The 287,829-nt window shown below is 42.3% G+C and overlaps 2 protein-coding genes, 1 long non-coding RNA gene and 1 other non-coding gene across 15 annotated transcripts; 3 read left to right on the top strand and 1 right to left on the bottom strand.

The window, feature by feature from the left end:
- The first annotated feature begins 59,862 nt into the window (after positions 1 to 59,862).
- SEC63 (SEC63 homolog, protein translocation regulator) lies at positions 59,863 to 127,767 on the top strand. The gene is made up of 21 exons (XM_008520863.2): positions 59,863 to 60,192; positions 86,400 to 86,499; positions 90,858 to 90,972; positions 92,371 to 92,483; positions 96,913 to 96,974; positions 97,560 to 97,618; positions 98,885 to 98,935; positions 99,926 to 100,034; positions 102,663 to 102,757; positions 102,858 to 102,990; positions 104,333 to 104,425; positions 105,426 to 105,580; positions 106,863 to 107,010; positions 109,854 to 109,936; positions 112,138 to 112,197; positions 112,394 to 112,567; positions 115,925 to 116,083; positions 117,797 to 117,898; positions 121,549 to 121,647; positions 125,618 to 125,722; positions 126,667 to 127,767. Exons 1-21 carry the CDS (start codon positions 60,069 to 60,071, stop codon positions 126,808 to 126,810), a joined length of 2,283 nt encoding a protein of 760 aa, XP_008519085.2. The 5' UTR covers positions 59,863 to 60,068; the 3' UTR covers positions 126,811 to 127,767.
- Positions 83,499 to 83,605, bottom strand: LOC139073752 (U6 spliceosomal RNA). The gene has a single exon (XR_011522740.1). It is a non-coding gene; the product is annotated as a U6 spliceosomal RNA (small nuclear RNA).
- A 31,988-nt stretch (positions 127,768 to 159,755) lies between the features above and the next one.
- Positions 159,756 to 272,763, top strand: SCML4 (Scm polycomb group protein like 4). 12 transcript variants are annotated; one of them, XM_070559186.1, is made up of 10 exons: positions 159,869 to 160,006; positions 160,093 to 160,164; positions 209,383 to 209,597; positions 228,502 to 228,631; positions 230,781 to 230,981; positions 235,647 to 235,841; positions 255,760 to 256,047; positions 257,614 to 257,724; positions 266,078 to 266,223; positions 268,771 to 272,763. In XM_070559186.1, exons 2-10 carry the CDS (start codon positions 160,107 to 160,109, stop codon positions 268,894 to 268,896), a joined length of 1,470 nt encoding a protein of 489 aa, XP_070415287.1. In that variant the 5' UTR covers positions 159,869 to 160,006; positions 160,093 to 160,106; the 3' UTR covers positions 268,897 to 272,763. The 12 variants fall into 12 exon arrangements, 11 of the variants coding, with proteins under 11 accessions (XP_070415289.1, XP_008518933.2, XP_070415288.1 ...); XM_070559184.1 differs by having other exon boundaries at positions 257,611 to 257,724; XM_070559188.1 differs by lacking the exon at positions 160,093 to 160,164 and having other exon boundaries at positions 159,756 to 160,006.
- LOC139073635 (uncharacterized) lies at positions 256,198 to 257,589 on the top strand. Its single transcript, XR_011522583.1, has 3 exons — positions 256,198 to 256,299; positions 257,163 to 257,258; positions 257,449 to 257,589. It is a non-coding gene; the product is annotated as an uncharacterized lncRNA (long non-coding RNA).
- Positions 272,764 to 287,829: the final 15,066 nt, after the last annotated feature.

The raw sequence follows: 287,829 nt of genomic DNA, 5'->3' as shown, positions 1-287,829 counted from the left end.
TGGGGTTCGCCGGTTCAGATCCCAGGTGCGGACCTCTGCACTGCTTGTCGAGCCACACTGTGGCAGGCGTCCCACATATAAAGTAGAGGAAGAGGGGCACGGATGTTAGCTCAGGGCCAGTCTTCCTCAGCAAAAAGAGGAGGATTGTTGACAGATGTTAGCTCAGGGCTAATCTTCCTCAAAAATAAAATAAAAATTTTAAAAAAATGTACATTTGGAGGGGCTGGCCCATGGCCTAGTGGTTGGGTTCTCGTGCTCTGCTTTGGTGGCTCAGGGTTTCACCAGTTCAGATCCTGGGTGCGGACATGGCACCACTTGTTGGGCCGTGCTGGGGGGGTGTCCCAATGCCACAACTAGAAGGACCCACAACTGAAAATATGCAGCTATGTACCGTGGGGCTTTGGGAGAAAAAGGAAAAGTAAAATCTTCAGAAAAAAATGTACATTTGGATTATTTATTTTTTTGTTGAATTTGAGAAGTAGAAATAGCATCAGTTATATTAAAGTGTAATTCTAAATTGGTGAATAACACCAGAGTTGAGTTGGTAGATGTTACTTTTAATGGGACCAGTATTTTCTAATGTTTCATGGATGGGCTCCACTCTTTACTGCAATGTACTCTTTATAAAGTGAAATGTTTTCCCAGAACAACATTGTAGTTGGGGTTGCGTTCCTGACCAAAGACTTGACATCAGATAAATAATAGACATGACCAGCAATGAACTGTGAGAGCAAAAAACTGCTAGTAACCTGTATAGCAATTTAAAATGGAAAAAATTATGTTCCAAGTATATATGTTTTCTGAGCTAGAAGAAACCTTAGAGATCATCTGGTCACAGAATTCTAGAGCTGGATGGATCCCTAAAGACCACTTAATCCAAGCTTCTTTCTGCTGCATGGATTCCCTCTAAAAAGTATCACTCATTCCCCCCCTTCTTAACTAAGGAAGCAGAACACCGCAGAGCTCCTTATTTATGACTGAGCCATTGTTTGATAGTCAACTCTCAAATTGAAACTTGAGATGCTTAATCACATGTTTTTCCACCACTCTACTCTGCTTATCTCCTAAAAATTCCATAAACTGAGATGATCCTACATATTGACTATGAAAGGGCTTTGGCCTATGCTGAATTATTCATGTAGCACATAAAAGTTACGGCTCTACCAACTTTGCTTGTTCTCAACTATTACATTTGGGTATAGTAAATATTAGTCATACGTGTAACACATTTAATGACCAGTAATTTTCTTTGTCTCCTTAGAACTCAAGAGAGTTTCTAATAGATAATGTGACTGATTCAGGCTTCTTAAAGTATGGAGGTTTTCAGTAATGATTTTTAAAATCTGTTTTCCTATGATAAACAGAAGTATTTAAAAAAGAAATCCATCCCATTACCCACATGCAATCAAAATATTTCAAACCTTTTAAAGGAATCATAGGCCCATTTTAGCTAGATATTTTAGTAATTCCTAAATTGTCCTTCTTAGATATCAGGATTGTATTCAAAAGATTTACCCACTAGCATTAGAAGTGAAAAGCAATTCAACAATTGTAGTTTCTGGAATAATTGTAGACAACTAAGGTGTAGATAGGCAGGATTGAAAATTATTAACTGCTTATCCTTTTGACTTCTGAAACAGAAGGGTAATTGGAAGACGTTAGGAGAAGGTTTCTGGTTGCCGTATTGTGTTTCTAGAGGCAGGGCCCACGACTGACAGCCTTGCAGTCAACCCTGTTTCTGGAGGGGACCAGTTATTTCTTCCCTTTTCTCTCTCTCTTATTAGTACTTCATTTTCTACATTCATTTGCAGTGCTATTGCCAGAAATGTAATAAGAGCTGATACAAAGCCCTCAGCTTTTTAAAATCCTCTTTATATCTTGGCTGTTCTCCACTAAATAAGGCACAGTGTTTATTTGTACAACCCGGGGACTCTTACCAGTTAAAATCCAATATTCCCCCCAACACTCATACACGTGCTGTCTCTCATTGCTGTTCTCCTGTGGGCTTTAAGAATTAATAACTTGTGGGCAAAGAGCTAACATAAGGATATAAAGAGGGCTGGGGAGGAAGTCAAATCTCCAGATTGAATCTCCTCTGCCCTCACTCACTTCCACCCTGTGATTCCCGAGTGTCTGTGCAGGAGGGACCTAGGGATGGCAGTCCTCATGGAAAAGAGGAATTGGGGTCACTTGTCTTGAAGATGTGTGTGCGTGGCAAATTCACTGTGTGTTATTAGATTGTATATTTACTGGGGAAGGCTTTCGGGAAGTGATGGTTATTAGGAAAGGACTAAAGGTCTGCTTGGCGTTACACTGCTTAGCATGCTTTGCCCACCATCCACTCAGGACTTACTCCTTGCTCCAAGCCAGCATCTCAGATAGGAGCAGCATGAAATGGCTGTTTAGCTGCTTTGGCTCCTCCTCCTAGGTTTATGTCCTCTGCAGCAGGAGCTTCTTTGTTCACTTTTTTTCTTCTTGTCTCCTAATATCACAATATATGGAATCATAGGAAGTGTCCTATGTAGTTTGTCTATTGTCACTGAATCTGCACCACTCATTCTATGTCTTTGAAACACGAAGGATAGGTGCTTTCATGGGCACTGCAATTTTGCTTGTAACTAAGCCCATCATGCTGTAAGTGAGTTAGAGAATGCAGTCTCTGACCTGTTTGGGCTCTAGAAAACCCTTTTTAGGGTTGGGGTCCTTGCTTATTGATGGTCTGATTTGAAGAGGTATATCCACATCACTGGCTCTCATGCATCTAAGCTCCTTGCATCTAAGCCCTATCATTTACTCTTGTTCCCATAGTGCCACCATTTTTCTTCTTAGCCCTGATTAGCTTCACCAACATCAAAAATTCAAGTGAGGGGCCACCCCAGTGGCGTCGTGGTTAGGTTCGCGTGCTCCGCTTCAGCGGCCTGGGGTTTACTGTTTCAGATCCCGGGTACAGACCTACACACCGCTCATCAACCCATGCTGTGGCAGTGTCCCACATATAAAATACAGGACGATGGGCACAGGTGTTAGCTCAGGGCTAATCTTCCTCAAAAATAAATAAATAAATAAATAAAAAGATTTAAAAAAAATTCCAGTGAGTCAGCCTGATGGTCTAGCGGTTAAGGTTCAGTGCTCTCACCACTTTAGCAGCCTGGATTTGCTTCCCAGTCACAGAACCACACCACTTATCTGTCAGTTGCCATGCTGTGGTGGTGGCTCACATAGAAAAACTAGAAGAACTTATAACTAGGATGTACAGCCATGCAATGGGCTTTGGGGAGAAGAAAAAAACATTCAAGTGACCTGATGGGATGGTGGTCTAAGTTTTCCAGTACTTTAAAAAAATCACTTGACTGCTTTCTGGCTTGCAAAGTTACTGATGAAAAGTCTGCTATAATTCTTATATTTGTTCTTTTATATGTAATTTTTAAATTTGTTTTCTGGGTGCCTTCAAGATTTCCTCTTAGTTTTTGATTTTCAGCAGTTTTACTATGATGTGTCTTGGTGTGTTTTTCTTTGTGTTTATTCTGCTTGAGATTCTCTGAGCCTCTTGGATCTTTTTATAGTCTTTCATTAATTTTGGAAAATTCTCAGCCAGCATGCCATCAAATATTCTTCTGCCCAGTTTTCTTTTTCTCTTCTCCTTCTTGGACTCCAATTAGATTTATTTATTTATTTTTGCGCAAGATTGGCCCTGAGCTAACCTCTGCCACGAATCCTCCTCTTTTTGCTGAGGAAGATAGGCCCTGAGCTAACATCTGTGCCCATCTTCCTCTGCTTTATATGTGGGACGCCTGCCACAGCATGGCTTGACAAGCAGTGTGTAGGTCCACACCCGGGATCTGAACTGGCGAACCCCAGGCCGCCAAAGTGGAACATGCGACCTTAACTGCTGTGCCACTGGGACGGTGTCCAATTAGATTTATATTAGACCATTTGATACTGTCCCACAGCTCTATTGGACACACTCTTCTTTTTTATTCACTGTCTCTTTCTCTTTGTGTTTCAGTTTGGATCATTTCTGTTGACCTACTTCAGGTTCATTGTTTTTTGTGCTGTGTCCAGTCTGCTGATAAGCCTGTTGAGTGATTCTTCATCTCTTGATAGTGTGTTTTTATTTCTAGCACTTCCATTAACTCCTTTTTATAGTTTCCATCTCTCTACTGAAATTCCCCATCTATTTTTGCACGCTGTTCACCCATTCCACTAGATCCTTTAGTATTTTAATCACAGTTGAAGTTCCTGTTGGATAGTATCAGTATTTGGGCCATCTCTGGATCTAGTTCTGTGGACTACTTTATCTCTTAGCAATCGCTTGTTCTTTTTTCTTGCTTTTTTGATGTCTTATAAGTTTTGATTGAATGCCAGACATTGTATGTAAAAGAATAGTAGAAACTGAGGTAAGTGGTATTTATACCTGCAAATGGGCAAGTCTCTCCTATCAGGCCATTAGTGTAGGGGGACTGAGTAACTCCCATCAGTAGTTGATCTGAGTTTGAGTTTTATTATTGATATCATTACCTTCAGTATACTACAGATTTTGAATTCCTCCAGTGGTGGACTGCTGCTACCTTGTGCTTAGTGTGTGGCCTGGAATGCCAGAGAGTTTTTCTCAGTGTTCCGGCTTCACCCTCAGCTTTCAGGAGACTGTACACCTATACTACAAGTGTATAAGTATACAAGATCTCTCTCTGTGGTCCTGCCCCTCCCTCAGCTGTAGAAATCTGACACTTGTTTCTTTGTGCAGTGCTTGTGGTTGGGGCAGGAAGTGTTTCTCCCCATCTAGCCTCAGTCTCATGCAGGCCCTGGGCTCTTGAACTTTAGGGATGGGCCTCCCTCACCCCATGGGAGTCAGACTGCCTTGTAATGGGGGGCATCTTAGATGAGAGGAGGTTTCCTTTCTCTCACTGGTAGCAGTCATCTGCTTTGTATCAATGCAAGATCCTAGTCACAAGTGGCTTTCTTGCCTCCCTTCAGCATCTGATGGCTTTTGCTTCAACTCCGCACCACCACAATCAAACTTTTCCTGGGACCAGGGGACAGGAATGGTTTGTACCACTCCTCTAGTGGCATATGGCTTTTTCTTTATGTGAAAGAAGGATGTGGGCTTCATGCCTCTCCCCAAGTGGGAGCTGGTTGTCATCTGCATGCCGTTGTCACCAAAGGGAGGCTCTTTCAGTTCTCCTGATCTGCCCCCTGTCTTTCTTAAGAACACCTAGAGGAGGCAGACTCTCCTTGTATCTGTGGCTCCCAAGGATTCTAAGCTGTCACACTAGCCCACACATGGTCTTTAAGTATTTGTTAAAATTTAGGGGATTTTCCTCTCACTTTCTGGATGCTACTCTTCCTCCTGTACTCTGCCCAAAGCAAAAAAGGTCTGTAGGAGCTGTGCTTCTTGGCTTTCTATATCCTAAGTGGAACCGGAACTCATTGATTGCATTTTTGTTGTCAACTCTTTTTTTTTTTTTGAGGAAGGTTAGCCCTGAATTAACTACTGTCAATCCTCCTCTTTTTGCTGAGGAAGACTGGCCCTGAGCTAACATCCATGCCCATCTTCCTCTACTTTATACGTGGGACACCTACCACAGCATGGCTTTTGCCAAGCAGTGCCATGTCCGCACCCAGGGTCTGAACTGGCAAACCCCAGGCTGCCGAGAAGTGGAACATGTGAACTTAATCACTGTGCCACTGTGCCGGCCCTGTTGTCAACTCTTGTTACTTGACAGCAAATTGCTCTGCAATTTGTTCAGTAGGTTCAAAGAGATAAAACACAAGATTGATAATTATGGAAACCTTAAAAAGAAACCGAATCCCAAACCAAAAACATATAGTAGTGGAAATTAACTCAGTGGAAGGGTTTTATAGCAAATAAGACATCGACAAAGAGATATTTAAGATTATAAAGAAGAATATCTCTAGAAGGAAACATGGAGAGAAACGAGTTTGGAAATACAAGTGAGGGATAAGAGATAAGGGATGCAGTAAGAAGATTTGATATAAATGTATTTAGAGTCCCTGAAGCAAGGGAGAGAGAAAATGGGACAGAAGCAATTTTTGGGAAGATAACAGCTGAGAATTTTCCACAACTGGTGAAAAACATTGTCGCAGATTAAGAATTTAAAACAAGTCAAAAAATCTAGGCACGTTCGTAATAAATGAAAACCAAAGAGAAAATCCTTCAAAATAGCTAGAGAAAAAAGACATTACCTTGGAAAGAGCAATAATTAAACTTATTGCTGGTTTCTCAAGAGAAATAATGAAAGCCAGAAGACAAATGGAATATTTTCAAAGTGCTGAAAGAAAGTAACTGACAAGCTAGAGTTCTATGCCCAGCAAAAAATGTTCCTCAAAATTAAAAGAGAATTAAAGGCATTCTGGACATAAAGACTGAGAGATTTATCATGAGCAGGCCTGCATTAAAGGAAATACTTAAGATAGTTCTTCAGGCAGAAGTAAAAAGAACCTAGATGGAAACTCAGAGATATAAGAAGAAAAGGTTGATGAAGAAGGTAAAAATATGTGGATAGATCTAAATAAATATTGACCATATACAATAATGTCTGTGGGTTTTTAAAATATGTATATGTATATATAGATTGAAAACACAACAATGGCATAAAAGTCAAGAGGGGATTCTTGGAGTTAAAATGTTTTAAGATCATTGCATTATCTTGAAAGAAGGTTATTTCTTTAGGCTGCTCCTGAAAATAGAATTGACTGTCAAGTGGGTGTGCACTGGTAAAGGATTTTTTTTTTTTTTTTTTTTTTGCTTTTTGTCCCCAAATCCTCCCAGTACATAGTTGTATATTTTAGTTGTGGGTCTTTCTAGTTGTGGCATGTGGGACGCCACCTCAGCATGGCCTGACGAGCAGTGCCATGTCCACGTCAAGGATCCGAATCGTCGAAACCCTGGGCCACTGAAACGGAGCGTGCATACTTAGCCACTCGGCCACAGGGCCGGCCCCGATTTTGTTAAGTTGGATTGAAGGTACGTTCTGACTCAGATCCAATTCCACTTCTTTCATGACATCTCTTATGATATTCTTTTGCTCTTGACTCTTCATATTTCTTAAGGAAGCAGCTTGCCATAAAGGAAGAAACAAAAGCTTTAGAATCAGACCTGAGTTTTACCTCCTGTTTTTCCCCTTACGTGGACAAGCAATTTACTTCTCTGAGCCTTCGCTTTCCACACCTGTGAGATGGGGAGTACTAATACTGGCCTCACGAGATTATTGAGCAAATGAAATCAGATTAAATATACCAAGAGCCTTCCCTACAGTGCAATGCCCAATACCTAGTACTTCATACGGCTCAATAAGTTCTAGTCTTTTCCTTATGGACTGCACCGTGCAATTTGGCACTTGATTGTACGCCCTCTCTCATTGTTTCCTAGGTTCCTCATGTTATTCCTTCTCTCCCAACTAGGATGTAATCTTCTCCAGTTCAGGGACTATATCTCCTTTCCTCTTGTACCCCTCGTTCAGCGAATTGTTTTTGGAGTCAGAGTAATTCTTGTTTGAGGAAAGCACGTGTATCTGAGATAAAATGCATTCCTGAACTACGCATTGTGTTTGAAGGGGCCTTTGTAGCAGGTCCACACAAAAGGGTGTTTGAGACCTTGAAGGAAAGCCCTTCAGCTGCCCATGAAAACCGTAAATACTAAAAACATAACTATTGAATGGAAAGAGAGAAGTGCTAGCTTACCATTCGGGAACCCTCCAGTTTAAGCACTGAAGATTCCAGGCTGGAGCCAATGCTGAGAATCATGGATTGCTGCCCTTAAAACCAGCGTCTTAAGTCATACACAATACCTTTTCTGGGCAAGAGTCCTATTGGCTTAATGTCTGCTAAATGAGTGTATGTTAGATCTGACTGTTGAAAAATACCAAGTTAAATCGGACAGTTAAAAAAAAATCAACATGATGCCCATAACTGGTTTAATTTATCTTTCCTTTCAGTAATCCCACATATTACCTACTTATTTGCTGTAATGAACATGTCATTCAGCTAAAATAAGATTAACTGCTTAAACGGTGGCATTACAGGCAGAGAATGTTAATGCCGCTTTGTGTTTCATTGTTAAGGTTCAGCAGTTAAATGATACGGTGTTGTCATTTCTTCCTTTGTAATCAAGATGGTTTCACTGAGGATTAGCACTCCCCAGCCGATTCCCCTGATGGAACATTTGAAGCAGCAAATTTCTATACCTGGGCCACCGCCAGGCAGCAATAACAACCTTCAGAAGCAAACCTGTTGGTCTCGTCAGCACTCAGATTGCACTGCTTTTTGTGAAGTCCCCGTGTGCTCTAATGGTGATGGAGATCTCGCCTGCCATGCAGACCACGGAAGGAAAATTGGAGGGAGCTTGGGTGTGCGTCTGGAGAATAGCACTGTGATGCCTCAGGTGGGATCAGAGTTCAGAAAATTAGCCCAAGTTCTCCCCAAGTGAATGAACATTCACATGTTCTCTGAGTCAAGGTCAAATCCCACTTCCGTGGAGCTTTCTAGACTGTTCCAGCTCACTCATCTCTCTTCTTCAGACTCTAATTGCAATTATAGTTCTCCCTACATTACTTAAGGTTGGTTATTTATTGATTTATATGACTCATATCATTGTTCTGTATAGGCTAACACTGTTTCTTCAGTTGGACTCTCAGAAGTCAAGGACTAGCATCTGCATGGTCCTGGGCCCACAGAAAGGGCCCAATAATTGCTCCTTGACTGAAGGAGATAACCTCTGTGTGATGTGACCCGTTATGACTCTGCCTGGATAGTCTGAACTGGGGCCTAGCAGCCTCAGCTGAGCCTGCAAGGAGCCCCTATCCTTATCATCCCTTCTCTTCAATGGAGCATCTTCCATTTTTGTGGTTCGTCAAAGGGAGGCAAAGACAATGAGAGTCAGCATGGTGACCAATAGATTTATCTATCCATTCAATCATTGAGTTATTCATTCAGTAAATATTTATTAAGCACCTACTGTGTACCAAGTCTTGATTCTCAGAACTCTAAGAACTGAGAAACTCCTTGTGACTATTTTGGCAGAAATGGAGAAAACAGTATAAAAGGGCTGGAAGAACACTCCTTTCTTCTCACACCCTACCCTTCAACCCCACCTTTGGAGCAGGAGCACACTTCTGTAGAGCTTCCTTTCCCTGTCTGTTTATTCAACACTTCTTCCCATTCTCCCCTCTCCTCCTACTTCAATCTCTGTGATAGAGGACACTGTGCCTCCCCTGCCTCCCTGGTTGTGACAATAGCAGGCTGTTGAATTTTACTGTGTGAAACTGGTTTGCTTAGGTCTCCGCTGGGCGGGCTGCCCTTGCTAGGATGCATGGGTTCCAGGGGTGCTGCTCTGGATGGGATTTAGTGTGGGTGGGGATTCTTCAGTGATGGGAAAAAGATGGAGAGGGGAGAGAGGTGAGGTTGGTTCTACCCTCTCTACCTAGGGAATTTGATTAATTATTTAATGAATTTAATGAGCAAGGAGCCCTGCCTTGTATCTACCCCTACCCCTAGCCCAAAAGTGGCTTATAATCATTGACCATGTTTTGAAAAGCCAGAACCTCAGTTGCCCGTGGGATGACGTGGGAGGCTGGTTTGGGGTTGTTGGAGCAACTGCCCTCCGAGGTGGACCTCTTGGGAAACCTGAGGTCACTCTTGACAGCTGTGAATCCAATAGTGAGGCCCCCTGCTCCCTGGCTTCCTTCATTTTCCTGCTAGAAATAGAGGATATACTAGAATAATAGACTGTTAGAACCAAGAGGGAGCGTAATCATCTTTCATTCCAGGCCTTCTTTTTCTCAAGTGCAGAACTCACAAGCAGTCAAAGTGGCTTACCCAAGCAAAAGGAGCGGTAGAGGCAGAGCCAGGACTGCGACACAGGTCCCCTGACTCCCAGGCTAGAGCTCTCTGATATGCCATTCCCTTCTCCATCACTCTGTTCCCATATGTCCTTTCACTGCCTCTCAATCTATTCCTTCTCCCTTGACTGACTTACTGTTTTTCTTCATGTTAAAATTTCAAAAGCAAAAGCTATCAGTGTAAGAAGGAAAACAACAAAAATGAACAAAGCTGGTTTCCTCAACATTCTCCCAAACACCTTTGATTATCCATAGTTGGCTGGTAAATATTTCTCAGATACCAATCTGCTTAAGTGTTCGTTCCACTGAATTTACTGTGGACTTGAAGTTTATTGTCTATTTCTAAGAGGAAGAGCATGTTATTTAACTTTTTTTCTTTTCTTTTTCTTTAGTTCAGACCTGTTTTGATTACAAGTGACAGAAACCCAACTCAAACTAGCTTAAGCATAAAAGGAGATTTATTGGATTACATAACTGGGAAGTCCAGGAATTGATCTAACTTCCAGTTTGACTAGACCCAGGAGCTCAAAGGAGGGTACCGTCTGCACCCTCTACCCTCTTATCCATGTTGTCTTCATGCTTCCCCACTGCACACGGTGTCCTCCAAGCAGTGAAAACAATAGCTGCTGGCAGTCTCCATTCACATACTTCTGAAAAGCAAGACCTTTTCTCCTCTGGCTCCAAATTGAAAAGTCTCAGAAAAGGGCTCTGACTGAAATTAGGGCACATGCCCCTTCCTAGACCCAGCATTGTGCCCAAGAGAATGAGGTACTGTGATTGGCTGGGCATAGGATACTATGCTTGGCTGCTCCTACCATTTTTTTGTTGTTGTTATTCTAAGCACTTTATTATTTTTTTATTGAGGTAACATTGGTTTATAACATTATATAAATTTCAGGCGTACATCATTATATTTCTGTTTCTGTGTAGACTACATCATGTTCCATCACCCAAAGACTAATTACTGTCCATCACCGTAAGCACGTGCCCAGTCACCCCTTTCATCCTCTTCCCTCCCTCCTTCCCCTCTGGTAAACACCAATCTAATCTCTGTATCTGTGTGTTTGTTTGTCGTTGTTTTTATCTTCTGTATATGAGTGAGATCATACAGTATTTGACTGTCTCCTCCGTCTGACTTATTTCATTTAGCAAAATACCCTCAAGGTCCATCCATGTTGTCACAATTGGCAAGATTTCATCTTTTTTTTAATAGTTGAGTGGGATTCCATTGCATTTATACCACATCTTCTTTACCCAGTCATCCTTTGATGGGCACTTAGGTTGTTTCCAAGTCTTGGCTACTGTGAGTAAGGCTGCAGTGAACATAGGGATGTGTGTATCTTTATGCATTTGTGTTTTCATGTTCTTTGGATAAGTACCAGCAGTGGAATAGCTGGATCATATGGTAGATCTATTCTTAATTTTCTGAGGAATCTCCATACTGTTTTCCGTAGTGGCTGCACCAGTTTGCACTCCCACCAGCAGTGTACGAGGGTTGCCTTCTCCCCACATCCTCTCCAACACTTACTGTTTCTTGTCTTGTTAATTATAGCCATTCTGGAGTGAGGTGCTATCTCATTGTAGTTTTTTTGTTTTTTGGGTTTTTTTTTGAGGAAGATTAGCCCTGAGCTAAGTGCCGCCAATCCTCCTCTTTTTTCTGAGGAAGACTGGCCCTGAGCTAACATCCGTGTCCATCTTCCTCTGCTTTATGTGTGGGACGCCTACCACAGCACGGCTTGCCAAGCGGTGCCGTGTCCGCACCCGGGATCCGAACCGGTGAACCCCAGGCCCCTGAAGTGGAATGTGCACACTTAACTGCTGCACCACCAGGCTGGCCCCCTACATTCAAGTCTTTAATCCGTCTTGGGTTAATTTTTGTGTGTGGTGTAAGATAATAGTCTACTTTAATTCTTTTGCATGTGGCTGTCCAGTTTTCCCAACACCATTTATTGAAGAGCCTTTCGTTTCTCCATTGTATGTTCTTGTCTCCCTTGTCAAAAATTAGCTGTCCAAGGGCCGGCCCGGTGGTGCAGCGGTTAAGTGCGCACATTCTGCTTCTGCCGGGGGTTTGCCAGTTTGGGTCCCAGGTGCGGACATGGCACCGCTTGGCAAGCCATGCTGTGGTAGGCATCCCACACATAAAGTAGAGGAAGATGGGCACAGATATTAGCTCAGGGTCAGTCTTCCTCAGCAAAAAGAGGAGGATTGGCGGCAGTTAGCTAAGGGCTAATCTTTCTCAAAAAAAAAAAAAAACAAAAAACATTAGCTGTCCATAGATGTGTGGGTTTATTTCTGGGCTCTCAATTTTGTTCCATTTGTCTGTGTGTCTGTTTTTGTGCTATTACCATGCTGTTTTGATTACTATAGTTTTGTGGTGTATTTTGAAATCAGGGAGAGTGATACCTCCAGCTTTGTTCTTTTTTCTCAGGATTCCTTTGGTTAATCAGGGTCTTTTGTTGTTCCATATAAATTTTAGGATTATTTGTTCTATTTCTGTGAAAAATGTCATTGGAACTTTGATAGGTATTGCATTGAATCTGTAGATTGTTTTAGGAAGTATGGACATTTTAACTATGGTAATTCTTCCAATCCAAGAGTATGGAATATCTTTCCATTTCTTTGTGTCTTCTTCAATTTCTTTCAACAATGTTTTATAGTTTTCAGTGTACAGGTCTTTCACTCCTTTGGTTAAATTTATTCCTACATATTTTATTCTTTTTGTTGCAATTGTAAATGGGATTGTATTCTTAATTTCTCTTTCTGCTACTTCGTTGTTAATATATAGAAATGCAACTGATTTTTGTATGTTGATTTTGTATCCTGCAACTTTTCTGTATTCATTTATTATTTCTGAGTTTTTGGTTGGTTCTTTAGGGTCTTCTGTACATAAAATCATGTCATCTGCAAATAGTGACAGTTTCACTTCTTCCTTTCCAATTTGGATCCCGTTTATTTCTTTTTCTTGCCTGATTGCTGTGGCTAGGACTTCCAATACTATGTTGAATAAGAGTGGTGAAAGTGGGCACCCTTGTCTGGTTCCTGTTCTAAAAGGGATAGCTTTCAGTTTTTCTCTATTGAGTATGATATTAGCTGTGGGTTTGTCATATATGGCCTTTGTTATGTTGAGGTGCTTTCCTTCTATACCCATTTTATCCAGAGTTTTTATTATAAATGGATGCTGTATCTTGCCAAATGCTTTCTCTGCATCTATTGAGATGATCATGTGATTTTTATTCTTCATTTTCTTAATGTCATGTATCACACTGATTAATTTGCGGGTGTTGAAACATTCCTACATCCCTGGAATGAATCCCATTTGATCATTGTGTGTGATCTTTTTAATGTGTTGTTGTATTCGATTTGCTAGTATTTTGTTGAGGATTTTTGTATTGATGTTCATCAGTGATATTGGCCTATAATTTTCTTTTTTTGTTGTTGTCCTTGTCTGGTTTTGGTATCAGGGTAATGTTGGCTTTGTAGAATGAGTTAGGAAGCTTCCCCTTCTCTTCAATTTTTTGGAATAGTTTGAGAAGGATAGGTCTTAAATCTTATTTGAAGGTTTGGTAGAATTCAACAGGGAAGCTGTCTGGTCCTGGACTTTTATTTTTTGGGAGGTTTTTGATTATTGTTTTGATCTCCCTACTGGTGATTGGTCTATTCAGATTCTCTATTTCTCCTTAATTCAGTTTTGGAAGGTTGTATGATTCTAAGAATTTATCTGTTTCTTTTAGATTATCCAGTTTGTTAGAGTATAGCTTTTCATGATATTCTCTTATAATCTTTTGTATTTCTGAGGTGTCCATTGTAATTTCTCTTCTTTTGTTTCTGATTTTGTTTATTTGAGCCTTCTTTCTTTTTTTCTCAGCAAGTCTAGCCAAAGGTTTGCTGATTTTGTTTATCTTTTCAAAGAACCAGCTCTTAGTTTCATTGATTTTTTTCTACTCTTTTTTTAGTCTCTGTTTCATTTATTTCCATGCTGATTTTTATTATTTCCTCCCTTCTACTGATTTTTGGCTTTGTTTCTTCTTTTTCTAGTTCCTTTACATACATGCTTAGATTGTTTATTTGAGATTTTTCTTGTTTGTTGAGGCAGGCCTGTATTGCTGCAAACTTCCCTCTTAGAACTGCTTTTGCTGTATACCATAAATTTTGGCATGTTGTATTTTCATTTTCATTTGTCTCCAGGTATTTTTTGCTTTCTTCATTGACCCAACTGTTGTTCAATAGCATTTTGTTCAATCTCCACATATTTGTGGCTTTTCTGATTTTCTTCCTGTAGTTGATTTCTAGTTTCATACCGTTGTGGTCAGAAATAATGCTTGGTATTATTTCAGTTTTCTTAAATCTATGTATTAGGTAAATCAGCTACATTTCCTGATCTTGGAGAAGTGGCCTTATGTAAGAGAGGCCTTATGAGGCCCAGCAATGTGCTTCCCTCTTCTCAACAGTTCCAAATGTTCTAGGAGTGTCCCCTTTGTGGGCTACATGTGCCCTTCTGTTGTAGTGGGGTTGCTCTTACTTCAGGTGCCCAGGGAGTCTAGGCTGTCCCCCTGGCCGGCTCGTTGTAAGGCTCAGCTGCGTGCAGCTGCTCTGGTCCCTTTAGTTATTTTATTGGGTGGCGGGATCCCCAGCACAGTTGGCTGCAAAGTTTAATAGCATATTCCTGCTATGGTTTTTCTGTTAAGTGAGCAGGCCCCCAGCATGGCTGATTACTAGGCTCAGGGGCTCATAATTGCTGTAGACCCCTGGCCTGCAAAGCTGTTGTCAGCTCTCTCAGTAGTGCAGCTGGCGGGGGCCAGCCCCAGGCATGGCAGCACACAATTGTTTCAGGTGTTGGAAGGTGGGCCGGATCCCCTATGTGGCTGTTTGAGAAGCACAAGTCTGCTGCAGCTGACAAGCCCCACTGCGCGCAGGCCCACACACTGTGTCCAGGCAGTCCTGACCTGTGCACATGCCCTGCCCCACTGAAGTAGACCCACTCACTCTGTGCAGAGGCCCCACACACTCTGCCAATGCAGGCCCACCCCTTGTGCATGCCCTGCCCCACAAAAGTGGACCCAGTTGCCCTGTTGCAGAGGTCCCACACACCCTGCCTATGTAGGCCCACAAGCTGCCCAAGGGCTTGCTGGTGGCTAGGGCCCATCCCTAGTGCAGGCTGACTGCCCTGGCTGTGCTGGATTAAATTGGAGCTCTGGAGTCCAGCCCAGTGGCATAGCAGTTAAGTTGGTGTGTTGCTCTTCAGTGGCCTGGGGTTTGCTGGTTCAGATCCTGGGCACAAACCTCCATGCTGCTCATCAAGCCATGCTGTGGCAGGCATCCCACATATAAAATAGAGGGATGGGCCCAGATGTTAACTCAGGTCTAATCTTCCTCAGCAAAAAAAGGAGGATTGGTGGCCAATGTTAGCTCAGGGCTAATCTTCCTCAAAACAAACAAACAAACAAATCAATCAATCAATGCTCTGGTGGGTGGGGCAAACCCCTGGGCTAATAGGCCAGGAGAAGAACTCCAGTGACATCTGCCAGTGTCTGTGTCAGCATGCCTGTACTAGGTTACAATAATGGCTGCCGCCAATGTCTTAGTCCCTGAGGAGGTGGTCCCAGATGCCTCCTACCTCCCTGAGATGCACCCGGAGCCTACCAAGTGTGTCTCTTTTCACCAAAGCACTGTGTACCTTTCTTTCTGGTGATTTTGTATTGCTTTCCAAAACAGGTGAATTTGTGCAAAAGCCCTTTAAGAGCAGGCTTTTCTTTCTCTTATGTTTGATAGCTTTTGGGGGGGTATTCCCCACTGTTGTTAATAGCCAGCAAAGCCAGATATTATGACAGTCATCTTGATTGTGCTGAGTTCAAAAGCTGCTGATTGTGGCATAGCTCTCCCACTCCTCCAAGGAAAGCTTCGTACCTTAAGATTGCTCCTGGCCGTGATGCACCACAGCTAGAATGGGCTTTTTACCTCTCCAGAAAGATATTTTTCCTCTTCCTTCTCAAGCAGCACTGTCCCTTGTTGTGGGGGTTCTTTTTATCCAGTTTCTGGTTCTCTCTCAGGGGTAATTGTTCCAAGGGTGGTTGTAAATTTGTTGTGCCCATGGGAGGAGGTGAGTTCAGAGGCTGCTTATGCTGCCATCTTCCCAGCAATCCCCCTGGGCTGCTCCTGCCATTAACACAAACACACACACACACACACCCCTCTGTGTTCAAAGGACAGAGTCAGAGGAGCAGTTCTCTACAAAAAGAAACTCTGAAAAGACAAAATTGGTAGATTACTACTTTAAACCCCTTCCCACTGTCTCCCCTGAAAACACTCTACTTCTGAGTCCTTTGGAGTAGATCTCTATCTGTAACCTTTCCATTCCCGTTAATTGTATACCTCACTTGTCATTAACACTGACAGGGACCATTGCTCCCTGGTGTCAACTCCATTCTCTCTCACTGATGTCAATTCCATTCCCTCTCTTTCCCGTCCACTTTCACCTTACCAGGTTAATATTCTTGGACTACAGTTCTAATCTTATTTGTTCATCTACTCAAAAATCTTTATAAGACTCTAGTCCTATGAATTATGGAGGTGTCCACAGGGCAACAGAATGGACTTTCCAGGTAACTGCCATGGCTGCTAGCTGAATCCATGCCTCAGTGGTTAAAGGAAAACATTAGACCATTAAACTAGGCTGTCTCCATCACTCAGATGGGAAATGCACTCTGTAATTCCAGTTACGGTCAATGCTATATTTATCCAGATTTGTGCTCTGGCTGCTTGGTGTGTTTGCATTGTGACAACAGTTTAAGACAGTCTGCTGTTTGCTCATGGTTGGAAATTGTGCTCTGAGCAGCGTTTGAGGTGGAGCAGTACAGTTTTCTGATTTTCTTTTAATTTCACACCATACCACTTCTGAGAGGCTGAAAAACACTTTAAAATGCCCTTTTCTATTGTGCAGATGGCATCGGTTTTTAAAAAAATCTCCTTGCCTCTCTTTTTCCCGTTAACTGTGGTGAGGAAGAAGGAGAGTGGTGGGAAGGAAGATGTCTGTGTCAGAGCCTGCTAGATGCCCCCAATATGCACTCTACATTTCTTCCATTGTTATAGAAGTTTTAGCTGGACACATGACTTCCCAGGATAAAGATGACATTTCCCAGATTCCCTGATAGCTAAGGTGGCCATATGACTGAGTTGTGGCCCATGGACTCACAGAAGTGTCGAATGGCATCTTCTAGAATCTTTGTTTTTAGAGAGAGCTAGTGTAGGCCAATGTAAAAGAGAAATTTCCCTGTGTTTCTCCTTTACTTTCACACTACTACCAGGCTTCACTTCACATCTGACACCAGATGTGTGGGTTTCCCACACCTTGAGCAATTCTCAGGTACCAGCCGGGTGTCCTACAACTTAAACAGTTCTGACTCTATCTACCCAGAGATAGCATCAGATCTCCAGGTTGAGGGCTCAGTCCCACAGGACTGCCCCTTTCCCCAACTTCATATGCCAATCACCAGTCCCAGGTTGTTACCTGTGCTTCTGACTGACTGGCTATAAATCAGGGTTTCCATGACCCTGTCCTTGGGTTTGACAATTTGCTGGAATAGCTCACAGAACTCAGGGAACCACATATATTGACTGGTTTATTATATAATTAAGGATATGATAAAGGATATAGATGAACAGCCAGATGAAGAGATACATAGGACAAAGTCCTGAAGGATCCTGAGCACAGGAGCTTCTGTCCCCATGGAGTTGGGGGTGTGTCACCCTCCTGACATGTGAATGTGTTTGCCAACCCAGAAAGTCTCTGAACTCCATACTTTTGGGATTTTTATGAAGGCTTCGTCATGTAGGTATGATCAATTGTTAACTCAATCTCCAGCCCCTTTCGGAACCTTCCCAGAGGATGGAGGCTGAGATCGAAAGTTCCAACCTTCTAACCATGGCTTGGTCTTTCTGGTGACCAGCCCCCATCCTGAAGCTATTCAGGAGCCCAACAAGAGTTATCTCCGTTGGAACTAAAGACACTCTTATCACCCAGGAAATTCCATGGGATTTAGAAGCTGTGTGTCAGGAACTGAGGTCAAAGACCAAATATTAGAACAAAAGATGCTCCTAGTGCTCTTATCGCTTGGGAAATTACAAGGGTTTTAGGAGCTCTATGCCAGGAACTGGCAGGCAGAGACGAGTATATGTATTTTCCATAATCTCACTAGGCCTTTATCTTTCTCCCCTCCTTCCATCCTGCTGCTTAGAATATGGCTGTGATGGCAGGAGCTCCATCTTGAAAGAAAGGACGAAGGTCACGCACAGCAAAGCAACAAGCCTGAGTCCTTGCCATGTGGAGCCCCCTACCAGCCCAGGACTACCCAGTCAGATTTTATATGAGGGAGTGTTAAATTTCCATCTTGTTCTTGATCATTCATGGTTAAGCCTAATACCAATTGATTCAATATATTTCAGGTGGAACAAATGAGAAGAGGAATTCGGTTTGCACTAAGGGACAAGAAAATGTATTATATTACCCAGGATGGGGGTGATGCGCTGGCTGGCAGGGAGAGGGTGAAAAGCTAGACGTGGGTTTTTGGAGGGTTGGTAGGAGCAATGCCACTTCCTAGAAGTAACCGAGCCCAAGGCTCTTGAAGTCACTTCTTTCTCTGCTGTTGGTCATCAATTACCAGGGCAAATCCCTTGAGTATTCCATGTCCATCTCAGTAAAATAGAATAATGTTCTAGGCTTTTGGTTTCACAAATAAGAAACATCGAACAATTAATAGAGATATAAATATGCATTCTGAGGTAGTTTGAAAATTGAAATGTACTTAAAAATAGTAAAAAGAAGAGCTCCAACTTATTGACGGTCTTCTATGTTTTAAGCACAGTGCTAGTGTTTTACAAACATTATCTCATTGAATCCTAACAACAATCTCACGTGTTAAATATGTTTTAGCTCCATTTTCTGGATGAGAAAACTGATGCCTAGAGAGAAAGTTTAAGTGTCCTTAGAATCTTTAATAAGGACAGATTTGTATCACCCCAAAGTCCATACTCCTCAGCAATATTCCCATTAAAGTTGAGAAGAAAATATATTCTATGAACTCAAGATCTTTTTTAATAGCTTCATTTTGAAAATGAGTGTCAGTTGGTGTATCAGTCGGATTTACCACAGGAAACAGAGTTCACCCCAGATAGTTGGGTGAAGAGACTTGATAAAGGGACCACCTCCAGAGGTGTGGACAGGGTTGGGGAAATGAAGAAGGGATTTGGGGGCACTCTGAATCCCGCACCAGCAGGAAGCTGTTATTCCCCCTAGGGCTGAAGGGACAAGAGAGGAAAGAGTGGTACTGGAGCCTGGTGAGAGCTGGAGCATGAAAACGGGCCACCTGAGGGGAGCTGTAGGGTGGAACATCACAGCTACCAACAGAGACATAGCTTCTAAGCAAGGAGGGCGGAAAACAAAGCCTGTCGCCTCTCCCCTTCCACCCTCTCATCTGAAGGAGTCGGTCTCCTTGGGCACAGAGCAGCGCTGGGAAGGATGGAGAATAAGTCTGGCAAGCAGAGGAATTCTAACAAGTACACTCCATCTCTGAGCTACAACAGATCTGTAATCTAGCCACCATTCAGACTTTTCTCGAAGATAGACACTTTGGGGAGTTCTTCGAGGGAAAAAGCCTGTAGGATTGAGGGCAGCTCTCAGAGCTCAGGACCTACTCACTTTCTTCCTCTGCTTTGCGAGGATAACTCTGTCGAGTGGAATCTGCGGCACAGCGTAGGCAGTTCTGTCCTTCAGTCCCAGTGTTTTCTTTACCTCGATGTCACCTATCCAGCGATCCTTTAGGACAGTCTCAGCTTTTATTGCTGTATTCTTTCATGCCACAGGGAGAAGAAGCACCTGTCAGAATGCAGAAGTATGTGATGGCCAGACAAGAAGCTGCTTACTTGGGCCTAGTGTAGTCATTTATTTTTTGAAAATTAATGAGTACCATATCCGTAGGAACCAAAAATTTGCTTCACGCCGCAGTAGACACCTCTTAAATGACAAGCGATGATGGGCCAGGGGCCATGCCACTACTATCAGTTGAGTTTATCTCATATTATTCACAAATTTTCTGTTAAAAGACTGTAAGAGGGGCCGGCCCAGTGGTGCAGTGGTTAAGTGCGCACATTCCGCTTCGGCAGCCCAGGGTTCGCTGGTTCGGATCCCAGGTGCGGACGTAGCACCACTTGGCAAGCCATGCTGCGGCAGGCGTCCCACATATAAAGTAGAGGAAGATGGGCACAGATGTTAGTTCGGGGCCAGGCTGCCTCAGCAAAAGGAGGAGGAGTGGCAGCAGATGTTAGCTCAGGGCTAATCTTCCTCAAAAAAAAAAAAAAAAAAAAGGCAGTAAGAGAGGTGCAGGGAATTTGTGAGAAAATATTTGCAGTGAAATGAAGCATAAATAAATTGACAATCTACTGTCTTTTGACTTCTTAAGAAGGAAACATTCCAAAATTTGTGGCTTCCTGTCAGATAATTTTGTACCCTCATTAACCATAAAAAAGATTGTTATCACAAAGAAAAAGAAAAGGTACATTCTGATCGTATAGGCCTCTGGGAAGCACAAGTGATTAAGTGACACTGCTGACCAAGAGTGCAATCTTGTTTTAATGATAAAAAGTCTGAAACAACCTTCAGCAGCCTACACAGCCCAAATCAAGGCTTATTATAAGCAGTTTTGCCACCCTTAGCCAGCCCTGGTGGTCTAGTGGTTAAGATTCGTTGCTCTCGCCGCCCAGGTTTGTTACCTGGTCAGAGAACCACACTACCCATCTGGCGGTTGTCGTACTATAGTGGCTGCATGTTGCTATGATGCTGAAGGCTATGCCACCAGTATTTCTAATACCAGCAGGTCACTCAAGGTGGACAGGTTTCCAGAGAGCTTCCAGACTAAGGCAGACTAGGAAGAAGGACCTGGCCACCCACTTCCAAAAAAATTGGCCATGAAAACGCTATGAATAGCAGTGGCGTATCATGTGATACAGCGCCAGAAGGTGAGAGGATGGCGCAAAAGACCAGGCAGGGATCGGCTGTGCTGTGCACAGGGTCTCAAGGAGTTGGAATCAACTCAACGGCACCAATAACAAATTGCCATCTTTGGGCCCCCTGGAAAGTCAAACCAAACCCCTGGGCAAATTATAAAATGGTGCTCTTAGGAATTAGGAAAATAGTGAGTCATTCTACTTTTCAAATATATGGTGATGAAATCACATTATATCTGTTTTTCAGTTAAGTTTTATTTAAAAGTACTTTTAAAAGCAGTATTTTGGAAAATCGTTTTTCTGACTTCGTGTTCTTTCACCAAGAAGTTTTGTTATATTTTTCTGTTTGTGTTGGTCACTAAAGGACTATTTTATATATAAAAAAAGGAATAATACCAGTTCTGGCTTCAACAGGCAAAACAACAAAACTTAGGAGAAAAATGTATTTCTTTCTTACTGAAAAGATATATTTCAAGTCTTTAAGCTTTCATTTTGGCTTTTGCCATGCCACACAAAAAGAAAATCAAGACCTCTGAAGAGAAAAGTGTTAATATTGATGGGGAATTTCTTTTAGTGAAAGAATGAGTAAGAGGAAGGTGGAATTACTAAGTCAGTATTTTCCAAAAAGCTTTCTGCAGAATTCTAGTCTTGAGAGATGCTACACACGTGTACAGATAGGTACTCTCTTGGAGATTCATAATGTACACTAATATATTAAAGGCTCTGAGAATTACTACGAGAAAGAAATCTGCTTAACATTTGTTTTACTCACCCTTTTTTTTCTTTCCACAAAACTCTATTCATCCACACGTAAGTTATTAAGAAAAAATAAAAGATATGCTTTGGGGAATGCGGCCTCAAGCTGAAGTTCCTAACTACAGTGTAACTCATTGTAAGCATTTCTGTTGTCAAATTGTTCTGAAAATTTTAAGCCGTCCCAGGAAGAGTTTGATTTCAAGAAAGGTTCTCTGGGACCAAGTCTAATCTTGCCCGTATGTCACATGACCAGCATCAGCAAGAATGACGCCTGGGACGCTTGCTTTGTTCTGAGCCTATGAATCATTTCACTTGCCCTGAGTTCCTGAGAAGTTCCTGACCTCCTCTGCCTGAACTTTCCCCTTATCTCTTATTTTTGGCCTCATAAAAATCCCTGAGGGGAAAAACCCCAAACAAAGCACATTCGATACTCCTCTGCTGTTGGCTCCCTTCCTCTGCTTTGATTCACATTTATCCCTTAAATTCTATCTCCTTCCAGCCACCAGACATAATCCCACCAGATTCAGTTTATCCTAAAGCCCCGGTACTGGATTGTGTCCACTCATTCATCCACTGAAGAAATGTTTCTGGTCCCCTAAGACGAGGCAGGCAGTGTGCCAGGCACTGGGCTCCAGCAGTGACCCGGATGGAGGTGGACCTGAGCTCACAGTGCTTTGGATCTAATCACAACACCAGCGGGGTGCTCTGGTGCCCAGGCCAGAAACCGGGCAGGTCCTGGGTAAGAAAACCAGGGATTACTAACTATTAAAGATCAGAGAGACTGGAACTTAAGTGTACATGGGCAGCTCTATTTTATCAAAATTTAAAATTATGAATCCTTTTAAATAGAGTGGTTATTGTTTCTTTAGCTGTTTTAATTTTAGATGAAAAACAAAATTGGTGATAAAAGCATGACGATTTCCCTCTAGATTAACTGATCCTATAGATAATATAAACTTCACCAAGTTTACTTGCTGGCCGCATGTTCTAATTTCAGTAAAATAAGCGACCAATAAAAAGTTTCTTCAGGGATGGCATTGAAACTCAAAACTTTTTAAACGCTAGGTGAATGGTAGGTATTCATATATAAAGAGACAAAACTTTTTTATGGAGAACATTTTTAGGTACAAATTCTTTTGAACTGAGGATTGTGGTTTTTCAAGGTGCCCTTCAGGATGGGTTTGGGAGGAACCACCGGGCTTGGATAACTTTGGAGAAGAGCGAGATTTCTGAGCATTGGAAATCAGAAAACCTGGCTCCAGACAGACGGTAGTCTCTTTCTCTTCCTTCTTCACAAAGCTCTCTCTTCGTGACTGTGAAATTCTACCAATTCCAGCGTCTCCTCCTACTTCGCACTGATTTAAGGTGAATCGAGCTCCTTTTCCAGAGACAGAGGCCGGCAGCTTTGAGGAAGCTTCATCTATACTCTCCCTCAAGGGCGGTGGGCTTAGGGGCTGGAGGTGCGGTGCTGCTCGGGGAGGAGAACAGTGTCACTTCCTCACAAAGCGCTGCGGGCGAGACACATTTTACCCAAGATGTCATCAGGAGCGACTCGGGAAATTCACCAAAGCTCAGGTTCCTAGCACCCGAACAAACCTTAAAAAGTGGGGGGAGGTCTAGATTAGAGGAAGTGGAGGAGGAAGTGGCTCGGGCTTTCTCCTAGAGACTGTGCCCACCTCTATAAAAGGTGGCCGTTGTGCCCCAACGAGCCTTATCCCACAGCAGAGTGGGTCATCCCTGATTCAAAACTGACAACTTGATGGCTTGCCAATCCGCCACTCTAGTTTCACCTGTTTTGATTCTTGAGCTCTTTCTTCTTTAAAATGCACATATCCCTCAGAGGAGTTACAGCTTATCTTAGGAGTTACAGCTTATCAGATAACAGGTGCAAAACTGAATTCCTGATTTTCCGTCTCAGTAGATGGGTACCAATGCCCACACAGTTGCTCAAACTAGAAACACATCCTTTCCTCTATGTTCCTTTTGCAGTTCGTTGCCTTTTCTTGTCAAGTTTTCCTCCAACATATATCTCGAGTCCATCTACTTCTCTCCCTTTCCACTGCCACCATCCTGGTCCAAGCCACCCTTGGAGCTCGTGTGTGATGTTCTCCTGTGAGCTCCCTTGGCACCCTATACCACCCGCCAGTGCTGTGCGCTGTAATTGTTGTTTACTAGCCTACCTCCTCCCACATGAGCCAGGGGCCTGGTTTGTTGAATAAATGAACGAATCTGAGTGATGCTATTTTCTAAGCCACTGCTGGGGACCAGAGGTTGTGAATTCTATTTAGTGTGCTCAACTAGAATATTCTTTCCCTAGGTCTGGCCTCTGGACATGAAGAGAAATCCACAGCTATATTTTGAAGGATAACTTGGCCTGCAATGCATCCTAATGCATTTAGACGGTAAAATATGACTTGATTTAGAACAAAGAGACTTTTGTAAGTTTCCCCCATCAAAGTGTCTTCAGGATGTTTTCATCATGTTGTTGGAATCCCTAAAGAGGCACAAGGGATGATTCTGGATAAATTAAACAACTGGGATACTTTGAATTAAGGTTATTGGGAGCATCCCACACAGAGTAAATATCCCTTTTAACCTTTGGGACTTCAGGGTCAAGTTGTCAGGTGAGGAGGGAAAGACACTTTCGCATCTAGATGACTTGGAGGGCTAACTATGCAATGTCTGAATCCTTTCACTCCTCATCCTTATTCCTCCAGCTCCCTGCCTTTCTCCAGTGTAGTGCCCATTCACACTTCTAGCAGCAGATGCACAGGAGAAGAGAGACGATAAAAGGGTAAAAACCCTGTAGACTCAGGCAGCCTTCTTTACAAAGAGGGTGCAATCCAATGGCACGTCATATTGATAGAACAGTTAAATAAGCTTGTAGGAGCTCTAAGAATAACCAGAAGACTTGGGGCAAAAATAACACTAAACACTCAATCAGGGACAGTCATAGCTGACGGAAGACCCTTAATGGGCTCAGCTTCTGTTTCCTCATTTATAACCTCGGAGGTTTCTCTCATCTCTTGCCTTAGCATAGGTATTTTCAGTCCCTAATGGTCACCTAAAAAGTATTCATTGGTGAAAAGTGGCTGTGTCTGCCAAGTGCTGTGGCTTCCCCAGTGGATGGGCGGCAGCGAGCGCTGGTTTCCCGCTGGAGTCGACCACTTCCTCCACCTCAGGAAACCGGCTCTGCTCCTCCTAGCCCTGGAGGATATGACTTTCATATTTTTTTCTTTCCGAAATTACTACTTGGAAAATCGTGGTGTTACTCCTGCTTATTAAGTCTTATAAGCATGATTTGACACGTCACATCCCCCAATGAATTTTCTCTTCATAGACTCTGGGCTGTTTGGACAGTTGCAAAAACTAGGCAAGGAGGCTGGAGTGGGCGGGAATGAAGACAATCACCCCCTCCCTTCCCACACACACCATCCAGCCAACGGCAGTGCACTGCTGGAGAAGTAGACGTATGAGAGAGAAAAAGTTTAAGAGCAATTATTACTCTGCTGAGAGAATAAAACTGACTTTCCTTAAAACCACTTCCTTGGAGTATCAGGCAAATGTCAAATATCCTTCAACCTCTTGACTTTGAAATGGTTTTATAGGTCTGTGTGACAAGTGACTTCAAAACAAAGGCTTTTGGAGGAGACAAGTCTCTAACTAGCTGCTCTCCTCTCTAAACAGGTTTTATAAGCAGGCAGATGCCCGTGGGAGGAGGAGGGGATGAGGAACCAGGGAAATAGTGGAAGAGAAAAGGAGGAGATGGGGAAGGCTAGGAGAGAGGGAGGCACAGAAAAGACACCTGGTGTCTAAGAGTTCGTCTTCCTTTTCCCTTTCATTAGCACAAATGATGGGGCTACCCATGGCTTTCAAATCTACCTCAACACTTCTTGGGAGCTAGTTGTGGCCTGAGGCACAAGCTCACTCTAAAAGGACTCTCAGAGCTCAGAGTAACAGAGGCAGAAGTCAGACAGAAAGACACGTGAGCTGTCGTGTGATGTCAACAACAGCTGACCTGTCATGAGACCTCAGGAAGAAAACCAGTAGGAATCTTGTTTCAGAGCATGTAGTGCCCAGCTAGCTTCCTGCTAGGTGCTTGGAAACAGATCCACTAACACAATGGAGTGATTTTGTAATCAGTCATAATACCATAAGCCACAGATCCGCAGACTTTGACCCCTCACAGGTATAACAAGCTCCTTGATTCAGCGGCACATGCTCTCCCTATGGGAGGGGCGTGCTTCTTCTTCTGATTACATATCCAAAGCAGATGTTTTGCTGGAGAACAAAGCGTTATATTCATTAGCAACAATCTTATAAACCAGGTTCTTTTTACTCGCCAGTTAACTAATTGACAGTTAAGAATTTGTATTAATAATAACCTGCAGCCAGGCATTGTTGAATCTGACAATGTTGTTAAAAACGTAAGCAAGCTCTGCAAGCCAGCATGACCGTCAGCCTTTATGCAGGAATCCTGCTCGCCGAGGGTCTTAACTTGCCTGTAAAACAGTATCACACTGGCAGGAAATTGTTCTCCCAGGTTGAAATCAGGAGTCAGCTGAGTTCCTTGCTTGGATGATTTTGTGGTTGTTGTTCCCTTTGTGACACATCTGAACAAGGAAGTGATTTTGTCCGTGTTTTCTTAAAATCTTATCAGCATGGTTCACTTGTTCTGGACCAAATTCTCCAGGTAGTGAATTACCTTGACGCTTCCTTTCTGCTTTTCTGTGTCCCTCACCCTCTCGTTAAAAAATTTATTTTATGGAGTATAGAAAGAACGATTTCTCAAGTTGTCAGCAGCCCCACCAAAAGCTGTGTAAGTGATGGAAGAGACGGTGAAATTCAAAATCTAATCACTGCTCTTTCCAGTCTCTGCCTTTGAAATTCTACCCATTTTTCAGGACGCAGCGTAAATACGTCCTCCTCCACGATATCCTCTCTAATTTCCCCCACTGATGGAAATTAAATAGTTCCCTCTTCCACTCACCCAGCACTTGCACCAGACTTCTCAGGCACCCTCCACTCACCTCATCACAACCCCCTTGGGGCCCAATCTGTCTCATTTATACTCTCATCCTCCCTCCCAGGATCTCTTGCCTCCAGCAAATACTTACCAAATATTCGCTAAGTCAGTTTGAATTTACTCTTTATTACTTGCTCTAATCTCAGTCAGCCAGTCTGTAAACACTGTTTTGATCTCTGTTCTTTTTATGACTATCTCTAGTCCTTTGTGGCAGAACCTTTAATACCTCTTGCCCTTCTCCTTGCTTCAGTCTCAGCCTTCTTGAGAGGGATCCAAGACATAAATATGGTCATGAGAGTCCTCTGCTTAAAATCCTTCCACTGTTCTTCATTCATTCATTCCTCAAATATTTACAGAGCACGCAGTGTGCCAGGCACTGTGTTAGGAGCTGGGAATTCAGCAGTGAACAAAACTCTCCAAAATCCTGCCCTTGTGGACTGACCTTCTGGTGGGGAGACAAATAATACATAAACAGGTAAGTACCTATGATGTCAGAGGGTGATAAGTTCCACAGGAAAAAGAAAACAGGTGAGCAGGGTCTGGAGTGAGGGAAGGAAGGCCAGTGCTGTCCTGGTTGGTCAGGAAAAGCTTCTGTGTGAAGGCAATCTTGAGCAGGGACTGGGGGAAGTGAGGGCATGAACCTGGTGGAAACCTGGAGGAAGAGCTCACCAGGCAGGGGCAACAGCAGTGTGAGGAACGTCCTGTGGTGAGAAGGAGCGTGTCAGTGTGATTGGAACAGGGCAAGGGTGAGAGGCAGGAGGTGGAGGTGTGGGGACCATGTTGGACTCGGTGGCATTACAAGGACTTTGGGTTTTATTCTGAGTGAGACGGAGAGCTTTGAAGGATTTTCAGCAGAGGAGAGTTTTGATCTAACCGCAGTTCGTAAATGGTCCTTCTGGCTACTGTGTTGAGTAGAATGCTGGAGAGGGCTGAGGAAGGACGGAAGGAGGGAGACCAGTTCAGAGGCTGTTGCAGCAATCCAACAGGGGGATGACAGTCACCTGGGCCAAGGTGGACTGTGCAGAAGAGGCTGGACTTGATGGTTTTTGAAGGTAGAGCCAACAAGAGTTGCTATTGGAATGGACGTAAGAGGAGAGAGGGAGAGAGAGAGGAATCCAGGGTGACTGCATGTTTCAAAATATTATTATTTATTTTGAGCAGCTGGAAGAATGGCTTAGGATGAAGGCTATGGACTTTTCATTCGAGGACTCTATTTGGCCCACCTCTCCAGTGTTGTCACCCTCCTCTCCCTTTCTATATTATATGCTCCATTCACCCCCAGCCCCTCCGTGTTCCACGCTCATATTCTTTCACACGCCTGAGTCTTTGCTCGTAATAATCCCTCCTACTGGGTTGCCAATCTGTGGCCACTTGTCCACCAGGCAAACTCCTATTCCTCCTTCAAGACTTCTAAAATGACACATCTTCTGCGAGGTCTGCTTTCTTTTACAGACACACACACCCGAGCAGGTGCATCCACACACACCTCTCTTTCCTGGGGGCCTTTATAAATGCCTGTCTTGCACTTAGCTCACTGATTTGTTCAGATTTCATGCATCTGGGGCCTCTTGGAAAAAGTGTGCTCCCCAAGGATAGGACTCAACCATATTTATCACTGTAGCCCCACCGCGATAAGTGGAGCATGGTGGGGCTTCAGCAAGTGTTTATTGAATCAGGGAATGCATGGGAACCATGGAGGCACGTGCCTCTTCCTCTCAATATCTCTTCTTCCTCTCCTGCACCTCCACAAAACAGTTTTGGCTTTCCTCCCGCTCTCTGTAACCACATAAGCATTCGCGCCACCTGGCAGGGCATGTGAGGAAGGGACTTGATTGGATAAACACTGACTTGGTTTGGAAACTCAGGAGTAAAATTTTATCTGCACCTTAAATATGTTTTAAAATATCAAATGGACTTAACACTGCTTTAATTATCCCCCAAATGAGGCTGTGTTGTAAACAATGCAGCCTCCAAGCTTAGTCCCAGGAAAGCTTTCTCAGAGGTTGTGGAACAGACCCAATTAAATTACTCGAGTTACATAATTTATTGAATCCATTTAAAACAAAGAATGAGAAGCAGGGGGACACAGACAGGGTGAGTTAACACCCTTAGGATAGGGGGCAAACAACGTGGAAGGAAGATTACCATTTTTTTTTTCTGCCGGGAAAGATTCACCTTGAGCTAACTTCCATTGCCAATCTTCCTCTTTTTTTTTTCCTCCCCAGAGCCCCAGTGCATAGTTGTATATTCTAGTTGTAAATCCTTCTAATTCTTCTATGTGAGCTGCTTCCACAGCATGGCTCCTGACAGATGGCTGATGTGGTTTCGTGCCCAGGAATTGAACCCAGGTGTGCCAAGTGGTGAGAGTGCCAAACTTTAACCCACTAGGCCATCAGGGGGTTGGAAGATTACCTTTCTCTCTGCTTAGACAAGGTGGGGTGGGGTCAGCAGAAAGAAGGTACTTGGAACTCCCCCATGCTTTCTTTGCTGGAAAGACACAGGTCAAGTACACCTGCACAGAGCTGTCACTTGCCAATTCGTTTGCTGGTCGGCATGGGTTCTATCTGCATTTCTGGGGCAGAGCATGCATGGGGCTGTAAAGGATGCTCCTGAGATCACTAAAAGGGGGCCAACTCAGGGATGACGTAACTATCAGCCTAGAGGTAGTATAATCCATGCTTTATGACATGTCTTTCCATTTCTTTTTGTCTATAAGTAACCCTCTTGTTGTTCTGTCCTTTTCAACATATATTTTACAGGTTACCAATTTACTTACTACCTGATACTTAGCACATCTTATGAATTCTCTCCGTGTTTCATAGGGCATTCGCTCACTCATCTATACTTAACAGATCCCATGAGTTTTCTCTCTCAGAAACTACTCATCTACTTTCTATCTATGCTGAACCCTTCTTAGGAGTTTCATCCATCTTACGCATTTTTCTTTCTTCTATAGTAGAATTGCATACTCTTAAATAACACAGCCAACGCATACATTACAGTCTGGAAAAGAGAGACTGTAAAATGCCAGTTTAAGTATACCTGTGCCCTAATGCAACGTCTCGGGCGGTAATTATACCTGGTAAGTTATGCCTCTCTCCACCCACAGTGCATTCCCTAGATTTGCTTATTGAAGAACATGTTTAAAGACTAAAGAAAAAGGAAAGTCATAAAAACCTCTGGGATCATTAATTATGTAAACTCATGCTGGCTGGTTAGTAATCATAATAGTTAATTGGAAAATTTTGTTTCCAGTACTTTAGTGACTCAGTATCTTTTTATTTTCCTGCTTAGTCCCTAACGGTCCTAAACTATTTCCAAAATGGTATTGCTCAGCTGAAAGAAAGGAAGTCCAGGGGCAGTAACTTGTTCACTTATTTTAGATTTGCTCTGATATTTTTTATTGCGCAAACTTCTTTTAAAAAATAAACTTAGAGGTTTACTTTGCATACAGTAAGACGTACCCATTTTAAATGTGCAATGCGATGGGTTTTGACAAACGTTTGCACTCATATAAACACCTCCACAACCAAGACGTAGGACCTTTCCATCATCCCCCCAATTTCTTCATTCCACAGCAGCAATTTGACACAAAAACGAAAAGCCTCTGAGGTATCCATTTGTAAAGGATTTTGCTTTTCTTTAAAGCCCGACTCTTGTCTCTGTGGGCAAATTGATCTCTTTGTAAAACATCACTTAATGGTTTCTGTCCAACAGGCCCAGGGCATGCTTATCCAACACATCGTTTTTAGTTATTGGTGTCAGTTAGGAGTACAGGTGCTTTTAATCATTGGTGTCAGCCTTGCCTTCTGCCATCATCTCGAGAAGTGGCCCAACCGCTTTTCCAGTGTTTCTTCTTCCCGCTTCTGGACCCTCAGCCACGGTCAGACAGAGTGTGTGACTGCCCTTTAAATGTACCTCATTCGACACTCAACACAATGCAACCTCTGCGCATTTGCTCACGTGAAGCCCCAGCCTAGAAAGCTCTTCTCCAGGGACCAGCTCAAGCGCTCCCCCTCTGAGAAGCCTTTCCCTACACACCCAAACTTTTGGAGATCCCATTCTCTGCAGAACGTCTACTGTGCACTGCTCAGCACGCATGGGTAGCATCACCGATTTTTTTTTAATTGCAGTAACATTGGTTTATAACATTATATAAATTTCAGGTGTGCATTGTGAAATATTTCAAAGCATCGTTGGTTTAGTGTCTCATGTGTATCTGTCTCCTCCACAGCTGGATAGTAAACTCCTCAAGGGCGCTTCCCTTCACCCCCGCGGGGTCCAGTGCCCAGTGAATAGTCACTGCATGACTGAGCCCACGAGATGTTCCCTGGCAGAATATGTTATCTTTGAATAGGTCCCTAAACACTTCTTGATTCACAACAGATAATTGGATATTTATCCCACGCCCTAGTCAACACCCTCAAGGAACACAATGAGGATGTTAGATCCTGCACTCTGATGTAGAAGCCATTTCACCTGAAGGAAATCTGATGTGTGACAATCCAAACTTACAGAGCATATAAATCATGCATACTTTTTGGAGAGCAGGAGAGGGTTTGCACAAAGGGGCGGCAGTGGTGAGAATAGAGAATATGCGTGATTACATCCCTTACAAAATATTGTTTCACTGTATGGAAAGCAGTCAGCACAGGGATCCTGAGCGCTTGATTCCTTCCTCCTTGGGTCTCCTGTGGGACTTCCCTCCATCATGCATCTTCTTTCTCTCCAGTTCCTTCCAACCTCTCCTTCCTACTGGGTCCTTCCCCTCATGCCATGAACAACTCCAGTTTTCTTTAATTAAAAAGAAAAATATATATATTTCTCTGAGATCCTTGATCTGTAGCTATGACTCTATCTCCCTCTTTCCCTTCTCATCCAATATTCTGAGTCACCTATGTTCTTTGTCTACGCTTTCTCTCTGCCTTTTCACTCCTAAACCTGCTCCTGCCTGGTATCATTGCAGACCACCTACTGATATTGCTCCTGCAAAGACCACTGAACTCATAACTACCAAGGCAAATGGTCAATCTTCAATACTATCTTTGTTTTATTTGCAGAGCTGATCATTCTTTTCTTCTCCCTTCCAGGTTTTCTTCCAATTCTACCAAAGCTCTTTCTCAGTCTCTTCCTTGCACACCTTTTTCTTTATATCTTATCCTCCAAAATGTTGCCACTGCTCAAGATTCTGCCCTTGGCCTACTTTCCTTTTTCTTTATGTAATCTCTCTTCCCAATTGCATTTATTCCCAAGCATGAAGTATCACCTGTAAAATGATAACACTGGAATCGGTTTTTCCAGCCCAACCCAGATCTGTCTCCCAAGATTTACATATCTTCCATCACATCTTCAAAGTCAACGCGCCCAAATTCTACCCATGTTGTTTTAATGGCACCACCATCTCCTCAATACCCAAGTCAGAAACTTGGACATCATCCTGACTTCTTTCTCTGCTTTCCTCCTGCCCCTCCTTCATTCAGGTCTCTCTCCAGGTAGAATAAACATTTTTTCCCCTCAAATTTCCCATATAATCTAGACTGGAGTTGCATTTTACTTGGTGGAGATTGGATCCCAAAGACAGCAAGCACAATGACACTTGAGAGAGTTAAAATTAACCTGAAAGATTTTTGCTTCTGTTTATGAAGTATTAAACGCTACAGGAATTTCCCTTCTACCATAAACAACTAGAAAACCAGACAAGATATTTGAAACAACAGTTTCCAGACATTGGACAACAGGCCATACAAGATTATAATTCCTGAGAGAAGGAAAAGAAACAAGGGAAGACTTAGTTCTCTAGCTCATTGTTTGGGGGCAATTTCAAGGCCATAGAGCAAGAAGAAGGAACGTAAATAGAACCTGATGATCTCAGTGAGTAGAAAGAGATTAGAGTTTGAGGAATCTGAGGTATAGGGTACTAGAGTGGAGGGAGGTGCACGGAGAGAGTGTTACCGAAAGTTCAGGCTCTGAACCCGGTGCCAATCTAAATAACAAGAACAGAGACTTGGGTGAAAAGGAAAAACAGCTTTACTTTCTTTACCAGCTAAAGGGAGCTCGCAGCTGGTTAGTGCCTTAGGAACTGCTAGCTCTCTGTTAAGCAATGGATAAAGGGTTTTTAAAGGTTTGCTGCTTGTAGGGAGCGGGGAGCCTGTGACCTTGCTCATCAGCACTTTCCCACCAGCCTTCGGCTGCTTGCAGGGATGGGGAGCCTGTGAGATGAGGGAATCCGCAGATGGCTGTCCTTGGTTGTCAGCTTCTCTGGTGGATGGTGGATTCTGGCAACAGGAAGCCAAGGAGCTGGGGTCTGGGAACCTTCAGCTTCTTGACATTCTCCAGACATCAGTTTCCCTGTAATAAATTTCAAGGGCCCATGATTAGCCAAAACTTGAGTGGGAGCCCACCATGAGGCCATCTGGGCTTTAGCAATCTGTAACTTCTGTTTGGTGGTAAAGCTCAGGGAGTCAAAATGAAAGAAACAGGTATTTACACATGAGTGTAACTAAAGAGGAGGGGAATGGGGATGAGTGCTTTTGATTTTAACCCCATATATGCCGGGTTTAATGTAAGGGAACTGATATCAGGGCTGGTATTAATTAAAAGCCTATAACAAGAGAACTCCAGAGAGCTACAGAGGAGTCCCTTTGAGTGTTGATCTGAGCATGCGTAAGAGGAAACTTCCCATAACTTGGGAATAAACCACTATAAAAACAGTAGGATGATCAATGCTCAAAGCTCACATGGGGCTGTATTTCCCCAGCCAGAATGGAGAGACTGCATGTCAGATAGAGTCCTTGCTCTTGCAGTGGGGCTAAATTAGTTCTAGGACAGTGGGTACTCTGTAGTGCAGTTCTGCTGGAGATGAATTCTTGCAGCTTTTGTCTATCTGAAAAAGTTTTTTAATTGTTTTTGTTTTCTGAAAGATATTTTTGCTGGGTATAGAATTCTAGGCTACCAGTTTTGTTTGTTTGTTTTAGTACTTTGAAGTGTTTTACTGCTAATGAAAAATCTGCTGTCATCTTTATTGTTTCTCTGTATATAATGTGTATTTTTTTCCTTTCCTATTTCTAGGATTTTTCTCTTTGTCACTGATTTTCAGCAATTTGATTATGATGTGGCTTGGAGTAGTTTTCTTCACAGTTCTTATGCTCAGAGTTTTTCGAGCTCCTTGGATCTGTGAGTTTGTAGTTTTCAGCAAATTTTGGAAAACTTTCAGCCATCATTTCTCCAAATATTTTTCTGCCCATTTCCATTTCTTTGGAGGCTCTAATTATGCGTATATCAGGCTGCAAGAAGTTGTCCCACAGATCAATGATGCTCTGGGGTTTTTTGTTATTTATTTTTTTTGCCCTGAGCTAACTGTGCCAATCTTCCTCTTTTTGTGTGTGGGGTGCTGCTACAGCATGGCTACTGACAGACAAGTGGTGTGGTCCATGCCTGGGAACTGAACCTGGGAAGCTGAAGTGGAGCACACCAAACTTAACCATTAGGCCACAGGGCTGGCCCTCTGTTCATTTTTTTTTTTAAAGATTTTATTTTTCCTTTTTCTCCCCAAAGCCCCCTGGTACATAGTTGTATATTTTTAGTTGTGGGTCCTTCTAGTTGTGGAATGTGGGATGCTACCTCAGCCTGGCCTGATGGGCAGCGCCATGTCTGTGCCCAGGATCTGAACTGGTGAAACCCTGGGCCACCAAAGCAGAGCGCGCAAACTTAACCACTCAGCCATGGGGCCGGCCCCTCTCTCTTCATTTTTAAAATTTCTTTTTTCTCTCTGTATTTCATTTTGAATATTTTCTTCAATCTCACTAATTTGCAATGTTTAATCTGCCATTACTCTCATTTGGTGTATATTTTATCTCAGATATTATAGCTTTAACCCCTAGATTGGCATCTTTAAAGTATATTTCATGTCTCTACCTTTTTGAACATATGGAAAATACAGTTTTAATATTGTCTTCTAATTCTAACATCTATACTAGTTATGGATTGGTTTCAATTAATTGATTTTTTTTTCTTCTCATAATGGGCATATTTTCTTGCTTCTTTGTATACCTGGTAGTCTTTGATTGGATGACAGACACTGTGAATTTTACCTTGTTGGGTGCCGGATACACTTGAATTATAATAAATATTCTTCAACATTGTTCTGAAATGCAATTAAGTTACTTGGAAATCATTTGATCTCTTTGGGTCTTACATTTAAGATATTTTAGAGTAAATTAGCACAGTATTTTGTCCAGGGCTAATAACCGTTCCCCATCATTAAGGCAAGACACTTCTGAAGACTCTACTAATGCTCCATGAATTATGACGTTTTCCAGTTTGGCTGGTGGGAACAGACACCATTCTTAGCCCTGTGCAAGTTCCAGGTACTGTTTCTTCTGTTCCTTTTGGATAGTGCTTTCTCCAGCGTTGGGTCATTTTTTACCGCTTGTGCTGATAAATGCTCTATTGAATATTTGAAGATGATTTTCTGCAGAACTCTGGGGTTCTCTCTCGGCAGCTCTCTCTTCTGTGACACTCTGTCCTGTGAACTTTAGCTGCTTGGTCTCCCCAGACTCTCAGCTCCATCTCCTCAGTTCAGAGAGTCCAACAGGATCCATCTGAGTTCCACTTTTCTTTGCTGTGGCCTGGAAATGTCTCAAGGCAGAAATCTGGGGCAGTCATAGGACTCCCCTCATTTGTTTCCTATCTCTTAGAGATCACCGTCCTTCTTTGCCTGATGACCATTGTTTCCGACATTTAATCAGGTTCATTGTTGTTGTTTCAGGTGGGAGGGTAAATCCAGTCCCCATTACTCTATCATGGCTGAAAGCAGAAGTCTTAAAGGCTCCTCTAGATCTGCCCTGAAAAAGCTTAAAAGAAAGCATTGAAAGGATTAAACTCAAATAACTTAGCTGCATGTCAGAACAAAGTCCAAAACTCATTAAGAGTACAGCAAAATCCAGTGTCCAACAGTGTAAAATTCACAATGTCTGGCATCTAATGAAAATGACCAGGCAAACAAAGAAGCAGGAAAACATGACCCACATTCAGGAGGAAAATCAACCCATAGATACAGCTCCAGAAATGACAGAAGTAATGTAACTAGTAGACAAAGAACTTAAAACATCTATTAGAAATCATAGAAGTATATTGGAGGATGTGAAGGAAAGCATTAGCATGACAAAGAGAGAAATGAAAGATACACATATATATTTTTTTCCTTCTCTCCAAAGCCCCTGTGCATAGTTGTATATCCTAGCTGTAAGTCCTTCTGGTTCTTCTATGTGAGCTACCACCACAGCATGGCTACTGACAGATGAGTGGTATAGTTCTGTGATTGGGAAGTGAACCCAGGCTGCTGAACCAGAAAGCATGGAACTTTAACCACTGGCTCAAAACCAGGGCTGGCTCAAAAGATATATATATTTTTAAAAGAACCAGAGACTTGGATTCTGGTATTAATGCTTCCACAGGCTGGCTGTATGACCCTAGAGAATACCTCTTCCCTCTCTGGACTAATGACATCCCTGCTGATATGCTCTTCCTCTCAATCTCTTTTTCACCCCATAAGATCTCCATGCCTCCATTTCTACTTCCCAATCATCTCTCCCCTAGACTCTGGCAAGTCTCCCATCCTAACTACCACCACACCCAATCCTTTTCTCCCACAACATAGCCAGAGAGATTTTTCTAAAATGAAAATGAACCCTGCCTCTCTTCTAGCCTTTCACTGCCCTTAGGATAAAGTCCACAGTCCATATTGCAGACTCAAGCCCCTTCTTGGGCTGGTCCCACCCTGCATGCTCCCTTGAGCTTCTCTGGAAACCATTCTTCTCTCCCTCAAGGCTCCACTCTTACTCTTTCATCTTGGGACTTCCTGGCTGGAACATTTCCCCCAGCAATTTTTCACTCACTGAATTTCTGATTCTTCATTAAGTTTCCAGCTTTAACACCACTTCCTAAGAGAAGGCTTCCCTGACTCTGGACCTCTCTCTCGTGGGGAGGGACTCAGATGGTGCTGTTTCTGCTATATGCTCTCACATTTCTCTGATTCAGTGGTCATCGCACTCATCTCACCATATTGTAATTGCTTGTCTCTCCCTGTCCTAACCTCTGTGCCTGTTCCCCGTGGTGTCCCAGCACCTAACCCAGTGTCCGGTTCTAAAAAGAATGAGTGAATGTTTATCCACTGTAATATATTCTAGTTCGGCTCCTTCCATCCCATCCCATCCCCCGTTCTAGGCCGTGCCCCTGTAACCCTGGATTCCTGAAACAGCCTCGGATTAGCCTCCCTGCCTGAGGGCCTCCTTCATTTAATCCATCCTGCTCACAGCAGCAAGGACCACTGTCCTCAAGCATCATTTTGATCATATCACTCCCCTTCTTAGAAGCCTACAATAGCTCCAATTGCCTCTTGAATTAAATTAAAACTCCTAATCACGGTTTTGAAGGGTCTCTACCAATTAGCTGCCTCCCTTCCCCCACACCTAACTGCTGTCATCTTGTCACACGTCCTCCAGCGTGGTTTCCCCTGCTGGCCTGCAGCTCTGCTGCATATCCACCTCCCTCCTAAGCCGCCCCTCTGGCACTCTCTCCTCCCTTCTTAGCTTTCTCCCCTCCTCTTTCTTTCTCCCCAATCATATCTCTTCCCCTACTTTAAAAATATTGCTCAGTAATGATTTCCTTCATGATCATTTCCTAAACCAACTCCATGTGGCTTCATCCTTTTTATCATAACCTGTTTTCAGGTGTGTAGAATATTTGTGCTTAGATGTATGTTGTCAGCACCCCACGCCTTGTGGCTTCTGCTAACTTATTTTTGTCACTGTCTGCCCTATTAGGGCCTGGAAATTCCAAGGACAGGGATGATATCTTTTCACCCCTTGTGACTCCCTGTGATCCTCAGGCATGTTCTGTGCCTGAGGTCCTTGCTTACCTTTGCCACAGAGTTGGCGGGGAGACTGGAAAGTGGGAATTCCTAAGGGAGACCTGTTTTCCTCCAGGTTTCCCGGACCAGCCTCCAGGCAGTCTGATGGGTGGAGTGCCGGCTGAGCAGTAGAGATTTCATGCTCAGCGTCCCCATCCTGGGGGCTCTTAATGTGTTGGTGAGGAAGAGGGACAAAACCAAACATTTCTGAGCGCCCACTCTGTGACAGACTCTGTGTTAGGGGCTTTCCATATGTTTTTTCACATCTGGCCTCCCAACAATCTGACCAATTAGGAATGTTTATTCCTGACTTACAAGTATGTTACGAGACAGGTCCATATCATCCGCCTTGTCATGGATACAGGTCTTCCTGGTCCAAAAATCCTGCCTCTGTTCTGTCACCACGGAAGACATGTTTCTGCACGACTGGACCTTCTGGCAGAGTGTCCTAAATCTAAACCACACTCAGGACATGTGCTCTGATAATGTGTCCATACAACATATACAATGTCGTGTCTACCACTTTAAGTCTGAAGAAGATGCTCACCGAGCCCACACCACGCGGCTCTGCTCGCCCTGCTTGCTTGTCTAGCCCTTGTGAGACAAGACGCTTCCTATAAATGATTATTTTTAAACTTTTAGTCAAAGATTCCTTTAAGAATTTGATGAGGGGCCAGCCACGTGGCCAAGTGGTTAAGTTTGCGCACTCTGATTCGTTGGCCCGGGGTTTCACCAGTTCGGATCCTGGGTGCGGACGTGGCACCGCTCATCAGGCCATGCTGAGGCAGCGTCCCACATGCCACAACTGGAAGGACCCACAACTAAAAATACACAGCTGTGTACCGGGGGGCTTTGGGGAGAAAGAGGAAAAATAAAAATCTTTCAAAAAAATAAAAAAGGATTTGATGAAAGTCATGGACTCTCACCCCAGAAAGAATACATCAACATATGACATTGCTGTACAATATCAGTGTCCACAGACACTCCTCCCCTTACTGCTATCCACAGGTTTATACAGATCCCCGGTTTACAGAGAGAACTACACATTCTTTTTATACCTTTTTTATTTTACAGAATCCGGAGCCTATTAAGGTAAACCTTCAACACTCCAGGTCAATATCACTTACGTACATGTTTCAGATGATGTGCAGCATAACTCTTGAGCTATTTAACAATGCAGAGCCTAGCTTTCAAATGGAGATTTAAGAAAAAAACCTAGGGATTGGAAAGTAGTTAGAGAAGGGGATTTGGGGAAAATAAATTTCCTGCTCCTTCCTTCTGGTTGTGCCCACATTAATTTGCGGTCTCTACTGTTGGTTTTAATCAAAACACCATTATTTCCAGATGGGCTTTCGTCTTGATTATAGATAACACTATCATTCCGTTTCAGCTGAAGTTTTTGAAGCACTGCACCGGAGTCTGCTCTGTTTACAAGGAGAAGCTCATTTTCAAACAGTAAACTCATTTCCTTGGGAAATTCTTCCTTTTGTACTGAGGAGAAAGGGAAAAAAGAAAAAATTGGAGTCTTCTGGGAGGCTCTTTGAGGCTGACGAGCGACACCTCTCAGTGGAGAGATGGAAGGACTTCTTAGGCCACCTTTACCTGGGACGTGTAGGAGACCAGACATCCACGCCTTCTGAGTGTCCGTGAACCCCCTAAAGTTGTACACAAAATTTGGGGTGCAAATGTGATTTTTTTCTGAAAAAATGGTCCAGAGCTTTCATCAGGTTCTCAGAGGATTCTTTGCTCACAAAGGTTAAGGCCCACTGGGTTGGGCCTGTGTTTTCTCAAAGTGTTTGAAGTCAGAGGATGACCTGCAACAGGACCACTGGGGGAGCTTGTTAAAAATTCATATTCTGGGGCCCCACCCCCAGTCTTCTGAATTAGAATCTCTAGGGGGATGGCCTGGGACTCTGAATCTTTAACTACTTCTCTGATTTGGTTATTCGGTGAAATTTCTGAATTAGCTAGGTTTCAAATGTTTAACATCACCTGTTAGAATAAGATCAACAATCACAGTGTAGGGAAGTACTTACATTTACCCAAATAGGCCAGCTCAACTACTTACTAGCTGTGTAACCTTGGCAAACTGTGAATCTCTCTGAGCCTTAGTTCCCTCATCTGCAAATAAGGGGCCATGTAATTTGTCTGTTTTGAGATGATATTGCCTAATATAGGAGTCCAAGAAATATTATTTACTATTCATAGCTTCTCTTAAACACCAAGTATTCTCCAAACTCTCCAGGTCTAATGTTTCTTTTTTTGAGTGCTTTATGAGGCTTTTTTTCATAAAGGGATTGTCAAAAAAATGAAACAAAACAGATTAATCATTTTCTACAATGATCCACTAGCCACGTGTAAAGGGGTTTTGTTATGCCGTCAAATATGCCTGAACTGTAAACTATAAACTGAAATTTTGTCTCAACCTAACAGAAAAATTAGCAACATTTCTATTCTGCAGGTTCTACCATAGTGATTTTAGCAAATGGAAAGCATAAATACCAGAACTGACCAATAAGGACAAAGTCTTCCGTGCTTAATAATCACAGTATTGACAATGTTTGATTTAATTGAAAATCTACTCACTAGTACATCTTCAGGAGCAAACAGCAAAAAGGAGAAAAAAAGAAATGCCTATTTTTGTAAAACCAGTTGTAAAATCCTGCTTGGTATGAACATGCTCCCTGATCCCACCCCCATGCACACACACTGGCTTGTTTTGAGCAAATTCCTCCCTTCTGGTGATTTTGCAACTCTATTCTACCACAGCTGTATGTTTTCTACGATTGGAAAGGCGTTTGCACAAATGTTCATTCTTACATACCAAGGAATATTTACCCTGGTTCATGATGTAAGCAGAAAATCTGAAGGAAATACGACGCCTAAATAAAAACAGCAAACTCTTCTAATTCATCTTCCCATTTCATTCACTAAAGAATCTAGGAATTTATCTCTGGTGCCTTTTTTGAGGTTAGACATTTATTTTTGTCACTGGTGGAAGACTTGTTTCGAGCATAAGAAATTGTGGTTCTGTGAAGAACTGGTATTCAAGAGGGAGAATGCAGCGGTCTGCTTACCTTAAATTTATCATCTTATTCTTAAATCTATTTATCAAAATTTTCTTGAATAGGATAAGCTCAGGTTTTGTATTCTTTGATTGCCATCTGCTGGTGGTCCTCCACATGAGGAAATAAAAATTCCCAGGAAGACTGCCACAACCTGGTTATTGCTTGATTTAGGTAGCTCTTGCAACCTCTGAAAGAACGATATTTTTAATGCTCACAATGATAGAAGAGAGTCCTGCCAAAGTTTCAGAGAACATGCCCCTTAGAAACATACCTTGTGTAATTGTTTCCTCGGAAGATGGGGGCACAGCTGGCTGCTAGGCATCACTCAGAAGGGCCAGTTGCTCACTCTTTTTTAAAAAATAGACTTTATTTTTTAAAGCAAACTTTATTTTTAGGTTCACAGCAAAATTGAATGGAGAGTACAGAGAGATCCCATATATACTCCCTGTCCGCACACATCCACAGCCTTCCCCATTATCAACATCCCCCACCAGAGTGGTACATTTGTTACAATCGATGTACCTACATTGAGGCATCATCATCACCCAAAGTCCATAGTTTACATTGAGGTTCACTCTTTGTGTTGTACATTCCATGGATTTTGATGATTGTATAATGACATGTATCCACCTTTTATAGTATCATACAGAATAGTTCCACTGCTCTAAAAATCCTGTCCTCTGCCTATTCATTGCTCCCTAACCCCACGCAACCACTAATCTTTTTACTGTCTCCATAGTTTTGCCTTTTCCAGAATGTCATATAGTTGGAATCATACAGTATGCAGCCTTTTCAGATTAGCTTCCTTCACTTAGTAATATGCATTTAAGATTCCTCCATGTCTTTTCATGACTTGATAGCTCATTTCTTTTTAGCACTGGATAATATTCCATTGTCTGGCTGTACCATAGTTTAGCCATTCACCTACTGAAGACATCTTGGATGCTTCCAAGTTTTGACAATTCTGAATAGAGCTGCTATAAACATTCATGTGCGGGTTTTTAGGTGGACGTAAGTTTTCAGCTCATTCGGGTTGTGAGTCTGTGGAATGTGATTGCTGGATGATGTGGTCTGAGTTGCTCATTTTTAAGAGGATTACCTGGGCAGCACTGGCCGTGGACATCTATAACAAGAGCACTGAACCCCTAGTCCCTGGGCCGATGATGGGCTTCAGGTGTTCAGGAATCCCGCCAAAATCATACACAAACTGTTGTGTAACGTGCATTTTCTGGGGGGATGGTTCATTGTTTTCAACAGATGCCCAAAGATGGCTATTGTTCAGGAAACACAGCTCCCTGGAAACTTTGAAAAGAGTGTAGTTGAGGTGCTCACATGGGAGATATGACAAGTGTGCCTCAGTTCTCTTTGCCACAGGGCATCCATTATTGGAGTTAGAATTAGAAAATAAAGGAAACTAACATTTCTTAAGAACTTAAAACATGCCTGATACTCTCAGACAGCTCCCACATTAAAAAAAGTAATACTAAAACAATAGCTGGGATTTGCTGAGACTCCACCAAGCTAAATAGTTTAATTTGATTACTGTCTCTCTGATCTTACGTGACCCTCTCACCAGAAAGTATTTCTATTTTATAAAAATGACTTGGGGCTGGCCCGGTGGTGTAGTGGTTAAGTTTGCACATTCCGCTTTGGCAGCCTGGGGTCCGTGGGTTCGGATCCTGAGTGCAGACCTAGCACTGCTCCTCAAGCCGCACTATGGCAACATCCCACATGAAATAGAGGGAGATTGGCACAGATGTGAGCTCAGGGCCAATCTTCCTCACACACACACAAAAGGCCACTAAGAATCAGAAATATTACATCGCCCAAGTTTGTACAGCTAATCATCACGCTGAAATTCAAATGCAAACCTGTGTAGACTCCACTCTCTGATAACAAAGACAATAAAATAAAATCTCTGTCTTGGATGGCTTCCGTGAAGGGGGACAGAGCTGTACACCATCTGTGGTGAGGAATGGGCCCCTGGTTCCTTCTACTGGGGGGACGTGGAGACCCCCAAAGAGGAGGAGAAAATATCTGAGCTCAGTCTTGAAGGGCACCTGGCTAGGCAGAGAAGATGGGGGCAGAGATGGAATTCCAAGTAAGGAAACAGCACGTGCCATGGCACAGAACATGAGAAAGAGGCTGATTGAAAGTTCCAGAGCTGGTGCTATGATGCTTAAGAAGAATGTATCCTTGCCAGCTGTTGGGGCAATAGGACAAAGACAAATCATCTCTGGTATTAAAAAGAAGAAATTTCAAAAGTGAATTCAAAATAGATAAACTGGATTTCATCAAAGTTATAAATGTTTGTGCTTCAAAGGACACCTTCAAAAAAGTGAAAGGACAACCTACAGAATGGGAGAAAATACTTCTAAGTCATATATCTAATATGTAACTTGTCTGCAGTATCTTAAAGAACTTTTACAACTCAGCAAATAAAAGACAAATAAACCAATTTTTAAAATGGCATAGTGGGCCGGCCCAGTGGTGCAGTGGATAAATTTGCACATTCTGCTTTGGTGGCCCTGGGTTCACCAGTTCAGATCCTGGGTGCGGACCTACGCACCACTTGTCAAGCCATGCTGTGGCAGGCATCCCACATATAAAGTAGAGGAAGATGGGCACAGATGTTAGCTCAGGGCCAGTCTTCCTCAGCATGCTGTGGCAGGCATCCCACATATAAAGTAGAGGAAGATGGGCACAGATGTTAGCTCAGGGGTAATCTTCCTCAAAAAAAAAAAAAAAGGCAAAGGATTTGGATAGATGTGTCTCTAAAGAGGACATATGAATGGCCAATAAGCATATGACAAGATGATCAACATTATTAGTCATTAGGGACATGCAAATCAAAACCACAATTAGATATCACTTCACACTCACTAGGATGGCTAAAATAAAAAAGACAGACAATACAAATGTTGATGAGGATGTGAAGAAATTGTAATGCTCACACATTGCACTTGGGATTGTAAAGGGTGCAGCCACTTTGGAAAACAGTTTGTCAAAATGTTAAACATAGAGTTTAAACTATTTGACCAAGCCCTTCCACCTCTAGGTATATACCCAAGAGAATTAAAAACACACAACCACACAAAAACTATGCACGAGTGCTCACAGCAACATTATTCAGCCAAATGGTAGAAACAACCCAAATGTCTGTCAGCTGATGATTGTATAAACAAAATGTGGAATGCCCCTGTCCTGGAATATTATTCCACCATGAAAAGGAATGAAGTACTGACACGTGCTACAACATGGAGGAAACTTGAAAACACTATCTGAATTGAGAGAAGCCAGTCACAAAAGACCACATTCTATGATTTTATTTATATGAAAAAAAAACAGAATAGGCAAATCCATAGAGTCAGAAAATAGATTAATGGTTGCCAAGGCTAAGGGAGATGAGGGAGAATGAGGAGTGACTGCTCCTGGGTACAGGGTTTTTTTGGGGGGTGACGAAGTGTTCTGAAAGTAGATAGTGGTGATGGTTGCACAACTCTGAATCTGCTAAAAACCACTGAATTGTACGCTTTAATAGGATGAATTTTATGGTATGTGAAGTATGTCTCAATTAAGCTGTTGTCAAAAAAAAGGGGAAATCATTCCCGAAGCAGAGTTGTCCCATTCTCTACAAAGTGAGGGGAGGGACCTTTGGTGGTGACAACAATAACAATTATAACAGCTAACTTCATTCACTTAGCAAAAATATTTATTGAGCACCTATTACAGTCCAGATGCTGTAGATACGGAGAAACAAGACAGACAAAATCTTTGTCTTTCTGGAGATTCTATTCTAATGGGGGAGGTAGGCAGTGAGCAAATAAGTCAATATGATATCAGAGAGTGCTAAGTGTTACTCAGAAAAATAAAGCAGGGCAGGGGCTAGGAAGGGATGGTGGAGGGAGGCGCTATGTTATATAGAGAGGCCTGGGAAGGCCTGTAGGAGGTGACATTTGCATAGAGACCTGAACAAAGTGAATTTTATGGAGTATTTCTTCTATGTAGGCACTGAGCCAACAGTTTCAAATGCAGCATATTCTTTAATCCCTCCAACAACCTATGAGGTAGATACTACTCTTATGCCCATTTTAGTGATGAGAAAATTGAAGTAGAGAGAGATGGAGCTGGTATTGAAACCTAGGTGTTGTCCTTCCATAGCACTTTATAACTTTTCAAAGCTCTTTCATACAAATGGAATAATTTATACAGAAGTGCTTTGTGGATGATAAAGTACTATGCAAATATAAGTAATTATAACTATTTTAATGTAATCTGATTTGACCTCCATGACATCCCTGTGGGGGAGATAAGGTGTATATTATTGTATCCTTCTGCAGACAAAAACAAACACACAACTGTGAAGTGCAAAGTAAAGTGACTTGCCCAAGGTTACAAAGTTCATTAACAGCATACTCAGAACGAGTACCCATGTTTTTAAAGTTTTGTACTTTTATCTCTTGAGATGATAAATTCTGCTAAGTATTTTTCTTGCCAAGCATGTTTATAACTACATTAATTATTAGAGTTAAAAACAGTTTAGGGTTCATAAACAGATCTTTGAATTATCCGTTCTCCTATAGCTTTGATTCCACTCACTCTATAAGCTCCTTCCTTCTCCTCCTCATCTTTTCCCATTCTCTAACTCTCCCAGACACTGCCATACTCGCACACACACACTCCAGGAATTAGGGAAGAGCCATCCAGGCTTCAGTTAACACAGGGAAGAGGTATTTATCCTCTTAACAGAATGAGACCAGATCATCAGTCTTAAGCTAGAGAGTCAGAGGACAATTACTAGGAGAAATATGGATTTCTTAAGGTGACTACACAGGTTTGGAAATCATTCTTCAAGGTGATTAATTGTGCTTGATTTTAGATGCTCTAGGTCAGAGGAAACTACTAATATCCCCCAAAGTAAGACCCATTAAGAACCAATGAGAGCATTTATTTTTCCCTTCATTCACTGGCCACTGAGGGCCAAACCCAGAGGCTGTGAGGTTGTAAGATTTCAGAACACCACCTGCTCTCCCTGCCATGACGGTGCCTGAGGGCGAAGAGGCTGGTTAGGGGCCCAGGGATATTTACCTTCATCTTCCCCACCCCCAACACCCACCCCGTGTAGAGCTTGGTTCTGAACTTCTTTCCTGAACCTTTGAGTAAATTACTGTGTAAACCTTCTGTAGGGATTGGAAGTAAGGTGGTGCTGAAACTGAGGAGGACCCAGGCCCCTTCCTAGTGGGCATAGGACCTTCACGGCTGGCCAGGAGGGGCCCAGCCCTGGAGGAGGGCAGCAGGGGTGATTTCTATAATGACCCACCCAGAAGAGCAGCTAGAAGCATCCTATGAGGAACAGAACACAGAGGGGCTGAGGGTATGTTATATAGGTAAACATGGCAAAGTCATTTGTGTTCAAAAAGAAAAAAAACTCAGCAATTGGTTCTCCCTAGATATCGCTTCCCCACCCTGGTTCTCATTCCTGTTCCTTCCCTTCCTCACAGAGCAGTCCAGATGCTGAGCACCTTCACTTGTCTCTGTCTTTCCTTTTCCCTCTAATCCCTACACACTGGCGTTTCCACATCCCAACTACTGTAGTCCCCCTTTATCTGTGGGGGATATGTAACAAGACCCCCAGTGGATGCTTGAAGCCACAGATAGTACAGAACCCTATATACACGATGTTTTTTCCTGTACATACACACCTATGATAAAGTTTAACTCATAAATTGGACATGGTAAAAGATGAGCAACAACTAATAATAAAATAGAAGTTATAACAATATACTGTAATAAAAGTTACTGTAGATCTTAGCAACCTCAGCATATGATAGTTTTCCTTCCTTAAGTTGAGAACTTTCACCTTTTCTCTTAAAGGAAGCACTTTATGGCTTCTCTTTGGCAAGTCCAAATGGCCAGCACCACTACTTTTGCGCTTTGGGGCCATTATTAAGTAAAATAAGGGTTACTCGAACACGAGCATGGCAATACCGTGACGGTGGATCTGATAACTGAGTCAGCTACTAAGTGCGAACGGGTGGGTAGCATATACAGCATGGAGAGGCTGGACAGATGGACAATTCACGTCCAGTGGGGGATGGCCCACAACGGCACAAAATTTCATCACCCTAATGAGAATGGTGCACAATTTAAAACTTATTAATTGTTTATTTCTGGAATTTTCCATTTAATATCTTTGGACCATGGTTGACTGTGGGTAACTGAAACTGCGGAAAGTGAAATCATGGGCTGGGGGGAGACTCCTGCGTACTCCATTGAAACTGCTCTTGATAAGGTCATCCATCAGCGGCAACCATTTTGCCAAAACTACTAGACCAGCATTTCCCAAGATGTGTTTCTGCAGACCCTTCTCGTGCTCATTCTTTTAAAGGGGGGCAATGGTCAAATAATTTGGTCAGATCTTATACCTCATCTTAGAGATTTACATTCCTGTTAACATAGCAAGGATTTTCTGTGTGCTTCAATCCCCTCTTTCTCCTTATTCTCTCTCGCTGCCCGATTCCAGTTTAGGACTCCTTCATCTGACACCTGCAGGTGGGTCACAGCAGGTATAACACTATGTACGATAGTTAATACGACAGCCCAGAGCTGCTCACCTGTTCTTATATTCATTTATTGGAGATAAACCTCTCTATTTGAAGCATCTGGGGCTGCCCTCGTTGTTAGTGTTGGAACCCATATCTGAAGGCACTGACTGCCTGAGCAAATGAACCTGAAATTAAATTTTTTTCTTTTGCTTTTTTAAAATCCTCCTCATTCCCTGTCCATTATATTCATTATGTAGTCATAGAATTTGCCTATAAAGTCCAGAGTCCTTATTCTGATCTTCAAAGCCCTTTACAAAATTGGCTCCATCAATATCATCTACATCCTATAACTGAGTGACGTTGCTGGGCCAGAGCTGAGACTCAGATACTCTGGGACAGTGGAGCCTGGTGACCTTCTTCACCTGGTAGCTATCTGCATTCACTGACGTGCATCAGAACTAAGGAGCCCTCTGGGTAAAATCCTTGAACCATAGCCACAGTTGGGATTAGACGTATACAAACATGTCTGATTGACTGTGGGTTCCAGATGGAAGCCAGGGTTTCCGGGAGAGCGTATTGGTAAGTAAGAGGAATCTAGTGCAGGGAGCAGCCTACCGAGCGGACGCAGAGGCACGTCTCTGTCCTGGAGTCGGACTGCCTGGGTTCCAAACTCGCCTCCACTGCTTACCACCTGTGTGACCCTGGCATATTTCTTAATCTCCCTAAGCTTCCTCACGCAGAAAACGAGTGCAGTTCTAGTACCTACTTCGTAGAGCTGTTTGAGGAAGAAATGAGCTGATGTTTGTAAAGTACTCAGCAAATATTCCTGTTATTAAGAATAAGGCTTGAGCATCAAGGAGCCGGTAGTGACAAGTTCTGGACAGAGTAGAAGTCGACCCTGGAACTTCCACTTCACGTGTGTGCTCTGGGGAGAAAATGCCTATGTGTATGAACTGAAGCTTCTGTGATCCTTTGGCTCGAGAATCCTTTTTGTGAACTTCTCCACTGGCTCCAACATCTGCACCCCGACTTCAGAGAAGAGCCTACTGCCATCACCAACTCCCAGACAAGCAACACAGTAATTCTAGTGTATATTCTTTTTGTGAGAGTAATGACATGGATTTCAACAATCAGATGCAAAAGCTCTAGCATTTAGGCAGTGGCAACAGTGGTGGCGAGGGCTGGGCAATGGCCTCTCTGGGTTCTGTTATAACCTAAGCCTGCAGGGTTGTAACCTAATTAGCCATGGCAGAGAGCAATGAGCAAGTCCCAAATGGGCACACATGAGAGCTCCCTGGGTTATTTGCACAACTTCTGCATGAGGCTGGATTTGCTGCAGCCTGCCAAGCAGGAATGGAGAGCCAACAAGATTGAATGAATGAACCCACATTTGGTGAAGCCCTAGGCACTTGGGCTACATTTATATAGTTTAAATATATATGATTATATATGATTAATTCTAATTCATTGAGGACCTACTGTTGGCAGGCCCTAGGCCGGGCCCCTTTCATTTGCTAAGCATACACACACAAAGATATCCCCATTTTACAGATGAATTTAAGCCATTTGCCTAAGGTCACACAGGTGGTAAGTAGTACAGCCAGGTTTTGAATCTTAAGCTGATTTGGAAGCCAAGCTCTTATGTTCTCTGCTACCCTGCTTTCCTCCATCTACCCTCTAGCCATATCGCTCAGTATTGTTGTACACACTCCTTAGTTTAACTTTGATTATCTCAAATCTGTCTCATCAGTTTGGTCTACGGTTCTTTCCACTTTTGGTTGCTCAAACGCTGCCTTTTATGATGTTTAATAGGCTTTACAGCGTCCTGCCTCCGTGAGAGTCACAGTCACCATTCCCTTCCCTCTTAGCGTACTTCCCACACCTGTATGCTCTCACTGCTTTTTTCTATGGACGCTAGCTTTGGGGGAAGATCTACGGCTTGCTGCTCAAAGGGTAGTTGGTGGTCTAGCAGCATAAGCATCGCCTGGAGCGTATCAGCAATGTGCAATCACAGACCCCACTGTGGACTTACTGAATCAGAAGCTTTATTTTAATAAGATCTCTAGGGGAGTCACATGCATAAAGTTTGAGAGGCACTACTCTTTAGCTTAGAGCAGAATCCCTGAAGCCACCAAACTTTGGGGTAGTTCCTGATCCAGTAAAGAGCCTTCAAAAGCTGATAGGCTGCTGGCCTCAGCAGATCTCGAGCCCTCAAGATCACCTGATGAGACCTCACCTGCCCCAAAACTTAAGCCTGCAACACTTAAGCAGGATGTGGGTTTTCACGGCAATGGGAGGTAACTATGATGGGAAGAGACTGTGAGAGGTGCTTCAAGATGAAGTGGGGGTTAACTTATACAAATGATTGTACTCGTTCTAAAATTTGGCAGCCAATTGGAATTACAGGGGCAGGTATGGAGGAAAATTCTGGTATAATTGGTATAGGGAGTGGGCTAGGCACTGGAATTTTTTAAGTTCCCCCAAGTGATTCTTATATACAGCAAAGTTTGAGGACCACAGAAATATAGTTCTGGGGTCTCTGTTGGATTCAAAGATGGTTTAAAACAAGGTTTCCCATACTTCTTTGATTTCAAGACTCACTTGGAGTAATTGCTAAAAATACACCAACCAGTCCTCATCCTTAACTCCCTGCGTCAGAATCACCAGGTGCCTGGGACCTGTAATTTTAACCAGCACCCAAGGTGCTCTGCTCCTCCTCATAGAGGAGGTTTGGAAAATACTACTTTCAAAGACCAGTGGACTAGGAGCTCTAAAACCTGTAGCAGTTGTCTGCTTTTATCATCTTGCTGTTTCTGAAAGGGCACCTGGTCCTCACCCATGGGGAACTAAATAGTTTCAAAAGCACAGAAAAATGGTCTCAGCATCCTTCTTCAGCTTCCTGAAGGGAAATGCTTTCTTATAAAATGCTCAGGCTCACTACTCTCAAGCCTAGCACAGCTCTTGGCACAGGGTCTCAAATATTTGTCAAATAAATGAGTGAGTGGTTAAATAACTCTGAAAAGGTGCACCAGAGCGGCTGGAGGAAGGAAATATCCAGCAGACTGTCTCCCTTAATTCCTGACTTTTGACTTCCTGCTCATATGCAAATTACATTCACGCACATCGAACCAGTACATTAGACTTTGCTTCAGTAAGCTTGACATACGACAAACAGATAAATTAAGAAGTGATTACTCATTGCCCAGAAGGATTATTTGATTTACAAAAATGATTCACTAGAGCGGTGGTTCCCACGCGAGCAGCATCAGGGAACTTGAGAGAAATGCAGATTCTCAGCCCACCCTGTACTGCCTGAACCAGGACCTCTGCGGGTGGGGCCCAGCAATCTGCATTTTAGCAAGTCTTCCAGGGGATTCTCCTGAAACTAAAGTTTGAGAACTACTGCCCCAGAGTTCTTTAACCGAGAAGCTCCCCACCTGATAATACAAAGAATGTTCAAGAACACACTATCAAAGGGACCTTATCTGTATTCTGTGATCAAGCATCTCTAGGCATCTTCAGAAAGCTTCCAGACTGTAGTTGAATATTTCTTTAGTAAAGCATTTTATATATAAATAAGCATAATTTATTTATATTTAATATGAATAAATGTATAGTGTAAGATAGAAAAATATCACAGCACATTGCACACAGTGGGCGTTAAGTACTGTTTTGTGACACTTTTCTCAGTACTATACTGAGGCTCAATGTAAAATATATTTCTTGTTATGAATAATGGCCAAAAACATTCAAAGAGCACAGCTGTGTGTGGTTCCAGGTTTGGTAGTTCTCATCCATGCAAACACGGAATAATATGTAAATAGGCATAGAGAAGGGCTGATTATAAGGATCAACTCAATAATCCCTAAATGGAAGAACATTCCTCAGGTTCTAAAAAAGCTTTTTATTTCTGTGGTCCTGTCTCGGATTCAAGCAGTGAGCTTGATTCTCAGGTTCGTTGGTTGGTTTTTTCCCCAGAATGTCTGGGTTTTGGTGAGAGGAAATGTAGGCCCTTGGCAGATCACTAAGACTTCTGTGCTAGACTACTGGTTCGTGTGTAATACAATACCTAGCAACTGTTCAAAGTAACTCATTTAGCATTTACCTAATGGGGGATTACACAAAGATCATCCAAATGAGAACAAACAGAGGCTATTTACTCAGAGCTTGCTATAGCAGGATATTCTGCCCCCATCACTTGTGTTTGGCAGAGACTCAAAGCCAGGCAGGAGAGTGGGGAAGCTTTAGCATGGAAAAAAGGGAAGGCTTCAAGTGTGCTCTGATTGTAGGGTGTTGGCTTGGAGGAGCTGGAGGCAAGCTAACCAGGAGCAGAGCATCCTCTGTGATTGGTTTAGGCAGCATATTTGGCTGGTTGATTGTGATTTGGAAATGGGGGCAAAAAACTGGAAAGCTGTCAGTTGACCTGGTTGGTCCTGATGTTCTGGGCGGATTGCTGAAGAGGTTGTGTTTTGGCTTCCTGGATTGGTTGCTGTGAGGGTTAGAGGTTAGAATTCTATTGTCATATAGGTCTGGCCATTGTCTCACAACTTATCAAAACAAGGCAATGACTTAACCTGTAGGGCAAGTTTATTCATTTATTTAACACTTATGATGTCTTGCCAACTTGTCCAGTGAATCAGAACTTAAAATGAGGGTTGAATTTAGTCAGCCTGTAGGTCAAAGTTTCCCTCCCTCAATCCGATTAGTTAGTGTTGGCAGGGATGGCTCATACCAATGTGCTTTTGGTGGACTGGAAATGCTCGCTGATGCTGAAACATCATGGCTGGTTATCAGCCAGCTCTGTAGTGGAGACTCCAAATTTGCACTAGTCTGAGTGAGCCATGAGAGCTGGGGACCCATAGTGACCATAGCCACTCACCCCTCCGCAGCCCAGCAACAAAGCAGGACCCCAACTCAGCTGCTTGCCCTGGTCCAGGCTGCTTTCACTTGCTTTTGAAGTTACTCAGCCCGTCTACTCTGTGGGTGGGTTTGCTGCAATCTCAGCAACTCAGAGATGTCAAGCTTCTAATATTCTTTTTAGATTAGGGGTCTCAGCCAGATTCCAACCGTGGTGCATGAAATAATGGCTCCAGGATCTCACCATTTAACTGCCCAGTTACTATGGACCATTGACATTCTTAGCGGCATCTGCACCCCTTCCAAAGTTTGGGAATCTCCTACCTTATGAGGCAGAATCTTTGTCTCACCATAGAAGATAAAAACACTAAATACTCACTTTCCCAGCCTCCTTAGCAACTAGGGCATGGCTGTGACCCAGGCTCCATCAAACTGGACACATCTACACAAGCCTTATACTTCCTTTCTATGCAAATACAAAAATCCTGTAACATACTCTATTTCCCATTATCTACACCTTCTGATGTTTTATAGTGTTAACCAGGAAAAATGGGGAGAAACAAGACAAAGAAGAAAAAGGGAAAAAGAGTCAGTGAAGCTTGTTTTAAATGGGAGATTTTGACCAGGCTTTTGCTCATGTTTAAGAGAAAATCCAGTTTCAATTAACATGAATTTACCTAGCACCATGGTAGGGGGATAGAATACATAGAAGGTGGCAAGTTTAAAAATAATTATCAAATGATACATCAAAAAGTTCAATATAACTGTATAAATTGAATATTCATTCACTCAACAAATAATTTAATGTCCACCTTCCATATGCTAGAGACTATTCTAGGCACCTGGGATACAACAATAAACAAAACAGGATTCATTTTGTGGAGTTTACATTCTTCTGGGGAAAGAAATTCAATACATAAAGAAAGAAATTAATATAGAATACATCACCTAGTAACAAATGCTCTGAAGAAAAATAAAAGCAAATAAGGAGATAGAAAATGAAGGAGGATGCTACTTTACAACGAGATCAAGAAAGGCCTCTCTTAGGACTGGCCTGGCGGTGCAGCAGTTAAGTGCACAACGTTCCGCTTTGATGGTCCAGGGTTGGCCGGTTCGGATCCCGGGTGCGGACATGGCACCACTTGGCAAGCCATGCTGTGGCAGGTGTCCCACATAGAAAGTAGAGGAAGATGGGCATGGATGTTAGCTCAGGGCCAGTCTTCCTCAGCAAAAAGAAGAGGATTGGCAGCAGATGTTAGCTCAGGGCTGATCTTCCTCCCCCCCCCAAAAAAAGAAAGGCCTCCATGAAGAAGTAATATTTGAGCAAAGACCTGAATGAAGAGAGGGAGGGGACGACAAGGATAGCTGTAGGACCCACAGGGGACAACAGGGACCACAGGGGAAGAATATTCCAGGCAGATGGACTCACTGCGTGCAAAGGCCCTAAGAACAACAAGGAGGCTAGTGTGGCTGGAGTGAGATAATGAGGGGCAGTGGTAGCAACAGACTCAGGTTGGGGGTAGGGTAGATCACTTAGGAGCTTGTAGATCCAAACCCTTGGCTTTCACTCTGAGTGAGATAGGAAGGATTTGGAGGATTTTCAGCAAAGTTACATCATCTTAAATGTGTTAGAAGGATCTCACACACATACGCACACACACGCGTGTGTATGTAAAACTGATGAAATCTGAATAAGGTCTATAGATTGTTCCAATGTCAACTTTCCAATTTTGATATGATATTATAGTTAAATAAGACGTTACCATTGGAGGAGACTGAGTGAAGGGTCCATGGGTTCTCTCTCTACTATTTTTCCTACTTCTTGTGAGTCTATAATTATTTCAAAATAGAAAGTTAAGAGAAGAAGAAGGAAAAAAAATAGGATCCCTGGCTTCTGTGTAGAGAACAGATGTGAAGCGGAACAGAGGTGGAAAGGCAGGATTGGAAGTACAGAGTGAGACAGGGTGTTGAAACACAGGAGCCAGCGAAGTGAGGTATGGAGTCTCAAAGAAGTCTTTTTGGGTACTTTAGTTTTTATTAGATCTTAAGGAGATTTGATTGATATCTAAGACTTGGCGCTATATTCTGGGTAAAAAGTAAAGAAGAAAATAGACATAGTGCCCTAGTCCACCCTTTTGTTTCCTGCAGGACCGTACTTAAACCACACTAGTTAAAACCATTTCTTTTTCTCTCTTTTTTAACGCATCCAAAGGAGAGTGCAATGTCTCCCATTCATGTACTCCTCTAACAAAGCTCATTTTAAAGACAATATTGCCCATATGTAGCCTGTAACCTGGAAGCTGGACTTAAAAGTGTGGTTCCCACCCCTGTTATTTCCATTCACAGCCAGACTGGACTTCATGCAATTCTTGCAACATGCTTGAGCTGACTCAACCTGGATTTTGTCTTCAATTGCTATTTAAGTTTCAAGACCTAGCTCAATTGCCACCTCTTCCTTGAAGCCCTGTGATTCTCTCTACCAAAAGAAGTGACTCTTTCCTATGAACTTGCAAATAATTTTATCTGTAAATCTCTTATAGCATTTATCAATTCCTTCCTTGGGTTTTTGTTACTTATTGAAATAGTATGTCCTCCTCATGAGATTGTAGGCAAGTTTCCGAGGGTCAGAGGCCCTATCTTAAATGTTCTTGTACTCCCCACACTGATAAATAGTGTGTGTGGGCTCAAGAAATGTTAAATGTTGAATGACTGAATTTCTTCTTTACGATAATCCGTATTTTTGGAGTTTAGGGGGTACATTCATTTTGGAGTTAGGGTGATATGTTTATGTGGTTTATAGTTACTCCCGTGTGTAGTTGTTACCACTTCCAGGAATACTCTTTCCCCCTTTGCCCCCACCCACGGCAAACTCACCCAGCATTGTAACATGAAAGAATGATACATCTTGATTCATGATATGAATATATCCCACTAGGCCTGGCATGGAAGGGGGAAAGTAAAGGAGGAGAAACATTGAAATACATGCAGTCAGAAGCTACTCTGGAAAATTCTTCCAGTCATTAGATGTTAAAATTGTAAGCAGAGGATTTGGTTCTTATTGAACCCTGTCTAAAAGGAAAATCTGTCTTAGTAGGAATATACTCAGTATGCAGTGTGTCGAATTATAAATGTACTGTGTTTTTAAAAAATTCTGATGGAAAGTATGGAAAATAGAATTTATCAGAATTCTTCTGTTTGCAGAACATAAATCTATAGCAACTACAATTATTCTAATTATTAACTATTTTGTTTAGTAGACTTTATTTTTTAGAGAAGATTTAGATTCACAGCAAAATGGAGTGGAAGGTACAGAGATTTCTCAGCAACTCCCTGCCCTCACTCATGTTCAGCCTCCTCTATAATCAACATTCCCCACTAGAGTGGTGCTTTTGTTAGAACTGATGAACCTATGTTGACACATCATTATCACCCAAGACTATAGTAAGTATTAACTTTTGTACCTAATTTTATTCTTTTTTTTTTTTTTTAGGAAGATTAGTCCCGAGCTAACATCTGCTGCCAATCCTCCTCTTTTTGCTGAGGAAGACTGGTCTTGAGCTAACATCTGTGCCCATCTTCTTCTACTTTATATGTGGGACGACTACCACAGCATGGCTTGCCAAGCGGTGCCATGTCCGCACCCAGGATCCCAACTGGTGAACCCCAGGCCACCAAAGCAGAATATGCAAACTTAACCGCTGCGTCACTGGACTGGCCCCTATATTCTTTTTCCTTAATTAGCCTCCCCCCCCACCAATTCTATAAGCTTTAGGACACACAAGTATTTACTTTTCAACAAGATGATTTATATTTTTCCTGAAGTTCTAATCTCTATTGAGATTTTTTTTTCTTCTTACTCAAATACATATCTTTGAAATCGCTCATAGTGAACTCTTCCGTTTGTTTGTGGCCACTCTTCCAAGTTATATTTCAATCTAGGTGGGAAATTTCATTAAGCGCTATTTTATGGCTTACTGTGCAATATCAATCATCATTTTTTTGAGGCAATTCAGATATGTTGATAATGCATAAAATTAATTCATAAAGGAACGGCATGAGTGTGTTGATACATCGTTGTATATGGCTTTAGTACAATAAATTCTCAGCCTTGTAGTCACAAAAGTAGGGATAGCATTAGAGCAATATTGACAAGCCCAGCATACTCTTGAAAAGAGAGGAGCCAAAACACAAACCGGCTCCCGATTCTAAAGGAAAATCACAACCCTCAATTCCTCGTTTAAAATTGTTTTCATGGTTTCAGAGTTGAGCACAATCAAATCCTAATGTCTTTCCAACCCACACCTCCCTTCATATTCTCTCCAAGTGTAAGCACAGAGTTTCATTGGGTTCTAAGGGCCTTAGCGGGTAGGGAATAAAAGGATTGCAATGGTTTAATACATTTTACCTAGTCGAAGTTCCAACATGTAGGTCATGATTTGAAATTTCAACCGAATAACGTGGAAGCTTTTTGTAAATCATAAAATTGTTGTACAAATGTTACTTTGTTGATATTACTGTTGTCATTATGATGGGGGTAACTTTTCATCTCTATTAAGCACAAATAACAAATAATTCATTGATTTGTATCAGAATAGATTTAGCTTTTAATGGAAGAAAATCCTGACTCTGAAACATAGTAACAAGGATTCTAAAATTAAAGATGATTTGCTAGGCTTTGGCAGTGAAGATTGTTGTAGGGTGGTGGGAGGGGAAAAAGGCTGGAAACAATTGCATGTAGTTACTTAATAATTCTTTCCCGTCTTTGAGGTTAATTCCATTAAGCAGGAAATTAAATAGTGTTATGGCTACACAGGCGTATTTTGGTATGTATAAATACAAGTCAACACCAGTAATATAAGAATGATTTGCAAGGAAGAAAAGATTCACTCTAAGGAAAAAGCAAATTATTATTAAGAGGAATTTCTAAATAGTCAGGTTTTCTACACTTGAGAGGAAATATCTACCTAGCATTTAAAATGAAATTGATTAAAATATTCGTTTACAGACACGTAGAGACAATGCAGAAACGCCTTTTAATGTGTGCTATTAGACAAAGAACAAAATGTGTTTGTAGCTCTGGTTGTACCATATTCACTTACCACTATTAAATATTTCATTAAAATGATCTCTTCAAAGAAACAATCGTGTTAATTTAAAAACATTGCTAATGAATCAGATATTGATTAATTAAAGTTATGATTCAGATTTGCTTTGGAGAATATTTGGGTGATCTGAGTTTATCTGTGTTCAGTAATGTTAAGTTCTAGGATCAAATGTGTTTACACTTTTGAAAATAAAGTATCCATTTTCAAATCTTTAATCTGCTTTGGTAAAAAGAAATCATATTTTAGATTGGTCTGGAGTTTAGCAAATAAATGTCATTTGTTCAAAATGTTGTTTCATGGTTCAGTTCTGTTCAAGTCACTTTTATGCATGACCCCAAAGCTGCAGTAAAAAGATTACTCCTGCAGAAAAAAAAGTTAGAAGGGGAATATTTATCATCAATAATTTATATTGCCACAGGTTATAAAACTGATGTATTATCTTCACACAAATGCTGAGTAAAACATATAATCGGAGTAATAAAATATAACCTGTTCAGCATTATTAAAACCTGAAAGACTTAATAACAAATTCAACATAAACAAAAGGAACTTCAGGATCCTACCCGCTTCATTTGAGCCAATTTTATGATTAATTTGTTTCTGAAGCAAGGCAAATTGTTCTGGGTATATCAGTGTTGGGTGATCACAATGCTCTGTTGATTTCATAGTAACATCCTCTTCCCCTCACTTCTCTGTTTTATTTTTTCCCCTCTAATATAGTCTTTGAAAACTTTATACAGGGAAAAATGAGAAGGGAAATGCAGAGAAAATGATTTTCTGAAATTTCCTTTCAGAATGGGTAGATAGGACATTTGAAAGGGAAGAGAGAATATATGTGAACATAATCTCTTACAAAGGAAAGCAAAACTGGTTACGATAAATACCAGATTTGAGAACATGAAATAAAAGATGACATGCCAGCAGATTTCTCTTCCAAAAATGGAAGGCATATTGAAAGAAACTTAGTAAATAGACTATGAAGTCTTAAAATGAGTTTTAAAAAATGTGTAATATGTGGTATTGTAACTGAGCAAAAAGGGGCTCGTTCTGCTCACTGCAATCTGGTGCCAACCAACTGCAAACAAGCCCATGGTTGAGAAAGGAAAATTTATAGGTTAGCTAGCATAATCAAAAGATGGCAGACTAGTGTCCTAAAGAACCATCTTAAAATCATACGGAATCTTGAGGCAGGTATACAGGGGAAATGGGCAGGGAAGGATGGGGGTTAGGGATGTTGACCCTCTAGTGTGACAAACTTCAAAGCACCACATTATCTCTTTCTTCTGTCATTTGTGATGGGTACCAAAGCAGAATTTTTCTTTCTGGAGGTCATGTTCCTCGGGAACTCAGAGAACAAAGTTGTCTTATCACAGCTAGGAGATATACATAAGCAACTAGCAGATCACGTATTTCGTAAAAGCAAGAGGTGCTTAATCATCTAGGCTAGTGCAGGCTAGAATGTATTCACAGAAACAAGTGAGTCAGGGTCATAGTTACAATATTGCTTCTTTTCCCTAAGATGGCTTCCCTCATGTTAACTTAAGATCTAGCTGTTACAGTATTTGCTTATTACATAGTTTTTCCTTTGAAAAGCAACTTCACTGTAATTCACTTTAATCCTCACAACCACTCTGTGAGGTGGGTCAGGTGGGCCTTTCTTTAGACGCTGGGACAGGCCCCAGCCAGGGCTGCCCCGGGTCATTCCCACATTAGGTCACCAGCCCCGTCCGCTCCCAGCTCAGCTGACACGGGCCTCCGTGATCTCACAGCGAACGAAAGGGGAAGCTCCCCAGAGCGACTGCTCCCCAAGCCGTGCCTTCTGGAAGTGCAGATTCCTGTCCACATCCTGCGGGGAGTGCTAGCCGCTCTCAGTGAAGTGTTAAGGTGCTCGACCAGGCGGTGGTCAAGGGCACTGGTTTTGTGGCATCAGGGTGATCTGGGTTTGAATCCCCAGACCTTCTCTTACTGTGCATGACTTTAGGCAATCTCGCTGAGCCTCAATTTTCTCACCAAGGGGTTTACTGACGATTAAATGGTATAAAGCAATAAAGGTCTTAGCCTACTGCCTGGCCGAAGAAAATAGTGGTGAACTGGTGGTTATAAACATTAGCTCTGGGTTGGGTAGGTCACCATCTTTACTGGCTTGGGGAATCTCCATCTGCAAAATGGGCGCAGTCTAGTTCGCAGTCTTTTAATAGCAAACATACTCTGCAAAAAGACCGTACAACAAAACCCCTCACCATCCTCCCCTCCTGCGCCGGCCTGTTCTGAATGACCCTTGTTTCCAAAATGTGGGGGCTGGAGGAACGGATCCAGAACCTAAGGAAACATTATCAACCGGGGAAATTAAAAGGCGAGAGGGCAGGACAAGGTGAGGTATGTATGGGAAAGAGGGGGAGGCAAGAAGGAAGCCTCAGCTTTGCTCCGAAGGGCTGCAGCCCCAGTCACAGGCAGGTGCACGCCCGCGCCCACTCCTCGGCCCAGAAGCCTTCCCTGGGACCCCATAAACCAACCCAGAGGACCCGCAGTGGCAGGCTGGGAAAGGAAGCGGAGGAGGAAGTGGGTGGGACTCTAGGGCTAGAGGCGGGGCCCTGGAGGCCGCTCTGGCGGCGCTCGGGGGGCAGGGCTGTGGAGTACGGGGCGGGGTTAAGGGCGGGACCTCGCAGAGATCCACGGCTGCCCGCGCCACGTCTCCCTTAGCGAGCGTGTTGGAGAGAGGCGGGGGAGGAAAAACCGAGCGGGGCGGGAACTATCTGTTCTCGCGACAGCTGGCGAGGGCAGCGGCGGCGGCGGCGGCGGCGGCGTGTCGGGGAGAGTAGCGTGGGGGCGGGGAGGCGAGGCGGCGGCGGCGTCGGAGCTACGCCACACGGGGTCGGAACGCTGGGAGCCCGAGCGCGGAGCGGGGTCGTGGCGGCGGCGGTGAGAAGAGGGAGGCGGAGGAGGGGGCGCCATGGCGGGGCAGCAGTTCCAGTACGATGACAGCGGGAACACCTTCTTCTACTTCCTCACCTCCTTCGTGGGGCTCATCGTGATCCCGGCCACATACTACCTCTGGCCCCGAGACCAGAATGCCGGTGAGTCCGGCCAGCAGCTGCCCGCCGACCCGCGCAGGCCCCGCTGGCCTCTTCGGGTCGCGCCGCTCCCGCGCGCTCCGGCCCAGCCCAGCGCGCCGCGTCCCGGGTGATACCGCCTGCACGGCCGGGCCTCGCGTCCCGGCGTCCGCCGCTGGCGGGGCCCGGGCTCGCCGTGTTCCCCTCGGTGCCTCTCGGGGCGCTGGTCCACCCCCTTCATTGTCCTCCTCGGGAGTTTCGCTTCGCACCCTCTCCCCATTGTTCTGGACGCTCCTTGCAGCCGCCTCCTGCCCCTTTGTCTTCTCTGCCCCTGGTTTCATTGGGTATTTTTCTTTACGGAGGGAGCAGGATGGAATGGGGAGGATGGCAATGGGGAGGTGAGAGAAGAGTTGGCCGAACGTGCAGGCACAACTCTGAGCCCCCAAGCCCCGGTCCTCGTCCCCCCGCACCCCCGTTTCCCGGTTGCAGCTGTCGTTACAGATGTTTCGGGCACCGTCTGAGCTGGGTGGCATGTTCAGGACTCCGACTGAGCTCACCAGCCGCCCCTCCCCCGTCCCTTCCCCCGGTGCTTTTTCATGTGTTCACTCACGCAGTGGGGGTTGGAGGCAATGCCAATATTCCCCTTAGCAAAAATAGGCTTTTCTCTATTTCCTTTTCTTTGGAGTTTCCTGTTTATGGCGGAAAAAGTGCAAGTATGAAGGATTAAATCTTGTAGGCAGTTCATCTTGTAGCTAGTTGTGAGGTAGCAGGTCCATTTGCTTTTAGTTTTGAGTCTTTTTCGCATTAAAAACGTCGGATTAGAACACAGACTAATATAGATTCTTTTCAAGGCGTTTTATGTTTGGGTAATGTTTGGATTCCATTGGCTGCACTCTGTTAGGACATATGGCGGGTGATATTCTTAAAGCTGTGGAGCTGCAAGGCCCTAGTAGGTTGTTTATGGGAGCGTTCACAGTGACTATTACTCGGTTTTGAGTATTAACGTTTAGGGAAAGCTTTCTGTTTCACAAGAGCTATGCTGACTTGATTAAATTTCTTCTCTAGTGTGGTGGAGGTCCAGGTTGTCCAGGTTATATAGTGTACTTTGGGAAAATTATTGAACAGTGAAGCGTTGAATCAGTTCAGAACTTAATGCTGTAAGACTGACTCAGTGCTTTGTACAATTCTTGAGTTAAAAATAATGAAACTGAATTAAATTGAATTTAGGATAAATAGTAAAAAGAGTTCCATCTTTTTGTACATTTGACAGGTTTAAATATTCATTAGATGCAAAAATCTGCCCATGGTGACTTTTTTTCTCATTCAGTAAATAGTGAAAATTGGATTTTGGACTGTTGTGTCTTCTTTTTCTAAGTGTGTTCAAATTGTCTGGGTTCTTTGGATAGTGGTTGTAATATAAGTGATGAAGTCTTGATACCGTAATGACTTCTCTTATCTGCAAAACTTGGGATACTCTGGTAATTTTATTTCGAGTTAAAAGAGTGCCCTTTTCAGTAAAGTAGTTTATTTTCACTTACCACCCATTCGTGCATGCAGTTGGTTGTGTGGAAGATGAAAGGGTGTTGGGAGAGTAGATAGATTTGGTTAGAATGTGTTTTGAGAAGCTGCCTTGATTTCAGAAATTAGTCATTTTGATCTACACTGCGTTTTTGAAATGTGATAGGGTCATGTTTTCGTGGTGGGTTTTGTGTCATAAAATTTGCCTGCTAGGGGCTGGCCCCGTGGCCGAGTGGTTAAGTTCCCGCGCTCCGCTGCAGGCGGCCCAGTGTTTCGTCAGTTCGAATCCTGGGGGCGGACATGGCACTGCTCATCAAGCCACGCTGAGGCAGCGTCCCACGTGCCACAACTAGAAGGACCCACAACGAAGAATATGCAACTATGTACCTGGGGGCTTTGGGGAGAAAAAGGAAAAAAAATAAAATCTTAAAAAAAAAAAATGTATAAAATTTGCCTGCTAACTTATATCATAGGCAAGTTATACTTGAGCCCCGCCAGCACATAGTTAGTGGAGGGAATTAATATTGACTATTTATGTCATAGACTTCAGATGTTACTTTATTTAATCTCCTTAAAAATACAATGAAGTAGCTTCTATTATCATCATCTCCATCCTGGCGTGAAGAAATTGGAGTTGAGAGAGCTTTAGTAACTTTCCTGTGTGGTGGAGCCTGGTCTGCTTAGCTTCGGAGACCTCTCTTGTTTCCAGATTGCTAGATAGAAAGTTGGGTGTTGATATGCCCCTTCTCTGCATCTGGCGCTCTGCTTCATACTTGCCTTAATCAGTAAATATGCACATGTTGGTGTATTTGTTTGATCTTGATCAAAATTGCATTATAAAAATTAAGGTGGATACTTAAATGCTAGTCTAATCATCATGAAAATTGGTGGACACCACTTGGACTTTTCTTTTTGTGTATCTACCATAATGACTTGAGTTATTTCTTTAGTATTACAGTGGTATTAAAAGAATGTTTTTTATCCTAGTGACTTTTTTCTGAAGCCCACTTGCAACGTCTTGAACATCGAAGAGAAATCGTGAATTAGAGGTTCACCCAAGGCTCTGGAAAAGAAAGTTTTTTCAGATGTTTGCAGCAAAAAAGTTTGATGACTTGTACTGACAGGAGGCTACTTGTAATCCTTATCTCATTTAAAAAAAAGTTATATTTTGCTGTTGGAATGTTAATTTATTTGATTATTGGTGCTGTTTTAGACCCTCGAGGGCCTGTTAGGGTAGAAACACTGTACCGTCTTTCTAAAATCTGAAAAATTCTGCAGTATGTTTGTCCTCAGGGGATTTGAACAAAGAATGTGGACCTGTAGTAGTATTTTTGAATAACACAGCAGGATATTTTAACGTTTGATTCTGAAGCTTATTTTATTTAGCTTTCTTGTGAAACCATAAGTAGCCAAATACAAAAATATAAGCATCTTGAGTTTGAATTTCAGAGTTATTATGGAAATGTTGACTTTTCAGGGATATCCTCTGTATGAAGGCATGAAAAGACTTTCTTTGCTAGCAATTTTACACCCTTAAGTAAACCTTCAGTTTAAGAAATGGTTAGTTTTTTAAAAAGATGACACATTTGGGGCTTTGAGTTTCAAGGTTGATAGTTGTTTCATTGTTGCTCTTTTGGAATTATTGGGCTCTAGAGTCCATCAGAAAGCATAGTGCCATTTCAGAGATTGTAAAATCTAGAACTTGAAAGATACAAATAGCTTGGTCTTTGGCAAATTTGACGTGTTAATTGAAGTTTCTCTGTTACCCAAAACATTATCAGTGGAATCCTTTTGCCTTGATTTTTGTCTAATCTATTGGGCTAAATGCGCTTATAATTAATACCCCTTTTAGTAGTTGAGGGGTCCTCTTTATCTTAACCCTTACTCTCTTAGTGGTTTGCAAATTGGCTGAATAAGATGACTGACTACTTTTTCAGACCATTATGGACAAAAGCTCTGTATGAGGTAATAACATGGAGGATTTAGATTTTCTTGGAATAGTGATTCTCAATCCTGGCTACACATTAGAATCACTTGGGGAGCTTTTAAAAACACTTATACCTGTCCCCAGATATTCTGATTTAATTGGTCTGGAGTGGGTGCTTGTGTATTGGTTTTTTAAAAGGTCCCTATGTGATTGTAAGTTGTAGCTAGGTTTGAGAAGTGCTACTAAGAGGAGAACTTCTTAGTAGTGGTCTTTGCTGGAGTTTTCATTTTAGGAGGTGGTGTATTGTGATATGTGCTCTTTGCTAAAAAAAAAAAAAAAAAACAAAGAACAACCCTCTAGTGTCTTAGCCTTTTTGTTTTACAAAACTAAGAAGCACTTACTGTAGAATAGTGCTGTAAAGTTCTTGTAGTTGAAAACCGAATATTTTTGTTAAAGCGACTTAAATAGTACGGATTTACAGTGATATTTGATGAAAGAAAATAACTGTTTGTAATTACTAGAATTTCAAATCAAAAGCATGCTTTTATTCTTCCCATAGGTTAAGGATTATAGATCCTTTGATTTGAGATAAAATATAGTAGTACTTTTTCCAAGTTTTTGTTTGTCTTTTGACTCCTTGACCTTACTTTTTCAAAACTTACTTGACCTTACTCCTTGATCTTACTTTTTCAAAACTGCCTGGTTTTGAAGTCTGGATCTGCTGCCTACTAACTCTGTAATCTTAGGGAAAATTATTTAGCTTCTGTGTGTTTTAGTTTACTCATCTGTAAGTAGAGACGGTAGTTACCTGTTTCATAGGATTAAACAAATAAATATATGTAAAGTGTTTAGAACAGTGTCTGGCACATAGTGGGGCTGTTAGCTTCTACCAGTTTTGCTGGTTATGTAGGCTTTCTGGAACAATTTGATTTAGTAGTTAAGTTGAGTACTTAAAAAAAATCATCTGAGTGATTCCCCCCTCCCCCCATTATTTGAAAGGATTAATGAAACTTTTAAAAAAAGTTATATTTCTTTGTTCTTTGCTTGCTCCCGCTCAAACAGTGTACAAATGATTCAGCTTTCTGACTTGGGAATGTGAGTGGAAATCCACTTTTAGTGCTTAGTGTAGAAAGAAAACTCTGAATTTGAAAAGTTAGAAGTTTTGAAGTTCCAACCTAGTCCCTGTTTACTTATTTCTAAACTCTCAGCCTCATTTTCTAGGGGTAAGTATAACCTGCTGTATGTACCCAAGAAGTGATTATGAGAAGCAAAACAATAAGTGCATGTAAACATTCTTGAAGAACTAAACCTACTGTAGCAGTTCCTTCATTTCATTTAGCAAATATTTATAGAGTGTTAACTTTGTGCTAGATGCTGCTTTTAGGTGATGGGTGAGATTTTTAAGTGCATATAACTTTTTTCTTAGTAAGTTGCGCATACCCAAGGAGAAAAGCAGAAAGGAACAGAACAAAAATTGCTTGTAGTTCCGTCACCCAAATCACCCACAGGTGACTCAACATTTTGGTGTGTGCAGCCCTTTTTTCCCCAGTAGGGATGACTTTAGATGTAGTCCCTCCTCTTGTGGGGGAAGGCCCCACATCCCTCTCCAGTCTGAGACAGGTAATTGTGATGTTAACATCCCAGCTTTCTGCCATTCATTGAAAGTTTACTAGCCTCAAGGTGGATAGTGCTGAATGCCTGTTAGCACTTTGAGCTAGACTTGTGTATTATCCCAGTTTTATTAATGAGAAAACAGCCCTGGAGGAGGTAACCAACTTGCCTAAAGCCATGACCATACTAGGTGGAAGATGGGGTGTTGGATCCAAATCTGTATTATGCCAGAGCTTCTGTTAGCCACTATTCTGTGCTGCCTCCTGTAATTAATATAACATTATACTGAGTGTTAAAGTGGCAAGTGGAAAGTGCTGTTTGAGCACAGAGGAAGGAGTGAATAATTCTGTTTTGGGATTTGGGTGTTTCATGTAAGAGGAGGTGATTTGAGATACGTCTTAAAAGGTAAGTGGGAGAAGTGCATTCCAGATGTAGGGGAAAGCATATGCAAAAGCGTGGAGATGTTCAGTAAATGGCAAGATTTAATATGATTGGCACTTAGGAGCATATCAGTTATTTTAGGAAGTTTATACCTTACCCTGTAAGTTACTGGGTAAACAATGGAGGTTTTTAAGTAGGGTAATAACATGCTCAGTTTTGCTTTTGTGGAGCATTGTGTGGAGAATGGTTTGGTGAAAGAGGGTGAGGTGAGAGGTGGTGATATCAGGCTGGGTGGGGGAAAACTAGATGAGAAGGAGTACATTTCAGAGGCTTCTTAGTCCATTAAGATGCCAGAATGTAAGGGAATGGGCAGATGAGAAAGAGATTCTAAGATAGCTTGGGCTATTTATGGAATATAAGTACTGTGGAGGGAATGAGAGAGGGGAGTGCAAATTTTGAATTTTCACTCATTTCTGTCTTTACTTATTTCTCTCTCTCTTAAAAGCTGTTTGGTGATTGGCCTAATAATAACCTATTAACTTTTACCAGTTTTGGAATTGAGTGCAGGGAAAAGATGGAGATGAACATTTTTATTTAAAATGAAATGTTGTCCTTATCTATTGATTTAATTTATCTAGATGATTTCTAATTATAGTAGAGTTGATTATCTCAGTCTCTTGTTGAGTGGATTTTTTTTTAAAGAACTGGGTAGTATCAGTTTTGTGTTCAAAGGAGTATATTTTATGAATGTTCATAATTAATTTAGAGCATATAGTCTTCCTAAGACTTTAGATCTTGAAGGGATATTAGATGTCTGAGAAATTTGAGTCATTTTAAAATAGTCATTTCCGGGCCCGGCCCCGTGGCCGAGTGGTTAAGTTCTTCACATGCTCTGCTTCGGCAGCCCAGGGTTCCACTGGTTCCGATCCTGGGTGCGGACATGGCACTGCTCATCAGGCCACGTTGAGGCAGCATTCCACATAGCACAACTAGAAGGACCCACAACTAAAATATACAACTATGTACTGGGAGGATTTGCAGAAAAAAGCAGGAAAAAGAAAAAAAAAAGATTGGCACAGTTGTTAGCTCAGGTGCCAATATTTAAAAACAAAAGATTAAAAAAAAAAAAAATAGTCATTTCCTCTGTGTTCTATCCTGACAAAAAGGTATCAGACATGTAGCATATACACACTTAAGTCCTGCACAGAAGCAGCTACCAGCTGGGAACTTGGCAGTATGAATTATAGTACAGCATTTAGGCTTTATGAATGTGACAACAAGTATTGGATTAGTAAATGCGTTATGTACAATTGTTTTTTAAAGGTCATGTTGCATACTTGCTTGATCTGGAGAACCTGAAAAACGAAGACAGGGTTATTTTCATTTTCTCAGATGTTTGTTCCCTTCCTTATACTTTTATTCAGACGTAAAGAAGGTCAAAACAAATACGTATCCATATTGTACTCAGACTTCCTTTTAAAAAATGTTTCCTATTACCAGACTTTTGATGAGAAATGTTGTTACACCATCTCACCATCACATTGTTTCTTTGAAAGGTGTTGTTCATTCTCTTAAAAAGATGTTACTTATACTTTGGAATTGTGTTTGTGTCAGTGTGTATGAAGGAATTTTCTCATGTGGACTCCAAATCTTTCTGGGTTTAGATTTTTGCCTGTTTAGTTAAATGTTACTTATTGATTGAGCACATTCATTGTTTGCCTGTACTAGGAGCAGCAGACAATACAAAGATGAATGCAGTGTAAATATAGTGGAGTTTGTAATCTGGGTGGGGTGGGAGGATTAGGATTAGACCCATACACGAATTATTCTATCTAGAGGCCAACAAAGGAAATATAAGAGAAGTGAAAACAAGTGCTGTGGAAGTTAGCTGGATAAAGTATTTGCATGTAGTTGTGGATGACAGTGGAGGGCTAGGAGTCAGGAAAGTCTCTTCAGAGTAGGTCGATTTTGACTGGATTGTTAAAGGATGAGAAAGATTTAATGGGTGGAGTGGTGGGTGAGGGTGGTGGAAAGAAATCCCATGAGCAGAAGTATAGTGGCTGGAAAGCATGGGATGTGTTCAAAGTGCAGATCAGATCAGTTGTAGCAGACTTCAGAGACTGAAAAAATGTGAGAAAAGGCCAGAAAAGTTTATTTAAGTCATATGGAGAACATGTATGCCCAGCTGAAGAGTTTTTATATGATTTGGTTGACTGTATGTTATTTTTGGATATTTTAGAACGTATTTTTGCAACTGTACTATATGCAAGTTGGTGTAATAACATCTCAAAGAATGAGAAGGAACAGAGATTAAGCAGCAGACAGGAAATACTGTGGATCTGAACAGTGATGGTGGGATTAGGAAGCTAAGATACACACTTGAGATACTACGGAGGTAGAATCTTTTCCTTTTTTTAAAGAATTTGTAGTTTTAGCCATTTTAAATGTACAATTCAGTAGCATTAATTACATTCACAGTGTTGTGCAACCATCACCACTACCTTTTTCCAAAATTTTTCTTTACTCTAAACAAACTCCAGCTGTTGAGCAGTAACTCCCCTTTCTCCCTTTCCTCCAGCCCCTGGTAAACTCTTATCTACTTTTGGTCTCTAAATTTGCCTATTCTAGCTATTTCATATAAGTGGAGTCATATAGTAATTGCCCTTTTGTGTCTAGCTTATTTCATTTAGCGTAATGTTTTCAAGATTCATCCATGTTGTAGCAGCATGTATCAGAACTTCGTTCTTTACGAATGGGTGAATAATATTCCATTGTAGGGATGTGTACCACATTTTTAGCTGTTCATCTGTTGATGCACAGTTGGGTTGTTTCCGCCATTAGTCTATTGTGTATAATGCTGCAAGGAACACTGGCGTACAGCATCTGAGTCCTCATTTTCAGTTCTTTTGGTTGTATTCCTAGGACTGGAATTGCTGGGTCATATGGTAGTTCTGTGTTTAGCTTTTTGAGGAACTGCCAGACTTTTTTATAGTGGCGGCACCATTTTACATTCCTACCAGCAATGTATGTGGGTTCCAGTTTCTGCACATCCTCTTCAACACTTATTTTCAGTTTTTAAAAAATTATAGCCATCATAGTAGGTGTGAAGTGGTGTTTCATTATGGTTTTGATTTGCATGTTTCTGATGGCTAATAATGTTCAGCATCTTTCATGTGCTTGTTGACCTTTTGTATATCTTTGGAGAAATGTGCATTCAAATCCTTTGCCCATTTTTAAATTGGGTTGTTTATCTTTTTCTTGTTGGGTTATAGGAGTTCTTCATATATTCTAGATGTGAATCCCTAATTAGATATGTGGTTTGCAGATATTTTCTCCCATTCTGTAGATTGTGTTTTCACTTTCTTGATTATATCCTTCGATGCACAAAAGTTTTTAATTTTTAAGTCCAGTTGAACTGTTTTTTCTCGTATTGCTGTGTTTTGTTGTCATATCTAAGAATCCATTGGCAAATCCATGGACATGAAAATTTACCCCCTTGTTTTCTCTTAAGAGAATTATGTTTTTAGCTCTTATATTTAGGTCTGATTTATTTTGGGTTAATTTTTGTATGTGATGTGAGGTAGAACTCCAACTTCATTCTTTTCCACGTGGAAATCCAGTAGTCCCAGCACTATTTGTTGAAGAGACTGTTCTTTCTCTATTGAATGGACTTGGCACCCTTGTTAAAAATCAGTTGGCTATAGGTGTATGGGTAGAACCTATTTTTATAGGATATTCAGTAAGTTATCCTTACTGAACATACTTTAGCAGTGAGGACATCATAATGTTAGAATTCCTCAAGGCTGAGTCTTTGACTTCTTTTCCATCTGCGCTTACTCCTTTGGTGTAGTCTCATCCTATCTCATGGTTGTAAATATCATCTATATGATGAGGATTCCCAAATTTATATTTCCAGTCTAGAACTCTTTTTTGAACTCCAGACTTGTGTATATATAAGTGCCCAGTCCACGTTTCCATTTGGATATCTGTAGAATCTTAACATACACAAAACTGGTGTGATTTCTGTCTCACCTCTCTTCAACATCTTGACCCGCAGTCTTCTCCGTTTCAGTTAATCACAGCAGCCTCTTCAGCCGTTCAGGCAAGAAGTCTTGGGGTTATTCTGTACTCAATTCTTTATCTCCTACTCTACTTCCAGACTGTTAGCATGTCCTGTTGGCTCTACCTTCAAATTATATCCCGTCTGACCATTTCTCATTACTCCACCATCACTACCATCCTGGTTTATTGCCTGGTTGTCATTAGCCTCTTAACTAGTCTTTGTTTCTACTCTTGCTGTTTGCAGTCTATTTTCAAAATAGTACCAGAGTGATCCTCTTAGACGAGAAGCCAGCAGTTGTCACTCTTCTGCTCAGAACCTTTTAAGGCTCTCCTCTCTCAATCACAATAGAAGCTAAAGTCTTGAGAGTGTTCTGTAAAGACCTTCATGATCTCTTTGATCTTATTAGTACCCTTCCTCTTGCTATTTCCATTCTAGCCACACTAGCCTATCTGCTGTTCTTAGAGCACACGAGGCACGCTCCTTCCTTCAGACCTTTACTGTTGCTGCTCTGTTTGCTGAGGCTTTTACTTTAGATAGTAGCCACACTTCTACCGCCCTCATCTCCTTTATGTCCTTGCTCAAATGCCATCTTTTCAGTGATACCTCTAATACTGGCTGTTGAAGAATGGTGGTGCCATTCATGCAAACTGCTGAAAAGAATTTATAGTCCTACTTCCTTTTTTAGAAAGGAGCTATAAAAATGTTAAAAATTTTAAATGTAGCAATTCCATTTCTGGGACTCTGGTGTAAGGATATAGTTCTAAATACTTACAAGACCAAAGAAAGATACTGTGATATTGTGATTTATAAGTATATATTTAGTCATTCATATGGTCTTCCTCTACAGTTCCTGGCTCACACCTCCCCAAACCCTTGGAATTTCCTAAGTGTTCAAAGTCATAAAGATGTCTTTTGTTATGTGAGTGAGATGACTTTTGGGAGTCAAAAATGTCAGGATTGGGGCCTGTTGCCTGGAGAACGAACCATGTGATTAGAGGGTTGGAACTTTCAGAGAGGGGCTAGAGATTGAGTTCATTTGCCAGTGGCCATTGAGTTAATCAATCACGCCTATGTAATGAAGCCTCCATAAAACCCCAGAGGGACACTTTGGAGAGCTTCTGGATTAGTGAAGACGTGGCGATTTGGGGAGAGTGGCGTGCCCAGAGAGGACATGGAAGTTCCTTGCCCTTTCTCTATACCTTGCCTTACACGTCTCTTCCATTTGGCTCTTCTGAGTTACATCTTTTTATAATAAACTGGTAATCCAGTAAGTAAAATGTTTCTCAGTTGTCTGTGCCACTCTAGCAAATTAATCAACCAAAAGAGGGGGTCAGTGGAACCCCCAGTCTGTAGGTGGTTGGTCAGAAGCACAGGTGATAACCTGGGCTTTCGACTGACATCTGAAGTGGCGTGGCAGTACAGTTTTGTTGAACTGAGCTCTCAACCTGTGGAATTTTATGCCGTCTCTGGTAGACAGTGTCAGAATTGAGTTGAATTCTCTGACAGCCAGCTGGTGTTCTGAGAATTGCTTCTTGGAAGTGAGTGTGGGGGGACCCTTCCCCTCCATGTTGCAAATTGAGTCTCAGAACACCAAAAAATTCAAAACAATTTATGTCTAATTGTAGGATGGTAGGTATATTATGGTGTCCTTATTCATTTGGTTATTAGTAGTAATTAAGTGATGTTTTTAATGAATTTCCAAGCATGGGAGATGTTTAGAGATTAAAAAATTAAAAATTACAGGTAATGTGATCTTAACACAAACTTAAGCTTTTTGTGTTTGTATCTCAATTTGTAAATGGTACATGATAGAGTGCTACCTTAAATTAACTTTTGTATGTCCTGTTCCTTCTCCTGCTCTCTGAGAAACTCTATCACTTGGGCAACTGCTGCATTGGGGAAAAGTAGTAGGTGTCATCAGTATGGTGGAAGTGTCCTTGAGGGCTGTGACTGAGGCAGTCCCACAGCCCTCTAATTGAGGGAAGCTCATTGCCCCTAGAAGTTAGTTGCTGAAGCTTCCTTGTTCACAAAGATCTCTCCCCTAAGTATGTACCTTCAACCTTGCCAAGTCCCCTTTCTTCCTTCCCCTTTCCCAAATACTCTCCTAAAGAGGACTAAAAAGGAAACGTTAAATTGCTATTAGTGATTATCATCTGGTTGTTGGAATGGTGAATGTTTTCTTCTTTCTGCTTTATCTATATGCTGAGTTTTCTGTACGGATTTGTATTAACATCTAAAAACTAATTTAAACAGTCTCTGGCTAGATTGGCTGTTATCTTGAGCAAGACATTCTATGTACCACTTATCTCTAGAGGCCTTTTCAGTTCCCTGAACTTTTTTTACTTTGGGGTATGTAGTGTTTAAGGTCCCAGTGGGACATACATCCTTGAAGGTGTTTTAAGTTGTCTTTTCTTTTTAAAAGCTAGCAAGCTAGCATTTCTTTAACAGTACTTGAGTTTTTCTATTTTTGTCTTGTTTTGTCTCTTTTAGAGGTGATTACCCTTTGACCTGGGCTGTGGATTATCACTATAAGCTTAAGGTGAAAAGAAAAACAAGAGAGAGGTAATGGTAGAGGATTGGATGAAGAGTGAAGTAGCTAACAGGGTAGATGTGTTATTGGCAGATGAGATGGCAGGGTAAAAAGGACCCTTTGATAGGATTTTAGGTCATATTTGAGACTATGCTAAGGAGACATAGCATCTTTCTCCAACTCACTTGGAGCATACTATAATTTGTTTAGAATCCTGCACTATCTTGCACCTCTAGTTTGAGAAATGCAACTTGAAATGAATCATTTTACCATTGAGAATCCCCTTCTTGCCTTAGTAATACCTTCTGGCTTAGAGACAGATGGCTCATAAAAAATTCCTGTGTCCTACAGATATGAAGGATGGATGTTTGCTTTTCTTTTGGACCTGGACACTTCTATAGCAAATGAAACTAAAACAAAAAAAAACTGTCTTGCCACTTTTTCTCCAAAATTTATGTGTTGTATTGCCTTGTCCCACACTCTTCAGTATTGAAGTCCTTGCAGCAGTTTGATTTGTAGCACTTTTTTTTGGTCTGTAAACTTCTATTTCACCAGACTTTTTGTTACGGATGTCATCTATTCTAAAGATTGGCCCTGAGCTAACATCTGTTGCCAGTCTCTTTTTTCTTTTCTTCTTCTGCCCCGCAAAGCCCCCCAGTACATAGCTGTATATTCTAGTTGTAGGTCCTTCTAGTTCTGCTATGTGGGACGCTGCCTCAGCGTGGCTTGGTGAGCGGTGCCATGTCTGCCTAGGATCTGAACCGGCGAAACCCTGGGCCGCTGAAGTGGAGCGTGCAGACTTAAGCACTCGGTCATGGGGCCGGCCGCTAGAGGTCTCACCTGTTCAGTTTGTTTTTAGCTACTCCTTGTTCTTAAATTTTTTGACTCGGATTTCTTCATGTTACATTTTCTGCTTTGGACATATAATCAGGATAGGTGTGTTAAGTTAATGAGAACAGGGACACAGTATATTTTAGCTGCTTTTGAGAATTGTTCAGGCGATCTAGTTTTCTTTTTAGGGAAAGGCAGTTAAAGTGAATAAGTGCATAGGCCTATGAATTTACACCTGCGCACAAGTCCCATCTCTGTTCTTTAATGATTATTTGCTATTCCATTGGTACCATCTGTAATTTTGGGCTAGTTACTTAACCTTTCTGAGCTTCATGTTTTTTGTTTGTTTGTTTTTGTTTTTTTAAGTTTACTAATACATATATACGTACATACTCCCTGGGTGGTTAGAAGTCTAAATGAGATAATTCATACATTCAACAGATACTTATTAAGCACCTGCTATTTGCCAGGCATTGTGTCAGGCAGTGGAATATGGGGGTGAAAAATATAGATGGGATCCCAGTTCTCTTGAAGGTTATATCCTAATGTGGGGGAGATGATTGACATATTACATATAAATAACAAAAAATATCAGATAGTGATAAATACTGTATAGAGAAGTAGAGTATTCAGAGAATGTCTTCCTGAGAATGTTTCTTCAAGCTGAGTGACAAAAGGGAGCCAGCCATTCAAAGATCTGAACTGCGTGGGAAAAGCCTGTTTCAGGCTGGGGCAACAGTTGTATACAAAAAGCCTTTAAGACAAGGAGGAGTTGGGCATATTCCAGGAAGAGAGAAGAACAAAGTGGCAGGAGGTGGCAGGTGAGGAGGATAATCTGGGATAAAGTCAGAGAGGGAGCTGGAGAGTAGATCATGTCTATAAGCCAGCGTCAGAAGCTTGGATTTTGTTTTAGGTGCAATGGGAAGTTATTGAAGATTTTTAAGCAGAGAAATAACAAGATCTGACTTAATAGTCTCCTGTTTCTTAATGATGTGGAAAAAATTTTTTTAGCCGGCTTGAATATATATCCTTTTAAGGATGAAATCATATCTCCTTAAAGTGTTTAATTTATAAATTTTAGTTACATATTTAAAAATCACATCCTATAAAGTATAGTACTTTAAAAATAAAGTTTTATCCCCCTACATTTCAGCAAACAGTTATTTTCACATTCCTCATGTATTCAACCTCAGTGTCTTTGTGGTCACCAGAGCTATTTTTTGTCATCTAACAGTGTTTCAGAATATGTACATTTCATTTGCATATGTTTGGGATGTAGCACTTTTGGGTTCTGAATATGATACCATCATTGGAAATTTTATTCCAAGCCACAGTGTAGCATTATATAACATTAGGTATTTTGATCATCCTGTAGGTGGGGGTGTGTGTGTGTGTGTGTGTGTGTGTGTATTTGGTTTTAGTTGAAGTCCATAATAGTTTATAACGTTGTGAAATTTCAGTTGTTCTTTATTATTTGTCAGTCACCATATATCATATGATCAGTCAGTGGGCACTTGGGTTGCCTCCACTTCTTGGCTGTTGTGAATAATGCTGCACTAAACATAGGGATGCGTAAATTTCTTTGAATTGTTGATTTCAAGTTCTTTGGATAAGTACCCAGTAGTGGGATAGCTGGGTCATGTGGTATTTCTATTTTTAATTTTTTGAGAAATCTCTATAGTCTTTTCCATAGTGGCTGCACCAGTTTGCATTCCCCCCAGCAGTGTAGGAGGGTTCCCTTGTCTCCATGTTCTCTCCAGCGTTTGTTGTTTCTTGTCTTGGTAATTATAGCCATTCTGACTAGTGTAAGGTGATATTTCATTGTAGTTTTGATTTGCATTTCTCTCATGGTTAGTGATATTGAACATCTTTTCGTGTGCCTGTTGGCCATCTGTATGTCTTCTTTGGAAAAATGTCTGTTCATATCCCCTGTCCATTTTTTGATCAGTTTTTTGTTGTCGTTGTTGAGTTGTATGAGTCCTTTATATATTTTGGAGATTAACCCCTTGTTGGATATATGATTTGCAAATATTTTCTCTCAGTTGGTGGTTGTCTTTTCATTTTGTTCCTGGTTTCCTTTGCCTTGCAGAAAGCTTTTTAGTCTGATGAACTCCCATTTGTTTTTTTTCTTTTGTTTCCTATGACTGAGTAGACATGGTATTCGAAAAGATCCTTCTAAGATTGATGTCAGAGAGTGTATTGCCTATGTTTTCTTCTAGGAGTTTTATGGTTTCACATCTTACCTTCAGGTCTTTAATCCATTTTGAGTTAATTTTTTTGTTTGGTGAAAGATAATGGTCTGCTTTCATTCTTTTGCATGTGGCTGTCCAGTTTTCCCAACACCATTTATTGAAGAGACTTTCCTTTCTCCATTGTGCATTCTTAGCTCCTTTGCCAAAGATTAGCTGTCAGTACATGTGTGGTTTTATTTCTAGGCTTTCAGTTCTGTTCCGTTGATCCGTGTGCCTGTTTTTATACCAGTACCATGCTGTTTTGATTACTATAGCTTTGTAGTATGTTTTGAAGTCAGGGATTGTGATGCCTCCAGCTTTGTTCTTTTTTTTTAGGATTGCTTTAGCAGTTCGAGGTCTTTTGTTGCCCCATGTGAATTTTAGGATTCTTTGTTCTATTTCTGTGAAGAATGTCATTGGGATTCTGATTGGGATTGCATTGAATCTGTAGATTGCTTTAGGTAGTGTGGACATTTTAACCGTATTTATTCTTCTGATCCATGTGCATGGAATATCTTTCCATTTCTTTATGTCCTCATCCATTTCTTTCAATAATGTCTTATAGTTTTCCTTTTATAGATCTTTCACCTTCTTGGTTAAATTTATTCCTAGATATTTTACTCTCTTTGTTGCAATTGTAAATGGGATTGTATTCTTGAGTTCTTTTTCTGTTAGTTCATTATTAGAGTATAGCAATGCAACTGATTTTTGTAAGTTGACTTTGTACCCTGGAACTTTGCTATAGTTGTTTATTATTTCTAATAGTTTTCCAAAGGATTCTTTAGGATTTTCTGTATGTAAAATCATGTCGTCTGCAAACAGCGAGAGTTTCACTTCTTCCTTGCCTATTTGGATTCCTTTTATTTCTTTTTCTTACCTAATTGCTCTGGCCAAAACCTCTAGTACTTTGTTGAATAAGAGTGGTGAGAGTGGGCACCCTTTTCTTGTTCCTGTCTCAGAGGGATGGCTTTCAGTTTTTCCCTATCGAGGATAATGTTGGTTGTGGGTTTGTCATATATGTAGCCTTTATTATGTTGAGGTATTTTCCTTCCATACCCATTTTATTGAGAGTTTTTATCATAAATGGATGTTGGATCTTGTCAAATGCTTCCTCAGCATCTGTTGAGATGATCGTGTATTTTTTATTCCTCATTTTGTTAATGTGGTGGATCACATTGATTGATTTGCGGATGTTGAACCATCCCTGCATCCCTGGTGCAAGTGAGTTTTCCCACTTGATCATGGTATATGGTCCTTTTAATGTATTGCTGTATTCAGTTTACCAATATTTTGTTGAGGATTTTTGCATCTGTGTTCGTTAGTGATATATTGGCCTGTAATTTTCCTTCTTTGTGTTGTCCTTGTCTGGCTTTGGTATCAGGATGATGTTGGCCCTGTAGAATGTATTAGGAAGTATTTCATCATCTTCAGTTTTTTGAAATCGTTTCAGAAGGTGTTAAGCCTTTTTTGAATGTTTGGTAGAGTGCTCCAGAGAAGCCATCTGGTCCTGGACTTTTATTTTTTGGGAGGTTTTTTGTTATTGTTTTTGTTTTTGAGGAAGATTAGCCCTGAGCTAACTGCTGCCAATCCTCCTCTTTTGGCTGAGGAAGACAGGCCCTGAGCTAACATCTGTGCCCATCGTCCTCTATATGTGGGACACCTGCCACAGCATGCCTTGACAAGCAGTGCGTAGGTCCACATCTGGGATCCGAACCAGTGAACTCAGGGCCACTGAAGCGGAATGTGCAAATTTAACCACTGGGCCACCAGGCTGGCCACAGGAGGTTTTTGATTACTGTTTCAATCTGTTTACTTGTGATTGGTCTATTCAGATTCTCTATTTCTTCTTGGTTCAGTTTTGGGAGGTTGTAGGAGTCTAATAATTTATCCATTTCTTCTAGCTTGTTCAATTTGTTGGCATATGGTTTTTCGTAGTATTCTCTTATAATCTTTTGTGTTTCTGCAGTATCTGTTGTAATTTCTACTTTCATTTCTAATTTTATTTATTTGAGCCATCTCTTTTTTTCTTAGTGAGTCTGGCTAAGTGTGTGTCAATTTTGTTTATTTTCTCAAATAACCAGCTCATAGCTTTATTGATCTTTCTGTTGTTTGTTTCATCTCTATTTCATTTATTTCTACTCTGATTTTTATTATTTCCCTCCTTCCACTGACTTTGGGCTTGCTTTGTTCTTCCTCTAATTCTGTTATGTGTAGTTTAAGAATACTTACTGAGATTTTTCTTGTTCGTTAAGGTGGGCCTGTATTGCTATAAAATTCCCTCTTAGGACCACTTTGTTGCCTCCCGTATGAGTTGGTATGGTGCATTTTCATTCTCATTTGTCTCCAGATATTTTTTGATTTCTCCTTTAATTTCTTCATTGATCCATTGGTTCTTCAGTAGCATGTTGTTTAGTTGCCACATCTTTGTCCCTTTCCCAGCTTTTTTCTTGCAGTTGATTTCTAGTTTCATAGCATTATGGTCAGAAAAGATGCTTGATAGGATTTCAGTCTTCTTAAATTTATCGAGACTTGCCTTGTTTCCCAACATATGATGTAGCCTTGAGAATGTTCTCTGTGCGCTTGAGAAGGATGTGTATTCTGCTGTTTTTGGATAGAGTGTTCTCTGTATATCTGTTAAGTCCATCTGGTCTAGTTTTTTGTTTAAATCCACTATTTCCTTGTTGACTTTCTGTCTGGATCATCTATCCATTGATATAAGTGGGGTGTTAAGTTCCCTAACTAGTATTGTGCTGTTAATATCTCCTTTTAGATTTGTTAATAGTTGCTTTATGTACTTTGGTGCTCCTGTGTTGAGTGTGTATATCTTTATAAGTGTTATGTCTTCTTGGTGGAGTGTCCCTTTTATCGTTATATACTATCCATCTTTGTCTCTCATTACCTGTTTTGTCTTGAAGTCTAGTTTGATATACGTATGACAACACCTGCTCTTTTGTTTGCCTTTAGCTTGGAGGATTGTTTTCCATCCCTTCACTCTGAGCCTGTGTTTTTTTTTTTTTTTTTGAGGAAGATTAGCCCTGAGCTAACTGCTGCCAATCCTCCCCTTTTTGCTGAGGAAGACTGGCCCTGAACTAGCATCCATGCCCATCTCACTCTACTTTATATGTGGGACGCCTACCACAGCATGGTGTGCCAAGCAGTGCTGTGTCCGCACCTCTGATCTGAACTGGCCAACCCTGGGCCACCGAAGTGGAATGTGCGCACTTAACTGCTGCGCCACTGGGCCAGCCCTAGCCTCTGTTTGTCTTTAGAGCTGAGATGTGTTTCCTGGAGGCAGCATATTGTTGGGTCTTGTCTTTTGATCAATCCCTCCACTGTGTCTTTCGATTGGAGAGTTCAATACCTTTCCATTTAGAGTGCTTATTGATAGATGAGGGCTTAATGCTGCTGTCTTATTGCTTGTTTTCTCGTTCGTCTGCCTTTCCCTTGTTTCTCATCCTGTGTATTTTGGATTACCAGTTCAGTTTGGTAGTTCTCTGTGGTAGTTTTCTTGGTTTTCTCTTTATTGTTTGTGTTTCTGTTCTGATTATTTGTTTAGTGGTTACCATGAGGTTTGTATAAAAAGTCTCGTAGATGCAATAGTCCATTTTCTGATAGCCTCTTTCCTTAGACTAAGCCAATTCCATCTCTTTCCTGTTCCCATTCTAAGTTATTGTCACAACTTATTCCATCTTGTATTGTGAGTTTGTGGTTAAAATGATGAGATTATATTTATTTTTGATGTTTTTCTTCCCTTTATCTTTAATGTTGCTAACCTGTTTTTTGTTTGCTAACCTGTTGTGAGAGGGAGCTGCAATTTTCTGATTTTTGTTTACCTGTGTATCTCTTTGCTAAAGGCTTTGTAAACCCTCCCCCCCCCCCTTTTTAAAATTAGGTGTGAGGGTCTTCTTGAGCATTTCTTGTAGGGGGGTGTCTTGTGGCGATGAACTCTATCACTGGCTAGAGTATTCTTGGCTGAAAGTTTCTGTCCTTCAGAATTTTGAATATATCATTCCACTCTCTCGTAGCCTCTAAGGTTTGAGAAATCCCCTGAAAGCCTGATAGGGATTCCTTTGTAAGTTATTTTCTTCTGCCTTGCTGCCCTTAATATTTTCTCTTTGTCATTGACTTTTGACGGCTTTACTACTATATGCCTTGGAGAAAGTCTTTTAACATTGATATAAATCAGAGTTCCAGTAGCCTCTTTCGCATGTATTTCCAGCATCTTTCCCAGATTTGGAAGTCCTCAGCTGCTGTTTTTTTGAACAAGCTTTCTGCTCTGTTCTCCTCCGTTTCTCCCTCTGGAATACCTATAATCCTTATGTTACATTTCCCAATTGAATGGGATATTTCTCAGAGAATTTCTTCATTTCTTTTTAGTGTTAGTTTTCTCTTCTTCTCCATCTTCATGCATTTCTATATTTCTGTCCTCTAAGCTGCTAATTCTGTCCTCCATAATATCAGCTCTGTTATTCAGGGATTCTGGATTTTTCCTTATGTCATCTATTGTGTTTTTTATCTCCAACATTTCTAATTGGTTTTTCTTTATAGTTTCAATCTATTTTGTGAAGAACTTCCTGATTTCTTTGAGCTATCTGTATTTTCTTGTAAGTTGTTGAGTTTTTTTATGATAACCATTTTGCATTTGCCGTCATTTAGATTATAAATTTCTGTGCCTTCAGGATTGATTTCTAGGTATTTGTCGTTTTCCTTCTGGTCTGGAGTATTAATAAATTTTTTGTACTGTTTTATGGGGTGGATTTGTGCCTCAGCATAGTGATAGTGTCTGGTTGCCAGCTTCCACCTGCTGCCACTGGGTGGGAGTCAAGAGCTGTGTATTCTGAGCCTGCCACTGTCCCTGCCTCGCTCTCGCACAGCTGCTGCTTTTCTATCATATGTGCAGGTGCTCTAGCCAGTGGTACGAGCTGGAGCACCGGATGGAAGGAGGGTCGGCTTCTTTCACCTGTGTGATCCCAGGGTCTTGTTGCTTTGCCCTTGCTATCTGCTCTCCAGGGGTTCTGGCTTGATGAAGACACTGCTGTTCTGGCTTAGCGACCTCTGTGATGGACTTTCCTATGGGCTTTGAGGGAACTTGGAGAGTTGAAGGTGTTCCTGCCAAGGGCCCCTCCTCCCTCTCCCAATCCCCATTCTCTCAGAGCCACGCACAGTCCTGGGGTCGCTGCTGTTTGGGAGGGAGAGGAGATCCCCTGACCTCCTTTCACTTCCTTCTGGGGTCCAGCACTTCCACCTTCAGACACGCCTGCATAGGTCTCTCAGATGTCTTTTATGTTGTTTGAATGTGCTCTGTTGGCATATGAATGTCCTTTTCATTGTATCTTAGAGGAGGGAGTTTAAGGGAAGTGCTCGCTTTGCCATTATGCTGATGTCTCTCCCAAACTGTGTCTCTTTTGATTTCTTTTTAGTCTTAGTTTTCTCTTCTCCATCTGATGCGTTTCTGTATCTTTGTTCTCTAAATTTCTAATTCTGTCCTCTATAGTATCAGCTTTGTTATTTAAGGTTTCCAGGCTTTTCTTTATCTCATTCATTGTTTTTCATCTCCAGCATTTCTGAGTGCTTTCTTTTAGTAGTTTCAGTCTCTTTTGTGAAGAATTTGCTCTGTTGATTGATTTTATTTCTGATTTCATTAAACTGTCTTCCTGAGTTTTCTTGTAACTCGTTGAGTTTTTTATGATAGCTATTTTGAATTCTCTGTCATTTAGCTTGTAAATTTCTGCGCCTTCAGGGTTGATTTCTGGGTCCTTGTCATTTTCCTTCTAGTTTAGAGTGTTAATTACCTCTTTATACTATTTGATAGAGTGGATTTGTGCCTTTGCATAGTGCTAGCATTTTACTTTTCATTTTTATTTTTTTCTGGGAAAGATGTACCCTGAGCTAACAAGTGTTGCCAGTCTTCCTCTGTTTTTTCTTCCTCCCCAAAGCCCCAGTACATAGTTGTATGTTCTAGTTGTCATTCCTTCTAGTTCTACTCTGTGAGGCACCACCACAGCATGGCGACTGACAGATGAGTGATGTGCTTCCATGCTTGGGAACTGAACCTGGGCCACCGAAGTGGAGTGCACCGAATTTAACCACTAGGCCATCAGGGCTGGCTCTAGAAATAAGTTTTAATATTTGGAGTTTTAACTTTTTTTGAACATATGGGATATTTACAAGTTGCTTATAAGTAAAAGCGTAACTGATATTTTATTCTCATTTTATTAATTCGTTAATTTCTAATATTTATTTTTGCCCTAATAACATCAAAACAAATGTAGCATCAGAAATTTTAACTTGTAAAACGTTATAAATGTTAAACTTGAGTATAATAAACTTAGTGATACTTTTTGGTGATATGTGCCAAAGCGTTTAGAGGTGAAGTGTCTTCATGTCTGCAACTTACTCTAAAGTAGTTCAGATAAAAAGGAAGGGGAGGAAAAGAGGGAACTGGAGATACAGCCAAGAGTTGCAAAATGTTAACAATTGGTTAATTTACATGAAGGGTATTGTTCATTGTAATATTCTTCCAATTTCTCTGAAGGCTTGAAAATTTTCAAAATAAGTTGGGAAAAACTTAGTCATGGAATAAGAGGTGTCGGTATTATAAGAAATGAGTTTCCAGGATAAAAATATATTACATTAGGATAAAATTATTGGGGGGAAGTGGAATGAAGGGCTTGTGCATGAATTTGTGTAAATGGATGATGTTGGATATGAAATTGCTATGGTCTTTAGATTTCGTTGGTACATTTAAAAGTGAAAAAAATCCTTTTATTTTAAAATTTCAACTTTATGTCAGAAGTGACATTTTACAACTCTACAAACCGATGATGCAAAATTTTAGATGCCAAATTAGAAATCTACATGAAGGTACATGATTTTAAAAAATTCTTTTGTGGTAAGCATGCAAACAGGTTTGAAGACTTCAGATCTGGCTAACATTCTTTCAGCTCTTTGGGTTCTAGGAATATGGTGCTAAGACTTCACTCAGTTATACTACAACTGGCAGATCATCCTGGCATGCACAGATGGATGTGACTCTTTTAGCAAAGGCGTTGTACAGCTTATGAAACAACCGTAATAACCTTCCTCCAAACCTAGACTTACTCCACAGACATGTAAACTTTATGTCCAGCTCCTGAGAGCAATCATAATATGTTGTTGTGTTGCTTTTAAAATCACAGAATTGTTTTATGACCTTGTAATTTCCCTTTCTATAAATGTGGGTAATTTCTTTAAAAACTGTATCATAAGGGGCTGGCCTGGTGGTGCAGCAGTTAAGTTTTCACCCTCCATGTCAGCAGCCTGGGGTTCGCAAGTTCAGATCCCCCGGGCGGACCTACACACTGCCAAGCCATGCTGTGGCAGGCATCCCATATATAAAGTAGAGGAAGATGAGCACGGATGTTAGCTCAGGGCCAGTCTTCTCAGCAAAAAGAGGAGAATTGGTGGCAGATGTTAGGTCAGGGCTAGTCTTTCTCAAAAAACCCCCACAAGAACCAAAAAAGCTGTATCATAAGTTAATGATAATGCTAACATAAGTTTTACTGGCCAGGAAACTGGTAATTCTATAAACTAGAAGTTTATAAATGAGGTTTTTTTTTTTTTAACTCTTCTAAGTGTCTTATAATAAAAAACTATCTAGAAGGACTTTACTTGTGATGGTTACTTTGACTGGAAGTCATTCATATATAGTTTTGGAATGTGTACTATGAATATTTTGTTATGCTGGAAATCTCAATGCCACTGTTACTGTGTAAACCATAATCTGAAGGATTTCCTGATTAACTTAAATGTTCTAAAAAGTTACGATTTAATTTTTGGATTGGCAGAGTGAAGCTTACAAGGTGCCTGTGCACATTGTGCAAGACTGTTGGGGCTGAAAACCGTGTGTACTTTCTCTAGGTCAGGGACCCTGGGAGAATGTTATTCCTTTGAATAGATCAAGCTCCCTGGTTGGTAAAGAGACTTCAGCAATGTCCTTATAATCTTATCAAATGTTTCCTTGGTTTTCTACTTGAAAATGGGGACTGTGGAGGCTTAATTTAATGAAGTACACATTAAAAAATCACCAGTGGTATTTTTCAAAAGTGTCCATAATTTAAGTGTGAAATCAGAAAGTTAACATTGCTTCCATTTCATTCTCAGACCCCATTGAAGTTTTGTCGCTTGTCTCAATGATGTTCCTTATAGCAAAAAAATTCAGTTCAGAATCATACATCACATTTAGTTGACATGTTTCTTTTTTTTCCCCTTTGCTTCATGAATTGGCTTGTCATCTTTGCACAGGAGCCATGCTAATCTTCTCTGTATTGTTCCAATTCTAGTATATGTGCTGCAGAAGCCAGCACAGTTGACATGTTTCTTCAGTCTCCTTCACTCTGGAACAGTTTGTCACTTTTTCCTTGACTTTAAAGATTACAGGCCATTCATTTTATAGAATGAACCTAGTTTGGGTTGTTTGGTGTTGTTTCATGATTAGATTCAGGTTATGTATCTTAGACAGGAATTTCACAAAACTAATTCTTTGTTCTTCTCATAGTATTCTGGCAGATGGTATATGATTGCAGGTTGTCCCATTGCTGGTGATGTTCACTGATCACCTGATTAAGATGGTGTCTGCCAGGTTTTCTGTGTTAGTTTCCTATTGTTGCTGTAACAGATTATCACAACCTTAGTGGCTTAATACAACACAAATTTATTCTCTTTTAGTTCCGGAGGCCAGAAGTCTAAAATCAGTTTTACTGGGCTAGTTGTGGTTTTGGCAAGGTTGGTTCTTTCTGGAGGCTCTAGAGTAGAATTTCTTTCCTTGTGTTTTCCAGCTTCTAGAGGCAGCCTGTATTCCTTGGCTTGTGGCCCCTCCCTCCATCTTCAAAGGACATCGCTCCACTCTCTGCTCCCATTGTCACATCACCTTTGTCTTTTGACCCTCATTCTTATAAGGACCCCTGTGGTTTTGTTGGGCCAACCCAAATAATCTAGGATAATCACCTCATTTCGAGATCTTTAATCACATCTGTGTGATTAAAAAAGATCCTTTTGCCATATAAGATAATATATTCCCTGCTTCTGAGTATTAGGATGTGGACATCTTGGGGGGCAATTATTCAGCCTACCACACTTCACTATAAAGTCATTCTTTTCCCTTTTTTAATATTTTATGGGAAGATACTTGGATCCCTGGTTCATGGTAGTAGAGAATTGTATTTAGAAGCCAAGATCTGGGTGCTAGGTGTGCTTACTGCTATTGAGATGTCACTGCTTCTAGGCTTGCTTAATAAAGTTAGGAAATATGTATGTACGTATATAGATCTACATCTGTATTTCTATATTAAAAGGTATTAGTTTATACCAATGCCTTCAATTCCAGTCCAACACCACAGGATTCATTCTTGTTTTCTGTCTTTTCATATATGTTATTCCCTGCTCTGACAGTGAAGAACTGACTCCATTTATCCTTAATATATTAATTTATTTGATCACTCCTCCTGCATTTTACCAGTCTCCTTTTCTGCCATCACCCCTTCTGCTACCTAGATCCCTCTTCATCACACCTTGATCTGATCTCTCCTGCCACAATCTCTCCCACGTGGCTGCTTTCCTCAAAACGTGGTAGTAACAGGGTAGTTGGACTTATTACATGGAGGCTTTGGAGCATTCTTTTATATGTAGACTTATTTTACTTATCTGGCATCTCATTTAAGGACTGTGGTTTTGCGGTCTTTTAATATTATGAAAAAATTGATGTTTAGTATTATCCAGCTTGACGCACTTTAGATGATCTCAGTTTTGTTGGCAACATCCAAAGCATGATAGTTAGGAGCCAGTCGAATATTTTTTAAAAAAAGCGTGATAATTAGGAGCCTCCTTCTCTCCATCATGTCTAATCAGGATGTTGACCTTGGCCATGTCAGGGTCGTAGAGCTTCTTCACAGTCTGTTAGGTCTGGTGCTTGTTGTTCTTGACCTGCCTAATGAACACAAGTGTGTTGTCTTCTTCATGGCTGACTCAGTGTTCAGGGGGAACTTGATTATGGCATAGTGGTCAAGCTTGTTGCTTATCTAAGGATATTTGGGCTGCCTTTGGAGTGCCTAGGGCCAACCAGAAGGTGGATAACTTGTGGATCTTTTTTTTTTTTTTTCGCCTCTGGACACCTTTTAGCACTGCCTTCTTGGCCTTCTAAGCCTTTGTTTTGGCTTTGGCTTTAGGAGGGGCAGGATCTTCTGTCTTTGCTTTCTGCATGCTGTCTTCATGAAAAGGTGGATTTTTATTTTAAAACTTACTTAAAAGAATTTTTCTAACTTGGGAGAGTTATTCAAGTGATTGTGGTGAGTTTTAGTAAAACCAGACATGATATTTTGGCTTTGGTTTAATTCCTTTCTAATCGATTTGCAGGTTTTTCCTGGGGACTAAAAAGTAATACTTTTTGTCATAACTCTTATAGGAACTTGTTTTAACTTCTTACGTGTTTGGGTGATTTTTCTAATTTAACGTAATTATTTTTATGTTGGAAGAGTGTCGTTTCTGTTTAGTTTCTTTAATAAACCACATTTCAGCTGCTTTACACCTTTTTTTCTTCTCCCCAAAGCCCCCCACTACATAGTTGTATATTCTGCTTGTAGGTCCTTCTAGTTGAGCTATATGGGACACCACCTCAGCATGGCTTGATGAGCAGTGCTAGGTCCACGCCCAGGATCCAAACCACTGAAACTCTGGGCTGCCAAAGCAGAGCACGTGAACTTAACCACTCAGCCACAGGGCTGGCTCCAGCTATTTTATACTTTTTGTTTCTTCTATAGCAGAAGGGAAAAGAGGAGAGAATTTCTCAGAAATTGCTGATTATATGAGTGAATATTTTGGGTTCAAGTCAGTTTTTGCATTTTTCAACCAGAAGTTATTTAAGTCTCACTTGGAAAATGGTTGCCTGGTAGTTGAATAAAATTTTCCATATAGATCGTTTTTTCTTAGTGGCAGAAAATTTAACTTATGTTCTGAATTTTTCTTAAAGGTTATTTAAGTAGGCAGTACTTTAACGTTCCAGTAGAATAACTAGCATGGTAATGAAGGTTAATATGATTTTAACTCTGGTTTTGTCATCCCTGTGAAAAACGATTAACTTATCACCTTATTTTTCTTTTTTGACAGAGCAAATTCGATTAAAGAATATCAGAAAAGTATATGGAAGATGTATGTGGTATCGTTTGCGGTTATTAAAACCCCAGCCAAATATTATTCCTACAGTAAAGTAAGTAATTGGTTTCAATAAAAAAACATACTTAGTGCTTAATCTTTGTTAGATAGCATGTAAAATAGAGCTAGAACAATGAAGAAAATCTGTCTGTAAAGAAATTACAGCCTTAGTAGGGATAAGATGTGATTAGTAAATTCAAGAGCTGTCTGAACAGAGAGATTTAGAAGCTCAAAGGAGAGAGTGTACTTCTGACTCGGGGAGGAAGGGAAAAAGAGAAGTCAAATGTTGAAGGAAGACCTTGTGCGTCTTGTGTCAAGATTTAAATTTTGTCTTAAAGAGTATGGGGGAATGTTTAAAAGATTATCAGGAGCAGGGAGGTGACATGGCCAAGTTTGCGTTTCATGATGATAGAGTTTATTGAGCACCTACTGTAGGCCAGGTGCTGTGCTAGGGCTTTGTATGTTATCTCATTAGTTTTATATTAACTTCAAGGTAGATGTTTTTGCTTTTTCTCAGATGAGAAAACTGAGACTAGGAAGATGAGGTAACTTGACCAAGGTCTTGCAGCTGGAATAGGTGGAGCGGGGACCTAGTCACCTTTCTTTTGGCAGGCCCATCTGCTTAAACAAGCCATTAGCGTGTTTAGTTAGAGTGGGCCCATTTGATTTTGTGAGGCTCTGGGGTACACTGGTTTAGGGCCTGAGCTTTAGACCTTCATTCTAAGTCATCCGTTTGGAGGTAATAGATGAAACTAATATGTGAAAGAGTTGCCCTCATTGCAGGACTGTATCTTGTGAATTACCTACGTCTGTCTCTCCAGTAGAAAGAAGGAGAAGACCTGGAAGAGGACATTAGTAAAAGTAGCACCAGTTATTTTTTAATCTTGTTTTAAATGATAATGATAGTTTTCAACATATCTGTGTAATTTCAGGGGGTTTAAATAGTTTTCTTTGTAAGGTTTGACTTTCCCTGGTAGGTGTCACTTTTGAAGGTCTCTCTGACTTTTCCTTTGAGAGGGAGGGAAATCTTAGCTTTGGTGTTGAGTTCTTCAATGATGTGAAACTAAAAAGCAAAATTAGTATATATAAGAGTAGTTTCATGTTCACTGTCTATTCTTTGCTATTGCTTCTCATTTTAAATTAAACTTTTATGAGGCAGCAAGGCAAATATTTTTGGCCTCTCAATATTGTTTTTTTTGGGCTTTGGTCAACACTTTGTGCGTATCTGAACCTCAGGTTTACAAGGAAGAAGCCCCAACTCTGTGAAGTTCTCTTTGGTGATTAGCAAGCCGATTTACTTAAATGGAAGTACAGATTAAGGGATGCATAAGGAAGAATTTAAATAGATACTGGTAACAATTTTAGATAAGGTCAGAAACCCTCAGAACGTTTTTACTGCTTAACCCTGAAGCATTCTTGCAAAATTAAGCAGTCAAATTAAGCAGTCATTGTGTAGTACTCTAATTTCTGGAAGTTGCTTCCAAAATGGCTTTTAAAATGTCCTTAAAGAAGAAACTTCACAAGATAATTATTGAAGCTTTACGTAGGGAAAATGCTTAAATTTTCAGAGGAACCAAACATGCTTTTAAAAAATTGGACATGGAGCGTGTTGTAATCATTATGTTTCCACCTTTGCTTTGGCTCTCAGGAAATTAGAGCATGGTTTTATTGGTTGTGGTAATTTTCATCAGCCTGGGGGTTCTGTCATGGGCCTCGTTCCTCCTGCCTTCATTCTTTGGCTTAAAAGCCAGATGCTATGTATAAAGCATCTATCATGTGGTGTAGCATATCCTAGGTGTTTTCTTCCCTTTCCCTTCTACTCTTGTTTGCTTTTAAATCTTGCTTTAGTGGTTTTCAATTTCACTATTATCTTTGTTTTCTGAGCTTTTGGGGGAGTTGGCAGAACAAAATGTGGAGTTACTAATTTGTGTGGGAGTCAAGTGTATTTTCAAGTGTTCTTTAGCATGTTGAGGGTATTAGCAAACTGTGGGTTCGAGTTTAAAATTACTATTTTAAATAATTCATTCAATAGGTAGTTATTGTGTGCCTACTATGTATGTGTCAGCTATTATACTAGGTGCTGATATGCTGTAATTAACAAATAGACGTAGTTCAGCAACTTGGTCTTGAGGGATATTGGTGAGTAAACAAGTCATGAGAATAAGGTTTAGTAAGGGAGGTGCCATGAAAGAGCTGAGGAAGGGCTCTTAACTCTGCCTGGAGACAGAGAAGGCTTCCCTAAGTAAGTGAGGTCTGAGCTGAGATTTGGGTCAGAGTTACTAATAACAGCCAGTAGTTAATGTGAATTGAATATTTACTATCTGTGAGGCACCTTGTTAGGTGCTTTACATACCTAATCTTGTTTAATTCTCAAACCCACCCTAAAAGTTGGAAACTGAATTGTAAAAGGCCAAGCAGCTTGCCAAGATCTCTCAGTTAATAGGTGGTGAAGCTGGGATTTGACCTCAGGTAGTTTTGTTACAGAGCTTATATTCTTTACCTCTCCCTAAATAGCCAGGTAAAGTGGGAGTGTTCCAGGTAGGGCTCCCTCTTTGTCCTTGGGCATGTAGATAGTATGGAAAGCAGCTTGCAGTATTCTGCTCTTAATAAGGTTTAGAGCATTATTTTGGCCAGATGGAAAGAAATTTGCATCTGAGTGCCAGCTGTGTTTAAGCTACTCTGGGGTTAGTTAAATCTGAATAAGATCCTATCCACGTGTTCAAGGAGCTTGCAGCGAGTCAGAGGAGGAAAGTCATGGTTTGTCCTTCTTTGTGACTATAACGGGTCTCCCCATTGATCATCTTGACAAGAGTTAAGTATTGCTTCTTGCATGGTGGATAATTTGAGGTGAATCTTGAAGGATGAATAGAGTTTGGATAGGCAGAGATGGGGAATGGGAATTCTAGGTAGAAAGATCCAAGAGAGCAAAAGCATGATGATGGGCAAAGCTTAGGGAACTTTGGGAGATAGGGATTTATTTTGTTGGAAAAATCAGGAATGATTAAAGGTAAGCAGGTGGGTTGGAACTGGATCCTAGAGGCTCATTCCAAATAAACATGTTTAATTTAGGCTTCTACCAAGCAGACTTAAACACATGAAATGTTTTCTTTCTGTCTTTGAAACAGGTCAGTTCAATATTGTTTGATTAGGCCACCTATGATTCATTTTATATGTCTTTGTTTAACAGTTCCTACTCAGTGTAACAAATTGTGATACAAAGGGTCTTAAAAAATAAAAATTACACAATTTCATCATTTTACAGATAGCCACTATTAAGATGTTACCTTCTATATTTTTATCTATAATAAACTTTTATTTACAAAAAATAGGATTATATTATACACACAACTTTGAAAGCTGTTTTTCTTTTTTAATTTAACAATACAAGGCAGATAATCTTCCACAGCAAATAATATTTTTGGTGGCTGAATAGTATTTCACTGTATGGATGTACTGGTATTTGTCCAGTAGTCTATTGATGGACGTTGGGGGGTGTGTGTGTTTTCTGCTACTATTTATATCTGTAACCACCCTTTTACACTTTATATATACTTAATTCTAGTTTATTTCCTTCTAAATTTCTGGAAGTGGAGTAGATTGATAATTAAAATGGTCTGTACTTTAGGGCTTTTGGTACCTTATTGCCAGATAGGCCTTCAGAATGTAGTGTATGAGAGTTCTTTTTTTCTTTAGCCTCTCCAATACTGGTAACGTCAATGTTTTGAATATTTTTAGTAAACAGGACATAGTGGAGAGAAGAAATTAGTTTTTTTCCAAACTATATGTTCTTTTGTATCTTTTTAACCTATTACGCACATTTTTCTGTATCTATATTGGCTAAAAAGTGTTTCATTGTGTGGCTGTTTCTTGGTTTATTTATTAAGTCTCTTGTAAAATGGTTTATTTTACTGGTTTCCTGTAAATGGACATTTAGGTTGTCTCCCAGGTTTGACTATTATAAACAAGGCGTATTTATTCATCTTTGCACGGTTGACTCATTATTTTTCAGAGTTTATCCTACTAAAAGTGTAATTGCAAGGTCAAGAGCAATTCTTTTTCACATTAAATGATTTACTGAATACTTAGTATTAATATATTTTGATTTAATGTAGTGGGTCCAATCAGTTAGTACGTCGAATTAACTTCTGTACTTAAAATTCTGTGACTAGTAACTGAAAGAATATTGCATGCAGGGCATTGCACTAGATTCTAGAGAATTCAAAGGTGAAAATGACACTGTCCTTGCTAACAGGAGTTTACAACCCAGTGCTTATAGAGTTTGTCAGTAGCCTGGTGATAATGGGACCACTTTAGGTTATTTTATGCCTTGATCTTGCCATAATGTCTTTAGAATCTTAAGGAAAACCACATAGATGTATTTATTTATACTTCTGTTATGTTTTTCCTAAACAGGAAGATAGTTCTGCTTGCAGGATGGGCATTGTTCTTATTCCTTGTATACAAAGTTTCCAAAACAGACCGAGAATATCAAGAATACAATCCTTATGAAGTATTAAATTTGGATCCTGTAAGTAGTCTTTTTATATAATGCACATTAGTTTAATGATCCCATGAAAATACTATAGATCCACATGCTAAAAAAACTGGGCCATGCCTAAAGAAATCAGACTTTGGTCAATTAAACTTTTTACTAAAATAACATCTAATCCATTATTTAATGCACGTATGTTTTTTAAGCTACAGATGTTGATTTCCATCCTATTATTGGTTTGTAATTGCTAAAATATAAGAATATTTGAAGTTGAGATGAAAAGTTAGTATATTTTTAAAAGGCATGTATAAGAGTAGTTTAATGCAAAGTTAAAACCAGGAGGTTCATTTGTTAGTTGGATGATAAAAATCTTATGACCCTGTGTTAGTTGACACTAAGGCTCTATGTTAAGTCTTTATGTCTTATAAAGAACTGATGTCATTGTCATAGAAATTCAGGTTAACCTTGGGTATGTCCCTTAGAAGATGATCTATTGATTGAACTTGATTGATGAGTCCCAATAGAAAATTTGTCTTTTAGGTATAACAGTGGAAAGTTGGAACTGAAATGAATGCTAGAGATCATCTAGTCTTTTTTTCTGATGGAGAAAATGAGTCCTAGAAAATTTGTGTCTTATCTCTGGTCCCATAAGTTCTTAGTAGCCAACCTGAATCTAAGTACTCTTTCCATTTTTTTCCCCAAACTGTTTTCCTTTACCTCTAGTCTCTGCTCAGTAGAGGACTTGATCCAGAGATTCATTTAATACAGGGTGAGGAGTTTTAGTTTTGTGCTTTGTAGAAGAAAAGTTTGCATATCCTCTGATTTTTCTTATTGTGGTGATCATGATCATCAAGAGAGATTTTCTAAGATTAAAAGGTTTGGGGGCAATTTAATGCCATAAAAAATCAATATGAAAAAGTTATTAATAGAAATTGAGTCTACTTGGGAAATAACTAAGGTAAACTTATTAAGTGTTTACTTAAAATTAAAATATTCACAAGCAAATGAAACCAGATATTCTTCAGATTATTTCTTAGGAAATTAACCTTTGATTTGAAGGTTTGCCAGCCAAACTTAATTTACTGTGATCATTGTTTGATATTTAAATATCACTACTTTTGTATTTTACTTAAATACAGCATTATATAGTTTCACTCTCAAATCATTGGTGCCTAGGGTACTGCATGGCACATAGTAGGTACTCAATAAAATAAATACATTGGACAAAATAAGTATATTTTTATTTTAAGAATATATGGGGTGAAATTTATGGAGATTTCAAACACATAGGAAATATATAGGACAAACATAGAGGAAGAAAACTTCATTTTCGCCTTCTGGAAATATTGACTAGTTCATAGTTTAGGTTCACAATATGATTATGCTTTTACGGCATTGTGCTTATTTTTACTGAAACAAGGCTTTTCCTTTTAGGGAGCAACAGTAGCAGAAATTAAGAAACAGTATCGTTTGCTGTCACTTAAATATCATCCAGATAAAGGAGGCGATGAAGTTATGTTCATGAGAATAGCAAAAGCTTATGCAGCGTAAGTATCATAGGACCCATTACACATTTTTAAGAGTGGTACAGACAGTTTTCTATTTGAATAAAATAGTAAACAAAATAGTTGTCATACACTTTTGTTAAATGCTCACCTCATATGTTGAGTGTCTTTTACGGGAGCTACCTAGCAACCCTGAAGTGGTAATTTAACTAAACCTTACTTTTAAGTAACTTAGAGTAATGCTTTTGTCATGTGAAGTGGTTAAATTAAGTAGTAAGTGATATGTTAATCAAGCTATTTTCTAAGCATCCTGATTAGAAGAGGATATGCTTACACCTTGTTTTCCTTTGTAGGCTTTTTATTAGGCTGGATCTTTTTCTCTTGTTTTGGCAATGTAGCTTGTCTCATTTAAACTGTTTAAAGACCAGTTTAATCTTTGGGAAACGGGATAGGGTGTGTACAATTAAAAGTCGTTATTCTTACAGGAGATAAAAGAAAGCTGGGTTCTTCAGGACTCATGATAGGTATATCTCCACACAGCTCTTTTTTTTTTTTTTTTTTTTTTTTGAGGAAGATCAGCCCTGAGCTAATATCTGCTGCCAATCCTCCTGTTTTTTGCTGAGGAAAACTGGCCCTGAGCTAACATCTGTGCCCATCTTCCTCTACTTTATATGTGGACGCCTACCACAGCGTGGCTTGCCAAGTGGTGCCATGTTCACACCTGGGATCCAAACCAGTGAACCCCGGGCTGCTGAAACGTAACGTGGGAACTTAACCGCTGCACCACCAGGCTGGCCCGCCCCCCCACAGCCCTTATGTTGAATTAAGAATAGATATAGATAAGATATCCAGTGTTTTAAGGACTCGGTGATGTATAATTTTGTGAGCTAATTTTAAAAATAGAAGTAAATAATAAGATACTCAGATATAATAGCAAACTGTGAAAGTGGCGTGTGAATGACAGAAGTTTGGGAAATATTGTCTTACTCATTTTTGTGCTTAATAAAAGTATATTGACTGTCTCCTCTCCCCCCTTTCCACGGATTGCTGGTTATCTGTGTGAATATGATTCTGTGATAAAGCAGTGTATTCAGGAGCTTCTGAAGCCTGTACTACATTTTCTTTTCTGCATGGCAGATGTCCTCCGAATTGCTATCTTTCAGTTGGTGTCTCCTTCCCTCTTTTTACTGTGTGTCTCCTTCGAGCATTTATTCTCGTTGCACAAGTATTGCAGTGCCTTAGTTGCTGTCTTCAGGTAATTTAAGAACTGAGGATTTCCAGAGGAAGTCAGATAGCCAAAATTATTTAACTAGTAGTTTTCGTCTTAGTGCTTTTGGTGCAGGTTCCCCCCGCCCCTGAGTCTTCAGGTATTGTAACATTTCCAAGTTCATGATTTTGTTCTCAGGTTACTGAAAATCTGACTATGATGTATTGTAACTATTTCAAAAAGTACAGAATAATAATATATGGCCTTTGGTTTTAACTCAGTTACACGATCAAGATATAGAAATTTTGTCTGTGAAACATCTTAAGTAGTTGATGATTTTATCAGACAAATGCAGAAGTAAAATCATTTTGGGACCCAGAACTTTGAGATCTTGTACCTTGTACAGGTATACCTACGTTAGATCAAGGTGTGCAGTTTACTAAATTAAGTTCTAAGTGATTGAATTAAAGCTCCCGTCTTACGTATAACTCCAGCAGCCTAAGTATAACTCAAGTAGCTTTTGGAGTGCCGTTACAGGTTTTGATCCTCAAAGTTTTTTAGAATTTTCTTTGGTTATTCAGGATAGTTCCTCTCCCTTATTTGTCCATTATAACAAACTAGCTAGGTCATTCCTATTTCTTCATAGCAGGTTCTAACCTAAAGGGGAGGTATGGTTTTTTTTTTTTTTAAAGATTTCATTTTTTTCCTTTTTCTCCCCAAAGCCACCCGGTACATAGTTGTATATTCTTCGTTGTGGGTCCTTCTAGTTGTGGCATGTGGGACGCTGCCTCAGCGTGGTTTGATGAGCAGTGCCATGTCTGCGCCCAGGATTCGAACCAACAAAACACTGGGCCGCTTGCAGTGGAGCACGCGAACTTAACCACTCAGCCACGGGGCAAGCCCCGAGGTATGGTTATTTTTGAGAAGTTAGACCAGCTGTTGAATACTCTGGTTCATTCTTCTGGATATAGTTGGGATTTGGCTTTTGGATGTAAAACCTCTCTTTAAGCTACTTTCTAATAAGTGGGCAGCATAGATATTACCTTAAAGCTATTTTAATTTTTTAAAACGTGTGTTTTGGGGCTGGCCCTGTGGCCGAGTGGTTAAGTTTGCACGCGTCCGATTTGGTGGCCCAGGGTTTCACTGCTTTGGATCCTGGGCGCGGACATGGCACTGCTCACCAGGCCATGCTGAGGTGGCGTCCCATATGCCACAATGAGAATATACAACTATGTACTGGGGGGCGCTTTGGGGAGAAGAGAAAAAAAAGATTGGCAAGAGATGTTAGCTCAGGTGCCAGTCTTAAAAAACAAACACACACGTGTGTTTTTATGTGTTCCTACACATGACATGTAAATTAGTTCTACATAGCCAGCTTAGGGGCACTCATAGATAATTTAGTGAAAGCATTCTCTAGGTCAGGATTTATACTCTGGGGTCCCTGAAATTATGTACAGAATTTGTTTATTTATAAATGTGCATTTTTTTCCATGGCAAAAGGGGCATAGATTTCTTTAGATCTGTGACACAACCTCCCACCTCCAAAGTTAAGGGATATAACCACGTTTAGGGCACTTTATACTCATTGAATTTTTAAAAATTATGTTAGCATCACTGGTTTTGTTTAAGCTTGTTACAGATGAATTATACTAAAATCACATAATTCTTTAAGTACTTTAAGTCTTAGTAATGGTGTTAGACTGAAGCACTGAGTAGCAAAAAATAGTTGCTTTTTCACTGACTTTTTAAAAAGGCGATGATTCCTTTGATTTGATTGAGTATCCAGCATGGTGCCTGTCACACAGCAGTTGTACAAGTGGTTTAATTAATGAGTTAATAGACTTGTAATCAGGTGTGTGTGTGCAGGTTGAAAAATCGAGTGCTTCTGTGATGTGAGCCGTACTTTATTTTGCAAAATCTGAAGGTGTTGTATAGCAAACAGAGCAGTTTATTGTGATGCCATCATCAGAAAGGCAGAAGAGGGCAGAGATCATTATTTTGGGGGAAAGAATCTGATTAGAAGACTTACTATTGAGAGGAAACTATAGCTAAAGCTCTGGGTGGAGTGGACCAATTGTCCAGGGAAACTGGGACAAAACTTTTTTGAGAAACATCCTTCCGTTGGCAGAAAAGAATCTTGGCCCCACTCGTTCTGAACTTGCAGCCTCTTTAATAATGCTTTTCATTGGTTTCTGTATTTTACTGTTGCCTTAGGTCAAATAGTGTAAGTGGAGTTAGAGTTAAATAAGGACTAACGACACCAAGGTACTGGTTTTCATAAATGACCAAATCTAAATTTTAAAATATTTTCAAATCATTGAGAAGATTTGCTGTTTTGTAAAGGTACTTCTGTATTCTCTCTCTCAACATGGAGCTTTGTTAAATACGAACTACATTGTATTTTAAGTGCATCTGTTCTGGGAAATAGAAATATGGCTAAAATTGGATTTGGACATAAACAGAATCTTTTGCCAATTGGTCTGCAAGAATGCCTTTGTTATTATATTATTGGTCATTCTTTTGTGTGTCTGCCTTGTCTCCTTAACAACATTGTAAAGTTTTTGAAGGAATTAAAATTTTCTTTTAATGTTTTTTTAACAGCTATACTGGGATCTGGAATAAAATCACTCTCTCTCTTTTTCTTGAGCCATTGCCCAGTTCAGGGGTTATATTTATATTTAGGTGTTTAAAAAGTCTCTCTCACTTTCTTATTGCCTGGTTAGGAAGCTGTTGCTTTAGCAGATATTTCCATAGTCCTGCTGGCAGTTGGCTTAGGAGAAAATTGTGATCTTAGCACAATGCAAATGACCTTTTCCATGGCAATGGAGTTTTACAGATGTTCGCTTTTTTCTTTGAGAATGTGGTAATGTGCCAGTTTTGAAGGAGTGATTATTAATTATATATTGTTTATATTTAAAAATAAGTATACATCATTATTAAAGTATAAACATGCTCATTGAAGAAATTTTAGAAAATATATGCGCATATAAGAAAAAAAAGTCACCTGTGATCCCTGACTTTTCAGAAGATGTAGTAGTGTTTAAAGTTTCATCTGGCTTGAACTAGCTAAACTTGAGAACCAGGAATTTGTATCAAGTCTCAATAGTTAGCATTTTGTGTTAATGTAGAGCTCCTTACTCTTCTTGAGTCTCTGAAATTAATCTCTTTAAGAAGTGAGTTGGCTGGTTAGTGGAGTTTATATATACAAGTTCTTATTGTTAGATATGGCTTTCTAATTGTGCAACTTTGTTCTTTTGATGCTAGTTTAACTGATGAAGAATCTCGGAAAAATTGGGAAGAGTTTGGAAATCCAGATGGGCCTCAAGGTGTGGTAAATGATGAGTAAAAAATACTGACGATATATATATTATGAAAATGTTAACTAGGTTGAAAAGAATATTTTAATTTTCTTAGTTTATGAATAGGAAAATTATAACCACAGAAGTTAAACAGATATGTGAGTTCCCTTTAATTTTTACTTTATTTTTCTTTCTAGAGACTAGTTTGAAAGGTAGAACTTAGATTGATTTAATGAGAAGAGTAGTCACAGTCATTCATTATTTCCTGTTATCCTATTTTCCAAAAATTGGGTGGAAAAAAATCTGTTTTTCTTTATTGACTTTAAACATTTTCTTGTCTTTTCATAGTGTTTACATAAACTGGGGCCATATGAAAGAATTTAGATTTTCTAGGAAGAAGGAATTCATGTACTTAGAGGTTTTATTTTTCCCCTCTGGAAAAATTTAAAGTTTCAGATATAACCCGTATCCATTAACTTTTGTGTAATGAGGATGGATATAATAAGAGAATCTTTCTTAAAGCTTTTTTTGGGGAGTTGGAGATGGAATTTTGGGATATAAATAAATAAAATTGCAAGTGGAGACTCTTCAGAAATATTCTTTCTATTTTAGCCACAAGCTTTGGAATTGCCCTGCCAGCTTGGATAGTTGACCAGAAAAATTCAATTTTGGTGAGTGCATTTAAAGGAGATGGATTATAATATATTTGACATATCTTGGTAATATAAAGAGAGCTTTTACAAAGAAAGTACTGGGATACTGTTTTTAATTTAGCTCTGTATTGTGAAGACTGTTTCTACATAATGGAGAAAGGACTTGGTTCCCATTATTAGATTGCTGGTTTGGGGCAGTGTGTTCTAAATCTAATTTTAAAACCTTAGAATTGTGGTAATTTCTTTTCTTTTGGGGGCAGTTTCAGATCAGGTCCTAGCCTTGGTTTGAGGAACTACTATTTTTTTATAGTATTTACATTTATCCTAGGTAGTGCTCAGAATTTAAATTATCCTAATTTTCACATTTACCCAGCCTAGATTAATGTATGCTAAATTAATGATATATATATTCCATATGGTTCTTCAGGAGGCAGTAGGGTATCAGACTTTAATCACTGATAGATGCTGCAACTCTAAAAGCATCAGGAATTACCTTAACCTATTATTCAGGAGTAGATGCTTCCCTCTTCAACTTTCTTGAAAATAATTATTTAGGAGCTATCTTTGAAGCAATAAAAATATCCATATAGTCTAATTTGTTTTGAAATGGCTATTTGATGTTATTTTATGGCAGATTAACATGCATTGTCTTCAAAGGTATATAGTTGCTGTATAGAAGGTTGTTTATCATACTTAGGGTTACTCTGGCAATATTAGAGAAGAAAAAGATAGTTAGCTACCAGATTTGGGATCAAGCAGTAGGCGAAAAATCTGAGACAATAGACAGAAATTACTTGCAGACAGAACGTTATGAAGTTCCTCCTTGATCTTTAGGCAAAGAAACCCAGGGTTCTATCAGTCATTTCCAAGGCACCAACTGCTTGCCAAGGTGTGGATATATAAGTACCTGACTGGAAGGGAAATATGTATAAAGCTGTTTTGCTAGTGTTATCTATAGAGCAAATTAAAAGGTAATTTATTATAGTGGATAAGAGCATACGCTCTAGAGCTAGAATGCCTGGATTCCAGTCCTACCTCTGCTACCTACTAGCTGTGTGATCTAGCAAGCCATGTAACCCATATATGCTGCAGGTTCCCTATCTGCAAAAGGAAAATAATAATGGTACCTTTTTCACACAGTTTAAAAATAAGGATTAAACAAAATAATACATGAGAAGTGCTTTTAATAGTGCCTCCCACATGTAAGCCTCAAAATAAGTCTTCATAGAAGTTATAGTTTACCTGACGAAGGCCACCACTTTTTTTTCGTCTTTTCAATTCTAGGTTTTACTTGTATATGGATTGGCGTTCATGGTTATCCTTCCAGTTGTTGTGGTAAGTTCTAGCTCTTTTCATTAATATTTTTTTGGAAAGAGAATTGGTGGCATGCTTTGGAGAGTCTCCTTATAAGATTGTAATTTGTATTAGAATATAATCCGTTGATCCTTGAATTTTAAGAGTCTTAGCTTCAACTATACTTTGTCTTCTAAAGGTGACATCACTTATGTATGTTAAAATATATCTCCCTCCAATCCAAAATTTACGCACAACTGAGATAATACGGATGGGTTTAGAGTTTAGAATGAAAATCTTCCTTCACTACCTCCCTCAACTCCATTTCTGTGTCAGAGATAATCACTGCTCAATTTGGTCTTTTCCCTTTCAAATATTTTTCTATGCATTAAGTATACATGCACACTTTTAAAAAATGTGATCTTGCTGTATGTATTGTTCTGTGACATTTTTGCTTCATAAATTAGGGGTACAGCATAGAGAGCAACCTCATTTTTAAAAACAGCTGCGTAGGACCCTAGTAGGGAGATTCCATGAAGTTTATGATTTTACTGTTATTGCTCTTGTAACTGGTGGTGGTCTTTCTGATTTTATAGTTCCTCTGAGTCCCACACTGAGGCTAATCGTTAGCTTGTCTTGCCTTCTTCATAGTATTGTTGTGAGGATCCGATTGTATGGAGTAATGTGAGTGAAAGTAGTGTATCAGCTATAAAGTTGCTCTTATACTTACTTATCAAATATTTGTTGAAGACATGATATCTGTCAGGAACTAGCTTGTTGCTTATAGCAATTGATTGTTTCATTCCTATTTTGTCATCAAACAATTTCTAGCTGAAACTTAAATGTTTTAAGCATATGTATGTAGTGAGCTAGGTTGGTGATTAGAGGTCAAGCAGTATAAATTTTTGCTATATAAATCATTTGAAATATGTAACAAAGGCATTTGTTCTAAAGCTCAAGTATTTTTATTGGTTTATGAACATTTGGAAAATTTGATGCTTTATTTCTTCTTTAATTTTATTTGTGTTTTAGGGTTCTTGGTGGTATCGCTCAATACGCTATAGTGGAGACCAGATTCTAATACGCACAACACAGATTTATACATATTTTGTTTATAAAACCCGAAATATGGATATGAAACGTAAGTAAATTTAAGTAATTGTGATATTAGATTATTTCCTGAGTCACTTATGTGGAGTTGATATATATTCAATTGCAGAAATTCCATTTTACAGTTTATAGATACTCAGTTCATATCACTAAAGCTGGAAGAAAATGCTAATGCCCTTTATCACATTTCTTGATATGTATTCCTATTATTCCCATTTACTCGGGTGTGTGTGTGTGTGTATATATTATTGTTTGTTTTAGAAATTTTATGGTAAAGCTTCATGTGGACTAATTTTATAATACTACTAGCTAACATTTTTTGAGTATTTGTGTGTGCCAGCATTGCTGGGACTATGCATGTATTAACTCATTTAACCTTTGCTATACCTCCTCCATAAGTAAGGCTGTTGTTAAGCACATTTTGTAGATGAGGACACTGAGCCCAAGGATACATGATAAGTATAAATCCAGGATGCAACCCAGGCAATCTGATTCCCGAGTCCTAAACCAGTACATTATGCTCTATCAATCGTAGTAAAATAAGTAGAGGTCTTGGGTATGTTGAAGGAAAACTGCCAGAATATTTCATTCCTGCAGTCTTATTTCAGAATTTCTGTTTGAAATGCTTTGTAGACTTTTTTTTTTAAAAGATTGGCACCTGAGCTAACAACTGTTGCCAATCTTTCTCTCTTTCTCTTTTTCTTTTTCTCCCCGAATCTCCCCAGTACCTAGTTGTATATTTTAGTTGTTGGTCCTTCTGGCTGTGGCATCTGGGACACCCCCTCACATGGCCTGATGAGTGGTGCCATGTCCGCGCCCAGGATCCAAACTGGTGAAACCTTGGGCTGCTGAAGCAGAGCGCATGAACTTAACCACTCAGCCACGGGGCCAGCCCCCAGAATTTCTTATTAAAAAAAAGTACCATCCTAAATACTTCTTCTTTCTTTCTTCTTCTTCTTCTTTTTTTTTTTTTGCTAAGGAAGATTCGCCCTGAGCTAACATCTGTTGCCAGTCTTCTTCTTCTTCTTTTTTTACTTGAAGAAGATTAGCCTTGAGCTAACATCTGTGCCAGTCTTCCTCTACTTTGTATATGGGTCGCCACCACAGCATGACTCTGTGCCTGGGATCTGAACCTGGGCTGCTGAAGTGGAGCCTGCTGAACTTAACCACCATGCCACAGGGCTGGCTCCCTAAATAGTTTCTTTGATCCTATAAAGTTAACATTGTAACTTTTATCTCTGGAATATATAGAGTTCCCTTTCAGAATCACTGCTCTGCAAAAATCATAAACATCCTCTTTCCTCTTCTTAAGAAAAAAAAAAGAGGCTTAAATTTTAAATTGTGCTTAACTGGAGACTGCATTTTTGTTCCAAAACCTGAATGAAGTTTTCTGTGTTTTGGATTTTCCAGTTTTACTAACTTTCTTAGTAATGAGAAAGAGACTCCTCAGGATCATGTGACTGTGTGAACAGATCTTACATTTCTGAGGAATGAGCAGCTCCTTTATTGCTGTGGAATGAATGGATGTTACTTTCCCTTATGCACACATGTCACTCTTCCTTGTGCTAGATTAAAATATTAATATAGAAACTTACTCCCTTATGAAAATGTTTCATGTTTATAATCTGTTTTAATGTGCTTTTTTTTACATCAGTGATCTTGATTTCTGTTTCATTTCCGAGGGTGATACTTAGCCTCACACAATTAATTCCATCAGAAAAGCATTATGTTCCTGGTGGGTTTGGTTATATATCTTTGATTACTTTAGCATTACCACCATTTACATAACTGTCTAGGAACAGTTGTTTTCATGAAAATGTTTGAGGGTAGTATTAGTAGTAGCTCTAACATATTACTGTGCTTACTGTGTGTCACCCATATGAAGAAACGAAGGCCTATAGAGAGGTGAAAAATATTGTCCTAGGCCCTTTAGCTAGGAATTGGAAACTCCAGGATCTGTGCACTTAACCTCTGTACTGTCCTGCTCTTTGTGGTATGTGGCGTGTATTTTCTGCTGTAAGGTGTGATTGATGACTATCATGCCAGTCATTAAAGAGCTTGTATAGGCTAACGAGAATAATGCTAATATAGGTGGCTGCAAATCATGTGTACTTCAAGGAACACTACTCTCATAAAACCATCCAGGGTTCCATAATTAAAACTTCTCTAAATTACAGAGTATTTTAGTTTACTCAAGGCTCTGAAAAGTCACGAAGTGAAGAAACTTAAAACTCTTTTTAACTCATTATTTCTCAGCCTTATTTAACCACAGACCTCTCCCCTTTTTTCACATTACCAGTTACTAACATCGCATGGAATACTTAATACTCTCTCGAAGTTTTCTATGGAACACATACTTAGATCTAGAAACAGATGCTGTTTGAAGTGATTTTAATGCATCCACTTGCTTTGGGGCCCTTAATTTGATGCATATTTCTATTCACTTGTGATAGGTAATATTGCACAACATTTAAAAAAGAAATGTTTATTTTTTTATGGGAGAAATTAATACTTGTAGTAGTGGGATTAAGATGATTTTTAGCATTGTGCATGACTGGAAAACGGCCTCAGTCTAGGATTAATGAGGGATTATAGGAGGGGAAATTAATAGGAAGAGCACATTTATTTATTTACCTTCATATTTCTTTTGTTTTCCTAGGTCTTATCATGGTTTTGGCTGGAGCCTCTGAATTTGATCCTCAGTATAATAAAGATGCCACAAGCAAACCTACAGATAATATTCTAATACCTCAGGTTAGGCCTGTCTCCCAAATTCCTTGATAAAGTATTTAAGTATTAACGTTAAATGCTTTTTAAGTATATATTTTTTGAATAAGTATTTTATTTACTCTAGCTGATTAGAGAAATTGGCAGCATTAATTTAAAGAAGAATGAGCCTCCGCTTACCTGCCCATATAGCCTGAAGGCCAGAGTTCTTTTGCTGTCTCATCTGGCCAGAATGAAAATTCCTGAGACCCTTGAAGAAGGTATTTGTGATTCTAATATCTGCAGGGTTTTAGTCTGCAAAAGCAATGGATTTAACTAGAGCTCATGATGCAGTGTTTCTGTTGCTGTTGGTTTTTGCTCAATCATATAATTGCGCAAGGGCCTTTTAAAAAGAAATCTATATACTACATAATTACTTCACAAATACTTTGAAGTTCTGAGTCAGGTGTTTTGGCAAATGTTAAAATTTGATGTTTCAAGGTGAGGGAATACTCTATGAGAAATGTTTAGTCAATTGCTGATATACAGGAGTTCCTAATGACTTTTTTATAAAAGGGCTTTTGTAAACTCTTTGTGGGGAGAAAAAATAGATTTCACAACAAATATTTCAGTCAACCCCTGCACCACCACCACCACCCTCCAGCAGTGGTTACCAGTAAAGTGTCTATTTAGTCTTTATCTTAAGTTTTATAAGTGCTTGAAGCCATCTGTTCTACTGAAAGGAAAAGCAATAGATTGGGACAGCGGTGTTTCCAGGGATGTTAGGAATTTGAGCATCATCTCTTCTTCACTTGCATGATTTCAACTGAAGTATTAAAAGAAGGTTATTATCCTTAGGGAATAAATGTTCTTTCTTAATGAAACTTCCTTGTCCCCTGTCTTTTAAGCCAATAATTCAATCAAACTCCTCTGGAAACAAGGCCAGTTGATGCTTAGTGGTTGGTGATAGGATAGGATGCTTCTGTTGGAATGAATGAAAGAGCACTATTTAGGCATTATTATTGGAGTTGTAAGTTAGCTGGTAATTCTGTTCCCAGAGTTCTGTACAGATATGAAATTATCTCCGTTTTTGCCAATTATATAAGAAACAGGGGACAAATATTTTCTTAGGTTGAGTACCAACTCCAATGGATGATCTTAATGGTTAACTATTATATGAAATATAAATGAAAGAGTCTCTTTGCCGTCCCCCGTGTTTAGTTGACAGGTATTCTTAGTCTGTGGACTTATCCATAATTATACTTTAGAAACTTAGGTGCACAAGAATAAAATTCTTAAAGTTCTTAATTGTAGTAATATTGGGATGAAGTTTAAGATTGACTATTTCCAAAGAAAAAGGTGGGAAGTTAACTTATAAAACCCAACACCATGATGTTAAAAATTTGCCTATGAAACATCTAATCTGAGCTAGGGTTTTCTGGCTGATTTTTGACGTAGTGCTGCTGAGGAGAAACTATTGTGTTCAACCTGTAAAAATTCTGAGTTTGTGCAAAATATTTGTGGGACAACTTCAATTTAGTATTAGTTTTGGACTACAGATGATAAAGATGTTTTAACTATAAAAGTAAAATGATTTGTTTCAGGTTTGTTATTGTTTTTCAGATCAGCAATTTATGCTAAAAAAATGCCCTTCTCTACTTCAAGAAATGGTTAATGTGATCTGCCAACTAATAATAATGGCCCGGAGCCGTGAAGGTGCGGAGGAAATATAATTAATTATGTTGTACTTTTTCTTGCAAGCATATGCAGCTTACGCTTTATAGTTTTATAAATTGAATCAGCTTTCCCAATTTTGTTCATGGTTTTCTTATTTCTTTCCTATATTTTCCATTAGGTAAAGTCTTTATCACAACTCATTATATTTTTGAATTTAATTTTTTTATCTATTGTTATTGTTTACAAAGATTTACTATATCCTTTTCCTTCCTCTGAATGTTTTTAGAGTTAAGTTATTCTGTATTTAAACAAGTTTGAAATAATTCTTTAAGTGATATGACGGTGATTCAAAATTCACCTGACATGTTTTTTCCATGAAGGGAAAAAAGAATGAGGGAGTTTGTGGTCAGTAATGGAAAGGGAGACTTAAGTCTTAAGAAGGAAGTTAGTGATTGTGGTTTGTTGTTATGGATGATGTCAGTTCTTGGCATAGTGTCAGTACAGTCTCGATACTGATAATGTCTGATAATTTACTGGTTTTGGAGGTAATGCAAAGAATTTTCCTATTAAATCAATGGTGGTTATTGGATAATGTGCATTTGATGAAGTTTGTATATTTTTTATATCTTGTCCAGTAACTTTTAAAGGAACATCAACACCATCATCTTAAAATTTGAGGGGCTGGCCCAGTGGTGTAGTGGTTAAGTTCTCACACTCCACTTTGGCGGCCCAGGGTTCATGGGTTTGGATCCAGTCGTGGACCTACACACTGCTCAGTCAAGCCGTGCCTGGCAGCATCCCACATACACAATAAAGGAGGATTGGCACAGATATTAGCTTAACAGTTATCTTCCTCAAGCAGAAAGAAGAAGATTGGCAACAGATGTTAGCTCAGGGCCAATCCTCCTCACCAAAAAAAAAAATAAAAATTGAGGTGTTAAGGATGTTTACATGAATCTTGTTTTTGTGATGAATTGTATACTCTTGATCATATAAAAAGTCCAGCCCTGTTTCTTCTTTTCCTCCTCTTCTTTCTAAGAAAGGGAGTTTCGTGCTCCAACTTTGGCATCCCTAGAAAACTGCATGAAGCTTTCCCAGATGGCTGTGCAAGGCCTGCAGCAGTTCAAGTCCCCCCTCCTGCAGCTCCCTCACATTGAAGAGGACAATCTTAGGAGGGTCTCAAACCATAAAAAGGTGATTCTCGGCTATTTTAACATGTTGAAGCAGTTTGTCATGTCATTTAAAGGTAGCATGAATGAAAAGTTTTTAGAAATGGGTGCGATGAATTTCTTAGATTAGAATGACTTAAACCTTCTGTACTGTCCCCCAGGTGACTCTGCTGACATTTTCTGGGTTAGGTAGCTGTGGTATAATATTTGACTGCTCTAAGCCGTTTTACTACTTTGGGATTTGGTGCATTTTAATAGTTAGCACTTTGTTCCTTGTATTATGTTACCAACGATGAATGTACTCAGTAAAAATGCACTGTATATTTTCCAGTCATTTCATTCATGGCTTATTGGTTGAGTATGAACAAAGAAAAAATTAAGCATTCAAAAAATAAGTAGGTCAAATAAAGATGAAAATATAATCTGTAGTAAAGACATGATATTGAATCTTAAGATATAGCAAAAATATGTATAAATGAAAAACTTGAGGAAATAATAGAAAAAACGGAATGAAACAGTAATTTTTGTAGGAGATTTTCAACATTACTTTGTAGACATTGGACAAAGTGGGTAGAAGGTCGACATTGGATTTGATAGTATATTAAGGTAGAATTAATGTGTATTAAAAATTTACATCAGTTCTCTGTCCTTTAAAGTAATTGGGTTACTCTTATAAATTTGATCACATTTTAAGTTATAATTAAAAACTTTAGAATTCAGAAGCAGGCATTTCACATGCCTCATGATCTAATCCGTGTCTGTGAAAGTAAACAATAATAGCTCGCACCAAACACCTGGAAATTAAAGAACGCTCTCTGGAGTATCCATTTAGCCAAGATTGATATTACTGCAGCGGCAGTTATATTTAAAAAACAACAAAAATGAAAAAATTGCATAGTAAAACCTTAAGGATGCAGCTATACCTAGAGATAAATTTATCCTCTTAAAGGTTGTTATTAAAATTGAAAATAAGGATCAGCAAACTGAACACATCAGATGGCAGTAGTTCTTGTTTGGATCAAGATTCTATATGAATGTTACAGTTTTTTTCCTCTAACTTTATTTTTTCTGATTTTAGAAAATAACTCTGTAATAACTTTGTAATTGAAAAAACCCTGAATTTACATTTCCTTAGAGAAAAAGGTCATGAAATGCAATAAAGTTATATTTTCTGCTTTGAAATAAATGCAATCTTAACATTTTTCTAAAACTTATTTGATTTTGTTTTAGTAAACTTGCTAATAATTTTTCTTTTATGAAAAGATTCATGACTTTGGGATTTATTTTCTTTCTCTTTTTAAATTCAGTACAAAATTAAGACTATCCACGATTTGGTGAGTTTAAAAGAATCAGATCGTCACAATCTACTGCATTTTCTTGAAGATGAGAAATATGAAGAGGTTATGGCTGTCCTTGGGAGTTTCCCATATGTGACTATGGACATAAAGTCACAAGGTAAGTGGGAGGTTTCCCTTTTGAGCATTGCTTCTCTTTTGATACATTGGCTCTCATTTGTTTGGCTCAAGGTTCTCAAAACACTTCATTTAATAACGTAACTTGTAATTACACTTTGCAGAACTGTAGTTTATCTGTCAGATTTGTTAAGATGTAAAATGGTGTATATTTAATTTTTGAGAACACTGGTAGAGTCCTACTTTTATTATCCTTATAATGCGGTTGAATTTGAGGACTGCTCTGTAGTTCAGCTTTCAGGAATATCTTAACTTTGTAAGGAATGAAACAGATTTCCAGATGTAATGAAAGATATTTGAAATATATCTATTGTTAGTGTGAAAGAAATAGCTGCTTAGTTCTACAATTAATTTTTTAAAAACCCAACTTATTTATGTTAATTAAACCTTGAGAATTACCATGTTCTATGCCACATTTCATGTGGTTTTTCTTGACTTACCTCTTATCTTTAATGTCTGCTTGGAATGAAAAAATAGAGATTATTTTTCTAATAGCTGAGTAGTAGTACCTTAGAATGGTGGCAGAATTAGAGATTATCTGTTCCATTCCTTCCTTGTGGTATTGTTCTGAGGTTGGACATTTGCTCAGTTACTGTTGTGAGAATATTCTTGTCGGACCAAGAATACAAGGATGCATTAGGAGTGGTTTCCTTCTTTAAAGGGCTTGTAGTCTAATTGAGGAAGTAAGAAATAAACATAGAAATAAAAACAAGAAAACGTAGGCTTGTGTTAAGTGAATGACACAGACATTGTGCCATTTATTCATTCAACAAATACTGAGTGCCACTAATTCTTCTGGGTGCTAAGGAAGCAGTGGGGAGTAAGACAGAGCCCCTGCCGTGTTGAGTTTGCATTCTAACTGGAATTGAGAAGAGATAAATGACTCCCAAAGACTAGGGTGTTTGAGAAAGGAAAGTAAATTGCGATCTGGTTTCAATTTGCCTGGAGTGTAGAATACATGTAGTGAAAACTGGGATTACTTTGTTGGAGAGTTGGGATTTCCCTGTGGGTCCATGAGTTTTCTAACATTAAAAACAATCTGAAAGTTTCATTTAGGACCATACTGATTTAATCCAGAAACTATTCAAATAAAAATCTAGTTTGGGACTCAAGAGATACTCTTTGATAGAGTCAAGAGTTGTAAAAAGTACATGCTGCTTAGAAAAATGAATGTCAGAGAGATTTTCTTATTAGAAGAAGTAAAGAGTATTCAGTCTCACTGGGAAATAAAATTATGATGTGTTCCGTTCCATAGCATCCCGTATAGACAATTTGTTATTTTAAATCTTTACAGTGTTATTGAAATGTGTAATATGAGTACTGTAGTTAATGGAGGGAGAGTAGAAAAATTTAGAAGCAGGGAAGGGGCATCTGCTTGATCCAGTACTGGGGATGGTGAGTCTGTTTCCCCACGTTAGAGGCTGTGCAGAATCTCCGATAGGCTTTTTCTTCACTTTAAGGAGTCAAACGGCAGGTAGACATTGTTATAGCTGTTAATTCACGTGCATTGCTCACACACATAGAACTTTGCAGTGTTGCTGAATATGTAGCCCACGTTTAATTTGAGATAATGGAGACTTCCAGGTTGAAGAAAGGCTATTGTACCCTCTCTTGATGCCCGGCTGTTGGACCTTACAGCCAGTGATGGAGGAGATAAGAGTTAAAGGCTGCTGGAAGCCGTAATTTTCCAACTGGTGGTGTGTTAGTGCAGGCCAGGACAAAGTGTGGTAGCGTAAATCTGTGTAAAATGAACATAGCAAACCTAGAAAAACCTGTAGGCAGAAGTACATAGTGAAGAATACTCTTACAGATAACATATGTAGGAAAAAGTGAATTCTATCTACATTTGAATAGGAGATATATTTCATAAGTTAATTTTATTTAATTTTTAATGTTTATTTAAGATTATATTTGTTATTAGACTTTTGGAGATGTGTGACAAATGTGGTCTTAAAAAATTAAGCAATTATGAAAACATTGCAAGGGGCCGGCCCAGTGGTGCAGTGGTTAAGTTCGCACGGTCGGCTTTGATGGCCTGGGATTCGCTGGTTTGGATCCCAGGTGCGGATCTAGACATTGCTTGTCAAACCATGCTGTGGCGGGCGTCCCACATAGAAAGTAGAGGAAGATGGGCGTGAATGTTAGCTCACGGCCAGTCTTCCTCAGCAAAAAGAGGAGAATTGGCAGCAGATGTTAGCTCAGGGCTAATCTTCCTCCAAAAAAAAAAGAGAAAATTGCAAAAAGTATTAAGGTGCTTTTTAATATAATCAATATTTTCAAGTTCTTGCCTTAAAAAAATAAATCTGTTTAATGTGACTTAGAATACTAGTTTTAATTATTTTATTCTGACAGGCATTGATCATACAGGAAAAGTCTTGTGAATATAAGGTGTACACAATTTAATAGAGTGACAGAACCCTATTTTTATATCACTGTGAGAGAAAGCTAAGATATGGTAGTCCTCACATTATACTTTGTCTTAAAAGACCTAGGTTTGAAACCTGGCATTGCTAGTATAGCCATTATGTGACCTTGGGCGTTTTACTTTATTTCTGAACCTCAGTTTCTTCTTTAAAGTGGAAATAGTAATAATGCTTTATAGAGCTATTTTAAGTATTAATTGAGAACATTGTTGAAGGCATCTACTGGAGAGCCTTATATGAGTAGACAGTCAGTAAATTATTTTTTACTGGGTAAGTTTAAAATATAGTATGTTTGAAAGACTGAAGTACCAGATTGATTTTGGTAAGTTAAGTTTTGCTGTTTGTGGTGTCATAGATCTCGAGTTTTATTTTTTAGTCTGTTTTTTTTCCTTTCATTTTATAGTATTGGATGATGAAGACAGCAACAACATCACAGTAGGATCTCTAGTTACAGTGTTGGTTAAATTGACAAGGCAAACAATGGCAGTAAGTAAGCTTTTTTTATGCGTTGAGTTATGTGTTAAGGTTTTTATATTTATTTTCTCATTTTAAGTCATACAGTCTCAAAGTCAAAACTTGTAGCAAAATTTAATTTTGCAAGTTCTCTTAGCTGTTTTGAAATTTTACTTTTTCACATACACAAACTTGGAAAATAGATGAATTCTTCGTGTGATGATTTATTAATTCCCTGTAAAACATTATAATAAGATAATGTGGGTATAGTTTTTAAAATGTAAAGTGCTATACAGAGGTTAATAATTGGCTATTGTTGAGACTTTCATCACCTACTCCTTTTTAGTCAATTCTTTAGAGAATTTACCTCCTTTTTTTAATTAAAAAAATTACAATGAAAGTAACTTTTTTCTAATTATGTGAAAAATTCTTGCTGTCTGGGAAGAAACTCAGGCAATGCAGAAAAGTATAGGAAGGAGTTAAAATTACCTAAAATCCTACCACTCTGAGATTATCAATTTTGAAGTTCATCCCTTTAGTTATGCTAATGCATGAATACCTGTAGTGTTAAATGATGTTTTTGCACGGATCCCTTCTCTCTCTCACCTCTCTCAGGAATCCCCTTTCAGCCCCAGACGATCAGAATTCTGTCTTAAGTATATCCCTTCATAGCTTTCTCCATGCTCCTATTTTACTGTCTCATCCTTTACAGTGCTTATACGTATATACATAGGTACTGGTATTTTTCTCATTCTTTTTCATTTAATCTGATCATATTGCATATGTTTCCTGCATCTTGTTCTTTTGATTCTCTATTACATATTTATATTACCTCCCAAGTCAACTGTCCATCCCCAGCTACTATAGTTGTAACCCATTGTTTTTAATAAACTATATGGAATTTCAACTCAGTTTATTCAACTAGTGGTAGATTTTAGCCTATTCTACTCTGGGATCTATAAGCATCTGCAGGAAACATGCTGCATTTAACCCCGATGTCTAAAATCTCTTGTGGTGGGATATATCAAATCAAAGTTGTTGGTTTTATGGTAGCAAGTGGTAAGGAAACATTTGTGTCACAGGCTCTGGATGCGGAGGTCCTCCTGGGAGAAGAAGAAACTCTAAGCCAGTGGCCAGGATTGGGTTTAGAATCCTAATTCACACTACCCACATTCTTGGGAATTCCCAGCTTGAGCAATGAGCAAAAAATTGGCCTTGTGCTGTTGACACTTCTGAGGTAATTGGTAGAAGGAAAAGCAGGTCTACCCTGGAGGAAGGGGAAGAATCAAGTATTTATCTTCCAATTCTTGTATGAACTGTACCTCAGAGTAATTATGTGTTACAACCCAGCTAATAAATGAAGGAATGAAGCAGATGATAGACTAGGAGTTGGCAGTCTTTTTCTACAAAGGTCCAGTTAGTATATTAGGGTTTACAGTCCACAGAGTCTCTGTATGTAACTGCTGAACTCACAAGTGGACATGATTGTGTTCCAGTGCAACGTTGTTTAAAAAGCAGGCAACGGGCCATAGTTACTGACCCCTGAATTAGACTAACAGTTTAGAGCCTTTGTCATTGTTTTTACTTGTTAGCTTTAATAATTCCAGGCAGTTTCTTAAACACATTATCATTTGGTGTCATCTTCTAGCATCAATTCTTACTGTAATTTAAATCCTAAATTTATAGCTTCCGTGCTGATTCTAATGGATTATGTAGTGGGTGGATATGTCTTTAGGCTTTTCTTGGTGTTCCACTTGTTAGTTACAGATCCAGTGAGCAATATCACTGACAATAATGAATAAACTGATATTCTTGTGAAGTTTTAATGTTTGATAAAACATTATGCAGTGTATTCGGATTCTCATGACATTAAAATAGTCATATCTGATTACTTTTAGAATAAAAGTGAAAATTTAAACTATGAAATATTTTTGACTTTATAATGAGTTTACTTGTCATTGCATTTGTAAATTTAAGTAGACTGTATTTTTCAAAATATATTCAAGACAGATGTGAGATATTGGATAACATAACTTCTGAAGTATCATTTAGTAATTGCTGAATTTGCACACACTCATCATTTAGTAATTGCTAAAAGTCTCTCGTCCTCCCCCCCACCCCAATTGTTACCAGTTAAAAAACTTACTGGTGATATATTTTGGGAGATTGCTTTGTTTATCTGAAAGATAAGTATAGATTGATAGATTTTGTATTTTTCTTCTTGCTGTGTCTAGGAAGTATTTGAAAAGGAGCAGTCCATCTGTGCTGCAGAGGAACAGCCAGCAGAAGATGGGGTAAAAACTTGAGTTTTCTTAGCTGTCTTTCCTGGTGAAAGAAATGTTTTGTTTAGTTCTCTAATAGATATTGATTTATATTGCCGTGGGAGAGTAATTCAGTTTATGAAAACATTTAGTTTAGCAATTTTACTATGACTCCCAAGTGAAACTATTGCTCTAACTTCTGAAGGTGTATGTGTGTTGTGATTTACAGCAGGGTGATACTAACAAGAACAGGACAAAAGGAGGATGGCAACAGAAGAGTAAAGGACCCAAGAAAACTGCTAAATCAAAAAAAAAGAAACCTTTAAAAAAAAAACCTACACCTGTGCCCTTATCACAATCAAAGCAACAAAAACAAAAGCAAGCAAATGGAGTTGTTGGGAGTGTAAGTTTATTATTGTTATTATCATTATCTTTATTGAGGTAAAACATACACTAAAATGTTCAAATCCTATTTGTACAGCGCCTGAAGTTTGACCATATATATGTACCTATGATACCAAGATCAAGATATAAAACCTTACTAGCACCCTAGAAAGCTCCCTGTGTCCCTTTTCAGTTAGTCACCCCTCCATCCACCTCCACACCCTCCCCTCCATTCTGACTGGTATTACCATAGATTAGTTTTGCCTATTCTTAAACTTCCTATAAGTGGAATTATTTTTGACTGCTTTCATTCAGCAACATTTCCGTGACGTTCATCTGTATTCATCTTTGAATAGCAGCAGTCCATTCTTTTGTGTGTGTATGTGGTATTCCATTGTATAAATACACCACAGTTTATCTGTCTGTTCTGTGGCTGGTGGAAATTTGGGTTGTTCCTAGTTTTTGCCAATTATGAATAAAGATGCTATGCTTATTCTTGTACTTGTCATTTTGTGGACATTGATTTTTCTTGGGTATGTACTATGTACCTAGCAGTGGAGTTGCTGGGTCATAAAATAGGTGTATGTTTAACTTGCTGAAAGATCCCAATTTCCAAAGTTGTACCATTTTATGCTCCTATCAGCAAAATATGAGTCCAGTTGTTCCACATCCTTACCAATACCAGTTTTACCAGTCTTTTTTATTTTAGCCTGTGTGGTGGATTTCTGTGTATCTGTATGGATCTAAGTGGTATCTCTGTATGTGGTTTTTATTTGTGTTTACATGATGGCTAATGATACTGAGCACCTTTTCATATGCTTACTGGCCATGTGGATATCCTGTTTTTCTACTGGTGGTTTGTCTTCCTGTGGATTTGTAGGATTCGTTTTATATTCTGGATATGAGTCCTTTTTTATTTTCTTAATGATTGCTTTTGATGGCTCTTAATTTTAATGAAGTCTATTTCATCAGTCTTTTGTGATTAGCGCTTTTGTGTCCTGTTTAAGATATGTCTGCCTATCCCAAGGTTACAGGGACATGGAGGTATTTTTTGTTTTCTTTTAGAAGTGTTATTTTACTTCTTATGTTTAGCTCGATGATACATCTTGAATTTTTGTGAATAGTGTGAGATAGAGATTGCAGACCACTTATTCTAGAACTGTTTTTTGAAGAGGTCATCCTTTCCTTTCTGAGTTGCAGTGGTGATTTGTTGTAAAACAAGTGACTAACTGTGTATGTGCACATCTGTTTATGGACTCTGTCGTTTGTTCCATTGACTGTCTATCCTTGTGCCAGTACCACACTGTCTTAACTATTGTGGCTTTACATTAAGTCTTGAAATATGGTAGTTTAGGGTCTCAAACTCTTATTTTCCTTCTTCAAAATTGTCTGGACTATTTCCGGCTAAATTTTTAGAGTAAGCTTGACAATTTCCACCAAAGAAAGCTGCCAGCATTTAGATTGGTGCTGCATTGAATCTGTGGTTCAACATGGGGAAAATTCACTTGTTAACAATATTGAATCTTTTTATTCATAGCCATGGTTTATCTTTATTAATTTGGACCTTCCTTAATTTTTCTCAGCAGTGTTTTGTAATTTCCAGTGGCAGAGGTATGACACATCTTTCATTGTATTTAATCCTATGTATTTGATGCTTTCTGGCGCTATTGCAAATAGCATTAAAAAAATCCATTCTTCAGTGTTATTGCTGGTATATAAAAGTATAGTTGCTTTCTAAATATTGACTGCATATCAAGGAGTCTTGATGAATTGACAATAATTCTAACCATTTGTAGATCTTTTGAAAAGATTTTCTACGTACGAGAGCATACCATTTGGGAATAAAGATAGTTTTGTTTTTCTTTTTTTCTTTTTAATATTTAGGCTCTTTCTTCCTTTCTACCTTACTGTGCTGCCTAGAACTTTAAGTATAATTTTGATTAGCAGTGAAGATGATGGTCACCCTTGTCCTCTTGTTGATCTCAGGGAGAAAGCAGACGTTATTTTACTACTTTCTATGATGTTAGCTGTAGGGTTTTTGTAGATATTCCTTATCAGGTGAAGGAAGTGTTCTTTCTCTTCTCAGTTTGCTGAAAATTTTTATCACGAGCAGGTACTGAATTTTATTAAATGCTTTTTCTGTATCTGTTGAGGTGATTGTGTAATTTTTCTCCTTTCTATTAATGTGGTGAATCGTATTGATATATTTAAAATTTTCAAACTGTCCTGCATTCCTGGAACAAATGTCATTTGGTCATAACATAGGCTCTTTTTTTAATATTTATCTGGATTTAATAATACTTTGTTTAGGATTCCTGCATCTATATTTACAACAAAATAGTGGCTTGTCATTCTTTCTTGTAACGTCAGGTTTTGTATCAGGTTTATGCTGGCCTCAGTAAACAGGTTAGGAAATGCCCTCTTCTTCCTGGAAGAGTTTATGTAAGATTGGATTTGTTTCGTTCATATTGGGAAGAATTATCTAGAGAATCCATCTGGGCTTGGAGTTTTTAAAAAGGGTTTAGTTATGGTGTCCATTTCTTTAACGTATTCTACTTTTTTTCTTATATCTATTTTAGTAAATTGTGTTTTTCAAGAAATTTGTCCATTTCCTCTAAGTTATCGAGTTTATTGACAAAGTTATTTATAATACCCTTTATTTTTAGCATCTTTTGGATCTCTAGTTATGTCTCTTTTATTCCTTTTATTGGTAATTTGTATTCTGTCTCTTTTTTTCGTCTGTTAGTCTTGCCTAATGAAATTTATCAGTTTCATTAATCTTTTCAAAGAACCAACTTTTGGTTTTGTTTGGGTTTCCCTTTTGTATAGCTGCTTTCTCTTTAATTAATTTCTGGTCTGTATTATTTACTTCAACTCTCTTTACATTTAATTTGCTGTTCTTTTTCTTGCTTCTTAAAATGGACTAGTAAGTATTTTGTCTGGGATATTGTCTTTCCTTACTGCATTATTACTCTGTCAGTTGTAGAAGGTAATATTAAATTCTCAAAGCAGTACTTTTCTATAAACTCCCCATTTCCCCTCGTCGAAAAAATATATAGTATAATTGATGTTTTTGAAGACGAGTAGCTTAGCCATTTTGGTACTATACTTTGCAAATAAAAATAAAATATTTTTATTTTACAAACTGTGAAGAGTGAAGCAACTAACAACAGACAGATAAACCAAATGTTAGTCTTCAGTGTGACTCCCACATATTTATAAATAAGAATGTTTATAATTCTCTAAAATTCTGTATGAATAGTGAAATTGTAATCTTGAGCCACATTAATTATAAAGCAATAAGTTAGCTTCTGGAACTCAGAACGATATATTCACTGAGATGTTCAGAACTTTTGTGGTTGCTTTTTCCTTTTAGGAAGCTGCAGTAAAGGAAGATGAAGAAGAAGTTTCTGACAAAGGCAGTGATTCTGAAGAAGAAGAAACCAACAGAGACTCCCAAAGTGAAAAAGACGATGGTAGTGACAGAGACTCTGATAGAGAGCAAGATGAAAAACAAAACAAAGACGATGAAGCAGTAAGATGTATAGGTTTAAGTAACTGGAATTAACCACTGGTGATAGTTTTGGTTTTTGTTGTTTTTTTCATTTACTTGCTTGTTTGCTTGTCTTAAACAATACCAGTATATTTTATAATCTTACATTACTTTGTAAGAGTATTTTTGAGGGGTGGTGGTCAGAATTATAAAGAAAAATTGGTTCCAACAAGGATTGGAAGTCCTTGTTTTCTATAATTGTCACTTCGTAGGTGGAGTAGGACCTGGGTCTGAGGTGAAGTCAGTTTGGTGTCGGGGCAGATGAGTAAGGAAAGTTGGTGGGTCTCCCACAAGTTCCAGGGAATGTTTAGGGGATAGAAATGTTACTGTGGACTAATGTCGAGAGGTTGTTAAGGGAAAAGCCAACATTTACAGAATGCAACCTTGTTTTAAGAGGTATATAAGTCACTAAGGAAAGGGGGGTCTCTAAGGAATTTCTTAAGATTGTGAGGGGATAGAGAGTAGAGAAGAAATCTCATGACATAGCATTAAATTGCATGTGATTTAAGGGGGGACTGTAGGAAAGAATGTTTGGGGGACAGATAGTGGTCCTTAGAGGCTCGCTGCACGTGAGCTGTAGACTGTCAGCTGTTTCCTGGATGGCTGTGCTCTTTTTGGCTGGGCCATTGATCTGAAAGTAACTCTTGTGGTTTAGGAGAGAAAAAGAGGTCCCCTGAGTAGCCTCTGAGGCAAAGGCAGAGGCCAAAAAGAGGAGAAGGTAAAGGGCATGGGATGAAGGTATGAGGAAGTCGTGGACCTGCCCTTGGGAGTGGTGGGAACAAAATAAGGATGACTGTTTTTAGCAGTTTCTGGCCCTTGACTGTTTTTGTACTTTAGGAATTAAATTGATTGCCAGGAAATTAAAACCTATCAAAGAAATTGTTTCCCTAGCCTTGCTTTGAAAAAGAGTTGGCATACTCCTTTCTGAGTATATTACAGTTAGTAGAGGTGACTCAGGATTTTGACAGACTAGTTTCTTCAGATAACCAAAAATACGTTCATTCAAGAATACAACAGATAATTATACAAATAACAAATAATTATTATCTGTCACACTGCAAGCAGTGTGTTAGGTAACAAGAATGCAAAACCAAACGTGAAACAGTTTCTGCCCTTGGATGGTAGTAGGTTAGTAGGGAAGGCAGACTTGTAACTAAACATTATAGTACAAGAGAGATTCTGCACCTTTTGCAAAAGATGCAGTGATAGCATGAAGGAGGGAGGGATCAGCTCAGTCCTGAGGTGGAGGGAGTTTGTGGTTCTCAGGAGCACACACTTAGGCTTTAGCTGCTCCTGAAGAAGAATGAGTAGGAGTTTACCAGGTAGAGAAAGGGGAAAAGATTTCCAAACAGGGATTAGGAGGAGTGAAATAGCTTGGTGAATTCAGAGAAGTCTTGATAGTTTGAAATGACTGGAATGAAAAGTGCAAGGAAGAAAGCAGTGACAGGAGACTGGAGAGAGGGGCCCAGGTCAGATCGTGTACAGCTGTGTAACTCATGCTAAAGGAGTTAGATTTGATTTATGAAAAGAAGCACTGTATGTTTTGAGCAGGAAAATGATTAGATTTGTGGGACTGAACTCGTAGTAGTAGTAGTTAGCATTGTTAGAAATAATTACCGGAAGAAGATGGAAACTCCTCAGAACGATCGAAAATATACTTGATTTCAACTGAATATTTAATTTTTACTTTGCTAGGAGTGGCAAGAATTACAGCAAAGTATACAGCGAAAGGAGAGAGCTCTCCTGGAAACCAAATCAAAGATAACACATCCTGTTTATAGTCTTTACTTTCCTGAGGTGAGTTATACACAGCCTAGTGTTTCCTTATTCCATTCACTTTCTCTTCAGATATTGCTCAGTTGCCTTTTATCCTTCTATAGTGTGTACTGGCTCAGATGTGCTAAATGTGGTCTGTTCTTGATGAGCCCACATTTTGAAGGATATATTTCAACATGAATTATGTTTAGTGAATGTGTTGCTTAAAAGGAGGATTGTTAACTTTTTAACTATTTCTGTGGTTTCCTGTGCTTCTGTCTTTTCTGTGCCCAGAGTACTGAGGCTCGTGCTTGGTGATGGTTTCTCGTTAGCAGTTCAGGTAGTCTTAATTCAGACGGAACTTACACAGACTGCCTGTGACTACATGGCAGTTGTGAATCTCTCACTTCTATCAAGTTTTAAATAGGATGAAAAAGTTCTTAAACTTTCCCCATGGATTTTCTCTGGGAGTCCTATATTGGCCGCTTGTAGCCACTAGTCTTGCTCTGGCCGCAGTCATTGCCCAGTCCATGGGAATAAGCAAGCCCGTGGCAATGGGACCAGCTAAGTTCAGTAAGAGCTGAGTGTGGCTGAGCCCCATACTCAGGACAGGTCATTGCAGTGCTGTCTGTTCCCTTGTCTGTCCTTACTTTGTGCTTGTGGCCTGCTCAGCTTTTGATCTTGATCGGCTGTGTTGTTTGTCTTTCACATGAATTTTGGATTTGCTTGACATTTTGCTTTTGTGGATGAATTTGTCTGTGGCTGGAGGTCAAGAACTGGTTGCCTCTTAGTTCAGGGAAGATGTTTCACAGACTGCCTCACAGTTTTGCAGCAGAACCTTCTGCTCACCACTCATGTTTGGCACTTGATTTCGTGTATAAATCTGCTTTATGCTCTAGTGTCAATCCAGAGTTGCTGGGGGCTGCTGAAGGCAAATTCCTAAGTAATTTGGCTTTCCTAATAATAAATGAGTGGTTCTGCACAGGCTGTTGTTTTGACTTGGAAAGAAGTCAGCCTAGGATTCCATCTTAATGTGCACGCGGGTCTTCTGGCATGTCCTGAGCTCTAGCCCATCTGTTAGGGGCATTTTGCCCATTGCAGTGGTGGTCTGCCAATGCCAAGGCTCCTGAAATCAAGTGAATAAATTCCACTCATTGATTGGTTTTAAAAGTGCCATGGGATGCTCTAAACTGCATAATTTGTGCCCTTGTAGCAGTTTCATTTTAGACCATGCTTAGTTAATAGGGAAGACGTTCATTCACTCCCTCAGAACATTTTAGCAGTGAAAATGCCTTTTTCTGATTTAATCTGCATCTGCATAGTAAACATCTCAAAGTACCACTTATCAGATAAAATTTATTTAGGATTTTCCTAACATCTACCTTTCTACCTTCCCATGTACCTACCTAAGTACCCTAACTACCACACTACCCACTTAAATTAGAGTTTTATGTTAATAATTGACTTATATGTTATTGAAACTCATTTATTATATGTAATATGTTAAGAATGGTTGGGAATCTCAGACAACAGGAAAAAAATTTTTTAAGTACTAGTAGCTCATGGTAGAACATCTTTTCCGTTTTCACCATGTGCATCAGAGTCTAGGCACAGGTGTAATGCCATGGATTGATATTAACTAGCTTCTCAATAAATATTCTTGATTTCAGATAGCCTGGGAGAAGGGAGGGAAAGGCATTCTCCAAGTGGAAAAGTAAAGATGAAATGCACTTCCTTGAACATATCCCTGTGCTGCTTAAGTTACATACATGTATATTACATACAATAAAATGTCAGAACCACTTAAACAGTAGAGGTGTTTACCTCATTTTGTTAATAATCATAACAATCAGTTATTGCACTCTCTGTGCTAGGCATTCTAATGTATATTTTACTTATATTATCTCAGTTTGTCTTTACAACACAGCCTGAGATAGGCACTCATCATTTAACAGAGAAGAAAAGCGAGGTTTAGAGAAGTGAACTAATCCAGGTCTGTGTGGCTTTAAAACAGGCATCAGCAAACTGCAGCCTGCAGACAAGTGTGCCGCCCTGCAAGCTCTTGTGAATGAAGTTCTGTTGGAACACAGCCACGCTCACTCTCTTTGTGCTGCAGGGGCGGAGTTGAGTAGTTGCAGGAGAGGCTCCATGGCCCACAGAGTGCGGGTGTTAATACTCCCCTTTGACTTCATCATGTTCTCACCCACTTTGTGTGTGCAAAACACATGTAGACAAGCATCAGTATACACATGTACCTATTGTGGAGTCCTAACCCTTGGGTTAAGCAGAACTTGGGTGAATCACATGCTGGTGATTTATTTATTCTGTTTATTAATGTTGGAGTGCATTGTAGTTTAAGGCATTTAAATAAAAGAGCTTTTAATTGAACTTAGTGTAGCATTATTAGAAAGAATAAACCAAATTTTAATGTCTTATGGCTAAAATAAAATAGAAAGTGCAAGTGATTTTGGCTTAAAAACACGTTTTCCCTACGAAACTGGTTTCAGTAAAAAGTTATTTTCTAATCTTCTTTTTGATAATAAGGATTTTAGAATAGTCTAGTGTTGTTTTGGTTAAGCGAATATTTAGAATATTCTAGAATTTATTTTTAGCCCCAAAACGTTTTTCCTGAAGCCATTTTAGGAAGATATCTTCCCTACCCAGTTCTGAAACAGCGCATCCTAAGCAGATGACTAAACAGTTACAGACGTGGCCTGAAATACGTACAGCGATGGCCGCCGAGCACACTGAGGTTGCTGCTTCCAGACTGCTTGGTCTTCTGAATGTTTTTTAAATAGTTTTCTTTCTCCTGTTAGTTCTTCCTGCTGTCATTGTACATTCTGGTGGCAGTTTCTTTACCCAGCTCTTTTTTTTCTGTTCCTAATCTTTTATGAAGTACAACTAAAAATGCTGAGCTTATTAAAATCATGTGCAGTGAAAGGTATAAACAGGCTCTTAGAATCTGAGATGCTCTCTTATGAGTAATGTGTTTTAACGTATTGATTTCTGATTTGGTTTCCCATGTCCCTTCCACTCCTACTTTTCGGCTTTTGCTTATTACTAGGTAAGATTGCTTAAGATTTGCTAGATGTTATTGTAATAGTTTACGCTGTTTCTTTTTTAGAATATCTTTTGTCATTTAAAGTTAATTAGAGGTTTTTTGAGGGGAGGGAGAAGATTAGCCCTGAGCTAACTGCTGCCAATCCTCCTCTTTTTGCTGAGGAAGACTGGCCCTGAGCTAACATCTGTGCCCATCTTCCTCTACTTTGTATGTGGGATGCCTACTACAGGATGGCGTGCCAAGCGGTGCCATGTCCGCACCTGGGACCTGAACTGGCGAACCCCAGGGCGCCAAAGCAGATTGAGTGCACTTAAGCGCTTCCCCCGCCCCGGGCCGGCCCCGAATCAGAGGTTTTTAATGCAGAGGCCCATCAATAAGGTTTAAGGGGCCATTTGAAACCCTGAAATTACATACAAAATTCTTTTGGAGAGAAGATCTACAAATGGTTAAGAGTAGTTTATTCATTCAACAAATACTTATTGAACATCTGTTTTGTACCAGGCTTTGTGTCTATGCTGGGGATACAACAATGAAGAAAATAAGGACAGCGCCTCTAAAATGAGACAAGGCAAAACTGTGTGTTTCTCTAGTTATTTCTGATTATTTATACTCTTCCTTTTTTTCTTTGCAGGAAAAACAAGAATGGTGGTGGCTTTATATTGCAGATAGGAAGGAACAGACATTAATATCTATGCCATACCATGTGTGTACACTAAAAGATACGGAAGAGGTAGTTATCCAACAACATTGTTTCAGTTTTACAAATAGACAGCCTCTTGTCATCATACTGCTTCATAAAATCCTTTTTAGAAATCAGTTTATTGTATTTGGCTTATTGCATTTTATTTGTTACGACACATTTTGTAACTGTTCTCTAATGTCTTTTGGGGGAAGCTCAGAAATTTATAAAGCATTGAATTATTAAAGGTAGGCAGCTTGGTTAGTCTTTTACAGATTTATTCTCAGCTTACTTTTGGGAGCCTTCACTGTTAGTGTCTGAGAATATATGCCTCTCCTCTCCAGAATTTAATTATGTTTTATAAAAATTTGTGATTTTTATCCTCATTGGATAGTGCCAAGGTAAATACCTTTTGTCTTAAAAAAATGTTAAGAACTAGCGATTAGATTTCTAGAGTGGAGTTTTTGATTCCATAGTGTTGTTCACTGTTAATGACATCACTCCTGTACATTGTGATGAGCATGTTTTACCCTTGGGAACTCCTGTTTTCTTCTTAATTCTTTGTTACTTTTCTAGGAAGAAGGTTCTGTCTGCCTGGACTTGGTGGACAAGAGCAAGGCTTCTGAATTTCAAGATAGTTCCATGATGTTGATTTTTTAATCCAAAAAGTTCCTTTTTCCCCCTTTGTAACCAAGTAGTAAATGTATGAAGTAGTTTATTGTTGTCTGTTTCACACTTAGTGCCAACTTAAGCATATTTGTTTGACAGAGCAATTTTATTTCTATTTTTTAATTAAAATTTTATCTGTTTTTGAGTAGATAATACATTCACCTAGTTAATATTTCAGAAGATATGGAAAAGTGCACACATTGAAACATCTTGTGTCTCTTTCAGTCACCCATTCCCCTTCCTTTATCAGCTTTTTATGTATCCTTCATGTGGTGTTATATGTAAATTCAAGCAAATGCCCATGTGTATTTTCCTCAGTTTTATGCAAAAAGTAGCATACACCATGTTCTGCACCTTAGTTTTTCTGTGATATAACTTGGAATTTGTTCCCTGTTAGTACAGAAAAAGCTTCCTCATTTTTACAGCTGCATGATATTCTTTTGTGTGGATGTTTATTTAGCACTCTGCTATTTAAATGGACTTATAAGTTGTTTCTTGTCTTTTGCTGCAGTGAATAACCTCATATGTCATTTTGCACTTGTGCGAACATCTATAGGATAAATTCATAGAGGTAGAATTAATGAATTAGAGGCCCTGTACACTGGTAATTTTGATAGATACTGCTGGATATTTGTTTCTCCCTAGGGAGAAGGAATGTTTAAGTGTGCCCATTGCCTCTCAGTGTGTCAGACATTTTGAATGTCATTGCTAATCAGAAAGGTGAAAAATGGCATCTCAGTGTTATTTTTTCCCTCTGATCTTTTATTTTAAAAAGTTCCAAACCTATAAAAATATTGCAGGCACAGTATCATGAGCCCCCCATAGACCCTTCATCTGCACCATTTATTAACATTTTGCCGTATGTTTTATATCTTTCTCTGTGTGTGTACACACAAAATACTTACACAAATATGTATATTCCCCCGCATCCACTTGAGGTACTTGTAGACATCATGACATTATATCCCTAAATATTTGAACATGTATCTCCTAAGAACAAAGACCTTCTATATAAGCTCAAAATAATTATTATATTCAGGAAATTTAATATTGATATGGTATAAGATTTCCTGAGTATAATATTCAAATTTCCTCCGGTATTCCACTGATGTCAGTTACAGCCAGAATACAATCAAGGATCGTGTGTTGCATTTTGTTGTCATTCCTCTTTATTCTAGAACACTTCCTTGGCCTTTCTATTTTTAAATTTTTCATGCCATTGACATTTTTGAAAAGTCCAAGCAAGGTATTTTGTAGAATATCCCTTAATTTGAATTTGTCTCATTGGTTACTCGTGATTATATTCATTTTAAATATTTTTGGCAAAAATACTGCATAGGTGATGTAATCTTCTCGAGTGGGTCACATCAGGGGCACATTATATCAGTTTGCCCCACATTGGTGATTTTATGGTTGATCATTTGGTTAAGGCTTTTCTCATTGTAAAAGGTATTTTTCCCTCTAATCTCTGGGGTGGTATCTTGGGTCCTGTGTGACTGTCCTCTTCTCAAAGAACAGGATTCTTTTACCCGCTCACGTTAGCATACACTGATGATTCTTGCCTGAATCAGTTTTTACTATGCTAGTTGTATTCAGTGTATTTTTAATTTTATTTTTCTCTTAAGAGTGAAATGGAACATCTTTCAGTGTGTTTGAATCTTTTCTATTTTTGTGTCTGTTTGTGACCATTGTTCATTTTAGTTGGGTTATTGGTCTTTTAAACTGGTTTTGGCAATTTCTTTTTTTAATATTATGAAATAAGCCCTTTGTGATATTTGTTGCAAATATTTGTTGCCAAACTGAAATTAATTTAAAAAAAAAAGATTCTCCCATGATTTTTCTCTGGTTTTCTTGTTTTAATGACATCTTTTAATATATAATCTTGCTTATAAAATCTGGATTTTGGAGATTGGAAGGCAGAACATCCAAGATACCTTCTTAAAAATTCTTTCTTTGTCCAAATGGAGTTGGAATTCCTAAGAGTGTGTAATTTGTGTTTGAAGTTTATGATTTGATAGGAAATAAAATATCTTCTTGACCTTTTAAGGCTTTGGACATTTGTAAAGGAAATACTTCTGTGTTTCTCCTTTGCTCTCATACAACTACCATTCTCACAACACTTCTGGCATGAGATGTGTGGGTTTTTCCCCACTCGAAGCAATTCTCTGTGACACCAGCTGAGTGTTCCACAGTTTAACTTAATGCTGACACTGTGTACTTGGAGATAGTGTCAGATCCCACAGGTTAAGGGCTCAGTCCCACAAGACTCCCACCCCCCGCTCCTCCCACTTCAGAGGCCAATTGCAAGTCCCAGGTTGTCACCTATACTTCTGACCAACTGGCTATAAATGGGGGGTTTCTTTGACCCGCTCCTTGGGTTTGACAGTTTGCTAGAATGGCTCACAGAACTGAGGGAGACATGTTGACTGGTTTATTGCCAAGAATATGATACAGGGTATAGATGAACTTAGAGATCATGCTCTTTCTGAGCATTCCACTCTCGTAGCACCTCCATGTGTTCACTAACTCAAGAAGTTCCCCTAACCCTTACTTTGTGGGTGTCTGTAGCGGCTTTGTCATGTAGACATGATTGATCCTTGACTCAATTTTTAGCTGCTCTCCTGAGAATGAGGGGTAGGGCTGAAAGTACCAAGCTTCTGATCAAGGCTTGGTCTTTCTGGTGAGCAGCCCTCATCTAGGAGCCCACTGAGAGTCTCCTCATTAGAACAAAGCGCATTTCTATCACCCATGAAATTCCAAGGGATTTACAAGCTCGGCGTCAGGAACCAGTGGTCAGAGACCAAACATTAGAACCAAAGACGCTCCTCATGCTCTTATCACTTGGGAAATTACAGGAGTTTGAGGAACTGTGTGCCAGGAGCTGGGGGCAGAGGCCGATATATATATTTTCTATTATCTCACAGCATTTATCCTAGAAATAAGAAAGTTGGCAAGAATTATCTCCTGTCTGGTGAAGTCTATTTTATCAATTCCAGCATTTCATTTATTTTACTTTTATACTCTACTTCATTTCTTCAAGTTGTCAAGGTGATGGTCAACACAGAACTTGCTTGCTTTAATTATGCTTTCTTGAATTGTGGAGCTACAAATTAATCCCATCAGTTCTGCCTGATTTGGTTTCTTTTTTGTATAGTATATATAATATACGACATACACGTCATATATATATTTGTTACTATTGGTAGAACTCTTGTAACGTTTGTTAGGACTTCCTGTGTCATCTGAGTAAATTCCTAGCTATTAAATAGTCTGGTCTAGGAATTTGGGGAGTGGGCTTTTGTTTCTTCCACTCCTCAAAATACAGATGTTAAGTGCTGATTTTATCTTCTAGGTAGAACTGAAGTTTCCTGCACCAGGCAAGCCCGGAAATTATCAGTATACAGTGTTTCTGAGATCAGACTCCTATATGGGCTTGGATCAGATTAAACCATTGAAGGTAAGAGTAGCGACTCTTCAGTAAATATAGTTGTCTATTTGAATAAGTGCTTAAATATACCGAGGAAGCATTTCTAGTTTTGAAATGTAGAATAATAGAGGGGAAAAGAGGTCATCTCATACTTTATATATGATACACTTGATGGACTACTTTTTCAATAATAAACTTAAGTTGTTGAATTAAAGGAGTGTAACAATTTAGAACCTTGACTATAAATTACTTAAGTGATACGTTTTAATGTGCTATAATATACTATAACTCTACGGGGCCTCACAAATGGGTTCTGTTTTCTTTAGAAAAGCACGTATGTTTTCCCATGATTCAAATCGAGTGTTTATTAAGTTCTGAAACATTTCTTTTTTTATCATTTTAGAGTGTACATTTTGTATAAGTATCATTTGAAGCACACTCCCATCAGTGTTTACCATTTCACTTGAGGTTTTTATAAAAGGCATTCTATTCTATTAGTGAGATTGTGCTAAAGTGTTGTTGCACTGTGTATTGGAGTCCCAAAATAAAGGGAGACAGTAAGGCGCAGCTTTTTTCCCACAAGGGTGCCATTATTTTTTTCCCGTTGGCTATAGAATTTTACTTTATGAATCTGGAGGCCTCAAAGTACTTCTTTGAAAGTCACACTTTAGTTTTTCTTTCATCTGCAGACTTGTTAAGACATTACTCAGTGTTCTTACTCAACAATCACAATTATTAATCTTACATGCCACAGAATAAATAGTATAACTTACTATAAAATCAAAATATCAAACTGTATTAGAAATATAACTATATTTACATGTTAGTAGATTTGCCTTTTATTTCTGTTGTGAACGTCAATTCTAAATGAATGTGTTAAATTTAGAGTTACCATTGTAAAATCTGTTTATCAGGTATTTCTTTCGTTATTCCTCCAAAAATTTCTGATGTCTACATTTAATTCTTCTTTATAGTTGGAGGTTCATGAGGCCAAGCCTGTGCCAGAAAATCACCCGCAGTGGGATACAGCAGTCGAGGGGGATGAGGACCAGGAGGACAGCGAGGGCTTTGAGGACAGCTTTGAGGAAGAGGAAGAGGAGGAGGAGGATGATGACTAAGCAGTACTATGAATGGAGCACAGTATTTGCACATATTTGCAAATTTTTGCTGTTTAGGAAGTGTATAATAAACCAGAAACAGTGCAGAACCGATGTTGACGCGAGGTGTTAGTTCCTTACTAGAAATGGGTGCATTAATGTAACTAGGCAGTGGTGGTGCCTTGGTACAGTCCGGAAGATGCTTAAGGCTTGTTAAAGCCTTTCAAGAATGGGATGGTGCATTTATTTCATCTGCAAATGATAATAAACCCTTTGTTACAACTGTCCAGAAGTGTGGGCTATGTATTATCTGATCAGTTTATGGTCCCAGTAAAAGTAAAGGTACATGAAAAGCAACCTTAAATGAGCAAGTTTTCTTTGTTTAGCTTTAGTTTTAGTAAACATTAAAGTATGATAAACACCACAAATATGTTTTAAGTAACATCTGCTCAAGTGTTTCTCTCTGGATAAGATCTGTCATTCATTCGTTGACATTTTGCAGTGACACAAGACTATTTATAACAGCTCCATTCATAGCTTTAAACAAACCTTTTATTTTTACCTATCTTGGTCATAAGTTGGCATTCTTTCACATTCCACATAATATAGAGGGCTACATTTTGGGATTTTCCTTTTCTTAATTACCCAGAATTATCACACAGATTATAAAAATGGCTTTTAATGGCTTAAAACATTTTTAAGCCTCTATTTTAGCAGATCAATGCAGGATCTATTTCTTTTTATAAGCTATAGGTCTAAAAATGATTGTGGGACCATATGTTCTCTAATGTTGGTGACTTATGTTATTAAACCTTTTTTAAAAGGTTCACTATAAAAGCTGAAATACGTTCTTAGCTTTTAATCTACCTGACTCTATCAGAAGCCTTTTAAGGAAAAAAATATATAACATGCAAAGGAGGCATTTTTTTGTATTCATTTTGGACTCCTGTCAATAAAATAGAAGTTTGACTCATTTTACATTTGTGATGGTGTCTCTCTTTTTACTCCCAGAGAAAGGATATAATAGGATAATTTCATTCTTTTACTTTTCAACTAAAAATTTAATACTATTATATACATTATTGCTGAAGTGACTGCCATTTCTGTATACTATCAAAAAACCCATGAGTGGGAGGAACTTCCCCCTCACACAGTGCAACCCGGAAGGATAGTGCTTATAAAGAGGAGAAATGTATCCATGATGAATCACAGAGGTAAGATGAGTATTTTTATTACTAGATATGGGGGAAGCATAAGTCTGTAATATAGGACTGATTGTAATAATCCTCTCCTACCAAAATCTTCATAGGCCAAAGTACTGTTGGAATACTAACCTGTGACCTTGTTTACTTAAAAGGTGCCACTTTCCATGCAGAATCACAACTAGTATTTTATTCCTGCAGTAGTTGGAAATAAAATTTGAAAATTACCAAAAACATGAATTTTTTTGGTTCTAAATTTAGGATGTAATATTTCCCATAATATGGTCAAAAGCAGCTTTTTCATTGGAACCTTGGTCACCTGTTTTTCTTTTTAAAGGTGTTAGTTAGACCCTTCCTTGGCAAGCAGGAGTGCCAGTGATGTGTTTTGTTTTACAAATAGAGGATGGGTCTCAAGCCAGGTTTTGGTGGGAAGCTCCAGTGTCAGGTGAGGCAGCTGCTGTCTCCTGTGTGTGGTGGAAGGGAGGGAGCCAGCCTCCGGCATCCAGTGAAAGCAGAGGTCAGAGAAAACCCCATGTGACATGAAGGCAAGGAAAGTGAGCAAACGAAACAATGTGTAGGATGTACATGTCCCGGTTTTCTTGAAGGATGCTTTTTAAGAAAAATATTTCTATCCTAGTGGCTATTTTGTCTTAGAGAGGCTTTATAAGTTCATTGAAACAACTGGCTTCTTTCTGCTTTTAAGACTTTGGAGAGGATTTCACAACTCACTAACTCACCACAGTGCTTAAAAAAACACTATCACCTTGACATTAGAAACCCCGCTCGTCTGTTTCCTTTGCCCTTTGTGTGACGTCCATGTACTCGCCCCACCAAATAACACATTTTCCTCTGATGAGTCCTCAGGCAGCCTCCATGTGGTGGAAGATCTGAGCCTTCGGTTTATGATTCTCGTCTCTCCTGCAAGTCTCTGAGGTCTGCATCCCTCCTTCCTTTGTCTTGATTGGGATTTAACAACTAATTTAACCTGGTTTGCACTTAATCTAATGGAAACTGAGCATATTTGCAGTTTGGTTCCTATCAAGAAACAGTGACATTTTTGTCACCAGAATAGATGAAAATATTCAGTGGGTTGTATACAGAGTAAAACTGATTATGAAATTGTTACTTAAATTGTGCAGTATTTTTCTCTCTCTCAGTTGGGGAAGTACCTAAAACGAAAGATACTCTTCCATGAGGAGATCACAATGGAAAGCCTAGCAGTTAGAAATTTCAGTGTTACAGAACTTGATTGAGGCCCCACGGTGTTTTCCATGTGCATATCTCAATCTCAAAGTCAGATGTTCCTGTCCTTTTTAAAATTTTTTTAAATTTTCATGAATATTTTTAAAAAATAAGGGTCACATTGAATAAGGGTTCTCTCTGAGGATTGTAAAGAACGATGCTGTGTTCTGTTTCTCCCCGCTTGCACTGAGTGGTGGAGAAGGACAGGCCGGCTGGCTGTACTGTTCCACTGTGTGGTGGGAAGCACAGGCCCTGGGTGGAAGCAGGGGCACTGGAAGCCAAAGGACTGATGTGGAGGAGGGGAGGGAGCACGTTGAGGAATGTAATGAGGCTCTCTGAGCAGATTATTTTTGACCACAACGTTTATGCGGTCATTTGGGTCAGTCAATCAAAACCAGAAACTGGAGTGTTCTTTAGCGACAATTCTTATTTCAAATGTTATTTGACACTTTACATATTTTTTGAGGGGTTGTTTATCATTCATCACATATTTACTGAGTTTCTATGTGCCTGGGTCTATGATTGGATCCTGGGGCTATAAAAATCAAAGAATCTATGTTCTTAAAGATTCACTGGTATTAGGGCAGGCAGATGTGTGGCAATCCATTTTAATCCATTTTCATTGGCTGGTGGCCATTGTTTGGAGTGTTTCTTTTTTTTTTTTAAGTCCACTGTAGGCAGAGGAATTTTTTTTAGGTGCTAGCTCTTTGTTGGCTTTTTAAAAAAATAGGCAAGTTCTCATTCTTTATTTTTAAGTGTTTCTTTAAAGCATTTTTATCCCCAAATATCCTTACTCCATGAAATCCCCTGTTTAGTCTGCCTTAAAGTGAAACAGCTATCAGTGAACCATAATATGACATTTTACCAGCTGTGTAGTGATTAGTCCAAATATGTCTTAATTAGCATCAAGCATCTTCACACATTTAAACTTGATGCTAGGGCTGTTTTGCAAAACTTAAAAGCTGTGATCTTGTACACTTTTCTGTAACCTGAGCTAAAACTCCAAATATAGCAATCGTTGGCATGCTGTTGGGCCGTGGTTTCAGGTGGGGGTGTGTACATCCCAAGGGTATGCAGATGATCAATCCATTGGGAAAATATTAAGATGGTTATTTGTATTTAATCTCATCCTTTTAAATTTATATTTTTGTGTGTTTTATAATGTACATAATGTACAACTGTACACTTCTATAATTTATAAATAAATAATACATTTATTGGTGCATTATATATTTTCTCCTGATTTCAATGCATGATGAAAACATTTGGATATGCTGCTTTGAGATTTTGATAGGGTGACATTTAAGCTAAAATGGAAGCTTGGACCTTGGCACTCACCATTTGAGTTTGCAAGGTGATGTTACTCTGCTGGAGTCGAAAGGTTAGCACTCACTGTCCAGCCCTACTGAAGCCCCCAGGACAAAGTGATACTTTCTGAGACGGACCTGAGTAGGCTTGGTGATGGGGTTAATAGATAAGAGGAGAGTTCTAAGCAGCTATTGTCCAAGGAATGGAAGTGGGGCGGGTGAGGGCAGAAGTGCTAGGGGCGACTTGCTGGGACCTCCAGCAAAGGCTACGGCTATTAGTGGTCCCTGCAGTCAGTGGCTGCTACATATTGAAGGTGAGTGTGGGAAGGGCTGTCCACTCTCTTTTCAGCACTGAATGGTTCAGCATTAACCTGGCAGGCTGGGTATGCAAAGGGAGCTGTGTTCCTCCTGCCTTTCTGAGCACCTGAGCTTTACACTTTAAGTTAATCTGGATCACGGCAGCAATGGGTAGCACAGGTGTGAGCAGATTCCATGAAGGGCAACTTCGAACTATTTCCCTGTGGTTTCCAAGCCTTGTTCCGGTAGAGGGCGATAGGGCTATAATTTTCTTTAGCAAACAGTGGTTTAGCTTGTGGGACTATAAACCAAAATTAAAGATGTTCTTTGTAATGTATTTCTATCTCCACCTTCTAGGATTGCCTCCTTCCCCTTTAGTCTTTTTTATTCCTATCTAACCTTTGTCTTTTCTTACGTCTATCCTTTAATACATTAAATTTGCTTCTCGATTTTCTGGCTGAAGACAGTAAGTCCCTTTGCAACAAACTCCAGAAGACAATCTGTATTTATTCGTTGTGCTAGCATTGTATTAGATTGTTAGTTTGAGGGAGGTGGAAAGTCAGGACAAAGAAATCCTTGTATTCTACAAAATATAAATTTTTTGGATGGTTAGTGTCAAGAAATTTGAAGGGTCTGAGATGTCTCCTCTGTGTGCAAGCAAACAAGTGAACCTGCCGCAGTGTCACAGATGCTGGCAGAAGACAGGAGACGCCCAGATCAGAGGCACTGTGGGCTGCAAAACCTTCATGTTCCCCGTCTGCTGCTCTCACCCCCCAAGTTCCATGGGGGTGATGCTGAGTAGCCCAGGTGGATGCTGCACATGCAGTGTGTGTGTCACAGCTGAGGAATTTCGAGCTCAGGAAACCTAATCTTTTAAAGGGTGTGCAAGCAGGCTGTCCAAGAGGGAGATACTCTCTCTGCCAAGGCTGTTCCCTATACAAACATAAAAAGATCGTCTGGAACAAAAACTGTGTGCCTCTTCTCACAAGATGTGCAGAAACATGAGATATCTGTGGAAAACTCCCAAAAGTTGGAACTAAAAATATAGAGTCCCTCTATTTTCAAAGGGAACGAGTTCTATTTAGTGAAAATTAGGACCAGTGAGGTCATCTTCCTTGAGAATAATGTGCATTTAAACCTTTTGCCAATGTTTTATCTTATTGTCAAATATAGTTTTATGTTACCACTGAAGATTGTTCACTCAACCTGTGCACCAACTAAAAAATATCCAGAATTTTTCAAGTTGAACCCAGTCCAGGGTGACAATGGAAGTGTCTAAAAAATGAATGCTATATCTAATGTATGTTGTAACCGTAGAAGATTTTGATTATTGCCTTCTGCACCTCTCCCCCAAAACCTCAATCCAAGACCTGTCTCCCCACCAACCACCGAAAAGAAACAAGCCCCACACTCTTCCCAACAATGTTTGCTTCCAAGTGAGTCTGAGTGTTTGTAGAATAGCTGCCGTTTCCTCAGTGGTTTCCTTTTTCCTAAGATGCTGCCCAAGCCCAAGGAGTCGTTGGAATCATTGAGAAACCTCTGAAATATTCTTCTGAGCAGTCCTGCTGGCACCTGATCATCCTCTGAGGGAAGGTTCATTTTTGTTGTGACTGTGAAAATGCACTTAGGGATGATGCAGAGGAATAGAGAGGGTAATCAACTTTGTGATAGATACTTTGATCAAAAATTAGGCATGTGTCTAAAATTCAATGAAAGACTTAAAACACCGTGATATTTAAACTGCATCTGAGGATTCCCTAGGAGACATCCAATAATACTACTGGGATAACTACAGTCTCCCTCATTTATATGCATTCGTCTGCATCTATATCTTTGTGAAATTAGTCTACCTACTTTATAATCACATCCAAAGTTTCTCCAGCTTTTTTATTTCTTGATTCTCTGCTGCATTCTTGGGACTCTAGTCACTGGCTGTGCTGTACGTCACCTTTCAAATTTCTCCAAAAGCCTACAATTCCTCTTCTTGACATAACACATATGAGAGAGAGAGAAAAGCGGGGGACCAGGAGAGGTGCCCCAAGTTGAAGGGAGGCAAGGCACCCCTTCCAAGGGTCATGGAGTTAGAGCTCTCTTCACAGCTGACTCCTGGTTCAGAACTCTGCAGAAGATTAACTATCTTCTTCCCACGATCCCAAGGAGATTTTGCCCCTCCTACCCCACCCCTGCTCACCAAACACTGATCTGGGCCTATTATCATGGAAATTATAAGGATTAATGTGATTTTCAGCTAAGTGCTTTTGAGACTTGGAGATGAGACTGTAGTGTTATGATTCACAGCATTATTTCTTGATACACTGAAAACCCCCACATCCTTCAAGTCTGCTGACTTAATGACAGGGTGTCTCGCTAAATGTCAGGAGTGACACTTCAGGAGCAGCACATTTCAAACGGGAGTTTAGGTTCCATAATACTGAAACTGAGTTTTGAATAGAATTGTGAACGTTTCAGTGAGTTAAAAAGAATAATTTTTAGAGCAAGAAAAAAAAAATCTTACAAAAAAAAACCTTCCTCGATCTCAGTATGAATTGTAAAGTTTTCTTTGCATTTGGTACTAGGATACTTATAATCTGATTGAACCAAGTCCTTGCCCCTCAACCCCTCCACAGCCTAATAGAAGCAGAGCTGGAATGTAGGGATGGAAACAAAATCCCTGGACTGTAGTCTTGGAGCTTCCTCCACGGGGTGGCATTACGGTGGGAGGTTAACGACAGCATGTGTGTAAGTGCTGAGACCTTGCAAGGTGCCCTCTCTGCAGCTCTGATTTGAAGTAATTTGCACTCCCAGTTGTACCTGCAGAGGGCCAGGCACTGAAGTTAGGGAGAGAGAGAGAGAAATGAAGGCCCAGAGAAGAGATGTGACTTGTCACAGCTGGGGACAGGAGCTGGGACCCAGGTCCCTTCCCCCAGAAGGTGCTACGTTGTATCCTACAGCTCATATGTATTTCCTTGCACCACACTGCTTCCGACAGCAGAGCTACAACAGGAAGCCCCAGCACTGAGGTTCCTCTCAGGGCAGCTGCTGCTGTGGGTCCTGGAGCCTGAGGCTGCAGGGAGGGGCAGAGAACGAAGCCGACAGTAGACTATTGTCTACTGTTCTAGGCGCTTGCAGTACGAAGAGAACAAAACGGAAAAACAGATAAAGTTCCCTGCCATACATTCTAGAAGGGGGCAAAGAGAATGAACAGTAAACATAATAGATAAATAATTAGCATATTTGAAGGTGATAAGTGTGATGGAAAAAAGAAAGAGCAGAGAAAGATAAAGAAGGCAGGAGGAGAGCAAGTTTCAATTTTCCGTGGTCAAGAAGGATCTCATCTCAAAGCTGACACTGGGGCCAAGGCTTGAAGGAGTGAAGAAGTTAGCCATGGAGGTATCTGAGGAAGAGTGTTCAGTACAGAGGGCAAAGCTAACACACAGGCTGGAAGACAGGAGCGGCCTGGCACGGGAGGAGAACCTGAAGGAGGCCCGTGGCTGGAGCCGAGTGAGTGAGTGAGGGGGCAGCAGCAGGAGACTAGCTTAGAGAGAGAACGGAAAGGGCAGCAGGCAGGGCCTGTAGTCCTTGTAAGGACTTTGGCTTCTACTCTGAGTGAAGTGGGAGCCACTGCAGGGTTTTGAGCAGAGGAGTGACGGGATCTGCCTTATGTCTTAAAAGGATCCCTCTGGCTGTTGGGTTGAAAAAAAAAGACTAGGAGAGAGTAGTTGAGGCAGGAAGACCAATTAGAAGGTTATTGCAGAAATTTCCCTGAAATTTTTACATATGGTGTAAGACAATGGATGCTAATCCGTTGTCTGTACGGAGGCTCCGATGGAGTGGCAGCCGTGGAGGTGGGGTGCAGTGTTTGGATTTGGGATGTGCACGTTTTGAAAATAAGCCCAGCAGGAGTTCCTCATGAATTGGATGTGCCATTATGAGAGAGAGAAGTAAGGATTCTTCTAAGGTTTTGTGCCTCAGCAACTAGAAGGACGGAGTTGCCATCAGCTGAGAAGGTAAAGGTAAGGTGTGGAACAGACTGCAGGGAAAGATGAGAAGTTCTGTCTTGGATATGTGAGTTTGAGATTCTTCAAATGGAAAAGCTAGGTAGGCAGCTGGATGTAGGAATCTGGAGTGTGAGAACAAGGTCCTGCTAGAAATAGAAATTTGGAGTTAAATGGCGTTTACATGCTGACTGAGATCACCAAGGAAATGAGTGGAGATTGGGCTGAGTGCTGAGGGGGATTAACATCATCAGGCTGGGGCAAGGAGGAGGAAATGGTGGAGAAGACAGAAGGAGCACACAGTGGGGAAGGCAGGCAATCAAGAGTGTGGTGCCCCGAAGACACTGTGTCAAGGAGAAGTGGTATCACCAGTGTCAACTGCTGCTGAGAAGGCAAGTGAGATAAGGACTCAGAACTGGCCATTAGATTTAGCTAAGAGGAAGGGTTGCCGATCTTCATACGAACAGTTTCAGTGGAACAATTGGAGACAAGAACCCCACTCCAAACGGGCCTGAAAGAGAAGGCCCACAGCCTTCTCTTATGACAGCGTAGTGTTGGGACAAGAGCAGACAAAGAGGCCAATGATGCAGAATGGAAACCCAGAAACAGACCCACACATGTGGATAGACTCACACACTTCATACGTGTGACAAGTTGGGGGAACAGTGGGGAAAAGGAAGGCATTTTCAAAATATGGTGCTGGGACAATGGGATATCCATTTGGGAAAAAAAAGTGATGTATGGCTCCCATCTCCTGCCTTATATAATAATTAATTCCAGGTGGCTTGTAAGTCCAAATTTGAAAAGCAAAACAATAAAAGCTTTTAGAATATAATATAGGAGAATATGTTCATGACATTAGGGTAGGATACAAAGAGCTTGTCTAAAAAGAAAAAAATTGAGAAATTCAATTACATCCAAATGGAGGACTTCTGTTCTTCAAAAGACACAATAAAGAAATGAAGAAGGCAAGCGCCAGAGTGGGAGAAGATATTTGCCAGACACGTAATTGACAAAGGACTTACATCCACGCGAAACAAAACACTGCTACAAATTGGTAAGAAAAAACAAAACAAAACAGACAACTCGATAGGAAAGTGAGCCATAGGCTTTAAAAAGGCACTTCATGTCTGAGACCGGGTTCTTCAGAAGCAGACCCTGAGAGGGAGTTTGTGGTACAAGATGTTCATTAAGAATCGAGAAGTTTATTGCGAATAAAATGAGGGAAGAAGCAGGACTGGGCAGAGAAAGGAGTCGAACTTTGATGTAGGCCTAGCCAAGCCTGGGCTAACCTGGCAGGGGGCTCAGAAGTGAACAGTGCTCATTACCGTGTCCCATGTCAGGCTGAGACCTCAGTGTCCTTATGCTGTTTAGTCCCACCTTGCTCAGACATCGCTTGGGCTCCCTAGCAAGAGTGTGATCTTGAACAAGGTGGTTTTCTGCAGTTGAGACGGACTCTGAAGGAGCTGCTGGCTGAGACTGTCTGCTGACCACACTCCCTGACGCTTGGCAACAAGTCCTTCCTCGAAAGAGGATCTGAGTGCCATGTCTCCATGTCTGCTACTCTTCACAAAACACTATATCCTCAGGGCCAAAAAAAAAAAATACATGAGAAGATGTTCAAGCTCTTTATCCATCAGGGAAATCAAACTAAAACCACAATGAGATATCACGACAAGCTCACCAGAATAGCAGAAGTTGAAGAGATGGACAACACCAAGGAGTGTTGAGGACACATAGCAACTGGAAAACTCATATACGCCTGGTAAGAGTGTAAATTTGTAGATTACTTTGAAAAACAATTTTCCATTAGTTACTAAAGTTGAAGTTATGCATAGGCAGTGACCTAGCAATTACACTTCTAGGTATTTACTCAACAGAAATGCTTGCACATAGGCACCAAAGGACATGGGCAAGAATGTTCATAGAAGCTATATTCATAACAGCCCCAAACTAGAAACAACCCAAGTGCTGATTTGTAATAGAATGGATAAGTAAATGGTTCTCTGCTTATGTAACAGTTGCGGTAGGCAGCGTCCAAGATGGTCCCCGATGATCCCTGCATCCTGGTACTCACACCCTGGGTGGTCCCCTCCCACATTGGACCAGGGTTGGTCTGTATGATCAACAGCACACAGCAGCAGTGACGCTGTGCCCCTTCTGAGATTAGGTCATAAAAGACACTGTGGCTTCCATCTTGGGAGCTGTCTCACTCATGTTTTTTCTCTTGGACTATTTGCTCTGGGGAATCTGTGTCACGTGGAGCCCTATGGAGAGGCCCACGTGGTGAGGAACTAGTCTCCTGTCTATAGCCGTGTGAGCGAGTTTGGAAGTGGATCCTCCAGCCTTGCTTATGTCGTCAGAGATTACAGCCTCAGGCAACAGCTTAACTGCAGCTACATGAGAGACCCTAAGCCAGACCACCTAGCTAAGTCACAAATGATTCCTGACTCTCAGAACATAGGTGATACGATAGATGTTAGTGTTAAACTGCTAAGTCTTGCGTAATTTGTTACATAGCAAGAGATAACTAACACAACGGGATTCTATAAAGTAATAAAAACAAATGAGATGCAGTTACATATGTCAACAGGGGTGAATTTTACCAGCATGATATTGAGTGAAAGAAACGAGCCACAGAAGACATTTTTTGTTATCCTATTATGTAAAGTTCAAAAAGCAGGTAAAATTCAAGTACAGTGTTTAGAGAGGCACACCCTGCTGGTAACACAGTGAAGTAAACCAAGGAAGGGATTACTGCAAAAGTCAGGCTGGTGGTTACCTTTGGGGGCAGATAGGAGTAGGAAGAGGGAGGGGGCATGAGGAAGGCTTCTGTGCTCCTTCTTGCTGGGAAAGATTCGCCCTGAGCTAACCTCTGTGGCCAATCTTCCTGTTTGTTTGTTTGTTTTCCTCCCCAAAGCTCCAGTGCATAGTTGTGTATTCTAGTTGTAAGTCCTTCTAGTTCTTCTGTGTGAGCTGCTGCCACAGCATGGCTACTGACTGACCAGAGGTGTGGTTCCACCCTTCAGAACCGAACCTGGGCTGCCGAAGTGGTGAGAGCGCCAAACCGTAACCACTAGGCCATCAGGGCTGGCTCTAAGGTGCTCTCTCTTGACGTGGGTGGTGGTAGCAGGGGGATTTGTTTTGGATAAATCATTAAGCTGTAGGCTTCTGTTTTTAGCCCCCCCATCCTTTTTGTATATGTGTTATATTTCACAACAAAAATATGAACAAAGAGAATGAAAGGAGAGAACGGGAGATAGAGAGCGTGCACGACTCTTTAGAGGAATGCTGTTGCAAAGAGGACCAAAGAAACTAGGTAGCAGCTGGAAGAGAATGGAAATCAAGATCTTTTTTTAAGATGAGAGAAATAACACTATGTTTCACGTAGAAGGAAATCATCCACTGGAGAGGAAAAACTGACAAGGCAGGAGAGAGAGCTATTGCTGGAGTCTAGTTCTGGAGCAGGTGAGAGGGGTGGGTCTGGACTGAGCAGGGTACCAGGCTCTGCAGATACTGAATTCGTCAGAGTTCTCCAGAGAAACAGAACCAATAGGCTATTTCTATAGCTATATATCCTATTAATAAACCTATATCTATACATCCTATTAATAAACCTATATCCAGAGATATATAGAGAATATATCCATCTATCTAACAGAGAGGTAGATATTTTAAGTAACTGGTTCACACGATTCTGGAGGCTAGCAAGTCCAAACTCTCCAGAGGGCGCAGTGGACTTGGAGACCCAGGGAAGAGGTTGCAGTCAGGAGTCTGAAGGCAATCTGGAAGCAGAATTCCCTCTTCCTTGGTGGAAGTCAGTCTTTTTCCTTTTGAGGCCTTCACCTGATTGGACAAGACCCACCCCCATCATGGAGGGTAATCTGCTTTACTCAGAGTTTACTGATTTCAATGTTAATCTCATCTAAAAGATACCTTCATGGCAACATCCAAACCAGTGTTTGACTAAATCCCAGAGTACCTTGGCCCAGCCAAACTGACACATAAAATTAACCATCACGAAGACTTTCACAGTGCCTGCAAAGTTAACTTGCTTGGGGTAGAGAGGGAGGGCGAGAGACACCTCTTGTCCTTGGTTTTCACCCAGAACACCTGGCACTTCATTCTTCTGTTGGTCCAGAGAACGTCCCCACAGCATTGTGGGAGAGAGAGAGAAGATGGAATAATTGTGTGAATAACGTAAAAGACCCAAGACCTTGATCTTTTTATTTTGAGTTAGCAGCAAGAACCTGAGAATATTGATTCTGAGTGAGGAAGGGGTCTAGGTACATTCTTCCTACAGTTTGGCAAGTTTTATATTTGAAAAGATGGAATTCCCCTATCACACGTACTCGAGGTGGTCTTCCCGGTGGGCCAGCAAAGCCTTAAGCTACCTAACGCCTGCAGAAGAGATGGGCAAGATGCTCCCGCGGGCAGTGGGGATCTTCCCTGGGGACATTCAACCAGCGGCTCAGTCCTACTACCAGAGAGATGCTTTGGGGGACTCACAGCTGTGATTCCTCTGTCCGTGAAGACACTCAAAGAGGTCGCTTTCTTCCTCCCTGTCCCGGGTAGCATGAGCTCCCCCAGGACTCCCGCCCCCGCAGCGCCGTTCTGGGTCTCGGGTGCCCAGATTCACTGCGGGACGGGAGGAGCGGGTGAGCCGCGTGTCCGGCGGGGGCCGCCAGGGGGCGCGAGGGGGCCGAGGAGGGCCCGGCCGGGCCTGCGGGGCGCTGGGATGTCCCGCGCCCCTTCCTGGAGCCCGCGCCCGACCGGCTGGCTGGAGCGCTGCTGCGGTCCCCCGCCCCGCCGGCGACCCCCGGCCCCGGGCCAGGCCCCGGCGCTCCCGAGCTCAGGGCGGCCTCGGGCATCCGCGCTTCCCCGACCCCGAGTCCCGACCATGTCCCCTTTGCCCAGCCCCGGGGCCGAGCTTCTTCTCTTCGGACCCCAGACGCAAGGGAGTCCCTGCCGCTTCAGGTGTCGGTCTCTCAAGCGGACAGGGTTGGCGCCCTCCCTCCTAAGGGGCTCCCGCCCGCGGCCCCCGGCTCTAGCCAGCTGACACCACGTGGGGGAGAAGGACGGCTGGGTCCTCGCCTCAGTGGGTGACCAGTGAGCCTAGAGCAGGGGGAAATACAGCCTAGCCCTAGATCGGTTTAATCATCGCTCCACATCCCACCCCAGCTGTCTGGGCACTTGCTTTGGGGCCAGGAACAGGGTTGCCAGATTAGGACACACAAAAAAGGATGCTTGGGACCAGCCCGTTGGCACAGCCTTAAGTTCCCACGTTCCGCTTCGGTGGCCTAGGGTTCGCCGGTTCAGATCCTGGGTGCAGACATGGCACCACTTGGCAAGCCATGCTGTAGCAGGAGTCCCACATATAAAGTAGAAGAAGATGGGCATGGATGTTAGCTCAGGGCCAGTCTTCCTCAGCAAGAAGAGGAGGATTAGCAGTGGATATTAGCTCAGGGCTAATCTTCTTCGAAATAAATAAATAAATAAAATAACGTACATAAAAAAAAAAGATGCGCATGTAAATTTGAATGTCAGATAAACAACAAATTGTTTTTTAGTATAAGTGTGTTCTGTGCAATATTTGGGAATACTTATATTTCAAAAAATTATATGTATGTATATATAATATATATGTGTATGTATATGCATTATATATATATATATATATATATATATATATATATATATTTCTTGTTTATCTGAAATTAAAATTTGACTGAGTGTCCTGTATTTTTTCTGGCAACTCTAGCCAGGAATGAATTTCTGTAGAGGGAGGAGGGGAAATGTTGTGGGGGAATAAAAGAATCTGTGAAACTCTCACTATGAAAAATATTTGTTTCTGTTTGGTCTTTTGAATATCTTCCCATCTAGACATTTTAAATCTCATTTATAAAAACCCAGCCAGTTAAAAAAAAATCCTACTTCTCTGTTTTTTTCAGTTAAACTCAAACACAACCTTGCCCGTGACTTTTTTCCCCCAAGCCGTCAGCTTTCTTAACAGACTTTGAAAAGAAGCAACTGATCATTTTCATCACGGCATTCAGCTGAAGCTGCTATCCTTTATGTCTGTGGAAGCTTTCCTTTTGAGGAACTCGATATTTTTATAGTAATTTATTTTTATGGGAAAATCTATATTTTGCTATTTAGGCAGGCAGGTTTGCTTTCTGACTGGAGTCCAAGCTGAACAGGAGCTTTGCTGTGGGGCAGAAATACAGAAGTCATGATATCACCTATATCATTCTGAACACGGCCTGTGGGAGCTTCCTGGGGACCTCACTTCTGGGTAACCATTTCACATCTGCTATCCTACCGGGGACACACACACACACACGTGCATAGTCTATGTGTCCTTTACTGTTAGATTTGGGGTTCAGGGACTCAATCCCCTTAGAGTATTCCTAATAACACTGTTTGGTCCTTGTTGAGCTCATTTCTCTCACTGCGCTGTGGAATCCCATTAAAAATATGACTGACTCAGATGTAGATATGCTCCCCCTTGGTCCGGACCTGCTTCGCTTTGGAGGAGAGGAAGCCAAGTGTCTCAGTTTGCTGGGGCTGCTGTAACAAATACCACAGACGGGGCGGCTTAGCCAGAAGAAATTTATTGTCTCACTCTTCTGAGGCTAGACATCCAAAATCAAGGTGTCGGCAGGGTTGGTTCCTTCTGAGGGCTGTGAGGAAAGGATCTGTTCCAGGATCTCTCCTTGGCTTGTAGACGACATCTTCTCCCTGTGTCTCTTCACATTGTCTTCTCTCTAGGCACGTCTGTCTCTGTGTGCAATTTTCTCCCTTTTATAAGGACACAAGTCATATTGGATTAGAGCCACTAATGACTCACTTTAACCTGATTACCTCCGTGAAGACCCTATCTCAAATAATGTCATGTCCTGAGGTACTAGGATTTCAACGTATCTTTTTTAAGGGGACACAGTTCAACCCAGAACACAAAGGAAACCCTGATGAGTGAAGGTACAATTCATTGGTAGCTGAGAGGTGACTCTTCAAGGGGTGCCATCAGCTCCTCAATAGATGGGGCCTTGGCTGCCAGGCTGGGGCTTTGGTCAGGAAGCTTCTAGAACCCAGGAAGTGGTAGCTTCAGGGGAAAGCTTGCTGTTCCTGTTGAACACCTAAGCTCTATCTGAGGGGCCCGCTGAACTCCTGGTAGGAGAGGTGCTTTCCTCTCCACAGTGAGCCTTTCCATGATGGAGATGTTCCCCCAGGGAGGGGCCTTCTTTTCCCCAAGGCAGAAGCCCACTTGTCTCCTCTCACCACAGAGGAGAGCAGAACCTTGAGCAGAGCGTTCTCCACAGATTTGTCTAGTATGTGTGGCACCTGAGTTCACTGGGGAGCTGGGAATTGGTCCAGGAAAGAAAAACAAGGGCCAGGCATTTGAGGATTTGAGGTAAAAATTTAATAACACGTGTAGTAAATGTTCATAGTAATTCGGGTCTCATAAAACCCTGCCTCCCCACACCGTATCCCGTTACTAGGACAATAAAACTCTAATGCAACTCTGTGTTCTGTCATACATAGTTGAGATCTGAGGAGTCAAAAAAATATTCTTGCCTATTTCCTTCTAGGGGAGCATAGTCACTGAAGAGTTTCAAATTCAGACTTTGGTCACCTTATCATTGTCATAAAATTGTAATATTCTAATCAGTAACAGGAAATCATACAAGCAAGGGAAGAACATCCCAGTCCCTCCATTGGTTCGTGGGGAAAAAGAAATCCAGTCACTCATTCTGTAATTTCTAGAGAACCACCACCTTTCCAGTAGCTGCTAGGTCCAGTGTGAAAACAGGCCAACAGCACGGGCCATCTCCCGCCTTTCCCCGTCCCGCTGGGAGGGTCTCCAGGCTCCAGCAATGCGAACTTAGTAGTCAGGGCTGTCACCTCCTGCTGCATCAGGACCATCTTTTGACCCCCAAGCCTAATTTCAGATGTGTCCTTTTTGCGAAGGTGAGATCCTTTGTGTCACTACTTTGGGGATGTGATTCTTTAGTCTCCCTAAAATACGTAGTGTGTTGGAAGTGCAAAATTTGGCATGTGAATAAATGGGATGGAGAATGGGCTGCAGGGAGTCAACTGCCCGCTGTGGCCGTCAGTGCCATCTGGGGCTCTGGAGGTATTTGTTTCGGAAATGAAGTGGATTCTGTCCTTAAAAATAAAACTTGGCAAAGTGAGGAAGTCTTGATCTGGTTGGAAGCTGCTGGAGCAGCGAGGGGCTCACCACCTTTCTGCCCACCTTTGAGGACATTTGAGGCTTGTGGCCGCTAATCAGTACCTGCAAATCATTTCAGTCATCAGCTGCTTGATACATCATGAGCACATTAATAATTTTTTCTCAATATGTTTAAGGTAAAAAGAGCTTGCAGAACAATATTTAATTTAATCACGTGTGCACACGGGCACCAACAGCCTTTTTCCCGCCTTCCATCCTTGGCATCCTTCTACGACATGTATTCCATCACTCTTTTGTGAGTCAACCCTGCTCCAGAAGACCCACTCACCCTCTCACAGCCAGCATGTGCTTTCTTTCTGTCAGTCTCTTCATTTCCTTTCCTCCGCTTTACACACCTTCCCATCTGTTTCCCATCATTTAATTATTCTGTGTCATGGTTTACATTTTATTTTCGATTTCCCTCTGTCTACCATCTTACATCTAGCTTTTCTTTAGCAAACACATACTCATTTCATTCTGATACCATATCCTTGATAGTTTCCCCTACTCAGTTTGCTATTATTTTTTTATTTGACTTTTTTGGTTTTTGTGGTTGTGGTTGCTTTGGCTTTTTTCTCTCTCTCGGGGTAGAGAAACCAGGGCATAGGTGCCAAAGGTGGTCCAGAGGACATTGCCAGCAGCCCTGTGCCATGAGCCCTGGTGCCATACCTGCCAATCTCTTCATTAGTGGTCTCTCTGATTCTTGTGAAGGCAGGGTGTGGTTACGTCCCCTTTCCGCCCACTCTAGCCTGTTTCAGGAAGTTTGGGTGGGTGATCCCCATGTAGCAACGTGTTCAGCCCCCTTATTCCCCAAAGTTGAATGTGCCTATGGGTGTACAGCTCTTCTACAATCCCTTGCCATGGGGCCCGTGGGGATAACAGCACAGAAGTCACTAGCACGGTCTGTGGGCAGAGCAGCCAGGTTGATGAAGTTGATGAGTGACAGAAGTGTATTCATGTGGGGAGGTTTGTTTTCCTGTGTTACTGTGAAGAAGGCAATTCTCTGTGATTTGGAATATCAGGAGGTCAAAGGGCATGCCACTGAAAGTTTTAAGATGGCTGCAAAACAGTTTGCTATAAGTTTGGTAAAGCAAATTCCAGATTGTTTTTTAAAAATGTTTTGGATTGATGACCTTCTAGAGGGGTACTAGAATGATATTTCTGACTTCTCCTGCCTTCCCCAGGGAATGTAATATGCTTTTCTCCTCTGGCTTCCTGCAAGATTTCCTCTTCATCTTTTATTTTAAGGACTTTGAAAATGATATATTTAAGTGTGATATTTTTGTTTGTTTGTTTTTATTTTCTACTTGATGTTTCTGAGCTTCTTGGATCTGTGGTTTGGTATCTCTCATGAGCTTTGGAAGAATCTCAGCCATTAGTTCTTCCAATATTTCTTCTGCTCCATTATGTCTCTCTTCTCCTCCTGGTGTTTCAAATGCATATATATTAAACTATTTGATATTGTCTCACACAAACATAGATACAGGGGCCGGCCTGGTGGCACAGCAGTTAAGTGCACACATTCCACTTCAGCAGCCTGGGGTTTGCCTGTTCGGATCGCAGGTGCGGATATGGCACCACTTGCCAAGCCATGCTGTGGTAGGCATCCCACATATAAAGCAGAGGAAGATGGGCATGGATGTTAGCTCAGGGCCAGTGTTCCTCAGCAAAAAGAGGATTGGCAGCAGATGTTAGCTCAGGGCTAATCTTCCTCAAAAAAACAAAAATGAAAACAAAACCAAGAAAAAAAAAAACCATAGATACATTATGAGTAAAAGGGTGAAAAGTAAAAACCATGTAAAAACTAAAGAAAGCTGGAGTAGCTATATCGATGTCTGAAATATGTAAATATCTGAAAAGGTAGACTTCAGAATGAGGAATATTATCAAAGATAAATAGTGACATTACATAATGATAAAAGGATCAATTGTCCAAGAAGACATGACAATCTTAAATATGTACATACCTAACATCAGTGCTTAAAAAGACATGAAGCAAAAACTGCTAGAACTGGAAGGAGAAAGAGATAAGTCCACAATTATAGACAGAGGCTTCAATGGTTGATAGAAAAAGTAGACAAAATCAGTAAAGGCATAGAAGATCTGAATAATATTATTAACCAACTTGACTTAACTGACATTTATAGAATACCCAACAGCAGAATACGCATTCTTTTCAATTTCACACAGAATATTTACCAAGATAGACCATATGCTGGCCCATAAAGAAAGCCTTAACACACTTTAAAAATCAGAAATCTCTTCCCAGCAACTGAGTCTGAAGCCTTTAGGCAAGAGTGGCTTTCTGGGGCACATGCCCTGCTGTTGGGTGGTGGTGTTGCCCAGAGAACTTGCAGGGTGCCCCTCATGTGTCCAGGGGTGGACGGCAGGTGGAAAGTTAAAAAAAAAAGAAAAAATCTCACAAAGCATGGTTTTGGAACATAATGAAATTAAACTAGAAATCAATAACAAGATATCTGGAAAATCCCCAAATATTCAGATATTAAACAACACGCTTCTATATAAGCCATGGGCCAAAAAGAAAGCCTCAAGGCAGATTTAAAAATACTTTGAAAAACATAAAAATGAAAATGCATTATATCTAATCTGTGGGTTGCAGCTAAAGCAGTGCTTAGAGGAAAATTTATAGTATTAAAATGCTTATATTAGAAAAGAAGTCATGTCTTCAATCAATAATCTAAGCTTCTATTCTAAAAAACTAGGAAGAGAAGAGCAATTAAACCCAAAGCAAGCAGAAGGAAAAAAATAATAAAGACCTTAAATTAATGAAATAAAAAAGAAAGAAAGAAAGAAAAACCATCCTACCACCCCCTAGCAGAGTCTTAAGTCCCTATGTACATCAGTAGATGCAAAGAGAGATATGTGGAGGCGGAGGAATTCATTCAATTACACAGGTCAGACTTGTGAGTGTTAGCTCTTTCACATCCAGGACCTCTGTAAAAACTAGAGGTTATGAATATTTTAAAAAATACTATAAAGGCTGACCCAGTGGCATAGTGGTTAAGTTCATGTGTTCCACTTTGGCAGCCTCATGGGTTTGGATTCTGAGCATGGACCTACACATTGCTCCCTAAACCATGCTGTGGCGGCATCCCACATACAAAAAATAGAAGAGGATTGGCACAGATGTTACCTTAGCAACAATATTCCTCAAGCAAAAAGAGGAAGATTGGCAGCAGATGTTAGCTCAGGGCCAATCCTCCTCACCAAAAAAACCCCCCATACTATAAACTATCTATGTCATTTTAAAAGCTAAAATCTGTTGAGTGCTTATGCCATCCAGGTATTGTAAGCACTTTATTAGTTTATGTAATCCTTACAAGTAATATGTTTTTACTCCCATTTTACGCATGTGGAAACCGAAGCACGCAGAGGTTAAGTAATCTGCCAAATGTTACTTACCTAATAAGTGACAGAGAAAAGATTTGCATCCTGACACTCTGCCCTTGGAGCTCAGATGTAAAACAGTGTTTTTTCTGGTGACTTTGGCCATGAGTCCATGATGGAAGGGGCTGTATTTGTTTCCTCCATGCCTGCATGGTGTCTGGCATACAATAGCTCTGGATAAGTGTTAGTTGGCTGATTTACAATTTGAGACCATTTTAGAATAAAAATGAAAAGAATTGGGGCCAGCCCCGTGGCCGAGTGGTTAAGTTCGCGCACTCTGCTTTGGCGGCCCAGGGTTTTGCTGGTTCGGATCATGGATGCAGACATGGCACCACTCTTTAGGACATGCTAAGGGGGCATCCCACATGCCATAACTAGAAGGACCTACAACTAGAATATACAACTATGTACTGAGGGGACTTGGGGAGGAAAAAGAAAAAAAGAAAAGAATCTTGCCCTATTGGGAAGGTGATGACTACAACTCTGCACTTGAAACTATTTATAAATTACTGATGTTGGTCAATATGGATGGCCCTTCACTTTATATCATAGGATGTGATATAATGGGTGATGGGAGGGAGATGGTGTTTGGGGGTTGAACAGATAGATGGGGACTGATGTTTCTCTGACAACATCACAAGAGTCAGAGAAGAGAGCAAAGAATTCAGTGTCTTGAATCATGTCCATTCCATGAGTTAACCGTCATTGTTCCCACTCCTCAGGGCCCGGAAAGAGATTAGGTGACTCACCCAAGGCTGCTCTGCCAACGTGAAGTGGGTGGGGGGGGGGTCCCCCAGAGTAGGCTGACACCCCACTCACCCTCTTTCTGCAACGTACTGCAGTGGAGGAGCTGAGGCTTAGCCGGCTCCCGCCCTCACTGCCTTCAGGTCTTAAGGCGCATCTACCTCCAGGGGACTTTCCTCCTACTCTAATGTTAATGAAAATCCCCTCCCCCTCGCGACAATCCTGACACTCTCCATCCTCCTTTCCTGCTTAAACTTTTCTCCTTTGCCCTCAACGCCATTTATCATGGGCAATGTACATTGTCCTATTTATTTTGCTTTTTTACCTATTTATTTTGCTTTTTGTCTGTCTTCCTACAGTAGAAAGTAAGCTCCACGGGGGTACGGAATTTGGTCTGCTTCTTAAGCCGAGCCTAGGACAGAAGGCATTCGTCAGGTATTTGTTGAATGAATGAATGGGTAAAGATTTACGGTCATTTCAGCCATCATGAGTTAGTAGAAGGACATTCAGAAGTCAGGAATCTGTGAGCATCTGGTACAGTAGGTAGCTCAAAAGGTGCCATATTAATTATAAAATTCCTGTCTATGGTAGGTGTGCACTAGCACAAAGTGGGTCACATTATTTATCCCAAACCAGGACCCAGTAATAAATATGACACAGTCTCTGTTTTCAAGGAACTCTCTCCCACTCATTCAGAGTTCATTGATCTCTGAATTTATTGAGCTCTTACTATGTGGCAGGTGCTGTTCTAGCCTCTACATGGTACATTATCTACATCAAATCTCTCCAAGAAAAAATTCTAATATCCAACTAAAGAGCAATTGTTAAGTGTTTTCATTAAGAATGTGTAGGAACATGGAAATGTTTTATTATGAGTAAAAAAGCAGTCAAATTAGGCTTAAATTTTTAAAAGTTATGTCTACAATGTTTCTTTTAATTTGCAATTGAATTTTTTTACACGTTTTTTAAAATCACAACTCTTCTTAGGTAAAAAAAAATCACGTTCATAGTATTTGTGAGCTCCTCCGCTCTCAGCGGTAGAAGATCAATGATTTTCTTCTTTTCCATTTTTCAGTATCTTTTAAATTTCTTAATGAGCATGCTTAAAATTTTTTATTTACTACTTTTTTAAAATCAAAGTTGTCTAACTATCTGATCTAAAAGGCAAATAATTCTATAAGATTTATATAAAAAATAGTTGTCCCCTCTTCCCTTGTCCACACTCTCCAATGACAACCAGTGTGTTAGCTGGTTCTTCTGGCATTTGGCTTTAAATTTCTAACTAACTTGCATATATTGCCATTTCTTGATTATTTTTATTTTAGACATAGTCTGTTGATTTCCTACTTTGGAAGAATGAGAGTTTAGCTTGAAAACCTCATCCTACCTTTCCTTCCTCCATCTTCCCAATAAAGTTATAGCATAATTTTTGGTGAAATCAATACTTCCTGTTAACATTGTTTTGAAAATGTATCAATTATTTTGAATTGAGCCATATCATGTACTATGGTTATATTTTCCTTCTTTTCTTTCATTCTCTCTCTCTTTTTTTAAAGTTAGTAATTTTCTCTCTCTTTATTTTTTGCTTGATCTTCCAAGTACCTTTCACAAATTTATCCCAAAATCACCCACCAACCAGCTCTGTAACACCTTTATTATGTCCTAGATTTATTTTTTCCCCTGGAGACATCCCTCCAGGATGGGCAACTGTCTAGGTCCATTGCATCTCTGTCATTCTGGAATTTCCCCTCACCTTTCTTCTGGAATGAATTGCTCCTATCAACTGCACTGTGACGAGCTGTCCATCTTCAGACACTCCTGAACTAAACCTTAGAGGACACAGGGGAAGAATTGAAGATGAGCCGGAACCTGACATCATGTTTCCTTTCACCCCTGGTTTTTGTTGCCTGGGGAGAAAGGAAGGCTGAGTGGTCACCTCTGGGACTCTGGAAGGCCACAAGCTCTGCCCAGGTGATGGTGAACCAGTGCTAACCCTGCCCTGTTACTTGTGGGGAGAAACTTAAGGAGTCTCCTGCTGCCCTCTTAATGTTGGTGATATTATTCTGGAACGTGTTGGGTTATGATACCAATTGGAATAGGATTTAAGCCAATCAACTTGCCCTAGCACTGTGCTGTGCCACTGTCGGGAGCCAGCAGCAACTTGAGAGATAGTGTAATCACAGCTCTCCTAGGCAGTGTTCTGGCACCCTAGGGCAGTCAGGGCCCCTGATACAGAGTTAATCTACATCAAGAAATGCTTAGGAAAAATACCCTTCCAGAACTGAAAGACCCCTCTCTCAAAAATCCCTGAAGGATGGGCTATCATAGTGTCTGGTTTTAAACAGATAAAGAGCCACAGGCTATCAGTAGCTTTTGGGGGGACCCAGTGGTAAACCTGATAAATATTATAAAGGAAGAGAAAATGCCAGGAAAAGCACTTGACATTATGGAGGAGAGTGGGACCAAAACCCTGAATTCATGGAGTGTGGGTGGGAGCACATGAGGTCTACTAACTTCTGGGCATCTGGGGTTGGGGACCACAATGCTCAGAAAATGGGTACTCAGAACTCATGATTGGCAATCTAACCCCTAAACACCCCAAGACGCCCACTTCTATAGGGCTACTCCCTTGTTCAGGGTATACATGTTTCATAAGCCCAGGTGGAAGCAGGCGGGCACAGTTCTTAGACCATCATGATGCTTCCTAATGGTCTACTATTGCGTCTCAAAGCAGAGCCCACAAAATGGGCTCTGATAATGGGTAAAAAATGGTTGTCTGCTCCCCACTCTACCTCCTGGATATGTGAGACATGTATGGATATTTGATGGCTCCCTAAGAGATGGGAGTGGGGAGGAAGATCAAGAATAGGAGTCAAGAACCCAGGATAAGCTTCAGGACAGTGTTTAAATATACAATTCCCAGTGTATGGAGGACTGAAGGCCATATGAGAGTTTGGAAATATATCACTGTAAGAATGATGGCTTTTAGAACTTCAGTACTCCAAAACTTCATGGCCTTAGATCAAATCCCAGCTGAAAAGGGAGGAGTATGTGATATTGTCAGGGAAGAATGTGGCATTTATATGTCAGACAACTTCACCAATATATAGGATTTAGCAAGACATGCATATAAGGAAATGGTTAAATTTAGGCAGATTCTTAGTGAGCCCTGGGATATGTGGTCCTGGTTCTTCTCCTTTTTTTGGGAAAGTGGGAGCTTATGTAATGCAATGTGTATTATGCTTTGTTTTATATGAATTGGTTGTATTAGAATATTGAGTAACAGATACCTGAATGAGGAGTCCCCACACCTGTCTGGGAATCAAGGGTATTATTGGGAGAGCTACTCCCGTCCCTGACTGAGGAGGTGTGTGATGATGGATGCTGTGGCCAGGGTGCTGTCTGGGAGGTCCGGAGGCAGTGAGGGTACCCCACGTTGTTGGTAAGCACTGAGTTGGAAAGTCCATAGGTCTTATGATGTGGTTAGTTAGAGATTCAGTAACTAGAAATTGGCTTTTAGGTCCGTGGTACCCAAAGTGGAGTTTTATCAGTTCGGATGTTGGTGATGTGGCCTCTGGGTGGGTGAGGGATAACGCTCTGAGAGTAAGGGGAGATTGCTCCTCTGACCTGCAGGACTGGTCCCTGTGTCAGCTCCAGACCCAACTGTACGTCTTCACAGCACTTCCCCTACTAAAGTGTTTTCAAGTGAGAGAGCAATAATATTCCAATTAACATAATTTTCCAGAACAGGATGCTTTCTTAGCACGGTGTATAAATTTGTTTTAAGAAATTCATTCCATGCTTCTAAAATACATCTTAAAGCAGAGGAACAAAATTGCTGCCATCAAAACTTCCTTCAGATCATTCACGTCAGGAAAACAGCAGACTAGGAAGCTCTAAACCCTTATTTCCCCAAGAAGACATCAAAATACAACCAAAGACTAGCTGAAATAAACTTTTAGGAGGGGGAAGCCTGGAGGGACACGTGTCTCACATCTGTGGACCTCTTAAGGGGCATCCACCTGCCAAGCATTTCCTATGCTGATCCTCCGAATTCCTTCTATTCTCCTTCTTTTAGCTTTTTCTCGACTGTCTTGGACGTTTCTTTGACAAATATCTTCTAATCTTTCTATTAAATTTTCCATCTATGCTCTCACATTTTTAATTCCAAAGGTCTCTCTTTTATCCTTTTAATGTCCTTTTTTTTTTATAGCAACCCATTCTCATGTTATTGATGCAATTTATTATATTATGTCTTCCAGGACATTAATCATAATTTTTAAAGTGTTTTTTCCCTCCTTGAATTTTGTCTGTTTTCTCCAGATTCCTTTTTCTTTCTGTTTGTTGGTTTTGGTCTCTGACTTTCATGCCAGAGGCTCAAATTTAGGGAGGCCCTTACAATGTGACGAGAAGCTCTGTGAATGGGCGGGCTTGTCATGGGTGGGTGTCACTGGAGGGAGATCTTGCTGGGCTGTCCCATGTGAACGCCTTCTGTCAGTGTGTGTAGATCTTTCCTCCGGGGCTGGTCAGTTTCCCCAGAGGAATCATCTGATGTCCTGTCTCGGGGTATAAGCCCGGTTGCTACCAGTCTGGCAGCTGCTGGGGGCGGGCGCTGTGGGTCTTGCCCTTAAGGGTGTGGACTTTCTCTGAATCCTGTTTCAGGGCAGCATCTCTGCCCTCCGCTGTGTCTGCATTCTTGGGAACAGAGTGAACTTGTTCGGTCAGGGTTGAGGGGCCACCGGCAGCAGCTTGAGGGTAGGGAGGGGGTCTACTCTTCTTGTTCTTAGTTCCCCCTCACTTCCACTTTGGGAGATTCCTGAGGCCTCCAGTTGCAGAGCCTTTCTGGGCCCCCTGGGGTGAACTGAGTGCTTCCTGGGACCCCCCACTTCAGCATAAAGGGTCAGATTTCTTGGGTCCTCCAGGTCAGTTCCCTCTTGTCCATCTGCTTTGCAGCTTCTATGATTTTGTTGCTTTTATCCCTTTCTCCTTCTGTTTCTCATGGTGTATTTATAGCATTTAGATTCCCTATTCCTTGTTATGGCACCTAATGTACATACAGGCCAGGCGCTATTCTAACAGCTTGACATTATATCTATACTCATTTAATCCTCACAACAGTATAACTATCCCCATTTTACAGATGAGAAGCTTAAGCACAGAGGGGTTGGGTTTCTTGACCAAGATCACAGATGTGGTCAAGCCAGAATCCCTGCTCTGAGCCACTGACCTTCACATAACACATGTACGTTTCTTGTTAAATTTTCTTTTTCGTTTTAGGTTTTGCTATTCACATCTCTTTAGTGTTCATATGAATATGACTGTGGGCTGGACCCCTTTCCACAAACTGGGGGAAGCCAGGCGTCCCTCTCTGGAGAGTTCCCCAAACTCTCTGGGTTTTGTGCTTAGTCCAAAGAGGTCATTCCTGGTCTCAGTCACTGGAAGGTCAGTAGGGAGCCCATTCCAAGATGGTGCTGCCATGTCCTGTTGCTGCTGAAAGCAGGCAGGCCCCGAGTCCCCACAGCATCCCCTAAACCCCAGGCCACATGGCGCCTGCTCACCAGCTCCTTCAGGTCCCACCTCGCCATTTTCCCAAGGCTTGCCTGCAGCCCCCACATGGTTCAAGAGGACAGAATGGATCCTCCCACCAATTCCTTTCAGGCAGGGCCTGGCTCTTAACTTCCACTCCACAAAACACACACATACACACACACACACACACACACACACACACACAGTGTGTGTGCACCTGAGGGGTGAAGCACACAGGCAGATAAGATAATCCCAGAAGTCCACAACACTTCTCTCAAAGCGTGAGGTATTCAGTCTTAAATAACCCATCTTGAGAGTACCAATTCTAGTCAAGTCTTCCTGTCCAGAAGATTCCTCCCCTTTATTAAAAGACACAATACAGCTAAATATACACCCAACTTACATGGCTGTAGTCCCTTGTTAGCTGGCTGCCTTTCTGCCCCCTTCAATTCCAGATTTTCACATCCCAGGGAAGTCCAGAGTCCTCCCCACATGGCTGCTTACTTTCCCAGACTTAACAGATTCTGAATCCCTTTAGTCTTGGCCCCCGGCTTCCCCGTGCTGTCTTGGTTTCACCTGCATCGACCCAGGATGCAAAACTCAGCGTCTTCACCAGTTGCTATAAGAAATTCAACCACATCAAGCACTTCACAATTTCTGTGGTTTTTCCTGAAAATGGGTGTCTGTGAGCGTGATGGGGATGCAGGTCACATGCGCAGCACACAGCTTCCTGCCGTCCCCTCTCCCTGCACTCTTCTCTTTTTCTCCAAGATCGCCCCCTCCCCACCTTCAACTAGTCAGTCTCTTCTTGCTGATTTTGATTCCCTAGCACCCATTCCTCTTCCCTTTTGCTAAGTAACAGTGCCACAATTGCAATTACTCAGGTATCCATCCCTCCCCAGGCAGCTCCTGTGCCTCGAGGAAAGCAGAGCACCTCCACCTTCACACCCAGTTCAAAGGTGGACTTAAGCCAAGCAGCATATCCTGGTGGCAGTCATTTGTTCAGGGATGGGGCATGGCCCAATTCCAGCCAATGAAATGAGAGGGATGTTGGCAAGAATCTTCCTTGCTCCTCTACGGAAGCTACCTGGAGAAGCTCTCCCTTGTGCTGGATGTGGGTGGGGAACTATGTGATCTGGAAGCAACTGGCAGCCATGTTGTGGCCATGAGGGAAGCCAGACATAGGAAGATTCAGACCAGGTCTTTGAAGACATCATTCAGTTGTTGGATCATCCTTACTTAAAGTTCGCTGAATTCACTCCCAAGCTCTTTATTTAGTTTATTTATTTATTTTTGTGTATGAGGAAGATTGGCCCTGAGTTAACATCTGTTGTCAATCTTCCTCTTTTTGCTTGAGGAAGATTGTCACTGAGCTAAGATGCCTACCAATTTTCCTCTATTTTATGTGGGACGCCACCACAGCGTGGCTTGACGAGTGGTACTAGGTCTGTGCCCCAGATTCAAACCCACAAACCCTGGACCGCTGAAGCAGAGCACACGAACTTAACCACTGCACCACTGGGCCGGCCACAGTACTCTTTATTTTTAAACCAGTTTCAGTTGTTTTTACTGTTACTTGCAAACTTACTACCCTCTTCCTTCCTCTGGGCCCCAGACCCAGTTTTTTTTTATTTCAACTTCTACCCCAAGTGGGCTTATCAAAGACATGGTCCACACTAAAGCTGGTTGTCCTTAAGAGGAATTCATTAGCAAGTTGGTTTTTATTCCCTAACCAGCTGCTTTTTTATTAAAGAGAATGAAGAATTTCAGACTGCATCATCTGCATTCAGATTCAGGTTTTTCCCCAAGGACAATGGTTGTATTCTTGGAGATCTTCCCTCAAATAAAGTGAGATGGAGTCTCAGGTGATCAAAGACTTTATTCCATAAACTGAAACTGCAGGCAACCCCCAAATGGCTATTTTCTAAGTGACATTTTAAAAAATGTAGAGTCTCTCTTAGCTGGACCCCCTGCTATGTTCCTCCTCTGTTACACATGTGCATGCACACACACACACACACACACATCTTTCTATAGATGTTGGGCCTAGAAGCAGTAACTGTTATCAGCTGAAATTGTGTATACTCTCTACTTTATTTGAAGTCTTTCTGTCTCTTTCGAGCACGCATACATGTCTGGCTGACACTTATGTTCTCCAATTCCAGGAGTTTCTAGCACTCCAAGGCTCTTTTTTTCACATTTAACTTGGGAGAAATATTTTAGGAGGAAAAGGGAAACCTAGTTAATAACCAAAAGTGCTAGGAGATCACCTGTGTGAATTTTGAATAAAAGCGTGTTCGTTTCAAGCAAACACGGCTCAAAGCAGAAGTGATCCCAAGGAGAGAATATTTTAACAGCATAAAGAAGGAGAGAGAGAGGAAAGAGAAGCCATCCTTTCAATGTTAACAAATTAGGATTTTTTTTTTTTCTGACAACAAATATCTAAAGGCAATCACTTTTTCAGGGAAAAGGAATCAGCTCTAAAAGCCTGTGCTCATATTGATTAAGATTAGGTCATGTTCTTTAAGCCCTAGTTTCTTTTCTTTATTTAGCGATAATTATTTGTTGATTTTCTCCCGCAGACCAGTCACTGCGTTACATTCTGGGGATACAGAGGAGAGCGAGATTGGTCCCAGCCATCTTGAAATTTACAGCCTAGTGACGGAAGAAAAAGTCCCTGCTCTTGTCCCCCCTCAGCTCTCCGGGCTGTCAGCACATGCCCTCACTGTACAGACCCTGTTACCAGACACTGCCCCTGGGACGAGGGTCTCTGGGCTTGCTACCACCAGAACTGCCAGACCCTGAGACAAATATTTCCACTAAGTCAATCCCTGAATATCAGCCAAGGCCACAGGCCCAGAGCCACAAAGAGAGGAGGTGTCACCTGAAAGGAACCATGTTTTAAGCCCAGGAGACTGAATGAGTCACTCTTTCCTTGGATGGGAGTGATTTTCACTTCATTCGATCACCTTTCCTCCTTCCCAACCTCCTGTGTCTTTAGCACATGGCTTTACTAAAATAAGACTGAGTATCGTCAGCTCTGAGAGGACCCCACAGACTGTGGGAGCCTTCGGGTAGCGAAGGGAAGGGAGTCTGTCCCTGATACTGTATTGGCTGTGCTGAGGACCCTACGTGGGCTCAAATATGAGAGGTGCTGGTGAAGATCAGGGTGAGGCCAGAGGATGACTTGAGCGAGTTGGGGGCCATCTTTAAGACTGAAGCACTGGTTAAGGCCAGGGCTGAGTGTAGCCCACAACCACCTGGCAAAGGTTTTATTTTTATTTTGTTGATGAAAAAGAAATTTGAGACTTAAGATTTATGAGAATTATAAGCAAATATGTTTGCAGATGTGATAACGAAAAATTGTTACTAATCAATCAAGTCATTCATACAACTTTTTATTATCACAAAAAAGTAGGTCTTCCTTTGTAGAAATATTAAAAACATAGATTAAAAAGATTAAAATTACTCATAATTCTATCACCAAGGGATCATTACTTTTAACATATCTCCAGTATTTTGAAATAAGATCCTGTTCTGCATATTATTTTGTAAGCTGCAATTTTTTAGCAACTATGTATTGAGAACAGTCTTTTCATGCCATTCCATGGTTTTCTACGGCATCATTTTTGGTAGTTACATTGTATGTTCTACCATGTGGACACATGATAGATTTACTTAAGTAATGTCTTTGTATTGGACATTGAGTTGTTTCCTGCTTATCTTCACTATGAAGAACAGGTTTGCTTTTAATCTGGAAAGATCCCTGCTTGTGTGGTTTAAACTAAGAGCTGGCCCCATGAAGGGCTTTGAGTTGAAGCAGTGACGGGGTGGGGGAGCCAAGGGGCCTGGCATCTACTCTTTATTCTGCCTCTCTTATCTAACTAATCAGCTTAACCATTTGCTGCCTCGATTTCTCCTTTGGCAAAATGGCGATCATAAGCCTCATACCCTCCATGACCCTGAAACTTCTCAAATTTTCAGGAACACTTAAGGAAAAGTCTCTGTTCAATGATGAGGAAGCAAAGTCGTGGGGCCAATTGAGTGTGGGAGACTGGTTCTCTTTGTTACTTTAAGGATGAAATCCTGGCTTTTAAAACTTCCCTGTTTCTTCTCTATGCTCTCTCCCCGCTACCTCTACCCGAAAAGAGAGTGCTTGTTGCCCCTTACTAGTCATGACTATGGCCACAACCACAGTGAGTTCTCCTCGAACCCAGCATTGGTCTGTTCCAGCCTAGCAGGTAAAGCAATTCATTGCACTACAAAATATCAGAACCATAGGGACCACAGAGATGATCCAGTCTGCTGTCCCCAGCCCCCACGTTATAGAAGGACAGTGATTTCACCACTGTCGTGGGGTTAATGACAGAGCTAGAACAAGGGGCAGTGTCACGAGGCCATGCAGCTGAATGATTAATTATTGTGTCTTTGGGGACAGACTGCTGGGGTCAATCTGGTATCCAACACTTCTGAGCTGTGTGACCTTGGGCAAGTTATTTAACATCCCTGAGTCTCGGTTTCCTTATCTGTAAAATGGGGATGGTACTCATAACACTTACTTCACAGGGTCGTTGAAAATGAGATGACATGAAAAGGGCTTGCACATTGTATTTCCCTAGTAAATGTTAGCTACTATTATGAGAACAAGGGTTGTTTGTGCAGAAGCCCTGACTCCTCTGTTCAGGACACAGCCCTCCCGACCTGACGCGTGTGCTGGAACCACAACTCTTTACCAGCAGCTGCTGGAGGGATTACTCTTCAGATAGAGACTGCTTTAAGTAGGTTTGCATTTGGGATGCCCCCAAATTAACCTGCTCCCTCTGGCTACCTCTCGCTAACCACCAACCCAGTAGCATTGTGTAGAAAGAGTGGAGCGTGCTACCTGTGGTCTGAGACAGAAATGTAACCACAGCACCAAAGAAAATCAACAACGTGGCACAGCCTAAGCATCCTGATAGTGGTCCAGGAATGTACAAGATAGAGATATGTTAGCTCAGAAGGGCCCCTTGTCTTCCTAACAGACTCCTTAGCTTGTATGCAGCCATCTCAGCAAATCTCTTTTCTCTTACATGTTTAACTTAAATTTTTCTTGGAATTAAAAACATTTAGGATTTTTTAAAACATGGGTTTAATTCCTTAAGGCGAACTCCTATAGGCCACAACTATAGTTCATCTGGGAGGAGGTGAGGAAGTGTGGACCCTGAGGATCAGAATCACATACTCTCACAGAGCTGGGTGGGAAAACCAAAACTCCTTTCTTTCGGGCAGATTCTGCCAAGTTTTTTTTCTACTTTTACAGAATTTTGGAAATAGTTTTGATTATTTAAGAAAGATTTGTTTCATTTATCTGAAGAAACATTTAAAAGTGAAGACTGGTCTAGCATCTCACACACTCGAGGGGCGTTGCTGAGTGTAATGTGGGACTGCGTTCAAGGCCACAGGCATAGATACAACCGCGGTGGCAGCTGCGACGGAGATGCTGGCCAAACTGAAATCATCCTTTGGACCCTGTTTTCCTTCCTCCTTCTCTGCTTCATCTCCCTCTCTCCTCTTCCTCCTCCTCCTTCTTTAATAAAATCAACTTGTATTAAATGACCAAAATGTAAAACTACCAAATTTACCTTTTCACTTGCAAAACAAAACAACAAAATTAGAGGATTAAATGAACTAAAGTAGTGAATTTACTTCTTGCTCAATAAGGACAATGCTTTGACTTAAAAAAATATAATTTTTTCCTATGTTTATAATTTGAGGAGAGAGATTTCTTATTTCTTTCTAATGTGACTCTTCATATATATTCAGAAAAACCTCAAGCTGTAGTCTCTTTCTTTTTTTTTCACTCTCAGTAACTGTCCAAGTTGTGGCTTATTCCTTAAATAGTCCTAGTTGATGTTTAGTCCTGGCTCAATTTGTTTGTTGTTCATCCCCAGGAGTACGCCTGTGGGTGGCCTCACATTTGTAGAATGGATGTGTCATCTTGTAGGAAATACTTGGGAATAACACCCCAGATACCCCAGGAAAAGAGGAAGACCAAACATGAGATGGGTTTGACTCCATAAAGGAAGCTATAGGCATGATCTACAGCCGCTGAACAGGGCTGTTGAGAACAGGCATTGTGGACATCATGCATTCACAGGGTCTCCAGAGGACAGAGCCCACCTGATGGCACGTAAGAACAACGACAATACCCCTGAATGTGGTGAATGAAACGGGCAGTGGGTAGCTCTGCTCAGCTTTACAAAAAAAAGAAGAAATCCCTTTACCAGTATAAACTGAGTTGCCACAGAGCACACAGCAGGGCATGGAAGATGAATAGCAGCCTTTCTCCTCGGTGAGGACCACTCCACCCCATGCAGGCCCCCACCGTGTTCACGAGTGTAGAAACTCATCTGCACTCACACACACAGGCCTGGAGCCCAAGTCAGGGCCCTGTTCTAATGAACTGACCACATATGTGGTATGCAGCTATACAGTTAACACGTATGACCATGGCGTGTTCACCTGTGTCGGCACACTCCTCTGGTAAACACACAGTCTCTCCCTAACCGTGACGTCGTTGGAATATTTCTTTTTGTTTTATTTGTCCAAAGTCAAACATCCACTCCTTCAGATCACCAGTGTCTTATAAGCCCGGTGCTGGCCCACACTGCTGCAGGACTGGGACAAAGGGGTGATGTTACAGTCTGGTTTCCATGGCAACAGAGGAGGGCTAATGAAAACCGAAATGTTGGAAACACCCATTCTGACAATTGTGACATAATTCAGGTTATTACAAGGACGTAACTACCAAAGAAGCAGAAGTGTCATTACCTTGCAGCTCATGTCGGCAAAAAGCTACAGTGCACATTTCTCTTAGTTAGGCTGCTAAGAGGAAGGAAACACACACACACACACACACACACACACACACACACGCACATGCACGCCTCGTTTTCTGCATGTAAAATGTGTGTGTTCTTTAAAAGCCAGTGGTTGGCTGGTTTTCCGGACATGATGTGGTTGAAGCTGTCATCGTAATGGAAATTCATTGCTGTAGCTATGGTAAATCGAGTTTTCTGCCTGTGCTGAATGCATTAGTCTAATGAGATGTTTGCAGCCGGAGAGCAGGGCTGCTGGAGACTAACTGTGAGCTCCTAACACACGGGTGGAAGATTAGCTTTTGCAATACTCGGTTTGGGTGTACTGAAAGTCATCTGTCTTCTGAGTCAACATTCCCGGCCTGGTAAAGAACCAGATCAGTGCTCTGGTGAACGAGCTGTAGGTAAGGGAGATGCACAATCGCAGGGTGTGCCGTCGACACGGGATCCTTCTCTTCTTACTGTCAGCATGACAGCTTACCTGTTTCAGGTTTTCTCGGTTGCATGCCTCCGTCTCCGGCAATGCACGAGTGTCCTGAAGTAAAACCACTGCGGCCGGCAGGTAAACTTAAGTTCCTCCTACTCAAAATACAATGTTTGCTTTCAACCAGATCTCAGAGGGGAAGATGCAGTAGAGAATTACATAGTTTATAAATTTTAGGTATATACATGTTCACTGCTCTTTAACTCTGCATTTAAATATGTAGAAAGTTATATTTTTCCCCAAACGCGAACTCTAATAACTGGTTAGCTTTTTTCCTTTTTTTGGCATGATGATTTCACTTTGCTTTGTTTTGTTCTTTAATTTAAAAAAATTGCAGTATGTTATGGGATAAAAAATACTTACCTAAAATTTAAATTTTAAAATCGATGTGTTATGAACATGCGAGGTGGCTTTTTAAATTGAATTTTATTTTTAATACCCTAGGTGGAATACTTTACGTGTCTTTGTGCTGGTTTTTCCTAATTTCCTGGGGCAGATGAGAATACGATGTATTGCTAGTTGCTGGTGTTGGTTGGTTTTGGGGAAAAAGTCAGGTGACTATGGAGTGTCAGGAGCAGTCTTTCCAAGTTCAAATACAGTCACCTACTTCCCAGGTGGGGTCTTGAGTGATTGAATCCGGTGACACAAGGCTTCCTTTCCAAGTTGCTTGCTGCGAAGGATAGAAATTGGATGAGGGTGAGGTGCCTGCTGTCTGTAAGTCGTTTGACAGAGTTGTTGAGGGGCTGGGTCAAAGTTCTTTCTCTAATAGTAACAAAAGGTGGCTCGTGATGTTGTCTCTCGATTCTGTGACAGCTCTCCAGATGGTTAGACGGTCAACAGCTTTCTGAGAAAGTGGCTTTTTGGTTGGCCTCAGACACTGTGGTCCTGGAGAGAGTAATCTAGGCGCTCTGGAATCGAGATATTTGTTGTATATTCTGTGTGTTTTCTTCTTTTTCAATCAAAGGAACCATTTTTGAAGAGTGAGAGATGTACTTGCTTTTTTTTCCCAAGACAAAAAAAATGAAATAAAATGTTTGGAGTGAAAGCATAAAAATAACTGAGAAGGAATTTACAGTGTGGTTAAGGAAACTACCTAGGGGAACAGTATCTGCGTGGAGTATTTTTTACGCTTCTTGGTAGCATGAGCCCGAAAAAATGAGGGGAGTGTTTGAGCAACGGCAGCTGGGCAAAGATTACCTGGAAAAGTAGTCGTGATCATCTAAACTCAAACAAAATGTTCATGTAGAACCTTCAGTTTTAGGAAAGCTGTTGGTTGGCTTCAAAATCTTTACTTTTAAAAGCTATTTGAGACAGATATTTCTAAAAATATGAATGTGTTTTCTTTAGCTCTTTAAGTTGCGTTACGTGGAGAGGTTCTGTCATATTTTAGCAAATGTATCAGTCTGCTTGATTTGTGGAATTATAGGAAGAGTGCAAATCTCACAAAAACCCAGTTCTTTTATGTTTAAATTTCTTCCTCGTGGCACCAAAATTACTTTTTATTTTGCTGCAAAAAAAAAAAAACAAAAAAAAGGGTAAATGAAGAGTAATAGAAAGAAGAGAAACGAGAGTAAATTGCTTTCGGTCATTTATTGGTTTTTGGTGGTGTGTTTTCGAGGCAAGTGAAACCAGCAGAAGTGGTTTCACTTTCTGGTTCTTGGCTTCTGGGGGCTGGGGTCGCCGGCTTCCTCCAGCAGCAGGTAAGGCAAGCTGACCAGCTGCTGGAAAGCAAGCCCGCCCCAAGGGCTGTCACCCTGCTGTAAGAACTTTCACACTGAAAATTCGAAAAAGTCAAGACTTTTTAAATGTTAAATAATGTTTGCCTATTATAAAAATTCACGCGATGCCCCAAAGTACCAAGACAGAATTTTAAATTTTTTTAGGCTTTGAATGATGTGAAAATCATGAGCAGATTGCGTTAAACCTTTCATAATGTGGTGGTTTTTATTTATTTTTTTAGTCTCAATTTTGGATCTCCAATTCGTCCACAAGTCTAAGAAAACGTTACTAAAGTTCCCTTAAATCAAAATGAGGAATGCTCAGGGAGAGATAACCTTTACGAACATCTGGGGAGTTAGATTTTAGAGTGTTTTGTAGGTCTGTTTACAGTGTGCCGTGGCAGGAGGACACATCACACACACACTCGCCCCTTCTGACACCTTAAAACGGGCGTTGGGTCTAGGCAGAGATGCGGGCGGAAGCTCGAACCCTCCCCAGGGGCCCCCGGCGGAGCTCCGCGGGACGCTGTTCCTCCCGGGTCTGTACCCCTGGAAGCCTCAGCATCACACTGACGCCAAGTGGCCGGGAAGTGCTTACGGCAACCCACACGTCCTGAAGAAAGCAGAGGCGACACTGCCCCTTGTCAGGCTGGGGGCTTCAGATTCCAAGCTCCTCCAGTTTCCTTCGCTGCCGCTTCCCCTCCACTGAGCCTTCTGCTCTTCGGGCATGGTGTGGCAGAGGAGGGAAAGGAGGTGCAGAAAGCCTCTCTTCTACTACCTATCAAAGAGAATAAAACTCGGTCTGACATTTTAGAGATGAAGTTTGTGAAAGCAGTCTCTTTAGGCGTGAACACATGTGCTTCTTAATTTTAGTGGGCAAATTGGACATTGCGAGGAGGAAGCTTTAAGGGCCGCCAGGGACATCTTACTTCTTAATCCTGCGATCTCCCAAAAGCCTAGTTTGAGATTTACACGTTTTTAATGTTTTTGTTGCCTTCAAAGGCAGACAGGTGAGGAGAGAAGAGGGGGATTAAAAACAGCCCCTGGGAGAAAAATCAAATGGTTTGGTACATATGTAACGTAACAGAAGCCACCACTGTGTCTAGTAAATTACTCTAAATTTTAATTAATGAGTCACAAAAGCCACACCACAAGCTTTAAAAATTACCCCTTTATCAATAAGGTGATAATTAACTTTCTTTGGAATTAACAATTCTCTCAGCTCCGGGCAGTACGCAGCCTAGTAAATTCTGTGGAATGCTGCCAATTTTTAACAATTGGTCTTTTGGCAAACCTACTGGATTTTAATTCAAACGTCTATTGTGACATTTTCCAACGTGGTTCAAAGACCATTAGGATCACCCAAATTATTGTAAAATTTCTGAGATTGAGAGGGCAGCTCGGAATGTTTGGATTGCATTTGAATCTGTCGCTTTCTCTTTCTTCATTTTCCTTTTCTACCTTCCTCCCGCCCCCAACCCCAAACCTCTGCATTCGCAAGAGCGCCACACTCTAGTCTGCTATAAATCTGGGCTAGAATCTCTGCTATAAATCGCTGTGGCGAATCCTGCGCTCGTTGGTACGCACGTACCAAGTTCCAAGGCTTTGGCTGCGAGCCCACGAGGTTCGAAGTGTTTTTCATTGTTGTTGCCCGCATCTCGGTTTCAGTTCTGGCAAAGGTTCGTTCCTTAATATTTCTGCAAACTCTCACCCGCCGCTTGTCAGATGCCGAGATTTAGATTGAGATTCAAAGAAGAGGAGCTTCAGGCAGAAAGGGCCGTTTCGGACGTGCTCACGGCTGTGTGAAATCTGGCTTATTCTGACCTACACGTATTAATGTCTGAAGAGGTACAGAGCATAGAGAATTTCAGAGCAGCCTGCTCCACAAGGACCCTCTTAGACGCACGTGCCTGCATGCACACACACGCACACACACACGCACACCCCAGTGCTGCTGGTCGCTGGTGGGCAGCATTCAGGGGCAGCCTGATGGCGATGCTTGTATTTGGCCACAGAGGCTGGAAGGCAAGGTTGATGGGTACCAACCACTCCTTCAGAAGTCAGACGTCTCTCTCCTCCCTCTGGATTCCTCACACATTAGCATTGGTGGGCTCTTGCTCCTCTCAGCCTAGAGACCTGGCTGGGACAGGATGCTGGTGACAAAGCTTCCTGCTGGGTTAAGTTGGCAGTTCTGACACAGTCAAGAATATCTCTGCCTTTGGGAGGGTAGGATGGAGATGAGCAGCAAGCAGGATGGGTGCGTTCTGGAGTAAATCAGCACTTTCCAATCAGAAGAGTCACTTTGCCACCACTAAGAAGATAAAGTGCCTCTGCTCCTTGCAATGATTACTTTGTGGACTGCTCTTTTAAGGCAGAGAGAATTTATTCTCCAGTGACAGTTCTCACTTTATGTTAAGTTGAAAAGTCATTCCACTGAGTCTAGGTGACACCCTGGAGTAACGGGGATATGTTCTGAGATCCGCATCACAGGCTTCCCTGGGATTGTCGTTGTTCCTGTTTGCCCAGTTGTGTGTTATTGAGAATCTGGTGACACAGAATGATGTAAGCTCCTCTTTCCTCTCCCACCAATTCAGACAGTTCTACCTAAATTTTTATTTGTGGGGAGGCAGATGTGCATTTCTTTTTCAGCAACTGCATTTATCGATCAGAGAAATGGAACTTGGTCCTGGCGTTGCTGATCTCCAAGAATGATTGCACGCTCCTGCAGCCAGGCTGTGCCACCCCTTTGAAGAAGGGGCTGGGCGAGGAGTGGTGGCCTTACTTTCTCCATAAGGCACACAAAACAGAAGCAGAGGAGTAGAGTTGGCTGTTAGGACAAAATTAATATGCCAGGGAAAATTAGTGTCAATCCTATGCTTTGAAAGGTGCCCATGCTGTCGGGTTAGCCCCATCATGGTGACTCACCTTTTGGGAGTAACAAAAGCCTTTGCCCTTTTTCTCTCTCTGTGCTGATCCTTCTAGAGCAAAAGCCCTAATTCTTTCAAAACAGAAACATATGGCTTGAAAGTAATCCTAAAGAAATATGCAGTCTTTCATGAAGATGAGTACTGAACTTGGGAACAAAAGCTGAGCTGGGCAGAGCAAAGAATTCCCCTGGTTGGGTCCCAGTCCAGCCAAGGGAAAATGGCACTGAACAGAGAGGTACTGGGATAGAACCCTGAGGAAAGAGCCTATTCTAGTCCCTTTCCAATGAGGATCTGACCATCACTCTCCCTCCTAGATCCCCTGGTGCGGTCTAAAAAGGATTCAGTAATAGCTAACAGTAGTACATGGCTGTCAGCTTATAGACCTTATGGGTCCTTTTCTTTTGGATTGGAGAAAAGCTTTTCAGTTTTCTGTTTTGCATTTGTCCACAGGTCATCCTGGGAGATCATTGTTCTAATGAGAAAACCAGGGCTGAACACCAAGGGCTGTGCTTTTTCCCTCGTGTCCACAGCCAGGCCCTGAGCCCTCTCACCAGACCGATGCTAACACTCTCAGTGGCCATGTCTGAGGGTCTGCCTTGGATGCAGCCTTCAAGCTGGCCTGGGGCTGCCTTAGGGTTTTACTTCTGTTTGGACAAGCAACTGAGGCCTTGATAAATGAAGAAAGGGAGAACCGAAGAGAAAAACACAAGGTGGAAACCAACTTCAGGGCATCCACGCTTTTTGTTTTGGAGCTGGGATTGGGAGGTTGTATAACTTAACCAATTCCTTTGGGACTAACCATTTCTAAGCTATTACAAGCCAATAGGCATCATTTTCTTTCTTTGTAGCTTTCCAAGAAAGAGGCTGACCTCTTTCCTCCACAGTCCTTTGCAGTCCTTTAGGATTTAGTGCCCACTCTATTGGGAAATGATGGTGATGTCAAGGGTTAGTCACATAATTAGCTCTTAAAATATGCTGTTCATCCCCAAAAGAATAACTCGAAAGTGTTGTGTGAGGCATTGGGTTTATTGATCAGTAAAGAACTCTACTGTGGGAATAGATTTCTGTCATTTTTCAGAAATCATTAATCCTTGGTTTGGTTCACTCTGTTGCCATTGTTGCCTGTGCTGGGGGAGCTTGCCATGAAATTTGAGGGTCAATCCAATAGCCATCTGTGCATTCCTTCTTATATTGGGAATTCTCCCTTTCAGATGCCAAGAGATGCATATTACTTTTTAATGAGTATTTATTTTTTTGTGAGGAAGATTGGCCCTGAGCTAACATCTGTGCCAGTCTTCCTCTATTTTGTATGTGGGATGTTCCCACAGCATGGCCAGATGAGCAGTGTGTAGGTCCGCACCCAGGATCTGAACCCACAAAGCCCTGGCCGCTGAAGTGGAGCACTTGAACTTAACCACTACACGACTGGGCTGGCCCCAATTATATCACTTTTAAAACCTCATTTACAAATGGAAATGGAAAGCTGTAGACAGGTTTAAATTTTGGTGCATAAATTACAAAGGATTGAAACAATGAAAAAAAAAACCAAAGACACAAAACCCTACTTGTTCTAATGCCTGGAATCACCACCCACAATATGGAAATACAGCTCTTGTTCTGAGTGCTTGTTACATAATTAATATTAAGTACTTAACGTAAATAATGAGGGCAAAGTGTATGGTGGGGTGATGTTGGTGCCTGATGTGGAAATGGTTAATTGGTCCCACAGTGAGAGGCTCTACAACTGTATGTTGCCTTAATGAGACCAGGTGAATATAAACTCTCTCCAGGGAATTGAAGTTGGAAAATCAAGTTGGCGTGTGATGTGTGTGACAGCATGTGGGGGCCGATGATATGTGTTGGTACAGAGGACTGGTCCTTTCTTTCTATTGTCTCCCTTTTAGTTAGAAGTCATTTGGTGTGAACTCAGTAAAGAAAAAGGCACTAAAAGTTCTCTGATAGCAGAGTAAGGAAAAAGTACATTCAGAAAAGTTTGTTTCACACACATTTCTTGGGAATCAGCCCAAATCTCTGCTGAGGTCAAGGGCTGAGTTCTTACTAATTGGCTGGAGACCCAGAATAAGGTGGAATAAACTGGAAGTGTAATCATTAAAAAAAAGCATTTCTGGGCACAGGTTAGCTCACCATTTTTATGACTATATTTGACATTTTCATGCCTGAAGAAAAAAATTTCCACGGGACCAAAGACATAGCTGGTCCTTGTAGATTTTACAGTGGACAGGGTGGGTTCCACGGCTTACTGGACAAGTCAAGCAAACCAGGGCACCCTTTGGCCGAGATTTCCTGTACTCTGCTGTGTACTTGGTAGACTGATTATCAGTTTCCATGGGATTTTCTTTCTCATCCCTGAGAATACAGATTTAGGATGGGACAAGGAGAATTTACGCTGGGACCATGGAGCCACTTAAGTCCCAGACCATTTTCCAGCCAGCTCACCCCTCTGTGGAAGCTGGAGGGTTACAATAATCACCCAAATAATGAGTTTGGGGGAAAAACATCTGACATTTGAAGGGAAGAATTAAAAGCAAAACCTGTACTTTGAGAGGTGGTCTCTAAGTGATTCCCAGATTCCTAGATTGAATGGGTTTTGAAGAGCTCTCTCCCAGGGCAAGCCACTGGGCCACGGGGCCCACCCTGTTTCCCTTGCGTCTTTGAAGGATGCAGACAGCGCAGCCTCCAGCCTCAAGATGTCCACGTGTTAGCAAGGGGATTTTCCCCTCCAGAATAGCCCCCAGTTTCCTCCTTCAGTAACTTCTGCCTCCTCTGAGGGCGTACTTCTGTCCTCAGGGCTGCACAGAACAAATATGAGTGGATCAGCATGGATTCTGACTGAGAAAAGTCAGATTAATGGCTACCAGTAGGACCCAGGGAAAGTATGGTGGCAATGCTGGGCCTCCCTGAACCTCCTCTTTTCACCAGGGATGGTATTCCTTGTCAGTCCCCACTGCTGAGGCCCGGTGTCTTCTTGAATGTGACAAGTGCTTAATAAATATTTGTTGAATGCATGAGTGAATGATTGAATGAATGACACTGTCAGCATGGTGGAGGCAGCATGGCATTGTGGAAAGAGCATGCACACTCTTTGGTGTTACCCCTACTTCATTAGCTCATACGATATAATATTGCAGAATTTTCTGGGAAGGTTACTTGGGATATTGTATATAAAGTTCAATGGAAACAGCATATGGAAAAGGGCTTTGTAAACTGTAAAGTGCTGTGCGAATGGTAATAAATGTACGTTCCCATTTATGGAGCATCGTATGCTTAGGGATGCTAAGAAAGGCACTCAACATGCTTCACCTTATTTATCTTGTTTAATCCACTTAGGAAGTCAATAAGAGAAGGGCTATGTTTATCTCCATTACACAGATGGGTAAACTGAGGCTTATGTTAAATAACTTGTCAAGGGTCATGGCCATAGGAAGTCTGCTGAGTCTTTTCTTCTCCAGTTTTGAAAGCCAATTGGGACATTCAAGTCTTTTCACCTGTGGGGGCTGAAGAGAAAGAGCTCTTTCATGCCTTAGAGCCAGCTGCTCCTGTTCGGCCTGGCTGGGGTGTTCCCAGGTCCAGCAGGTTCCAGAAAGGAAATGATTCCCTGGTGTTTCCACTTGGAAACGCATTTTCGATCCACAGCAAACTTCTTTTAAAGCAGCAGACGCTCAGTCTTGTCACACTCAACCCTCATTTTTATTGCAAATATTTTTTAACGCCCTGTTTACAATCCCGAAGTGAAATTCCCAGAGAATATAATCCACCCACGCCCATAATTTAAGAAAATCCGTATAAAGCCGTAACCGAAATATAAAGAGGATTGAAGGCAAAGTAGTGTACAATTACTTCTGGTGGCCATCATAATGAAGTGACCAGGTGCCTGACATCTGCTACTTCCACTTCAGCCTCAAACAGGGGACCAGTACTGGGGACTCAGTTAACATGAGCTGGTGCTGCGGCCGGCAGCTTGATTTTCCAAAATGGTAAACGATACTTGGAATTCCGACCAAAACAGAGAACTGTCTTCCCTCGATTTGCATACTAACTGCATTCCTAGAAAATAAAGTGTATATGACAGCTGAGTAGAAATACATTATGTTTATGTGTAAAAAGAAGTGAGTTCTAGGTTCAGAAAAATGGAGTTTTCACTTACGTAACTATATGACAAGACAGCGCTTGTTAGCGGGACAGCTCCGAGGGTCCAGCATCCCCATCTCTGCCCTCTGAATACAGTAATGCTCACCCCACCCCAACATTGTACGAGATAAAACCATCTCCAACATATTTCCAAAGCGCTGCTCGGCAGGGGATGGTCTCACCACTGCTGAGCACCTGTGGATCGGAGCACGCTGACCCACCATGCATTTCCCTGTCTCCTACTCCCCCAAACACCTGATAATTATGGTTTAGAAAGAAGATGGTGCTGTTGGCCGGTTCCCTACATGATTGCTGAACAAAGCCATCTCAAATATCATGGCGGGAATTTGGGGGGTAACTTTGACATCCTGGGAAGATGCTGGCTAGCGAATTTCCTCTAAAAACTTGCAACTTGAGGCTAAGAGAGAAGACGCTTTCTATCATGTCTCATTCTCCTTCAGATTATGCATCGGTTTTATCATAAACGTAGTATTTTTTTAAAAAACCTTTGTAAAGTCCCCGCGGTTCTCTGGTTTTGCTTGAATGCATTAATGCTTTCTGAGGACTGTGGTGGTGCAGGCTTTGTCCTAGGTATCCACACGACAGCCCTGGGACGTCTCATTATTCCACTTCACAGACAAAATCCCCGAGATTCAGTGAGCTTAAGCAACTGGCTCCAGGTCGCCCAGTAAGTGGTGTAACTGGTCTCAAAGCCAGGTGTGTCTGACTCCAAACCCATCCCTTTGCCCCAGTGTGAGCTGGCTCCTGTATTAGTTCTGGATGGTACGCTTTGATCCAGGATGTGGAAATCCTGTATCTGAGGACTTTCTCGTTATTCAGAACGTAAAAATGGGGAGGAGGAGTAAAGATGGCCACAGATGCTTTGACGTTCTTTCCACGGAGCTGTGGGGTCTAATTCCCCTCTCCTTGACTCTGGGCTATCCTAAGTGACTTGCTTGACTCATAGGATGTGGCAGAAGTGACATTCCAGGGTTGACATAAGGAGCCTTGCAGCTCCACCTGGGGGTCTTGGAAGGCTCGCTCTCGGAGCCCTGAGCCACCACATGACAAGTACGACTGCCCCAAGGCTGTGGGGTAGTGAGATGCCCAGGAGGGTGAGACAGCAGGGAGGGAGAAGGAGGCAGGAAACATGGAGCCGCTAGACATGTGGGTGAAGAAACCATCTTGGGAGTGGATCCTCCCGTCCCAGCCTTCCCAGCTGATACCACAGAGATCAGAGACAAACGGCCCAGTCAAGCCGTTCCTGAATTCCTGACCCACAACATGGTGAGACATAACAAGCCACAAGGCTTGGAGTAGTTTTAAATGTAGCAACTGATAAGTGGAACATGTAGTCATGGCGTTCTTTCTGTTGTATTGTGTACCGAGGATTATTTTTGATGCCTATGAGAGAAGGATTTTCTACTTGAAAAGGAAGGTAAGATTCACTATAAAATACGGTTGATTTTCATTTGCTTGGGATTGAAATGAGAGACGGAAGTTTTGTTCTATATACAGTGACCATCAGAAGTGTGTGTTTTCAGGGGGACTATTATTTTAGTAAGTGTCTGTTTAATTTTACAGTTAGTTTATATATTCAAAATTTTAACAAAAAATACTTGATTTGAGTTTATGAATGTGACATAAAGTTTCATTTAAAAATTTATTTATTTAGATAGGCCATTTAAAGATTTAGTAAGTATTAAGTAACTACAGTACAGGAGGTGTATGAATCAGGGTTCTCCAGAGAAACACAACGAATAAGATAGACAGATGAATGATAAATAGATTGATAGATAAATGATAGATAGAGATTTGTGTAAGAAATTGGCTCACATGATTGTGGAGGCTGAGAAGTCCCATGATCTGTAGTCAGCAAGCTGGAGACCCAGGAGAGTGGATGGTGTAGTTCCAGTCCAAAAGCTGGCAGACTCCAGACCCAAGAAGAGCTGATGTTTCAGTTCGAGTTCAAAGGCAGGAAAAAAACCGATGTCCCAACTCAAAGGCCATCAGACAGGAGGAGTTCCCTCTTACTCAGCCTTTTTATTCTATTCAGGCCTTCAACTGATTGGATGAGGCCCACCCAAATTAGGGAGAGCAATCTGCTTTACTCATTCTACAGACTCAAATATTAATCTCATCCAAAAACTCCTCACAGATACACTCAGAATAATGTTTGACCAAATATCTGGACACCCCATGGTCTAGTCAAGTTGACACATAAAGTTAACCATCACAGGACATGTTCAGACATATCAAATATGCAAAGGTTGTACCTAAGGATGAAGTTTGGTAAGCACAGCTTTGAGCCTTAGGCTGTCCCCGTCTCTGGTCCGAGGGTTTGGAGCTGAAATCCTGGGTGGTGTTGCTTAGTTCATCCATAGGGACTGGGATCCTCTGAGTCCTTCCCAAAATGCCTCCTGGGAAAGTCATCCTTCAACTTTCAGAGTAGCTTTTAGAGAATGTCCCTGTTGGTGACTCTCATTCTGGGGAAGTTTGGGCCACCCTTCATGTTCCAGCTGCCCTCTCAGGAATGGCCATTTCCCAGCATCCCACAGCTGGCTGCCATGTTTACTGCCAGTGCCTTGGGCTACCCACAGTTTTGCAGCTGCAGTTCAGGCTCCCTGCCAGCTTCCACACAGGATCATATGTCACAGCAAGCTTGGTCCTCTAGTGAGAGAATGTCTGTCCTGGAAGTCAAGGTCATTGGACACCCTGTCTCACTATTTAATGTTAAGTCTGGTTCAGCAGTGACAAGGAGCTCAGAGGTGATGTATATGATATGACATCATAGGAGCTATGATTGGTCCATGCCTCATGGCCGTGAAGGCAGCTGGACATTTTCATGCCCGCCCTGGGCCCCACTTGTTTATGTGATGCCATGTGGCACCATCAATTTCACTTACCCACTGTCCACTCTCTGAATTTGTGTCCAAACTACCCCCAGAAGCAGGATAAAAATCTTTAGGTCAGTGCTTTTATCTCTTTAGCCTCTTGGACTTGAATTGTCATTGCAGAACAGAAAATCAGTGATGGGCACCTCCTTGGGATGGAAGAAGACATGTCTTTCTCTTTAGGCGGATGCCTTTTGATTGGGGCATTCTGGGCAAACCTCAGCTTACTCAAAGTGCTGCAAATCAGTGTAACCAGTTCTTGCTCTCTTCCCATCTTCAGCTGTCTGAGAGAGGGGTGGAAGTGTCCACCCCGTGGAATGATGAGTCATGGTAGGACTAGAGAGAGGAGCGGGGTAGGTTGATTCAGATGTAATACAAGGGATGACAAGAAGCACAAAATTCAATAAAGAAAACAAACAAGTTCACAAAAACAAGATGTATTTATTTTAATTACATATTTATAGGATGGAAACGGCAGTGATCTCTGTCCCATGCTAAAGACGAAAATGTGTTCACAGTGCCTGTATTTGCCTGCTGGGGCCGCCATAACAAAATACCGGAGGCTGGGCAGCTTGAAGAACAGAAGTTTGTTTTCTCATGGCTCTAGAGGCTAGAAGTCCAAGATCAAGGAGTAAACTGGTTTTTCCTGAGGGCTTTCTCTTTGGCTTATAAATGGCTACCTTCTTGCTGTGTTCTCACAAGACCTTTCCTCTGTGTGTGGGCACAACCCGGGTGCCTCTCTCTCTTCTTGTAAGGACACTGGTCCTATTGGATTAGGGCCCCACCCTTATGACCTCATTTAACCTTAATTGCCTCTCTAAAGGCCCTGTCTCTGAATATGGTCACATTGAGGGTTAACCCTTCAACATACCAATTTTGGGGGTACACAATTCAGTGCATAACAGCGCTTATCTTAAGATTTCATCTGGCGGTTTTCATCTATTTCCCTATAAACTCTCAATGGCAAATGTGCCTAACAGTGGTCTCATGACTTAGCAAACACCTACATTTCTTCAAATTTTAGGTCAGTCACATTTCTGCTGTACCCACTCGAGATGGCCGAGGGAAGTACTTCCCAAAGGTTCCAACTCTCCCCTCGGGGCAGAGGAAGTCATCTGTTGTTTCCAAATCCTTTTTAAGTGGCAACTGGAGCCTCCCCCTATCTCCTTCTCCCCCAACAGTGCAAGTTCACAAAGTCCATAAAATTGATGAAACTAACCAAGGAGGGTTGTCTTGATAGAGTTAGTCTAGCGTCCCCCAGCTTGTGCTTGCTGACACAGCTCCCACTGTGCCTTCCGCCTCTCCCAGTGGGACATAAGAACACTCCCCCCACCCAGTGGTCAGAAGACATCCCAAGATGCTTTGTGCACCAGTTGGAAGAGGGAGTCTTGAAGATACAGATTCTATTTGAGTGAAAATTACTAATCTCACTTTCATCTGTTTAACTAGCTTTTCTTGAACTCTTCAATCTGAGACTTCCCTCTAGTTCTTGAGAGACTAATTTGTTGAAACTGAATAATTATTGCGCCCTGAATTTTAAGGTGGATGGTTGGATGCATCGTATTGCATCCCCACGAGGTGGTTAACAAGCTTCTTTGTAAGGAGACCGAGAGGCCATAAGTTAAATGTCTTGCTTCAAGATCAGTAACAGCAGCAGGGTTAGGACAAAAATCTTTCATTCTTGAATCCTAGGCCAGAGCCATTGTCAACTGGCCCATAAAGTTTTCCTAGAATCCCTGATCTGAGAGCGGGCAATATGGGATGCTCAAGCATGGAGACGTTTGAAAATACATTGCTTATGACATATACCTCCAACACTCTCCTTACTCATGTTTGAGAGTGTGAATTGAGTTTGACACTGGCCTGTCACAGTTTTGGTTGATGTCCCAGGCATTGAGAGAAAGCACCAGGAGAGCGGTCTTTCCTTGAGGCCAGTGGTTTTCCTGGGGGCTTTGTTGGTGCCTTTCTTTAACCACATACCACCCAACGCCCCCTGACTGAAGATTTCCAGTGGATGCTGGGTCCCGGTGTGGCAGCAGTGTGGGGAGGGCTACAGTGAGAATGAGTGCCCTTGGCTTTGGGTTCCTCGCCTGAGAGCAATGGCATCAAGATTGTTGAGTAAGCCTCCAGGACAGATGCCAATGTCCAAAGGGGCCAGCACCAGGGCTCCACCTTGTCAGCCCAGGAATGGCCTCTGCTGGTTAACTGCCCCTTCCCCACTCACCACGTGAGCATGGGGACTGGCATAGAGAGGTGCTCCCCACGTTTTCTGGATGGATTAAGGATATATGGACAGAAAGGGGATGGGGGGGTTACATACCCAAAGACCTGCTTGGCTAGCTCCCCGAGGTCCAGGTTGGAATTTCAACTGTATTAATGGATCTCCACCTACATGTTCCACAGGCACCCTAAAGTCAACATTTCCAAAGCCTGACTCATCTTCTCCTTTATTCTGACTTCATGAGAGCTATCACTGCTTCCCCATCTATCCAAGAGGACAGTTTCAGAATCCCAAATTCTCCTCAAGTTCAAGTTCTAATTGATGCTACTTCCAAAGGAGTTTCCTGCACTTCCCCCTTTTCTCCCTCCACCCTCTCCTTTCCCTTGCTCAGGCCCTCGTTAGCACCCTGCACCTGGACCATAGCCTTGGCCTTCAGCCCAGCCTCTCTGCCTGCAGCCCCCCTCCCTTCACCCCCCTCACGCATTCCTCCGAGCTTATCTTTGTCAGACATTCATCCACTTTAGTGGCTCAGCTGCTTACAAATCTCAGACAGATTCCATTGCTTACATCAGTGGTTGCCAAATGTTTGGACTGTGGCCCCCATCACAGATAATTCCTCAAGTGCACATCCCCAATATATATATATATATATTCATAGATTGTATACATACTACTATATTAATGCATTACACATATTATAAACGTACACAAAAATGTTTTGACATTTGATATGAGAAAGGCCACATGAGCCTTTGCCCTTCCCCATACATTCTCAAAGCCTCTGTGTCTTTTCACTTTCGATTCTTGCATCCTGGAATTCTCTTCCCTCGCTTTTCCAGGTGATGAAATTCTATGTGTCCTTCAAAACATGACTTACACGTCACTCCCCGGAGCCTGATCCTCCACACAGACTTCCTCTGTGCCGCCTTTATATACGGTATTTAGATCTTTAACCTTCTCCTGCGGCATGACTTGGGAATGTTCTGGCAGGTATGAAGGAAGAAGGACGGTATCAGGATGTACGTCTCTATTGTTGCCAAAAACAAAACTGTAATAGTAACATATCTTTCCTTCCTTGTAAAACATTCCAAAGGTGTGTTTTGTTTTCTACCTCCATTTCAACTTTCCTGTTACTCCGGGTAAAATACGTCTTCCACAGATGAGTGCGGAAGCAGGCAGCCAGACAGACGCAAAGTGGGGGGAGTAACTGAGGGAGATGTGCAGAAGTAAACTTCCCTCCGAGTATCAAGCAATTAGGCCAATATGATTTAGAACAACAGGATGGGTGAAGTTTGCGTTTGTTTTCCTCCCCATCTGTAATTAATTCACGGAAGTGCTGGAGGATGTTAAATTTCGTAAACGAATAATAGAACCGTTCTTTGAAATAAAAATGGTGGCAGCAACCTAGTCATTTTACAGTAGCGTAAACGGAAGATAATTACAGTTTGAAAGAATGTCCCCGTCCAGCATGAGAACAGAGAACACCAGCGGCTTGTTGCTGTGTGCACAAATTGCAAAGTTTACGTGTGTGGCAGGGAAGTGGCGAAGGATTTTCCGCGTCTAGCTGAAGAGAGCGCTTAACTCACTTTTTAGCTATTTCAACCAGTGTCCTACGGGGAATATGTGCTAATAAACATGACAATAACATTGTAGTGGGACAAGAAGGGCTGACACAGCGTTTTGTTCATTTGTGTTCAGCATCAGCAGGGAGCTTTGCAAGCCCTGGGCAATGAAACAGGAGCATATCGGTTTGACTGTAGGCATTTTAATTAGAAGTCCTGGGAATATCTCTGCGCTGTGGCAGTGGAGTGAGACCGGCCCCACGAAGATTACCCAAGGCACGCTTTCCTCCCAGCCTTCAGCAGCCGTTAGAAGGTTTTACCCGAGGCAGGGGGTTGGGGGAGGGGAGGAAAAGTTTCTAAGAAGAGGAGGACTTCTGGTGGGCTGGCATCCAACTCTAATTAGCTACTCAGCTGTCAGCACCCACAGCCCTTGTTTTAACAAAGTGGTGGCAAAGATTGACAGAAACGGCTCGACCCCATTATGGATCCCAAAGCATTTTTAAAAGGCTCTTTCTACTCTCGCTACCTTTCCGTAATGTGGCTTAAATACAATGCACGAATAAAGACATCATAAATCAAAAGCTGTTACCGCACATGGCCCCTGAAATTTATGGGTATTAAGTAGAAAAAGCTTAGGAACATTTCACCAAATAATTTTCCAATCCCCTAGGACTCATTTGAATTTCCCTCCTCCCCGCCGCCATTGCTGCTGCACGTTTCCCGGCTGCCAGGGATTTATTGCGCAGGAACACCTGAGCCCCAGGGTGGAGGCAGCACACCCTTTGCCACCAGACAGGCTGATTGATTCTTACGGGCTGGAGCTCAGAGCTCTGCCCAGCCACCAGCACCACATGGGCAAAGAGCCAAGAACCAGGAGAAAGACATGGCAGCTGCCCTCAGATCAGTGATGTGGCCTTGGCAATGGTAGAGTCCGTCAGCACTGGACCACTGTCCCCATTGCTTTCACCTTTTGCCCTGGGGCTGGAGGGTGGGGAACTCCAGAGGGAGACAGTGGGACTCATTGGAGGTAAGGGGCCCACTGCCAGGCCAGGATGGGGACTTGCTACTCAAAGCCAGCCCCTTCTGTGATGGTTCTGGGCCACAAGTGCCCTTTGGAGACCCAGTGCTCAGTGCTGGGAGGCAAGGTGCAGAGCAGGCCGTATCCACCAGAGACCAACATTAAGAAGCAGAACCATCCGGTTATGCCCTGGGTGGTGGTTATTATGTCCTACTCTGTTAGTGGAAAAGTAGAAACAATTGGTAGTATTACTTACATTTATTAGTTAATTAATGAACTCGACAAATAATTATTGAACCTCTCTGATGGGTGAGACACATGCAATAACTTACTCTGGCCGTGCAGGTGGACAAAGTCAGGTGAGTGAACACAAGGGCCAGATGTGGGTCTCCTGCTCTTCAAGGATCACCTCCTCCAGGCAGCCTTCCTGTCCTCCTCCAGCCCTTGTACTTATTCTTAGAGGGCCATTCAGGTCTGCACCTCAGTCCTCTTCTCTGTTAGGTTGAGGTTTAGCTATTTCGTGTGTGTGTGTGTGTGTGTGTGTGTGTGTATGTGTGTGATTGTGTCTTCTCCTCACTTAGGGCAAACTCACAGATGAGTCTGTGTGGTGCAGCCTTGGTGTCTGGGCAGCCTGGGGTTGGAATCCTGGTCCTGCCACTGTCCGTGTGGTTAAATCACCACTTTTCATCTTGCTGAGCCTCAGCTTTCCTACCGTTAAAACGCAGACACTAACACTTATATCACAGGTGGCTCTGAGGAGCAAATGAGCGGAGATGGGTCCAACACTTTGTGTGTTGCCTGGCCCACAAGGAACATGCAATAAGTCAAAGCTAATATGATTAAGTCATTAACACGTGGATTGTCAACTGAGCCCCTGTTCAGTGTCTATCAGGGACAAAATCTCTCTTTGATTGTCTGTCTGTCTTGAGCTGAGAAACAGCCCTCTAAGTGGAAAGCTGCCTGGAGAAAGTAGAGAAAGCGGTAGGCATAGGACTCTGTGGTGTCACCCGGCCCTGGGATAAATCCTATTTTATTCAATGAGGAAAGAAAAGAAGGAGCATATCCTTAGACATTCTTCTGAGGCTGAAGGGGATATATAGATCAAGATCTCAGAACCGTGGCCTTCTCTACGTGAATCTCTGTGCTCTGACACTCTTTGATCCCCCGCTGGTCCTGGCCCAATGATGCGAATAATGTCTGTCCATTTCAATGCTATTATTCTTATTATAATTAGGAATATTATCTTTCAGAACTATTATATTTCTCCTCAGGTCTCATTGCCAATATTATAGCTGCCATGAGCTCTTAGATCCAAGGGCCTATAAAATAGCTCACCACATATGTGAAACTTTCTGTCACTCTTCACTGAGCTAAGTTGGGAAATTTATAGTTTAGAAGAACACAGAGTCAAGTTGAAAGTGTGGCTTTGCTGGGTCTGGGCATAACCAGGCTTTTCAACTGTATAGTAGTTTGGCAGCTTTCGTCTAACAGAAACATCAAAGCCCATAAAACCAGTTTAGTGTCAGAGTTTCAAGGTGCTATGTTAAATATTCCTGCAGTGGCTGCCATTCCTCACCTTTTCAAAAGTGAGGGTATAAAAATGGCAGGAGGTGCTGCTTTAAAAAGGCCACAATCTCAATCTTCTTCACAGTGAGTGAGAAAAAGCATGCTGTTGAGGAAGATGGTATGTGGTGTTTTCTCATTCATTCGTATTTTCTTAATATCTGTGACATCCCTGTATTTGAGGTTTTGTCCTGGAATATAAAGAAAAATAAGACATGGTCTGAGCCTTCATGGAGCTGATGGTGTACTCGACGGATCGGCAAATATTTTCTGTAAAGGGCCAAATAGCAAGTATTTTAGGTTTTGGGGGGGCCATGTGGTTTTGATTGTAGCACCCTCAACACTGATTCCAGGACTTCTCCTCCCCCCTCCACTGCTCCCTCTCTCCCTCAAGCCTACTGACCCCCCTTCTCTCCCTACACCCATTCCTCCTCACCTGTAAGACAGGCGGCAGTACCTACAGCACAGGCTGACTGTGAGGGTGAACTGAGCTGACATGCGCAAAGCCCTCACTCAGGCTCTAGCTGCTACTTAAAAATGTTCGTCTGCCTCCCTCCTTTCCTTCCAGATGAATCTGAGGAAGTAAAATTTGCCCCCTCCCCCACCCCAAAGCTAACTCATCTACCTGTGTCCCAACTGCAACCCAAGCATCTTCTCGAAGACCTTTATGTACTCAGCTCTTTCTCTTGAACATTCAGCCTTCCCCTCTGTCTTGTTACACTCTGCCTACAAACACAATTAAGGCTCCTCTCTTTAAAAGAGGGATAAGATGAAGACAAAGACAGAGGAGAAAAAGAGGAGAAGGAAGAGGAAAAGGAAGGAGGGGGAAGAGAAAGGAAGAAGAGGAGAAAGAAGAAGAAGGAGGAAGGAAAGAAGAAACCTCTATTCAACCTTATATCCTTCTCCAGCTACCATTCTCTTTCTCTGTTATCCGAATGGTCTCCGTCTGCCTTCACTTTCCCCTTATCGCTCTTGTTAATTTCTGTTTCTTCCTCATGTTTTTCCTGCTCAGAGGTATGCTGCACCGTGGGAAAGGAGAGCTTTAGGGCCAAGCACATATCTCCACATTGCCTTTGTGGTATCACAGACTCTGGGCAACTTACACAGCACCAGGATCCTCATCTATAAAATGGGAACAATGAGGCTGCCCTCATGATGGGATCATGAGAATTCAGCAAGGTGACCAATGGAAGGCACTGTGCAGGGCTTGGCATGTGGCAGGTGACACTCAGTAAATCCTGTTCCCTTTCTCCTCCATGAGCTGCTTGAGGAAAGGCAGGGGCCTCTGTCCTTGGGGAGATTGGGGGAGGGGGTGGGTAGAGACTGTTGTTCTGAAAAGTACCCCCAAAAAAGACTTTTTCTTTTTTCATCTTTGTTTTTGGAAAAAAAGCAATGTGGGATTCTAGTCATGTAAAGATGGAGATAGATGCGCAGGTTGATTTCATTAGTCAATTAGTTACTCTCCTCAACATATACTTACTCAGCATCAGCTCTATGTTCATCCCTGTGAAAGACCTGGGGATCCAAAGGTGATTCCCGCTTGAGAGGAGCTCTCAATGTCATTGGGGGCGCAGAGAAGTAAGCCAGGCAAGTCACACATAATGACCCCCCCGTGCGTTGAGAGGCGAGCTGTAGGAGGAGTTCCTACAAGTGCCATGGGAATGCAGGAAGGGAGTGGCCCTCTCTGCTGGAAGACGTGGGGAGTCTTGCCATGGAAATGCCCTCTGAGCCAACTGGAAGGATGACTTTGAGGGTGCCAGGGCGAAGAGGGAGGTGAGAAGGGATTCCAGGAGGCTGAAGAGCGTGTGCAAGACAGTGCTGTCTGTGGACCAGTGCGAGCAGGCGCTGGGTCTGGATGGGAGAGAGGTAAGGTGAGAGGAGGCTGAAGGTGCGAGTCTCATCTTGATCCTCCTCTAGGAACCTTAAGACTTATTCTTCCCTGTGGAGGGGAAAGTGGCCTTCCCCATGTGAATCCAGAGGACAGAGGTAAGGCCAAGGGAGAGAAGTTTCTGTGGGGCAGAGCTCAGCTCACAATTAGGAAGAATTCACAATCAGTCACGTCCGGCAAAGGAGCAGGCTTCTACCCTTCACTGTGTGTAAGCAGGAACTAGGGCATGTGGGGGCAGCAAGAATGCGGTGCTGCTCCTCTGCCAAATGTAGAAGGAATTCATAAATGGGATGAGGGGGAAAGATGAACTTGACTCCTAGCATATGTCCTACCCCCCATCCCATCCCACCCCACGGGATGGCCTGTGCTGGCTCTCCCACCTCAGGCTGCAGAGAGAGAAGGGCCTCCTTCCAGAAAAAGGCTGAGTGTCCAGCTCAGCTCTGGGCTGCCTTGAGAACCACAGTTTTGCCACATCTCTTCCTTTCAAGGGATAAAGGGGAAAAAAGGGACACCTGGATAATATCCTCTATTAGCAGGAGAAGTTTGGAGAGTTAGCCAATTTTTAAAATTAAACGGGTGTGTGTATGTATATGCACACACATACACATATACATGGCTACAACATAAAGTATTGTGTTGTGATTCCAAATGTTAGATCTGCTTGGGATGCTTAAACAACATATTGCGATTTGAATCTGGCCCACATTCCTTCCTATCTCCTCTGGACTCCCCTGTGGGCATCCCGCCTCTAAAAGGCTGAAGTGAAAATGGAGAAGTGGAGCCGTGGATCCCATCTGGCCTACCCACGGGACTGTCCTCAGGCAGCTATGGGCATTCTGCCAGGACTTAATTTTGTAGCAGGCAGTTGGGGGTTATTTATGTATTTTTAAATTATGTTTTTGAGTTATATAAGTTGTACACACACATATTCCTGTTTAGAATGAAAATTAGTAAATTAGTACAGAATCTATGTAGCTGCATTCTCCACGCAGAAGCTAGAGTGAGCCTTTTAAAACGTGAGTCAGACCACATCTCTGCTCGGCTCAGAGAAAGAGCTAATACTCATAGGTGGCCTACAGGGCACCACATGCTCTGGGCCCCCCATTCTCTGCCTTACTTCATCTCCCTCCCCACCTCCTCTCAGTCACTCTATGCCCAATATTCTGGCCTCCTTGCTGTTCTCTAACATACCAAGTACACAGCCACCACAGGGCTCTTGCACTTGCTGTTTCCTCTGCCTGGAATGCTCTTCACTCACATATCCTTATGATTCACTCTCCAAGTTCCTTGAGGTCTCTGCTCAGATATCCCCTAATGAAAGAAGCCTTCCCAGACAATTGTCAGTTTAAAATAGCACCCTCACTGCCATCGTGCTTTATCTCCTTTAATCTAATTTAGTTTTACAGCATTTATCATCACCTGGCTTATTACATATTTGTTAATTTTCTAGAATATTAGTTCCATGACTTTTTGATGTTATTCATACTATATTCTTAGTGCCTGGAACACTGGCACTTATGAGGTACTCAATAAATACATATTGAATAAATAAATTAATTAATGAAGATTATGGTAAAAAGTAAGAATATCTCTCTCCATCCTCTTATATGCTCGCTCCCATTCCACATTATTCAGTTCTTAGCACTGTAATAGCATATCCTCCTAGGAATTTTCTTTGCATATGAAAGGATACCTAGAGGCATCTGCTTCTAGTTAGGATGTAACTAGTTAGGATGTAGAAGGATGGGAAAAACTTTTGGTCATGGGAAACAACAAGAATAACCCAGAACAATAAAAACTGTACTTTTCAATGGAACTAGTAAAAAGTGATATATGCAAAGAAACCTTGATGAACCATATTCCAGACAGAAAGGAGCCCTTCCTAGATACAGCAGAGAACTCCAGCTTTCATACCTGGGGAGTGGGTAGCTATAGGTAGAGGTAGGAATGGGGAGTTTCCCTAAGGAGGAGTGGCCCTGGGAGCCATTTGAAAGGATGGCTTTTAGTGCACCAGGCCAGAGAAGGGAGGTGAGGAAGGGACTACAGGAGTTGAGAATAGTGTGTACAAAGACAGTGCTGTCTGGGGACCAATGAAAGTATCACTTGGGTCTGGAATGGAGGAGTGGACCTGAAAAAGACAGAAAATTTACAAGGAGAAATCAGTCGAGCTTTATATAATAGTGTGTGCTTCTTGGAGGGATTGGGATCTGAAAGATCTTTGGGTTCAGTCCAAAGACATAAACCACACCAGATATTTGAATAGGGAAGATTTAATATAAAGAATTGCTAACTACATAAAAGGTGGTTAACTCCTGAAAGAGGTAAAGGAGAGCTCTAGTAACTGCAGAGAGCAGTAGCTACCCTTAAAGTTGAAGGAAAAGTAAATAATGAAGGAACTTAGAAACCCGGAGGAAGGGGCCCCTGCAAGGCTGAGGTTCAGACTTCTGTGGAGACAGTGTGTTGACACATGTTGGAGAGCACTTGCTGCTCAACCAAAGAACCATCCGCCTCTCTAGGAAACACTGCCAGGACCCCTGCATACTGAGCCACTTGCCACCAAGTAGAAAAACAAAACACTAGAAGAAGAAAAAGTCCCTTCTTTCTCTTCCAGATTCGCAATGTCTCTCCAATGCCCTCTGTTGACGGGGTCTATCATCAAGCCAACTGGCAAGGGAGAAACGTAGTCTGTAGAATCCAGCCCCAGTATCATAGAGTAGGGCAAAGAAAGATGGATTTGTTGCTGAGAAGCAATAAATTAATATGTGGTGCAAAAATGCATATGTAAAAAACAAACAAACAAAAAACCCCAATAAATTCATCTCCCTCTTTCCAAATTTTGCTGAGACAGCACCAGTAGAAGAGGATCTGGAAAGGAGAGAAAACTCGTATAGTTTCAAATATTCTCCCGGTTTTAGAATTCAAACGTAAACAAAAAAATAGAAGGAACTGGTTGGGATTTGGGCAAATCATAGGTAAACTCAATCTGAATAAAACTACAGTTCTGCACCAGCTGAATTAGATTCTAGGCGACCGTGAACAGCCACCTGACAGAGGAAAGAGTTTGAAACTCTGGGAAATAAGCAAAACTAAGCAAAAAATTATGTTTCATTCTCCACTATTTTTCTGTACACAATTTCTGGAGCACAATTTTTTAAAAAAGAGAGAGAGACAAGTAAAGAAGCAGGAAAATGTTACTCATGATTGAGAAAAAATACAGACAATGAGAACATATCCACAGATGGCCCACATATTGGAACTATCAGATAAGTACTTTAAACTATTATAAATATGTTAAATAATTTAAGGAAAAGAGATGGATATTTCAGGAGAGATATAGAAACTCTAAAAATAAAACAAGTGGAAATTGAAATTCTAGATCTGAAAAATAAAACACAAGACATAAAAATCACTGGATGGGCTTAACAACAGATTAGCCACTGAAGAACAAAGGATAAGTGAGCTTGAACACACATAAGAAAGAAAGCAATGATGTATAGCCAAAAAGCCAAAAGCTGAGATAAAATGAAATTCTTAAAAAAAAAAAACAAAACTCAATTAGTACAAAAGAAGTTGGGAAAAGAGAAATAAAAGACAAGTGATAAACAAATAGCAAGATGTTAGACTCAAATAGCAAGTCAACTCTTTTTTTTTTTTTTGAAGAAAATTAGCCCTGAGCTAACTACTGCCAATCCTTCTCTTTTTGCTGAGGAAGACTGGCCCTGAGCTAACATCCATGCCCATCTTCCTCTGCTTTATACGTGGGATGCCTACCACAGCATGGCATTTTGCCAAGTGGTGCCATGTCCACATGCGGGATCCGAACCGGTGAACCCCAGGCCCCTGAAGCGGAACGTGTACACTTAACCGCTGCACCACCGGGCCAGCCCCGCAAGTCAACTCTTTACATAATTACATTAAATACAAATGAACCAAACACTTCAATTTAAAAGTAATGATTGTCAGGCTAGATAACAAAAATAAAACCTAACTATGCTGGCTACAAGAGACACATTTTAAATATAAAATTGAAATAAGTTACAAATAAAAGATCAATAAAAGATAAACCATGTAAACATTAACCATAAGAAAGGTGGAGTAACTATATGACCTTACAAAGCAGACTTAAAGACAAGCAGTTTCATCAGAAATAAAAAGGGACACTCACAAGGACACAAGTGTCAAGTCATCAAGAAGACATTAAAATCTTAGATGTGTTTGCATCATAATGACAGAGCTTCACAACACAAGTAGCAAAATCTCTCAGAACTAAAGAGACAAATAACAAATTCACAATTAGAGTTGCAGATTTTAATACTGCACTTTTAGTAACCGATAGAACAACTAGGCAAAAATTACAAGAATACAGAGGATTTGAACAGCACTATCAACCAACTCAACCTAATTAATATCTATAGACACTATACCCTGCAACCACAGAATACTCATTCTTTTCAAATACACATGGAACATTCACCAAGATAGATCAAAATCTGGTCCATAAATAAGTCTCAATAAATCGCAAAGGATTGAGATCATACATAACATTTTAAAAGCCAATAACAGAAACATATCAGGAAAATCCCAAATACGTGAGAATTAAAAACACACCACCAAATAACCCTTAAGTTAAAGAAGAAATTATAAGGGAAATTAGAAAATACTTTGAACTGATGGAAGAAGAAAAGAAAAAACCCAGCATACTCAAGTTTGTTGAGTGTGGCTAAAACAGTTCTTAAAGAGGAATTTATGGTTTCAAATATTCATATTAGAAAGGGAAGAAAAGTCTAAAGTCAATTGTTTAAGCTTTCATCTTAAGAAGCTAGAAGAAGAAGAGCAAATTAAACCTAGAGTAAGTAGAGGAAAGGAAGCAGTCAAGGTAAAAGCACAAATCAATGGACTGAAAAACAGATAGAAGAGAAATATGAACAAAGTCAAATGTTGACCCTTTGAAAAGGTTAATAAAAGCGATAGTCCCTAACAGGATTGATTAAGAAAAAGAAAGAAAAATGCAAATTACCAATGCACAAATGGAAGAAGGACCATCTCTACAAACACTAAAAACTTTAAAATGATAGTAAGGAAACATTATGAACAATTTGTGTTAATAAATTCAACAAAGTATGAAAAACACAACTTACCAAATCTGAGACAAGACGCAATAGAAAACCAAAATAGTTCTCTACCTTTTAAATAAACTGAATTTATAATTAAAAATCTCCCTACAAATAGAAGTCCAGGCTCAGATGACATCACTGGTGAATTCTATCAAATATTTAAAGGAGAAATAATGCCAGTCTTACACAAGTTCTTTGAGAAAATAGAAGAGGAGAGAACACTTCTCCTCTTGCTTTTTTGGGGCCAGCATAATTCTGTCATCAACTTTGACAAGGGTATTGCAAGAAAGAAAATTGTAAACCGATACCTCTCACAATAGCAGAATAAAAGATAAAAATTATATGATTATCTCAATAGACGGAGACAAAGCATTTTACAAAATTCAACACCCATTCATGATTAAAACAAAACAAAACTGTTGGGAAAGTAGGATCAGAAGAAACTTTCTCAATCCGATAAAGAGCATCTGTAATACCTAAAGATAACACCATACTTAAAGATAAAATATTGAAAACTTTCCCCCTAAGACTGGGAGGAAGCCAGGATATCCTCTTTCACCATTTATGTTCAGCATTATCTTGGAGGTTCCAGCTACTATAACGAAGCAAGAAAAAGAAATTTAGAAAAATAAAGGGAAAAAGATTGGAAAGAAATACAATTTTAAATTTACAGATATGATTTCATATATAGAAAATCTAAAGGAATCTGCAGAAAATCTCACCAGGTCTGGTCATTTAGTAGTATACTAGTTTACCAGTAGAATACAAAGTTAACGCACAAAAATCAATAATATTTCTATGCAAAAGCAACAATTGGAACAGGAAGTAAAAGTACCATTCCAATAGCATCAAAACCCAAAATGTACTCAATGATAAGTTTAACAAAATATGTGCATCATGTCTGCATCAAAAACTACAAAAGCATTTCTGAGAAAAACCAAAGAAGCTAAAAATAAGTGGAGAGATATACTATGTGTATGGATTATAAGACACCACAGTGGTAAAATTTCAATTCTCTACAAATTGATTTATGAATTCAATGCATTCCCGATCAAAATGTTAACAGTTTTTTGCACTTATATGGAAATTCAAATGTAAATTCTAAAATAATCATGAAAAAGAAAAATAAAATTGGAGGACTCACATTGCCTGATTTTAAGACTTACTATACCGTTACAGTAACCAAAAGAGTTTGGTATTGGCCTAAGGATAGACAAATATGTCATGTAATAGAATAAATAGTCCAGAAACGACTCAAATTCATATGGTTAATTGATTTTGACAAAGGTACCAAGCAATTCAATGGAGAGAGAAAAGTCTTTTCAACAAATGTTGTTGGGATAACTGGATGTCTGAGTGCGTGAAGAATGAATCCTGAACCTTATCTCTCACCAAACAGAATAAATAATTTGAGATGAATCATAGACCTTAAACTGTAATAGTTAAAGCCACAAAGCTCCTGAATTAGAAGAAAACAGGAGAATATATTCATGATCTCGGGGTGGGAAAATTTTTTTTGGAGAGGACACAGAAACCATTAATCATATAACAAAAGGATGTTATTTTAGACTTCATCAAAAATAAAACAACTTCTGCTCATTAAAAGACACGATTTAGAGAGTGTATAGGCAAGACACAGACTGGGAGAGAAGTTTTGCAGTACATACATTTGACAAGGAGCTTGTATCCAAAATATTTAAAGAACTCCTACAGCTCAATAATAAAAAAGGCAGACAATCCAATAAATATTTGAGCAAAAGACTTGAACAAGCACTTTAAACAGAAGATACACAAAGGGTCAATATATACGTATAAAGGTGCCCAACGTCTCTACTCACTGAGGAAATGCAGATTAAATTCCACTCATTAGCGTGGCTGAAATTAAATACTGACAGCATCAATATTGGTGAGGATATGGAGCAAGTGGTCCTCTTTCACATTGCTGTTGGAGTGAAGATGGTACAACCACTGGAAAATTGTTTGGCAGTTCCTTATAAAGTTCAACACAAACCTACCTTATGGCCCAACAATTCCGCTCTGAGGTATTGACCCAAGAAAATGAAAACATATGTCCACAAAACACTTGTACATGAATGTTTCTAGCAGATTTATTCAAAATAGCTTAAAACTGGAAACAATCCAAATGTCTATCAACAGATGAATGGATTAACAGATTGTAGTGTATTCATACAATGGGATAGTACTCAGCAATAAAAAGAAATGAACTACTGATATATGCAAAAATATGTTTATGAGCTAGTGAAGCCAGATGCAAAAGAGCACATATTGTATGATTCCATTTATATGAAGCTCAAGAACAGATGAAACTAATGTATAGTGATAGAATACTGGTTGCCTTTGGAGGAGTGGGGCTGACTGGAAAGAGGCATAGAGGAATTTTCTAACGTGATGAAAAAGTTCTATATTTTGATTGGGGTATGAGTTACATTGGTATATACATTCGTCAAAACTCATTAAACTGTACCTTTAAGACCTGTGCATTTCAGTGTATGTAAATTATATCTCAATTAAAACAAATATTTTTATTTGAAAAATATAAATTTATTTTTCTCTCAGCAACTTTCAAGTATTTAATACAGTATTGGTAACTATAGTCACCATGCTGTACATTAGATCCCCAGAATTTGTTTCTCTTCTAACTGGAACCTTGTGCCCTTTGTCCAACATTTCCTTTTTTTCCCTACCCCCAGCCCCTGGCAACCCCATTCTCCCCTCTGTTTCTATGAATTTGGCTCTTTTAGATTCCACATATAGGTGAGATTATATAGTATTTGTCTTTCTCTGTCTGATTTATTTCACCTAGAACAATGCCCGCAAGCTCCATCCTCGTTATTGCCAAAGGCAGGATTTTCTTCTTTATTATGGCTGAATAATATTTTATTTTGTTATATACTCCATCTCCATATCCATTTTTCTGTTGGTGGACTCCTTAGGTTGTTTCCATGTCTTAACTATTGTGAAGAATGCTGTAATGAACATGAGAGTGCAGCTATTTCTTGAAGATCCTGATTTCATTTCCTTGGAATATATACCCAGAATGGGATTGCTGGATTACACGGTAGCTCTACATTTAATTTTTTTAAAGTGTGCAATGTGTTGATTTGACCTATTTATATATTGCAATAAGATTACCATCGTAGCTTTTAGCTCTATGACATCATATAATTATGATTTCTTTTTTGTGGTGAGAACGTTTAAGATCTAGTTTCCTAGCCATTTTGAAGTATATAATACAATATTGTTGTCTATAATCACTGTGCTGTGCATTAGATCTCCAGAACTTACTCATCTTCTAATTGCAAGTTGATACCCTTGAAGGATATTTTCCCAATTCCTCCACGCCCCAGCCCCTGGTAACCACCATTCTATTCTCTGTGTCTGTGAGTTTGGCTTTTTTACATTCCACAAGTAAGTGATATCATACAGTATTTGTCTCTGTCTGGCTTATCTCACTAAGCATCATGCCCTCAAGGTCCATTCATGTTGTTGTAACTGGCAGGATTTCCTTCCTTCTCATGGCTGAGTAACATCGTGGTATATACATATATGTGTATACCACATATATATATTGCATATTTACCACATCTTCTTTATCCATTCATCCGTCAATGGACACTTAGGTGGTTTCCACAGCTTGGCTATTGTGAATAATGCTGCAGTAAACGTGTCAGTGCAGATATCTTTTCAATATCCTGTTTTTGCTTCCTTTGAAACTGTAACAGGAAGTGGGGTTACTGGAGCATATGGTAGCTCTATTTTTAATTTTTTGAGGAACCTCCAAACTGTCTTCCATTGTGGCTGAATCAGTTTACATCCCTACCAACAGTGCACAGGGCTCGCTCTTCTCTACATCCTCACCAACGCTTGTCTCTTATCTTCTTGATGACAGCCATTCTAACAAGTTACAAGTAACAAGTTACCTCATTGTAAGTTTGAATTGCATTTTCCTAATGATTAGTGATGTTGAGCATCTCTTCATGTACCTATTGGCCATTTGGATATCTTCTTTGGAAAAATGTCTGTCCAATTTCTCTGCTCGTATTTTAATGTTTGTGGGGGGGGGGGTGGTTTTGGCTACTGAGTTGTATGAGTTCCTTATATATTTTGTATATTAACCCCTTCTTCAATATATGGTTTGCAAATATTTTCTCCCATTTCATAGGTTGCATTTACATTTTGTTGATTGTTTCTTTCTCTTTTTTTATTGCAGTAACATTGGTTTATAACGTTATATAAATTTCAGGTGCACATCATTATATTTCAATTTCTGTGTAGATTATATCACGTTAACCACCCAAACATGAATTACAATCCATCACCACACACATGTGCCTAATCACCCCTTTCATCCTCCTCTCTCCCCCCCTTCCTGTCTGGTAACCACCAATCCAATCTCTGTCTCTGTGTGATTGTTGTTGTTTTTATCTTCTACTTATGAGTGAGATCATACGGCATTTGACTTGGAAAATATAAATTTAAGTGGAAAGCTTTACTTGCACAAATTAGCCTGAGAGTACAAGAAACATGGTAATATTACAAAAAGGGTTATCAAATTTTCTTCATCTTCCCAGATGATGTAGGAAGAAAAATGCCTTAAATTATAGCAAAATACTTCTACAGAAATTCATATTCAAGTTAACACACCACTACAGCTGATAAGTTAAAAGGCAGTATTTCTCCCCGTTGAAAGGTTGATGCATACTACTTGTACTGGGTTGAATAGCATTCCCCCCAAATTCATGTCCATACAGAACCTCAGAATGTGACTTTATTTACAAATAGGTTCTTTGCATTTGTAGTTAGTCGAGAGGATGTCATACTGTATTGGGGTGGGTCGTAAATCCAATCACTAATGTCACTCTAAGAAGGCCATGTAGAAATAGAGACAGAGATGGGGTGAAGGCCACGTGACAATGGAGGAAGAGATGGGAGTGCTGTAGCTGCTGGCCAAGGAATGCCAAGGATTGCTGGCAACCACCAGAAGCTGGGAAAGAAGCATGAAACAGATTCTCCCTGAGGGCCCCAAGAAGGAACTAACTCTTCTTGACACCCTGGTTTCACACTTCTGGCCTCCTGCACTGTGAGAGAACAAATTTCTGTTGTTCTAAACCACCAAGTTTGTGGTAATTAATCATGACAGTGATAGAAAACAAAAACAGTACTCAACTAGGTTATCAAAGAATAGAGTTTTAAGTATTCAACCCTCTGTTTGGTGTACTCAAATAGATTTTAATCAATAAACTAAATAAAGTGTGCTCTAAAAAAGGCCTTTTCTTGTACACAATTTGGACAACTTACAAATGAGATGACCATGCATACTCTTCGGCTATTCCTTATCGTGGTTTTCTAAGGGAACAATAAATCCTGGAGACATTTCCCTGTTAGCACACAGAGAGAAGGCTGAATGTGCCCCTCTGGGCTGCTCTGAGACCAGGGAATTAGTCTTTCTAAAGATGGTACCGTGTTCCAGGATGTGGATTTACCATGATTTATTTTGCCGGTAGTTCAATTAGATGAAAGTTTATTAAATGCCTCATCCTGAGAGCTTCAATATAAATCTGTTCAATTCAATCCAATCCAGTGCAGACCAATTCAATAAACATCTATGAGCATCTTCTTTGTGTCAGTCACCCTGCTGCGATCACACCTTTGTTCATCTTAATCTGACTACCTCTGCCCCTCAGGTCTCGCAGCAAAGATTCTTATTGAAAATCTATTATGAAATACAACAAAAGACTGATAACAAGACCATAGTCAAAGAGATGGAGGTTTGGGATGTAGAGATTTTTTTCTTTTCCTCTACTGACCTTCTTATTTTAATAAGCTCTAACGTCCTTACTAAATTGGGCTCCTTAGAATTTGGGATTTGCCCCAGATAGAAAGGTGCACCTCATCCTGGAAAGACGTGACAGAAGAGATGAAAGCAGAAAGAATGGGATGCCATCTTATTCACAGTGAGAAAGACACACTCCTAGAAGCAATGAAGAGAAGCCCAAATGTCCTGTCCTACAATTGTTTGGCTTGTGTTAGGTACCTGTTTGTTCTCTGCGTTTCCCAGATATTGGGTTTGTGTTTCTTGTGCCTGCAGGGGCTTCTCGTCCTATAGAAGAGATACCCACTGGCTGTAATTCTAGTATCTGATTCAGTTCTTGCTGCTGATGGAAGGAAGCACATTAACTCTTGCTTTCCCGCTTTTGAGTTAGACTGGATCTTAGATAACGAGAATTCTGAGTAACCATCCTTTTAATTAACAATTTAATTCAAATTCTTGACACAGTGTGAGAGTGGACTACACAGGAGATGGAGACCACTGGGGGCATCGTGGAGGCTGCCTATGATATCCTGGCTCTGCCTTGTGGTGCCATTTCGAATAATCTGTCTCTTCTCCAGGCTAAATGTCCTCAGTTATTTCAACTGTTCCACAAAGGAAAGTTTCCATATGCCTGTCTCTCTTCCTTCTGGATTCAATATTTAATAATTCTTGCCCCCAGAAACAAGTGTAGAACTCCAGATGTTCTGCGGACAATGGGGTTATTGTTTCCCTTGATCCGGACACTGTGCAATCTGTATTCCCAGGAGCTTTTTGACGAAATGGCCCACACCATAGTCTAAATAAGACTTGTCATTAACTAAAATTCTTAGATCTTTTTCACACAGGGAGCCTCTCCTGTCGAGTTTCTCCTATACATCTGTGAATGATACTTTAACTATTTCATCTTTTAAAAATTTCATTTGATTAATTTGCTCTACCCAACTAAAAATCTTTGAATCTTACTTCCGTAATCTGTAGCATTAGCTGTCTCTCCCAGACTTGTGTCATCTGTTTATATGATAGACCCACCTTCTAAACCTTCATCCATGCCACCAGGGAGAATATAACTAAAACTAGAGACCTGTGGCATGTCACTAGAGACAACCTGCAGATTGGTACTATCATTAGTCATGCAACTTGGGACCTGAGTGGTATCTAATTAGTTATGATTCTACCCCAAAGTGTTATCCTTCTGCTCACATTTATAATTATCTGATTTTTGAAATAATCTTGGGAAGTTTTGTCAAATACTTTTCAGTAATCAAGACAGCCCATAGTTCTAGCATTCCTCCAATTTCCAACCTAATCCCCCCCCCCCACCCCCAAGTAAATCTGGTTAGGGTAAGCCTAAAACTTGAAAGGAATTTGCTTTTCGAACACCAACATTCCCATATTAGTGATTACCACGTTCTTTTATAAGAGCACACCGATGTGTTTAACAATCAGTTCTGTAACTGGTTATTCACATCCAGAATCCAGTCTGTTTTGAAAATTGGGATCAAATGTGCCCTTCCACTCTCTCTTCTAGCACTTCTCTCCTTTGCACAATTTCTCAGGGATTACCAGCAGCAGCTCCTAGACTCTCTCTGGAAACTCCTGCTGTGCTGGAGGAGCTGTTTCGTCTGAGCCTGCAGAGATTTGAGCTCACCGAAGGGATGAGCAGCTGTCAGTACCTCTGCCCCCACCTCGGGCAGCTGTCCCTTCTTATCATGTGTCCTGCCACCTCCACTTGGAGGTCCTTCCCTTTCTGTACTAAACAGAAATAAACAGTCCCTGAGCAGTCCTGGCATTCGCTGTCACTTCCGACCTCCCCAGTCTACTTTATGCAGTAGGCTAATTCCAGCCTTAATCTTCTTGCTCTGAAAAATAAAAATTGACCCAACAATGCATCACTGTATTCTTTAGTGCTTCCTGTGACCCTGAGCGCCTTCTCTATTTTGACCTCTGCTGAGATTTTCTTCCTGCTCCTGCAGTGAGTTTGCAAGGCTCGTCCTGGCTGTTCTGCTTCCACGCCTGTCCTGGTGCCCCTTGGTATCCCCAGGGCCCAGTACAAATGACTTGCACCTAGTAAATGTTCAGTAAATATTCATATAGAGGTGGATTTTCCAAAGGCATGCTTTGAAAGCTAATTAAGAATTGATTCAACTATTGTTACATGCCCTCAGGAGACCTTTGGAAGGGGAGAAGATCTGGAAAATTGTCCAGGAAGCCCCTGTTTGTGACTGCTCACCCAATAGAGAGGGAGCAAGACATGAGTTGTTATTTTTCTCTTTTTTGACCTTTCCTTTAGCAATCAAGAAGTGGAAGCCCACAATTCTATCATTGTCTCGCTCCCCTCCCTCCCTTTCTTTTTATGAGTCAATCAAATCATATTTGCTGAGGATTCCCTGTATACAAGGCCTCAAGAAGTCATGTAAACTTTCACCCAGCCCAGATAGGGTGGTAATGTCCTTAACTTGTCTCAGGGTACGTGCAAGGCTGTCAGACTTTTTGGTCTGGAGGAGTCAGCTTTTAAAATGCAACATCTCCCACCCCACCTCCAGCCAGAAACAAAGGCCCTGGGAGATGACACCCCTTGGATCTCAGTAGCCAACATCTTGTTAACCAGGTGCTGGTGGAAGGAGGCTGGGCTGGGCGTTAGTGCCACCTCTCACAAGACACAGAGCCTTTCTGAGCTGTCATCTGTGTAGATTTGACAGACTCTTCATCTGTATAATGGGGGTATGTGATAGTACTTGCCTTAAAGGCTGGAAGTGACATGTTGACAAAGTAACATATGCATGTATACATGCTCCATTAGTTCATTTATTTATTCATCCACTATTTGTTGCCTTGTTGGTCCTGTAAGCTGGGCCCTGTGTGTAACTGTCTACCAGGGACAGCACCCTAAGCAAGGGGACACAAGGGTGAGAGAAGTCTCTGACAAGGGCTGGAGGGACTGGGAATCCTGCCTTCCAAGGGTAGGGTGCTCCGAGGAAAGTAGGGGCTGTTTGGGGAAGATCCGAAGATAAACTTGGCCATTTTGCCGTGGGCTGGCAGGCCTGGTCTACTGAGGCTCCGTCTTCGTGGTTATTGGCCACCCCTCCTTGTCTGGACTGAGTGTGTGCTGTGACTGCTTCTCCTTTTTGGGTGTCTTGTGAGTGTCACCAGGCTCAGAGCCATCCTGGGAGACTGAGACTGAGAAGCTGTGTGTTGACAATACAGGCATAGAAATTCAGCTGTGCAACCTGCCAGTAGGACCCCGTGGATGTGTATTTGTATGTTTGTGTGTGTTTGGGGGGGTGTGGTGGGAATGGATGGGGACTTGAAGGGACACGATGCCCCGTAGGTGCTCTATTTCTCTTCTCTCCTCCTGAGAGTGTCTAAGGAAGGGATATCTTGGACTTGGGTCCATCTTCACGTCCCAGTGGGCTCTGCACAGGGTGTGGTGTGCAGTAGGTGCCCAGAAACTATTTGTTGAATGATTGAAGGGATGGCTAAGGGGAGAAAAGTCCATTTTGGGCCAACGCTTCCCTTTTGAGGGCTAAGCATTTGCTTTTTGGCCCTGGTCTGTAGTACTGTGAAGCTTGCAGGGGCCGACAGGCAGTGTAAGGGTGGCATTCAGGGGACACTGGTCAAAGAATAGTGACCTGCCCACCGTGCTCCCAGTGGGATGATGCTGTGACCACACCTACTAGGACAACAGAGAAGCCGTTGTGATCCTTGGTGATCAGGAGCAAATTAGGACTGCATGTTATTTTCCTTCCTTTCAGTTAGAGAAAAAAACCTGGGGGAAAATTTTCCCGCACTCCTTGCTCCAGTCCCTCCTTCCCTCCACTCATTCTGTTCACAGACCGGGGAGAGTCTTCACTCCTAATACTTGAAGACCCTGTGATTTTTCTTTGTGGAATAAGGGGTGACAGTGCAGTGACTGTATGTACAGACGATGGATGGCACCAGTGCCAGGCACCAGACCCACCTTTCCTCCCAGTCTCAGAGCTTTTTAGAGAACTCTGAAGCCTCCTGATGCTAGGGTGTCAGTAGCAGCTTCATCCCCATGAGGTAGGTATCATCTAGACGGGAGACAGGACCAGTGTGATGCTCTGCAGGAAGAGATGAGGAGCATGGCAGTCTCTGGATGCATTTGGATGTATTTCTTTAGTGAGATAAATAAAAATAAATGATTTTGTTGTATGTTGTCTTTGGGGGCCGTGCAAACAAGTTGGTCAGGAGATAGAATTCCTATTGACTCTCTATTCTTTGCAGAGGGAACAAAAGAAAAGAATTTCTTGCCTGGGAACAGCAGTAATTTATATCACACAGGGCTTTACAGATTATAATGGGATCTCATGGTCATTTCTCATCAGATCCTCGTGGCAGCCTGGTGATGGGACCCTGGCAAGTACTGGTGTCTCCGCGTGACAGGTCAGGATGCAAGAGTCACACTGCTTCTCTACTTACGTCCCATTGTGACTCAAAGTCAGCTCTCCTGATCCTTGCTCACTGGCCCCTGACCACTTTCTCCTCCCACTGTCCCCTCAACCACAGAAATATGGTTCTTGTCTCTTGGGGAAACAAAGCTTTCAGCTACTAAACACAGAGGAACAAAATCACCTTCAAGATAACCGTGCACTTACTCTTGCCCTTCACCTCTAAATGCGTCGATCCTTGACTTGCACAAGAGGCGAAGGTGTTAGTTCCTGGGTTGTTTTCATATTTGTTTTTGGCTGAGCGCTCTATCCTGAGTATGCGGATCCAAGGTGTGTAAAGTTCTTAGTCGGTGAGTTCTTCCAGGGCAAACATTGAGTTGCTACATTTGATTACATAATATAGCACTAACAGTGTCCTAGATACATCAGTGTTTTGCAGAAGGTATCAGAATGAAGATATCATAGTTACACATGTCTAGACTTCAGTCTGAACAACTATGTGCCTGGAAATCTGTGTGAAAATATTTGTGTTGCAAAGGTTGCTGCCTAAAGAAGCCCTGTGTGAAATCCTTGAGGAATTCACAAATCCCCAAGACTGGCGAATGGATTCCTGCTCCGTGAGGCATTGACTTAGGGAGTTGTGATGAGTCGTATTTGAATCATGTTGTTTTATTGTTAAAGCTTTAAGAATGTTTCTTAGCAAAGTATTTTAAAAGAATCTGGGTCTACAGTTGGTTTATATTACAAAAAACCATATCGAAAAGAGAATTTGCTTTGTAGATAAAGATTGGCTAGGAACAACCAAAACACCAAACCACCAATGCTTTCTCAAAACTAAATGTAAAGTATAAATAGAGAACAAAACAGGAAATAGTGGTTTGCAAAAAAAGAAATACTCGTAGCTGCCCTAAAAAGTGCCTTTCCTTACACAACACCATGTGAGTTCAGAGACTGAGTGACAGAAAGTGCTGGCTCCACCTCCTAGCAGAGAAGCGTCTCCCAGCAAGTGCTGCCTCACTGCCACGTGCAACTACTCTTTAACAATCTTTAAAAAATTATTCGGATCAGTCTGTACATCGTAGATGACTAAATAAGTGTGCTCTTCTCTCCATCCAGTCATCACGTGCTCAGTTAGTTGACTGGGTTGCCTTATACCACCTAAGCTTCCACTCAATGTCAGTGCCATCTCTTATATCCTACAGAGACGTGATGATGTGGCTTGAAGGGTCAGGTTTTCCGCCAGTCCCCCTAACCAGCTCCGTTGGCAGCTCCCTCCATGCTATCCAGGGCTGACCTGGGAGGCAGCTGTAGGGATTTGTGCAAAGAGCCCTGGGGTGGAATCGGAGTTTTGCTCACTAATGGATGATCTCATGCAACCTCTCTGGGCTTCGGCTCCTTGTCTATAAATCCAAGGACAGCAATGCTTATCTCACAGAGTCATGAAAATTAATAGAGATGAAGTAGGTGAGGGCCCATCTTGACAGCAGGTGGGGCACTGTGTTTTGCTGGGGTGGCCTTGTTGTTGGAAAGGGGCTATCGTGGGGTGGAGTTCTGACCCTGGTGGTGGCAAGTGCCCTTGGCTGGATCCTGCTGCCTCAGTGCTGGGGAGTGGGGGGAGTCCTGGAAGAGGGGCTGGGTTGCTGATCATTCATTATTTATTCAATAAACATTTGTTAAATCCCTAAGATGTGCCAGATGCTGAATTAGGTACGATACATTGATCAAGACATAGCATCTCATTCAAGGAGCTCAAGTACATTGGGAGAGATAGACAAGGATACAAGTAAATGGAATGTCGGGTAGGAGGTGCTGTGATAGAAATCCTTCAGGCGCAGCCATGGGGGAGACTGTAGAATAGAAACATTCCTTCCAGGCAGAGCTGTGAGGGAGAAGCCTCTGGAAGGGCACCTCCTTGAGGAACACAAGCCTTTGCAGGAGATTCCTTTTCATCTAGCCAAGGAGAAAGGCCCCACGTTTCAGGCAGAAGCTGATGCCTTTTGGAGAGAGAATAGATTTCTCTCTCAAAAAGCTGAGCAAAGATCAAGTAACACCATTCTCTGACTGCAGCCTTAGAGAAAATTGTGATGGGGCACCAAATGCCAGGCTTCTGAGGAGACCTGTTGTGACTCACTCGCTTACCTTGAATTCTCCTTCTACCTTACCTTCAGATTGGGAGCAGATCAGTTTCATCATTATGTTCACGTCAGTGAAAGCCTCCTGGAATGAGCCAGGAGTAGGTAATGGGGGGAAACTCCAGGGCTGCACACAGGAGACCACTCAGTATGGATGTCCTCTAGGGTCAGTAGCAAAGGGGGAGGGTGCACAGGCTCCCTCAGGAAGTGCCAGGTTGCAAGGACCTGGTGAGGGTGAGGTGGAGAGGAGCTGGCAGGCCAGCGTGTGCCCCAGGCTCTGACTTTCCCTTTGTTGTCCTGTGTAGGGGACCAGCTCCACCCCTGCACCCCGGCCACCTTGCACATCTCCACGGAGGCACACAGGCGAGGCTTGCCCGCAGTTGATCTCAGTCTTGGCAGAATCCCTGTGATCCTCCCGGGTCATGGGAGCACAGGAGGCTTGTGAGGAGCTGTTACAAGGCCATCTGCCACTCACCTTTCTATCTGCCCTGAAGGCTGTTGTAGGACCATTTCTCATTGCCTCCTGGGGGCTGAAGAGATGCAGAGCTTTCTCCTTGCCCTCCCTTGGGGTGCAGCTGCAGCATGACGGCTCCTCAGCCACAGGGTACCGCACCTCTCTATTGTAGTCACGTGGCCCCTTTTGTTTCTGTGTTGTCTTTTAGGACAAAGGACATGGCAGACTCCGTCTCTTCTTGCTTTTGCTGTCTATCTAAGTAAGAAACTGTCTGAATCAAACAAAGGCTTGTTGTGTCCTTACCTACAAATCCAAGAGCTGTGCTCCATAGGGAGTTTAGACGTCTAAATCTGCACAGATGAGGAGGAAGAGTCCCAGAGAGGTTAAGTAAATTGTCTCCATCTCTCACATGATTAGGAGTAGAGCCAGAACTGGAGCCCAGCCCCCTCAGTCCAGGGTCATTTCCACTAGTACCTAATACTGTGCCTCATTGCTATGAATGCCCACTGAAACGGTTGCCTGTCCGGTCAGTCAAGTCATTGAGGTTCCTAGGAGTCCCAGTCAGTGCAAGTGCACACGACCACGGGACATGATGAGTGTTGCACCCAGGTATTGGCTTGTGAATTGCAGTCCTTTCAGGGTCCAGAGCACCCAGCACATCCCACCTCCCACACGCTAGTGCAGCTGGCCTTGGCTGATCAGTTGCTGCAAATGGCAGAGGCACTCACTCATTCTTCTCTAGAGCAAGAGATTGTAAATCGAGTTTATTTATTTGTTTGTTTTTATTTTTTTAATACACGCAAAATTCAAAAGGTAGAAAACAGTGTACAGAGAACAACCCCTTTCCCTCTCCAGGCCCTAGAAACCCAGGCCCTCCACCTCTGACAGATGATTGCTACCATTTTTAAACACTTCCAGAGATGTTTTGTGCCTATACAAGCATATATGCATGCATACGTGTGTATATTTGTATGTGTATCTTCCTCACCCACCATATAATGGCACACTATATTTGCTACTATGTAAACGTCAACATTCACCTTGAAGATCATTCAGTCTCGTTTTTCTCAGCCGTGATTCTGCTGACTGCATCATGGCAGAAGGCATCCTAGCTCCTCCCGCCGCCAGGTTCCTTCTCACAACCCATGAGTTTGCACGTAGGTACATCTTGAGGTGTGGCCACAGACAGACAGACTCCGTCCTTTGAGATAGCAGGAATGACTGGAAATTCCTAAAAGAGGATTTCCTACAAGGCTCCCATTCTACCTGGTCATTAGGTGACTTGCCTAAAGAGCAGACAGATGCTGTCCCTTTCCATGTCTGTCTGTCAGGGTCTAACTAGGAAAGCTCTGTAGTGTTTAAGGCACTGGGTATTTAATTCAGGGAAATGGTCACACAGTGATGAGAGAGACCAAACAGAGGACTGGACAATTAGCCACAGTCTCTGCAGTCGCAATCACTCCTAGGTTAGAGGGACAGCAGGAGGAGGTGGTGTAACAGAAGCCAGGGCCAGGTCACCCATGTGGACCTGTCCAGTGGGGGCTGGAGCCACAGAGGAGAAGCAGTTTCTCGCAGAGACCCAGCAAAGCCAAAAGAGAGTGTGATAGGTCCCTGGCTTCACCCACACCAACTCCCATCCTCCAAAGTCAGACCAGCACCTCCCATTGGGCAAACCCAGCCAGCAGCCAGCTGTCACAGCAACCTTGGAAAACAGCTTTGGGGGTCAGCCCCCGTTCATACCGAGAATCCCAGGGGCAGGGTGAGGGATGGAGCTGAGGGAGACAGGCCCAGGGCCAGCCCACAGAACCTCCAGAGGGCTGCCTTCTGTAAGGACGTCACCTGAAGGGTAAGGTCTGTCAGTGTGGGTGACTTGACTTTTAAAAAAACGGATGGACACCTGAAAGAAGGAGGTGGCAGCCAGTCCCTCCTGGGCCTGGCACCTGCTTTCCTCTACTCTCTGCGCTTCACCTTCTGAGGAACAGCTCTGGGCCAGGGGCCCAGATGACAGTGCTGGAGCTATAGGTAGCTTCTCTCTTCTTCCTGTGCCAGCCGAGGGGACTGGTGGGTCCCAGAAAATAGACAGATTTAGGGTACAGCTGAGAAGCTGCCCAGCTAGTGAATTATTCACACCTCTGTGGTGTGCCTGTCTCTCATGCTTTCAAATGTTCTAAAGTTTGTCCCAATCCTGCAGGCTGGAATGGTGTTTCCCCCACTTCATTGTGCGTATTCCCCGCTGTTGCTTTATATACCTCTCCTCCTTCCCCTTAAATACATAAATCTTGGCTCCTTATCATCCTGGCTTCTGCACCCTTACTGGGTGAAGGGAAGGCTCCCATGTTGAGGGGGAAGGGCTTTTATAAGTTCACCCAAGGGTGGAATGGATTTGACGGGCTTTTAGAGTCTGTCCTCACTGCAGATGGCCCGTTATAAGGGGGCAGGAAGCCCCCCACAGCCTACACAACAACAGAGTTCAGAGTTCTACCTGTGGAGACGGAGGAGCCTATGTCTCGAGGTCTCTGTGTACTTACTAGGCACGTCTAGAAGTTCCATGTCCGGGGGTTGAGGGAAGAAGTCTGCACATTACAACTCCCCTGAGGACATTTGGCAGGCTCATCACCTTTGAACATTCTCTCGAACCTGCTTTCTACCTGGTCATTTTGTGGGACAACTGGAGCTAACCAGTCCTTTTTGTTCCTTAGTCAATTCCTATATTTCCAGGACAAACTGGCTTATTTATAATTTCTTTGAGCTCACTCTCGTCTATTTAGAGACAGGGCCTATCAGTACAGAATTAACGGAACAAAATACCAATAGATAAGCTCTCCCAGACTTACCAAAATCAACAAAAATAAATTACATTTTATTCTACCCACCTTCTGTTGTATTAAAATGATTACAACTAGAATTTGGTGCACCTTAGTTTGGTCTCCTGAGTATCATAAGGAGCTCATAGCTTTTCATAACTATTTCGGTTCACTATATTATCATTGTTATTGTTGTTATTATTATTATTGATTCATAAACTGTTGCAACTTGCTTCTTTGTCCTTTTAGTACCACTCTGGATATTCTTAAAATCATCCTTGTTCTGGTTATAATAAGACATTCCTGACATTTCTCTGCCCCCAAGTTTGGGAATCAGCTATCTCTAAGGAGTCCTGGTTTTATTGAGAGTGGAGAACAGTGTCAGAGAGCAAATGCGAGTGCCAGGAGTGAGGACACATGAGTGCTGCCTTTGGCTTCTATTGGCCCAATTTTAGCATCAGAATTGGGGAAAAATGCATATTAAGGGAATGCACTTTCTCTATTTAACCAATTATATTGCTGTCCCGCTTCTTCTTACGGTCTAAAAGTTTCATTGACCATCAAAGTCTTCTATTATATTGATATATTTCTATCCAAAATTAAAAAATATGAAGGCAGACCTCTGATGCTGGCTGTGGGCCATTGGTCTAGGTGAGATGGTGGACTCAATGGTGAATGGTGTTGCCACAGGTGCCAGGTGCACTTTCAGCATGCAATATTGCACCAGGTGCTGTGAAGAGCAGAGTGACAAATGAAATACCGCCCCTGGTCTCCAGGAATGTACAGAAATCATTTGTGTGCATGAAACAATGAGAAAACTACGTAAACCATCATTTAATCAGTGCCGAGACTGGTGGTGGAGGCAATGGGTGGTGAAGGAGTTAAGAGAAGTGGGAGATCAGTGTGTGGAGAAGGAAAGGTCTCTGGAGCAAGAGGGGTTGGGCCACATTGGAGAATGGCTCAATTTTAGATAAATGCTGAGATGCGTCCTTATCACTGGAAACCACCCCACATACAGACCTAAGCAGCCTGTGGAGCTGTAGGTATTTGGGTGCGTATGAGGCAGCTGGCAAAAGAAAGACACTAGAGCCACTGGCTTACAGTGAATTCAACATGGTGCCCCAAAATGAGAGAAAATAGGATTCCAGTTGTACTTTTGAAATGACAGTGAGAAAGAGCATAACACCAAAGTCAACAACCCACTCCATGCAGTTAATAGAAGGAAATAATTTAGAGTCCATTAGGAATCTAGAGATCCTTGTAACTACCTGGTCTCAATGTTTTTAGAAACAGCGAAAAGCCATTGATCGTGTTTCCAGTCCCTGACCCACCCCTTTGCCGCGCATCACCAAATGCCCCTGCATGTAACTGCTCTGGAGCCAGCTCTGTGCGTTTAGCTCTGCCCTGCCTGGGAAAATCCTACCTCTGATGTCATCTTCTTTTGCTTTTCCTGTCTCCACACCTCCCAACCCTGTTGAAACAGCTGATTTCTTTCCTTCTTCATGTTTTCATAGCATTTCATATGAAACTTGTTATACTATCACATATTATTGCCTCTTTACTTGTCTGCTTCTTCATAGTCAGAAAATATCTTATTCTCATCTGTAATCCAAGAGGCTAAACGCAGTATTTGACACTCACTGCATATTCCACAGATATTTCTTGGAGAAACTGATAAATGAATGAATGAAGGAAGGAGTGGATACATGAATACATGCCTCAGGATTGCGTTAGGTGATTTGGTGGCCCCATGGAATTGGTGTATGCTTTTGGATTTGGCAATCCCTTTGCTCTTTATCTTGATGAAGCACCATTAGCCAGGACCTTGGTTTATGTGCATTAGGTTTGTGAGGCTAACAGGTAAAATGTCACCCCCAAATTCATAGACCAGATCTTAGATTCTCTTGGTTTCAGTTGTAATATTTCTAGCCAAGCCTTGTTTTGATAAGAAGAGGGAGACTGAGGAAACCAGCAGCAAATCACTTGACTTAATATGTCAAGCCAGGATTTGACAACCACTTAAAGGTTGTAACTTGGAGATTTAGAGACTTTACGGTTAGGCTGTTCTAGGGAGAGAATCTTTTAATGTCTACTAAAGCTCTTGGCTCCAAGATGGTTTCCAGTCTGCCCTGAACTGAGGCAGTCTGCATTCCCCGAAGCTGGCAATTGATAGCAGGAAAATTCAGAGGTATCATGTACACCTCAGGATTTTGACAGTTCTCGAATGATTTATATATTTGGTTGTATCAAATTATATATCTATGGCTAGGATGTCTTTAGACAGCATTTGAGGTCTTTGAAAGTCTTTGGAGATGGGGGAAAATTTTGAGGGTAAGGACCGTAACTCAGCTGCCACCTGGTCCCCTGGTGTAAGTGCTTGGAGGGAGGTGCTACCAAGGGTGAGGGGGGTGAGCTGGTTCTCTCCAGGGTTCAGCGAAGCACCCCTATCCACTGTGTTTATGGACATTCTTCCTAACTCAGAAACAACCTTTGTGTGTGTGTGTGTGTGTGTGTTAAAATCCTTTTTGCTTTTCTGTTACAGTTTGTTTGGGATGTTAAAGCAGTGGCCAGTGAGGTTCTGTAGTTCAGGAGCCAAAACCATTAGATAACAAGAAAACAAAAGGCCGTCTAAAGAAGCACAAATTTCCAATAGAAACTTCCAGAGAATGAGAGTTATTCACTCATCATTTGTTTTTCTCTTTGTACTCTCTTTGTACCTATAGTTTAAAAATTCAAACAATGTGAAATGGTACAAAGAAGAAAGCAAAAACATCTCTCAATATCTTTCTGCCCAGAGGAAACCACCTTCAAATAATCTGATAATTATTTTCCCCAGACTTCTTTCTATGCCTAAATACACTCAGATTTATCTTTATGTATATATGTAAAAAATATATGAACAGAATCATACTATATATACTATTTTGCAATCTTTGTGTACGCATGTATATATGTATGTGTATACACACACATACTTAAAATTACAAAGTATTCCACTTTATGAATGTGAAATAATTTAGTAAACTAAGGCTGTTTGGAGGGACATTTTGATTACTTTCAGTATTTCACTATTATAAACAACGTGCAAATAATACCCCTGGCCATATATCTTTCTGTTCTTCCCAGATTATCTTCCTAGGATTTATCCTTAGCAGTGACATAGTGGTTTACGAAGTGTGCATGTGTAAAGTTTTTAAGTGATTTTCAAATTTTCTTCCAGAAAGGTTAGCCAATTTGCACCCCTAGCAAGAGCAAATGGGAGTGCCCATTCCTCTAGCCCTCAGCAACATGCAATGTCAGGGTTATGCACATTTATCGATCTAATAAGCAAAAAATGATATCTCAATCTATTTTTGGGGGGGTTACCAGAGAAGTTTAGAATCTTTTCTTGTGATATTTGACTATTTCTCTTTCTCCCTTCTTTCTTTCCTTCCTTCCTCTCTTTTTAATTTTTTTTGTGAACTGTCTATATCCTTTGCCCATTTTTCTAGTCTTCATTTTTATTTCAATAATTTGAAGGAATTCTTTGTATTAACCTTTTGTTGGTCCAATATGTAGTAAATAGTTCCCATAGATTTTCATTTATTTTCAACTTTTTTCGTGATTTTACTTTTGCTATACGAAAACTTGAGCTTTAGGTAGTCATGTCTATCAGTTTTTCCGTTTGTGCTTCCTGAGTTTTCTATCATACATCCCAAGAATATAAAAATGTTGACCCAGGGGCCATTCTTGTGGCATAGTGGTTAAGTTCCTGTGCTCCACTTCGGTGGCCCAGGGTTCACAGGTTCAGATCCCAGGTTCAGACCCGGCACTGCTTGTCAGGCCACACTGTGGCGGCATCCCACACAAAACGGAGAAAGATTGGCACATGTGTCAGCTCAGGGCTAATCTTCCTCACACACACTCAAAAAAAGTTGACCTATTTTGTCTTCAGTAATTCTTAATATTTCTTTTATTTTTTATATTTTAGAATTTTCTAGACTACTCTAGAATTTATTTTACTGAAATATACCTAAAATTTTTTTCATTTCTAAGTGCCAGTTGTCCACAAATCATTTGTTGAGCTTTCCTCATTAATACTAAATAATCTTAAATTTCAAACAAATGAAAGCTTATTATATGTTAATTTCTGGACTAACTTTTCCGTTGATGTGATTTCTTATTCCTGTACCATACTGCTGCCACTATTATAGGTTTATGATACATTTTATGAACCAGGTGGACACATCTCCTCTGCTGGCCTTTGTCTTGTCCTTTCTTTTCTTAAAGTCAGTTTGGATTTTTAATGTGATTGCATTTAATTTATAAAATAATTTAGATGAAAATTATATTTTAAAAACATCCATGTATCCAATAACAGAATAGTCTTTTTATTTATTTGAGTTTTATTTTAGGGCATAAGTAGAATTTTGAAAACTGCTATTTTCTTCATACAAGTCATTCCATTTCTTACTAAATCTGTATGAAGAACAGAGAAGGGTCTGAGATTTTATCCTCTGCAAGCAAACAAGTTAGCCTGTCACCCTGTCATGGATGCTGGCAGAAAAGGGATGATCCTAGGGCAGAGGCACAGCAGGTGGTGTAGACTTCGTGTTCCCATCTGCTTCCTTTGTCCAGGTTTTATAGTGGAGGCTGCACATGCAGTAGTCACAGCTGAGGAACTCTAAGCTTGGGAAATCCTAACGAGAGCTCAGGGCAAGCTTCTTGAGCTAACTGATGAAGAATGAGAGGAATAAACAGAGGGGGTTTATGCAAAGGCCCTGTGGTGGGAGGAAGTGTGGCAACTATAAATACCTGAAAAAAAGGCCACCACGGTAATTCCGTTATCTTCTGGCTAATGGTGCTGAAGAGAACTAGCTTGCTTATTTTTCCTACTGTAAATGATCTATTTGTTCTGCCCAAATGCTTATAAATTTTTTTCCCTTTGCCTTTGTGTGTATTATTTTCATTAGGATTTGTTGTTGTTCATTCTTAATGAAATTTTTTTAAGACACAGAGAGCCTCTTCATTCTTGTTGATGGCCTCTTAGTATATCTTTGAGTATTTTCCTTGTCTATCAACTTTGACTTTTTCTTTAATTATTTGATAAATTGTCCCTGTCTATCTTCTATAGTTATGTTCTCCCTAAAAACATTCTGTCTCTCTTGTTTCCACTGCATTCCGAGATGGAGACCCTTCCTTGTTTTCAGTATTGATCTTTGCTATTTTCACTTTCTTTTTTTCATGTCTTAGTTTTGGAAAGGGAGATTTTGGGGATTCTGGTCTTTTGTGACTATCTTTTCCAAAGTGTCTGGATCTGTTATTGAAAGAACCATTTTGTACGTACTTTTCCTCAACTCTTTAAAATTATCCCAAAAGAGATTTTGAGACTCCCTTGTGGTTAAAATAATCTCTTCAATTTTGAAAAGTGCTCTGTCTCATTACTTAAAATTGTATTTACTTGTGTGTTCAAATTGTAATTATTTGTGGCAAAGGAATTGGGGAACAGCACCTACCTGATTAATGGGTTAAATATGTAATCATTCAGGTGTGATGAATCGAGGAAACTTCCTATCTCCAAGTACCTCTCCGACTGCTCTGGTACAAAAACACTTCATTGTTGCTCCATTAGCGTGAGATTCATTGATCAGATTTAGTTATGTGGGAAGGTCCTTCACACTCCTAAGATGGACGTGCTTCTACAGAAGGCAGTGGAAAGTAGCACAAGTCTTGGCGTTTCCTACCAGTAGGGAGAGGGAATTAGAACAGAAGAATCCAGTTTAAAAGATGACTTCTTTTCCTAGGAATTTTTTTCTGACATATTGAGAAATTTGGGGATAGTTAAGCGTAATTTTGAGGGATACAAATCCTTCAGATAATGTGCTAATTAATTTGTTACTCTCCCTTTATTGGTCAAAACCTAGTCAACAAGAAGAGTTTCATGAGGGAGTATCTCAGTTAGCAGAGTATCCCAACTCACCAGTGAAGGAATGCAGCCAATTGACCCTCCAAGAGGACTCCCATTTCCATTCCAAGAGATGCAATGTCTTCTCTGATCATGAGTTTTCTCTTGTTGACTTTTGTTGTTGTTGTTGTTGAGGAAGATTGGCCCTGAGCTAACTCCTGTTGCCAATCTTCCTCTTTTTGCTTGAGGAAGATTGTGAGGAAGATTGTTGCTGAGATAACATCTGTCTCAATCTTCCTCTATCTTTTGTATGTGGGATACCACCACAGCATAGCTTGATGAGTGGTGTGTAGCACCACACCCGGGATCTGGGCTGCGAACCCAGGCTGCAGAAGCAGAGCGTGTGAACTTAACCACTAAACCACCGAGCGGCCCCTTCTTCTTGACTTTTTTTTTCTTTTACAAGGTTAGCCCTGAGCTGACATCTGCTGCCAATCCTCCTGTTTTTGTTGAGGAAGATTGGCTCCGAGCTAACATCTATGCCCATCTTCCTCTGTTTTATATGTGGGATGCCTGCCACAGCATGCCTTGATGAACAGTGCATAGGTCGGTGCCCGGGATCCGAACTGGCCAACCCCAGACCACTGAAGTGGAGTGCATGAACTTAACCGCTGTGCAACCAGGCTAGCCCCCCAACTGCCCCCCCCCCAACCCCTGCTCTTGTTGACTTTTGATCTTGATGTTAGTGGATATATTGCTGACCCCCTTCCTCACTAGAGGCTAAGTAGAAAGGTAGAGAAACATGTCCTATATTAGGAAAAATTCCTGTTTCCAAAGTCTGTAAAGATAAACTAATAATGAAGAAGCAGAAACTTGACCATGATAGTTCAAAATGGGACTCAGACCAAGTTTCACATAGCAGAAATGTTGTTGAATAAATTTTGGTGGTTTTCCAATGTTTTTGGAAGCGTCTGTTTGGAAAATGACTATTTTGGGTATTTGATGGCACTGTGGAGTACAGACACTAAGTCTAGAAATAGAGTGAGTCTTCCTTTACATGTTGATGGGTTTATCTTTGTTGACCATAATTCCTTGACTCTAAGATGCCTTTGATTATATCACACATCATTATCTCATGTATCACTAAGAAAAGAAAAATGCTCCCTATGGAATTCTGACATCCTTACAATGCTGTAGAGTACATCCTGATTTCAGAGACGTTAATGTGTGAAAAAATACACATCTTAGAATCAGTGAGATATAATATTTTTCTTAAAGTGGCAAAAACAGGGAAAATTGATACCTAACAGCTTGTCAATCTACCTGAAATATTTAACAATGCAGTCAATAAATAAATTTATGCTTTAAAACTCTATTTACTAGGTATGCTATTTCCAAGAACAATCAAGACTATTGATAGAGTACTGTTAATATTCGGAGAATTAATGAAGTGAACTTACATCTATAGAGGATGCCCAAAATTTCCCCTGTCATTATTTTAAGAATTTCCACTATTTGATATTTTCTTTACTGAGCAAACCAATCTGGTCCCTGCTGTGCATCCCAGACCAGGGTGCAGGGACTGCCTCTTCGTCTTTCCCAACTCTTTCTGCAGCCTTTTGAGCAAGAACCTCTCATTTCCACTGTTAGGTACCACTAATCCTCAGAGTTGTATCACCTAACATCACCCCTGAACTAAAGTCTAAAGTTCTGTCCCATTTGTCACATTCATGAACATTCCAGGAAATCCAACCCCTGAACTCATGCTACTGCTACGTTCTCTGGGTTGGGGCTGATCACCCACCTCTTGCTGCAAGATTTAGGCAACTCTACCTGAGAACCTTATTATTAGAATTTTTAATGCTAATAATATTATAGTATGTGGGGGATAGTATAGTATCTGCTTGGGGGAAAGAATTTGTTCATGGTAAACACTTACCCAGAGTCTCACCATCTATGCCATTGGTGGCATTTTAGCACGTTTCCTTCCACTTTTTCACCGGATAAAGTTTTTGCATAGTTGAGATAACTTTTACGTGCAATTTATGTGATGCTTTTTCACTCATCCTCATGTTATTAAAAGAGTATTGTTAAAGGCTTTTAATTAGTTGATTGTTTTATTCTGTAGATATATTAACTATTCCTCTATTGCTTGGTATTTGGATTGTATCCATTTTATTTTTGCAATTCTGAATCAAGATAAATGAACATCTCTGTATGCAAATCTCTGTCCCCATTTTGATGGAGGGACATAATCCACCTTAATACAGTTGATTTGTACTGTTAAATTTCTTTCAATGGAAAAAAGGTCATAATTTATAACCCAACCAAAGGGATAGGAGTAAATATGAGAGAATGGTTGTGTTAAATACTATTATTATATTAGTTCAAAGTTGAATTAACTGGGACACAGATAGATAAAGTTGTCTTGTTGCTGGTGACACTATCAGTTGTGTTTGCAACCGGGAATCTAGTGTCTTCTTCACCCCGCCAGTATCTTCCCCACTTTCACCATAGCCCCATGGAAATTAGCTGTCCTTGAAACTGTACCAGGAGCCCAACAGCACCGTAAAAGCTCGTAGTGGTGCCTGGTTCTCTCGCATTTGGTCTTCTCCTCCAACAAGGGGTCGGTATGGCCAAAGTCACCAAACCAGATCCATGTTTGCCTTGCAAACCAAACAAACACTTCTGTTTTTGTTTTGCTTTGTGTCTGGACTAATTCTTAGCACCTCTTCTGCCTGTGAGCGATTTGTCACTTCCTTCTGTAAGACTGGCACCAGCAGACATGCAGTCTCAGAGGATCCCGGGGAGGAAGCGAGGCCGACCCCCACTTCACTCAACACCTATGAAGATGGCAGTTCATAATCTTTATTCTGCTTCAGCTGGTTCTTTACCAGCAGTGAAGATCCCAAAGAAAAGAGGGCGGAAACCCGGGTACAAGGTACGGCTCCATCATCTCCTTTCTCCAAAGTGGTATTGGGCTGGGGCACGGGTGTTTGGGCAGAACCCCACTGCAAAATGTGATGAAAAGTTGGGAGCTGGGTAAAGACAGGATGAATAAGTTTCTCTCAATGGAGCATGTGATGGCCGAGGCCTCATTATTCTAACATGGCACACAATGCATGCTGTTGCTATCGTGTGCATTTTTACAAGTGGAGAAAGCAAATTACACCAGATGGGGAAAGTTGTAAGGCAAGCAGATTTTAAGGTCATAGCTAAACACACATTATTAAGCCTCGCATCTGAATTAGTGTTTCAGATACTGAGCTTTCCCCTAACTGTGCCTACTAGAGCAGCTCTCGAAGCCACTTTCCAGAACTGATTTGTCATTTATTTCAGTAGAAGCAGATGATGTTCCTGAGACATTTAAATTAATAATGTGAGGAGACTACTGTCAAAGTTTTCCCAAACACAGCCCCAACAAGGGGACTCGTCATGAAAATTCAGGGTGTTAATTCATAGTTTCCTGCTTATAAAAGATGCTGACGTCAAGTTTGGCTACAAGGAGGCATATTAGGCAAAATTTAAATCCCATGACCCGTTTAAGAATTAATGATTTGGAGAGGCTGGGGGGTGGAGAGTAAGTTCTCTGATGTAACTGCAATCATATACAGCAACCCGAACCCAGGAGAGAGCTTATCCTCTCAGATGGTTTTGAAGAGGCTACTAGGGAAGAAAGAATCTTGACCTTATTCCGCAAAAGCCTTTCGGTCATTAGAAAATGAGCGACAGAAATTTTCCTTCATTTGTTTTTCTGGAAATAAAGAGCTTATGTTTCCACCTTTAGATCTGAATACTCAAACCAAAATGCAAATTGGCAATTAACTCCCATATATTTAGGAAAATGTGTGGAAATTATTTCAGGTCAGCAGAAAGACAAAGCTTCCGGAAGAATTGGTAATGAATTCAACCTTTATCCCTTTGGTTTTCCACAATTCTTACAACTGCTGGAAAGTAAAAATGGTAGGTGGGGGGGAAAGTGACTCAAAGTTATTTGGGGGTCATTGGTTTGGTAAAAGAAGCTTTTACTCAGCCATCTCCTGAGGTAAAGTCTTCTGTCACTAGTTATTTTTCTGACAAAGAGAGCCTCCTTTTTCTCATGGGCACACCAGCTTCAGAATTGTGTCTCCGAAGCTGGCACAGGGCAGGTCCTCCTGCTCAGCTACCTGTGTAGTTGCCAGGGTCTGGGAATTGCATCTGGAAGGCTGGAGCAGGGCAGCCCTTCTGTTTATAGAGCTAGGGAGCACATCCAGGGTCTGAAGAAACACACTGCAAACTTCGCTCTCCTATTTGGCTTTCTCCTACTCCCCTGGGAGCTGTGACCCAAGAATGAAAATTACCAACAGACACAGCATTTCTGGGGCCAGGAAAAATGGAAATTCACTCCATGGAATGAACTCGACTTTGCAATTTTCCTGTCTCCTCAGAAGGGTGGTTCTCAGTGCTCCTAATACTTGGAGACACCTCAGGGCAGGAAGACAGCCTTGGGGTGGTCAGCTGAGGACACAGGCCCTGCACAAAGCAGGCAGGTCTCATACTCGTGCCCAAAAGGGTTTCTTTTCTGGGGACAACAGGCCACAGCCCTTCCTGAGTCTACTTCCCAAATATTTGGGGAAATGTGTGGGAATTGTTTCAGGCCAGCAGCTTCCAGGTGGCTCCCCAAGTCAGGGGCTTAGCTTCTGAGAAGAATGGCTCCAAACCAGGTGCCAGTCTGCATGACGTTCTGACCCACTCATGATGACACAGGAAAAATAAGAACTGTTTGAAAGTCTTCGCAAAGCTGAAATGATTTCACTTAAAGGATCATCCTTTATTCTGAAATATCTGCTTCCTACTATTTTGGTGTCAAATTTTATTTTATTAAATATCGTCTGTTGTCAGGATTTGGTAATTTAAAAAAATGTCTTTACTTGGCAAAATAAAGTTGGCAACCTGTTAAGTCTCTCCAGTTTTATTTTGACAATTTCTTAGACCCTGAAGCCCCATTTTATCATTAATGAAAGGGTTTTAATTGTGGAGAAGCCAGCAAGGAAAGTGTACGGTTTCATTCCATTTACCAAATGGTCACTAATTTGGCAGTTTTTAACTATCTGGGACGCAGTGGGGGAGCCAGAAGTTGTTAAAAAATCCTGAGCAAGGGAAATAAGATATTACTTGGTCTAGTCTTAAAAGTCTTGTATTTTATGACTAAGAAATGCTTCCAAGCCCTCCTTCAGAGTTTATTTACCTTGATTGTAGATGCATTTCTCACAAGCTCGATTATAGCAGTTTAATAGCCTTAGATTTGAAGGGGAAGACATTTTGGGGAAGAAGAGTGCGCACAGCTGGACACGGAGAGGATAATAATAGTAATTATGATAATTATATGATATATTAATAATACAGAACAATAAAATGCACAGTAATATCAATATTATAAAATAATAAATGACAATATAATTTTATGTCGAAAATGATGTTATTATGATATATTCGTGCTAACGATATTATCATAATAAAATAGTGAGTGCTTGAGCTTTTGGCAGGCTCTTCCCCAGGAGATTCTGAGTCTCCTGGCCTTGCTGACTGTATCACAGGTCTATGCTGGTTGACATTTGTCACTTCTGACTGCTGCTGTCCCAAGCTGCTCTGTCAGTCATCCCTGTGCCCCTGCATACGTCGAAACTCTCTGGTCCAAGTAGGAGCACAAACCTCTCCCTTAAAGACCCAAGCACGACAAGCACAGGCTGTGACGTTTAACCCCTTCTCTGAGGCTTGAGAATAACAGAGTGAACTACAGGCAGAAGAGTGCCAGTCAGATGTCAGTGCTCCAGAGGTCATAGGTCATGCCTCTTCCCAGGGTCCACCTGGCCATCTCTCTCTCGGCCCAGGCCTGCAGCTGGGGCCTGCTCACTCCTGTGAGATTTTTTATGGCCTTACTGCCCCCTTCTCGCCCCAGTCAAAGGAAGCCAAAACCTCTTAACATCCTATTTTCTCTGAAGAGCTGTGCTCTGGCTGCCATGAAAACAGCCTTCTTCATTATCAAACAGAACACTTACATCTCAGTTTGAAGCATCGGCTATTGGTTTACGTCCTTAGTTCAGAGGTCAACAGGTAGATTTTCCTTACATTTCATGGCTAAAAAGACCATCGAAGTCTTTTTTTTTGTTTTAAAGATTGGCCCTGCACTAACATCTGTTGCCAATGTGTTTTTTTCCTTCTCCCCGAAGTCCCCCAGTACATAGTTGTATATTCTAGTTGTAGGTCCTTCTGGTTCTGCTATGTGGGATGCCACCTCAGCATGGCCTGATGAGCAGTGCTGGGTCCACATCCAGGATCCAAACCAGCAAAACCCTGGGCCCCCAAAGCAGGGTGCATGAACTCAACCACTCAGCCATGGGGCCGGCCCCCATTGTGATGTTTTTAAAGCAATAAAGAGAAAGGGTCTACACCAAGGAGAAATGCTGCCTTCCATTCTGTAGACTCAGCTGATTATAATGTCTTCAAATAGTGGGATTTCCAGCTTCTGTGTCTTTATGATTTAAGCAGGAAGAATAAAGTGTTGGGTTTTTAAAAATAGTCATTTGTCCGTAATACTAATAATTAATCCTAATAGCAGTAATAGTCATGCACAGCATTTATTCAGCATTTCTACATTTGAGGCTCTGGGCCTAAGCACTTTATGTTTATTTTCTTATCTGATCCTTGATAGTTTGATAGTGATGGCAGCCAGGGAAATTGCAGGCATTAGGCATGAATTGACTAAGCCCCACAGCCTGAGGCCGCTTACTGTCAGGCCAGCAGCCCTGTACACCTCAGCAATCTCTTAGCATTATTGTTCAGAATAGTAATCATACTTCCTGATTCAAAAAAGAGTAAATTATATTCTCTCTGCTCCATTTAATGAGCTAAGAAAAGTGTAACATATTCTAGAAAGAATATCATCCCTGAAATATTAAAAACAAATGGTTAAAATTTTCTAAAATGTTGGTCATTGTATCATTCAGGATACAAATTCAGCTGCTATAACAAAGCCCACGTCACAGTGGCTTAAAGAAGATATAAACTATTTTCTCTCACATGTTCAAGTCTGGAAAGGCCATCTGGGGCTGACACAAGGGCTCCGTGGAGTTGGGGACCCATGTTCCTTCTATATTGTTGCTCTGCCACCTTAACACAAAGTCTCTACCTCATGCTCTAAAATGGAACCTCTGGTTCCCACTATCCCACTAGTCCAGCCAGCAGAATGGGGACAGAGGTAGTGGAGGGCACGTCTTTCCTGTTTAAGGATCCAACCCTCAAAGTTGCACACATGCCTCACTCTTGCATCTCACTGGCCCCAGAACTTGGTCACTTGGCCACACTTAGCTCCAAGGGAGTAGGAAAACGTAGTGTTGAGTGACGAGGCAATCAATTAAAATTCAGGGATTCCATTAATAAAGAAAGAAGGGAGCAGGAATATTTGGGAATGCCCAGCAGTCTCTGCTAAGTCCTTAAAGGACAGTCTTCTGTTAACTGGAAAATTCACTTTATAAAGAAAGTAATTCCCTAATAAACATGGGTAAATGCAACATTTTGTTTTGTTCGCTCTTTCTTATTGTCATCCTTTTTACCCCCCAAAAGTATATGTTCTTGGCATTGGGTAATAAGGAAGTTAAGCTCACAAAAATCTCAATTACGAGAATGTTCAAACTTAAGTAGAAAGGGTTTCATTTGCTTGTTTCAACACTTGTTTAAAGCCTCTTTCTAAAATGTGTTTTCGTTAGAACTGTTGAGTTGGCTTCAATGTTCTTCGCTTATCCAGATCTTCTATTGCCTTAGAGTCATATTTATAAACATCAAATGAAGCTTAGTAGTATGTGAGGGAAGAATGGGTATCTGATAACCCTTCCTGTGCCTATTCTCAAGGCCCCCTTTGTTGATGGTGTGCCACCTGTGCCCCATGGGGAAAATGATTACACAGGCACAGGGCAGGGCCGTTCCCTCAGGCTGAACAGTGGGTGGCACCTAGAGTAGGGATTGTCTCTCCTGTGATCCTCTGTTGCCCCCACTCCCTAACCCAGGGCTGGAGCACGGCTCAAGGTGGAGGCTCAGCCATGGATCCGGGCAGTGGTATGCTGGTAAATGTCTCCCAACAGCATTCTGATGTAACTCCGACATGAACGTTAGTTGATATTTTTGCTTATGTTAAGAAGTAAGAGAAATGTAAACAGTGCATTGTATGTTGGAACTTCGCTCATTTGTCAAGGACGTGATTGACTTCTCTGCTGAATTGGACAATAGTTTGTTAAAACAAAAAATATTTCAATTTTTGTTCAATTCACGGTATAACGGCTATAGACAAGAGGCATTTTTAAGTTTAATTTGCGTTTTTAACATTTTTTTCCATCACTGTCTTAAGTCTATAAGTCAACAAAATAGTAAATCCAGCCCCAACTTGTAGCATTTGCTAATTTTCAAAGTGTAAATATTCTCGACACGGCCAATTTCAAGGTACCATGTGATGATGCCCTGAACACAGAGTTGGGAAGAGATGTGCGGCTGTTCACTCTGGCGTCTGTGTTTCCATACAGATGCCATAGTTAAATAACTAGAAAGCGAGGAGCTTTGAGTGTCTATTACCTTGTTTTTAGTATATTTTATTTAATTAATACTCTGTAAGTGTATATACTTTAATTTTTAATAATCTCTGTGTTTAACAAACAACTTGCAATATTCCTGAAAATTTAATCATCCCTTGTGGACCAGTATCAGCAGGCTCCAGCTCCCCACTGCTCTGAGTTCTGCTGTGCACAGGATGCCTGTAATCGGATGTCCCATGTCCCATGTCCCATCTCTCATCTTCTGGGCTGAGCCCATGGCTGCTGACGTATAGAACTTGGCCCCCCAGCCAGTTTCTGTAAGAAACCCAGTCACACCAAGCATTCCTTGCAATGTGTGGTCTCTGCTAAAGATTGTTGGGCTCACAAGGCATAGTGGACAGCATTCCATTAAATGATTCTCAGGGTTAGATCTGTTTCTCTGAATTCCACTTTAGCCAGTGATGGTGTTTTTAGTTTTCCTTTTTCTTCCTTCTCTTTCCTGGTACCCATGGAGTACCGGCTTCATTGTCTCCTCTCTTGGCTTCCCTCTAATGGGAGGAAATTAAGCCATTCTTCCTGACCCCCCTCAAAGCAGCCCCCTATCCCTTTCCAGCTGCACTTTACCAGTTTCAGTGCCTCTCTGGGCCCAGAGGAGAATCTGAACCCAACACAGAGTTGGTGGAAGAAAACTCCAGCATTCTCATCCTGTCCTCGCCCCATTTGCACCTCTGAAAGTCACAAGAGAGCTGGATGATTCCCCTCCCACCTCAAACACCCCCTTCTGTCTTCATCGTGATGCAGGCAGTATACTGCATTGGGGTAATTTTGTTTTCCTAGGGAAGTATTAGTGCAAAGATCGTTTAAGTAGGATCTCAGATTTGATCGAGGGGTGTGTTGCCGAAGCAGGCCTCAAGGCCAAACGACACTGGCCCCTCCATCCCTTGGCTGTTTAATCTCTCCTGCAAGTGCAGGGAGAAAAGCGTATGGACAGACCCAGAAACAAGCTGACTGCTAGGAATGGAATTAGGTCATTGGCTACAAACTTGTTGTTGGAGCTGATTTGCATTTCCAACAGGCGAGTTTTTAGACTAAAGTCTGAGGTTAAACACGGTGAGGTATTCAATTTCCCGTAACTGTGCTCCCCACACCATCTCCTCAGAACCCTGAGGGAGTTTTGTATGAAGGAAGAGTGTGAGTCTAAAGGAGGAACGTGCCCCCAAGGAAAGCTATAGACAAAGTTATCCTTCTCAAATAGGGGCGGGGAGGGGAAGGAAGGGAGGGAGGACACGATTCAAAAAAAAAAAAATCTGGTATACTAATTTTCTAGGGCTGCTGTAACAAAATACAAAAAACTGGGCGGCTCAAACGATATGAATTCCTTGTCTCACAGTTCTGGAGGCTAGAAGTCCGAGATGAAGGTCTTGGCTGGGTTGGTTCCTTCTAAGGGCTGTGAGGGAGGGTGGGTTCCTGAGGAAGGGGGTCTCAGGCATTCCTTGGCTTATAGATGGCATTCTATTCCTGTGTCTTCATATTGTCATATCCTCTGTAGTGTCTGTCTCTGTGTCCAAATTCCCCCTTTTTATAAGGACACCATCATATTGAATTAGGGCCCATCCTAATGACTTCACCTTAACTCGATCATCTGCAAAGACCCTATTTCCAAATAAGGTCATACTCACAAGTGCTATGGGTTAGGACTCCAACATCTTTTGGGGGACACATTTCAATCCACAGCACCCAGTATAATAATCTTTGTCTTTTAAAGAGACATTTAGTCCATTTATGTTTAAAGAAATTACTGATAAGTTTGGGTTTAACTCTCTCTTAATTTGTGTATTCTGTTGGTCCTACTCATTCTAGGTTTCTTTTACCTGTCTTTCCTGCCTTCTTCTGGATTATTTTCATTATTTATCTTTTTCTTTACTACTCAATGAAAGTTAAGCACTCTTTTTATTGTATTACTGATTCTTCCAGAAATTGCAGCATGCTTACCCACTAGAGTTTCTAAAGTTCTCTACTCGTACTGCTTTCTGGGTACTATAAGGACCTTAGAACACATTAGATCCATTTCTCTCTCTACTTGTATATTATTGTTGTCACACATTTTAATTTTGTTTTGCTTTTTTAACCCATCCAGACATAATTATTATTGTTTTATAGAGTCATTTTCATTTAGATTCATCTGCTTATTTAGCACTTTTTAAAAATTCTTCATTCCTTTTTGCTTATCTTCCACCTGGGGTTACTTTCCATTTGTCCGAAGTACGTCTTCCCCCATAGAAGTTTTTTTAATATAGGTTCTCTAGTGATGAATTCTCTTACTTTTTATTTTCTGGAAGTATCTTTATATCACCTTCATTTCTGGAAAAAAAATTTTTTCTGGGTGTAGAAGTCTAGGTTGTCAGTTATTTCCTTGCAGCACATTGAAGATATGATTCCATTTGTCTTCTCGTGTCCATTGTTGTGAAGGACTCAGCTGTCTATCTAGCTTATTTGAGTGTGCCTTGGAACAGTTAGTATTTTTTAACTAATTTTAAGACTTTTTTCTTTGTCTTTGCTGTTCTATAATTTTGCTTTGTTGTGTCTACCTGGGGATTTCTTTTTTATTCATCCTACTTAGAATTTGTTGGGCTTCCTGAATCTGTGGATTAGAATCTTTCATCAGCTCTGGAACATTCTCAGCCATTATCCTTTCAAATATAGCCTCTGTTCCATTCTCTACAACCTTTTCTTCTGGAAGCCTAGTGTTAAAACTTTTCACATTCACCCTGCCTTTTAATCTCTCCTCCATAGTTTTCATCTATTTGTTGCCATGCTACTTTTTGGATAATTTCTTCTGACATATCTTCCAGCTCACCAATTCTCTCTTTAGCTATATTTAATATGCTGTTAAATCTGTCCATTTAGTTTTTAATTTTAGTTATCATATTTTTCATCTATAGAAGTTAAATTTGGTTCTTTTTCAAATTTGCCATAGCTAGTTTTTATAGTTTTCTGTTCCCCAGAGATATTTTCAAGCTTGTCCTTTATACATAGTATCACAGTTGTTTTTATACTCTAAGCCTGATAATTGAATTATCTTAAGTATTTAAGGAGTTTTACTGTCGTGTGTTTTTATTGCTCCTTCTTGCTCTGGTTCCTTGCTTCCTTGTGTGTTGGGTATTTGGGGCTGTGTTATTCATCAACTTTGAAAAATTGCTTTTGGGACTTTTTTGAGACCTTTCTCTGCAGGTGTTTTGTGTTTGCTTTTCCAGGTACCTGGGGGCACTGCCAGATTGGGTCATTTTTTAACTAAATTCACAGCCTGACGTTTTCTTGATTGTCCAAGTTCCATGAATTTGAGTTGCAAATCTGTGTGAGATCTGGCTTGTGGCAACATCTTCTTGGGGATTCTGCACACTCCCTCCCCCACTGTCAAGGCAACTTTCCTTATAGTCGGATGTGGGTGGGGGGCAGGGCAGGACAAGTTTACAGCTGGCTCACCCTTACCCTGTGGTTGTGGCCATTTGAGTGAGCCCTGAGCTCCATAGCAATTCCCAAGGCCTAGATTTCACCTGTATTTTGACCTGATTATTCTTCATGTGTTGTCAGTTACTCTGGACTTTAACTAATCTTACATTTTATCTGTTGTTTGTTGTTGTTTTCAGTTGATCCAAATAACCTAGTTTTCCATATTCCCAGCACTCCAAAAAATTTAAGATGCCACATTTCTTCTAATCAACATTCAGAATATGATACTCACACTGGTTTTGTCTGAAATTCTTTATTGTTTTCATAAGTAGTTTAATGCAAGGTATATACACGATTATGAGTTGGAAGAGAACTTAGAAACCACAACTCTACCTGATTTAATGGCTTTGGAAGATGAAACCCAGTGGCACTGAGTGAGCTGCTCAGTCCCATGTGCGTTGGTGGCAGAACCAGGATTAGAATCCCAGTCCTGTGTTCTCGCCCTTTCCCTGCTGTACGTCGAGCAATGTATAGTTGATGACTGAAATCATGCCAGTTCCAAGTGTCCTTTTCCCAGTGGAGGAAATACAGATGCTCTCCTTCTCTTCATATCCTCTCCCACATGTTCTGCACAGAACTTTTCCTGTCCCATTCTGAGGGTTGACTGCTTGAGTATTAGAAGAGGAATGTTTGGAAACTTACAGACAAAGCCAATATTATGGCTCCCCCAAAGTTAACTGAATCAACAACAAGTAAGATGCTAATGTTTAAAACTAATGTAGTAAAAATAGACTATTGAAACAAAATTTATGTGAATAAATCTAGAAGTTATCCTTGATTTTACACTTTCTCTCACCCATCACCTTAATTCCATCTCCAAAGTACATCCTGAATCCAACCAATTCTTTCCGCCTCCCTCCCGTCCACCCTAGTTCAGCCACAGTGTCTCTCCCTGGACCATGTGATAACCTCCTTACTAGCATTCTTTTCTCCACTTGGCCTCCCCTCATCCATTCTCTACAGCAGCCATGTTTATCTTTATAAAACAAAAACTGGGTTGTGTCTTTCCCTGCTTAAAATCTTCTGTTTCCATAACTCTTAGAATAAAATCCAAACTCCTAATCTGACTGTATTTGTTTCCTAGGGCTGCTGTAACAGAGTACCCGAAACTGGGTGGTTTAAAAGCAACGATTCTGGAGGCTAGAAGTTCGGAATCAAGGTGTTGGCAGGACCATGCTCTCTCTGAAGGCACTGGGGGAGGATCCTTTTTTGCCTCTTGTGGCTTCTAGTGGTTGCAAACAATCCTTGGTGTTCCTTGGCTGTAGACACACCACACCAATCTCTGCCTCCATTGTCCCATGATGTTCTCCCTGTTTGCATCTGTGTCAAATTTCCGTCTTCTTATAAGGACACCAGTCGTTGGCTTTAGGGCCCACCCTAATCCAGTATGGCTTCATCTTAACTTGATTACGTCTGCAAAGACTCTGTGTCCAAATCAAGTCACAGTCACAGGTGGTGGAGGTTAGGACTTGAACATATCTTTTTGGGAGGGACACAATTCAGTGCACAAAACTGACGTAGAAAGCCCTTATGATTTGCCCCTGACCACCCAGCTAACCTCATCTTGCAGCATTTTACTTCTCGCCCACAGTTCCGGCCACCTTGCCTTCCTGGTTCTTTGAAGAAGCCAAGCTATAGGAGGCTTACATTGCCACTCTGTCTGCCTAGAAAGTTCTCTCCCCGCTCGCCACAGGCTCCCTCTTGCAATTCAGATCCTAATGTAAAAGTCACCTCCGTACAGGCCTACCCTGGTCACGTGGTACCCTTTCATCACATCACTATATTTTTCTTCTGGGAGTAGTACTTATCACAATTTGACGTTTTTGTTGTGTATCATTTGTCTGCTTCTACTACAATATTAGTTCATTGAGAACAGGGACCTTATGTCACCCATTCACAGCTGCATCCTCAGCACCTAGAACAGTTCCTGGCACACAGTAGCTGCTCAGTAAGTATTTGCTGAATAAATGACCGCCTACTGGAATGAGTGATGTTTTTTCTTTTTAGACTTACTTAATTGGTGCAACTTGGAAAGGGCAGCTGTTGCTTAAGCAACACTTAGGGGCCATTGCAAGATGCATTGAGAGCATACTTCTCAGAGGGGATCATTTGCGAGGTAGGAGGTAGGAGGGTAGGTTTGCAAAGATTTGTGAAGATGTGATCCCAGTGACAAGCATAGAAAATGCCAATGGGTCCTCGAAAAGATGGGCAATTCCCCCCGCCCCAGCTCCTTACCCTTCCCGCTCCTCACCATGGCTGCACGAACTAGAAACCTGAAACTTATTTGCATTTTTCTGGAATTTCTAATAATAACAACAATAATACTAACAGCAATAATAATAAACATTTATTGAGTTCTCACTTGGCCTTAGCCCTATGCTGAACGTTTACATTTAATTCTTGCCGCATCCCTGCAAGGGGGTGTTATTAGCCTTGCCTTACAGATGAGGAGAGGCAGGCTCGTAAGTAAGGGACTGAGGATGGGGTTAGAGAGTGGCCAAGCTGGATTCAAAAGCTAGTGTTCCACCGCATGTGCCCTCTGCCACCCCAAACCTACTTTTAAATTTTGCTTTGTTGGTTCATCCTCTGCAGATGGGCAGGCAGCCTCCACACATCTTCGTAAGCCCCCAACCACATTCTCTACTTCCAATTACCAGCCTCTTGCTGTCGGTCTATCAAACACTCTTTAGGTAGTACCTCTGTTTTTGCCCCACTTACATATTTCTAGACAAATACCTGAATTTTACATCAACTGTCCCCTACTCCTTTAGTGTCCCTTGGCCACACATCTCAGTTTGCAAACGACTCTTTTCAGTGATTCTCTAGCAAATGTCTTAGGGAAGATCTTCCCCTGAAAGACAGCTGGAACCAGAAACTCTCCAGGCCCTCATTTTGGATCCGTAAACGGAAAAAAGATGAGCGGATCCCAGCTTCCCCAGCCCCCTTTGGCTGAGACTCCAGCTGGCAGGGACCGACTCTCTGCTCTTCTGCTTCATCCCACCACGATACTTAAGCAGGCAAAGCACAGCCCCTCCAGCAGCCATTGGTAACCGTGCCCTGGAAAACGAGTAGCCACACCCGTTTGATGGAGGTTTTGAATTTCAGGTAAAGGTGCCAACTTTGCCAGCATCCGTACAAAGTTGTTGGCTTTGAAGGCCAAGGATTAGCTCCTGTGTGTCAGAGCAAGGCGTCCTGGGCAGAAAATCTTCTTCCAGTCTCACGCTGCCAAGAAAGAGGCCCCTCTTCCCTCCTTCCTCTCCATTTTACCCAGTTTATTCTGCCTGATCGTGTGTTCAATATTTTAAAAATAAACTATATTTTAGAATAGTTTTAGATTTACAGAAGAGTTGCAAAGGTACGAGAACAGAGAGTTCTCGTACACGCAGCACCTAGTTTCCCCTATTATTATGGTATGTTTGTCACAACTAGTGAACCGATAGTAATACATTATTATTAAATAGTGTCTATATTTTATTCAGATTCATTAGTTTTTCCCTCTTCTGTTCCAGGATCCACCCAGGATACCACATTACATTTAGTTGTCATGTCTCCTTAGGCTGTGAAAGTTTCCTTGTTTTTGACAATGTTGGCAGTTTTGAGGAATATCCGTCAAGTATTTTGTGAAATGTTCTACAATTTGGGTTTGTCTCATGTTTTTCTCATGATTAGACTAGGGTTCTGCATTTTTGGGAATAAGATCCTGGAGGTAAGGTGTCCTTCCCAGCACATCCTATCAAAGGTGTGTACTTTTGATGTGGCCTGTGACTGTGGATGGTGACCTTGATCACGTGGTTGAGGTGCTGTTTGTCAGGTTTCTCCACTGTAAAGTTACTTTTTTCCCCATTTCCATACTGTCGTCTTTGGAAGGAAGTCATTATATGCAACCCACACTTAGGGAGTGGAGAGCTATGCTCTGCAGTAAATTGTTTGTAATTTTTATGCATGGGACATATGTCTATTTTCCTCCATGTATGTATCAGTCATTCATTGATGTCAGTATGGAGTCATGGATATTTATTGTATACTTTGAATTATAATCCACCACTGCTATCCTCATTTGTCACACACATCGCTCCAGATTTGGCCATTGGAAGCTCTTGCAGTTGGCTCCTGTGCCCCTATGACCTACCCCTACCATTTTGTATGTGTGTGAGTGTATGTGTGTGTGTGTGTGTTTATTTAGTACTTTCTTACTTTCTGGCACAATAAGATGCTCCAGGCTCACCTTATATATTTCCTGCCCTAGTCCTAGAATCAGCCATTTCTCTAAGGAGCGTTGGTTCTTGTTATTGAAGAATAGCATTAGATAGCAAGATAGGAGCCTTCTGTTTTATTTTGTTCATTTAAAAAACAAAACAAAACAAACAATTTTCTTTAACCTAGCAATGAAGAAGACAAATGCTCTGCCAGCGAATGGCTTGGATAGGTTGGGGCACAGAGGGAGCTCCTCACTCCACTCATGGGAGAGGTCAGTCTGTCAGACCAGGCCCCGCATCACACCAAATGGATGTTCCTAGCCTGTAGGCTCATATCTATTTTAGGACCTTTCTAAAATCATGGATGACTCCCTTTTCTAGGATAGGTTATTTTTGTGGTTTTTTTTTTTTTTGGCAAGGAAGATTGGCCCTTAGCTAACATCTGTTGCCAATCTTCCTCTTTTTGCTTGAGGAAGATTGTCCCTGAGCTAACATCTGTGCCAATCTTCCTTTATTTTGTATATGGGACGCCACCACAGCATGGCTTGATGAGCAGTGCTAGACCCATGCCTGGGACCCAAACCTGCCAACTCCGGGCTGCCAAAGAAGAGTGTGTGAACTTAACCACTACGCCATCAGGCTCGCCCCCTAGGATAGGTTATTTTTTATTGTTTATATTGAGCAATGAGGTAGAAGTTTCAGAATGCTGAGTCAAAGGGTTCTCCTACTGATGATTTATTGTTTTACCGAAAGGATATTTTTAAAACGTCATGTACCACCCACAACTGCATGAGATTTCTTCTTTGTTTGAAAGTCCCAGCAGTTTCAGAGGTTGGATAGATGCAGAAGCTTTTCCCTGCAGCCAGCTGACTTGTTCTAATCCCTTTCAGTGCTTCACCTGGGCAGAAATGATGGGCGGATGTAACAGGCAATTGTAATTATATGACTTCATTGGAGGTGGGCTGAATGGACAGAGCTCCCTCTAATAAAAATTAAAATAGTGAGCAAGCATTAGAGGTTCACGTCATTATGAAGTTTACGCGAACAGTAGCAGTGCCTGACTATAAGTCCCAGCTGCCACCACTATCATCATCATCATCTTTCCAGGGAAGGACCATGAGGATCTTTGTGGGATTTACTTAAAGACTACAGGGTAAAAAAATGACACTTTGACATATCTGGTTTTTTCCTCACCAACATTGTTATCTGCATGTTGGGAGTCAGACTGCTTTAAGCCTGTAAAGGAGGATTTTGCCAAGACTCGCCCACAGCCCGATAGCCACAGTCCTTGGGGACTGTCACGACCAGCCTCTCCCTCACAAGCCATGAAAAGCAGAATATCATTCCTAGGGAGACCATCAGGGGGACACTTGGTACATGACCTGGGAGAACAGGCAGGGCAGTGCCCTCGTCACACTTGACAGATGAGGAAACCACACCAAAGTCACGGTGTCTGAGTCACAGCAGGTTTCTGATCCACTCCTTCCCACCACTGAGGTTTATTTTAAATTATTTTTGTAATATTTAGCCGTGTATTGATATATGAAGGACCCTTTAATTTTTCAAATGCTAAACTCAGAATAAGATGAAGTCTCTATTACTAACTGTAGCTTCTGATTGATAGAAGGTCTCTCTCAAGAGCCCCAGATTGTGCACCCATAAATCCCTGTGCAGCCAAGGTGCTCACTTTTCACTGGTCTCGTTTTAAATTCACTTCCACTCATCTCACTGCGCTTTCAATGCTGCTCAGCAGCCACACTCCATTCCCTGACTTCTGCCACCCTCCCAGTTCATCCTCACACTCAGCTTCCTGCATCCTCACACTCAGCTTCCTGCATCACTAGATAGTAGACACCATCAGAAGAGACCTTCTGCAGGCTGCCACCCCACATCCACTCCTCCCAGCATCCAGACTCATATTTCGCCTTCCTTCCTATTGCAGTAGATGAAAGATCTGCATGTCTCTCTAAGGCTCTAGCCTCCTTATTCACTAAATCTCATCCCCTCTTACCTACTCAAAGTGCTGATGCCAGCAGTTCTCCACGCACTCTCCTGTATCACCAACTTCCCCCTCTCTACTGGATTATTTCCATCAGCATTAAAACACTTATTTCTCCCATCTTAAAAAAAAAACAAAAAACAAAAAAAATCTTTAAAATTTTTTCAAATGTTTAATTGTGGTAAAAAAAAAAAAGACATAGCATAAAATTTACTGTCCACCATTTCTAGGTATGCAGTTCAGCAGTGTTAAGTATAGTCACCTTATTGTTCATCCGATCTCCAGAACTTTTTCACCTTGCAAAACCAGAACTCTATACCTGTTAAACTACAACTACCCACTCTCCCCTTCTTCCAACCTCTGGCAACCACCCCTCTACTGTTTCTATGAATTTATCTACATGGGATCAAACAGTATTTGCTTGTGACTGGCTTATTTCACTTAGCAAAATGTCCTTAAGTTTCATCTATGTTGTAGCATGTCTCAGAATTTTCTTCTTTATTTTAAGGCTGAATAATATTTCCTTGTATGGATATACCACATTTTGTTTATCTATTCATCTTTTGATGGACATTTGTGGTTGTTTCCACAATGACTATTGTGCATAATGCTGCATGAACACGAGGATACAAATATCCCTTGGAGACCCTGCTTTCAATTCTTTTGGATATATACCCAGAAGTAGAATTGCAGGGTAATTGTATTTTTAGTCTTTTGAGGAACCTCCGTACTGTTTTCCATAACGGCTGCACCATTTTGTATTCCCATAACAGTGCGCAAGCATTCCAATTTCTCCACACCCTCACCAACATTTGTTACTTTCTTTCTTTCTTTTTGTTTTTTTGATAGTAGCCATCTTAATGGATGTGAGATGATATCTCATTGTGGGGCAAAAATCTTTTGATCTTACTTTTGCCTCTTGCTATGGCTAATTCTCTGCTCCCCTTTATGACAAAACTCCTTGAAAGAGTTGACTTTACCTCCTGATCCCAATGCCTCTCTTCCTATTGTTTCTTTAGTTTATTCCAACCAGGTTCCCACCCCACCCACTGTACCTCAACCTCTCTTGTTGAAAGGAGACTAAATATAATGGCCGCTTCTAGTCTTACTTGTCTGAGCAGAGCATTTGACATGGCCGATCACTCTCTCCTCCTTGAAACTCTTTCTCCCTTTGGCTCCCGCGATGCCACACTCTCCCGGTTTTCTTTCTACCTCACTGGATGTTCTTTCCTGGTTTCTTCTGCTGGTTCCTCCTCATCTCTCCAGTCTCTTCAATTGGAGTCTTGACAGGCTCAGTGCTTGGATCCTTTTCTTCTCCATCTACACTCATTTCTCTGATGATCACATCCATTATCATGGCCTTAAATATCAACTCTATATTGATGATTCCCAAATTTATATCTCCATTTACACTTTACCCCAGAACTCCATACTCTACTATATGCACCTGCCTACTTAACATCTCCACTTGGATGTCTAATAGGCATCTTAAACTTGACATGTCCCAAACTAACCCCTCGTCTTCCCTACCCCTCTTCACTGCCTCCTCAAAAAAGCCTTATCCACTTGCAGCCTTCCTAGCCCAAACCCTTGGAGTCATCTTTGACTTCTTTCTTTCTCTCACCCATCACATCCAGTGTGTCAGTAAGTCCTGCAGGTTTCACCTTCAAGATCTGTCCATAACCGGTCTGCTTCTCATCACCTCCACTCTATCACCATGATCCAACCTAGCATCATCTCTTATCTCCTCTAGATTAGTGTTTCTCCCACTTCTGCTCCTTCTAACTCTTCTCAACACAACAGTTAAGAATGTTTCCCAACAGAAAGATTCTTAAAATATCAGTCATATCCTGTAATTTCTCTGGTCAAAAGAGCTCAGAGTAAAAGTCAAGAACTTACAGTGTCCTGCAAAGCCCTGTGGCTTTATTACTTCTCCAGTCTCAGTCTGGGCTCCCGACGGTTGCACAAACACTCCAGGCATGCTCCTGCCGCAGGACCTTTGCACTTGATATTCTCATTCACTGGAATATTCTTCCATAGACACTGGTATGACTTGCTCTCACACCTCCTTCAAATCTTTGTGCAATGTCACCCAAGAAATGCCCTAACCATCCTATTTTAAAATTTCAACCTAAAGTACAACTCCTCAATTGTGCTTCCCTTGCCCTTTCTCTATTTTCACCCTCAGCTCTCTTATCACCTTATAACATTCTACATCATTTACTTATTTATTCTGTTTATTGTATGCTTCCACCCAATAGAATGTCAGTTCCACGAGGCCAAAGATGTTTGTCTGCTTTGTTCCCTGTTGTATCCCAGCAGCTAGAAGGGTGTCTGCCCTGCAATGGGCTCTCAATACATATTTGTTGAATGAATGAATGAATGAATGTAGAATGTTTGGATAACCAGCAGTAGGAATACTACTTCTCTGTGACTATTGTTATTATTCTATCCTGAAAACCGTGAAAGCAAGTTAGGATATGGATGGGGACTGCAAGTATATTAACAACAGAACCGACATCCTTGCTACTCAAAGTGTGGTCCATGGACCAGCAGCATCAGTACCACCTGGGAGCTTGCTATAAATGCAGAATCTCAGGCCCCATCCCAGACCCCCAGATCAGAATTTGCATTTTAATGAGACGCCCAGGGTGATTGATTGCAACTTAAAGTTGAAAAGCACTGTTGTTGAGCAGTGGTCCTCAACATCAACTGTGTATTGGAATCATCTGAATATCTTTAGAAACTGATGCCTTGGTCCTACCCCCAGAGATTGGCTTAATTGGTCTAGAGTGGGGTCCAGACGAAGGTCAGTGGTGAAGAGGTGGAGTAATTCATTTATTCATTATTTTGGGGTGGAGAGCTAAGATTAGAAACTTGTCTGTCAAACCTTGGTATGGAGAATGACTTGTTGGTGTTGACATCATCAACCAGTTGTCTCCACCTTATTCCATCACAGCAATTTTCAGCCCCTCACTAATTATTTCAAGTGAGACCTTCAAGGTGGCTGCTTCTTTTTACCAGACAATCATGTCCACACTCAGGCTGCCTTTGACAATCTCCACATAGAAAATAAACACTAAACAGTATGTCAGCCCCTGGAGGAATGGCCCCTGAGCTCTTTTCCAGCAGGATCCAGTGATCTTTGCAAGCAGAAAGCTCAGAGAATGAGGAGAGCTTCGGGGTCAGACTCTGGGTGGCTGTGGGGAAAGCCCTGTCCACAGGATTCTAGGGAGCACAGGGGCTCAGGCTGGAAATTGACCCCTATCCTGCATCCTGACGCTGAGGGCTTGCAGTCTTCACCTCTTCCCACCTCTATGTGCTCCAACACCCACTGCCTGACAGTCATTTCCTGGGTGGCTCCACTGTAAGGGTGGGGTGCAGACCTGACCTCTGAGTATGACCCCAAACATGAACCTTGATCATGAACTTGAATCTGAAGTTCAGCCTCCAAAGCTGCCCAATAGAAAGGTGTGGAAGCAGGATAGAGTAGCAGTGGTTAACTGACATGCAGGAAAGATGGGGAGGTGTAGAGAACATTTCCAGATTTTCATTGACCAAATGGGCTCTCTCTTGCAGCTCAAGTCTCGGGTTCTCATGACTCCTTTAGCCCTCTCCCCTCCACGGAGTACGCCGGAGCCCGACCTCAGCTCCATCCCTCAGGATGCAGCCACCATACCCAGCTTGGGGGCCCCACAGGCTCTTACAGGTAGGTCAAGCAATGAACTCCAGGGCTGTGATGGCCTGCCCATCATCTAGCATCACTTTGTGAACTAAAGAGCTGCCACTGTGATAGCTCAGATGAAGGATTTAGTGTGTTAGCTGGACAGCGGATAGGATGACGAAATCCTCTGAGAACATGAGTGTAGGTGTCTCACAGCTTGGATTATATGAAACTTGGTTTTCAATGCATCTTAGGTTCAGCTGGTTGCTTTGGGGTAGGACTAGAAAGAGTGGTTGGTAGCCTAGATTTTTCTTGTCAGAGCCAGCTTTCCTCTACACCAATAGAGAGCCTGCTCACCTTGAAGAGTTTCCACCACTGTGTTTGACTTCCAGATCTCCTAAGGATCCTAATCTCCCTTAATCCCACCTGGCGCCCTCCAATCCAGTCAGAGTCGAGCTCAGCCCAGTCCCTCTCATGGGGCGTCCACCAGCCAACAGTTCCCTCATAAGAGTAACAGCAATCGGGTGATGTCTCTCTCTCTCTCACACATGCACACACGTGCACGCACACACACATGCACATGGTCCTCCTTCATCACAAACAACCCCCTACTGTCGTCCCACTTAAACCCCTTCAGTCCCCTCTCATTGCTCTTAGGTAAAGACCAAACTTGTTAATACAGCCAACGAGGCCCTGCAGCTCGCTGCTCTCCTCTCAGTCCCTAGGGCCCACCACAGGATCTTAGCACATTCTCTTCCCTCCATCTGGAATGATCACCCCTCTGCTCACCCCCATCCTCCCTTGTGTCTTAGCTCAGTCCTCCCTCCCTGCAGAAAACCTTCACTGGCTCTCCTGCCAGGGTTCCCAAGATGGGCTCTCCCAGCACCTCCCTAGTGTTTCTCGCAGCCACGGTCCCGTATCACTTCCTGTGATTCTCTGAGTGTGTCTGCCTCCCCTCCAGGGCCCTAAGCTCTGAGAAGCCAGAGACCATGTAGATTTGGTTCGCCATTTTCTCTGTAGGCCAGCACAGTGCCTGGCGTGAAGGTCCCTTATTAATTAGATTTTCCTCAGTTGTCTGGCATGAGTGAAAAGAGCACAGGCCTTGACATCAGAAAGACTTGAGTCCAAATCACTGTTGCATCACTAATTACAGACTTTATGAGCATCCATCTAACCACTTTAAGCCTCGGTTTCTTCATTAGTAAAGGAAGTAATAATTCCCAGGCTTGTCTTGAGAATCGAACAAGATAAAGTACATAAAGTGCCTGGAATGTAGTAGATGCTCAATAAAAACTAATTTTCTTCACCTTTGCCATTACTATTTAATCCTTCCAAAGTGCTGTTGGTCTCCTCTTACAGTCCCTCTTCAACACTCCTTCGGACTAGTGGCCCCCAAGGTAAGATGCTCATACCCCGGGTGGGGGTGGGGAAGACATAAGAGCAACCGTTAGTGTACAGAAGAAAACATCACCTACCACTGATATTTATTTTTATCTTATCCTTTAAAACTTTATATTTTTTGGTTACATTTTAAAATGTATGCAATACATTAATATAGTTAAGAATGCATATAACCTATAAATAAACACATTTTGGGGTGCGTGCTCAAAAATGTTTTACCGATGGGGGATATTACTTTGAAAGTGTGGGGACCATTGGTTGGGCTCAACTAAATGGGCAGCTGAGTGCTTGTTATCTCTGAGATTGTAAATAGCGCTGTTTTCAGAATTTCATTGAATATATACTCCTTGGAGTAATCAGCATCGTCTGATCGAGATACACAATGTGTGATCAAGATAGACAATATTTTGTGTAGCTCGATAGCTCCTTTGAAGGAGGAGGGAGGATTTTGTATGTGTGCATGCCCAGCATGGACATACATTTATACACATGGCCCACATGGGCCTCCATAATGTCTACGATTCAGATTTGAGGATCAGAGAGGACCCTCTTGTCCATCTGTTCCTGACCGGGAGCCTCTCTTGAGAGCAAGCCCTGGCAGTTCGAGGTAATTGGCTCTTTGGCCTCTTTTACTTCCTAAATTAGGAAGAATTGGTCCCATTTGTGGCCTTTTTAGCTTTCCAAGGCCGGGGTCGAGGGGGCGTGGCTGAGGCATCCCCCGTGCACACAGGAGCAGCCCCCTGGCCTGATGGGTGCCCGATACTGAGGGCTCTGTGGGTTTCTGCTTCCACAGTCTGCCTCTACATCAACAAGCAAGCCGACGCAGGGCCGTACCTGGAGAGGAGGAAGGTGCAGCAGCTCCCTGAGCACTTCGGGCCCGAGAGGCCATCGGCAGTCCTGCAGCAGGCCGTGCAAGCGTGCATCGACTGCGCCCACCAGCAGAAGCTGGTCTTCTCCCTGGTCAAGCAGGGCTATGGTGGTGAGATGGTGTCAGGTAAGGCCCTGGGGCGGGTTGTACGAGGAGGGCTGTGGTTTCTGTATTTTGATTGTGGTTTCGTGACTGTGTACATTTGTCAAAACTCATAAACCCAACACCCCATAAAGAGTAAATTTTATTGTTTATAAATTACACCTCAATGCCTGACATAAAAAATAAAAGAAAACTATAGGCAAATCTTCCTTATGAATTATGAGTTTAAGATCATCTCACAGTACAAGTTTTTATTAATGTTTTAAAAAGCAATAATATAGGTTTTAATATTAATGGATTAAAATTGGAAAAGTACAATCTTCATAACTGACATAACCAAATCATTTGATGCTGAAGAGGAAAGTGCCATCTTCAGGCTTGGGGGACAGTGGTGTGGCCAGGGTCCATCCTCCAGCTGCTGGGCTCCAGGGGCCTTAAATAAGCCTGTGTGCTGAAGGCCTCTCTCAGGGCTCGAGGAGAAGATTCTCCCAGACCTGGACAAGAAGACTGGACCTCTGAATCCTTACTCTTAACTCTTCTCTTTCTCCCACGTCCGACCTCCAACCCATCAGTAAATCCTACTGCTCTAACTTCAAAATACATCCAGAATCTAGCCACCTCTCACCACCCAGCAGCCACTCTGGTTTTTTAAAAATCTAAGTCAGATCATGCTCCTTCTCTGCCCTAAACTCTCAGTGGCTCCCATGTCGCTCTGAGAAAAAGCCCACATGTTTACAAGAGCCCACAGGCCCCATGTGACCTGGCTCTGGCTACCTCTTTGATCTCCTGGCCCCTTCTCTGGAGTTCCCCGCTCTGCTCTGGCCGTGCTGGCCTCCTTGCTTTTCCTGTATCCTCCAGCCACACTCCTGCCTGAGGGCCTTTGCACGTGCTGTTCTCCCTTTCTGGAATGATCTTCCCCCAGCTGTCCATGTGACTTGCTCTTGGACTTCCTTCAGCTTTCTACTCAAATGCCACATTATCGGAGAGTCCTTTCCTGGCCACGGGGTCTGAATATCAGCCCTAGTCACTATCTGTTCTCCCTCACTCTGCTTCATTCCTTTTTCACAGCACTTATCACCATGCAGGGCAGTGGGGAGAGCTCATGGGCCCAACCGCGTCTCACAAGAGGCTTCAGGGTTAATCTCTTCTCCCATCGTCACTGCCCTCCTCCAGTTTCAGCCCCAACCCAACAGCTTCCAGAGGGAGTGGAAGTTGTCAGCACAAGTGAAAGGCAGAGCCGGGAGCTCTGTCCTTTTCAAGTGTTTGCCTGCAGAGGCTCGTTCTGTGATACCCCAGACTCTCTACACAATGGGGGTCACCACCTGCCCTTAAGCCCTGGAGCACCGGGCCTTTGCAAGATGTCATGACTCAAAGGGACCGCCTGGTGTCTTCTCTGGTGCAGCATCATGGACATGGGCATGGGAGAAGTTTCCCCAGCCCTGGGGCGGTGCAGCACTGGTGCCCCTGCTGGCCGGCTATGAGAACCTCAGAGGAGAGGTGCCTCTAATGCAGCTGTGTCCTGAAGAGCTAAAGCAGGGGCATTTTATTTCACTCCGGATGCCCAGGGCTTAGGGGTGGGGAGGTTATCCAACACGGCTTCCCCAGCTCTGATTGATTCAGCCCACCTTCTGGAGCTCCCTGTGAGCGTGAAGCTGGGTCTGACTTGCTGGTAACTGATTAAAATAGAACTTGGCAAGGCCAAGGGGCATATGTCTGACCCAGGGTGACTTTGAAGAGACTTTAGCAGATGCGAACAGAGACAGGAGGAAGAAGCGATGCATCAAGAGAGGCCAGGAGGAGAGTCCTGTTTCCGGCCCTCTGAGAGCCCCGTGGCCATTCTTCTCCTGTTTTCTGTCTGAAACCTTGTTCTCCGTCCTGGGCTACCCTCAGAGGTAAAGACCTTCTCCTTTTCCTTGCTAAATAACACGGCTCAAGACACAGACCTGGCAATAAGAGAAAGCCCCTCCTGCAATGTGTGCCCACTCTCTTGAGCGAATCCCATCTAACTGAATGCTTTATGGCCCTGCCCCCTAAGCAGGGAGAGCTGACCCCATTTTCCCTGCTCTCTTGCTCAGCCCTTCTGTGACCTCAGGGGCCTCAGCCCTGGGGAGGACGTTCTGCAGTGCTTGGCACCAACACAAGACTGGGCGGGGCCCTGCCAAGTTTCCCTTGGCTGAGGGATTCCCAGGAAGGCCAGAGCTGAGCGCTTGGCCTCACTGTCTTGGAGAATGCAGTGGCACTGAGGGGACTCCTCGTGCCTCCTTGAGGTTGCAAGGTGGCAATGTGGCTTCCATGTTGCTAACACTGATACGGAAGCTCAGCAAGGCTGTGGTGGTAGCAAGGTGTTTAGGGAGGGACTCGAGGAGAAGCAGACTCTCCCACTCTCCACCTGGAACCTGATCTTAGGGCACCGCTTTCCATACATTCCCAAGGCACAGGGCATAGCAAACGATGACGTTGGTGCTGGCACCACTGGCTAGAGGAACCAAACTGCCATGGCTGGGCCTTGGGCCACCCCAAGGGCTGAGGGAAACAGTACCACAGCACCCCAGAACCCATTCCCAGCACATCTGTTGGGGTGCCTGGCCTCAGCCACACCCTCCCAGAGGGGTGGACTTTATGATCTCGCAAACTCCATGTCTGCCTTCAGGAAGTGGACTTTTCCCACTTCTGTCATCCTCCGGGCACCTCCTGGAATGTGTGCACAATGATTTATGGGACGCCTGATGCCCCAGACCCTCCTGCTGTGGGTTCAGTCTCCATCACACCTAGTTTTTAAGGTATTGGAGGCAAGCAGCAGGGCCCACACTAAGAGGGAATTTCCAGAGTGTCTGAGTGGCCAAAGGGACCCATTTAGTGAGCATCTCGGCAGCTCTTTGCTGACTCTCCCAATCAGAGTCACTTGGAGTATTAAAACAACGGGCAAGTGCCACAGAGAGGCCATATGAGCTGGAGAAACCACTCCAGGCCCTCTTCTTAGTTTCCTCATCTGTCATATGGGGTTGTAACTGTTTGCCTACTGTCCTCGCAGAATGGTCATGAGGCCTAAATGAGGGGATAGCTAGGAAAGCTCTTGCCAAACTCTAAAGAGCTACGCAAAAGTGGATTCTTTCAATTCCTAATTCAAATGGGTGTTGTCTTTTTTTAGTTCTGAAATCAAAACTAGCTCTGGTCACCCCTGCCCCAGCCCCTGCCATGTGCTAGCCTTTGGGAGATACAGTGTAAAAAAAACCATCTGCCGCCTGGGTGTGGCCGCCATGAGGCAGAGGCCTAGGTGGGAGCAGAATGTCCTGTTTGGGATCTCCTCGTGTGTTCTTCACACCGGAGCAGGTGTGTAAGCTTCAGGGGCCGAGAGAGGGCTGTGAGGAGGATTATAGAAGGGAACATGCTGGAAGAAACTGGTGTTTCTTCTAAATTCGGGTCACCCTATAGAAATCGAGTTTGACAGCATCACTGTGGAGATATTTTTGTTCTTCTATAAAGACTCTTCCTCAGAAAGCTAGAATGAACCCTGGACTCTGTGAGGCTGGGTTAGAGTTGGAGAACTCGGAACACAATCAGATTTATTTGAATATATCTATAGATCTAGATCGATCTATCTAATTTTAAAGAGATCGATCTAGATAGAGAAATAATTATAATGAGATAGTATACATACATACATTTCTTAGCTCTCTCCACTGAAAGGGCCCAGAACTACTGACACCCCAGTAGCAATGAGCACATCCAGTGCCCAAATCTTGGTTTCTTAATATCACTCTTCAATAAAAGGAACCAGGGCTGTTGGGCAAATGGCTGATTTTGGAGATGGGGCAAGGAAAATACAAGATGAAGCTGGAGTATCTTAAAGTGTCGGTAACCAAAGAGTTGCTAAAAAGAAAAAAATTGGGGGCATGTCATAGGGACACAGGAGTCAACCTGAAAGCCCCCAAAGGCAAAAGCTGGAAAAATTTGAGCAACAAAATAAGTAAGATCTTATTGGATACCCCACAGTACAAAAAAAACATATTGAGTCTGTACTGATATCAATAAATGATCAAAGAAAGGAAGAAAGAAACGGAGGAGAATGGGCCGTTCTTCCTCGTAGAAGAATTCCAAATGATATAGACTCTCCCATCTCCAGGAGGTGAAGCTTAATCCCTCCACTGTCCTCGAGCGTGGACCGTACCTTGTGATTTATTTCCAGGGAGTAGAATATGGAGAAATCAGAGGAGAAATGTAGCAAACGCAATCTTGGCCAAAGATCTTCCAGTGATGTCACATGGATATCATGTACCTGTTATGTGATACGATGAGAAGGGCACTTCACCTCTGTGGTCTGCCTCCCAAAAAACCTAGAATCCCTGTCAAAGCATGAGAAAAAAATCAGACAAACCCAAAGTGAGGGACGTTTTTCAAAATTCCTGACAAGTACTCTTCAAAACTGTCAAGGTCATGAAAAACAAGGAAAGACTAAGAAACAGTCACAACCCAGAGGAGACTAAGGAGACATGACAGCTAAAGCCAATGCAGTCTCTGAGAGGAGATACTGGAACAGAAACAGGACATTAGTGAAAAAATAGGTGAGATCCAAATAAAGCCTAGGGAAAAACAAAACAAAGGTGAACAAACAGAAACCTCCTTCCTGGGGCTGACGGACTGTGGCTCTCTCCAGTGCCCTGCTCTGAGTTGCTGTCTGTGGTTTTCCAGTCTCGGCATCCTTTGATGGGAAACAGCACCTGCGGAGTCTGCCCGTGGTGAATAGCATCGGGTATGTCCTCCGCTTCCTCACCAAGCTGTGCCGAAGCCTTCTGTGTGATGACCTCTTCAGCCACCAGCCCTTCCCCAGGGGCTCCAGTGCCTCCGAGGAAGCCCAGGAGACCAAGGAAGGCAGGATGGAGCCAGGTAGGGTTTGTCTGTCTGTCTTCCCACGCCTGCAGGTGGTCCCAGGTGTCCCTGCCCTCCCCGGGCAGGTGAAGCTGCTGCTGAGGGAGCCACCACAGTTCCTGGGAGCTCAGCTGCTGGAGGCCCTTGGCCTGCCTCTCTGGGTGCCCGGGGAGCAGTCAGGGCTCGCCAAGACCAAGGATACCTAGACCATTCCCACCCGGGCTGTGGTGGGAAGAGCTTGCTCCAGCTACTGAGAGCCGACATTACAGCTTTCAGGCCTGTGTTATTAGAATTTAGACACTGAGACCACATCACGTATAAATGAGAGATTTTCCTCACTCTCCTCTAATTAAGACTTTTGGGCACTTATTCATCATTGTTGAGTAGTTGACGGACTATGAAACTAAGGAACTAAGAAATCCTAGAAAAACTAGGGCTAAGGAACCAATTATGCTGGTCCTGCCTGGAGGCCTCAGGTGCCTATCATGTTCATAAAAGGTGTCTATTATGGCAGGAATTTGACCGGGCCATGACTCAAATACGTCTTCCAGTAGGAGTTATCGTTTCTCTCTCATCACAGCTTGGAAAGTGAGCCAGGGGCTGAGCGCCTTTTGTCCCAACAGCCCCGGAACAGCTCAGCATAGGAAAGTGGCTGGCAGGAAGGGCAGCAAGGCCACATGGGCAAACTTGTTGCAACCTTGTCTGCCCAAGGGGCTAGACGCCAGCAGGAGGTGCTCCTTCCCCACTTGGCAGCCCTGAGTTACGGATTTGCAAAGAGTTGAACTTGACTCCAGGTTCTGGATTCCAGATTCCTAAGGATGAGCATAACTGTTGCCTGTTTGCTTTCTCCAGAAGCAGTGTTGTTGATATATAAAGAACACGCAGATAGTGAAACTGGAATCTAGAAATTACATCATTCTGCACACATTTGATGGACGCTCTTCTGTTCCAAGCACTGTGTGAGACTCTGTCTTGGAATAAGACAAATACCCAAGCTTAGGAAAGTTCTGGAGGTGCTGAGTGACCATTACAAATAATGAGAAACTGATCTGTTTGCAGGTGTGTGCTCACGGACAGGCTCAGAGCGTTCAACACAAGGACACGTATAATTAGAGCGGCTATGTCTTAAGCTCAGGAAGACAGCAGGGCAGGATAAACTTAGATTCTTAGCGTAGATTTTCTCCGATACTGTCAATAATCTTGTCTGCAATTTTTCTTTAACCTCTCTGAGTCCTGGGAAACAGGAAGGAATTTGGCCTTTACAAAGCAAGGTGCCAAATTAAATACGGTCTGTGTGAGCAGATGCTGTATACCTCTGTGCTTTTTTTGATGTCTCTATATATGTGAGTTTGGGAAAGTTTTCTCATCTTTCCAGACCTCAGTTTCCTAAATGAGGGGTTGGAGTTGCTCCTGTATAATGCTCCTTCTTGTCTGACAGTCTGTGAATCTGGTCTCTCCTGTAAACCGCAGTTGACTCAGAGACGTGTTCTAAAGCTAAGGTATCTTCTAGTGAATCTTGCAACGAGAATAGCAGAATGGTCTGATTTCACTTGGCAAACCCTTGAATCATTGTTCCATTGAACAAGCGTGACCCATGGGACATAATCATAAAGCCACATAATTCATGTCTCCCATTTTCCTTTAAATGCAGCCTTTGTGACCACTTCTTCCTTGTCCATGGATGAAATTTAGGACAAATCTTGTGACTTTTCTGGCTCCTTTCAGGTAACAAAACATTCTCTAGTCAATAATTCATATGTCCAGATCAGTGATAATCAAAGCTTAAATTACACTCAAAGGAATGACTACTCCCTGGGGCCAGCCCAGTGGCGTAGTGGTTAAGTTTGTGTGTTCTGCTTCAGTGGCCCAGGGTTCTCAGGTTCGGATCCCAGGCGCCAACATCACACCACTTGCCAAGCCATGCTGTGGCAGCCTCCTACATACAAAATAGAGGAAGATTGGCACAAGATGTTAGCTCAGGGTTAATCTTCCTCAGGAAAAAAAAATGGTATAACTACTCCCCATTCCCAGCTCAGACTTACCTCAGGCCAGTTGCCTGCAGCAGTAAAGGAGAGCATGACCGGCTTCTCTCCACCCCTACCCCCACCCAGCCTTGTGTTTTTGTCCCCTCTCATACCTAGCTAAGAATGATTTAGAATCCTTCACGATCAGAGTCGGGAAAGGAGGAGAGGTCAGAGTTAGGAGGATTTTTATTTGACTAATCCTGCTGTGAGTTGGCATCATGCTCCCTGGTTCTGGCAGGTGTTTAAAGCTGGTTCTTCATCCTGTGGGCTCTTACATGGGTCCTTTCGTGTTCTACCATCTTTCATGTGCACTTTTGTTGACACGGACAAATGTAACTCTTCTCTGGCTGGTCACTTAGGATTCCTTCCACAGCCTCAAGGCGTCTTTGGGTAAATCTCTAGCTTCTTTCTGCTGAGGCCCCTTTGTGCCTCCAGACAGTCCTCTGAGAAGGAACTAAGATGATCCCACTTCAGCTCTCTCTTCTGACGGCCTGCATCTGGTCTCTGAGAAACACTCACACATCCTTTACCTAAACGAACCGGGCGCGCAGGCCAATCCCTGCAGGCACTTCCCTTGGTTCTGCCATCAGAGCAGCCAGAATTTTAGATTTCTCACAGGAATCAAACAATAATCCATTGTGTCTCTCAAGCTCCAGGGACCAATATCAAGCTATTCACATGGCCACATGGACGCCCTTGGGAACACACTGGACAGCTGTCTCCATAATTCATCTTCTAGGCAGCCTGTTTCTCAGCTTCTACAATTTCTCTTGCAGGCTGGACGTGGTGGTCATCTATAGGTGTAAACCTAGCTTTCCAGCATCTCTTTTTTGCAAGATCTGCACACTTCACTCTGGTATGGGGTGTCTTATTTTGCAGCCTCAGCCAAAACTGAAACTAAAATAGTCTCATTTTAACATCCTGTCCTGAGCCCCCTTCAGCTTTCCTTAAGTGATCACTGAGAAAACTCTTGCCTTGGTTTCCACTTTATTCTCTCCCCTTCAAACTCACCATGCCGAATGAAGTTCCAGTCTTTTCCCTGGAGTAGTATAGCTGCCTCACTTCTTCCCTTGACTGAGGCAGGGATTTCTACCTGAAAGCTGGTTTCCTTCCTAGTTGGCTTGGCTTTGGAAGAAAATGACTTCCATTGTCTTCGCGAGCCCTTCCCTAACCCACAGCTGCTTTGAAAAAATGAATTGCTCCAAATCAACCAACTACATTGAAATTGTTCCTCATGTCCTGGGTGTGACAGAACTGAGAGCTGCATGTTTGATGTGTCCGGGAGCCTCAGGGAGGGTGGAGGAAGCAGCTATGGCATGTATGCCCTGAGCGGCCCCCTTGCCACATGTCTTCCCCACCGGTCTGCCGTGGGGCCTAAAATAACATTAGGAAGTTTGCCTTTAGATTAAGACATTGACTTGACAAAGCTCCCTTAGAGGGTAATCCATCAAATTATTATTACTTTAGATGAGGAATTAGTTTATCACTCACTTTCTCACCATTGTGTCAAGAAAAGGCAAGTATATTTATAAGAGGGAAGAAATGGAGGTCTTTGTTGATGTTAGGCCCCATATCCACCCATAGGACCCTGTTTGGTCGTTCCTAGACAAGATTATAGCCGTGAGCTCATTTGAACCAGGTCTTGCTCTGTCCCAAGGTCGTTCAGTCAAAGCTGGAGTGTTCTAGGCTGGGTGCCACACAGTTAGAGGGTTTGCCAACACTCATTAGAGTGCTTCCAGAAGATAGATCATGACATGATAAGAAAATGCAAAGCCATGACACGTAAGGAACTATTAAATAAACTATGATGTTTGCAGTTGAAAAATGGATGATTCGGGGAAGACATGATTTTCTGTTCCACTTTATGACAGCAGGTCACGTGGGTTTGTACTCTGTGGTCCTGAAGGTAGATTTAATGAAACCTGAGGTCTTGCCACTCAAACTCTTGTCAGGAGCATTGTCATCACCTGAGAAAGGCAAAAGCTCAGTGGCCCTCCCATAAGCTTAACAACAGATCCCAGGTGTTTTGAAGACACATTAAAGTTTGAGAAGCATGGACTTAAGGACTACTCTCCCAGGTAGAGAATTTGGCAGCTGAATAACTAGCTGGAACTCTCAGAAGATAGTTCCCTCAGGAGTCAGGTGGAGGTGACACTGTAAAGACCTTTGAATAGTCAAAGCCATTCACAAGCAGAAGTGGCTGCTTGGGGGTCGTGATCTCCCCGTCATTGGTGACAAGTGCAGGTGTCCAGTGGTTAGGGCCGTTGGGGGAACTCTGACAATCCAGAGCAGTAGGAGCAAGATGTCCTCTCTGGTCCCTTCCAGGCTGAGAGTCATGGCTGGAGGTGGCAGAGGACAGCCCTGGACTGCAGGAGGTCCAAGTGCCCCAGGAACCCCAGCAAGGGCCCCCCTAGTGGTAAAGGTGAGGATGCCAAGACAGGGGTGCTCTCATCAGAGCAGAGAGAGGGCTTCTTCCAACTCTCTTCCCTGACCTTTGAACTATAAACTCTCCTGCCGGATGCCCTTTCTCCAGTGTCCAGGGAAAACCAGGCGTCAGACCTACTCGCTGCCTGAATTCAGCCTGGAAGGTGGAGTTCTTGGCTTGGGATCAGGAACTTCGGTCATTTTCCTTCAATGCTATTAACCAACAGCCACCTGTGGTTTGTGTCTAAGGAAGCAGAGCAGCTCTCCTGGTGCTTTAGGAGAAGGGAGGCAGAAATATGGATTTGATAACATTTGTGGTTATGTCAGAAGTCATGAGATGATCACGGGGAGAATTTTACCTTACCCTTGAATGTTAATAAAAAAAATCTCAATTATAAATAAGCTTTAGCCAGTGCTCCTCAAACTTTAATGTGGTCAGGAACCACCTGGGCATCTTGTTAAAATGCAGATTCTGGCTCCATGAGTCTAGGTGGGACCTGCGAGTCTGCATTCTAACAGGTGCTTGGGTGATATGGGTGCTGCTGCTGGTTGGGGACCAAACTTCAAATGAGTGACTAAGTGTGCACTGGCAGAGTCCTGCTCCCTTAGGGAAGTTTATTCTAGGTTTTCAGCAGAGTAAGTTTCTTTGTGCTAGGACAATGCCTCTCCTGTACAAATGTTGCGACTTAAGATGAGCCAGTGTCCCGTGGGGGTGTCCATGTGCTGGAGGAGAGGAGGGGACGGGAGGGGGCAGAGTGGTCAGGTGAGGTGGCATGTGTGCAAAACCAGGTAAGAAAGAGGATGTTGGCAGTCCTGGGGAGGAGGGCGAAAGAAAGGAAAGAATGAAGATGGGCGAATTTCTCAGTGTGGCCCAGCCGCCGCCTGCAGCAGAGCGTCTGCCGCCCTGTAAGTTTCCCTGCATCCCTGCAAGATGTCCATTTGTTCTCCCAACCCTTGCTTATACATCGTCAATGGCGCTTAATTGGACCTTATATTGCAAGAATCTGGGTCCAGATCTCATCTCCCTGCTAGACAGACTTGGGGGCAAGGCCACACAGTGGCCAGCAGAGCCTGAGACACAACGAATCTGCAGTAAATATTTACTGACAATTCAGTAAACGCAACGCGACAGAACAAATTGTCTGCTCACCAAGCGTAGGGGAGATAGTCTTTGGAAACCACAAATGTGATAGCTGAACTCTTCTGCAAGATCTAATTTAGTGATTGGTTTCCTGCCTTTTGAAGGTTTAACATGAAGGGAACAAATTGTTTATTTTGATGAGTAGCTTTTTTCGTACGCAGATGGCTGCGGGTGGGAGATGAGGAAGGACATTTGTTCTTGAGGCTTGTTTTCTTCCTTGGCTGGTGGTCTTTGGACCAGACACCAGAAAACGATTGGAGTAACAGACGCTCACGGTGTGTTCCATTATGGTTGAACCTATATACCCAGCATTTAGAAATCGAATCTTCTTCCTTGTTGAACTACAAATTTGTCTAACGTAATAGCTCTACAGAGAATGACTATACAGAGAATATCTTTCTGAAAGATTGTGTATTTCCAAAAGGAAATAGTTTATCAAATGGCATGAGTTCCATTATACAGAAACATCATTCAGTCAGTCAGCAAACATTTATTAAGCTTCCCCTATTTGTGGTGCGCTAAGGCCCAGAGAGCTGAGGCCACTTGTTCAGAGTCACACAGAAAGGCAGCAGAGGGGACGAAACTGAGACCAGGTCTTCTCCTCCCTGACCCTTTGCCTTTCCTCCCAAGCCGGTCTGTGGGTTTGGCCCTAATACCCAACACTTGCTGGGTGGGGTGTGTGTCCTGTTTCCCAGCTCAGAAGCCTGACTTCTGAGTCAAATGCACAAAATGGATGTTCACAAGTGGCTTGTGGTACACTTGTGTCACTTCTAGCAAAGATGTAAAGGAACAAAACAAACCCCCACCCCCGTTAGCAAGGCGGAGGCGGTAACTGCATTCTGAGTGGACTGATTCTCTCTCTCCTTCTCGGTCTCCCATCTCGGCCCCAAGGAGTGTTTTGTCCTTGTCCTTGTTCTCGGGCTACATTGTTGCTGGATGATATCCACGGGGCAGGCAGAGCCTGTCATTCTAGACACCGGGAGAACTTTCTCATCTCTACAAAACCAGGCAAAGTAGCCTACTCCATGACACTGGGTTTCGTTTGAGCCAGCATTTAAAATAATATACGAAAATGGTGGAAGGGAAAAAAGAAATGAAGGAAGGCGTGTTACTCTGGACTCCTTGCAGCTGCCGGTGTCCCAGTGCAGGCCAGTGACTGGAATATCTTGGAGCGACGTTTGTCCTGTCACAGCCATGGGCCATGTGAACACCATGAGTTGGAGAGGGGGTCATTCGGAAGGAGAACACAGTGTCAGCGTCAAGTTCAATTCTTAAGATTCCTCACAGAAAGCTTTGATGGAAGGGTTAAAAGAAGCGTCCACAAGTTCTGCAGCAAATACAAATGCTTTCGCATATTTTCAAACAGATAGGTGCAGGAGAAGCCCAGCGAGAGCTCTTACAGCACGGAACACGGAGCGTTCCCAGTGTAGGATTCCTAATCTTAGTTCTACCTGTGTGCTATTTATTATATTTTCAATTATATCATTCATTAAAATAGAATATCTGCAGATATTTTAAAATGCTGAGCTAAAAGGGAAAAATATAACCTCTAGAGAAAACCACAGGTTTTGTAGAATTTAAAATAGATTTTTACAATGTTCAGTAATTTACTGATCCCTTTGCATTGTCTCTCTCAAGTCCTGTAGATATTGAGGAAGCACAAGATAGCTATTTAATCATTATTGGTTTGAATGAATGAATGAATGTTCCAGTTAAGTTGTTGGAACCTCCCAAGGTACTTTAAATATGAGATAAAGAGCATAATATTGAATCATGTTGACCAATTTGATAATATTTTAATAGAAGGTGTGTATATTAAAATGAAACAAAAAGAACTTAAGATGACACCCTTCTTGTCTAGGATCAGAAATAAAATCATTTTGTGTATTAAAGATGTCAACACCCAAGACTTGAGGAGAAGAATGATGATGATGGTAAATCCCCAGTAGGCTTTCTACTATTCGGGAGAGCTCCTTCTGCGAGGGAGTGTGGAGGGGAAAAGAGCCTGTAAAGAAAGAGGCCATGTATAATTTCAGGTGTACATTATTATCAGTTTCTGTGTAGACTTCATCATGCTCACTACCCATAGTCTAATTTTTATCTGTCACCATACATATGTGCCTCTCTGATCTCAATAAAATAATTGAAACAAAACACAACAAGCAAAGCAGAAAAAAAAAAATGCCCAAACCAGACATATACTTGTGACACCTTGTTCAGCCAGCAAAAAAAGAATATGCCTTGTTTAAGAGTCATGCCTCTGGCTGCACAAACCTGTGAATATAGTCAAAGCCATTGAACTGTACACTTTAAATGGGTGAATTACACTGCATGTAAATTATATCTCAATAAAGCTGTTTTTTAAAAAAAGAAAAAGCTGGGGCATGTGAAGACTCTTAGCTGAAAAAATACTTAAAAACAAAAAAGAGGCCATATGGACTCTTTCTTCCTATAAGGCTAGTCTCAGGAATTCTCTGAAAGACACCCCTCCCACTGCCCCGTGCCCTCTCTTCAGGTAAAAAATCTACCAGAAATCTGCTCCTTTGTTCCACGAGGCTAACTGTCCTTTATGTGACACCCCCACCCATCAAGCCCCCTTGAGCCACTCTCCAGCAAGCCAGATGATGCTGGGGACTCCTAGGTCAGCGGCAGAAGGCTTTCTGTGTCTCTGGTGGGCCCATCCAAAGAGCCTCCTACCTATGATGGAAGAATAGATGGCCTGAGGGATGGGCCAGGCTTCTAAGAAGATCCAAGGAGATGGTGACCAAGCTCTCTGATTTAAACATCGGAACACAGAAAGCATAGGACTGATGGAAACAAAGGGCCAAGCATATGAGATGTAGCCATCCCCAAATCTCCAGGGCTCACGGTAGCTGCAATTGGAGACTCTATCCATCCCTTCGGGCTGCTCCCCTGGACAGACACCCTGAGCGCCTGGAGTGGGCCCTCAGGTAATATCTGCAGGTTACCTATCCCACCACCTGCTGACCAGGCATCAGAACTAGGGTTAAAATGGCAAAGCATGCCAAGAGGATCCAGAACAACTTAGGAAACCAAGAAGCTTCTAAGGTAAACTTCGTGAACTCTCTCCTATTAGTGGATAGTTTGTGGGTCTCATAAATAAGCATTAAACTCTTTGCTGAAAAATACCCCATAAACTTCCCGGCAGAGAAATGGGCAGATATTCTACAGCAGGTACATCCTGGCCGCTACGGAATTAATAATTACAGCTTCCGATCTGGATACACAGAGTCAAGGGGAATGAAATAAATCTCCTTTTCCCACCTGTATTAGTTATCTATTACTGTGTGGCAAATTACCCCCAAACTTGGTGGCTTAAAATAACATTTATTATTCCTCAGTTTCTGAGCTAGGAGTTCAGGTGCAGCTTATCTGGGTCCCCTATCTCCAGGTCTCTCATAAGGCTGCAAGCATCTCAAAGCTCAACTAGCGAGGGATCCAGTTCCCAGCTCAGGTGTTGGCAGGATTCAGTTTCCCAGGAGCTGCTGGGTCCTTGCCATATAGGCCTTTCCACAGAGCATCTCCCAAGATGGCAGCCTGCTTCACTAGTGTGAGGAATCCTGGAGAGGACCGTGAGCCTTCCTGAAAGTCAGGATGTCCCTTTAGAGCCAAAACTTACAAGGCATCCTCTATTCCAGGGACTCCAACATTTTCCTGATTAAGGACCACTTTTAATTTCCGCAAAGTTCTATAAAAGACCAAAAGGTGTGGGGGCTGTGGAGGGAACAGAGCATGCCTCCGGAAGGTCCCCCCACCTCTGCCCTCCCCTACCTCTTGGGAGTTCCCATAAGCCTTGAGGCGGTGGCTCGCAACGCTGCAAAACCGTCCAGAGGGCAATTGTGGAACCTGCTCTCCTCTGCAGACGGAAAGGACGGTCATTATTCCAAACGGCTGGTTTGGGCAAAATTGCCTTTGGGCCAAATTTCTACAGGAGGAAATCAACCCATTGACTTAGAACAAAGTCTTAGGCAAAGCAGAAGCATCCCGTGGGACTAAAGAAGTTCAGGTGTCAGACATTAAAATTATGGTTGGTTTCTGTGCATCTCATTAAGTGAGAAAAAAATAGAAATGTCCTTAAATGGACCAGAGGGGAGTCATAAGGTTGACTCCAAGGGCTGAGTGATCTGAACTTAGAGACAAGCTTGAAGAGAAAATCTATACTGGCCAGGACCAGGTTAATGGAAAATTTAATTGAAGCGAATGAAATGCTCAGCCTCATAGGTGGTGTGGCCTGGTGCCCTTTGAACCAGGAAGGCTGGGACAGCAGGCTACAGAGGGCCCTAAGGGAAAACACAACCAGCTTATCTAAGCAAGAACAAGGGGCGGGACTGAGCCTGAGAAAAGAAAATCTGTAAACCTCCACCAGAGTGAAAGCCGCGTGAGAGGCTGCAAGAGGGCAGAGAGGAAATCTCCTGGTTTCTGCCCCCAAGGAGTCCCTTAGAGGTCCCGCCTGCCTCCCGCAGCACTGAGCACATGCTGGGCACCAGCAGTGCTGGAGAAGAGCGTGCGTGAGGCTGCCTGGTGGCAGAGACACAGCCACCCGAGGTAGGATGCAATGCCCCTGTGTCACCGTCTCTGAGCAGGGGAGGTGCAGATCACTGGGGCCCTGCTCTTGTTTCCTGGGGCCTTCTCCCTCCCGTCTTCCTCTTCCTGCTTCTCTCCTTGCAGGTCTCTCTCTGTATTCCAGAGCCGACTGGCTGTGCTCCTCAGGCGGGGGTACCTGGGGAAGCATCGGGGAATAGTTGTTCCACAGCTATTCGAGTGGTGGTGTTCTCGGCTGACTGTATGACCTCCTTTTCTAACCTGGGTTTCAGGACTGGGGATCAGCGGTGCTGCTGTCTCTTTAAGCAGCCAGGCCGTTCACACGTGGAGCCCTCTGGACACTGTTCCAGTGGTTTGACCCTCTCGCCAGCCTGGGCAGGGCTGGGTGACCTGCTGGGCCAGGCAGACCTGCTGGCAATGGATCCTGAGAAAGGCCATGGCTCCCAGCCCGGGGGAAGGTGGCAGGATGGTTGTGAAAGGCTCTCTCTGTGCGGCTGCTCCTTCAGTTGGGCAGTTATGACTGAAGTGGGGACAGAAGGTGGGAGTGGAGGGTGAGTGTGAGTGTATGGGAGTATGAGAATGATGTGTGTGTGTATGTGTGTGAGAATATGTGAGTATGGGTGTGTGTGAGACTGGGTGTGCATGTGAAGCATGTGAGTGTGTGTGAGAGTGAGTGTGTGTGTGAGAGAGGAAGAGACAACTGTTTAGCACTGGGGAAGAGTAGTGTCCAGGGCTCTGGAATTCTGGGGTTATTCTTGCATGAATAGGTGTTATCTGAGAATAATTTTGCAGATGGTGGCATTGTTGATTTTCAGGGCTTCATTTGCTTAGAGAATCCAAGTAAAGTGCCAGTTTTGTTTCTTAATAAAATAAATGGTCCAAGTTCACTTAACAGTTAGGTCTTGTGTCCGAAATGACAAGGGGTCAACACCAGCCTGAACCAAAACTCCTTCTGGAGTGTCTAAGCTTGATACCCACAGCCTCCTTTTTCCTCTCGGCTGTTCTGGCTGCTTGGGGACCTTCTCTTTCTCTCTATGGCTCTTGGCTTTCTTCTTCCTGTCCCTCAGCCTCTTCCTGCTTCTCTCTGGAGGTTCTCCGCATTCCAGGTGCTCATGCCTGACCCTCCAGAGCTGCAGCAGGAATGGGTTGCACCAGGTGGCCTGGAAGGCTTTGCAGAGGCCTCTGCAGGGGTGAGGGAGGAGGGAGAAGCCCACATGCTCCTGACCCTGGAGTTTGTTCCCCAACAGGGAGCCTTAGACACGGTTCAGATTTGGAAGCAAACAGGTGTCCCTTGAAGACTGAGTGGGTTTGAACTCTTCTAGTGTGTTCTTTGGCCTCACTAATGGACAGGCTTTATACACAGCGGCTCGGGAAACCATAGTTCACAAACATTAGCATTGGGGAAACAAAAATGTCAGGCTCTCCTGAAAGTTCCCAAGGCATGAAACCCTGAAGACGTGGCAGGCTGCTTTGAATGTGCCATTTGTGCCTGTGCCCTTCTCTTTAAGCACGCTCGCGTGATCATACAAAAGCAGATGATTGATTCCTTTTTTTGAAGGAAAGATGTAATGATTCACGAGGGGCATCCTTGGTCTCTTGGACAGAGGCAGGGGATTTTAGAAAGGAAGTGCATAACCTGTTTCTTGTTTACCCCACTTGGCTGAGCTGGTGACCCCACAGAGGTTAAACGGCCTTGAGTAGAGGCTGGGCTGGGTCCTCCTGATTTTCTTTTGTTTTTTTTTTGAAGATTTTATTTTTTTCCTTTTTCTCCCCAAAGCCCCCTGGTACATACTCGTATATTCTTCGTTGTGGGCCCTTCTAGTTGTGGCATGTGGGACGCTGCCTCAGCGTGGTTTGATGAGAAATGCCATGTCCGTGCCCAGGATTCGAACCAATGAAACACTGGGCTGCCTGGAGCAGAGCACTCGAACTTAACCACTCGGCCATGGGGCCAGCCCCCAAGGGTCCTCCTGTTTAATGAGAGGTGCCAGGTGATGAGACAGCTCATCTCAGAGGAGAGGGATTTTCCAAGAATCCAGGAGAAAAGGGCCATGAACGTCTTAAGCAGTCAATCCTGTGGTTCCCTGCAAGCCTGTGTGCAGGATCCGTGCAGGGCCCTTGTGCCGGACCATCCCAGGTCTGCTGGCCCCATCTGGTGTTCACTCACCAGTCAGCCACAAAACCGCTTGAAAAGTGTAGTTCCCTCTCCAAGTACAGATTTGGTCCTTCTTTTTACCAACTTTGAATAGTGGGTTTAGGTAACAAACAATCCATGTGTCACACTTTATTAAATTCTTAAGCTACAGGGAGTTCTACATACCTACAATTCATCTGCCTGTATGTTGGATTACTTAATGGTTTTGAATGATATAAGGGGTATGCATGCAGCAGTCTTTTTTTTTTCTTGGTGAGAAAGATTTGCACCCTGAGCTAACATCCGTTGCCAATCCTCCTCTTTTTTTGGCTTGAGGAAGATTAGCCCTGAGCTAACATCTGTGCCAATCTTTCTCTACTTTGTATATGGGACACATCCACAGCATGGCTGATGAGTAGAGTAGGTCTGCGCCTGGGATCCAAACCCGCGAACCTAGGCCACCGAAGCAGAGTGCGTGGAACTTTACTCAACCACGGGCCCAGCCCCAGCAGTCATTTTTTTAAACTGAAGCTAAAGGAATTGAGGTTAGATGCAAGGACAAACTTTCAGGCAATGAGATTTGTAGCACAATGACATAACTGTGAGGGAGATTGTAAAATCTCTTTGAGGAAGCTTTTAAATAAGAGTCTCAGTTGTTTACCTTATTTTCCTCTCTAGCTCCCATCCCGCCTGAAGACAGGGCGTGGGCCCAGCTCAATGCATCCCAATATTAATACCCCAAAAGTGTTTACGCAAGATATTCCTTTAAACGGATTCATTTCTTTTATCTTTAGCCTTTAGTCTTCTTAAGCAATGACAGCATATCAGTGAAATCAGAGTGTGGTGAGCTAATTATATTTTATTGATGCACACCAAATATAAGACTATAAAAATATAATGTTCATTTTTTGTCGTGTCTTCCAAAAAAGATAAATGTTCACGTCTTAACCTCGGGACCTGTGCGTGGCACCTTCTTTGGAAATAGGGTCTTTGCAGGTGTAATTGAGTTAAGATGAGATCATATTAGATTATGGGTCTTAATCCAGTGGCTGGTGTCCTTCTAAGAAGAGGGAAATTTGGACACAGACACAAACACACAGGGAGAACACCATGTGACAACAGGGGCAGAGATTGAGTGATGCGTCTACAGCGAAGGAAAGCCAAAGATTGTCAGCTACCACCAGAAGCCAGGGAGAGGCAAGGAAGTGTCCTCCCCTGGAGTCTTCAGAGAGAGCGTGGCCCTGCCCACAACTTGGTTGCAGACTTCCAGCCTCTCGAACTATAAGAGAATACCTTTCTGTTGTTGTAAGCCATGAAGTTGGCAGTAATTTCTGCAGCCTTAGGAAACAAACACACTAAAGTACCGCCTAAACTCACCCCCCGTCCCACCGGTGGGACACGAGTAACACTTGGGGAAATGCTGGGCTGGGTGCTCTGGGAAGGTCCTTCTCAGTCCTGTGGTTGAAAGATGATGGCCTTCCTTGTATCAGTCATTTTTACACTCAGGTATGATGTAAGTGTCAGCACCTCTATTTAAGAAGGTGAGAAAAGGCTGTTTTAATTGGGTTTGAGCAGATGCATCTCATCAATTCTGAACGGCACCCTGGTGTGTGCACCTGAACGTGCTGTTCACGCGCAAGCTCCCTGGGAGCTCCAGGCTGTGCAGAGCCACGGCTGAGCCTTGGTGATCTGTCTCCACGGCTGTCCACCCGGCTGACTTGGGAATCACCCGTGCATCCTTTGTTGGGTAGAGGCTGTGGCTTGATGCTCTCTCAAGTTGCTTTCACTTTCCGATGAATTCACTTGGCTCGTAGCCCAGAAGCTGGCCTTCATTACCTTTGATCTCACCCACGGTTGTCAGCAATTTTTAAACTAAGTCCATGATCCTTTGTTTCCCATATCCACACGTCGTCAAAGGAGAACGATCTTTCCCCTGCATCTGTATTTTCCAGCCACAGTGCAGGTTGGTGAATTACCTGCATTTTCTACCTTAGACGGTCAGGATTACCCAGATACATTTAATTTGGATTTAAAACATTGAATAAAAAGAATAAACGTTTTAGTTAAATCTTTTTTTTCACTGTTTATCATGCATTTACATGAAGAATTTATATTTGGTCCTTTAAATTTGAATTTTAATGATTTTAATGCATATTCTGTTTAACAGCTGCCTCACTGCTGACACTCACCCAAATGTCTACTCAATAAATATTTATTGAGTGCCTTCTGTATGCCAGACACTGTGAGTAGCTTCCTCACGTATACCAAAGCACCTGTCCCTGGGAACGCAAAAAGGATTAGTATCCCAGACTATGAGAACTTTCCAATAGAAGGACTATAAAGACAGCCCTACTGCTTAGTGGCTTAGAATGGTGCTGGCCCATAGTAGGTGCTCAAAAAATATTAGTTTTCCTCTTTCTCCCTCTATTCAGGAAGCAGCCTAGCATATAGCTCTGTAGTCTGGTCCTCTTTAGAATCTTCCCCGGGATGTCTTCTGACCCAGAGGGAAGAAATGCAGTAGAGGCCATGAGGCCAAGGTGCAGAGTTCCAGGTTCCTAAAGAATCTTGCCGCACTCCGTTGGCCACAAAGCATGAGCACAGTGCATGCATTCCCTTAGGCTGCTCAGCTTACTTGCGTCCTACTGGCCAAAGCAGGATTTGTCAGACTTGACTGGACAACGCTCTAGAGAATGTGTTCACGCCTAACACTGGGCTTCTGCAATGACTTTTTTTAACAGCCTTATTCAGATATAACTCATATATCATACAATTTACCCATTTACAGTGGACAATTCGATGATTTTTAGTATATTCACAGATACGTGCAACCATCACCACAATTCTAGAACATTTTCAACACCTCAAAAACCACACACCCTTTAGCTAACACCCTCTATCCTCCCAACCCCCATGCCCTAAGCAACCACTAATTTACTTTTTGTCTCTATAGATTTGCCTATCCTGGACAGTTCATATAAACAGAATCACTTAATACGTGGTCTTTCATGACTAGCTTCTTTCACTTAGCATAATATTTGAAGGCTCATTCATGCTGTAGCAGTATCAGTACTTTATTTCTTTTCATGCCTGAATAATATTCCACTGTATGGATATACCACATTTTCTTTATCCACTCATCAGTTGGTAGACATTTGGGTTGTTTCCACCTTTTGGCTATTATGAATAATGCTTCTGCAAACACTCATATACAAATTTTTGTGTGGACATATGTTTTCATTTCTCTTGGGTATAACCTAGGAGTGAAATTGCTGGGTCATATGGTAATTTCACTTTTAACAATTTGAGGAAGAGCTAGACTGTTCTCCAAAGAGGGTGCACCATTTTACATTCTGACCAGGAGTGTGTGAATATTCCGATTTCTCTACAGCATCGCTAACATTTTTTATTACGTGACTTTTTGATTATAACCGTCCTAATGAGTGTGAAGTGGTATCTTATTGTGGTTTTGATTTGCATTTCCCAGAGACTAATGATGTGGAACATGTTTTCATGTGCTTATTGGCCATTTGTATATCTTCTTTGGAGAAAGGTCCATTCATGTTCTTTGCCCATTTTTAAGTTGGATCATCTTTTTATCGTTGAGTTGCTCTGGATACAAGTCCCTTATTAGATATATAATCTGAAAGTATTTTCTCCCATTCTGTGGATTATCTTTTCACTTTCTTAATGGTATCTTTCAAAGCACAAAAGTGTTAAATTTTGATAAAGCCAATTTACCTATTTTTTCTTTTGTTGCTCATGCTTTTGGTGTCAAACACAAGAATACCTTGCAAAATCCAAATCATGAAGGTTTACCACTATGTTTTATAAGTTTGCTCTTACATTTAGGTCTTTGATCCCTTTTGAGTTAATTTTTTGTGTATGGTGTGAAGTAAAGGTCGAACTTCATTGTTTTGCGTGTGGTTATCCACTTGTTCCAGAACAAGTTGTTGAAAAGACTATTCCTTTCCCCATTGAATGATCTTGGCACCCTTGTTGAAAATCAGTTGAACATAGACACATGGGTTTATTTCTGGACTCTCAATTCTATTCCATTGATCTATATGTCTATCTTTATGTCAGTACCACACTGTCTTTGTTACCATTGCTTTGTAGTAAACTCTGAAATTGGGAAGTGTAAATCCTCTGCTTTGTTCTTCTTTCCTAGTGGTTGTTTTGGCTGTTCTTGGTCCCTTGAAGTCCATATGAGTTTTAGAATCAGCTTGTCAATTTCTACAAAGAAGTCAGCTGAGATTCTGACAAGAATTACATTGAGTCTGTAGATTAATTTAGGGAATATTGCCATCTTAACAATAATTAAGTCTTCTGATTCATGAACGTGGGATTTTTTTCCCCCGTTTATTTAGATCTTCTTTAATTTCTTTCAACGATGTTTTGTGGTTATTAGAATATATTTTACACTTCTTTTGTTAAATTTATTCCTTAGTATTTTATTCTTTTTAATGCTATTGTAAATGGAATTTTCTTAGTTTCATTTTCAGCTTGTTTAATCTGAAATACAATTGATATTTGCATATTCATTTTGTGTGCTGCAACTTTGCCGAACTCGTTTATTCGTTCCAATAGTGTTTTAGTGGATTCTTTAGGATTTTCTACATACAAAGATAGTTTTACTTCTTCCTTCTCAATCTAGGAGCCTTTTCTTTCTTTTTCTTACTTGGCTGGAAGTTCCAGTAAAATGTTAAATAGAAGTGGTGAGAATAAGCCATCCTTGTCTTGTTCCCTATCTTAGGAGGAAAAGCATCCAGTCTTTCACCACTAACTACGAGGTTAGCTGCAGGTTTTTTGCAGATTCCCTTTCTCAGGTTGAGGAACTTCCCTTCTACTCATAATGTGATGTGTTTTTTTTTCAGGAAAGGATGTTGGATTTTGTCAAATGCTTTTTCTGCATCTATTGAGATAATTTACCATCTTTGTTTTTTATTCTATCAATTTGGTGTATTACATTAATCGATTTTTAAATGTTAGACCAACCTTGCATTCCTGGGATAAATCCTACTTGGTCATGGTGTATAAATCATGTTATATGTTACTGGATTCAGTTTGCTGGTATTTTTTTTTTTTTAGATTTTATTTTTTTCCTTTTTCTCCCCATAGCCCCCTAGTACATAGTTGTATATTCTTTGTTGTGGGTCCTTCTAGTTGTGGCATGTGGGACGCTGCCTCAGCGTGGTTTGATGAGCAGTGCCATGTCCGTGCCCAGGATTCGAACCAACGAAACACTGGGCTGCCTGCAGCGGAGCGCACGAACTTAACCACTCGGCCACGGGGCCAGCCCCCCAGTTTGCTGGTATTTTGTTGAGGATTTTTGCCTCCATATTCATAAGAGATATTAATGTGTAGTTTTCCTTTTGTGCAGTGTCTTTTCCTGGTTTTGGTATCAAGGTGATAGCGGCCTTATAGAATGAGTTGGGAAGGATTCCCTCCTTGTATTAGTTTGCTTGGCTACCATAACAGAATACCACAGACCAGGTGACTTAAACAACAGAAATTTGTTTTCTCACAGTTCTGGAGGCCAGAAGTATAAGATCAAGGTGCTGTCAGGGTTGGTTTCTGGTGAGACCTCTCTTCCTGGCTTGTGGACAGCCACTTTCTCACTGTGTTCTCACGTGGCCTCTTCTCTGTGCATGTATGTGGTGGAGAGAGCAAGAGCATTCTTGTGTCTCTTCCTCTTCTTCTCAGCACTATCTACCTAACCAGTCCTATCCGGTTAAGGTCCTACCCTTAAGACCTCATTTATAGACCCTATCTCCAAACATAGTCATACTGGAGATTAGGGCTTCAACATTTGAATTCTGGGGAACAAAATTCAGTCCATAACACTTGTCTTCTATTTTTTGGAAGAGTTTTAAGAATTGGTTTTAATTTTTCTTTAAATGCTTGGTAGAATTCATTCATGAAGCCATCTGGGCCGGGGATTTCTTTGTGAGTAGTTTTTTAAATTACTAATCCATTTTCTGTACTTGTTATAAGTCTACTCAGATTGTCCATTTCTTTCTGAGTCAGTTTTGGCAGTTTGTCCATTTCTTCTAAGTTACCTAATTTATTGGCATATGATTGTTCGTAGTATTCCTTAATAATCCATTTTATTTCTGTAAGATTAGTAATAATGTCATCTCTTTCATTTCTGATTCTAGTAATTTGAGTCTTCTCTTTTTTCGCTTGGCCATTGTAGCTAAAAGTTTGTCAATTTTGTTGATATTTTCAAAGAACCAGCTTTTGCTTTCACTGATTTTCTCTATTGATTTTTTAGTCCCTATTTAATTAATATCTGCTCTAATCTTTAACATTTCCTTCCTTCTGCTTGTTTTAGGTTGAGTTTGCTCTTTATTCTCCAGTATCTTAATGTGGAACATTAGGTTGTTAATTTGAGATCTTTCTTATTTTTAAATATGAGTATTTACAGCTATAAATTTTTCTCTAAGCACTGCTTTTGCTGCATCCCATATGTAATGGCTTTTATTTCCAGGCAAGCTCCATATGCATCCCCATCTGTGAGAAGGCTTGCTAGCTCCTCTAATGAAATCAAGTCTTAATCTTTCAATATCTATATTATGGGAGGAATCCATACATGGAGAAGATATCTGGATCTTGTGGCCTCAATTGTGTTTCCTGATTGCTAACCATGGAGGATCTATTGGTTTTTGTTACTCTAGTACATTTTCTTGAGGGATATCAAGATCTGCTTTTGGTCATGCCTAGTATATAGATGATTATTGATGGGAGTAGGCAGATATGATCTTGTCTGGAGTGGGAGGGACTGGAGAGAAGGAATTACTACAATATTTTCCTTCCTCTTTCTATCCCCATAATTTCTCTAGCCTTTGTCCTTAAAAATAAAACAAAACACTCCACACCATTTGGCCACAGGTATAGCTTACAGACAGAGTTCAACAGGCTGTAAGATTGAGCTTTAAAAGTGTAGAAAGTCCTGATTTACTTGGTGGGAGCTGATGATGCGGTTGACAGACTCTTCAGGTCCTCTATTCCCCCTACAGTTTAGATTGGCTCTTTATCTCTCATCTGCAGGGTTTGGGGAGGGGCATGGGGCTGTGCAGATCAGCGTTTGTGTCCCCAGTTTATTAGCGCTGGTGGAAGGTTAGTGCCATCATGGGTATTGGGACTAAAAGTGTGGGGGAGGAAGCACCATCACACCTTATCACCACCCAGGCCAAAGATCCTTCTCCTAACTCTGGGACACTGGGACTCCTGCTGGATCTCTCCCAGGAATCCCAGGCCAGGTGAGGGAGGCAGTGGTGGTGGGCAAGAGAAGGGGGAGCAGGGAGACTCAGACAAGCTGGCAGAGACTGTCAGAGGGGCAGAGTCATGGAAGGAGAAAGACCTTTGTTTGAATTTTATTTCCAAGTCATCAATAACCAAGACAATCACTTTTCCTCTGAACACAGAGGAGCTCCTCTCCCAATCCCTACATAATATGCTTAATTGGTGAGGCAGGTGTCTCAGCCTGCTGAGAGGTAAGCTATTTGGGATTGTGCCGTGGGGTCCATTCCTCCTCCCCACAGATAGTGGCACCTGTGCTGCTGGGGAAAAGTTTGCCAAGACTGAGCGCCAGGTGGCGTCTTGAACTGCTCTCTGATCTCTGTTTCTCTGTCCTGCCTTCTTGCTTAGCAAAAACAGTCAACACTGACGAGTGCCTGGTGAACCCTGTGAGCATGAACCGCTACAGCGTGGACCCCTCCACCTCCGCCTTTAGCCACAGGGGCTCCTTGCCCACCTCCTCCTCGCTGTACTGCAAGAGACAGAACTCTGGAGAAGGCCACCTTGGGGGCCCAGCCACCACCACTGGTGGTCCTCGTACCAGCCCCATGTCCTCTGGAGGCCCCTCAGCACCTGGGCTGAGGCCCCCAGGCTCCAGCCCCAAGAGAAACGGGACCTCTCTAGAGGGAAACAGATGTGGTAATGTAATGCATGCGCTCGCTTCCCCATGGCTTAACCTCCCCTCCCTGCTGGCTTCCCCGTGACTTAACCTCCCCTGCCCTCCCCTGGGACCACCGCATGTGGAGGGGGCCGGGGGGGGGGGGGGTTGGGGCTGTGGCTGTTAGAACATGGGAACACTGAGAAATTAGAAGTTTCCACAAGCTCCTTCATGGAATTTTGTTGTTCTTGAAGGCAGCTGACTTCAACTTTTGACCAGAAGCAAAGAAAATGGTGAGTTACACTAGGCTAGGCTTTAGGAATAAGCAGACTCCAAAACATACAGTGGCTCAAATGCCACTGAAGTTTATTTTTTGTTCAAGAGTCAAGGTGGGTGTTCTTAGTTAGTCCCAGTGCAGGGACCCAGGCTCTGTCCATTTTGTGGCTCTGCTATCCCCTACGGCCTCCGTGCCCCAGGCATCTAGCAGGTAGAAAGAGAGCGAGTGAGTGCAGAAGGCATGTGTGCTGCCCTGGAGCCTGGAGGTGATGCACGTCATGCCCGCTCCCATTTCATCAGCAAGAACTGGCCGTCTGCCACACTTAACTCTAAGGGGTTCTGAGAGGTGTAGGCCAGCTCTGTGCCAGGAAAACGGAGGCCAGATGTCGGTGAAGAGTTTTCTCTTGCAGAGTGGGTGACACTCGCAGGATACAAATACTGGGCAGAACCAGAGTTAAGCAAAATTCCCACAACGCTGGTTGTAATGCCACTGTCTCACCCATTAAAGATATGTTGAGGGATCCGATGAATGAAAGTGATGTCATTCTAGGGATGGCTTGGCGTCCATTCTAATTTATGTTTTTTCAAAGAATCACTTTCGGGGACAGCCCCATGGCATAGTGGTGAAGTCTGGCATGCTCTGCTTCAGCCGCCTGGGGTGTACGGGTTCAGATCCTGGGCACAGACAGACACACCACTCATCAAGCCATGCTGTGGTGGCATCCCACATACAAAATAAAGGACGATTGGCACAGATGTTAGCTCAGGGCTCATCTTCCTCAAGCAAAAACAGAGGAAGATCGGCAACAGATGTTAGGTCAGTGCAAATCTTCCTACAAAAAAAGTCATTTTCAAGCTTCAGTATTTTGTTAATGAATAGAAGCTGTGGAGCATGGTGGATGATCACATGGACTATGGAGCCAGATGGCCTGGGCTGGGATCCTGGAACTGCCACTTCCTGCCTGTGTGACCTTTTGTAAGCCTGAACTTCTCTGTGCCTCAGTTTCCTCACCTGTAAAATTGGAATAATAGCAATAGCACTGACCTCACAGGTTTGTTGGGAGGCTGAAAGGTGTTCCTATGCCTATTTAATAGAAGGCCTAGGACACAGTAAGAGCTCAATGAATGTTAGCAGTCATAGGTCACGTGAACACACCCCTCAACAGATCACAGCCCATCAACTCCGTACCTGAGAACTGCAGAAGAAAGGAGGCCCTAGGCCAAGGAGTCAAGGAGTCTTCATCTTACCCCTCCACAGCCTGCCAGTGGCCTGGCTGTTTTCTTTGGCAGGCCACATTTCTGTTCTGAGTCTCGGATCTCTCTACCAGTAGCCCTGACAGGCTGCAGCGATGAGCTATTGTGTATGATCCAGGATCTCCCACACGCTCCCCAGAAGAGCCTCAGCCATCCCAGACCAGCCTCTGCTGGCTGCGACTGGAGAGGTGAGCAGGAGCCCCTTGAGAGGCGGGCAGTTCTTAGAGGGCAGGGCAGAGATTCCCTCTGGCATGGGGGCTCTTGCCAAGTGTACAGATGCCCTGCAGACCACTCCCCAATGTTGTCACCCAGGACCATTGGCCAGGAGGAAGATGTGAGTGGGCAGAGCCCATTTTCCAGAGGGGAGAGACATTGTTCCATATGATTTCTAAGAACAAGAGAAAGGAACAAGATCTGGCACAAACCAACATCTTAAAGTAAATGGGGGTCAGCATTTATTTCCTAGGTTTATCCCCAAAGTTAGCATAATTTCTGGCATATAGTAGGTGTTCAATAAACGCTCATTATCTCTGTGCCCCTCCACCCCACTCCACAGTGCCCAGTGTCCTCATGTTGCCCCTGGTTGTCAAAACTCTCATCCTCACGTCCCATTGCCCTTTACATGTCTCTTTCTCTCAACCTCCTCTCCTCAGCCCAATTCCCATTTGCTCAGGGTGGTGATCACAGGACACCACAGTGATGCAGTTGACTCACAATCCTAAGAGTGTTGCCATTTTTCAAAAAGGAGATATTTACTCACCGTCCCTGTGTCTTAAGTATAGGGTTTCAAGCAGTAGGAAGAAGACACAATTTGGGTGGAGAGGACATCTATCACTTGCTGAAGAATTGTCTTTTCCATCCCAGTCCATCTGGTGCCCCTGGATGAGGGGGAATCCAGGACCTTCAAAGGTGTCTCAAGGTCACTCCCCTCCCCAGTCCTTCCTGCCTCCTTCCAGTGAAGCCCTGGGATGCCCTCCCATCCCAGATTCAGCAACCCTCCTGTCCCTCATTTTCATTTTCTCCCCAGCCCTTTGTTCTCTTATTTAGAATTAGACCCTGTTCAACTGTCTGAGTAATCTGTCCAACGGGAGGCCCAGACCCTCACTGGGAACCAGTTCTGAGAAAACCCTCTCTGGCAGAGCCCTGGTTGCACCCCAGAAGAGCCCCACTAGCTGAGGACTTCTGCCTCTCAGGATCTGGGGTGAGATAGAGAAACGGAGCCCACCAGTGCCTGCTGCCTTCCACTCTAAGCAAACCCCTAACTGTATCCTGAATGCTGATTATCTCTTTACAGATTAGAAACATTAGTGAGAACTTTGCCTGACACCCTGAAAATGAGAGTTGTTCATAACCAGTAGGACCCCACAGGGCTGTGGGACGTTCAGAATCACACAGCCACTCAGTCTTCTTGGAATAAAGCTGCTGAGGGATGTAACAGTGGAAGTTCATTGCTGAGCCTTTGTGATACACTGAAGAAGAATGAAGCTATCCCCCTCCATAGGTGCATTGACTCCTTAATGCTCCAAAGATTCCTTTTAACCAGTCAGGGCCTTCTTCAGGGTGCTCAACAGAACCACAGATACTGGAAAGAGCCAGCCAACCAGGCACGTTCTCAGCATCAAGATGGCAGAAGAGGGTGGGGAGAATAAGAGGACAGAGGGCAGTGCTGGCATCATTTTCCACTTCTGCTTACATCTCATTGGCTGGAATTTAGTCACATGGCCACTAGCTGCAAGAGAAGCTGGAAAATATGGTTTCAGTTCTAACCACCCATGATCCCAGCTGGAAATCAGGAATTCTACTACAAAGGAAGAAGTGGACAAAAGATATTGGGGAGACCACTGGCAGGCTCAACCACTCCTCCTCATTGGAAAGTTTCTTCCCCTCCTGTTTCCTCCCATGGCACTTGTTTCCTCATCTCTAGTGCATCCTCTCTCCTAGGCCATTGCAGGAGCCGGACTCTCAGCTACATGAGGTCTGTTGCTCACGTTTGAATCCTCCACAGCCCCAGAAAAGGGGCCTGCTTGTTTGAGGCATATACCAAATAGCTATTTATTAAGCACCTACTATGGGCCAGACATTTTCCACACATTATTTATGACATAATATGAGTTATACTTTACAATTTATTATTATAGTAGGTGTATATTATTACACGGGGTATTATTATATTCGATTTACAGATAAAGAAAGTGAAGATCAAGAGAAGGTCAGTCAAGTATTCGTCCAGGATTTGACTTCAATTGCCCCAAAAGCTTGTGTCTTTCAAAACTACCCCAGGGATTTTCAAACTATGCTCAGTGGGCTTTGAGGGGCCCCTCTGCAGTTCTAGGAGACGGGGAAGAGGGGATGGGAGCAGACAGGACCCCAACGCCCCACCCTCTTTAAGCAGGGCCTCTTCACGGTTGCAGGGTGGGGTTCTCTGTCTGCTTTGCCTGAACAAAGTTTGCACAGTTAAATACATTTGGAAGTCGTGGAGATAAACCACGCTGAACTGAGCGGCAGTATATTAGAGTAGGAGAGAAAATCACTGGCCTCCTTACCCATTTGTCACCTGGCTGCCAGTCAGGGTGCCTGCTGTGGACCCTCTGGAGGGCTATTAAGTTTTCCTTCCGCCCAAAGAAGTGCTCAGTATTGCTCTGAAATTGCATCCCAAGTGAAAGCAGTTGGTATTAAGAAACCATACCTCTTTAAGAGGGTTTGACCCAAGTCATAAACCCTGGAAGGAACCTAGAAATGGATTTTCCCCCACGGTGCTAATCAAAATAGTTTAAAACCACAGAAGCCAGAAAGCTGCATGAGGCTGCAGGAAGGAGGGGCGGTGTCGGTGACATGACAAACTTCTCAGCCTTCTCTTCTGTGAATGCTTACCCTGGCCTCCTGCTGTCTTGATGTGTTGTACCTGCTGCCTCAGCCAGTGGAGTCTGAAGGGATGTATTCACAGGACACATTTCCCTGGTTTTTGCTGATACTCAGGTGAAAATTCGAGAGCTCTTCCCTGTCTCTCATTCAAGATATAATCACCTAGAGCTATAAAGAGGTTTTGGATAGCAAAAGCTTCCTGATTTTTGCATTTAACAGGATGTGCTGTAGAATTCCCAACCACAACCAGGTCCAAGCTTCAGAATCAAGATACAAAGTAAATCTGACATTGTCGTTGCCACCCAAGTGTTTCCCATGGGTTGGACTTTGCTTCTATAGGGTATGGCATTGGGTGATGGATAGTCTTCTTAGCCAGAAAAAGAAGAATGGAGACAGTGCTGTCTGTGAGGCAGGTGGAATGAAAAGGTGTGGCAAGGGTTTCTTTATGCTGGGGAAAGAAAATAGGTTGAGCAGGGATGCTGGGGGAAATCATGTTGGGAGATTGGGGTCCATGTCATGTATATTGGGCTTTAGTCTGTGGAAACCAGACATTTCTGAACAGGGAAGTGAGCTGATGGCCACAGGATATAGGAAGATAAATGTATTGGTGATTATGGAATGACGTATGATAAGAAGAAGAAGAATAGCAACCACCTTTTGATTAATTCTTACTGTTTAATGTTTCACATGATTCCATTTAATCCTCCCAACATGGTAGGTGTTTGACAGGTGAGGCAACTAAGATTCAGAGAGATTTGGGTCAGTCCGTGCCAGCAGATACCTACTGAGCACAATATGCTAGGGGCTCGTCTCAGGTCTAAGGATGGAGCTGTGAGCAAGAGAGGTGTGGGCCCTGTTCTCTCACAGTGTGTAATTCCAAAGAGACGAACGTTAATAACAAATGATATTGCACAAACTTACAACCATGACTATTGCTCCAAAGGAAAAGAATGGATGCCGTGAGAGAATCAGATCTGAGAACCCCTCCCTCAAGGAGGGAGTCACTGAGCCTACTCTGACAAGTCAGGAAAGGCTTCCCAGAGAAGTGACAGTGGCGCCACCTGGAAGGCGAAGCTCAGCAGGCGCAGTGGGGAAAGGGGTGGCTGGAGGCTTCCTGGCAGAGGTCAGATTGCCTGCCCAGAATTCACAGTGTCTCTGGTGGCAGAGAAGGAATCCAGCCCAGCCTGGCCTCATTTCAAGCCTGTGGTCTCTCCTTGTCTCTAAAGACATCCTTTCTTCTGATGCAGGCATGTCAGCTTTGAAGGAATAAAAGAAAAACCTGAATAAAATCTAAGGATTGGTCAGGCTCTCTTCTATCTCCCATCTCTCTCACCTCTTAGTGTCTTGAAAATTATTGGACTAGAAATAATGAAAAACACACTGTTTCAAACTATCTGATGTTGCCCAGATTGTGGGCTAGCCTGGGCACCTCACACACTCTATATGGCCTTGTTTCTAGGATGGATACATCCTGCAGGGACCAGGTTGCTCAGAGGAGCTGAGAACAGATCTACCCTCCCCTTGCCTTCACGCCCATTGCCTCCCAACGCAGCTCCAGCTGCCAGAGAGGCTGAGAGGGCGAGGGACTTACAGTTGGCCTGATGAAGGATACGGAGGGGTCACTCTTGGAGGCTGACGGGCTTCCCTTCTAGATGCCAATTGTCAGGCTCCAGCCCAAAGCCACATAGTCACTTGATTCCTTCAATACTCCTGAGAAACAAGACAAAGAAACCGAGGCCCAAAGAGCATGATCAGGGCCCAGAAGGGGCTAGAAGCCTGGCTGTTGGCTTTTTGTTCAGTGTGCTTTGCACACGGACTCAGTGTGAAAAGGTAACTCCTTTCGTGTTGCACAGGACAGCCTGTGGTGTGAAGGGACCGTCCAGCATCACAGGTGGGAGGGCGGGACCTTAGCGACCCCTCCCAACTGCCTTATTTCACGCTGGAGAAGCACAAAGACGCTCACATAGCTGGTGGCAGGGAGGGATTTCTGACTCCCAGCTCATTGCTCACTCCATTCTTCCACACAACTCTGCTGTTAGCTAAAAAGTTGTCTCTGAATTACAAACGAGCAAAGGAAATTATGTGTGTGCTTGTGGGTGTATGTGAGACCAAGACAGACTCACGGAGGGCAGTACGAGTACCTGTGCTGTGAAATTGACCCAGATTGCTTTAAACACTGAGTCATAGTCATCCTATTCTTGATGAATGTGAGTTCAGCTTTAGAAACAACAACCACTCTCTTTAATTACACATCCATTCACAACTGGGTGTCACTTTTCACATGTCTCTGGCAGCCCGGTGAACACATATGACAATACACAAAGTTCTCCATGCTCGAGAATACCGCCTTCCCAGAAGGGCGTTGGGCGAGCGCTTTGCATGCTCTGTTCCTTTAGGAGCAACATTTTTTCACATCCATCATGTCTTACCGCTGTCCAGTCACATCTGCCTGGCCTGGTGGTGTCAGAAGGTGTCTTCCTGACACCTTCACAGCAGCTGGAGGGGGCCAGTGTCGTTATTATCGTTGTGAGCACAGACCACTGCAAAGGCTTTACAAACCTGCCACTGGAAAGTCTCATTTCTAGAGCGAGTTTACGTGCTTTGGATCTTGAGCCACTATGGAGGCGTGGCAGGCTCCCTGCAGCTCTCTGTCTTGTATGACTAAAGGACCCCCTCAGAGAGGTTCTTGAGCCGAGCCCGGCTGCTGCTGCTCCGTCCTGGAAAAGTGAAAAATGCCCAGAGCAAGCACCAGGCATCAGGAGCGAAGCCACTTTCCCGACTGGGCTGTCTCCCTCCGCAGCCATCACCCGGAGAGCTCCTGCATAAAGACACAGCAGCCCCCTTGCTCAGCCCCAAAATGATTGTGGCTGATGGGAAAGTACTTCTTTGACCTGGCGGGAGGGAACTTGGGCTCCCGTGGGTGGTGCTGCGAATCGGTCTGGTATTCTTCCTTCCCATCAAACACAGGAAATTAGATTTGACCTCTGCTCTGATCACTCTAAAATCATTCTAGTACTGAAGACTTCCAGCCTTTGTAATCAGAGCATCTATTATCACCCTGATTAACGCCGACGCTCCGATGGAGTGGAATCCAAAGGCGAACGCGATTCCCGTGACTCCTCGTCCGCACGTTGAGGGCAGATGTCTTCAAATGCAGTGAAATCATCTCTAATGGGCGTGCATCAGCATTCAGCTGGCCACAGGGTGCCCTAACAGTTTCCCAGCAAAATGACCCATGCCAAACCACCCCAGGGGACCCCTCCAGGTCCAACAAGGAAGAGGCAGGGAAAATCGCAAAGTAAATCCGATTCTCGACCAAACCATTATGTATGTAGGACAGACTCAGAAATGCAAGGCTGTGCTTTTCTCAGCACCAATGGAGAACTGTGCAATTCTCAAGCACATTGAAAAAAAGGAAAACAGAGATGGCAGAAAACTGCTGCACCCTGAGACTAGAAGGGAAAAGGAAGTGACGGCTTCTCAACTTCCACCTCAGAATTATTCCGGAGGGAAGCTGCCTCGGTGCTCAGAGCCTTGGCTTTTTCTGGCCTGAAAATGGGATTAAGAATTATCCATACATAAGTTATTTGTACTGTTTCTGCAAAGCATATTGATTCATTTAGCATTTATCGAACTCATATTTACAAACGTATTTACTTAGAGCCATGGAGGAGCCAATGATTATAACCCTTGTGATGAGAGGATCTCATTTTTCGCCACTTTGCCCAGTACACTGTACAGAGAGATGCTCAGTAGATGTTCGTGGAATGAATGAGAGGCAGACGAAAATGATCGTGGTGAGTCCATTCCGACTCCTAGCGACCCTGTGCACAGCAGAACAGAATCCTGCCTGGTCTTTTTTTGCCATCCTCTCACCTTTCTGGCACTGTATTAGACAGTGCTCAGCTGCTATTCATAAAATCCTCAAGAAATTGAAATCCAGCTGGAGGTTGCAGACAAGTACATGCATAATTGTAATATGCGGAACATAGGAAGCATCTTAAAGGAAGAACAAAGATTTGGGGGTTTAAGGTAGAGGAAGGTGGCATCCAGATGGCAGGACACAGAAATGCTGCCTGTGAAGGGGTCTACCTGGGCTTTCACAGCCAGCGGAACCTCTGTGGAAAGGAGGAAGGGTAAACGCCTTCTAGAGAGAGGCACAGCTAAAGGAAGAGAGCCAGCCCTGGTGGTCCAGTGGTTAAGATTCGGTGCTCAGGTCACAACCAGTGTGCCCAGATCGGGCTGTGCAGCAGGGCAGGGGAGGCAGGCAGGGTGCCAGGCGCCTCCTTCCCTCTGTGGAGCACCTGATGCAGGTCAGCCATAGGGCCAGGCCCATTTCCGTCCTCACACCTGCCCTTCCAGGTGGAGAGCATTGCCATTTTACAGCTAATGAGCTGAGTCATGGCCAAATCGCTAGCAAAGGGCAGCTTCAGGGTTTGTCTCAAAGCCCTTCGGCTCCATGTAGGAAGGAAAAAGGGTCCTTGACATTGAGCTATGGACTCATTGCACAGGCAGGGGGCATCCACGAGGAGCTGAGTGGAGGGAGAGCACGAGGCAGTGGCAGTTTTGCTCCAGAAGGAAAGGAGCCCAGGCAGGGAGACCCATTAGAAAACCACTGCGGGGCTTTGGGAGAGAGGTTCCCGGATTGGGGCAGGGCTGGAAGCGAGGAGAGCGGTGTGAGAGGCATCCTTCCAAGAGCTTCAGAAGACTTGAATGTGAGGAGCGAATCAGGCGCAGGAGGTAGAGACATCACAGAGGTTTCAGAAACATGAGAGAGAGGAGGAGAAGCTGGTTCTGGAGAAAGAGGAGGAGTTAGTTTGGGACATAGAAAAAAACGTCACCTCTAAATATTGCCGGGCATCTGATTCATTACTCTCCTCCTCTCTCACTTGTCCGGCATCTTTTAATCTGCCGTGTGGGAAACGCTTTATGCCACAGTGCAACTCATGCACCAATCATTTCTCAAGGACAAGCTATGGATCAGGCACAGGATTAGGCCCTTTGCTGTCCAGTGGGGAGATTGGAGTAAGTGCTCTCCAGACCAGAGGCAGTGGAGGCACTCGGTGTGTACCAGGGGTGGTGAGTGAGATGAGGGCTTCTTTCTGCACATGCGGAGCAGGGAATGGACCCCTCACAGACTGGGCTTCCAAGGACGTGGCATCAGAGACCCAGATGGAGGACCAAAATGCACCTCAATTCTGCCGCGTCTTTATTGTCTCAGTGTAACGCCAGTGGAGGCAGAAAGGACTCGAAGTCATTTTGGCCTCATAACTCTAGAAAGACCTGTTTGGACATTCATCTTAGCAAGCTTTCTCTGGTCACCAAGTATCTGGTTATAGGAGGCCCAGGACCCACTGAGACAGAACTCAGCAAAGGGGTCTTTAAAACTGTAGCGTGAATCAGAATTTCAGCTGTTGAGGGAGGTCCGTTTTCTAATGCTTCGTTCCCTGGGAGAGCAGAGAGCTTTTGCATAGATGGGGAGGGTCTGCCTCCAGGAGTGGCCTCCCGTGCTCCAGGCCCCTGACGAGAGGAGCCACTCACAGCCTTCCTCTGTCACAGGAGGTCGCTCAGGCCACCATCTTGGACTTGAGGGCCAGGTGGGAGCAGGCAGCACCAAGTAGGCGCTGAGGCCCTTTTCCCAGTGTCTGATGGCTCCCCTCTCTGTCCTCACCCATCCAGCCTCAAGCCCTTCTCCAGACGGGCAGGACGCCAGGCGGCCGAGGAGCAGGAACCCCTCCACCTGGACCGTGGAGGACGTGGTCTGGTTCGTGAAAGACGCCGACCCACAGGCTCTGGGGCCTCACGTGGAGCTCTTCAGAAAGCATGTATGCACGTGGTGGTGGGCCTGGCCCGGATGGGGCGGTAGGGGAGGGGAGGCATGGAAGGAGGGAGCTGCAGGCTGTGCAGGTAGGGTGGGGGTCTGAACCAAGTCCTGGGGCACACTCAAGGGAGGCCAGACGGAACCACAGGCTTCTCAGAGCAGAACGACCACTTAGTTTTGTTTTTAAGGAACACTTGTTCCATCTTTTTCCTCATTTTGACCTTTATCAGGAGTGCCTGTTTTCCTGCACCTCCATCCGTCTGTCTGTGCCTTCAGCAAACATCTATAGCACACCTACAATATGCCAGGCAGACTGATAGTGCCTGTTCCTCAGCCATTGAAGCTTAAATGAGAAAATGCACATGAAGTGTTCAACATGGGGCCTGGCTCATAGAGAACCTTCAGTGAGCAGATATTCTTGTAATTATTTAGGAGAGTCTGCAATATACAAAGACGGTAAATGAAAAAAAAAGTAGGAATTAATACCTTACCTGCCAAGCTTGCTATGTTGGTTTTCCATTGCTGCTATAACACGTTACCACAAACATAGGAGCTTAAAACAATACAAGCGTATGATCTTACAGGTCAATGGGTCAGAATCTGAGCGGGGGTCTCACTGGGCTAGGATCAAGGTGTCAGCAAGGCTGAGGAGGCTCCAGGGAGAGCTCGTTTCCTTGCCTTTCCAGCATCTCGATCCACTCTCATTTCTCAGCTCCTATCCCCCTAGCCGCATTCTCAGAGCCAATAACACCAGGCAGAGTGCTTCTCAGGCTGCCAGCTCTTTGGGTCTTCTGGTTTTTTCTTCCACTTTTAAGGACCCTGTGGTCATATTGTCCTCCCTCCCTCCACCCAAGAATCCAGGATACTCTCCCTATTTTACAGTCAGCTGGTAGCAGCCTTAATTCTATCTGCAGCCTTAACTCCCCTTTGCCAGGTAACCTAACGTAGTCACAAGTTTCAGGCATTCGGATGTAGACATCTAGGGGGATGAGAGGGAGCATGATTCTGCCTGCCATAGGTACCATTATTTTTTTCCTTTCTCTCTCTCATTTTCTTTGGTGATTCTGTCATCGAAATCGTACGCTCAGATCTGGGGAGGATCCTCATCTAACCCGACCCTCACATTTTATTGGGGATGTATTTGACCCCGCCTAGCAGTGGGGCCTTGAGAGCAAGGACCACAGCATGGGTTATGCTTAGAGAGATCTGGGTGGAGGAGTCTGGCTCTCTTCCAGAGTGGTAGGAGACGCTGGAAGTGTAGGAGGTGGGGTGAAGAGAGACCATTAGGCAACGAGGCCCACAGGTGAGACTCACCCACTCTGCCATTTTGCCAAGGTCGTGGAGAGTGCATGACAGAGTGGGTACTTCCTCAATGCTGGCTGGCTGGAGAGATGAAAGAGAGGGGCTGGGGACCCCTGCACAGTTACATGAGTCCTGTAACTATGCATCTTCTCCCTATCTGAGCAACCCCAAATTTCTACCCGTTGTCCTTGGTAACCTGAAAATAGCAGTGTATGGGAACAAGGAAACCCAGCCTTACTGGGTTCATGAATTCCACCTGCATTCTGGAGGGCTACCATTCTCAGAGACAAACGGGCGGAATACCAGGACCTCAAGGCACTGGCATTCCTTTAGTAGTTCTTTGTGCTGAGCCCTGGGATGAAGCAGGTGCATTATTTAGTTGTACGTCACCTAGTACTATCGACAGGGCCAAAAAACACGTGAAATCTCTCACAGTGTATAATTAGTAATTTGGTAGTCAGCTAAAGGTAGGTGGGCTTACCAAGAAAAGAAACAGATTAGAGTGATGGATGGAAGTGAGGGCCTTATACCAGCACCTGGAATGGAAAGGTAACCGCTCGTTTCAGGGTCTAATGGATGACACTTTATCTTAGTCAGTTCAGGCTGCTATAACAAAGTATCACAGACTGGCCAGCTTATGAACAACAGCAATTTATTTCTCAGTTTTGGAGGCTGGAATTCCACAATCAGGGTGCCAGCACGTTCTGCTTCTGGTGAGAGCCCTCTTCTGGGTTTTAGGTTGCCACGTTCTCATTGTATAAGGGGGCTAATCCCACTCACAAGGGCTCTACCCTCATGACCTAATTACCTCCCAAAGTCCCCACCTCCAAGTGCCATCACATTGGGGGTTAGGATTTCAACACATGAATTTGGGGGCAGGGGCACAAACGTTCAGTCCATCGACACTTCTGGCTCCTTCAGCTCTAGACTGGATGAGGAGATAAACATCATATGAGGGATATTGGGAACATGGCTGGGGTTATGTTTGGTCCCTTCAATCAGGAGAGAGCAGGAATAGGAAAGATCCAGCGTATCGAATGACCCCAGGGAGATCATGGGAAGAGGAGCACATAGCATTTGTTTGCTTTAATTTATTTTTTCAAGAAGATCTTGCCTTGGGACTAAGAGAATATGTATGGCAAATCCGTATTTCCTTATCTCATCCCCTGACCGCACTTTAACCATAGCCCCAATTCGATTGCTCTGACCATCTTCCCGGTTTTCTTTTTTCCTGGTCCTGTTCCACCAGGAGATTGATGGCAACGCACTCTTGTTGCTGAAGAGCGACATGATCATGAAATACTTGGGCCTGAAGCTGGGACCTGCGCTGAAACTCTGCTACCATATTGATAAGCTGAAGCAAGCCAAGTTCTGAAGGTTTTGGAAAGATTGAAGCAAAGTCCAGACAAGAGATCTCAAGATCATCTTCTGCCTTACCCACACCCGGCCACCATCTCAAAGTAGATTCTCTTCTTAAAAATAACAGCCACAAAGACTTGGTCTTTTTATAAAACTTGTGCGTCTTTGCCTTTAAAAAAATTCAACATGGCCCTTTTGAAAGGCTCCTTTGTGTTAATGATTTGCCAAAAAATTGCAAAAAAACCCCACCAACCCTATTGTTTTTAACATCCCAGATAGGTTGGTTGCTCTTAGAGTGGGTCCTATTTTTATAACGAGAGAGTGGGGAACTGATTGTTATCGCTCAAGGAGAAGGATGAGAGAAGGTGCGAAAAGGACCTTTGTCTCTGAGGCTCCTCAGGGACGCCCACCGCAGCATCACCTGTCTGTGCCGCTGACCCGGGGACCTATCATTGTGAGCCTCGCTTGATTCAGCTCTGGAAGCTGTCTTCTGAGGACAAATGCCTCACCTTGCACTATCTGGAAAACTTGAATTCTTTTGCTCTCTGAAAGAGAAGAAAAATCTTTTCTGTTCTTAGTTATCTGAAGTACTGTGTCGCCCCACTAGAGGGCAGACTGCTAATGAATTTTGGAGACCCTCGCTGCAGTAGCCTGGTAGTTCGGTACTCGGTGGCTGGGTTAGGGTTTCTGTGAACAAGATCTAGCTCACACAGACATAGGGAATTTATTCCACAGTCAGCACCACAGATTGCAACTTGGGAAGAAACTGTCTTCTAGAAGGTTCTAGTTCATATCCAATCGTTATTGACTGACTGAGACGCACATGCAGCTAAGGCAAGAATTTGGAAGTACATTCTTCCCAGATGGGGCTTTGGAGCTCCTTCCCTTCCAGAGTCCTTACTGAGGTGTCGATGTGCTGGCACGCTGAAGAGTCTTGGTGACATTTATCCATGAGTTTTTCTTTAAAAAAGAGGAAGAAAAATGTCTCAACTAAGCTTTGAAATGGGAGAGTGTTGATTTCTAGTTACATTGCTGGATTATGTAGTTGTATCTGTGGCTAATTTTTCTAGTCCTCAACAAATACACAGACATGCTCTTATTGGGTTTAATTCAATTTACAAATAGGTTTTCCTTCCTCACTGTGGCGTAATAGAAAAAAATTGATTTTCTACCCCTCTGCAGCTGTGTACAGGGAAGGACGATGAATCCACAATTCACTAGGCAGAAGGGCAATCTTGTCTCCCTTCTTTTTATCTTTTCCCTTTCTCTCTTTCCCTCTGTCCTTTTTTCTTTCTCTCTCATTCATCAGGAAACATATCTTCAAAATGAATTCAGCTTTGCCATGGGCATATCCTCTTCCTTAAAAAACATCCATAGAGTTGGAGGTGAGGAGATGAATACTAGCCTTTGTGATCTCTGGGAGAGTGAGGATCAAAAGGAAACTCAGGACCTCCCTTGGCCCAAATGCAGATTAGAATACACACACCTTCCTCCGGGAGGCAGCCTGAGCAGGGGTCTCGGCTGGTGAGTGGAGCAGGGTGGGACTCAGCTCCCTCACCCCTCAGCTGGGTGCCCTTGTGCAGGACACGACCTGTACCAACTCGAGGGCAGCCCTGGGTAGATTTGCATATTGATCCTCTGTAAGTCAGTTAGAACTTAGACGAAGATGATAAATATTTCACACCCTGCTGTTAGACCTGCTTTGAGGAGCAATATTTGAGAAAGCACATCACAGCAAAAGCCTTTTTAGACACACAAATAGTGGCTGGACTTCAGGCATGACAGAGAAGGAAAGGAAGAGAAAGTCCTAAACCTTCCACAGAATTGAGCCTGAGTCGTCTGGTTGGAAGGGCTTAATGTCTGCTGGTTTTGGCCCCTCACCAAACGGCCCTGAATCAGGGCTTGGGAAAGAGTCTAAAAGATTCTGAAGTGATAAATGGACTCTGTCCGTCAAAGTTTGATAATTGTAAGTGCTCACTGCTGGTCTGGAATGAGATCATCTCACTCAAAAAGCCATGGATACTTTATGTCGTCAGAACTGCCAGTGTGAAAACAGTGAGGTCCAGAAAACGCCAGGACAGCCCAGGTTTCTCACGCCGCTATTTTTGCTAAATGCTAGAACTTGTGGCGCCTCTTCCACCAGCGTGTGTCTTGTTTAGAGTCTTGAAGATCTTCCTACCCAGCCTCACTAATGGCTCCCTCACCGCAAAAACCTGAACCTTCGTGCCCCCAAATTAAAATCGTACTCCAACATCGAAGATATTTTGAGTAGTTTTCAAGGGAGAGATACTTCCCCATCTCAAGTCTAAGAGAAAACTGGATCCGTGTTCCTGTGGAACTGTCTCACAGAGGTGCTATCTCATTTTGCATTAAACTTTAAGCGGGACAGATTGCTGAAGCCATGATATTTAAGGCTCGACTTTTTAAAAATCTCATTACTCTTAAAGTGAATGCTGCCATATCAGAGACTAATCTGGAGAGGAAATTCTTCCCTGCCTGTTTTTTGCACTGAAATGCAATTAGCCGACCAAATTATTATGGCAGTACCGCAATTATAATTAATTTTCACCCCTTTCAAAAATCTTGTCAAACCAGGCGGCTAACTAGCTTAGCAAATGTGAAACATGCCAGGCCATTTCCTCTAAACGCACCTTGAAGAGTCAGGCCATGTGTGTCACTCTCATGCAAACGCCTCACATTTGTGTTGATACCGTACTTGGTATTCCATCGCCATAGCTTCGCTTCAGGTTGTGGCAAATAATGATGTCGTTCTGCATAATTCCCAATTAGAGTGTGTGAGTGTGTGTGTGTTCACGTTCCAAACATTTCCAATTACGCCTGTCTGTTAAACACTTTTAAAAAAATCTAGAGACAGTTCCATTGCCTAAGGCATTTTAAATATTTTACGAAGCACGTTATTCGCTTTGTGAAGAAGGCAGGTAAAAGATGTGGGTTTTGTGTGTGTGTGTGTATTTCCTGACACTGTAGTTGGAAAAGCCTTTGGAAGTGGCTGGGAGAGTATCAACTACTACGTTTGCTTGGTTAAAAATGCCTCCCCAGGGGCTGGCCTCGTGGCTGAGTGGTTAAGTTCGCGCGCTCTGCTGCAGGCGGCTCAGTGTTTCGTTAGTTCCAATCCTGGGCGCGGACATGGCACTGCTCATCAAACCACGCTGAGGCAGCATCCCACATGCCACAACTAGAAGGACCCACAACGAAGAATATACAACTATGTACCGGGGGGCTTCGGGGAGAAAAAGGGAAAAAATAAAATCTTTAAAAAAAAAAATTTGGTCTAAAAAAAAAAAAAAAAGCCTCCCCAGCTTTGTATCACTGAGGCAAAGACCACTCTATGCTGTTACTACTAGGTATCCCCCCCGCAATAATGTCAGTAGGGTGCACCCTGGATGCACCTGGGGGATGGCTCTGGTTCTGGGCCTGCCCCACTCAGGTGCTGACTGGACTCGACAAGCCAAGGAGGCTCCATGTGGCTGAGGGGCGAGGCCTAGCCAGGGAGCCCACTGGTTAGGGAACAGCCTTCTGAGCTATTCAGTGTACAGGGAACAGCATACCCTGGGCTCCAGTCATTTCCCTTCAGCAGGGCTGCCGAGTTTATTTCCTTTCAGCAGGAAAAAAAGAGTAAGAACCGCTCAGGAGAATCAAATACAATATTAAAATACATTGGGAAGGAATACTGAGCTAAGGTTGGTTTGCTTGAGAAGGAAACCAGTGAGGGAGGGAAGACAAAACTATAGGTTTCTTAGGAAAACAATAAAACAGCACCTCTTCTAACCATCCCAACCCTTTAAGCTGCAATAACCTATTTTTGTATTTATGTGCTGTATGGAATATTTCTTTTTTTAAATTAAAATTATTCTTTAAATGATTTTTTTGATTATTTTAGGAGAATTTTATCATGTCTCTGAAGATAATTGGAAATGTCCAGAGGTGACCAGGGACTCAAATTTAGTCATTGTCAGAAGGTCTTGAAAGATGGAAATATCCCGCTTTCTTTCTAAAGAAATAGCCAGGTTTCCATACGTGTGAGAAGGTGAGTGCTGTCTGATATTTGCTCTGACCAGGCACTTTTATTTTATTTTATTTTATTTGAGGAAAACTAGCCCTGAGCTACCTGCTGCCAATCCTCCTCTTTTTGCTGAGGAAGGCTGGCCCTGAGCCTACATTCGTGCCCATCTTCCTCTACTTCATATGTGGGACGCCTACCACAGCACGGCTTGCCAAGCAGTGCCATGTCCGCACCCAGGATCCAAACCGGCGAACCCCGGTCCGCCGAAATGGAACATGTGCACTTAACCGCCGCACCACCAGGCCGGCCCCCTGACCGGGCCCTTTTCAGTTCTTCTCCCATGGGGTTAGAGCGTGAGGAGATTTGACTCGCTTTTTTTTTAAACTTCAGATAACAAGAGATGGGGTTGTGAAGGAGTAGATGATTTTTTTAAAACCTGCAATATTTTGTTAAGGAGAGGGGTGAAAACCTGTCTGTGGATGTGGTTTATTTTTGTCATAAACACTCCTAGAACTGAGTGGCTGCCCAGCTCTGCCGTTGTCTTGCCGTGTGCCATATTCCCTGTGGCGTGAGAAGACAGACCATGCTGAGCAGCCAGAGGTGAATCCAGCGCTGGGTCAGATGTCTAGAGGTACGAACATTCCTGTGTCCAGCTTGCAATGTCACCCCAGCAGCAAGCCCCGCCACACTCACACACAGCCCCTAAGCTTTCAGCACAGGGAGCCCCAGCTTCCAGGGTGCCCTTCCTTCCAACGGTTATCCAAATCAAAAACAATTCCTTCACGGACAATTGGAAGCTGGATTTTTGGAAATCTAGCATTTACTTGAAAGAAAATCATACCTATTTATTGCCACCAGTTAGATATTATGGAAACATGTCTGCTAACAATTTGCTTTGTGTAATTTGTTCTAATGCTAATCAGCAACAGCCGGGCCACTTCCTGTGGTAAATTCCTTTGCGGTTACAGTGGTATTATCACACACGGACTTCACCAAAATGCTGTGCTTGAGAAGAGCGCTCACTCCAGCTCTCCCAGACTTCAGGAAATTTCCCTAACTTAGAAGCAGTTCTGGGCAAAAACACATTTTGAGAGGAGGATTTGCTTTTCTTCATTCTCTGCTTTCCCAAGCAAGGCCCCAGACCTGCGCTCCTAAAATTCTACATAAATAGCATGGGGGTTCTCCTCACAGTGTACATCGAGTTTGATTTTCTCCAGAGGAAAAGACATCAGGCAGAGCTTGAGAAGGACACCTTCCTCCAGGTCACTGTGCTGCACCCAGAGTCGACACTGAGAGGATGGGGGCATGAGAGGAGTGGAGACACATCCGAGAGCCAAGAGCTGGCTCCGCAGTCAATTAAGTAATGATGTCAGACAGCGTGGGGACAGCAGCATCTTTCTGTCCAAAGAGCGTAAATATACTGCTCAGAATTGCTCCAGGCTGCCAGCCCACCGTGCTCTGCAACGTAGCTCCACCATGTGACCTGAGCCTTACACTTGGTTCCATGCACTAAGCGCTTTTGCAAAGGCCAATACAAACATCTTCCATTGGATCCTACTTTGGAACACACCCAAAGCTTTGCTTCTCCAAACAGCTCACTATGAAATGGCAGACCCTCACTGAGTGTCATTTTACAGTAACCATGTGTGACCGGAGGTTACCTCCATCATAAATGTAGCATCCTAAAATCTCAGGAAGGCTCTACCTCCCCATCTCATGCTGGGACGCCTTCCCCACAGCCCTGAAAAATGGCTCTGCCTGACCACTTCCCATTAGAGGGAGTTCACTCCCATAGGAAGTAGCTTATTCCTCTGTTGGACAGCTCTGATTGCGAAAAAATTATTTCTCAGGGAGACACATATGTCTGAGAATCAGACACAGACGTTTGAGATGAAGCCAGCTCTGCAATCTTTCTCTTTTTAACAGAGCTTGTCCATGCATTAACTGCACCTATAATACAAATTGACATTGGCAAGGAGATCCCAGCTCCACCACGTTAGGGTAAAGGAGCAGACACTTTATGGAAATGTAGGACTCAGATAGGTCATGGCCATCAGATTCATCAGCCCTGTCATGAAAACTAGCAAAATTTTTGTGGCCTTACACACACACACACAAAGGGTGTCCTTGGTGAATCTTCAATGTAGTTGTAAATCTGGCTGTGGTCACATAAGCATGTGAGTTATGTAACCGTGGGTGAATGAATCTATAAGGCCATGTGCCTCATTAACTGTGAAAAAGATGCGATGAGACGTTGAGGCCCTACCTGTTAATTGTACTCACTGGTGATATAACAAACTAAGGAAGCTCTAGTTTAGGCAAAAACAAGTTATAATTGATGATAGAAAAGTAAACATGGGCTGTAGTGAATTTATGAAAAAGTTATACAGTTTATGACCCCAAGCCTGAGTTAGATTTCATGCTTGTGTGTGCATGCATGAGTGGGTGTGTATTTGTGAGTTAATGCAACAAGTGGGAACTGGAGAAGGCTTGAGATGGGATTGCAAAGGGAGATTTTGCTTTCTAGAGCATTCTATCTTATTCAGAAGAACTATCTAGCACTGATTTAGAAATCAGACCCAAAGGTACATATAACATGTAGTTTATGCAGCTTACTTAGATAAAATTCTGGATTATGGAGCAGATTCTCTATGAAAATACTTAAATCTTGGTACTTGGAAAAAGTAGATACCAGTTAGCACCTTGGATAGTACCTGCCATAGAAAAGGCATCTCATTAATATTCATTGGCTGACAATGAATGAATGCTTGACCAGTTCGTATTTTCTTTGAAAGGCCCCTAGTTTCTTTTTGAACCCCATTATCTTTACTGAAAGCAGAATTGCCAAACGGACAGACCAAAAGGAGCTCATGAGATCTTTCATTTCCTCTGGCTCTCCAAACGCTCTCCAGAGAGGTCAACCTCCACAGTCACTGATTTGCATTTCACTCACGTCTTGCTGACTTAAGATCTCCCATTCTGATTGGCCTAGTGCTTGACTGCAAGCATTAGAGAGTAACCGCTGATTATTTACAGCTTTACTTTTAAAACATCTTTTCCTCTTCCTTCTCAATCTGTGACATCTCTCAGCAATGAGTAAGGTTTCCATTGGCTTGTTAACTGTACAAGGAGCGTAAGCATCTCTTTGGGGCAGAGAACTCTTTCCATGAACCTGCGTTCCCAATTCCTTGCTCATCTTGGAGGGCAGGTCAGCAGAGCTGGGCCTCCCCACAAGCCACTCTGTCGTACGTGCTGCTGGTAGCAAGACTTCGAGAATAAGCAGCCCACAGGAGATGGGTAGACGAGAACCTTCCCCTGTCCTTTTCCATTCTGTACCTATCTTTGCCCTTGAGAGCAGATTCAGAAATATCAGAGGCTTCTCTTTTTTCCCAAGTAGTTCCATAAGAGCATTGAGAATAGAATCATGTGACCAATTTCTTTTTATAACAACACCAAAACTTCGAGTGTTTTATCTTCAAAGAAATCAGCTCCAAAGCTTGGGCATCTGTTCCAAGGATGTTGTCACTGCCTGAAGTGTTTTTTTAGCACATCTCTTTTGGGGTCATCTTTAGAAGCGAGGACACATTCTTTTCAAAGTGTTGTTGGAAGTCATCCCTGGAGGTTGGATTTTTCTCTTTTGGAGCAAGTTAAAGCCACTGGGGTTGCGTCTGGTAAACAGCACAAACAATGCATTTGAGATGTAAAATGATGTGTCTCCATACTCATTAGTTTGTCTTTTCCTTATGTGTTTGATACAAATGGTCTGAACAGTAACATGCACAATTCACTTGTTAACTTAAACATATCAGGCAGCCACCAGTATAAGGAGCTACAATGTACAGATTCCTTTGAAGGGCAACATCATCTGGATGTATTACATTCACCATGTTCATTTTAAAGTAATCTTATTGCTGTATCTTCAGGCATCATAAACTGAGGGTATCGTGAGTGTTTGCAAATACGCAGAGACTGCCCTCATATCTAGAACCCTAGAATCCCAGAGGGGTTGGGAGGAAGAAGCCTTGGGGGACACCTGGACTACTCACCTCCAGTGTAGACCGGCCTCCACACCATCTCCCACTGGTTCCACGCCACTCTCTGGGGGTAGATTATGGTGCAGTGCCAAAGAAACAAGCTGTCTGAGTTACTGCCCCCTAATGCCATCTCCTCATCTGGAAAAGGAGGAGGGCATCCAGATGACTTTTAAGGCATTTACAGCTCCGTTTACTTCAGCAAAGGCCAATAGTGGGGCTATTCATTCCTTGCTGTTCTATTTTATGACTTTTAGCTTCTGCCTCTCCTCCTGTCTGATCTCATCTAGATCCTCTTCTCTCATGGGCCCATAACTCCTCCTTAAAGCCACATAAGCATTACTTTGCTACCCTTTCTCATTATTTTTTGCTTTCCATTTCATTCTTTCTCCCTGTCTCTGTGTTTCTTGGTTTCCCTTTTCTGTTTTTCACCATTTCACTAGTTCAAATGGCTTTCAGGAAGCAGAGGGATGGAGGGAGAAATAAATAATTAACAGATAGCCTCTTCTCTCCCTGGCCCAGGAGTCCTAACCCTTGTCTGCCTCCCACTGTCCCGTCATCACCCGCCCACAGCATTCCTTGGCTCCGTCTTGTTTCCGGCCCAATCTCTACTTGTTCTTTCCATTTCTCAAGGTCTAGCCCTCTCAGTCTGTCCTTGACTTTGGGAGCAAGAGTCCTATCCCTTTTGTATGCTTCATTCTGATGACTAACTCTGTGTCTCACTAACACGCCTTATCAACCTTTCTTAAGCACAGGCCCAAATGCCCAACCCAGTAGATGTCCCTCCTTATTCAGCCCTGAAGGTCAAGAGCCAAGTGACCTGGAGCCCATCTGACATACCTCTTGAGAAGCATGGGTTGTTTGTCTCAGCCATGCTATCTCCTGCAATCTTCTTGGAGTCACTCTGACATCCAGTAGCAATTCCAATCATTCCACAGTTCTTTATAGAACATGTAGCTTTGTCCAGACCCACTTAGGACTGACTGCATCTCCTGGTACCAAAGCCAGGCCAGTGCCTAAGTTTAATGAGGAGGGTCAGCCAGGGTCAAAGATGAGTCACAACGACCTACGTCAGAAGCATTTCTGGGGCGAGGTTTTGTTTTCAGACATTTACAAGTCTGCTGAGATGTGTGTAATAGTAAGGGGCTTGTGTCTGGGTAGGGAAAGATGATGGTCTATTTCCCAAAGGAAAATGTGGTTTACAGGAGGGAGAAAGGCAGCAAAATTCTGGAAAGGAGATGCTCTATTCCTGGCCTTTATCCAACACAATCACACACCCTCAAGGTCTTTCTAGAAGTCCTTTGCTTTCTCCACAGGAACTGAAAGTGTTTCTGCCCAAGTTTGGAGGACTTTGATTTATTTTATTATCTGTTGTGTTCTAAGCCACAATATTTAATTTGCTGTCATCTTCCAGCTACATCTTTGATCATTTGAGGATTTAAAAAAATGAGCTCATCTCACCTCATCCTCCAGAAATGTTGAAATATCAGTTGCTTTATATAGCAAATATTTCCATTTTGTAAACATCGATTGATTAGATTGTTTCTCTCCTGTAAATACCTAGAAGTAATTTTATTAATATAAAGATTTTCTACATTAAGTACATTTGTAGATAAATTCACTTTTTATTCTATAACACACAAGAAAACAAAATAAATGGATGAAATCAAATCCTTTCATCATAATTGTCTTCAGTTGCTATTTTTTCTTTTCACTAACCGTGAAAACTTTTTAAGTGCCATTGTAACATCACAAAGCATCATGAGGCCAAAAGGTTTGTGTTTTACCAGCTATGCTAGGCTGTAATTATCTGACAAGGCTCTTGCCAAATAATGAGAGCATCTGAGTAAGTTGAAATCCACGCTCTCTGAGCTCCGCGAGGTTGAGTGATGATGATTGAAATGTTATGCCTTTTGTTTTGTAAGTTGAGAGGTTTATTTTCAGATTCTTTCTTTCAACTTGGCTTTAGCTAATCTCATGTTTCCACCTCCTTATTCTGCATGTCCACCCTGATATGCCCACACAGGAGGTTTTCTGATCTCTCTCCATCTGGAAGAGTGGCAGCTGTGCCCTTTCCTTGGTAAAGATTCCGTCTTTAACCAAGGGTCCAAAGAGGTCATCTCCTCATCTCAGGAAGAGAAAAACAGGGTTGACTACATTCCCCTTTCTCTACCTAGATGGGCTTCCCTCCCTTCTAATTAAAGATTTTTAAAGGATGTGTGTGTGTGTGTATGCATAGAGAGGTGTATTTATGGCTGGGTTTGGGAATTTGAGACAAAGGTCATCCAGAGGAAGTTTGCGCCTCCTTTGCTTGTGCAGAGGCGCGTGTGCAAGAAGGACCCCGCGGATGAGCTGCAGATGCTCCAATGACTTGAAAATTCATTGTGCTTTCACTTTTTATGGACTTTTTATTTCACTTTTACTTCAACTCCATGCTTTATTTAGAAGTGCTCGGGGAGTGTGGAGCTTTGAGCTTAGGAAATGGCGTGGTTTTAGGGCCTAGCTTTTTTTTTTTTTTTAAATACCAATGGATCTAATTTTGCAGACCAGAAATCAGTGAATAGAACTCATTGTAATGGGAAACAGCATTTACATGGGAGAGAAAGAGCAGTAAACTCTGTCACCTGGGGTAAAAGTCTCTCCTTAATTTTTGCCCTTTGAGAGCACCATGCAATTAGCATTTCCTAATATTGGGACAATCCTCTCACCTCAAAGTGCTCCTCTGTAATTGTGTCACATAATGGGAAATTATAACAGGCAATTTGGTTCTGTAATTCAGTTTGCAAAGCATGTAAACATAAGATAACCAAGTTAAATGCAAATAGGCATTACACTAGGTATGAAAAACAGGAGGGAGAAAGGATGCTGTGTCCATAACTTAGAAACAACGTGAATTTTATTTCTCCTGTGCCTCAAAAATGTAGAGTTTATTCAAGTTATTTATCCTCTTGTTTAATTTCATCATATACTGTTCATACAGATGCATTATCTGTGTATGAACATACAGGTATTCTTATTGCACATATTTACAAATCTCTCATTTGTAATAAGCAGACTCCAAGCTAAGCGTGATCTTTAGGAACGAGTAGATGTGCTCATTTTTTACAATGTACAGTATTTTAACAAATAGACCATTCTATACAAAACACCATCTCAAAATGTGCTTTTAATTTTTCAAAGCGTTTTTCTTACTGTTTGTAACTTTTTCCTTTGGGCCAATTCTGTCATTATTGAGAGGGCTTTTTTTAATGTTGTCCCTTCAAGAGCGACTGGTAGGAACACTATAGTCAGATATGCACAGTTTCATTAAATAAACACTACTGGCCTTAATGATTTAATATTTTGGGGTGCTTTTTTTCATTTTTGATGCAGTATTTTTTTCTAGTATAGTGTATCATGGGCCTGGGAGTAAGTCAATACAGTTTCTGAATCTTAAGATTCCAAGACAATGCAGTATTTTCCGTTCATGCTATAAAAAGTATTTCTGTATTTTTAATAAAGAATGGAATTTATGTGAGCCTGTGTATATGTTATCTCATCAACTTCTTTATGTTCATTATTATTTCATCAGAACTATTTCCCAGAAGTAGACAGCAAGGAAAAGCCTTTCAAAGGGGATCCTTTGATAGCTGAAGCCAAAAAGGCCTGATTCGCAGCTGCCGGGGAGGCCCCTCCCACCGACCGCCCACAGCACCTCCCAGCTCTGCCTCAGGAGTGCCTTGGTAGAGGAGCCCAGGGTTCCCTCTCAACTTCTCTTCCTGTCTCCCCGACCTTCCTATTCCAGCCTGTGACCACAACGGGGCAGCCCAGGGCAGAAAAGGAACTTGAGATTTGATCAAAGATCCCCAGTGAGTGTCCGCCCAGGGTCTTCGTGGACTAGTCTTTCCTCTAGGATCGCCTTCCTGGTCGGCAATGAGGGATGTGGACAGCCTCCTGTGGTAGTCAGAGGATTAAAATAAATTACAGCGTTTGTAAAAGCCCCTCGAACAGTGTCTGTTAAATCTAGAAACCTATTCCAGGCCGTTTACTCCCATTGGCTGTGACCCTAGCTGTTTGGGGGTCATGACCGCTCTTGTTTTTTGATCCAGGCCACACCCTGACCTGCTAATTCCTGGCTCAAAGGCCTCCATCCTGTCCCTGGAGCTTTGCAATGATCCTTAACAAAGGCAACATGGTTCCTAATGAAACGATTCCGTGGGTAGGAGGGTTGGAGGAATCCTCTCATGCCAGTGTTCTCTGTCGCTGGGTAGGGCCAGCAAGGGAAGCCTGGGGACAGCTCTTGGGGAAAGTTGGGGGTGCAGACCTCCAAACCTTCTCTCACTATCTGCCCTTAGGTTGCTTAAAACTTAATAGACTACTTTCAAGCTCATCTTTCCCCTCTGTCCTCCAGCACAGGTCCAAACTAGGTGGCCTTTCTCATATGTCCATGAGGTTCCTGAGCCACCCCAAGAAAATGCACCTACAAGTGCCCCCATACACCCAGGTCCCAAGTATCCCTTCTCAGAGCCTGCTCTCATCCAATGGTTAGATGCAAGCTCTGGAAACCCAGATTTTCTTACTAGTTTCTTCTTTCTTTTCTTCTATGACGAGTTTTAGTTGTGGTTGTACCAACTGTAGTATCCTAAATATAAAAGGCCCAAGTGAGGAAGAAATCCCGAAGTAAGTGTTACATGCTTTTCTGTCTTTTATCTGTGAAATCTGATCATAGATGTGGCCTCCTGAACCCTTTCAGGGCTAGAAAGCAAGGAGGGACTCCATGATGTGGGGAGGCATCTTGCCCTGTATTGAATGATTGTGTGGCGTGCAGCAGACACCACTGAAGGGCAGAAACAGCACAACCAGCATGCATGGTGAGGTTTGAAGCTAGTGTACAGGCGTGTACACACCTGAACACGCATATGTACCTGCTCTGCCTTTGCCTCATTCCCTGTTTCTTAAGAGCCAGAATACAGATTGGATCAGAAGCCACAAAACTGTGTCTTAGTCCTGGCTTTCCCACCGACCAGCTAAGGGTATTGGGCAAGTTGCTCACCTGTCCAGACCCCAAGGAGTTGGACTAGCTGAGGTCCACCTTCCCGCATCTCCACCCTGGCCCAGTCTGGGGGGACCACAGTCTACGGCTTTGGAGTAGAACAGGCCATTCATGACTAGACTCTGTTTTCGTGATCCTGAGAGTCCTGAGCTGATAGGACCCATTGAAGCCCTTCGGGGAAGAGAGAGGTTCACAGAGCTGAGACCAAGATGACGACCTACCTCAGGGGTCTCTCTCCAAAGAATCTATGAGGGAAAGTAGTTCTTAAGAACAGAATGGAGTTGATTTTCTCAGGCAGGTTACCAGAAAAGAGAATTTCCTGCATACTATGCATCACTGTGAAAGAGATACTGCTCCATTGTAGGAATTCAAAGCGCCATCACATGCATTGAACACGGACAGATCTTGCCTTCTGATCTCTAAGAACTTCCATTCATTTTAGTGCTCAACGAACTTGCACGTTTTCTCATTACCCTTTTCATAAAAAAATCATTTTTTAAGTGGAATTGCTTTTCTCCTTGAACTCTTCACCAAGGTTGATTCGCTATCCGTCTCGGAGTGGCTCCTAACTTACTGTTAACCTATTAGTGGAAGCAATAAAAAATATTGAGAGGCAAAGGCTATTTAGATGAGAAATATTTCTGTGAAATCCCCTGGGATCGGGAGGTGGAGGAGCAGTGGATCTGACAGTAGCTCTGTTGCCGGTTTCAGACTAACAGGTTTGGCAATGATGTTTTGTTAGCAGCAATTAATCAGCGAATCCCATTACTTAATAAGGTTATCACTCTTAGCAAAAGCTGCAAATTACAGCTTCTTTCTCCAAGCTGAAGATAACATCCTTAAAAATTTTGCATCTACAAATGGTATCTCGTTAGCAGAAACTGGGTAAACAGAAGCACGTTGAAAATGCCTTTTGCGTGCAATTCAGGCTGATGTTTTTACCCAAAGTTGTACAGTCATGTGAGCCTGCTATTTCCCTTCTCCACCGTCGTTGGGTGCTGGTGTGGACTGTGAATCAGAAAGAGGTAGGAAAACGCTCCTTTGTTCATCACCAGCTGCAGGAGTCACTCTCGTGTCCTCCGAGAGTAAATTCATAGGCTGGTAAAATCCTCACTAAGTACCACCCATCCCAGGTCCCTCTGCTCCTCTGTCTTGAAGGATTTAGTCTACTAGTGATTCAGTGATCCAGGAGAGTCTTGTCTTTCAAGTAAACCATCTCCATTAACCCCTGCAACTCTCACTTCACATCTCATCACAGGGTTCTCAGAGTAATCTATGAACTGTGGCTCCCCACCTCACCTGTCCCCACTCCTGCCCTTGGCTCTTGCTGGTGTTTAAATCCCACAGCCTCATCTGCCAAAATTCCACTGTGAGGGTTCATACACGTGCACCCATCCCTTTCCTTGTGGGGCCCAAGACCTCGGAGAAGGATCAGGTGGTGCTAAACTCATTGGCGTCAGCCTTGACCTCCTACCAAGATGGCGTCATGTCCCATATGGAAGGGGAGGTCATGTAACAATGAGTGTATCATGTAGCTGATGGGAGGTGCTGTGGAAGCCCCTCAGAGATGGGGGCGAAGGAAGCTGCTCCCCCTTTGCAAAATACAGGACAGGAGGTGCTTGGGAGAAAGGTGTCTGGGGGCCAGGAGAATATGCAGTGGAGACTTTCTCTCGGGCTTCCCCTCCAGAGGGGCTGGGCTGTGTCTGAGCACTGCCCCCTGCACTCACAGATGTAGACCCAGCTGACCTGCTATTCCATCTCCATAGCGCTCCTCTTTCCAGTTCAGTTGTTTTGTTTTGTTTATTTTCCTTTTGGCTCAAAAAGCTCCAGAGGGGATAAATTTGAGAATTTTTCTGGTGTATGTGTGTTGTGTGTATGTACTGAGTCTCTACCTCGTTCCAGTTGTTGATGACATTTCCCTCCCACCCTTTCTCTCTCCCCCCACCCACCCCTTCCCACCCATTCCTGGTCCCTAGCATTTCTTAGAGCTGCATGTGATTTCCCCGGGGAGGGACTTTGTGTTTTCTGGCTGAGTTATCCTTTATAAATTTCCAGTCAACCATTTCCCCCTTTCAGTTGCACCACTGCATCCTTCCTCCACTTGGCTCTTGAAGCATTTTTTCTTAGTGTTTTATTTCCTCCTCTTGCCTTCTCCATCCCCACCCCCAGTGAGAACATCTCTGTGCATGTCTCACAGCCTTATATTTTCCACCAGCAAACACACTTCCAAGGGCCTTAGTGACTTGTGAAAATTCCTTCCAAACTTGTCTCCTGGAAGCAGGATGGCAGATGAAAGATTTCTTCGTTAAAATTAGACACTTTAAAGAGGCATCCAGTAAGCCTCCAAGAATCCCCAATGGGCCTGTGTCTGAATGGAGCTGGCGAGGAGGCCAGAAGGAGTGGTGGACTCTGGAAAGCCTAGGACGAAGCATGCTGGGGTTCTATCCCCCTCTTTCTGACACAGAATCACTCCCCTGGGCAGCGAGGTTTTGAGCCTGACGGGTTGTTGCTTCGCTTCCCACCCATTGCTCACACTGTGACTTCTGCTTGAAACAGCTCGTGTATGAGGTACCTGGAGGTCCCCATGACCCATGTTCTTGGAGAACAGAATATGATTTACGACTCGAGAAGCTGGTCAAGGCTCTGGACGTAATTCCAAGCTGTGATGTCTCATTGGGGCTCCTAATGTTTGATTATGCAGCTGGGTGGCATCCCCTCTAAAAGGAAGCTTTCGTGACATGAGCCAGTTCCCAGCTGGGGGTTTTAACTGGACCAGCAGAGAGCAAACAGAGCATGGAGGAAACTCCTGGGCAGGGCCGGAGGAAACTCAGGGCCTGGGAGAGTGGTTGTCTAAGTGACTGAGAGCAGGGGAGAAGGAGGCTCCTAAATGGTTCCTCTTCTGAGCCAGGCTCAGCTCTGGGTGCTTCACGCACAGCAAACATCTCACTGATTCCTTAAATGCCCCAGCTTGAAGGGAGCTGGAAGGGCAAGGTGAGCACATGGAGGGCAGGCTCCAGTGCGGTACTGGGGCAAACCAGAACACCGGAGGGGCTGGCAGGAGCCCCCGACTCTCTGTAAGGTCTTTGGTGCCTCCATGAGGACCGAAGGGATGGGTGATCTGGTCTTGTGGTTAGGCCTCTGTCCGAGGCAGGAGCCATCTCTTAGGGGCCCACTCCTCAGTCTACACGGACACTTTCTACTTCTTTCAGAGACTTAGAACACAAGCTTCTAAAAAGCTACTGAGAAGCCAAGCACAGAAATGGACAGAGATTTTATTTTTTTGCCACCTGGCCCACCTGACAGAAGCCAAGAATAAAACACCTTCTCAGCAGGCACACACACACACACACACACACAGCACTAGCAGCAGATTGGCCCCATCCTTTACTGTAGACCCTTGTTGTATCTAACTTTCAAGCAAACTATTAGGATCAACATCCTTGCCAGAATATTGAATCCCAAGGCAGGCAGACGAATGACCTGTGTCACTAAAGTCTTTCTTATCCAGCTATCATCCACCCTCCTCAGTGCAGCCTCTCAACATTCACTTTCACGCATATTGTTTCTGCCAGCAGACGTGAGCCAGGTCCTGCCACGCCTTGGTGTGTAAGCACCTACCTCCTGAAGCAGGGACTGTATTCCCTCACTGAGCTGTGTGAGACCTGACCCTGGCTATTGACCAGGAGGCAACCAAGGGGTTGAGTGGAGGTCAGGGGGCAGATCTTGAAGAGTACAGGTACCATCTTGTGAGGCTCCTGAGGAAGTCTTTACATTGTCTCTGGGCAAAGGGAAGTTGTTTTCCTATGTCGAATGAGAGAGCCCTGCTTCCACTGGCCTGGAGAATTGATAGCTGAAGATTCTTAGGTGCTTCCAACCAATGTCCCTACCCCAAGTCCCAGGGTCCCACTCTTTCACTTTTAGAGCCATGAATTTGACATATGAGACCTAAGGCTGCATATTCAGTATCCTTTGCAGCTCTGCTATATTATTATTATCGGATCTTGAGACTGATTTCAGCACAGTTTGTCCCATGGATGCAGGAGATAAGAGTTAAGGACTGCCATAGAGGCCCTCTGGCTTTCCCAGCATACTCTAAGCTGGCAGTAAGCTGTCCTGAAGGTTTTTTTTTTTTATCAAGTGTTGCAATGCTATCAAAAACTGTGAGCACCTACCATAATCCTTATAATTACCCCATTCTACCAATCAAGAGCCATGGCCAATGGATATCCCAGTGGTTTCCAATTTTTGCTGCATATAAGAATCACCTGATGATTTTTTAAAAATGCTGATACCTGGCTTCCACCCATAGACAGTTTGATTTCATTGGTATGGGGTGGGACTGAAGCATGCGGTTATTTTAAAGCTCCCACGTGATTTTAATGTGCAGCAGTTTGGAAACTACTGGATAACCCAGTGCCTCATCTTCCACCTCTACTTCATCACAATTAACCACAGGTGCAGACTTTAGTGATGCTACTGAACATCATGGGTTGTTACTAGTCCACTTACCACCAGCAATGGGGGCCCTGTGCCTTCAGACCAGTGAGTAATTCAACTCCAAAATCCCATTCTGGGCGTCTGCTTTCTAGAACCACTCTTGGGACTGTCTTTTCCCAGATTCCCTAGAAAACAGAGGCCAAGCAAAAGCTTATATGTTAAGACTTTATTGGGGAATGGAATTCCAGGGAAACAGAAGTGAAGACAAGAGAAAGAGAGAGCAAATATAAGGAGGTGCATTACCAAGCTGGCCACGGCTCCATGAGAAACTGATTGCTCAGTTCTGCAGGAATGTCTCCAGAGAGGCCATATGACACTATCCATCCTCAAACAGTCCTTCCCAGGGGAAGAAGGGAGAAGGATTTGTCCTCAGCTCCTGTCTTCCATTGGTCTTGGTTTGCCAGTTGCCATTTCTGGATTGTGTATGTGTGGGCACCAAGTGGGTCCCAAGTATCTTGCATCTCATAGTAAAAGGAAAGCCCAGAAAATGAGAGGCAAGAGATGTGCGGCACAGCATGTGAGGAGAGGCATTGCATCAGTTGTCTATTGCTGTGGAACAAACCATCCTAAAACTTAATGGCTTAAAGCAACAACCATTTCATTTGCTCACAGTACTATGGGTAAGCAATTTGGGCTGGCTTTACTGGAGTGGTGCTTCTGCTGGTTTTGCCATGGGTTACTCACACAGCTGGTGTCATCTTGTGGCTTAACTGGGGGTTCCTTGGGCTGAATGGTCTGAGATGGCCACACTCACATGTCGGGCAGTTGCTGCTTGCCAATGGCAGGGTCTTTCTTCACAGGGTTGTTTACCCTCAAAGAGGCCAGCTCAGGCTTCCTGACATGGCAGAATTGTGTCCCAAAGTGGGGAGACAAGAGTCTGCAACGCTTCTTGAGGCTGAGGCTCAGAAGTCACACAAGGTCATTCCTACTGGTCCTACATTCTACTGGTCAAAGAAGTCACAAGGCCAGCCTAGATTCTAGGAAGAGGACATTGGCCTCTTGATGGGAGGAGAAGGAGAGGCACACGCAATGGGCATGTGTGTAGCAGTGGGAGGGGTCATTGCCGCTGTCTTTAGAAGCAAACTACCTCAAGCACTGTGACTTTATGCCTGCAAGCCCTGGTCCGTGGCAGTGGTGGAGGTGGCAGCAGCCATCTGGCTCCAAGATAGACGGAATAGCACAAGCTGTAGTTAGAGCCATTCCAGCCAAAATCCAGGGAGAACGTGTGGATCTGGGTGGCCAGTACCTGAATCCAGTTCAGCGTGTACAACTATTTTAGAGAGCAATGTGGCAATACCTAGTAAAGTTGAAGATGTACCTACACAACAACGTCAAAATTCCACCTCTAGAAATTCTCACAACTGT

The sequence above is a fragment of the Equus przewalskii genome, chromosome 9 (assembly GCF_037783145.1).
Source record: "Equus przewalskii isolate Varuska chromosome 9, EquPr2, whole genome shotgun sequence".
Lineage (NCBI taxonomy): Eukaryota > Metazoa > Chordata > Mammalia > Perissodactyla > Equidae > Equus > Equus przewalskii.
Note: the sequence above shows the minus strand (reverse complement) of the source record. Positions and strands in the feature narration are given on the sequence as shown.

Bases quoted from the DNA above. Each gene is read 5' to 3' on its own strand.
- SEC63 (XM_008520863.2), top strand. From the start codon at position 60,069: ATGGCGGGGCAGCAGTTCCAGTACGATGACAGCGGGAACACCTTCTTC. The intron at 105,581-106,862 runs GTGATTCTCGGC...TTTTAAATTCAG, and splicing joins GGGTCTCAAACCATAAAAAG to TACAAAATTAAGACTATCCA. The intron at 125,723-126,666 runs GTAAGAGTAGCG...TCTTCTTTATAG, and splicing joins ATCAGATTAAACCATTGAAG to TTGGAGGTTCATGAGGCCAA.
- SCML4 (XM_070559184.1), top strand. From the start codon at position 160,107: ATGCCTCCGTCTCCGGCAATGCACGAGTGTCCTGAAGTAAAACCACTG. The intron at 228,632-230,780 runs GTAGGTCAAGCA...CTGCTTCCACAG, and splicing joins GGCCCCACAGGCTCTTACAG to TCTGCCTCTACATCAACAAG. The intron at 235,842-255,759 runs GTAGGGTTTGTC...CTTCTTGCTTAG, and splicing joins GGAAGGCAGGATGGAGCCAG to CAAAAACAGTCAACACTGAC.